Source organism: Jaculus jaculus, chromosome 2, assembly GCF_020740685.1.
Source record: "Jaculus jaculus isolate mJacJac1 chromosome 2, mJacJac1.mat.Y.cur, whole genome shotgun sequence".
Lineage (NCBI taxonomy): Eukaryota > Metazoa > Chordata > Mammalia > Rodentia > Dipodidae > Jaculus > Jaculus jaculus.
In genome coordinates this window covers 44212539-44475292 of record NC_059103.1, presented here as the reverse complement: position 1 = coordinate 44475292, position 262754 = coordinate 44212539, and the positions used below count along the sequence as shown (strand labels likewise).

General features: G+C 42.7%; 1 protein-coding gene, 1 non-coding gene and 1 pseudogene across 4 annotated transcripts; all 3 read left to right on the top strand.

Annotated features, from left to right (window-relative positions):
• The first annotated feature begins 30227 nt into the window (after nucleotides 1–30227).
• Nucleotides 30228–30718, top strand: LOC123458497 (annotated as a pseudogene).
• Nucleotides 30719–45543: 14825 nt separating this feature from the next.
• On the top strand, nucleotides 45544–156876 carry C2H18orf25 (chromosome 2 C18orf25 homolog). Of its 3 annotated transcripts, none has more exons than XM_004656816.2 (6): nucleotides 45544–45715; nucleotides 49330–49470; nucleotides 96967–97753; nucleotides 123101–123283; nucleotides 140800–140926; nucleotides 156111–156876. In XM_004656816.2, the coding sequence occupies exons 3-6, from the start codon at nucleotides 97036–97038 to the stop codon at nucleotides 156298–156300; spliced, it is 1218 nt and encodes a 405-aa protein (XP_004656873.1). In that variant the 5' UTR covers nucleotides 45544–45715; nucleotides 49330–49470; nucleotides 96967–97035; the 3' UTR covers nucleotides 156301–156876. The 3 variants fall into 3 exon arrangements, with proteins under 3 accessions (XP_004656873.1, XP_004656874.1, XP_045000471.1); XM_045144536.1 differs by lacking the exon at nucleotides 45544–45715 and adding an exon at nucleotides 46431–46485; XM_004656817.2 differs by lacking the exon at nucleotides 123101–123283 and having other exon boundaries at nucleotides 45558–45715.
• A 79133-nt stretch (nucleotides 156877–236009) lies between these two features.
• LOC123459148 lies at nucleotides 236010–236142 on the top strand. Its single transcript, XR_006636056.1, has one exon. It is a non-coding gene; the product is annotated as a small nucleolar RNA SNORA33 (small nucleolar RNA).
• The last annotated feature ends 26612 nt before the right edge of the window (nucleotides 236143–262754 follow it).

Genomic DNA, 262754 nt, shown 5'->3' with positions numbered 1-262754 from the left:
ACCTGGAATTCACTATGTAGTCTCAGGGTGGCCTTGAACTCACAGCTATCCTCCTACCTCTGCCTCCCAAGTGCTAGGATTAAAGGCATGCACATCCATGCCCGGCTTACTTGTCAATTTTCTATGTGGCTGGCAGTTTGTAATCCTTCAGTAGCTCTACTAGGTGAGTATTATGACAGCTGTCACACATACACCAGCTTATTAGGTCAATTGCAAGGTTCTGCGTTTCTGCTTGTTTCTCCTCTCACTCCAGGGGTTTGCTGCTGTTCCTGATCAGCTCACCTGCCTACCTCCAAATGTTAATGTATGCAGGAGTTTATAGTTTATGAAAAATATGACCTTTTAAATCAGTGGCAGAAAGATGGATAATTCGACATATGGTACAAAATCCATATTTCATTGCTTTATGTCAAGGTAATCCAAAGGATCAAAGACTCACTGTAGTCCAGGCTGACCTCAGATTCACTCTGTATTCTCAGGCTGGCCTTGAACTCACGGCAATCCTCCTACCTCTGCCACCTGAGTGCTGGGATTAAAGACGTGTGCCACCACACTTGGCTAGAAATTGAGATTTTGAAGTAAAAAAAAGATGTTGAAGATTAAAAACAAGATACACAGATAACGTCCAGGGAGTTGGCCCAGTGGGTAAGGAATTTGCCATTGAAAGAGTTAAGTATCTGAGTTCAGAGTCCCAGAACACATACAAAGTTGGATGCAGACATACCAGCATCTGTAATCCCAGCATGCTCACAGCAAGATGGGAGGCAGAGATAGAACTCCTGGTAGCTTGCAGGCTAGTTAGCCTGGCAGATCTAATGGTAAACAATGAAGGCCTGGAAGATTCGTGGAGAGCTGTGATCTGTCCTTGTTAGAAAGCCAAAGAAGCTGGGTTCTAGTGTGTGAAGGATGGGAGCAATGGGGTAGATGAGTTTATAGCCAGTAGCCAAGGCAGCCAGGCAAGGGGCCTCTTTTTTCTTGATCTGCATGTAGGCTGCTACCAGAAGGGCTGCCCTCTCTGGGGAGTCCACCCGCTCAGTCAGTCCTCCTTGGAAATGTCCTTACACACCTCCCCAAGAGGCGTATCTCTTAGTTCCTGAGCCAATCAAATAGACAGTCGAAATTAACAAGTTGCCTCAGTGGTTAAAGGCACTTTCCTGCAAATGCTGATGCTGCCCAGGTTCAATTCCCCAGCCACTCATGTAAAGCCAGACCGGTGTTATTAATTTGCAGCAGCAAAAGACATACACAGACAAACAAACACATAGAAATAAAAAATTAACCATCACAACAGCTGTAGATACGGCCTAGTGGTTAAAGTGATGAAGCAATGAACTTGAAATTAGCCACCACAGGCAGTTTTGCCACCATTAAGAACCTCTCACCAGCATCTGGACTAAATGAGGTCATAGAAGGAATGGACCTAACAGATATCTATAGGACATTTCATCCACAAGCTGCAGAATATACATTCTTTTCAGCAGCACATGGAATATTCTCTAAAATAAACCATATATTAGGACACAAAGAACATCTTAACAAATACAGGAAAATTGAAATAATTCCTTGCTTTCTATCTGACCACAATGGAATTGAACTACAAATCAATAGCAAGACAGGCTATAAAGCATACACAAAATCATGGAAATTAAACAACACACTACTAAATGATGAATGGGTCAATGAAGAAATTAAGGAAATTGAAAGTGTGTGTGGGGGGAGGGAATTACCATGGGATATTTTTTTATAATCATGGAAAGTGCTAATAAAAAATTTTAAAAAATGAAATTAAGGAAATCAAAAATTTTATAGAGTCAAATGATGATGAGAACACAACATACCAAAATCTCTGGGACACAATGAAAGTAGTCCTAAGAGGTAAATTTATAGCTTTAAGTGCCTATATTAAGAAACTAGAAAAGTCGCAAGTAAATGACCTAATGCTTCGCCTTAAAGCCTTGGAAGAAGAGGAACAAGGCAAACAAGGTAAATGGGAAGAAGTAATAAAAGATTAGGGCAGAAATTAATAAAATTGAAACAAACAAGAAAACAATCCAAAGAATGAATGAAACAAAAAGTTGGTTCTTTGAAAAGATAAACAAGATTGATAAATCCTTAGCAAATCTAGCCAAAAGAAAGAAGAGACACAAATTAATAAAATTAGAGATGAAAAAGGTAACATCACAACAGATGCCAGAGAAATTCAAAAAATCATAGGGACATACTATAAAAGCATATACTCCACAAAGTATGAAAATCTGAAAGAAATGGATGAGTTCCTTGATTTATATGGCCTACCTAAATTAAATCAAGATGAGGTTAATCACTTAAATAGACCTATAACAAGCATGGGGATCCAAGCAGTTATCAAACATTTCCCAACTAAAAAAAGCCCAGGCCCAGATGGGTTCACTACTGAATTTTACCAGACCTTATGGGAAGAATTAACACCATTGCTTCTTAAGGTTTTCCATAAAATAGAAAAAGAAGGAATCCTACCATTTTCCTTCTATGAAGCCAGCATCAGCCTGATACCAAAATCAGGCAAAGATAGAACAAAAAGGGCTGGAGAGATGGCTTAGTGGTTAAGCGCTTGCCTGTGAAGCCTAAGGACCCCGGTTCAAGGCTCGATTCTCCAGGACCCACGTTAGCCAGATGCACAAGAGGGCACACGCATCTGGAGTTCGTTTGCAGTGGCTGGAAGCCCTGGCATGCCCATTCTCAATCTCTCTCTCACTCTGTCACTCTCAAATAAATGAATAAAACTATAAAAAATTTTAAAAAAAGATAGAACAAAAAAAGAAAATTACAGACCAATCTCCCTCATGAACATAGATGCAAAAATTCTCGACAGGGCTGGAGAGATGGCTTAGTGGTTAAGCGCTTGCCTGTGAAGCCTAAGGACCCCGGTTCGAGGCTCGGTTCCCCAGGTCCCACGTTAGCCAGATGCACAAGGGGGCGCACGCGTCTGGAGTTCGTTTGCAGAGGCTGGAAGCCCTGGCGCGCCCATTCTCTCTCTCCCTCTATCTGTCTTTCTCTCTGTATCTGTCACTCTCAAATAAATAAATTAAAAAAAAATTCTCGACAAAATATTGGCAAACAATACAAGAATATATCAGAAAGATCATTCACCCTGACCAAGTAGGTTTAACCCAGATATGCAGGGATGGTTCAACATACGCAAATCAATAAATGTAATACATTATATAAATGTACTGAAGGACAAAAATCATATGATTATCTCATTAGACACAGAGAAAGCATTTGACAAAATCCAACATCCCTTTATGATAAAAGTCCTACAGAGACTGGGAATAGAAGGAACATATCTCAGTATAATAAAGGTTATTTATGACAAGCCTACAGTCAACATATTACTAAGTGGGGAAAAACTGGAAGCTTTTCCACTAAAATCAGGAACAAGACAAGGGTGTCCACTGTCCCCACTTTTATTTAATATAGTGCTGGGAGTCCTAGCCATAGCAATAAGGCAAGAGACACACATAAAAGGGATACAAATTGGAAAGGAAGAGATCAAGTTATCATTATTTGCAGATGACATGATCCTATATATAAAGGACCCTAAAGACTCTACTAGCAAACTGTTAAAACTGATCAAAACCTACAGCAATGTAGCAGGATACAAAATAAATACACAGAAATTAGTAGCCTTCATATATGCTATCAACAAACCCACAAAGGATGAAATCAGAGAATCACTCCCAATCGCAATTGCATCAAAGAAAATAAAGTACCTTGGAATAAACCTAACCAAAGAAGTAAAGGATCTCTACAATGAAAACTATAAAACACTCAAGCAAGAAATTGCAGAAGACACTAGGAAATGGAAAAACATCCCTTGTTCTTGGATTGGAAGAATCAATATTGTGAAAATGGCAATCTTACCAAAAGCAATCTACACATTTAATGCAATCCCTATCAAAATTCCAAAGGCATTTTTCATGGAAATAGAAAAAACAATCCAAAAATTCATTTGGAATCATGAAAAACCTCAAATATCTAAAATAATACTGAGCAACAAAAATAAGGCTGGTGGTATCACCATACCTGATTTTAATCTATACTACAGAGCCATAGTAACAAAAACAGCATGGTACTGGCACAAAAGCAGATATGTAGATGAGTGGAACAGAATAGAGGACCCAGATGTAAGTCCATGTAGCTATAGCCACCTGATATTCAACAAAAAAATGCCAAAAATACTCATTGGAGAAAAGACAGCCTCTTCAGCAAATGGTGCTGGGAAAACTGGATATGTATCTGTAGAAGGATGAAAATAGATTCTTCTCTCTATCCATGTGCAAGAATTAAATCCAAATGGACTAAAGACCTTAACATCAAACTGGAAACTCTGAAACTACTAGAGGAAAAAGTAGGGGAAACCCTTCAACATATTGACCTTGGCAAAGACTTTCTGAATATAACCCCAATTGCTCAGGCAATAAAACCACAGATTAACCACTAGGACCTCATGAAATTACAACGATTTTGTATTTCAGAGGATACTATGAATAAAGCAAAGAGGCAACCTACAAAATGGGAAAAAATCTTCACCAGCTATATATCTGATAGAGGATTAATATCTAGGATATACAAAGAACTCAAATAGTTAAATAATAAGTCAAACAAGCCAATTAAAAAATGGGCTATGGGGGGAGGGAGGGAATTTCCATGGGATATTTTTTTATAATCATGGAAAATGCTAATAAAAATTTTAAAAAATGTATTTTTTAAGCCAAAAAAAGAGCTATGGAGCTAAATAGAGAGTTCTCAAAAGAAGAAATATGGATGACATATAAGCATTTAAAAAAATGTTCTACATCCCTAGTCATCAGGGAAATGCAGATTAAAACTACATTGAGATTCTATGTCACTTCTGTCAGATTGGCTACCATCATGAAAACAAATGATCATAAATTCTGGAGGGCATTTGGAAAAAGAGGAACCCTTCTACACTGTTGGTGGGAATGCAGTCTGGTCCAGCCATTGTGGAATTCAGTGTGGAGGTTCGTTCTTAAGACAGCTAAAAATTGATCTACCATATGACCCAGCTATAGCACTTCTAGGCATATACCCTAAGGACTCATCCCATTTCCTTAGAAGTATGTGCTCAACCATGTTTATTGCTACTCAATTCATAATAACTGGGAAATGGAACCAGCCTAGATGTCTCTCATCTGATGAGTGGATAATGAAGATGTGGCACATTTACACAATAGAGTTCTACTCAGCGGTAAAGCAAAATGAAGTTAATGAAATTTGCAGGAAAATGGATGGATCTGGAAAGGATTATGCTAAGTGAGGTAACCCAGGCCCAGAAAGCCAAGTGCCCCATGTTCTCCCTCATAGGTGGAGCCTAGCTACAGATGATTGGGCTTCTGTGTGAGAAGGAAAAAACTCAGCAACAGAGGCCAGTAAGTTAAAAAGGAGATATAAAGGGAAGAGAAAGGAAGGGAGGAGGGTACTTAGTAGGTTGGTATTGTATATATGTAAGTAGAATGATTGAGTTGGGGAGGGGATATGGTAGAGAATGGAATTTCAAAGGGGAAAGTGGTGGGGGATGGAGGGCATTACCATGGGATATTTTTTTATATTCATGGAAAATGTTAATAAAAATTGAGAGAAAAAAAAAAAAAAGACCACCAGGACCTCTTGCAGCAGCAAACCAACTCCAGATGCATGCGCCCCTTTGTGTATCTACAGAATGGGAATTGGGTATTGGGGAATTGAATCTGGGCCCTCAGGTTTTTCAAGCAAGTACCTTTAACCACTGAACTACCTTCCAGCCCCTTATTTAACTTTTTAAACTTTTTGTTGAAAATTTCAATAAGTATAGAAAATATACCATGACCATAATCTCCTCCCACTCCTATCTCCCCCTCCAGGATTTCCCCTCCACTGAATTCCTTACTTCCAATTCTCTCTCTTTTAATGAAATCAGGCTTTTTCCCTCTCATTATGCATGTCTTGTGTAGGTAGTGTCAGCCACTGTGAGGTCATAAATATCAAGACTGTCTGGTGTCGGGAAGACAGCACTGTAAGCAGTCCACCCCTTCCTTTGGTTCTTATATTCTTTTTTAAAAAAAATTATTTATTTATTTATTTATTTGAGAGCGACAGACACAGAGAGAAAGACAGATAGAGGGAGAGAGAGAGAATGGGTGCACCAGGGCTTCCAGCCTCTGCAAACGAACTCCAGATGCGTGCACCCCCTTGTGCATCTGGCTAATGTGGGACCTGGGGAACCGAGCCTCGAACCGGGGTCCTTAGGCTTCACAGGCAAGCGCTTAACCGCTAAGCCATCTCTCCAGCCCTCTTTTTTTTTTTTTTTAATTTGAAAAAGAGGGAGAGAATGGGCATGTGAGGGACTCTAGTCACTGCAAATGAACTCCAGACACATGCGCCATGTTGTGCATCTGGCTTACATGGGACCTGGAGAATCAAACCTGGGTCCTTTGGATTTGCAGGCAAGCACCTTAACCGTCAAGCCATCTCTCTATCCCTGGCTCGTACATTCTTTTGGGCACCTTTTCCACAATGGTCCCTGAGCCTTGGAGAGTGTGGTAGAGATGTCTCAGTGATGAACACTACACTTTCATGTCTTCTCAACACTATGGTGAATTTTGAGTTACTCAGTGGTCACTGCCACGTGAAAAGAGAAGCTTCTCGAACAAAAAGTAAGAGTAGCACTAATAGATGACCATAAACATAAGTGTTTAGTGAGTAGTTCGGTGGGCATAATATATCCATTTAGGGCTGGAGAGATGGCTCAGCAGTTAAGGCGCTTGCCTACAAAGCATAACAACCCAGGTTCAATTCCCCAGTACCCACGTAAAGCCAGATGCACAGAGGGGCCCATGCATTTGTTGTTTGCAGCAGCTAGAGACCCTGACGTGCCTATTCTTTCTGCTTACAAACAAATGAAAAGAAGTATTAACATATATACATTTAACCAGACAACTGTAATGTAGTAGTTTCTCCTCTAGGGCTATGACCTTCCCAGCCACAGGCTTTTGACTAGGTTGTCAGTGCCAGGCATGAATTCCTGAGTTCCCTCCTGTAGAGACAGACTCCAGTCCGATTAGAGAGCAACTGGTTTCCCTGTAACAGATGTGCTGCCATTGCACCACTTGGTGCATTTGGCCTGGCTGGCCAGCTGGCAGGCGTACAGGGTCCACTACTTATAGGGTAACTGCTAGCTAAGACACTTGATGACTTCTCTCTCCCCAAAGATGGTATGCTGCAAAGTTTGTCGGATACTGTTTTATTTCACTGGTTTTTAGACCCACATTGCCAGGTCTATGAAACTACCCAATTTCAGCCACTTGAACTAGTCTAACAGAATGGTACAAATCTAGGGACCATTCCATAATGAGGGCACCAGCTCTGGAGGGGCACTCTTCTCTGACCCAGCATTCTCCTCCATGGGAGAGGCATTACTGTTTCAAGATCTGCCTTCGCCTATACTAAATGAAGAACTGACTTAGGCAGGGACTGGAGTTACCACGGAATGGCCTTAGCTGAGACAGCCTCTGCTCCTTCGGGACCACTTGAAGCAGGATGCTGGGTGAGAAGCACAACATGAATGAAAAGATGTTCCCTGTGAAGAGATGTCTAATGCTATTTTAAGAGCAGATGTGGATGTCCTTGGTTGCCAGGGGAACTTTTTCTTGTGGGCTGTCACAGGAGCACGTGACAGATGGTTTGCCCCAGGCTGGCTGTGGCCCTGTGCCTGGACTGCTGATGTTGTGGGTTGGATGAGACACCACCCGACAGGCCAATCTGCCGGCTTTATTTAGTACCATGATGCCTGGCATCCTGATCACGGCAGGCTTCCTCTCGTGTTGCACAGGTACGTATTTTTAGCCCAGCTCCCACATGTTCAGTTTGCTTTAAGCTCTGCAGCAGCAGTTGTGGGCTGACAGCTTTGCCTCCGCAGAGCTGGGAGGGAGAATCACTCTTTCTCTCTCCAGGATCCAGATTTCATGCAGTATGTTCAGCATACAATGTGGAAGTTAGACCTTAAACTAAAGTGACCTTAAAAATGTCATGTAAACTCTCAGGTATCATATGGATACCATTGCTACCCAGCCTTCATTCCTCACTCACTCATTTCTTTCTTTCTTTTTTGCTTCTACTTCTTTCCTTCTTTTTTTGTTTTGTTTTGTTTTGTTTCATTTTTAGAAGTAGAGTCTTGCTGTGGACCAGGCTGACCTGGAATTCACTATGTAGTCTCAGGGTGGCCTCGAACTCACTGCGATCCTCCTACCTCTGCCTCCCGAGTGCTGGGGTTAAAGGTGTGCACCACCACACTTGTCACTCATTTTTTAAAAAATTTTATTTATTTAACAGAAAAAAAGGGTGAGAGAAAAAGAGAGAGAGAGAGTGGGTACACCAGGGCCTTCAACCACTGCAAATGAACTCCAGATGTATGCACCCCTTGTGCATCTGGCTAACATGGGTCCTGGTGAATTGGACCTGGGTCCTTTGGCTTTGTAGGTAAATGCCTTAACCGCTTAACCGCTATGCCATCCCCTCCAGCCCTTACTCATTTCTTTTTTTAAAAAAATATTTTTGTTTATTTTTATTTATTTGAAAGCGACAGAGGAAGAGAGAGAGAGAGAGAGAGAAAGAAAGAGAGAGAGAAAGAGAGAGAGGATGTGCTAGGGCTTCCAGCCTCTGCAAACGAACTCCAGACGCGTGCACCCCCTTGTGCATCTGGCTGATATGGGTCCTGGGGAATCAAGCCTTGAACCGGGGTCCTTAGGCTTCATAGGCAAGCACTTAACTGCTTAGCCATCTCTCCAGCCCCTCACTCATTTCTTAACCAATACTAAGCACTATGTCTTAGGTACTGGAGTTATAAAGACAAGTGAGAATTTCCTCTCACTTTCAGAAAGACAGTTTATAAGTCCACAAACTATGAGATTATTTAGTCCAAATCTTAGACCTTAGACAAGTAAAATATAACCTCTTTCACAGTGCCTTTTCAAAACCTTTTTATTGAAAACCTCCATATATGTATGATTATATACCTTCCCACCACTCTCTGTTACCCCCCTTCCTTTTGTTCCTCCACTGAATCCTTTCTTTCCAACTAATGTCTCTTCTTCTTTTAATTTTTTTATGTATTAATTTAACAGAGAGGAAGAGGGGGAGAGAGAGAGAGAGAAAGAGAGGGAGAGAGAATGGGTACGCCAGGGCCTCCTGCCACTGCAAATAGACTCCAGATGCATAGGCCACTTGTGCATCTGGCTTATGTGAGTCCTGGGGAATCGAACCTGGGTCTTTTGGCTTTGCAGGCAAGTGCCTTAACCACCAAGCCATCCCTTTAGCCCCTTCTTCCTCTTCTTCTTCCTTCCTTTTAATTTTTTTGTTTGTTTGTTTGAGGTAGGGTTTCACTCGAGCTCAGGCTGACCTGGAATTTACTCTGTAGTCTCAGGGTGGCCTTGAACTCACGGCGATCCTCCTACCTCTGCCTCCCAAGTGCTGGGATTAAAGGTGAGCACCACCATGCCTGGCCCTTTTAAAAAAAAAAAAAAAAAAAAAAACTGAGATAAAGTCTTACTGGAACTCACAGTCTAACCTGGAACTCACAGCTGCCTCCTAAATGCTGGGATTAAAGGCGTGTACCATCATGCCCCATTCTCTTCTATTTTGATGTCATCATTTTCTCCCCTTCTATTATGTAGGTCTTGCAGAGGTAGCATCAGTCACTGTGAGGTCTTGACTGCCAAGGCCACTTTGTGTCTGCAAGGTAAGTGTCTATTTATATATTGATGGACTTTAACAACTTTAAAATCAATGGCTTTCACCTAACCAAGGTTGTTCCAGAGTCATCTCTCTAGTCCTTTTCTTTTTTTCTTTTTCTTTTTTTTTTTTTTTTTTTTTTTTGAGGTGGGGCCTTACTCTCTAGCCCAGGCCAGGCTGACCTGGAATTTACTATATAGTCTCAGGGTGATCTCAAACTCACAGCAATCCACCTACCTCTGCCTCCTGAGTACTGGGATTAAAGGTGTGCACCACCATGCCTCCAGTTGATGGCAGTTTGGAAATTAAAGCCTCCTGGAGGCAATGTATTGTTGGGCGCAAGTTTATGGGTACTATAGCCAGTTTCCCCTTGCTGGTGTTTGGCACACTTTCCTTTTGCTATTGTTCACCTTATATTGGCGGGGAGATAATGTCCACCCTCTGCTCATGCCATCATTTCTCCTTGCCATCATGGAGCTTCCCCTTGAGTTTATAAGCCAAAATAAACCTTTATTCCCACAAATTGCTCTTGGTCGGGCGATTTCTGCCAGCAATGTGAACCTGACTGCAACACCTTGCTTTTTTTATTTTTTACATTTATTTATTTATTTGAGAAAGAGGCAGACAGAGAGTAGGTATGGCTGCACCAAGGCTTCCTGCCACTGCAAATGAACTCCATATACATGTACCACTTCATGCATCTAGCTTTATGTGACTACTAAGGAGTTGAACCTGGGTTGTCAGGTTTTGCAAGCAAGTGCCTTAACTGCTGAGCCATCTCTCCAGCCCAATTGTTGTCTTAATAAAGGGACACAGATACCCTCTTGACCAATGAATGGATTACAGTGTAAGAATGTATAGCTGTCACCAGAAAATACAGTCTGCCAATATGCTCTGAGTTAAGTGAAAAATTTCCTACTAAATGAATTTTTCCTTTAAGTCTGGCTCCAGATCTACTAACTTATCATATCAGAGAAACTCATCTTTTCTAGTTTTACCTAAATTTCAAAAAATAGCGATTTTTTTTTTTTTCTGTTTGGTTTTTCAAGGTAGGGTTTCATTGTAGCCCAGGCTGACCTGGAATTCATTATATAGTCTCAGGGTGGCCTCGAACTCACGGCGATCCTCCTACCTCTGCCTCCCGAGTGCTGGGATTAAAGGCGTGCATCACCACCCTGGCTAAAAAGTAATGATTTTTTTTCAAGTGCCTTTTAAAGTATCTATGTAAAGACAACAAAATAAGGTAAAAATTAGTGGAGTTGTTTTCTCCCTTTCACGGAGCAGTTCATCAGTCAGTAAATATTTTGAGCATTTATTGTCCCAGCTAGCTCTTTGCTAGGCAGCAGGATAAAATACTCGTCAATTGAAAGTGGTTTCCTGCCTTCATAAAGTTTAGAGATGAAACAAACTGATCCAAAAGCCGAGCGTGGTGGCGCACGCCTTTAATCCCAGCACTCGGGAGGCAGATGTAGGAGGATCACCGAGAGTTCGAGGCCACCCTGAGAATACGTAGTGAATTCCAGGTCAGCCTGAGCTAGAGTGAGACCCTACCTTAGAAAACAAAAACAAAAACAAACAAAAAAACCCGAAATGAACCAATCCAATTAACTACCTGAGGTCTGTTTTTTAAATTTTTTACAAGGGAGGGGGAGATAGGAAAGGAAGGAAGGAGGCTGGGTATGGTGGCATATGCCTTTAATCCCAGCACTTGAGTGGCAGATGAATTCAAGGTCACCCTGGGACTACATAGTGAATTCCATATCAGCTTGGGCTACAGTGAGACCCTACCTCAAAAACAAGGAAAAGAGAGGAAGAAAGAATGAAAAGGAGAGGAAGGAAGGGGGCTAGATTGAGAATTTACCTAAAAAAAAAAAAAAAGAAGAAGAAAAGAAAAGAAAGAAAAAAGGAAGAAAAGAAGACCACACAAGAGCCTCCTGCCTCTGCAAACTCCAGACACATATGCCACTTTGTACTTCTGGCTTTACATGGGTATGAGAATCGAACCTGGGCTGTCAGGCTTTCCAAGTAAGTGCTTTTAACTGCTGAGCTATCTCTTCAACCCCAAAGTATAAACTTGTTTTAAACATATTTATTTATTTGATAGAGAAGGAGGGAGAGAATGGGCACACCAAGGCCTCCTACTGCTTGGAACAGACTCCAGATGCATGGGCTACATTGAGCATTTGGCTTGTATGGGTACTAGGGAATTGAACCCAGGCTTTCAGGCTTTGCAAGCAAGTGCCTTTAACTATTGAGCAATCTCTCCAGCCCAAGTTGCTTTTTTTTTTTTTTTTTTTTCGAGGTAGGGTCTCACTCTGGTCCAGGCTGACCTGGAATTAACTCTGTAGTCTCAGGGTGGCCTTGAACTCATGGCGATCCTTCTACCTCTGCCTCCCGAGTGTTAGGATTAAAGGCGTCCGGCCCGAGTTGTTTTTTATGCCAGTAAACACAGAGGAGTGTTATCATGCACTTTGTCAGTTCTGATCTTAAATAACTCAGGATCTTAACTCAGCAACTCTCTGAGTCCCATGGTATTCAAATCACTTGTCCAGATTGTTTGAAAGGCACCGGCGCTGATATACATGATTTTAGCCACCAGAGGGCTGTCACAACTTTAAAATACTTGTAAGAGAAAGCACACAGGACAAGCCCAGCTCTCCAAAGGTTATCCCTGGGGGTGTGCAGGCAAAGATCACATGGAAAGATTCATTTCAACGGGGAGACATGTCTGGCACTGGGCTAACTCTCCTACCTCAGGCCTGCGATGGCACCAATTGGTTGTGAGGCTCTGGTCTCTGACTGAGGATGATGTAATGAACCCAATACAGGCCACCATGAATCAGAGGATGCTAAGTACACCCGAACCTGTTGGGGGCGCCAAGAGCACCCACAGACCTGCCACCTGTCAAGAGAGTCAGGCAGGAGCATTAACTGAGCGTTATACCTACCCGGCTCAGCAAGCAGCTGCGTCTGGGACTGGCGAGAAACATTAGCTGGAGGAACATGAGAAAACAAGGACGACCCAGCCAGGAGGTGCCCGCCCCTCCGCTTGAGGGGAAGCATGCGCAGAGGTGCTCAAAGTTCAGTGTCTTCTGGTGCAGCCCGCAGTGCCCACCCTTGGTGTCCTGCTAGATCAAGAGTGCTTTCATATGTCCCCCAGTCATTTTCTACTATCCAGGATGGTTTGGGAGGACCTACTTCCAGTTTCTTTTTTTTGTTTTTTTTTTTTTTTGAGGTAGTGCCTCACTCTAGGTCAGGCTAACCTGGAATTCACTATGTAGTCTACCTCTGCCTCCCGAGTGCTGGGATTAAAGGCGTGCGCCACCAGCCACCACGCTCATCTCAGTATCTGTTTTTTGTTTGGTTAGTTTTTGCACTCTGAAGTGTTTTGTCAGAGCCCCGCCCACACTCTTGTCAACTATAGTTTGAGAACTTCCTAAAACATAAACAAGAGAATCACAGCAGAGCTCTGGTCTGTAATCCCAGTACTCCAGAGGCTGAGACAGGACCAGCTCCCACTCAATATCTGTTGAGCTGCAGAGTGAGTTTAAGGCCAGTCTCAATAACTTAGTGAGACTTTGTCTTAAAACAAAAGTAAACCCAGCACAGTAGCCCATGCCTTTAACCCCACCACTCAAGAGGCTGAGGTAGGAAGAATCACTGTGAGTTCTCGAGGCCAACCTAGGACTACAGAGCAAGTTCCAGGTAAGCCTGGGCTAGAGAGAGAGACCCTATCTCAAAAACAAACAAACAAGCAAACAAACAAAACAGGGCTGGAGAGATGGCTTAGTAGTTAAGGTGCTTGCCTATGAAGCCTAAGGACCCATGTTTGACTCTTCAGATCCCATGTAAACCAGATGCACAAGGTGATGCAAGCACGCTAGGTTGTGAACATGCATACAAAGTGCACATGCATTTGGAGTTTGATTGCAGTGCCTGAGGCCCTGGTACACCAATTCCCCCACCCCCTCATAAAAAAAGTAAAATAGCCAGGTGTGATGGCGCACACCTTTAGTCCCAGCACTCAGGAGGCAGAGGTAGGAATATCACTGTGTAGTCAAGGCCACCCTGAGCCTACATAGTGAATTCCCGGTCAGCCTGGGCTAGAATGAGACTACCTAGAAAAACAAAAAGATTACATTAAATTTAAATTTGAAAAAAATTAAAAGCAAAAGGAAAAAGAAGGCTAGGGATATAGCTTAGTGGTAGAGTGCTTGCCTAGTACCCACAAGGCACTTGGTTCAATCCCTACTTCCATTAAAAAAATAGATTAGCAAGTTTTCTGAAGCTTCCACTCACCCCTTCATCTCTGAGTGCAGATCCTACGATTAGGCAAAGGAAAGTGAGGGAGGCATAGGGAGGAAACCATATCCCTCCACCAGGCTGTGAGAAGTCGTTTCCTTGGACGATGGCTGACATAGGTTAACAACTCACTGAACATCAGTTATTACAAGTTCACAGTTCCTCACTGGAACTTCTAGACTTCCCAAAGTTCCAAAAGACCCAAAAGTTTTCATAATTCATTTGGCAAAACCTTATCTCCTCTAGATGTATTTGTCATGAAGCCTGGGGATGAAGGTCAATGATAGAGCCCAAGGCCCTGGTCTCCATCCCTGGCACCACAAGATAAAAAGCAAAAACCTACCCACCTTACACCACCATCTGGACAAAAACCTGAAGTATGTGATGACACCACTTGGGCAGTATGAGTTTATGGTTTAATTATCTGCTTTCTAGACTCTGGAAGATTCTGAATTCTGAGCAGGTCCCTGGGGACACACTCCTATATGAAGGCAGGTTCTCTGTCTTCAGATCTTAGGGTGGTCTCAAGGTTCAGGGGTCCTGCTGTTAGTGCTCTCCATGACCCCTTCCTCTTGAGTGGGGGTGGGACCCTGGGACAATGGAAGCAATTTGGGGACCTGAGGAGATGGCTTAGCAGTTAAAGGTAGTAGCTTGCAAATCCTGCTATCATGAGGTTCCATTTCCCAGTACTCACATAAAGCCAGATTCAAAGTGGCATGTACAACTGGAGTGAGGTTTCAGTAGCAAGAGGTCAGCTTGGGCTAGAGTTCTTATCTCATCTAGAAAAAAAAAAAAACCCAAACAACAAACCGTGTGTGTGTGCGCGCGCGTGTGAGGCCATGTGCCTGCCAGGGTACATGTGTGCAGATTATACCTCAGGTGTGTTCTCACCTTACACCTTGGTTGAGGCAGAATCTCTTATTGCTCCCTGCTGTTTGCCTGGCTATCTGGTCCATGAGCTTAGTTTCCTATCTCCCATTTTGCTGTAGGCATGCTGGGATTACAGCAGCATTTTCTGTGAGTTTTGGGGATCTGCACTCAGGTACTCATGCTTGTGGGGCAAGCACTTTATCCACAGTCGCATGATCTCTGTCTTTTGAGACCTGAACCTGCCAGCCCAGCAATGGTGCTGCACGCTGCACACAAGAAGTGTGTTGAGTGTGCGCTGGTTTTATCTGCTACGAGGGGCTAATTGTCACGCAGAAAACTAGCACCTCAGAGATGTCCCTTAACCTCCCTGGGTCATCATCGCTTGCTTGAAAGTTAGGGGGATAGCTGCACTAGGTCACGTCTTGGGAGTCTTTCAGACTCAAGCTTTTGGACAGAGACCACGTATAGAGCAGAGGCTGCATGCTCTGGTGTACAGGGAGGGGACAGCTGCCCTCCACGGAATGGGCAGATGAGGGCTTTGGGGGGGGGCAAGAAGGTACGTTATTCAGGTAGAAGTGCAGGCAGTGGAGGATTCATCCAGGATCCCTCGTGATCTTTCTGTCAGGCTGGCCACTGACCACAGCTGGCACAGTTTTAAAGAGCAGGAAAACAAGCATTCCTTTCCTTGCCTGTAAGACAAGCTCCTCTGTGCTAGATGCCAGTGTCCATCTCTATTAATTCAAGAGAGGACAAAGGGTCCCTCCTCAAAATCTTTGTCTGAGGCATCTGAAGCTATTGGCTTGTCCTCTGGAATTAAGCCGGCACTTCGTGTGCCGCTGAATGAGGGCAGGCATCAGGTTTGCTGCTGGCTCTTTAGCATGCTTATAAAATCATGAAGTTGTGCTTTTGGGTTTTCTCACCCAGCTACTCTCGCTGCTTCCCATCCCACCCACACTGCTATCTGTCTGTCCCAGGAGCCCCAGAGCATCCATACACCCCAGAGGTGGGGCACTGACCCTCTTACCTTCCCTCCCCCCAACTCTTTCAAACACAACTGACACTCTCATCTGCCTGGCTAAAGGGATTGTCCCTTATTACATTCCTTGGGGGATGATCTCATTAAGCCTCGTTATGGGTCACTTCTATTTCAGGGAGAGTAAATTTGCTGTAATCTACAGGCAGCTAGTTAATTGAAACCCAAGGAAGGGGCTGGGGGGGGGGAGGGGAAGAGGAGGACTACCTGCCAAGCAGAGAACTGGGCGCTGCTGGACAGGATGGGGTACATGTGAGGGCAGCTGATAAGTAGGAAGACCCAGGCCATGGGGGGAGGGGGACAAAGCCCGTGTCAACTGTAGCCTGAGTCATGGAGATAGCCTCCTAGCTGCCTCCCAGGCTGGGCTCACTCTGCCAGACACTCAGTCCAGACCAGCCCCAAGCGATAAGGACCGAGGCCAAGATGTGGCCACTGTGATGGAAAAGAAGGAGATACCAGAGAACTTGGAAACAAATTTGATACGGGGAAGGAGGAAAGGAAGGATCTCAAGATGACCTTTAAAGATCCCCAGAGAATGGGGACAGGGCCAGAGTGCAAGCCTGGCACGGGCTTCCACTCAGTGCCATGCTCATTGCTCTATTGTTTCAAGAGTCCCTCTTCACCAGTGCCTTAAGAAAAATACTTCTTGTCTCCAATCTTCCAGCTCTTCAACTATTCATTTATTCATGCACGCAGCTCAAAGGTGTGGAGGCGGTGTCTATGTGAGACTCTGAGCTGAACCTTGGCAGTACAAATATAAAAAGAGCACAGGGCTGGAGAGATGGCTCAGCAGTTAAGGCACTTGCCTGTGAAGCCTAAAGACCAGGCTTGATTCCCCATGACCCTCGTAAGCCAGACACACAAGGTGGCACATGCATCTGGAGTTTGTTTGCAGTGGCAGGAGGCCCCGGTGCGCTCATTCGCTCTCTGTGCCTCTTTCTTTCTCTGTCTCTCTTTCACTCTCAAATAAATAAATAAACAAATTAAAAAAAAAAAAAAAGTCCATGGTGAGGGCTGAGCATGGTGGCCACGTCTTTAATCCCAGTACTAGGGAGGCAGAGGGAGGAGGATCGCCATGAGTTCGAGGCCACCCTGAGACTCCATATTGAATTCTAGGTCAGCCTGAGCTAGAATGAAACCCTACCTTGAAAAGCAAAACAAAAATAAATAAGTAAATAAAATAATAATAATAATAAAAAGTCCATGGTGAGCCCGACAATGCCAGAGTGAAGGAGACAAATACTGAGGATATTTGGCACATACCGAAGCAGAAATACAGAAGCTCCTGAGAGCTCATCACTGAAGTAGACTTAAAACACCTGCTGCAGCTAAGAATTTTGTGGAGGAGGGGGCAGAAAGATTGTAAAAGCCACAGGTTGGGAGGGCATGTCCAGAAACATTGCCCCCCCCCCAACAGTGACTGACTGCTGCTCTGACAGCTCATAGCCCACAACCCCATGGAGAGCACCAGCAATCCCACTGAGGAGGGCCTCAGAGGAATGGGGGCAGGGAGGAGGGAAATGAAGGTACCCACACATGATGTGTCCATACAAAGCATATATTTTTTGAGCATATATTTTTATGTGAAACAGCAAGAGCAAGAGTAAGACAGAGAGAGAGAATTGGCATGCCAGGGCCTCTAGCCACTGTAATGGAACTCCAGACTGTGCACTACCTTGTGTGCATGTGTGACCTTGTACATCTGGCTTATGTGAGACCTGAAGAGTTTAACATGAGTCCTTAGGCTTTGCAGGCTGGTGCCTTAACTGCTCAGGCATCTCTCCAACCCCAAAGCATATTCTTTTTTTTTTTTTTTTTTTTTCGTTTCTTTGAGGTAGGGTCTTGTTCTAGCCCAGGCTGACCTGCAATTCACTATGTAGTCTCAGGGTGACCTTGAACTCATGATGATCCTCCTACCTTTGCTTCCCGAGTGCTGGAATTAAAGGCTTGCACCACTATGCCCGGCTCCCAAAGCATATTCTTTATTTTATTTTATTTATCTGAGAGAGAGAGAGAGAGAGAAAGAGAGAGCGCACTTGGGAGGCAGAGGTAGGAGGATTGCCTTGAGCTTGAGGGCACCCTGAGACTCTATGGTGAATTCCAGGTCAGCCTGGGTTAGACTGAGACCCTACCTTGAAAAACCAACCCTCCCCCTCTCCAAAAAACAAACAGAGAGAGAGAGAGAGAGAGAGAGAGAGAGAGAGAAAGAGAGAGAATGGACGCCCCAGGGCCTTCAGCCACTCTAAACAAATTACAGATGCATGTACCACCTTGTGCGTCTGGCTTAGGGGGGTCCTTACTTGCTTTCTCTGCACCAGCCTTGTTTATAATTAAAAAATTGTTTTGTTTATTTTTATTTATTTATTTGAGTACGACAGATAGAGAGAGAAAGGCAGATATCTATATAGAGAGAATGGGCGCACCAGGGCCTCCAGCTGCTGCAAACTCCAGATGCGTCCCCTTGTGCATCTGGGTAATGTGGGTCCTGGGGTATCAAGCCTCAAACCTGGGTCCTTAGGCTTCACAGGCAAGTGCCTAACCGCTAAGCCATCTCTCCAGCCCTATAACTAAACTCACTCACCTTACTTTGTCAAACTACACTTTTGTCCACCCACATCTTTCTTCTCCACTAATTCTCTCTAGTTCTCACAGTGTACTTGGACACTGTAACTATTCCAGAGCCTGAGTGCTCTGCTATCTTGAAATTACATCTGCCAAACAAATTACTTCATTACTTTTATTTATTTTTGAGGCAGGCTTTTGCTCTACTACAAAATGAGTGCCTGGTAGCCTGGGCTAGATTTAGACACTAACTCAAAAAAAAAAAAAAAAAAAGAAAAAGAAAAAAACCCAAACAACAACAAAACCCCAAAACATATTCTTTTTTTCTTTTTTTTTTTTTTTGAGGTAGGGTCTCACTCTAGCTCAGGCTGACCTGGAATTCACTGTGTAGTCTCAGGGTGGCCTAAAACTCATGGTGATCCTTCTACCTCTGCCTCCCAAGTGCTGGGATTGAAGATGAGCGCCGCCATGCCTGGCTCCAAAGTATGTTCTTAATAAATAAAAAGAAGAACACATCTTAGGCCATGTGCTTTGACCCCACTCAGAGCATTTAGCTGCTCTCAGGATCTTTGGTTCCTTTTGTTCTTGTTTTGTTTTTGAGGTAGGATCTGGCTCTAGCCCAGGCTGACCTGGAATTCAGCCTATAATCTCAGGGTAGCCTTGAACTCATTCATGATGATCCTCCTACCTCTGCCTTCCAAGTGCTGGGATAAAAGGCATGTGCCACCACGCCTGGCTTGTTTCCTTTTCTTAAAATTTTTTTTTTTTTAACGATGGAGGACAGAAAAGCAATTATTTACTTATTTGCCAGCAGAGAGAGAGAGAGAAACAGAAGAAAGACAGACAGAATGAGGTGCCAGGGCCTTCAGTTACCACAAACAGACTCCAGATGCCCAAGCCACTTTGTGCTTCTGGCTTTACATGTGTACTGGGGAATCAAACTCAGTTTGTTAGTCTTTGTAGGTAAACATCTTAACCACTGAGACAATGCTCTAGCCCTTTAAAAATATTTATTTTATTTATTTTATTTTTTTATTTTTAATTTGATTTATTAGTTTTCTTTTCATCAAATACAGGCAGTTTGGTACCATTGTTTAGGCTCATCTATGATCTACCCCCTCCCATTAGACCCTCCTTGTTGATGTAAATGGGTCGTGCATTGTGGAGTTAGTCCCCAGTTATTGGTATGCTAAATGTCTCTGCAAATCATGACCCAACATGTGACTCTGACATTCTTTCCGCCCCCTCTTCCGCAAAATTTCCCTGAGCCATGTTGGGTTCATTTTTGGTCTGCTTCAGTGCTGAGGTGTTGGGGGCCACCTTTTAAAAATATTTTTGCTGGGTATAGTGGCATATGCCTTAATCCTAGCACTTGGGAGACAGAAGTAGGAGGGTTGCTGTGAGTTTGAGGCCAGCCTGGGACTACAGAGTGAGTTCCAGATCAGCCTGGCCTAGAATGAGACTCTACCTTAGAAAATCAATTCTTTTCTTTTAATTATTTATTTTTTGGGGTGTAGGGTCCTGCTCTAGCCCAGGCTGAACTGGAATTCACTATGTAGTCTCAGGGTGTCCTTGAGCTCAACACTTTTCCTACCTCTGTCTCCCGAGTGCTGGGATTAAAGGTGTGCTCCATCATGCCCGGCTTTATTTACTTCTTTTAAATTTACTTTTTAAAAAAACAATTGAAAAGAATATTGGAGGCTAGAGACATGGCTTAGCTGTTAAGGTGCTTTGCTGGCAAAGCCAAAGGACTCAGGTTCTATTTCCCAGTACCTGCATAAGCCAGATGCACAAGGTGGCATGTTTGTCTGGGGTTCGTTTGCAGTGGCTGGAGGACCTGTTGTGCCCATTCTCTCTATATATATCTGTCTGTCTCTCAAATAAATAAGTAAATAAAACATATTTAAAAATATTAGAGATGAAGCTACAGATGACTGGGCTTCTGCGTGAGAATGAAAATACTTAGTAGCAGAGGCCAGTAAGTTGAAAAGGAGACATACAGGGTGGAGAAAGGAAGGGAGGAGGATACTTAATAGGTTGATATTGTATATATGTAATTACAATGATTGTAATGGGGAGGTAATATGATGGAGAATGGAATTTCAAACGGGAAAGTGTGGGGGTGGGGAGGGAGGGAATTACCATGGGATATATTTTATAATCATGGAAAATGTTAATAAAAATTAAAAAAGAAAAAAAAATATTAGAGATGAGCCGGGCATGGTGGTGCACACCTTTAATCCCAGCACTCGGGAGGCAGAGGTAGGAGGATCGTCATGAGTTCAAGGCACCCTGAGACTACAGAGTTAATTCCAGGTCAGCCTGGGCCATAATGAGACCCTACCTCGAAAAACAAACAAAACAAAACAAAACAAAAAAATTAGAGGTGGCCTAGCAGTTTAGGTGCTTGCCTGAAAAGCCTCAGACCCTGGTTTGATTCCCCAGTGCCCATGTAAATCCAGATGTACAAGGTGGCACATGGAATGTGTCTGTAGTGGCTAGAGGCCCTGGCATGCCCATTCTCTCTCTTCCTCAAACAAATAAGTAATTAAGATATTTATTTATATACCTATTTGTGAGAGACAGAGAAAGAAAGAGAGAAAATGGGTATGCCAGAGCTTCTTCCCACAGCAAACTCCAGATACCTGGGCCACTTTGTGTATCTAACATGGGTACTAGGGTCTAATTTACCTAGGTACTAGGGAATTGAACCTGGCCTAGCAGGCTTCATAAGCAAGCACTCTTAACCACTGAGCCATTTCCCCAGCCCCAACTATTCCTTTTCAAATAGTTGTGCTAATTTTCAGGATGGCTGTTGCAAGTAAAAGCAGACAGGCATGAGGACAGCTTCTGGCTGGAGACCTTAAAGTCAGATGAACTTGTGACTTTTTTTCTTCTTTGGTTTCTCAGGGTAGGGTCTCACTCTAGCTGAGGCTGACCTGGAATTCCCTCTGCAGTCTCAGGGTGGCCTTGATCCTCCTACCTCTGCCTCCCAAGTGCTGGGATTAAAGGCGTGTGTCACCACTTTTGACAGTGCTGGGAGACAACAGACCTCTAACCTAATTGTGTCTTTTGCTGGTCTTTTAACCCTTTAGGTCTGGAATTTACTCTCAAAGGAGCCAGTAGAGTTTGGTGATTTCTGAAAACGGCTACTTTGTCTTTCTAGGCTTATTTTGTGGATGTGAGAGGGCTTTTAGGTCTGGTTTTGGGCTGGGGGTGCAGCTCAGTGGTGGAGTACCTGCCTAGCAAGCACAGGGTTTGGTCCAAGCACTGCGTGGGTTGGGTGCTGGATTTCCTTTGTTTCAGGAAGCAGTGACGACATTAGTTCCCACAGTGGGTTGTGACATGTGACATAGAACCAGCATCCCCAACCCCTTGTTTTTGTACATGTGGATAGGGTCCCTTGGGAGCCACCTTCCTGGAGATTCTCTGGCCTGCCTCGCTTGGGAGGAACGACTTTCCTGAAGGGGAGAACTGCCAGGAAGGGAGAAGCCCTGCTGGTTACTCTCTTCAGGGCTCGCCTTTATCCTGGGCAGCTCAAGGGCCAAAAGAACGCTGTCGGGCTGGAGAGATGGCTTAGTGGTTAAGCACTTTCATATGAAGCCTAAGGACCCCGGTTCAAGGCTTGATTCCCCAGGACCCACATTAGACAGATGCACAAGGGGGCGGGCGTACATGTCTGGAGTTCGTTTGCAGGGGCTGGAGGCCCTAGCGTGCCCATTCTCTCCCTCCCTCTCTCTCTCTCTCTCTCTCTCTCTCTCTGTAACTGCCTCTTTCTCTCTCTGCCTGTCACTCTCAAATAAATAAAAATGACCAACAACAACAACAACAAAAAAGAACGCTGTCTTTAAAGGGAATGCCTGAAGTTGGCCATACTACCTGCAACTGGGTGTGTGTTTGTCTGTTCACCATGACAAACCAAATTTGTGGGGACTGCACTTTTTTTTTTTTTTTTTTGAGATAGGGTCTCTCTCTGTCCCAGGAACCTGCAATTTACCATGTAGTTTCAGACTGGTCTTGAACTCACAAATGCTGGCATTAAAGGTGTGTGCGTCACCACACCCAGCTGCTTAACTTTTTATTTAGAAAAAAAATTTCATGGGCTGGAGGGATGGCTTAGCGGTTAAGGCGTTTGCCTGCAAAGCCAAAGGACCCAGGTTTGATTCCCTAGGACCCATGTTAGCCAGATGCACAAGGGGGCACAAGCGTCTGGAGTTTGTTTCTAGTGGTTAAAAGCCCTGGTGCACCTCTTCTCTCTCTCTCCCTCTCTCTCTCTCTCTCTCTGTTAAATAAATCAATTTTAAAAAATATTTAAAAAATTCAAAGTTATAGAAATCTTATGGGTATAATTAATATATACCTCCCACTTAGAGTCCTTATTGTTCAACACCTTTTCCTATTTCTTTCTGAGCCAGGTATGGTGGCACACACCTTTAATCCCAGCACTCCGGAGGCAGAGGTAGGAGGAGTGCTGTGAGACTGAGGCCACCCTGAGACTACATAGTGAATTCCACGTCAGTCTGGGCTAGAGTGAGACCCTCCTTCGAAAAAAAATTGTTTTTCTTTTCTGTATGTACATGTGTATGTTTTTCCTTGAATTGTAGAAAATAAAAATTTATATTTTGAAATTATTTGTTAATGAATGTTATCATGAAATTTATTTATTCGAGAAAGAAACAGAGGGGTAAGAGGCAGAACAGAGAGAGGGGGAGTCTTCCCCATGCATAGGTCAGAAGCTTTGTGTCCTTGGTGCCTAGCACAGTGCTTGGCTGTGGAGCAGGTGCCTGTGAAATGCTGATTCAGTGAATAGGATGACATTTTGGCCTATTCATTGGTATGTCTGCCCTACCCGTTCCATCGGCAGTACACTGCCAAGCTGGTAACTGCTTCTTTCAGTGACTTGGGCTTGGTACCAAGCAGAAGGAACTTGAGGTCAATGAGTTCTTTGGAAAAAAAATCTAAACTGACTTTCATGTGTATTGCTGGGTGTGAAAGAGGAAAGAAGGGATGCTAAGGTTTTAAAAAATATTTTTATTTATTTATTTACAAGCAGAAAAAGACATACAGAGAGAGAGAATGGGCATGCTAGGGCCTTTAGCAGCTGTAATCAAATTCCAGATACATGCTCCATTTTGTGCATTTGGCTTTATGTGGGTACTGGGGAATTGATCCCAGGTCATTAGGCATTGTAGGCAAATGCCTTAACTGCTGAGCCATCTCTCCAGCCAAGGCTGTTTTTTTGAAAAATATTTTATTTACTTATTTGAGAGAGAGAGATACAGAAATAGGCAGGTAGAGACAGGGGGAAAGAGAGAGAGAAAGACAGAGAGAGAGAGAGACTATGGGTGTAACAGGGTCTCCAGCCACTGCAAACGAACTCCAGATGTGCATGCCCTCTTGTGAATCTGGCTTATGTACGTGGGTCCCGGGGAGACGAACCTGGGGATCTGTAAGCTTTAAATAAACGCCAATTCTCTCATGGACTGTGTCTGGTCTGGAGGCTCATCCCAGCTACGTGCAGCTAGGACACATGTCCTCACAGCAGCCTGGGGCAAGCCTGGCACAGAGGAGCCCCCTGAGTGGACGAGTGATTCCTGACAGAGACCAAAAGCCCGAGCTAACAAGTCCTTCTGGTGGTGTTGCCGTGAGGATTCTAAGAGATGAGATTGAGCAATGTCAAGTGGTGCCCCTGAGAAGCTAGAGCCTCACCCAGAATCAACCCCAGGAAGATCCTTCAGATCTGAGGATTGTGCCACCAGCCAACACCAGGCATACCTCCTGGGACCAGGAATGTCCTGGAAGGAAAGCGGCAGAAGCCCACACACACTTCTTATCCTGCTGCCTCCTCTGCGTCTGTAGAGAGCTCCCAGTGGACTGCATGGAAGATGGCTCACTGCTCCCCACGCAGGCTGTATGGGCACACAGTCTCCAAAAAGGTAGATCAGGAGGATAATGAAGTCCAGTTCAGCTTGGGATAGAGCGCAACCCTACCTTGAAAAACAAAACAAAACAACAACAACAAAATTCTATCTATCTATATATATAGAAATATAAACTATATATATATATATATATATATATATAGACATTTATTTATGTATTTATCTGCGTGTGTGTGCATGTATGAGCACTCTAGGTTCTCTTGTTATTGCAAATGAACTCCTGATGCTTATGGCACTTATTACATTTGGCTTTATGTGGGTGCTGGGAAATTGAACCCGAGCTTTGCAAGCAAGCACCTTTAACCACTGAACCATCTCCCTGGCCGCCAAAGTCTCAATTCTTTGAGGGCAGGGTCTATCTCTGACATGTTTTACACATCCCTCCATACGCCTGGAAGTTCGTGGGTCTGTGTTCTCTCTGCCTACAGGAATGAGGTCAGTCAGAGCGCTCTCTCTAGCATGGCAGGTGTCTTGGACTTATGATGGGCCTGGCTGCGCTCAGTGAGCACTCCGGGTTAGCCCTGGGAGGGGCTCCAGGTGCCTCTCTGCTGAGCTCGCCCTTTGCCTTTCTGGGGACTTGAAGAAGGAAAGGAAGAATTCACAGGCAGGATTCAATAGTGGGAGCAGCTGGGCTAAGCCCTCCTGGGACACATTGCTCCAAAAAAGGAGGCTCTGGGCCTTGAGCAAAGCAAGAGCTTGATCTCTAAAGGCCCCCATCTAGGCCTTGGGACCACCAGGGAAGGGGAGCTCCCCAAGAGCGGGGGTGGGAAGAGGGGGGCTTCTTACACTGCCACCTGGCGGGTCTGGAAGTGTGTTTGTCTGGCTGCCACTCCCACTGACTGGTTCTGTAAATCTCTGCTTCATCTTTCTTTCTTTCTTTTTTTGGTTTCTTGATGTAGGGTTTCACTCTAGCCCAGGCTGACCTGGAATTCACTATGTAGTCTCAGAGCAGCCTTGAACTCACGGTGATCCTCCTCCCTCTGCCTCCCAAGTGCTGGGATTAAAGGCATACGCCACCACGCCCAACTTCTTTTTTTTTTTTTTTAATGTATATTTTTTTAATTGACAACTTCTATACTTACAGACAATAAACCCTGATAATTCCCTCTCCTCTTCCACTTTCCCCTTCACATCTCCACTCTCCATCATATCCCCTCCTTTTCCCCATTGTCTCTCTTTTATTTTGATATCATTGTCTTTTTCTCCTATTATGAGGGTCTTGTGAAGGTATTGCTAGGCACTGAGAGGTCGTGGATATCAAGGCCAATTTCTGTCTGGAGAGTTGCACTGTAAGGAGTGGTACCCTTCCTTTGGCTCTTACATCCTTCCCGCCACCTCTTTTGCAATGAACCCTGAGCCTTGGAAGGTGTGATAGAGATGTTTCAGTGTTGGACACTCCTCCGTCACTTCTTCTCAGCACTATGTGGGTCATCCCAGTGGTCACCACCATCTGAAAAGAGAAGATTCTCTAACCAAACGTGAGAGTAGCATTACCATATGAATATGAACATTAAGTGTAGTGCTTACAGAGCAGGTTGATGAGCATAATAAAAGTATTTAAACCAGACAAGTCTGTTTCATGTTTCTCCAGGGGAGCCCAGCCTTTCCCCTCAGGCCTGGTGCCTTTGCACAGCTCCTCAAGAGGATTTCCATGAGAAACACAGCTTGTTAATTTTAGGTTATTGTTGCTGCTGTCAGTACACCCATTGATGAATGGGTGTATTGATCTCATGCTGGGAGCTTCTTTAAATGGTCATTGCATTACAAAACACCATCATGACTCCCCACTTCCAGTGCACGTATGCAACAGCATCACTAAGTCCCCAGAGAGGCACCAACTGCGTACCACGTTGAGAATTAGAGCAAGACTTAGTTCCGGCTCTTCCATTTCATGTTAGTGATCTTGGGCAAGTCATCCATCCATCCATTGGTCCAACATTTAATTGGAACCTTCTTGTGTTAGTCATAAAACTTGGCAAAATGGCAATAATACCTAGGGCTGGAAAGATGACTCAATGGTTAAAGGCACTTGCTTGCAAAGCCTGACGGCCCAGGTTCAGTTCCTTAGTACCTACATAAAGCCAGATGCACAAAGTGGTGCATGTTTCTGGAGTTTGTTTGCAGTGTCAGGAGGCCCTGGTGCATCCATTCTCATGCCCTGCCTTTTTCAAAGAAACAACAACAAAAAAATGTTTTTTAAAAATATGGAATGCTTCGCAAATTTCATGCTAATCTACTCTATCATTCTAATTTTAGTATATGTGCTGCCGAAATGAGCACCAAATTTTTTTTTAATATCTTTTTGTTCATTTATTTATTTATTTATCTGAGAGTGACAGACACAGAGAGAAAGACAGATAGAGGGAGAGAGAGAGAATGGGCGCGCCAGGGCTTCCAGCCTCTGCAAACGAACTCCAGACGCGTGCGCCCCCTTGTGCATCTGGCTAACATGGGACCTGGGGAACCGAGCCTCGAACCGGGGTCCACAGGCTTCACAGGCAAGCGCTTAACCGCTAAGCCATCTCTCCAGCCCACCAAATTTTTTTAAATTTAAAATTTTTATTTATTTGAGAGAGAAAGAGAGAGAATGAATGAGCATACCAAGATCACCAGCCACTGCAAATGAACTCCAGATGCATGTGCCACCTTGTGCATCTGGCTTATGTGGATCCTGGGCAATCAAACCTGGATCCTTTGGTTTTGCAGGCAACTGCCTTAACTGCTAAGCCATCTCTCCAGCCTGCAACAAAAACATTTTTAAAAAGTGGTGACAGCCAGGTGTGGTGGCACACACCTTTAATCCCAGTACTTGGGAGGCAAGGATTGCCATGAGTTCGAGGCCACCCAGAGACTACATAGTGGACTACAGTGAGACCTTATTTAAAAAAAAAAAAAAGTGACAATACCCACCTCTGGTGGTTTGAATGAAATGTCTCCTACATTCTCATGTGTTTTGAATACTTGGTCCCCAGCTGGTAGCAAATTGGGGAAGTTATGTGGCCTCTGGGAGGTGGAGTTGTAGAGAAGGTGTACCACTGGGTGCAGGCACTGAGGCTTAATAGGGCAGCCCCTGCCAGTGACGGCTAATAATCTCTTTCTACTTCCTCCCAGCTGATGTGACAAGATCTGATGCCCCGCCGTCTGCTCTGTCATGCTGCTTTTCCTACCATGAGGAAACTTCTCATTGAAACTGTAAGCTGAAAGAAAGCTTTTCCTCGCATAAGCTGTTCTGCTTGGGTGTTTTGTGCCGGTGATGAGAAGGTAACCATTACACTTTCACAACTGCCCTTCAGGCATATTTAGAGAAGCTAATAAAGTCATACTCATGAAGCCAGGCGGGGTGGCGCACGCCTTTAACCCCAGCACTCGGGAGGCAGAGTGTTGCAGTCCGGTTCGCATTGCTGGTAGAAATCACCCAACCAAGAGTAGCTTCTGGGAAAAAGAGGTTTATTTTGGCTTACAGGCTTGAGGGGAAGCTTCACGATGGCAGGAGAAAATGATGGCATGAGCAGAGGGTGGACATCACCCCCTGGCAAACATAAGATGGACCACAGCAACAGGAGGGTGTGCCAAACACTGGCATGGGGAAACTGGCTATAAAGCCCATAAGCCCGCCCCCAACAATACACTCCCTCCAGGAGGCATTAATTCCCAAATCTCCATCAGCTGGGAACCTAGCATTCACAACACCTAAGTTTATGGGGAACACCTGAATCAAACCACCACACAGAGGTAGGAGGATCTCTGTGATTTCAAGGCCACTCTGAGACTACATAGTGACATAGTGACTTCCAGGTCAGCCTGAGGTAGAGTGAAACCCTACCTTGAAAAAAAAAAAAAAAAAAAAAAAAGGAAGGAAAGAAGATGGCGGGCACATTTTTGGGCATATTTAGCTCAAGGTCATAGAATCCTTGTTTAAACATTAAACTAGTGAGCATGGATGCCTGTGGCCATGCTCAGCATTCTGAAGATAAGGGAAGAGACACTTTGAAGGTACTTTAATATAGGCATTTGTCATAATAGGGGCCTGCCTCGCTTAACGAGTCACACTTATTAGAGGAACAACCACATCCTCTTCCAGAAATCCTGACTCTGTCCCCCGTTGCCCATATGATCTTGTTTTCTCTGAGCCTGCTTCCTCCTCAGTAGAACTTTCTTTACTGACTGTGGGAAGATTATCTGCAAAGGCCTTCCACAGCATGCCTTGCTTCAGTGGGCGGGCTTTGGAATACAACTAAACCACACACACACTTGATAGCTCTCCTAAGGCACACAGGAGAAGGCAATCACTCAACGTGTGTACGTGAGGGCTGGTGGTGTTGTGCCAAGACCCCTGACCAGGAGCCAAGTCCCCCAGTCGCCCAGGAGTCACCCAGAGAACCGCCACAGAAGCCGAGACACTCGAGTGCAAAAGCAGCAGGTTTCTTTATTGCAAGCCTAGGCCTGGGCTCCGTCCCCACAGTCCGGCACAGCGGTAGTGAGGGACAGAGCCCCTTTCTTTTGGGGGAAGGGGTTCATATAGGAATTCGAACAAAGAAGTAGGGGATAGATACATGATTGGTTGATTTAAACAGTTCTGATTGGCTTGGGGTTTCAGCGGGCAAAGTTGGGGGCAGGAGCTAGGGGCACTCCAGGCAGATGAAGTCATCTCCATTGTCCTTGAAGTGGAGATTCCTCAGTTTCTTATCTAAGCAGGTGGTCAGAGGCCCCCCCCCCCCACAGTGGAGTGTTTCTGCAATGTCCTTGAAGTGGAGATTCCTCAGAAATGTTAGGGGGAAAGGCAGCAATTAAGCAAGCAAAGTTTACAGAAGCAAAAGGTCAGTACATTGGCCAGCTAGTGCTCTATATAAGTCAGGCCTGGGCCTTTTTTTTTTTTTATACTTAAAATGGTTATATTTGGTCTCACAGTGGGATGATCCCCACCAAGTACTGCTTTTCCTACCCAGGAACTTGGCATCCACACAGGACAAGTTCATTTATGTGAGTCTGGAGCAGTTTTCTTCTTGTTGCTGGGACACATACCTGACCAATAGCAGCTTATGGGAGGAAAGGGCTTATTTCCACTTATGGTTTGGAGGGGGAGTTTCACCATGGCAGGGAAGTAGTCAGAGTGAGCTAGTTCCTACCAAGCAGTGGGCTAGACTATAAACCCGAAGGTCTACCCCAAGTGACACACCTCCTCCAGCAAGGCACTACCTCCCAAAGGCTCCATAGCAGTTCTCAAGTTGCTACCAGCTGGGGACCAGGCATTCAAAACACATGAGATTATGAGGGACACTTGACATTCAAACCACCACAGGGTCTTTCTTCAGAGCAGTTTTACTTTTGAGTACCACCAGGAGAGGCACAGCAGCCACCATGTCTCCCAGGTCTGCACTGCTGGACAGATGGAAGTCATGAATCCTGAAAAGAGGTTTAATGTAACATATTTAGGTCAAACTAAATGTATTTATGCAAAGCCAAAGTTTTAGGATCATGCTGGAGGCGTGACTCGGGGAAGGATGGGGTCTGTGTTGGGAAATCTGTACCGCTTAGGTGCCGTGGGGACACAGGTCAGTGTCTTTACAGTCACTGGTCAGGAAGCAAGTGGGTGGACGGACCCTTGGAATCCGTGAGTAGGTCTAGAAGGTACAGAGAGTACCAGTGGACAGTGGGGTACAACAGAAGGCTCCAGGCGAAATGTCTCCAAGCAGGAAGAGTGTGTGTCTATTGAAAAGTCAGTATTTCCTGTGGTTTACCATGAAGTATGTATGAAAATGATGTCCAATGCCAAGAAATGTGGAGTTAGGTTCCAGCCTCCAGCTGTCATCTTAATTTATGAGAATGCAACCAAGGGGAAGAGTCGCCAGCAGGTCACGCCAGCACGGAGCTTTTCCACCTTCTCAGATTGCACCAGAGCTGCTGAACAATTAAAGAATAACCCACGACACGCGTTACTGGAGCAGGGGTCCCTGAAACAGCTCGAGAAGCTGTTCAGTGTTTCACGAGGTTACTTATGAGGACAGAGCTTGGCAGAAACGATGGAACAAATTCGACAGAAAACCACCATTGATCCCGAGGAGGACCTGAACCCACCAGATGACAAGGAGCTCGTCAAAAGGAGGAGCATCATGGGTGAAGTTTTTGAGAAAAAGCAGAAGGGGGATGGTCCAAATTTTGTTTATGACGTGGAGGTTGAGGTCCCACAGGATGAACAACTGCAGTCCTGTGCTGGGACACAGAATCATCTGATGGCTTCTGATTCCTAACACTTAACTTATTGGCTAGCGGAATATCCATGTTTCTACAAATAATGTAGATTTGTTGCAGAAAAGTTATTCTTTACTAAATGTACACATGTTGGGTCATAAGACCAGTGTTTTATGTATGTAGGCCTATGAGTAATGTAGGGAAAACAATATAGGAATCTGTTTGTGAGGTGCTTGCAATCTAATCAAGGATAACTCAAAATCTTGTGAAGAGATAAATGAGCAGTATTAAGCAGTGCCACATGCTTGTTAAAGACTAATGAATGTCAGATCATAGGTGACCGGGGTAAAATAGTCGGGAAGATGTTTTCCAGTCCAATTGGATATGCCACTATTGCACCTTTGTTGACTCTTTTGGCCTGGCTGGCCAAATTTAGGGCTTGCAGTATCCACTGTTGAGTATCTCCACCGGTGACTTCTTTCTCTCCCATGGAACTTCATGCAGTGTAGTTTTTTCCAGCTTTCTGTCAGCTGGTCTACATGGAGGAGGTTATCAGCTCAGTTCCAGCAGGATTTCTTGGTGACCTTGCAGCCCAAGCATATGGAGTCTTCAGCAATAGGGTTTTACCATCTATTCCTGGTAAGAAATCAAGAGCCTTGGCAATGGCTTGTAATGTTTTGGGGGTATCAGGGATCTTCCTGGCCAACAACTCACTGGAAGGTATCCCATCCCTGCTGAGCCATTGTTTCTAGTCCTGTCAGTGACACAAAAAAGCCAGAGGTCAGCTAGGAGCTCTCAGGCTCTCTTCAGGGCTCCACAATCCTAGAACCTCCACATGTTCACCATCTCTCCATCCCTGCATTTGGGGGAATTCATTATATAGCATGCATAATTAAATCCTTGGCCTTGGGTGAGAAGCCCCATGCAACTGAAGCAGGAGGATCTTGAATTTGAGGGCAAGCTAGACTATACAGCAAGACCCTATCTCAAACCCAAACTACTACTTAACAAATCACTGGCTTTTGGTAATTAAATTTCATCCCCTGCCTGCTCTCTTTCCTGGGCTTAGGGGTGAGAATTGAGGAAGGGGTGGAGAGTGAGGCTGAAAAAAAAATCAACAATATTCCTATCCTATCCTGAAGGTCTCTGGGGACCCTCCAGAGGTGATGTTATTAGCATAAACTCAGGTCAGGTTAAAGAGACGCCTAATGAATTCTAGACTGCTATCACTCCAGAAATCCCTATTGTGTAAGGAATCTGGGGCCAGGAAATGGTTAAAGTCCAGCTGTATATGCTGTATTTATTTATTTGCGCATGTGTATGTGTGTGTATGGGTGTACCAGGGTCTTTTGCCACTGAAACGGGATGCCTGTCCAGCTTTATGTGAGTGGCTGGGGAATTGAACCCTGAGCTGACATGCTTTGCACACAAGTTCCTTTAGCCACTGGACCATCACCCCAGGTCCCTGTATATATTTTTATTCTACCATTTATCCTGATATTTTTTGTGTGTGTGGGGTTTCGAGGTAGGGTCTCACTCTAGTCCAGGCTGATCTGGAATTCACTATGTAGTCTCAGGCTGGCCTCGAACTTCACAGCGATCCTCCTACCTGCCTCCCGAGTGCTGGGATTAAAGGCATGCATCACCACGCCCAGTGTGATGTTGTTCTTAAATTCCATAATGTTTAGAGTTAGGAGGGAGAGGTAGGGACTAGAGCCATTTTAAGAGTGTTTGAAGGGTTCCTAGGAATCTCACCATTTCTTCTTTTTAAAAAATATTTTATTTATTCTTTGTTTATCAGAGAGAGAGAAAGGCAGAGAGAAAGAGAGAGAGAGAATGGGCATACCAGGGCCTCTAGCCACTACAAATGAAGTCCAGACACATGAGCCACCTTGTGCATTTGGCTTACATGGATACTGGGGAATTGAACCTGGGTCCTTAGGCTTTGCAAGCAAGCGCTTTGACCACTAAGCAATCTCTCCAGCTCTCACCTTTTCTTCTTGAGCTGGGTGTTTCTTGTGGCCACCCAGACACAAGACAGTGTTAGGTTACAGATGCTGAGGACACACCCTGTATTTGGGCCTCTGTGGTAGCTTTGCATGTGCAGGATCTCTACCATTGTCAAATCCTTGTACTGACCTTCAGTGGAACTGCCAGCCTGGCTATCATGACCTATACTTCGTAATGTATATACTACAAGGCATGATCAGCCTGGCTAGAGTGAGACCCTACCTCCAAAAACCACACACAACAAAAGAAGGTATGACAAAGCTGCCCTGAAGATGAACAATTAAGATAGGATTGGGGCTGAAGGGGTGTCTTAGTGGTTAAGGCGCTTGCCGGCAAAGCCAAAGGACCCAGGTTTGATTCACAAGACCCACGTAAGCCAGATGCACCAGGCAGTGCACGCATCTGGAGTTTGTTTGCAACATCTGAAAGTTCTGGTGTGCCATTCTTTCTATTATAAATAAATAAAATAAAAAAGATAGGATTGATGGGCTGGGGAGATGGCTGAGCACTTGCCTGCAAAACCTAAAGGCCAGAGTTCAATTCCCCAGGACACATGTAAATCCAGATACACAAAGTGGCACGTGCATCTGGAGTTCATTTATATTGGCTAGAGGCAGGCCTTGACATGCCCATTCTGTCTCTTTCTCTCTGTCTCTCTCTGCTTGCAAATAACTAAATAATTTTATTTTTGAGGTAGGGTCTCACTCTAGCCCAGGCTGACCTGGAATTCACTATGTAGTCTCAGGGATGCCTCGAGCTCACAGCGATCCTCCTATTTCTGCCTCCCAACTGCTGGGATTAAAGGTGTGTGCTGCCATGCCCAACAAAATAAACATATATATGAATGACAGGATTCAAGAAATTACCTTACTTTGGGCTGGAGAGATGACTTAGCAGTTAAAGGCACTTGCTTGCAAAACCTGGTGGCCCAGTTTCAATTCCTCAGTTTGCACATAAAGCCAGATACATGCACATGCACCTGTAGTTCTTTTTACAATGGCAAGAGGCCCTAGCACTCCCATCCTACGCCTGACTTGAAAAAAAAATTATCTTGTAAATTGCCAACAACAACAACACAAAAAGCTGGGCGTGGTGGCTCACTTTAATCCCAGCACTCGGGAGGCAGAGGTAGAAGGATCACCATGAGTTTGAGGCCACCCTGAGGCTACATAGTGAATTCCAGGTCAGCCTGAGCTAGAGTGAGACCCTACCTCAGAAAACAAAAATAACAAAACAAACAAACAAAAAAAAAAAATTTTTTTAGCCTGGGTGATGGCACATGCCTTTGATCCCAACACTTTGGAGGCAGAGGTAAGGAGGATTGCCGTGAGTTTGAGGCTAACCTGAAACTACGTAGTAAATTCCAGGTCAGCCTGGACTAGAGTGAAACCTTACCTCAAAAAACAAAATACAGAAACAAACAAAAAATTATTAGCTGGGCATGGTAGTGCATGCCTTTAATCCCAGCACTTGGGAGGCAGAGGTAGGAGGATCGTCATGAGTTTGAGGTCACCCTGAGACTACATAGTGAATTCCAGGTTAGCCTGGGCTAAAATGAGACCCTACCTTGAAAAAAATTTATTCATATCTTATTTGTATGAGAGAAAGAGCAAGAGAGAGAAAGAGAGAGAGGCATATATATAGAGAGAATGGGTGTGCCAGGGCCTCTAGCCACTGCAAACAAATTCCAGATGCACATGCCACCTTGTGCATCTGGCTTATATACTTATGTAATTGAACCTCAATCCTTAGGCTTTGGAGGCAAGTGCTTTAATCTATAAGCCATTACTCCAGCCCCAATATTTTTATTTGTAAAGTGAGCAAGACAGACAGAAAGAATGGGTATGCCAGGGCCTGTAGCCAATGCAAATGATCTCCACATGCATGCACCCCTTTGTATATCTGGCTTTACCTGGGTACTGGGAAGTTGAATTCAGGTGGTTAGCTTTTGCAGGTAAGTGCCTTAACCACTAAGCCATCTCTCCAGCCTCACTTGAGATTTTCTTTTTTTTTTTTTAATTTTTATTAACATTTTCCATGATTACAAAATATATCCCATGGTAATTCCCTCCCTCCCCACCCCACGAGATTTTCTTAATCAAACTTCTACTGAATGTCATGGTCAAGACCAGCAGAAAGATGAATCCTAAGAGAGGTGTGGTGGTATACAGTTTTAATCCCAGCATTTAGGAGGCTGATGTAGGAGGATTGCTATGAGTTTGGGACAAGAAAAAAGAAAGATGAATCCTAGCCCACTGACCCTTCTGAAAGTAGGCAGGGAAAGGCTCAAGCCAACCACCCAGAAGACAAGTGGGAGCTCCGAGAGAAGAAAAGTCTAAGACTGAAGATTGGGAAAGAAGTAAAATGAAAGCACAGGGAAAGAGAGGGCATATCTAGCTTTTAGAAGCTGCCTGTTTGAAGTAATAAAGATTCTTTCCAGGTTGATAGAGAGCCCCCGAGACAGATTGTTGTTCTTTGAATATTCCAGGGGCTGTTGTTCCCTCCCCAAAGTTAGCTGCTCCACACATGTGGCCCCTATTCACAAGCATTATTGAGTGTGTCTTATCAAGGGATTTCTTTTTTTCTTTTTTGATTTCTCAAGGTAGGGTCTCACTCTAGCCCAGGCTGACCTGGAACTCACTATGTAATCTCAGGATAGCCTCAAACTCATGGCGATCCTCCTACCACTGCCTGGGATTAGAGGCGTGTGCCACCACGCCTGGCTATTGAGTGTGTCTTATCTTCCAGTTCCTGATGTCACTGGGATCTCACTCTGGACTCCTCTTGGCTCCCCTATACTTGGGAGTAGCAGAATTCAGACAAGATACTGAGAGAGTAGTGATGCAGGATTTGTGGGTTCAGAAGGGGTCCCCAGAATTTAGGAACCCCAAGTTTTAGAATCTTTCCTACTTTTAATAAAGAATTAATAAAGATGGACTCAAGAAGGATAAATAAATAAGTTTATTTAGGGGGAATTATCAATTTTGGGGTTTATTTAAGGGAGATTGGGATCTAGGAAGGCTAGAATAGAGTCAGAAACACATGGAAAGTGGGAAACACACCCTCATGTAGAAACACTACCTAGTTCATAAGATTCACTTAAGAGAAATTCCCATATTTCCATCAGCTGGGAACCTAGCATTCAGAACAACTAAGTTTATGGGGGACACCTGAATCAAACTGCCACATTATGCCCCTGGCCCCCATAAACTGATAACCATACATGATGTAAAATGCAATGCATTCAGTCTATCTTTAAAAGTCCTCATAGTTTTTATCAATTCCAACGATGTTCATATCTCCCCACAGTCCAACATCTTCTAACTGAGCCATAATACCAAAAAATCCTCCCCCCAAGTCCCATAGTAAACATTCACACTGCAAAAGATGGCATTGGGCTTAGCAAAGAAACATTCAATCAATACAAGATTTAAACAAACATCAAATTCTGTAACTCCAAGTCCAACAACTCTAGCCAGTGACAAATCACCAAGTCCAATAATTCTAACCAGCAACAAGTCTCTGGTATTCGATTCCCCTCCTCCAGCTAGGCTACTTACAGTCCTGGATAACTTCATCTGGGGCTGACAGCTTTTCTTAGCTCCCATCTCATGGTCCCATCTCCACTGGGTCTCCACTGCAATCCACAGTTCATCCTCATGGTTCCATTGGGTCTGCATGCAGGCATCCTGCAAACCTGCTTCATACTGCCCATTGCCATTTCCAAAACACAAGACCATGTTGCAAAGTCAATGACACTCAGTTTCCTGCATTTTTTATGCTCCACAATACCAGGTAGGGTGCCAATTTGTTAATCCAGGGGGAAATAAAGAAGACTTTGAAGAACAGGACACTCCTTGAGCACTCAGCCCCTTCAAAAGAATCTACATTCTTCCTGTTGCCCCAGTGCAGTTCAGCTGGCCCAATCTCAAAGGCTGCAATCTCTCAATTGCAGCTGAACAGGCAGAAGTTCACCCAAAGATTTTTTTTTTCCTGTGCCATATCCCTCTGCTCACACCAGTTCATTTTTCTATGCAAAGCAACCCTGCACAATTTCTCAGACACGGGCATAACAGCAAGCTTCTCACACAAACTGCTTCTAGCCCAGTCCAAGCAAGGCTCTTTCTCACCCTCATAAGCTACACCTCACATTCCATAGTTCTTACTGCATTTAGGTCTTTCAACTCTGACCAGAATTGTCCATCAAGCTGTACTTACAGCACCGCAATGCATCTCTTAGGCCAAGGTTTCAAGTCCTTCCACATTCCTCTAAAAAATCAGCTCCAAAAGGCCAAAGCCACACTGTCAGGTGTCTAGCAGCAATCCTACTACTCAGTACTAACTTTACTGCTGCAGTCAGGTTCACACAACCAAGAGCAGCTTGTGGGAAAAAGAGGCTTATTTTGGCTTATATGTTCAAGGGGTAGCTCCATGATGGCAGGGGAAAATGATGGTATAAGCAGAGGGTGGACATCACCAATATAAGATGGACAATAGCAACAGTAGAGTGTGCCAAACACTGGCAAGGGAAAACTGGCTATAACACCCATAAAACCGCCCCCAACAATATATTCCCTCCAGGAGGCATTAATTCCCAAATCTTCATCAGCTGGGAACCTAGCATTCATAACACCTAAGTTTATGGGGGACACCTGAATCAAACTGCCACAGTTACCCTGAGTTGAGAGAAATTAGACAGGTAACAGGCCTAGAGTTAGAAAAAGCACCCACATGGTAGATCAAGAGTGTAAGGAAAATATCCACATGGTAGATTCAGAGACCAGAGGAAAATCATACATGTAATTAAAGTGAGAAGTTACTCAAAACTGTTAAGCAGAGGTAAGTAGAAAAGTTCTCCCAGACCAAAAAACTACATTGTGCTCCACCCCCACCCAGGCTGAGTTAGGGGGAAGTCAGTATCATATGCATCCTTGTGGCTCAAGCAAAGAGACACAGGCAGAGTCAAGTACAGCCAGAAAAGCAGAGTGGAGCTGAGAGCCAGGTGGAGCTGGTGACATTAAGAAGACAGCAGCCTTTATAGACGTAGGGACGTGGAACATTTTTTTAGATGCTTATATGCCATTCGTATTTCTTCCTTTGAGAATGCTCTATTTAGCTCCATAGCCCATGTTTTGATTGGCTTGTTTGATTCCTTATTATTTAAGTTTTTGAGTTCTTTGTATATCCTAGATATTAATCCTCTATCAGATATATAGCTGGCAAAGATTTTTTCCCATTTTGTAGGTTGCCTCTTTGCTTTTTTCACTGTGTCCTTTGCAGTGCAAAATCTTTGTAATTTCATGAGGTCCCAGTGATTAATCTGTGGTTTTATTGCCTGAGCAATTGGGGTTGTATTCAGAAAGTCTTTGCCAAGACCAATATGTTGAAGGGTTTCCCTTACTTTTTCCTCTAACAGTTTCAGAGTTTCAGGTCTGATGTTAAGGTCTTTAATCCATTTGGACTTAATTCTTGTGCATAGAGAGAGAGAAGAATCTATTTTCATCCTTCTACAGATACATATTCAGTTTTCCCAGCACCATTGGCTGAAGAGGCTGTCTTTTCTCCAATGAGTATTTTTGGTATTTTTATCGAATATCTGGTGGCTATAGCTACCTGGACTTACATTTGGGTCCTCTATTCTGTTCCATTGATCTACATATCTGTTTTTGTGCCAGGACCATGCTGTTTTTGTTACTATGGCTCTTTAGTATAGATTAAAATCAGGTATGGTGATACCACCAGCCTTATTTTTGTTGCTCAGTATTATTTTAGGTATTCGAGGTTTTTCATGATTCCAAATGAATTTTTGGATTGTTTTTTTCTATTTCCATGAAGAATGTCTTTGGAATTTTGATAGGGATTGCATTAAATGTGTAGATTGCTTTTGGTAAGATTGCCATTTTCACAATATTGATTCTTCCAATCCAATAACAAGGGATGTTTTTTCACTTTCTAGTGTCTTCTGCAATTTCTCGCTTGAGTGTTTTAAAGTTCTCATTGTGGAGATTCTTTACTTCCTTGGTTAGGTTTATTCCAAGGTACTTTATTTTTTTGATGCAATTGTGAATGGGAGTGATTCTCTGATTTCATCCTCTGTGTGTTTGTTGTTAGGATATATGAAGGCTACTGATTTCTGTGTATTTATTTTGTATCCTGCTACATGGCTGTAGGTTTTGATCAGCTCTAACAGTTTGCTAGTAGAGTTTTTAGGGTCCTTTATATATGTCATCTTTATACATGTCATCTGCAAATAATGATAACTTGATCTCTTCCTTTCCAATTTATATCCCTTTTATGTTGTCTCTTGCCTTATTGCTATGGCTAAGACTTCCATAACTATATTAAATAAAAGTGGGGACAGTGGACACCCTTGTCTTGTTCCTGATTTTAGTGGAAAAGCTTCCAGTTTTTCCCCATTTAGTAATATGTTGGATGTAGGCTTGTCATAAATAGCTTTTTTATATTGAGATATGTTCCTTCTATTCCCAGTCTCTGTAGGACTTTTATCATGAAAGGATGTTGGATTTTGTCAAATGCTTTCTCTGTGTCTAATGAGATGATTATGTGATTCAACCCATTTATATAATGTATTACATTTATAGATTTGCGTATGTTGAACCATCCCTGCATCTCTGGGATAAAGCCTACTTGGTCAGGGTGAATGATCTTTTTGATATACTCTTGTATTCTGTTTGCCAATATTTTGTTGAGAATTTTTGCATCTATGTTCATGAGGGAGATTGGTCTGTAATTTTCTTTTTTGTTCTATCTTTGCCTGGTTTTGGTATCAGGGTGATGCTGGCTTCATAGAAGGGATTTGGTAGAATTCCTTCTTTTTCTATTTCCTGGAAAAGCTTAAGAAGCAATGGTGTTAGCTCTTCCTTGAAGGTCTGGTAAAATTCAGCAGTGAATCCATCTGGGCCTGGGCTCTTTTTAGTTGGGAGATTATTGATAACTGTTCAGATTTCCATGCTTATTATAGGTCTATTTAAGTGATTAATCTCATCTTGATTCAATTTAGGTAGGTCATATAAATCAAGGAAATCATTCATTTCTTTCAGATTTCCATACTTGATGGAGTATATGCTTTTATAGAATATCCCTATGACTTTTAAAATTTCTCTGAAATCTGTTGTGATGTTACCTTTTTCATCTCTAATTTTATTAATTTGTGTCTCTTGTCTCTTTCTTTTGGTCAGATTTGCTAAGGGTTTATCAATCTTGTTTATCCTTTCAAAGAACCAACTCTTTGTTTCATTAATTTTTGGATTTTTTTTGTTTCTATTTCATTAATTTCTGCCCTCATCTTTATTATTTCTTCCTGTCTACTGATTTTTGGTTTGCCTTGTTCTTCTTTTTCCAAGACTTTAAGGTGAAGCATTAGTCGTTTACTTGCAACCTTTCTAATTTCTTTCTTTCTTTTTTTTTTTTTTGAGGTTGGGTCTCACTCTAGCCCAGGCTGACCTGGAATTCATTATGGAGTCTCAGTGTGGCCTAGAACTCATGGCAATCCTCCTACCTCTGCCTCCTGAGTGCTGAGATTAAAGGTGTGTGCCACCATGCCTGGCTCTAATTTCTTAATATAGGCACTTAAAGCTATAAATTTACCTTTTAGAACTGCCTACTTATTTATTTTTGAGGTAGAGTCTTGCTCTAGCCCAGGCTGACCTAAAATTCATTATGTATCCTCAGGCTGGCCTTGAATTCACAGTGATCCTTCTACCTCAGCTTCCAGAATGCTGGAATTTAAGGCATGTGCTACCACGCTTGGGCTAGTTTTTGTTTTTTCAAAGGTAGGATCTTGCTCTACCTGGAATTTACTAGTCTCAGTGGACTCGAACTCATGGCGATCCTCCTACCTCTGCTGGGATTAAAGGCGTGAGTCACCATGCCTGGATTTTTTTTTTTTTTTAAATTTTAAAATATAAACTTATGTATATCAAGGATACATGGTCAAATTTTACCAACAGGACACAATTGAGAGCTCAGATTCTCTTGTTTTAATATACGTATTTTTCAGTATTAAGCTAATTAATGCATAGATGATCTTGTAATGAGATAAGGTCTCGCTCTAGCCCAGGCTGACTTGGAGCTCTCTCTGTAGCCTCAGGCTGGCCTGGAATCCATGGTGATCTGCCTCTTGAGTGCTGGGATTAAAATCAAGTGCCACCAATCCACTTATTTTAGGCAGACTGCAATATCTAAAGTGTCTGGTACAGAGATGCGTTTTCCTCTTCAGGTGATTGACAGGTCCACATGAAGGGAGGAGTAAGGGTGTGTTCCTGTTCTTTACTAGGTTTGATAGTAACTTTTGAAAAATATTTTTTATTTATTTGTAAGAGACATTAAGAGAGAGAAAGGGGTGGGGGGAGAATAGGCATGCCAGGGCCTCTAGCCACTGCAAACGAACTCCGGGTGCATGCATAACCATGTGCATCTGGCTTACGTGGGTTCTGGGAAGAGGAACCCAGGTCCTTAGGCTTTGTACCTGGGTCCAGGCAAGTGCCTTAACTGCTAAGCCATCTCTAGCTCATCTATGTTTTTTTTTTTAACCATACATTTTGTATATCTGTTTTTAAAATCTTTTATTTATTTATCTGCAAGCAGAGAGATACAAAGAGAGAGAGAGAGAAAATGGCTGTACCAGAGTCTTTAGCCACTGAATTCCAGATGCATGTGCCACTTTGTGCATCTGGCTTAAGTGGGTACTGGGGAATAGAACCCAGGTAGTTAGACTTTGCAGGCAAACACCTTAACCACTGAATAACCTCTCCAGGCCTGTTTCCTAGTTTTGACATCCTTGCAGGTTTGTGAATCTCAAATCTGCTTTTCTCGTTCAGTACAGGTTCACTGAGTGGGCCTGGGGCTAGCAGCCTTGAGGGCCGAGCAGGATTACAAGGGTTTCACCTTGTGCAATTCTCTCTGTCACATCAGCTGAGAAGAAATATGCACACCAGAAAGACCTGACATAAGATGTTATAATGGAAACCAATACATGTTGTGACGGGAAGCAGAGGTGATAGTTTCTATGGGGGTGTCAGAAGAGACCTCTCATTTCCGTGAGGGACCACTAAGTAACTCCCCTGGCAGGAAGACATTCCAAAGAGATACTTGTGCCCCTCTATTAAACTTTTAAAATATTTTTAAAAAAGATTTTATATTTATTTATTTATTTATTAGAGACAGAGAGAGGGAGAGAGAAAGCGAGAGAATGGGCATGCCAGGGCCTCCAGCCACTGCAGTGATAGGTGGGGCCACACCTTGACCATGACCTTGAAGATGCATTTGGGTGGGGGTTTTACTAGACTTCTTTGCCCACTTGTTGGCCACATTGAATACGTCTACTTTCTCTGATTTTCACTATTCCTTGCTTGTTTAATTGGCCTATTGAGGGCAGATGATTGAGCCTAGGCTATTAGAGCTGCCAGTTCTAACAACTCTAAGGGGGGGGGGGAGACAGACATAGAGAGATTGTGAGTGTACTATGTATTTTTCTACAATGTCAGACTTTATATTGACAATATATTCATGAAAATTTGGTAAGTAGTCCTACTTTCCTTGATAGGCAGGCCAGTGTAAATACAGGTTCTTTGTTCCCATTTTAATTACTAATAATAGCTCTCACATCACACATTATATATCACACAGTACATATATCTATATATATGCACATATTTAGGTTACAGAGTGGCTGTAAAGGGTTAAATGGCAAAGAGGCCAAGGATGCAGAAAGAGCTGTAAATAGGGCTGAGATAACAAACTGAGCTGGAGGTGTGCTGGAGAAATGGCTGTGGCTGTTACAGGACCATTCCTCATGGTCAGCTGCAGGAGCAAGGTGTGGTAGAGGCTGTAGAGCCGAAAGGCATGACTGGGTTGGAGTGGCCTGATGGACAGCAGGTCCAGATATGTGAACAGGAGGACAAACAGACAATAGTTTGAGTAGTTCTGAAGCCCTAGGACAGTCTGGAGTCCTCTTTTTGTAGGTCTCTTGATGAATACACCAGGTGGCCAGGTGTGGTGGCGCATACCTTTAATCCCAGCACTGGGGAGGTAGGAGGATCACTGTGAGTTCAAGGCCACCCTGAGATGACATAGTGAATCCCAGGTCAGCCTGGGCTACAGCGACAAAAAACTAAAAAATAAAAAAAACAAAAAAGCCAGGTGGTCAGATAATAGGTTGGTGGGACTAGCTTCATTACATTGTTAGCATCTTTCTGTTTATGAGGTCCAGGTAAGGGAGTTACACCCTTTCTTCAGGCTGTTGTGTTTGGTTCTTTGGCCTGCCTTTCCTGCTACAATTTTAATATGCCCAATTTACTCTGATAAATTTATAGACTGGTACCCTTTCAGCTCCCAAGAATAAGTCAGTCTGTGCCATGTGGGTGATGTTGGAGAGTGCCAATTACTTTACCCTCCAACACCATAATAGAGTCAAAAGCTGCTTGCAGAATACTATCTCTCAGAGCAAGGTAGTCTGAAAAACCTCAATTTTATACAATATGGTGTAACTGAGGGTAGGGCACAGTCTGGTCAACAGAGAGGTAGCTACTTACTGATTGATAAAACCCAACATTTGCATTTATTTCCATTTCTTTCTCCTTTTATAGTTTATGTTTAAAAGTTCAACGTTCTATATGGACCTAGTTTCATGGGTTCACTGTTTGGAAAGCGGGACATGACATGGGACTGGGTCTAAGAACAATTTACCCAAGGTCCACCTGAGCGATGCAAGGAGCAGAGAGACACGCTCTTCCCAACCACCCTTTGCCCCTCCTGGCTCCACGTTCGTGACATCCTTTTGTACTATTCCACTGTGGCTCTGGTTCCACGTGAACTTGTTGCTCTGGAAAACTGATCCCTCTGAGATGGAAATGTCACTGTATGGAAGGACTGTGAGTCTGTTTGCCTTAGGACTTCCAACGTGTGACTAAGAACACTGCCACCTAGGGCAGCCCTGTTTGAGAGTGTTCTCACTGAGCCAAGAACTGTGCTCGAAGCTTTACATCCATTGCTCACCTCAGCCTCACCCTCAGGACCACCGCAAAGCCCATTAAGAGGTCATCCTTACATACTATATTTATTTAACTTTTGACAGCTTCCATAATTATAGGCAATAAACCGTAATAATTCCCTCCCTACCTCCACTTTTCCCCTCACAGATCCACCCTCCATCATATCCCCACCCCTCTCAACCAGTCTCTCTTTTATTTTGATATCATCCTCTTTTACTCCTATTGTGAGGGTCTTGTGTAGGTAGTGCCAGGCACTGTGAGGTCATGGATATCCAGGCCATTTTTGTGTCTGGAAGACTGCATTGTAAGCTTTTTTCACCTTCCTATCAGCTGGTCTACATGGAGGAGGTTTTCAGCTCAGCTCCAGCAGGATTTCTCAGTGACCTTGCAGCCCAAGCATGTGGAGTCTCCAGCAATAGGGTCTTACTGTCTACTCCTGGTGGGAAACCAAGAGCTTCAGCAATGACCTGTAATGTTTGGGGGGCATCAGGGACCTCCCTGGCCAAGAACTCACTGGAAGGTATCCCATCCCTGGCACTGAAAATTTTCTAGTAACAATCTATAGCTTCTGTATGTGCCATTGTCCAAAAATGAAGGATTCCATATGACTTATTTTTAAAATATTTTTAGTTTTTACTTATTTACTTGACAGAGAAGGAGGGGGAGAGGGTGGGTGTGCCAGGGCCTCCAGCCACTGAGAACGAACTCCAGATGTGTGTGCCCCCTTGTGCATCTGGCTTACGTGGATTCTGGGGAATAGAACCTGGGTTCTTTGGCTTTGCAGGCAAATGCCTTATCCCTCCAGCCCCCATATGACTTATTCATACCCTCTTAGTTTTTTTTTTTTTTTTGAGGTAGGGTGTCACTGTAGTCCAGGCTTACTTGTAATTCATTATGTACTCTAAGAGTGGTCTCGAACTACAGCGATCTTCCTACCTCTCCCTCTCCCTCCCCAGTGCTGGGTTAAAGGCATGTGCCACCATGCCCAATCCTCTTAGATTTTGATTAACCTCTCCACCCTTCCTTTACTCAATCTCTTCTGACCTCACTTAGGTAATTTCTTTTATTTATTTATTTATTTATTTTTTCTAGGTAGGGTTTCACTCTAGCTCAGGCTGACCTGGAATTCACTATGTAGTCTCAGGGTGGCCTTGAACTCACAGTGATTCTCTTACCTCTGCCTCCCGAGTGCTGGGATTAATGACATGTGCCACCACGCCTGCTTTGAGATTTATTTTTTTTAAAAATTTTATTTATTTGCAAGGAGAAAGAGAGAGAGAGAGGGAGAGAGGAAATGAATCTGGGTGCACCAGGGCCTCTTGTCACTGCAAATGAACTTCATCATGCACATACCACTTTGTGATCTGATTTTATGTGGTTACTGGGGAATTGAACTTAGGCCTTCGGGCTTTGCCAGCAAGTACCTTTTAACCGCTGAGCCATCTGTCCAGCCCCATACTGTATTTGTTGATTTACATCTACTGAACCATCCCTGCGTCTGTGGAATGAAACCCACTTGGTTGTGGTATATAATCCTCCTCATCCTAAAGGTGCTTTTAGGGAGCCCGACCTTGAGTTGTAATTTTATTCTCAGCATCTTTTTCTCTTCTGGAAGCTAAAAATGCCAAGTGGCCTGGGAACCATCCTACCCTTCTTCAGGCCCCAGGTCCCCCTCGATCCCTCCCCACCCGCTTCTTAAGGATGGGCCTGCAAAACAGGGTGTCATCCTTCCCAGGGCGAGGTGCCAATCTGGGGAGACTGCAGAGGTGGGAATGGTGGGGCGTCTGAAGCGGGGTCCCCCGGAGGAGCACGTCACCAGCAGGTGGCGCGGTATTCGCGAGGCGTGCGGTGTTCCCCCGCCGCAGAAACTTGAACAGGACGTTAGTGCCACCGATCGAGAGGAGCTGTGTCCCGGGGCCGAGGAGAGCCGAGCTGCCAGCTCCCGCGGAAAAGCGGACACGAGACAAGACGGATTCCGGGCTGGAGTGACTCAAGAATTTCTGTCATCGGAAAGGCTTCGGGAGTGGGTGAGTGTCGGGCAGCGCACGGCAGGGGTGGGGGGGAGAGAGAGAGAGAGAGGAGAGAAAGAGAGAGAGAGAGAGGGAGAGAGAGAGAGAGTGAGAGGGAGAGAGAGAGAGAGTGTCAGAGTCAGAGTCGTCCCCTTTCGGCATTAACCTTAATTTGCACCGACGTTTCTGCATGGAAGCCGCTTGATCTGGAGGGAGCGCGGGAAAGAAGCCCGGGAAACCGGCGTCCTGGCGCCCGCGCCCCCCTGCGTCTCTGTCGGCCGAGGAAGGGGGGGGGGGGAGGGAGGGCGGGCAGGAGCGGTATTCCCCGCCACCAGGGGGCGCTGCGCCGCCTTCTCCGGGCCTCCGGCGCCGAGTTCCCCGCGAAGCCGCCGCGGCGGGCCGCTCTAGGCAGCGGGGCCGCGGCTCTGTGGTTCCGGGCGGAAGTGAGGCGCAGAGCGGAACGGCCTCTGGTGACATTTTTCTCCGGGGCGGCGCGGGCGACAGAAGGGAATTGGGTGGCGGTGGTTGCGGAGGCGGCGAGGTTTTTTTTTTTTTTTTTTTTTTTTTTTTTTCTTCTTCCCCCTTCCCTTTGGCTCCTGCAAGAAGCTTGCTCCTCTCTGCTCGCCGCCGGCCGTGTTGCTGAGGAAGAGAGGGCGGCGGCGGCGGCGGCCATCGCGTCCCGAGTCACCGGCGGCCCGGAGAGTGCCTTGCCGGCCGGCCCAGCGTTGAGGGGCGGGGGGATCCGGTGCGTGCCCCGACGGGGCGCGCGGGGCCGGCGAGGCTCGCAGGTGAGGCTGGGAAGGGGCCCGAGCGGGCGGCTGGGGAGGGCGGATTGCGGGCGCTGGAGGAGGAGGAGCAGGGGGAGGAGGACTCTGCGGCGTCCGGGCGCTGGAGGAGGAGCGGGGGGGTCACGGCGGCCTCGGGTCTCCCCCACCCCCCCGGAGGACTTGGCGGGAGGCGCGGCCCACCAGCCTCGCCTGGCCCACCGCTGGTGACCCTCGCGTCCTCCGGGGGCCTTTGCCGGCCCGCGGGCGCCCAGAGCAGGCTGAGGACCTGCCGCCCTCTCCCTCCCCTCCTCCGCCCCCCCGGGCCGCGCGGGGACGTAGCGGCTCTGCGGCCCTGGAGTTGTGTGTGTCGGGGCAACTTTGCGTCCCCGGCCCGTGGGAGAAACACAGGCAGCAGCTGCAGCTCCGCCAACTCGGCCGCCCGGGGTGCAGGGCCGTGGGGGGGGGGCACGAGTGGCGCTGTCCCCTGCCCGTGCCGCGCACTGTTCCCCCACCCTCTGCGCCTTCGGCCGTGGCCTCGGAAGAACGAGAAAAATAAATAAATAAAGAGGGGGGGCGGAGCGGCTTTTTTAGGCTTGGTGCTGCCTGTCTCTGGCCATTTCTATGATTGTCAGTCCGCTGGCGCCTCGGATCAATGGAGATGATGGATCCGTCTCCAAAACGGACTCGGCAGTTGGTCAACTTTTCTTTAAAAGCTGGCGAAGATGTACTCTTGACGATCCCTTGGTTAAAGACATAACTTGCCTTCCCTGATGTCGCAGAGTTTTCCCAGTATCACTTTCCATTGCATTTCTTTTTTTTTGAAAAATATTTGTTTATTTGCAAGCGGGGAGAGAGGGGGGAGGGGGGAATGCATGGGCGCGTCAGAGCCTCCACCCACTGCAAACGAACTCCAGATGCATGTACCACTTTCTGCTTCTGGCTTTACATGGGTACTGGGGAATGGAACCCAGGTCGCTACGCTTTGCAAGCAAGAGCTTTAACCGCGCCACGAATGTCTTGTGTGTCGTGCCGTTAATGCACAGCACTCATCCCCCCCCCATCGGAACCATATGTCATTCATTCTGCTGATTCTGGGTTCTGTATTCCACTAGCAATCAGAGCACTGAGTTTTGATTTGACAAGCTTTTAGAAACCTACAATTGACAGTTGTTACCTGACACTTTGAAAAATTATAGTGGTAGCTGTTTTTATTTATTTTTAGTTGGAAGTAAAGTATTTTGCCTGAATATAATACCAGTGGTCCTGTTACCTCTGCCTCTGTGTACTTGGATTAAAGGTGTGTGCCACCACACTTGCCTGCTTTTAAAATTTTTATATTTCTATTTCTGACTACTTTAGATCTCTTAACTAAGTTAGGTGTGGTGGCTTATATCTATAATCCTTGTACTTGGGAGGCTGAGGCAGGAAGATTGCCTCCAGTTCAGGGCCAGCCTGGGCTACAGATTGAGTTCCAGGCCAGCCTAGGGTACAATGTGAGAACCTGCTTCAAAAATAAATTAATAAATAGATCTATTTCTTACATAATTAGCAATTTCTTTTTTCTTCTTTTTAGCATCTTGCTCTAGCACAGGCTGACCTGTAATTCACTATGTAGTCTCAGTCTCAAACTCACACCATTCCTCCTACCCCTGCCTCCTGTGTGATGGAATTAAAGGTGTGTGTCGCCATGCCCAGCTGGAATATAATTTGTTTTTAATATTTTATTTATTTGAGAGAGAGAAAGAGAGAATAGAATGGGTGCACCAAGTCCTCTAGCCCCTGCAAACAAATTCAGGTGCATGTGCCACTTAGTGCAGCTGGCTTTTTGTGGATACCAGGGAATCAAACCTGGGTCCCTGACTTTGCAGGCAAGTGCCTTAACCACTGAGCAATCTCTCCAGCCTTGAAATGTAAACATTAAAAAAAAATTGTTCATTTGAGACAGAGGAAAGGAGGAGAGTATGGACATGTCAAAGCCTCTGGCCACTGCAGATGAACTCCAGACGCATGCACCACTTTGTGCATCTGGCTTTACATATATACTGGGAAGTTGGGCCCTGGGTGACAGTCTTTGTGAGCAAACGCCTTTAACCAGTGAACCATCTCCCCAGCCCTAGAATGTGAATTTTTTAAAAGATAGGGGTCTCATAGCCCAGGCTGTCCTGCATCTTTTTTTCTGTTTTTCAAGATAAGGTTTCACTCTAGCCCAGGCTGACCTGGAATTTTCTGTGTAGTTTAAGAGCAGCCTTGAACTCAAGCGGACCTCCTACCTCTGCTTCCCGAGTGCTGGGATTAAAGGAGTGTGCCACCACACCCAACTCTGCCCTGCATCTTGTGACTCCTCTGCCTTGTCCTCTCTGGTGCTAGGATTATAGGTGGATGTCACAAAACCTAGTAAGATGAGAATTATTTCAAAAAATTTTTCCTTATTAATTTTCGAGTTCAGTGAGTAGAAATTGCATTGGTATTATTCATTTATTTATTTTTTCCAGTGCTGAGGATCTGATCAGGGCATTATATATGCTAGGTAAGCAATACATCCTTAGCCCATGATTTTTTTTTTTTTTTCCTAGGTAGGGTCTCACTGTAGCCCAGGCTGACCTGGAATTCACTATGTAGTATCAGGGTGGCCTTGAACTCACAGTGATCCACCTACCTCTGCCTCCCAAGTGCTGGGATTAAAGGTGTGTGCCACCATGCCCAACTCTCATGATTCATTTTGGATTGATTATTGATCATCATGCCAAAAATTTTTGATAGTTACTTTTCTTTAATTGTCTTGAATTTTAATTTGACTGTTGTCACAAAACTTTTAAAAATCCTTTCAGCCTTTCTTTTCTAATGGTGCTCTCTTTATTCTTTCAGAACTATTACTGAACTTAAGGAAAAAGCAGTGCTTCTTGTGTGGGCAGCGCCTCAGAAGAGTGGGATTGATGCTTAGTCAGTTTTCGCACTCAGCCTACAGGGCCTTGTGGTAAAAGGAAGGAGCAGGGTGAAACCAAAAAGGTACCTTATTCTTATTCTCTATATTTCTGAACTGCTTGGAGAGGAAATGTGTACATGTTACAGACTTATCAAAACATTGGTAGCAGCTGAGAATACGAAATGTGATTTTGAAATACTTTAAAGTAGCCTATATGACTCAGGTTTGATTGCTGCTCTTATTCAGGATTTCTGGTTTAACTTGTTTTTTGTCGTAAATTTTGTTTGTGTTCTTTTTCATGTCTGTTTACAAAAAAGGAACCTCATTTCTCTTTGGTCAGACTCTGTCCTTGATAGTCAATAGATAGTGTAAATCCATAAGGTATAAATTTAGCTTTATTTAAAAGTATACCTGGCCCTTTTTTTTTCTTTTTTACTTTTTTCTCTTTGGTTTTTCAAGGTAGGGTCTCACTCCAGCTTAGGCTGACCTGGAATTCACTGTGTTTTCTCAGGGTGGCCTTGAACTCATGGCAATCCTCCCACCTCTGACTCGTGAGTGCTGGGCTTAAAGGCATGAGCCACCATGCCTGGCCAAAAGTGGAAATCATATATTTATTTAGTTATTAGAGGCAAGAGAGAGGGAGAGAATGGATGTGCCAGGGCTGCTGGCCATTTCAAACAAACTCCAGACACATGTGCCACCTTGTGTATCTGGCTTATATGGGACCTGGAGAATCAAACCTGGGTCCTTAGGCTTTGCAGACAAGTGCCTTAACCACTAAGCCATCTTTCCAGCCCCCAAAGTGGAAATCTATTAGTAGTCCTTACTTTGTGTGAATGTGGGATGAATTTATACACCAGGTTGAGACCCTATTTCCTGAATGCTCAAGTGACAGGTGGGGATGGGTACATAGTTAAGAGAAGCAGTTTTTTCCTAAGGAACTCAGGAGAAAGTATGATGTTAGGCGAAAAAGTACTGCATAACAAAAATTACAGCACAAATCTAGTCTTTTTTTCTTTTCTTTTTCTTTTGTTGTTTTGAAGTAGGGTATTGCTCTAGCCCAGGTTGACTTGGGAATTTAGTCTCAGGGGAGCCTTGAACTCTCAGCAATCCTCTGCCTCCCAAATGCTGATACTAAAGGTATGCACCACCATGCCTAACTTAGTCCTTTTTCTTTTTTTTTTATTTAAAGATTTTTATCTATTTATTTGAGAGTGACAGAGAGAGAAAGAGGCAGATAGAGAGAGAGAGAATGGGCACGCCAGGGCTTTCAGCCACTGCGAACAAACTCCAGATGCGTGCACCCCTTGTGCATCTGGCTAATGTGGGTCCTGAGGAATCGAGCCTCGAACCGGGGTCCTTAGGTCCACAGGCAAGCACTTAACTGCTACACCATCTCACCAGCCCTAGTCTTTTCTTAAATAAGGTATTTGGAAAATAGCGTCTTTTTAAACAATCAATATTTTTATTTATTTGCAAGCAAGGGGCATGGATAGAGAGGAGAGAGAGAGAATATGGGTGCACCAGGGCCTCTAGCTGCCACTAACAAACTCCAGATGCATGTGCCACTGTACATCTGGCTTTATGTGGGTACTAGAATTGGACCCAGGTCGTTAGGCATTGCAGGCAAATGCCTTAACCCATGAGCCATCTCTCTAGTCCAACATCTTTATTCAGTGGGTTTCTCAGTTTTAAAGAGAATGGCTGGAGACTACAAGGTTCTTTTGTGTACTGTCAGTTCGTTTTTTTTTTGTTTTTTTTTTTTTTTTGGTTTTTCGAGGTAGGGTCTCACTCTAGCCCAGGCTGACCTGGAATTCACTATGGAGTCTCAGGGTGGCCTTGAACTCACAGCGATCCTCCTACCTCTGCCTCCCGAGTGCTGGGATTAAAGGCGTGCGCCACCACGCCCGGCTCGTTTTTTTTTAAAAATTATTTATTTATTTATTTGAGAGCGACAGACACAGAGAGAAAGACAGATAGAGGGAGAGAGAGAGAATGGGCGCGCCAGGGCTTCCAGCCTCTGCAAACGAACTCCAGATGCGTGCGCCCCCTTGTGCATCTGGCTAACGTGGGACCTGGGGAACTGAGCCTCGAACCGGGGTCCTTAGGCTTCACAGGCAAGCGCTTAACTGCTAAGCCATCTCTCCAGCCCTGTCAGTTCATTTTTTAAAATTTGGGTTCTTTTTTTATTTTAATAATTTTTGACATATTGGGTCTTGAGTTCTGACTATAGTTCAAAGAGCAAACAAATTAAGCCTGTTAAAATTTTCTTATAGCTGGTATTCATAAAAATGTATATAAACTAGAGTTGTAGGAGCTGGGACAGATGGCTCAGTAGTTAAAAGTGCTTGTTTGAGCCCAGTGTGGTGCTGCACGCCTTTAATCCCAGCATGGTTAATGTTAGAGAAATAAGATACTGACAATGGTGTCAGAAGTTGTTTTTGAAACTTTGTTGTCTGATTAAAAAAAATAACTTTCATGATGTCTAGAGTTAGCATTTTAATTGCCTTATAGTTACACAAAGGTATTGATGAGGATAGGGTTGTTGGATGTGGATTATAAAGGCTAGGAAGGGGTTGAGGAGATGGCTCAGTGTTAAATGTGCTTGTTTGCGTGCTGGAGAACTGGTTCAGCGATTAAGGTGCTTGCCTTGCAAAGCCTAACTATCCAGGTTCGATTCTCCAGTACCACATGAAGCCACAAAGTGGTGCATGCATCTGAAGTTCATTTGCAGTGGCTGGCAGCCTTGCATGCTCATTCTTTCTGTCTCTTGCTCTCTCTACCTGCTTGCAAATGAATAAAATAAAAATATTTTTAAAAAGTGTTTGTTTGCCTGGGTATGGTGGTGCATGCCTTTAATCCCAGCACTTGGGAGGCAGAGGTAGAGGATTGCTGTGAGTTTGAGGCCACCCTGAGACTCCATAGTGAATTCCAGGTCAGCCTGGACTAGAGTGAAACCCTACCTTGAAAAACCGAAAAAAAAAAAAAAAAAAAAGAGTGTGTGTTTGCAAGCCCATTGACTGACTGGGGTTTGGATCTCCAGAACCCACATAAAACCTGAAGCAAGTTAACACACGCATCTGAAATTTCAATGCATATGTGGCAGTAGGAGCAGACTAGAGAATTCTGACACTCATGGGCTAGCTAGCATTTGCAGTGGCGCAAACCCTGCCTCAAACAAGGTGGAAGGTGAGGACTGATAGTGCAGTGTTGTGCTCTGGCCTCCACATGTGCACTGTGATGGCACATGCATGTCATACATGTGCACAAGTACACATGCACATACACACTCACACAGTAAGGTTCTAGGAAAAGAGGATTGCTTTACTTTATTAAGGGCAAGAACCTTGGGGTTGGGGATATGGCTCAGCAGTTAAAGGTGCTTGCTTGCTAACTTGCTGGCCTACGTTCAGTCTCCTAGCCACCCATGTAAAGTAGACTAGCATTCATTTGCAGTGACCTTGGTGTGCCCATACACACCACACAAGTGCAAATTAAAAACAAAAACAACAAAAAAGCTGGGCACTGTGGCTCAAACCTATAATCCCAGTACTTGGGAGGTTGAGGTAGGAAAATCACTGTGCATTCAAGGATTGCCTGGGATTTCAAATCAGCCTGGGCAAGAATAAGACCTTCCTTATCCCCTCTCCCAGTAAAAAGAACAAAAACCTCATGTAGTTAACAATTTGTTACTATGAGCCTGAGGATCTGTATAGTAGATAGATATTTGGCAGCATTTTTCTCCAGAGCCTGAGGTCCTAGCCAATGTGGTAACCTCTCTTTATGAAGATTGTATTCTGAGGGAACTAGGAAATTGCTAGACCTGGGAAATCTTTGAGGAATTTAGAACTAGCTCTTAAATTCTTGATTTGTAGTAGTGGTACTTTTGAGTGAGCATGTTAGAAGGTCTCTAGTAAGCCTCTGTGATTTCTTTCATTGGTTTCTTACTTGATTGGGAGCCATGGTTCAAGGCCAGGCACAAGGCAGCAGTGGTAGAGTCTGCAGCGTGGAGTGACTTCAGCAGCCCTTATCACTCATGGCCTATTTATAGGGCTTGTATCAGTGGAGAAGAGGTTGGCTGGCAGACAAGCAGAGTTGCCTTCGTGCTTGCAGTCTCACAATTTGTACTGCATTCTAGGTAGGCTGCAGCCAGTATTCTTTGGGTGATTCCTTTCAACTTCATTAATTTTAGCATTCTTACGTGTTCTATCCTTTTGGCACTCATTTGTCAGTCAACTTTACCACTGAAGGAGAGAAAACCAAACATGCTAATCACAATGAAAGATGATAATAACTTCACATGTCATATCAACATTCAGAGTTCTTCACTATTTCACAAATGTGTTTATTTAAATGTTTATTTGAGAGAGAGAGAGAGAGACAGACAGACAGAGAGAGGATGACACAGAGTGAGTGTGCACACCAGGGCCTCCTGCCACTGCAAATTAACTCCACATGCATGTGTCACTTTTGGTATCTGGATTTCTGTGGTTACTGGGGAATCAAACTTAGGTTGTCAGACTTTGCAAGCAAGCAACTGTAACTGCTGAGCTCTCTCTAGCCCCATAAATATGCTTCCTCTCCTCCCCCGAGGTAGGGTTTCACATTAGCCCAGGCTGACCTGGAACTCACTGTGTAGTCTCAGGATGGCCTCGAACTCATGGCAATCCTTATCTCTGCTTCCTGAGTGCTGGGATTAAAGATGTGTGCCACCATGCTCGGCTATAAATATGTTTTTAAAAAATATTTATTTGACAGACACAGAGAGAGTGTATATGGGTATGTGTCAGGGCCTCTTGCAGCTGCATATGAACTCACTTTCACTGCATGACATTTTGTGTGTCTTTTTAAAACTTTTATTTATTTATTTTTAAATATTTAATTTATTTATTTGACAGAGAAGGAGGGAGAGAGAGAGAATGGGCATGCCAGGGCATCCAGCCACTGCAAACTCCAGATGTGTGCACACCCTTGTGCATCTGGCTAACATGAGTCCTGGGGAATTGAACCTGGGTCCTTTGGCTTTGCAGGCAAACACCTTAACACTAAGTGGTCCCTCCTGCCCAAGTTTTGTTTATTCTTTATTTATTTAAGAGAGAGAGAGAAAGAGAGAGAGGCAGATAGAATAGATGTGCCAGGGCCTTCAGCCTCTGCAGACAAGCTCCAGACGCATGCACCACCTTGTGCATCTGGCTTACGTAGGTCCTGGGGAATAGAACTTGGGTCCTTTGGCTTTGCAGGCAAGTGTCTTAACTGCTAAGCCATCTCTCCAGCCCCTTGTGTGTTTAAAGTTTTTAATGTGGATAGTGAAGAATTGGATCTGGACTGCAGGCTTTGCAAGAAAGTGCCTTTAACTGCTGAGCCATCTCCCCAGCCTCTAATGTGTTTTTATAGTAATTTAGATCAAGAGCCAGATATGGTCTATGTATTATTTTGTAACCTGTAGCTTCCCTTTCCTTTTCTTTTTCTCTTGCACAATTGTTTATGAAGAAACTGAAGCGTTTTCCCACAGTCTGAATTTGTTAGTTCTATTCCTATTATGGTAAACATGTTCCTCTGACCAGGTATTTTTTGGTAATTGGTCTTATATTTGACGACCTGACAAGTTCAGGTTCGGTGATGTATAGTTATTTTGTCAAGTTTTTTTCTTGTGAGGAGACTTTCTAGATGATGCTGAGTGCTTGCATCAGAGACACACAGTGTTCCATTCTGTCTGTGATGTTAGCAGTGTGTGTGTGTGTGTGTGTGTGGGGGGGTGTCTTTGTCCAGCTCCATTAATGAATTACAATGGAGTCTTTAGTTGTGTTTGGTTTATGACTTCTGTAGTCCTTTCTTCCTTTTGAGAGTTAGGAAAGGATAAGTTGCTGGGAAGAAAAGAGCTATAATGTAATTTGGTAGGGGTTTTATTTCCATTCTAATCTTTGGTTCCTGCATTGTTCACATTATCCATGCTATAGCTTCTTATTGGAAAAATGAACTCCAAATCCTGGCAAAAAATTTAAAGAAGTTGTTGGGAAACAAAATTGTGTTAAGGTATTAGTGTTTTATTTATTTTTAATATTTTATTATTATTTATTTGAGAGAGAGAGAATTGGTGTGTGTGGCCTTCATCCACTGCATATGAACTCCAGATGCATCTGGCTTATGTGGGTCCTAGGGAATTGAACCTGAGTTCTTTGGCTTTGCAGGCAAGTGCTTTATTTTTTTGGGAGTACTGTTATTGTTTGGCTTGATAACATACAGTACTTGGGAGATGGATACCACAGGATCAGGTGTGGAGCCCAGCTAGACTATGTGAGACCCTGTTTCAAAAAAAACCAAAAACAAGCAAACTACTATTGTTTCAGTGTTTACACATTGATTTGGGAGCATCACAGTTACAAATTTAATGTATTCTTTTCCTGAGCTCAGAAGGAGGGCCCTATGTGATTCATAGCAAAATGCTACAGCCTTATTCTGGGGCGTGGGAATTGTGACCTAAGCTTTTTAGTTTAGTGAATCTGGTTTTGCATCCTTTTTAAAGTTCTGGTGATGCTAGGAAACTAACCCAGGGGCATGTACATGGGAGTCAAGTGCTGTGCCACTGACCTCCTTCCCAGCTCTGGTTTTTGTATCTTTACATAAATGCACAAATCTACAATCTTTTTTTATTTTTTATTTTTCGTTTATTTATTTATTTATCTTTTTGGTTTTTCGAGGTAGGGTCTCACTCTAGCCCAAGTTGACCTGGAATTCACTATGGAGTCTCAGGGTGGCCTTGAACTCACGATGATCCTCCTACCTCTGCCTCCTGAGTGCTTGGGATTAAAGGTGTGCACCACCATGCCCAGCTTTTTTTTTTTTGGTTTTTCGAGGTAGGGTCTCACTCTGGTCCAGGCTGACCTGGAATTAACTCTGTAGTCTCAGGGTGGCCTTGAACTCATGGCGATCCTCCTACCTCTGCCTCCCGAGTGCTGGGATTAAAGGCGTGTGCCACCACGCCCGGCTTCCAGCTTTTTTTTTTGAGGTAGGGTCTCTGTTGCAGTCAGGATCACTTTGCTGGCAGAAATCACCTGACCAAGAGCAGCTTTTGGAGAGAAAAGGATTTATTTTGGCTTACAGACTCAAAGGGAAACTCCATGATGGCAGGGAAAACAATGGCATGAACAGAGGGTGGACATCACCCCCTGGCCAACATAAGGTGGACAGTAGCAACAGGAGAGTATGCCAAACAGTGTCAAGAGGATACTGGCTATAACGCACATAAGCCCGCCCCCCAAAATACACTGCCTCCAGGAGGTGTTTGGTCACAAATTTCTATCAGCTGGGAACCTAGCATTCAGGATACCTAAGTTTATGGGGGACACCTGAATCAAACCACCACAGTCTGGCTCTAGCCAGGCTTACCTAGAATTTACTATGTAGTCTCAGGGTGGCCTTGAACTCACAGTGATCCTCCTACCTCTGCTTCCAGATGCTGGGATTAAAGGCATGCACCACCACGCCTGGCCCAAAAGGTTTATTTTTAAAGTAGAGATATGACCCTCCACACATGTTCCAACTTATCTTCACTTTTGCTCTGTATTGGAAATTTTAAGCTTGGAGGAATCCTATACCAAGCCATCTCTGTTTGAGTGCTTCTGACACACTCCTAATTTTGCCTATCTTTTTTTAAAAGTTTTTTTTTTTTTAATGTATTTTTCTTTTTTTGAGAGAGATGGGGGGAAGAGAGAGAATGGGCATACCAGGGCCTTTAGCCCCTTCAAACAAACTGCAGATGCATGTGCCACCGTGTGCATCTGTTCCTGGGGAAGTGAATGCATCCTTTGGCTTTTGTAGGCAAGCGCCTTGACTGCTAACTCATCTCTCCAGCCCTGTCTGTCCTGTCACAGTGTTTCATATCTAGTTAAGAAGGAAAAAGGCGAGGCAAGTTTTTTTTTCCTTTGACTAATCCTATTCAGGGTATTCTCTAGCCTCCTGTTTCTTCCCTCTTTCCTCCTCACCTGCAAAGAGATCAGTGTCCTCATCACCTGTATGTATGGTTCTACCTCCTGTAGTGCCTTCCACACAGGCCAGGCCACACTTACCTAAGGCTTTATTTCTGGCAGACTTGCCTTTTCATAAACCGGATAGGATTATACTAATGTGTGACAGCACACAGACTGGCAGAAGATAGGCTTCAAATACCACCATGTCTGCTTATGATGGCACACACTTCATTTTATTTTATTATTATTATCATCATTTTTTAAAGGGTTATTTTTGGCTTACAGTTTCCAAGGAAAGTTTCATGAAAGAGAAAACATGATGGTAGGAAGGGAGCTCTGTCTTTTAAAACATGTTATTTATCTATTTTATTTGAGACAGAGAGAGGGAGAAAGAGTGATAGGGTGAGAATGGGCATGCCAGGGCTTCTAGCCATTGCAAATGAACTCTAGACGCATGCGTCACCATGTGCATCTGGCTTACATGGGACCTGGAGCATCAAATCTGGGTCCTTAGACTTTGCAGGCATATGCCATAACCTCTAAGCCATCTCTCTAGCCCTTTGTTATTTTACTTTTATTTTGAGACAGGGCTTCATGTAGCCCAAGTTGTCCTTTAACTCTCTCAACCTTTTAACTGCTGATTCTCCTGCCTCTTCCTCAGTTGCTAAGTTACAGACTTGGGCTCTCACACAGGCCTTTAGTTCTGAGTTAGTCTCTAACACTGAATAAAACCATGCATTGGGGCTGAAGAGATGGTTCGTTGGTTAAGGCGCTTGCCTACCTAATAACCCTGATTTGTTTCTTCAGTACTCATGTAAAGCCAGATACCCAAAGTGGTGAATGCATCTAGAGTTTGTTTACAGTGGCTGGAGGTCCTGGCATACCCATTCTCTTTCTCTTTCTGTTTCTCTCTGCTTGCAAATAAAATAATAAAATAAAATATAACAATAACAAAAAAGTAAAACAAACAACCCCCCCCAAATCCCCCTCCCCCAAGCAAAAACCAGGCATGATGGTGCATATCTGAAGTCCCAGCACTTGGGAAGTGGAGGCAGGATTCTCAGCAAGCACTCTTCCCCTGAGTTGTAGCCCTGGGAAACAACTTTTAAACCTTTTTGTGACAGTTGCCAAAACTAGTAGGAAGTTGGCACACTAGACTGTTTGCAAGCTTCATTTCATTCTAGTTGATCTTCATGTGATATAGTTGTTTCTTGGCTTCTAGTCTGCATGCTCCCTGCCCTCTGTCATATTTATGTTTAAGACACTAAGCAGAATTTCAAAACATCTTAATTTGGACATTTTCTTTTAAGAGTGTAGGTGTGTCAGTAGGAGAAGTTTTAGCTGAAATAAAGCTGAGGCAAAGTAACTATGAAAATAACTTTAGGTCTAGAGAGATGGCTTAGCAGTTAAGACACTTGCCTGCAAAGCTCAGGGACTCACGTTTGATTCTCCAGGATCCACATAAGCCAGACACACAAGATGGCGCATGTGTCTGGAGTTTTTTGCAGTGGCTAGAGGCCCTAGCATGTCCATTCTCTCTTCCCCTGTCTGTCTGTCTATCTGTCTCTCTCTCTGTTTCCCCCCACCCTCCCTCCCTCTCCCTCAAATAAATAAAACATTTTTTTATTTTTATTTTGGTGGTGGGAGGGAGGGGGAGAGAGAGAGAGAAAGAGGCAGATAGAGAGAAAAGACATGCCAGGGCTTCCAGCCACCTCAAACAAATTCTAGATGGATTCGCCACCTTGTGCATCTGGCTTATGTGGGTACTGGAGAATCAAACATGAGTCTTTAGGCTTTGCAGGTGAGGGTCTTAACCATTAAACCATCTCTTCAGCCCATTTATTTATTTGACAGTGAAGGGGTGGGGGAGAGAATGAGTGGGCACACCAGAGCCTCCAGCTATAGCAAATGAATGCCAGATGCATGTGCGGCCCCTTGTGCATCTGGCTAACATGGGTTCTAGAGAATGGAACCTGGGTCCTTGGCTTTGCAGGCAAATTCTTTAACTGTTAAGCCATCCCTCCAACCCCTTCAGCCCATTTTTTAACAGGCTTAATTCACTTTTATTCATTTTTCTATATGAAATCCCTATGTGGTAGCCACAGCTGGAGCCTGGGTCCTCTGCACTGAGGGTTTTCACAAGATGGTTAGTGAATTCCTGGTAGGGAGACTTGCTGAACACAATCTTTATAGCGGTCAGGAGTCGGATAGCTGTAGGTCTTAGAGATGGTGTCAAAAGTGGCCTTAGCAAAGTTGCCCATGGTGGCAGTGCAGCCCCTGGCTGAAGTGTAGTTTCCATCAGTACCAGCCATCAGTAGCAGCTTCTTGGGCAGACAGTACAGTGCCCCTTGGGGGCAGGGATAAGGCACACCAGCACAGCCTGTCACCTTACAGGGGACTGTGTGGGGCTTGCCTATCTTGTTCCCCCAGTACCCCCTCCAGACAGGCACAATGGAGAGCTTGGCCAAGATGATGACCCTCAGATGGCAGTGGCTACCTCCTTAGAGCACTTGACACCCAGACCGACATGACTGTTGTAGTCCCCAGTGGCGACAAAAGCCTTGAACCTGGTCTACTAGCCAGCATAGTCTGTTTCTGCACTTTGATCTTCAAAATCTCATACTTAAGGGATGTGCCCAAGAAGTCGATAATCTCAGACTTCTTGATAGGCAGGGAGAGCAGATGGATCTCCTTCAGGGACTTGATCTTCATGCTCTTGACCAGGCATCCCAGCTTGGTGATGGGGATCTGCTCCTTGTCCTCGGCTTTGGATCCGTGAGCCCCGTGGCCTCGGCCAGGACCACTACTACAGCCCAGGAGACTTCTCCCGAAACCTCCATGGAAGCTGCTGTGGCCCTGCTGCACCCTCTTGCTGCACTGGCACCATCCGCCATCTGCTGTTTTCCAGAGGAAGAAGCCGGCCTGTTTTTTTAAATATTTATTTTGAAAGAGAGAGAGAATGAGCATGCCAGGGCCTTCAGCTGCTGCAAGTGAACTCCAGACGGGCGCCCCCTTGTGTGTATGTGCGACATTGCATGCTTGCATTACTGCATCTGGCTACATGGGACCTGGAGATTCTTATATGAGTTCCCTTTTTTTTAATTTTTTTAAATTTTTATTAGCATTTTCCATGATTATAAAAAAAAATCCCATGTGAATTCCCCCCCCACTTTCCCCTTTGAAATTCCATTCTCCATCATATTACCTCCCCATCACAATCATTGTACTTACATATATACAATATCAACCTATTAAGTACCCTCCTCCCTTCCTTTCTCTTTCCTTTACTTACATGAGTTCTTATGCTTTACAGGCAAACGCCTTAACCACTAAGCCATCTCACTAGCCCCAGACCTTTTTTTAAATTAAAAAAATTTCTTTTTTCTGAGGCAGGGTCACAACACCATGCTAGGCAGCTTCTGCCTTTTTTCTTTTTAATTTAATTTATTTATTTGCAAGCAGAGAGAGAGAGGAGATGGCAAACGAACTCCAGACACATGTACCTCTTGTGCATGTGGCTTACATGGTCCTGGGGAATTGAATCTGGGTCCTTTGGCCTAGCAGGCCTTAACTGCTAAGCCATCTCTCCAGCCCTACTTGAACTTTTTATCGACAACTTTGTCATATATATATATACATATTATACCATGATCATAATCCCCTCCCATGGCCCTCCATTAACCCCCTCTTTTTTTTCTTTGTTGGTTTTTTGATTTTCTGAGGTAGGGTCTTGCTCTAGCCCAGACTGACCTGACATTTACTAAGTAGTCTAATGGTGGCCTCAAAGTCACAGCAATCCTCCTACCTCTGTATCCCAAGTTTTATGATTTTGTGTGGCACCACACCGGGCCTGAGTGCAAATTTTTTATTATTATTATTATTATTATTTTATTTATTTACTTATTTGAGAGGGAGAGCTAGAGATGTAGGTGGAGAGAATGAGAGAATGGGCACACCAGGGCCTCCAATCACTGCAAGCAAACTCCATATGCATGCATCATCTTGTGCATCTGGCTCATGTGGGTACTGGGGAATCGAACCTGGGTCTTTAGGCTTTGCAAGAAGATGCCTTAACTGCTAAGCCATCTGTCCAACCATTTTTTTTCTAAAGTAGGGTCGTGCTCTAGCCCAACCTGACCTGGAATTCACTATGTAGGTTCAGGATGGCCTCGAACTGACAGCTCACAGCGATCCTCCTACCTCTGCCTTCGGAGTATTGGGATTAAAGGCAAGGGTGTGTCACCATGCCCACCTTTCTTGAAATCAAGTTTTTCTTTTCCCCAAGGTAGGGTTTCACCTCGAAACCCAGGCTGACCTGGAATTCACTATGTAGTCTCAGGGTGGCCTTTGAACTCATCTCCTACCTATGCCTTCCAAGAGCTGGGATTAAAGGCATGCGCCACAATGCCTGGCCCCTGAGTTCAATTCTTTTTTTTTTTTTTTTAATAGGCTTTGCAGGCAAGTACCTTAACTACTAAGCCATATCTCCAGCCTCATACATGGAATTTTAAATACCTCTGGGGAGGGGAAGCTTGTTGCTGTCATCCTGTTTGAGTCTCTTGAGCATATCTTGTCATACTCAGCCATACTTTAAAAATATTTTATTTATTCTTTTAAAATTTTTTGTTTTTTATTTTTACTTATTTATTTGAGAATGACAGAGAGAGAAAGGCAGATAGATTGATAGATAGAGAGAGAATGGGCGCACCAGGGCCTACAGCTGCTGCAAACGAACTCCAGACGTGTGTGCCCCTTTGTACGTCTGGCTAATGTGGGTCCTGGGTAATCAAGTCTCAAACTGGGGTCCTTAGGCTTCACAGGCAAGTGCTTAACCGCTAAGCCATCTCTCCAGCCCTAAAAATATTTTAGATAAATTATTTTATTTATTGCTTATCTGCAAGCAGAGAGATAGGGAAAGGGATGGAGGGAGAGAAAAAGAAAGTGAAACTATAGGTGCACCAGGACCTCCTGCCACTGCAAACAAATGCCATAAGCCACTTTGTGTATCTGGTTTTACGTGGGCACTGGGGATTTGAACCCAGGCTTTGCAACCAAGTGCAATGAGGAGAGAGCTTTCTTGGCAGCGGGTACATTAAAGTTTAAACTCCCCTATTTAGAAATGATGCTGAAAGTAAGATTTCAGGAATATATACCTTGTAGCTATTAAGGAACCTTAAACTTTATTACTTTTTTTTCTTTTGGAGTGCTAGGGATTGATTGAACACAAAACCTTGCACATACTAAGCAAATATTCCACTGAACTGTATCCTCTGCAACTCAAATTTTATTTCTTTATTATTTAATAATTTATTTGTGAACAGAAAGTATGGGCACATCAGGGCTTCTTACCATTGCAAATGAATTTAGACAAATGTGCTATTTTGTGTATCTGACTTTATGTGGGTACTGGGGAATCGAACCTGGGCAAGCGGGTTTATAAGCAAGAAGCACCTTTTAAAATATTTTTTTTGTTCATTATTTATTTATTTATTTGAAAGTGACAGAGAGAGAAGGAGAGAAAGAGACAGATAGAGAGGGAATGGGTGCACCAGGGCTGGCAGCCACTGCAAATGAACTCCAGACGCCTGCGCCCCCTTGTGCATCTGGCTAACGTGGGGAAATGAGCCTCGAACCGGGGTCCTTAGACTTCACAGGCAAGTGCTTAATCGCTAAGCCACCTCTTCAGCCCAAGAAGCACCTTTTAACTGCTGAGCAATTTCTCTAGCCCTCAGATTTTTTTTTTTTTTTTTTTTTGGTAGAGTCTCCCCAGGCTGAACTGGAATTCACTATATAGTACCAGACTGGCCTTGAACTCACCATGATCCTCCTACCTCTGCTTCCTGAGTGCTGGGATGAGAGACATGTGTCACCATGCCTGGCGCCTCAAATTTTAATTGGAAACATATATATATATATATATATATATATATTTTGTAGGTCTAAACAAGAAGCCGTCTATTTACCCCCCCTCCTTTTTTTTTTGATATTTTAAGGTAAGATTTCACTGTAGCCCAGGCTGACTTGGAATGTAATATGTAATCTCAAGCTGACCTCAAACTCACAGTGATCCTCCTACCTCTGCCACCAAGTGTTGGGATTAAAGTTGTGTGCCACCATGCCTGGCTATTTACCTTTCATTTACCTAAAAGATGAGTGTCTATTTGTGTGCATCCAACTCTAAATAGAAATTGGATTCATCAAGTCAATAATGAAAATTTATTTATTTAGTTTTTTCTTTTTGTAGTGTGGTCTCTGTATAAAGCCTTTGCTGGCCTGGAACTTGGTATGGTGGCCGTACTTGCCTTGCTTTTTCAGTGACCCTCCTGCCTCAGCCTCCCAAATGTTGGGATTGTAGTTGTGAGACTTCCCATGCATGGCTCATTTAGTTTCTTTTGAATATTCACGTATGTGTGTGTACTATGTGTGTTGTGTGAGCAGTGGTGTGATGTGTGGTGTGTGTACAGATGTGTACACATGAGCGCAGAGGCCAGAGGAGAGTGAGCATTGGCTGTCCCTCTTTCATTGCTCATCCAGTGTTTCCTTGAGAAACTCTCTTTCCAGTTCTGGAGTTTGCCCAGGGCATTCTCTGTTCTCTGTCCCCTATGGGGCTAGCGTTACAGGTATATGTGACTCTGCCCAACTGTTTACATAGGTGCTGAGGAATTGATCTTAGGTGGTCAGTTAGGCTCTCATGCTTGTATAGGAAGTGTTCTTAACTGCTGAGATGTCTTTGCCTCCCTTTCCTCATCTTTTTTTTTTTTTTTTCTGTTTTTTTTGAGGTAGGATCTCGCTCTAGCCTAGGCTGACCTGGAATAAACTATGTAGTCTCAGGGTGGCCTTGAACTTATGGCGATCCTCCTACCTCTGTTTCCCGAGTGCTGGGATCAAGGGATCAAAGGCGTGTGCCATCCCACCTGGCTCCTCCTTTTTTTTTTTTTGAGATTTAGTGTTGCTATGAAGCTCAGGCTGGTCTTGAACTTTTGCCTCCTAAGTGCTGGGAATTGCAGGCATGTGCCCCTCCACCATGCTGAATAAAACATTAAGAAAAAAATTTTTTTTGTTGTTAGGCTGGGTGTTAAGGTAGAGTATTATTCTAGCCCAGGCTGACTTGGAATGCACTATGTAGTCTCAGGGTGGCCTTGATCTCACAGTGATCCTCCTACCTCTGCCTCCAGAGTGCTGGGGTTAAAGGCAATCACCACCATTCCTAGCTAAAAGTATTTTAATGTATTTATTTGTAAGCAGACAAGAGAAAGAGAGAGAAAGAGAGAGAAAGAGAGAGAGAGAGAGAATTGAAAGAGATGGGAAATGATCACACCGGGGTCTCTTGTCCACTGCAAGCAAACTTCAGATGCATGTACTACTGTGCATCTGGCTTTACCTGGGTACTGTGGAATTGAATTTGTGCCATCAAGGTTCATAAACAAGTGACTTTAACTGAGTCATCTCCCTGACTAAAACATTTTAAAGGAGTCAGTGGCTGAAGAAGGCTTTTTTATTTTTGGATTTTTTGAGATAGGGTCTCACACTAGCCCAGGCTGACATTGAACTCATTCTGTAGCCCCAGTCTGGCCTGGAACTTGGTGATTCTTCTACCGCTGCCTCCTGAGTGTTGGGATTAAAGGTGTATGCCACCACACCTGGCTGGAAAACTTATTTTTATTTATTTATGTTCATATTTACAGGGAAGTAGGGAACAAGAGGAAGAGGAGGAAGAGAGGGAGAGAAAAGAATGATAATGGGTATGCCAGGGTCTCCTGCCAGTGAAAATGACTCCAGACACATTGGCTACTTTGTGCATCTGGCTTTATGTGGGAACTGGGGGATTGAACCCTAGCCTCAATCTTCATAATCAAGTGCCTTTAAGCATTGAGTCATCTCTACAGCCCAAAAACTTATTATTTTGTTTTGCTTTTTTTGAGGTAGGGTCTCACTCTAGCCCAGGTTGAGCTGGCACTTAATCTATAGTCCCAGCCTGGCCTGGAACTCACAGCTATCCTCCTATCTCTGCTTCCTGAGTGCTGGGATTAAAGTCATGTGCCACCAAGCCTGGTGAATCTGTTTTAAAACCTTGCTGCATGCAGTTGTGCATCCCTATAATACCAGTTACTTTAAAAGCAGAAGCAGAAGACTTGCAAGTTCAAGGCCAACCTGGACAATTTAAGCCTCCTGAAGGCAGAGTATTGTTGGGGGTGGGCTTATGGGTATTATAGCCAATTTTCTCTTGCCAGTGTTTGGCACACTCTCCTGCTGATGTAACCATCTGATATTGTCCAGTAGGTTATGTCCACCCTCTGCTCATGCTGTTTTTCCCTGCTATCATGGAGCTAACCCTCAAGTATGGAAGCCAAAATAAACCCTTTTCTCCACAAGCTGCTCTTGGTCAGAAGATTTCTGCCATCAATGAGAACCTGACTGCAACACTAAGCATCTGGATCTTTACAAAAGATAAATGAGGTTATAGCACTTTAAGATAGGGGTTTGAGTTGGGAGTATAGTTCAGCTGGTAGTGTACTTGCCCAGCAGGTAAGAAGTCCTGAGCTCAACCCCCAATACTGAGCAAAACCAACTGAGGTGATACACACCTGTAATCTCTGCACTTAGGTGGAGGAGGCAAGAGGATTAGAAGTTCAAGGTCATTCCAAGCTAGCAAGATAGATCCAACATGAGACCTTATCCCAAACTGGATAGATAGATGGATGGATAGGCAAGGAAGGCAGACATTTTGTTTCTGTGGTACTCAGGATGGACCCCAAGAGCTCAAATATGCTAGGCAAGTCCTCTTCCACTGAGCTATCTCTCCAACCCTATTTTACTTTATTGTATTTATTATTTATTTTAAGAGAGGGTTTAGCTATCTTAAATTATCTGATAATTCTAACCAACAAGTCTTTGGAGTTCCAATTCCATCCCTACAGCTAGGTTAATCACAGTCCTGGAAAACTTCATCCGGGGCCAGCAGCTTTCCTTAGCAGGCGTCTCGTGGTCCTGGCATCTCTACTGGGTCTCCACTGTAACCCACGGTCCATCCTCATGGCTCCATTAGGTCTGCATGCAGGCAGTCCTTAGCAGACCTGCTTCATACTGACTATGGCCATTTCCAAAACACAAGACAGTGTTGCAAACTCAATGACTCTCTCTTTCCTGCATTTCTTATACTCCATAACACCAGGTGGGTTGTGAATTTGTTAAAATCCAGGGGGAAATAAATCAGACTTTGAAGAACAGGACATTCCTTGAGTATTCAGGCTCTTTCGAAAGACTGTATTCTTTCTGTTGTCCTAGTGAAGGTCAGCTGGCCTAATCTCAATGGTTGTAATCTGTCATACAATTGCAGCTGAACAGGCAGCAGTTTTAGCTCAAAGATTTCATTTTTTCTGTGCTATATCTCTGTTCACACCAGTCCATTTCTACACAATGCAACCCTGTATACATTCTCAGGACACAGCCATAACAGCAAGCCTCTCACAAAAACTGCTTCTAGCCCAGTCCAGGCCAAGCTTTATCTTACCTTCATAAGCCAAACCTCACAGTCCATCATTCTTACTGTATTCAGGTCTTTCAACTCTGACCAGAATAGTCCACTGATCTGTACTTACAGCACTGCAAGACATCTCTTAAACCAAGGTTTCAAATCCTTCCACATGTCTCCCTCAAAAATGAACTCTAGCCAGACATGGTGACAAATGCCTTTAATCCTAACACTTGGGAGGCAGAGGTAGGAGGATCACCTTGGGTTCAAGGCCACCCTGAGAATACAGAGTAAATTCTAGGTCAGCCTGGGCTAGAGTGAGGCCCTACCTGGTAAAACAAGCAAACAAATTCCAAAGGGTCAAACACCACACAGGTTTCTAACAGCAACAACCCCCACTCCTGGTACCGTCTTTACTGTTGCAGTCAGGTTTGCTGATAGAGAACTTCTGACTAAGAACAGCTTGTGGGGGAAAAGTATATTTTGGCTTATAGACTTGAGGGGAAACTCCCTGATGACAGGGCAAAACAATGGCATGAGCAGAGGGTGGGTATCACCTCCTGGCCAACATCAGATGAACAACATTAGCAGGAGAGCACTGGCAAGGGGAAGCTGGCTATAACAGTCATAAGCCCACCGCCAGCAATACACTGCCTCCAGGAGGTGTTAATTCCTAAATCTTCGTCAGCTGGGAACCTAGCATTTAAAACACCTAAGTTTATGGGGGACACCTTAATCAAGCCACCACATTTACAGTGTTCATGTTTGGTTAACAAGCTTAGGCTACACAGGCTTAGGCCAGAAGCAGGATGGAAACTGAGAAAGTGTTCTAAATATAACTTTATAAATATATCTTGGCCATTGACCTACATATTCTTTGCTTAGAAATGAGTATTCATCTCAGATTAGCTATAATCAGTAATTAATAAAAATAATGAACATATTCTCAAAACTAAATAGAATTGTTTAAAGATAGTTGTCATTGTGGGTAGGCCATTTATCCTGTGTAGCATTTTAAAATTACAGCTTCTTCTTTTTATTTTACTTTTTTAGTGTTTAACCCAAGGCTTCATGTATTACTACTGAGTGACACCTGAGTCCCCAAATAAAGGCATCTAAAGAAGCCTAAAAGTATGCTTTTAAAATTTTAAAAACTCGGGCTGGAGAGATGGCTTAGTGGTTAAGCGCTTGCCTGTGACGCCAAAGGACCCCTGTTCAAGGCTCGATTCCCCAGTACCCACGTTAGCCAGATGCACAAGGGGGTGCACGCTTCTGGAGTTCATTTGCAGTGGCTAGAAGCACTGGTGTGCCCATTCACTCTCTTTCTGCCTCTTTCTCTCTCTGTCTGCTGCTCTCAAATAAATAAATAAATAAATAAAAATTTAAAAACTTTATTTATTTATTGTGGGGGTTGGGGAAAAGTCAGATAAAGAGATTGAGAATGGATGTGGGCCTACAGCCACTGCAAACAAACACTAGACTCATGCACCACCTTGTGCATCTTGCTTATGTGGGTCCTGGGGAATTGAACCTAGGTCCTACCACTAAGCCATCTTTCCAGCCCTAAAACAAATTTTATTTAACAAAATATGTGTATGCCTATTCACACGTGTGTATGGGTGGTCATGTATGTGAGTGTGTTTGTATGAGTGCATACTTACACATGCCATGGTGCACATGTGGAGGTCAGAGGACTACTTTTGGTTTGGTCTTCCTCATTTGAGGCAGTTTCTTTTTTAAAAATTTTTTTTTTGTGTATTTATTTATTTGACAGAGGAAGAGGAAGAGAGAATGGGTGTGCCAGGGCCTCCAGCCACTGCAAATGAACTCCAGATGCGTGCACCCCCTTGTGCATCTGGCTAACGTGGCTCTTGGGGAATTGAACCTGGGTCCTTTAGCTTTGCAGGCTAATGCCATCCCTCTGGTCCCAGAATTTCTTGCTCTGGATTCTTACTCTGCTGTTGTTTGCTGTGCTTGTCACAAGCTTCTAGAAGATTCTCATCTTTGTCTCTCTCATCTTAGTGTCAACATGCTGGGATTACAGAAGCCCATTTCAAATTCTGCTTCCAGCTTCTGCCTTTTACATTTGGTCTGGGAGTTGAACTCCAGTACTACAGCCCGAGCAGCTGGTGCTTTATCCACTGAGCTCTTAGAAGCAGTATACCACTGACTGAGCTATGTTCCCCAGCCTGTGACTGAGTCTTAAATGTTAGGTCAATTTTGCATTTCTGTTTTATTATTGCTGTTTGCATTTTTTTGTGTGTCTGTAGTGTATGCACATATATGTGCTCATGTCTCGCACTCCATGCATTTGCTTGAGGTGAGGTGTATTTGCTTATCCCAGTTTGCCTTTTTTTAAGTTTTTTTTTTTTTTTTTTTTTTTACTTGAGAGAGGGAGAGAGTGGGAATGAATGAATGAATATGGGTGTGCCAGGGCCACCTGCCACTGCAAATCAACTCTGCTGGGGAATCAAACCCAGGCAGTCAGGCTTTGCCATCAAGCACCATTAACCACTGAGCCATTTCCTCAGTTTTCCACTCATCCCCCCCCCCGTTTTTTTTTTTTTTTTTTTGCAAGCTTTGGCAATTTCCAGGTCTCTGCCCTACTATGGGATTGGGACTATAGGTGCTCTTGGCCCTGCCCAGCTATTTACATGGGTTCTGGAGATTTGAAGTTGGGTAGTCTCAGACCCTCAATGCTTGTATAGGAAGTGCAGCTAATTGCTCAGCCATCTCTTCATCCTCCCTCCCCTTCTGAGGTAGGGTCTCTCTTTTGTCCAGGCTGTCCTGGAATTCACTGTGTAGTCTCAGGGTAGCCTTGAGCTCATGGCAATCCTCCTCTCTCTTCTTCCCAAGTGCTGTGATTAAAGGGGTGTGCCATCATTCCTGGTTTGTTGTTGTTGTTTTCAAGGTATGTGTCTCAGGGTGGCCTCGAACTTATGGCCACCCTCCTACCTCTGCCTCCTGAGTGCTGGGATTAAAGGTGTGCACCACCACACCTGCCTCTTGTTTTGTTTTGTTTTTTGAAAATTTTGTTTATTTTCATTTATTTATTTGAGAGAGAGAGAGAGAGAGAGAGAGAGAGAGAGAGAGGGAGGGGGAAAGAGAGAAAGTGGGCACACAGGGCCTCCAGCCACTGCAAATGAACTCCAGATGTATGTGCTACCTTGTGCTTCTGGCTTATGTGGATCCTGGGGAATCGAGCCTTGAACTGGGGTTTTTAGGTGTCACAGGCAAGCACTTAACTGCTAAGCCATCTTTCCAGCTCTGTTTTGTTTTTTTTTTTTGAGATAGGTTTTCATAGGGCTATCTAGGCTGGTCTGGAACTCAGAATGTAACCCATTATTGGCCTCAAAATGTGAAACAATCCACTTGCCTTGGCCTCCTGTATGCTGAGGTTACAGCTTGAGCCATCACACATGGAAGGTTTGAATTTCTAAGGTAGTACTACTTGATTGTCTTATCTGTTATATTAGAATTGTTGAAAAATTAAAAATATATATTTTTGCTTGAGAGAGAGAGAGAGCATGAGCGAGTGCACATGAGCGCAAGTACAAGCGAGAAAGAGATTGGTTGAGGGGGAGAATGGACATGCCAGGGCTTCTAGCTGCTGCAAATGAACGCCGCGTACATGTGCCACCTTGTGCATCTGGCTTATGTGGGTCCTGGGAAATTGAACCCAGGTCCTTTGGCTTTACAGGCAAGTACCTTAGCTGCTATGCCATCTCTCCAGCCCTGTTGCAGAATTTAGTGAAATAATTTTAGAAATAAGCATACCATTTTCTTTTTGTGTGTAGAGTATGTGGTATGATATATGCACAGATGTGTGCCCTCTATGTGTGCATATGAGACCAGAGGGGAACTTTGAGTGTCTTTTCATTGCTTATGGCAGCTGCTGCCCATCAGTGAGCCCTTCTGATTCTCTAGTCTCTGCCCTCTATAGACTGGAGTTACAGACATGCATGGCCACACCCAGCTTTTTAAAAACTTTTATTGACAACTTTCATAATTATGGACAATAAACCATGATAATTCCCTCCCCTCTTCCACTTTTCCCTTCACAAATGTACTCTCCATCATATTCCCTCCCCCTCTCAATTAGTCTCTTATTTATTTATTTATGTTTTGGTTTTTCGAGGTAGTCTCACTCTAGTCCAGGTGGACCTTGAATTCACTATTTGGTCTCATGGTGGACTTGAACTCATGGTGATCCTCTTACCTCTGCCTCCCGAGTGCTGGGATTATGCCCTGCCAGTCTCTCTTTTATTTTGATGTCATCATCTTTTCCTTCTTTTGTGGGCTTCTTGTGTGTATAGTGCCAGGCACTGTGAGATCATGGATACTGAGACCATTTTGTGTTTGGAGAACTGCATTGTAAGCAGTCTTACCTTCCTTTGGCTCTTACATTCTTTCTGCCATGTCTTCTGCAATGCCCCTGAGCCTTGGAAGGTGTGATAGAGATGTTTCAGTGCTGAGCACTCCTGTCAATTCTTCTCAGCACTGTGTTGCCTTTTGAGTCATCCCAAGGTCACCACATCTGAAAAGAGAAGGTTCTCTAACCAGAAGTGAGAGTAGCATTAATATATGGGTATGAACATTAAGAAAAGTACTTACAGAAGAGTTTGGCAACAGCAGGCATTACACCCTTAGGGCCAATGACCTCCTCGTCACAGGCTTTTGACTAGGTTTTCAGTACCAGGCATGTATTCCCTTATGTGGAGCAGACCTCCAGTACAATTAACACATATGCACCTCCATAACACACATGCCACTATTGTGCCTCTTGGCTCATTTGGTCAGGCTGGCCAAACTTAATTAAGGCTTGTAGTGTCCATTGTTGTTTATCTCCCCCGATGACTTCTCTCTCCCATAGGACTGCATGCAGCATAGCCACATCCAGCTTTTTACCTGGGTTTTAAGGAGTTGAATTTGGCCTGAGAGGCCATCATGCTTAAGTAGCAAGTGCTCTTATCCACTGAGCCTTCTCTTCAACCCCATTTGTCATCACTTAGCAGTATCTGAGTGTCACATAGGAATTTTTCCAACTGGTTGGTCATTTCTGACTTTATCATGATGTTGTGATTGAATTGTCAGCTGAGTCTTCAGTCATCTAAGGCTTGATCAGGCTTTTAATGAAAGACTTAGTTCCTTTTCCTGTAGACCTCTCCTAGGGCTGATTGAGTGTCCTCATGGAATGGTGGCTGGCCTTCTGAGGTCCCAGAGGGGAACAATTAGAAAGAGAAAAGTTTGGGGAGTGGGAAGAGAGGGGAAAGCTAATGGTAATTATTTTCTTTTATTACCTCACCTTGAAAAATACAGGACATGACCTCCAAGCCACTAACTTCAACTTATGTTCAAGGGAGATCAAGTAGGCTCTTACCTTTTGAAGAAAGAATGAGCAAAGATTTCTAAAGAATTCTAGACAAGCTGATATTAAATTCTCTGTGGGTTAATTTCTCTGCCCCTGCTGACTAGTTTTCTGGTAAGCCTGACAACTGCTTTTTTCCCCCTTCCATATCCTCTTTTTTAAATTTTTTTGTTTATTTATTTGAGAGCAACAGAGAGAGAGAGAGAGAGAGAGAGAGAGAGAGAGAGAGAGAGAGAGATTGGGAGGGAGAGAGAGGGAGAGAGAATGGGTGCACCAGGGCTTCTAGCCACTGCAAACGAACTCCAGACGTGTGCACCCCCTTGTGCATCTGGCTAGCTTGGGTCCTAGGGAATTGAGCCTCGAACTGGGGTCCTTAGGCGTCACAGGCAAGCGCTTAACCGCTAAGCCATCTCTCCAGACCTTCATATCCTCTTAACTAGTGGTAGTAACCACTCTGACAGTCTCCCTTCAGTTCAGGAGTATCCAATCTGACGCTTCTTACTTTATTCTGGCCTAAAATTCCCAGATTGCCATGGTATTGGCCTTAAGGCAACACTGGCTCTTAAAGTTGCCTTTACTCAGATTTCAGCTCACTTTTCAGCGCGCACGTGTGTGTGTGTGTGTGTGTGTGTGTGTGTGTGTGTGTGTGTGTATGTGCGTGTGTTGTTAGCTTGGTACTTTGGGTATTTTTCTTACTCTTAAATACATTTGTTGGATTTTCTCTAGGATCTAGTTGCCCTGTTTTGGTAGCATGCACACTTGACTGTTATGAAGTTCCTTGCCAGCACCCATGTGCTTGTGGCATAGAAAAGGCATTCAACTATTTTTTTTGGAGGAATTTATTTTATTTTGTTTTTTAATCTTTTCACAATTTTTATTAACATTTTCCATGATTATGAAAAATATCCTATGGTAATACCCTCCCCACTCCCCGCACTTTCCCCTTTGAAATTCCATTCTCCATCATATGACCTCCCCATCTCAATCTTTCTACTTACATATGTACAATTCCAACCTATTAAGTACCCTCCTCCCTTCCTTTCTCTTCCCTTTATATCTCCTTTTTAACTTACTGGCCTCTGCTACTAAGTATTTTCCTTCTCACGCAGAAGCCCAATCATTTGTAGCTAGGATCCACATATGAGGGAGAACATGTGGCGCTTGGCTTTCTGGGCCTGGGATACCTCACTCTTAGTATAATCCTTTGCAGATCCATCCATTTTTCTGCAAATTTCATAACTTCATTTTTCTTTAACGCTGAATAGAACTCCATTGTATAAATGTGCCACATCTTCATTATCCACTCACCATCAACTATTTTTTTTTTTTTAAGTTTTTTGAAGTAGGGTTTCACTCTTGTCCAGGCTGACCTGGAATTCACTATGTGGTCTCAGGGTGGCCTCCAGTTGATGATGATCCTCCTGCCTCTGCCTCTCAAGTGCTGGTATTATAGGCGTGCCCTACCATGCCCAGCTGCATTCAACATTTTTGTATGTGCAGTTCATATGAACTAGGCACTCTAATTCAGAAAGAAAGAAGGGGCTGGGGAGATGGCTTAGTGGTTAAGGCACTTGCTGGCAAAGCCAAAGGACCTAGGTTCAATTCCCCAGCCACATAAGCCAGATGCAGAAGGTGGCACAGGCTGGAGGCCCTGGCGTGCCCATTCTTTCTCTCTCAAATAAATAAAATAAATAAATGTTAAGAAATTGTAATAGTGGTTCTTTGTGAATGAGTGCTGACACTAGAAGAGGACATGAGTAATACTTGAGATGTTAGGGTTGTATCAGTGTGGTCCTTACGTGGGTATGCTCATTTTGTAAACATGCATCTTGGCGTATTGGTATTGTATTTGTATTCTGAGGTAGCATTTAAAGATTCTTTTTTTTCTTTTGAGAGGTCTCATCTTGAACTTGTGATACACCTTTAGCCTCAGACTTGTATGCTTGGATTAGAAGTTTGTGCTGCTGTGCCATGCTCTCGGAAAAAAAGGAGGCTGATAATGTAGCTCAGTTGGTAGAGTGCATGCTTTGCATTCATGAAACCTGGGGCTTGATGCCTAGTACCACATAAAAAAGCTGGGTGTGGTAGTGCATCCTGTAATCGTAGCCCTCATGAAACAGAGACAGAGGGATCAGAAGTTTAGGGTCATCTTGGCTACCTAGCAAGTTCCAGTCAACCTGAGGAGGATTAAAAAAAAAGAAAGAAAAGATGAGAGAACTTAAAAAAAAAAATTGTTTTTAGTTATTTATTTGACAAAATGAGGGAGGAAGGGAGGGAGGGGGAAGAGAGAGGGGGGAGGGAGGGAGGGAAGGAGGGAGGGAGAGAGAGGGAGAGAATGGGCACGCCAGGGCCTCCAGCCACTGCAAATGAACTCCATATGCATGTGCCCCTTGTTCATCTGGCTAACGTGGGTCCTGGGGAATCAAACCTGGGTCCTTTGGCTTTGCAGGCAAATGCCTTAACTGCTAAGCCATCCTTCCAGTCCAAAAGGAGAGAATTTGACCCTAAATTTGTTGAATGAATAGAGCACTCAGCCCTCAAGTTTGTTTTCAGTGGTCTGATATCTACTTACTATGGTAACTGTTGCTATCAAGATTTTTGGGGGTGAGAAGGAAATAAAGAATTTAAATATTGAAAGTAAGGGCACACTCACATGAAAGTTATCCTGTAGCAATATTCTTATTTCTGTGTTCTATAATTTTTGTATAGGTATAGACAAAATTACTCTCATCAATTTTATTTTATTTTATTTATTTTTTGTTTTTTCGAGGTAGGGTCTCACTCTAGCTCAGGCTGACCTGGAATTCACTATGTAGGTCTCAGGGTGGCCTCAAACTCATGGCGATCCTCCTACCTCTGCCTCCCAAGTGCTGGGATTAAAGGCGTGTGCAACCACACCTGGCTTTCTCATCAATTTTAGACAAAATAACAGACTGCAATAATTATGAAAAAAGAAACAGTTGCAAATTCTATTCAAAATGGTACTCTTGGGCTGGTGAGATGGCTTAGCGGTTAAGGCTCATGCCTGTGAAGCCTGGGGACCCAGGTTCAATTCTCCAGGTCCCATGTAAGCCAGATGCACATGGTGGCACATACATCTGGAGTTCATTTGCTGTGGCTAGGGTCCCTGGCATGACCATTCTCAATCACTTTCTTTCCCTCTCTCTCTGCTTGCAAATAAATACATAAATAAACAAATCTTAAAAAATAAAAATTGGTACTCTTGGACTGAAGAGATGGCTTGGCAGTATAGGCACTTGCCTTCAAAGTCTAAGGACCTGGTTTGATTCCCCAGGACCCACATATGCCAGACGCACAGGGCGGCACATGAATCTGGAGTTTGTTTGCAGTGGCTAGAGGCCCTGGTGCACACATTCTCTCTATCTTCCCCCCCAATAAATAAATAAAAATGTTAAAACAATAGTACTCTTTCAGGGGAGATTTGTATAAATCCTATCATTTAGTATTTTAATCTAGATTAGATACAACAGCAGGTATCTTACACATTTCAGGGAATAGATGGAATTACCTCAAAGGCTGGTTGACTATTCCTCTCCTCCTTCCCTTTGTTAGTAAATATTAGCTTCCTTTTAACATCCTAAAATATTATTTTTTGTCTAAATAGAATGTTGTATTTAGTTTATGCATGCTTTGTATAGGGGGATGGTGTGTGCACATGCACATACACAGTTACCTGCTACCATAGCTTATACATATGGAGCATCAGAGTGGTTATTTGTGTGTGTGTGTGTGTGTGTGTGTGTGTGTGTGTGTGTGTGTTTTCGTGAGGTAGGGTCTCACTTTAGCCCAGGCTGACCTGAAACTTACTCTGTAGGCTCAGGCTGGCCTTGAACTCAAGCAGTCCTCTACCTCTGCCTCCTGAGTGCTGAGATTAAAGGTGTGCATCACTACACCTGGCTTCAGCGTAGGTTTTTATAGATCATGTGTGAGACATTAGTTGCTTATTTTTCATACAGTCCTAAGGTGGTGATAAAAAATAAGTAGCTGCAGGGCTGCTAATAATTAAAATAAAATTAGGGCTGGAGAGATGGCTTAGCGGTTAAGTGCTTGCCTGTGAAGCCTAAGGACCCTGGTTCGAGGCTTGGTTCCCCAGGTCCCACGTTAGCCAGATGCACAAGGGGGCGCACGCGTCTGGAGTTCGTTTGCAGAGACTGGAAGCCCTGGCGCGCCCATTCTCTCTCTCTCCCTCTATCTGTCTTTCTCTCTGTGTCTGTCGCTCTCAAATAAATAAATTTAAAATTAAATTAATTAAAATTTAACATGACTGTAGAGCAAAATTTTGCCTTTAAAATAATATTTTTAATTTTTCTTTCTTTTCTTTTTTGTTTTCATTTTTCAAGGTAGGGTCTTATTCTAGCCCCGGCTGACCTGGAGTTCACTATGTAGTCTCAAGGTGGCCTCGAACTCATGGTGATTCTCTTACCTCTGCCTCTGTGGTGCTGTGGTTAAAAGCATGCACCAACACGCCTGGCTTAATATTTTTATTTTTTTTTTTAATTTTTTTTTTAAATTTTTATTAACATTTTCCATGATTATAAAATATATCCCATGGTAATTCCCTCCCTCCCCACCCCCACACTTTCCCGTTTGAAATTCCATTCTCCATCATATTACCTCCCCATTACAATCATTGTAATTACATATATACAATATCAACCTATTAAGTATCCTCCTCCCTTCCTTTCTCCACCCTTTATGTCTCCTTTTCAACTTACTGGCCTCTGCTACTAAGTATTTTCATTCTCACGCAGAAGCCCAGTCATCTGTAGCTAGGATCCACATATGAGAGAGAACATGTGGCGCTTGGCTTTCTGGGCCTGGGTTACCTCACTTAGTATAATACTTTCCAGGTCCATCCATTTTTCTGCAAATTTCATAACTTCATTTTTCTTTACCACTGAGTAGAACTCCATTGTATAAATGTACCACATCTTCATTATCCACTCATCTGTTGAGGGACATCTAGGCTGGTTCCATTTCCCAGCTATTATAAATTGAGCAGCAATAAACATGGTTGAGCATGTACTTCTAAGGAAATGAGATGAGTCCTTTGGAATATGCCTAGGAGTGCTATAGCTGGGTCATATGGTAGATCAATCTCTAGCTGTTTTAGGAACCTCCACACTGTTTTCCACAATGGCTGGACCAGATTGCATTCCCACCAGCAGTGCAGAAGGGTTCCTTTTTTTCTACATCCCCGCCAACATTTATGATCATTTGTTTTCATGATGGTGGCCAATCTGACAGGAGTGAGATGGAATCTCAATGTAGTTTTAATCTGCATTTCCCTGATGACTAGTGACGCAGAACATTTTTTTAGATGCTTATATGCCATTCGTATTTCTTCCTTTGAGAACTCTCTATTTAGCTCCATAGCCCATTTTTTGATTGGCTTGTTTGATTCCTTATTATTTAACTTTTTGAGTTCTTTGTATATCCTAGATATTAATCCTCTATCAGATATATAGCTGGCGAAGATTTTTTCTCATTCTGTAGGTTGCCTCTTTGCTTTTTTCACTGTGTCCTTTGCGGTGCAAAATCTTTGTAATTTCATTAGGTCCCAGTGGTTAATCTGTGGTTTTATTGCCTGAGCAATTGGGGTTGTATTCAGAAAGTCTTTGCCAAGACCAATATGTTGAAGGGTTTCCCCTACTTTTTCCTCTAGCAGTTTCAAAGTTTCCGGTCGGATGTTAAGGTCTTTAATCCATTTGGACTTAATTCTTGTGCATGGCGAGAGAGAAGAATCTATTTTCATCCTTCTGCAGATATTTATCCATTTTTCAAAACACCATTTGCTGAAGAGGCTGTCTCTTCTCCAATGAGTATTTTTGGCATTTTTATCGAATATCAGGTGGCTATAGCTACTTGGGCTTACATCTGGGTCCTCTATTCTGTTCCACTGATCTACATGTCTGTTTTTGTGCCAGTACCATGCTGTTTTTGTTACTATGGCTCTGTAGTATAGGTTAAAATCAGGTATGGTGATACCACCAGCCTCTTTTTTGTTGCTCAGTATTATTTTAGATATTCGAGGTTTTTTGTGATTCCAAATGAATTTTTGGATTGTTTTTTCTATTTCCATGAAGAAAGCCTTTGGAATTTTGATAGGGATTGCATTAAATGTGTAGATTGCTTTAGGTAAGATTGCCATTTTCACGATATTGATTCTTCCAATTCAGGAACAAGGGATGTTTCTCCACTTTCTAGTGTCTTCTGCAATTTCTCGCTTGAGTGTTTTAAAGTTCTCATTGTATAGATTCTTTACTTCCTTGGTTAGGTTTATTCCAAGGTATTTTATTTTTTTTTTGATGCAATTGTGAATGGGAGTGATTCTCTGATTTCATCCTCTGTGTGTTTGTTGTTAGCATATATGAAGGCTACTGATTTCTGTGTATTTATTTTGTATCCTGCTACATTGCTGTAGGTTTTGATCAGCTCTAACAGCTTGCTAGTAGAGTCTTTAGGGTCCTTTATGTATAGAATCATGTCATCTGCAAATAATGATAACTTGATTTCTTCCTTTCCAATTTGTATCCCTTTTATGTGTGTCTCTTGCCTTATTGCTATGGCTAAGACTTCCAAAACTATATTAAATAGAAGTGGGGACAGTGGACACCCTTGTCTTGTTCCTGATTTTAGTGGAAAAGCTTCCAGTTTTTCCCCATTTAGTAATATGTTGGCTGTAGGCTTGTCATAAATAGCCTTTATTATATTGAGATATGTTCCTTCTATTCCCAGTCTCTGTAGGACTTTTATCATGAAGGGATGTTGGATTTTGTCAAATGCTTTCTCTGCATCTAATGAGATGATCATGTGATTTTTGTCCTTCAACCCGTTTATGTAATGTATTACATTTATAGATTTGCGTATGTTGAACCATCCCTGCATCTCTGGGATAAAGCCTACTTGGTCAGGGTGAATGATCTTTTTGATATACTCTTGTATTCTGTTTGCCAATATATTGTTGAGAATTTTTGCATCTATGTTCATGAGGGAGATTGGTCTGTAATTTTCTTTTTTTGTTCTATCTTTGCCTGGTTTTGGTATCAGGGTGATGCTGGCCTCATAGAAGGAGTTTGGTAGAATTCCTTCTTTTTCTATTTCCTGGAAAAGCTTAAGAAGCAATGGTGTTAGCTCTTCCTTAAAAGTCTGGTAAAATTCAGCAGTGAATCCATTCGGGCCTGGGCTTTTTTTAGTTGGGAGATTATTGATAACTGTTTGGATCTCCATGTTTGTTATAGGTCTATTTAAGTGATTAATCTCATTTTGATTTAATTTAGGTAGGTCATATAGATCAAGGAAATCATCCATTTCTTTCAGATTTTCATACTTTGTGGCGTATATGCTTTTATAGTATGTCCCTATGATTTTTTGAATTTCTCTGGAATCTGTTGTAATGTTACCTTGTTCATCTCTGATTTTATTAATTTGTGTCTCTTCTCTCTTTCTTTTGGTCAGATTTGCTAAGGGTTTATCAATCTTGTTTATCCTTTCAAAGAACCAACTCTTTGTTTCATTAATTCTTTGGATTGTTCTTTTTGTTTCTATTTCAGTAATTTCTGCCCTAATCTTTATTATTTCTTCCCATCTACTAATTTTTGGTTTGCCTTGTTCTTCTTTTTCCAAGGCTTTAAGGCGAAGCATTAGGTCGTTTACTTGCGACCTTTCTAATTTCTTAATATAGGCACTTAAGGCTATAAATTTACCTCTTAGAACTGCCTTCATTGTGTCCCAGAGATTTTGGTATGTTGTGTTCTCATTATCATTTGACTCTATAAATTTTTTGATTTCCTTTTTGATTTCTTCATTGACCCACTCATTATTTAGTAGTGTATTGTTTAGTTTCCATGATTTTGTGTATGCTCTATAGCCTTTCTTGCTACTGATTTGTAGTTTAATTCCATTGTGGTCAGATAGAATGCAAGGAATTATTTCAATTTTCCTGAATTTGTTAAGATTTGCTTTGTGTCCTAATATATGGTCTATTTTAGAGAATGTTCCATGTGCTGCTGAAAAGAATGTATATTCTGCAGCCTTTGGATGAAATGTCCTGTATATATCTGTTAGGTCCATTCCTTCTATGACCTCATTTAGTCCAGATGCCTCTCTGTTTATTCTTTCTCTGGATGACCTGTCAATTGATGAGAGTGGGGTGTTAAAGTCACCCACCACCACCGTGTTTGGTGTTATCTGTGACCTTAGTTCTAATAGTGTTTGTTTGACGAATTTGGGAGCCCCCATGTTAGGTGCATATATGTTTAGGATTGTAATGTCCTCCTGTTGTAGTGTGCCCTTAATCAATATAAAGTGACCTTCCTTATCTTTTTTGACTAACTTCGGACTAAAGTCCACCCTGTCTGATATTAGGATAGCAACCCCTGCTTGTTTTCTAGGCCCATTTGCTTGAAACACCGTCTTCCAACCTTTCACCCTAAGATAATGTCTATCCTTTGTAGAAAGGTGAGTTTCTTGAAGACAACAAATTGTAGGATCCTGCTTTTTAACCCAGTCTGCAAATCTATGTCTTTTCGTTGGGGCATTGAGACCGTTGATATTAAGAGATATTATTGAAAGGTGTGTATTTATGTTTGCCATTTGTGTGTGTGTGTGTGTGTTACTTGTTCTACCTGTGCTCTCTTCTGTTAACTGGTATTTGAGTATGGCTGGTTTTTTCTAGGTTCCTTATATGTGTGCTTTTCCTTTTGTTCAGCATGGAGGATTCTATCAAGTATTTTCTGTAGAGCTGGTTTTGTCTTCAGATATTCCTTTAACCTGCTTTTGTCATGGAATGTCTTTATTTCTCCATCTATTTGGATGGATAACTTTGCAGGATAAAGTAACCTTGGTTGACAGTTGTTATCTTTCAGAACTTGGAATATATCACTCCAGGCCCTTCTGGCTTTAAAAGTTTGTGTTGAATAATCTGCTGTAATCCTGATGGGCTTGCTTTTGTAGGTAACTTGATTTTTCTCTCTAACTGCTTTCAATATTTTTTCTTTGGTTTGTGTGTTTGGAAGTTTGAGTATAATGTGGCGAGGAGAGTTTCTTTCTGGGTTTTGTCTGGCTGGGGTTCTAAAGGCTTCCTGTATCTGTATTGGCACCTCTTTCCCAATTTGGGGGAAATTTTCATCTATGATTTTGTTGAAGATGCCTACTATGCCTCTGGAGTGGAGTTCTTCTCCTTCTACTATGCCCTGAATTCTTATATTGGATCTTTTCATAGTGTCCTGAATATCTTGAAATTCCCACTCATACTTTTCTATAAGTTTGTCTTTCTCTTTGTTGGACTGCATTAGGTCTGCCACCTGGTCTTCTAGCTTAGATATTCTGTCCTCTCCCTCATCCATCCTACTGGTGAGATTTTCTACAGAGTTTTTTATTTCATTAACTGTGTTCTTCATTGCTAGTAATTCTGACTGGTTTTTCTTTATTATTTCTATTTCCCTATTTATGTCTTGTATTGCCTTCTTTATTTCATTAAATTGGTGTCCTGCCTCTTCTTTGATTCCTTTGATTTCCTCTTTGATTTCTTCCTTGATTGTTTTCATGTGTTCTTTGACCTCTTTGAACATATTTATAATTATTCTTTTGAACTCTTTCTCAGGCATTTCCTCTAACTCTTTCTCACTGGAGGACATTTCTGATGCATTAATACTTTTAGGTGGATTTATATCGTCTTGCTTTTTAGTGTTTCTTGTGTTATAATGTATATATTTTTGCATCTTGGATTAAGTTATTGCTTGGATTTTCTAGCTAGCTGTGTATTCTTAGCTGTATCAATTGATTTGATGTAATATATTTTCAGGGTAGGACCTTAAGGTGTTAGGTGTGGCTCTTAAGACTCTCAGAGTATCTACAAAGATGTTCTTAGGGGTTGAGTTTCCCTGCTATAGGAGTATTCAAGCAGGCTGAGTGGAGTAAAATACAGGTAGATTCTAAAATTTAACTAAACACTGTACACATTCAATCAAAGACTGCCCCGAGTATGTATGCAAGAGTAGTTATTATAATGACCAGATCCCCTATCAACAAAGAGGTTTAGATTTCTGGTCTGTTGAGGGATCCAAGTCAGCTTGTGACCAAGTGAGACCCTTCCCTGGTGTAATCCCAGTTACCTTGGGTGATTTTGGTCTCAGTCAAGTTGCTGCCTGGGTCGTCGGGCTGCTGTTCTGATTTCTCGAGCTGCGCACTTGCTTTCCTACGGGGCAAACCGAGCCGCTGCTGCTGCCATAGCTGCCACTGCCGGAGCCACCACCGCTGCTGAAGCTGCCGCTGCCGTGACCACCGCCGCTGCTCCCCTCGAAGCCGCTGCTGCGGGATCTGCCGCCGCTGCCGCTCCTGGGTCCACTGCTGCTGGGGCCGCTGGTACCGGTGCTGGAGCCGCTGATGTTGCTGCCGAACTCTGCTCCTGCTTGGGTCCCGCTGTCAGCCCAAGTTGGCGTGGCCGGGTCCCGGGCCGCTGCTGTGTTCGCTGGAGTTGGGTTCAGGCGCTGGTGGAGGGGAGGGAGCCGCGGCTGCTCTGGTTCTCTTGTTGCTCCACGTGTTCTTCTACCTTGCGGTCTGCTCCTCCGCTGCTCACTGCCGCTCTCCCCTCACGTTTCCCGAGTTGCGGAGAGCGCGGTGTGAGGGGAAAATTTTTAAAAAACATATTTTAATTTTATTTATTTGACAGAGAAGGTGGGGGGGAGAGAGAGAATGGGCGTGCCAGGGTCTCCAGCCACTGCAAACGAGCTCCAGATGTGTGTGCTCTCTTGTGCATCTGGCTAACGTGGGTCCTGGGGAATCGAACCTGGGTGTTTTGGCTTTGTAGGCAAACACCTTAACCGCTAAGCCATCCCTCCAGCCCAATATACATATATTTTAAAATATTTTATTTATTCTTTTTTTGACAGAGAAAGAGGGAGAAAGAGTGAGAGAACAGGTGCGCCAGGGCCTCCAGCCACTGCAAAAGAACTCCAGACGCATGCACCCCTTGTGCATCTGGCTAACATGGGTCCTGGGGAATTGAACCTGGGTCCTTCGGCTTTGTAGGCAAACAATGCCTTAACCACTAAGCCATGCCTCCAGCCCCAGCCCAATATTTTTAATTTTTTAAAAAATATTTTGTTTATTTCAGAGAGAGAGAGAGAGAGAGAGAGAGAGAGAGAGAGGAGAAAGAGGTAGATAGAGAATCATGCGCTTTAAATTTTTTTCATTTTTGTTTGTTTGAGATAGAGGGAGGGAGGGAGAAAGGGTGAAAGAGACAGAGGAAGGGGCGAGAGAATGGGCGTACCAAAGCCTCTAGCCACTGCAGACGGACTCCAGACATGTGTGGCTTCTTGTACATCTGGCTAACGTGGGTCCTGGGGAATCAAACCTGGGTCCTTTGGCTTTGCAGGCAAATGCCTTAACTGCTAAGCCATCCTTCCAGTCCTTAAATAATATTTTTAAATGTAATTTACTTATTGTAGTGCTGTAGATAGAACCAATGTCCTTGAACATGAGTCCTCTACTCCTGAGGTACATTCCTATCCTGGAATAGTGTTATTTAATAGCCTGTGCTCCTGTCAGTTTACAGTGTGTCAGCCGCCTGTGGTTTCAACAGCAAAGTCCTGACAGCAGTGAACTGCAGACATCCAATAATTTCAGTTTATTGTTTGTCACATTAGAAAGGACAATGCGGTTTTAGTTTATTCATTTCAGTGGGATCATCATTTCATCATAAATGTAAAGGATGATTAATGATGATTTCTTATAAAGTTATAAGATTAAAAGGGTAAAAAGGTAAGCCTTTTTATGTTGTGCTCAATGATTTCATACAGTGTTGTCAGAACTTTCAGGAGGGTTTCCTGTATTGTTGGGTCTTAGATAAGACTCCATTAATCATGGTCCTTTTACAAAATCCTCAGTCTGCAGGCAACTGTTAGTCATCTAAAAAGAGCATTTGGAGAAGGAAGGCTTCACTGTATTTTATGGCTAGCTTTATAGAGCAGTTTGATGCACACAGCATCTCTACTTTATTTCCTCAGTATTATCATGGAGTCTTTAATGAACTTTTAGGATCCTAGAAGATGTCTTTTATAGTTTGATTTTGTTTGCATGTATTTGGATTTTTCGAAGTAGGTTTTCACTCTAGACCAGGCTGACCCGGAACACTAATTCTAGGCTGGCCTCAAACTGACAGTGATTCTCCTACCTCTCCCTCCCAAGTGCTGGGTTTAAAAGGCATGCACCACCATGCCTGGCTGATTTTGGCTTTTCGAGGTAGGGTATTGTCTGGCCCAGGCTGACCTGGAATTTACTAGGAAGTCTCAGGCTGGCCTCAAACTCATGGCAATCCTCCAATACCCCTGTCTCCTGAGTGCTGGGATTAAAGGTGCCACCACACTTGGCTTTTTCAGTATGTACTCTCAGGGTGGCCTCTAAATCACAAGGATCCTTCTACCTCTTCTAAGTGCTGGGATAAATGGTGTGTGGTACCACATCCAGCTGTTTTGTCTTTTTTTTTTTTTTTAACTTTTTTGTTTGTTTGTTTGTTTATTTATTTGAGAGTGACACAGAGAGAAAGAGCCAGAGAGAGGGGCGGAGAGAGAGAGGAAGGGAGGGAAGGGGAGGGAGGGAGAGAATGGGTGCACCAGGGCCTCCAGCCACTGCAAAGGAACTCCAGACCAGACTGTGTGCCCTCTTGTGCATCTGGATAACGTGGGTCCTGGGAAATCGAGCTTAGGCTTCACAGGCAAGTGCCTAACTGCAAAGCCATCTCTCCAGCCCTGGTTTGTCCTTTTTGAGATAGAGTCTCACTCACCTGAACCTCATTCTATTGCCAAGGCTGGCTTTGAATTTGTGCTGATCCACCTGTCTCAGCCTCTGAATGCTGGGATTTAAGTGTGAGCCACTTTGTCTAGCTTTATGTTGATCCATTTGACTACTTTATCTTTCCTGTTGATATGCAATCACCCAAACAGTGGCCTTGAGTCCCTTTTTTTTTTTTTGGTTATTCTAGGTAGGGTTTCTCTAGTTCAAGATAGTTCAGGCTGACATGGAATTCACTATGTAGGCTCAGGGTGGCTTTGAATTTATGGTGATCCTCCTACCTCTGCCTCTCAAGTGCTGGGGTTAAAGACGTGCGCCACTATGCCTAGCCCAATTTTTCTCGTCGAAAGAATTGTTATGAGCTGTCATGAAACTTTGTTTTAAATATCTCTGTTTTTAGTATTAGTACCACTATATTACCATTATAAACTCATTATCTACTCTCCCTTTTTCTACAAGCAGAGAGAGAATGGGCATGCCAGGGCCTCCAGCCACTGCAAACGATCTCCAGATACATGCGCCACTTTGTTCATCTGGCTTTATGTGTGTTCTTGAGAATCAAGCTTGGATTGTTAGGTTTTGTAGGCAAATGCCTTAACTGCAGAGCCATCTCTCCAGCCCAACATGTTTAATTTTATTCAAAAGATTTTGCTGTTTTTTATTTTTCAGGGTAGGGTCTCATTCTGGTCCAGCTGACCTGGAAAATTAACTCTTAACTCTGTACTCTCAGGGTGTCCTTGAACTCATGGCAATCTACCTACCTCTGCCTCCCGAGTGCTGGGATTAAAGGCGTGTGCCACCACGCCCAGCTTTTTTTTCCCATTTTTTTTTGAGATAGGGTTGCATTCTAGCCCAGGCTGACTTGGAATTCACTGTGTAGTCCACAGTGGCCTTGAACTCACTGCCATCCTCCTACTTCTGCCTCCCAAGTGTTGGGATTAAAGACATGCGCCGCCACGCCCAGTTGTTCTTTTTTCAAAAATTCATTTATGAAAGAGAGAGAGCGAATGGGTGTGCCAGGGCCTCTAACCTCTGCAAACAAACTCCAGATGCATGTGCTACCATGTGCATCTGGCTTACGTGGTTACTGGGGAATTGAACCTGGGTCTTTAGGCTTCACAGGCAAGTGCCTACACTAGTAAGCCATCTCTCCAGCACAGTATTTTTTCTTATAATTTATTAATTTACAAGCAGAGAAAGCTAGAGAGAAGAGAGACAGATAGAGAGAATGGGTGCTCCAGGGCCTCCAGCCACTGCAAATGAACTCCACATGTATGCGCCACTGTGTATCTGCCTTTATGTGGGCACTGGGGAATTGAACTTGGCTTGTTAGGCTTTTCAGATAAACACCTTAGCTGCTGAGCCATTTCTCCAGCCCACTACCCTTTTTAAATTTTTTAAAAAATGGTATTTATTTATTTGTAAGCAGAGAGAGAGAGAGCGAGAGAGAGAGCGAGTGATGGAGGGAGGGAGGGAGTGAGGGAGGAAGAAGAGAGAGATAATAGGTGTACTCCATCCGCTGTAAATGAACTCCAGATGTGTGCATCACCTTGGGGATCTGGCTTTTTTGTGGGTTTTGGGGAATCGAACCTGGGTTGTTAGGTTTTGCAGGCGAGCACCTGAGCAATCTCTCCAGCACTTTTTTTCTTTTGTGCATGTGGTACGTGCACATATATGTGTGGCTGATGTGCATGGATGTGCATGTTTGTGTAGGATAGAGGCACATGTTTGGTTGCCTTTTCAATCTCACTTTACTTAGAACTCATTGATTTGGTTTGAATAGCTAGCCAGTGACGTTAGGGTTTTCCTGTCTGTGACTTTCCCATGCTGAGATTACTGGCATGTGTCACAATGCTCATTTGTGTGGGTTCTAGGGATCCAAATGCCGGTCCTCATACCTGTGCAGCAAGCACTTACCTACCGAGCCATCTTTCCAGGTCTTTTTGTTGTAGCCCAGGCTAATTTTGAACTTGCTGTGTAGCCGAGAATGACCTCCTTTCTGTCTTTACCTCCAAACACTGGGATTACAAGTATATGCTGCCACACCTGCCTAAGGAATGGAAACACACACACACACCTTTTCTTTTGAGGTAGGGTCTCACTCTAGTCCAGGCTGACATTGAATTCACTGTGTAGTCTCAGGGTAGCCTCCAACTCATGGTGATCCTCCTACCTCTGTCCCCTGAGTGCTGAGATTAAAGGCATGCACCACCACACCGGCTTAGCTGTTTTTTTAAATATATTTTTTCTGCATTTTATTCTTTTGGGGGATGACCATTAAGTGTATTATGGCAAACTTTATTTTGTCCAGCCCATAAATCTCTCAGGTTCTGCTTTTTCCTTTCTTTTTTACATGAGATAATTTCTAGTCATCTCAGGCTTACTGATTTCTTCTGCCATATTATTATTATTATCATTATTTTAACAGGCTTAATCCACTTTTATTTTTTCTGTATAAAATCCCTGTGTGATAACCACAGCTGGAGCCTGGGTCCTGTGCACTGAGACTCTGGTGTGGGTTTTCACAAGATTGTCAGTGAATTCCTTGGTAAGGAGATGTGGTGAACATAGTTTCTTTCCAGAGGTCGGGGGTCAGAGAGCTGTAGGTCTTAGAGACGTCATCAAAAGAGGCCGAAGTAAAGGTGCCCAGGGTGGCAGTGCAGCCCCTGGCTGAAGTGTAGCAGTCGTCAATACTAGCCATCAGCAGCAGCTTTTTGGGCATGGGGGCAGAGACAGTGCCAGTGCCCCTGGGGGCAGGGTGAAGGCGCACCAGCACAGAACCACAGTGGCCTGTCATTTTACTGGGGACTGTGTGGGGCTTGCTGATCTTGTTTCCCCAGTAGCCTCTCTGGACTGGCACAATGGAAAGCTTGGCCAAGATGATGGCCCCTCTGATGGCAGTGGCTACCTCCTTAGAGCACTTGACACCCAGGCTGACGTGACCATTGTAGTCCCCAATGGCGGCAAAAGACTACCTCTGTCTCCTGAGTGCTGGGATTAAAGGTGTGTGCCACCACACCTGGCTTAATTTGCTGTTTTGTTTTTTTTTTTTTGTTGTTGTTGTTTTGTTTTATTTTGGAACTACATATTGAACTCTGGCTCATCAAGTGATCTACTGCTGAGCTATATCCCCGCCTTCCTTTTTACTTTTTTTTTTTTAAAATTTTTAGGTAGTGTCTCACTAACTACTCTAGGACAGCTTTGAACTTGTGGTTCTCTTACCTTAGACTTCCCTGTGCCACCAGGCCCAGCTCCTTTAATATTTTAGATACGTTTTGCTTCAGAGGGTGTGTTTCTGATAATTGCACCTAGAGGTTCATGTTAGTAGGCAAGTTCTTCATTACTAAGTTAAACACCTAGTCCCTTCTGGTCTCCCTCTAACCCTTACCCCAGGCAAGGTCTCACTCTATCCCAGGCTGACCTGGAACTCACTTGTAGCCCCAGGCTGGCCTCAACCTCACAGTGGTTCTCCTACCTTAGGTATGTGCCACCACGCCCAGCTACTCCCTTCATTTTTTTTTTTTTTAACATAATTTGAAATAGCTCTTTTGAAGTCTTTGCTAAGTCTAACATCTGAGATACATATTTTTCCTAAGGACAACTTTGTTCTCCTGTGTATGAGTCACAGCTTCCTGTTTCTTTTGAAAGTCATTTTTTTTTTATTGAAGTTAGGCATTTTAGACAAAATATTGTAGTACTTTGGATTTTGATCTTTTTGAAAGTGTTGCTGTTTCTTTGTTTAGATGCCAGATAAACCTGTGAAATGTCTCTGTCACCGTGTATAGTTACTGATTTTTCTGTTCAGTTTTTTTTTTCCCTTCTTATTCTTAATTTAAGTTTATCTCCCTAGTGGTTGCTCTTATTTCTGGTATTGCTCATGGGTGTTACCAGTAAGTTACCCATAAGGCTTTTCATTCTGTGTGTAGGGAGCGTGCATGAGCGTGCATTTTACCTTGAGACCTTTTTTTTTTCTCCAAGGTAAGGCCTTACTCTAGTCCCTGCTGACCTGGAATTCACTATGTATTCTCAGGCTGGCCTCGAACTCACAGCGATCTGCCTACCTCAGCCTCCCAAGTGCTGGGATTAAAGACTTGTACCACCATGCTAGGCAGAGACCTTTTTAAAACCTGCCACTTTTACTTTCTGCAATACATTTGACATTGCATCTCCATATCTTCAGCCAAGAATGTGCAGAATAAATTTATAACTGTATCTTCATGCTAGTGTAGCCTTGGGTACCCTGTTTGCTGCTGAGATTGTCATTTGCACCTACAATACCCAGACACTGTATAAACTATGACTGCACGTTGAAATGAAGTCACTTTTCTTTTTTTGTTTTTTTGAGGTAGGGTCTTGCTGTAGCCCAGGCTGACCTGGAATTCACTATGTAGTCTCATGATGATCCTCCTGTCTCTGCCTCCTGAGTGCTGGGATTAAAGGCGTGCACCACTATGCCCAATTTGAAGTCACTTTTTGTGAGTCTACCTGAATACCCTCTACATTTGTTCACATTGGTAAAGGATATTGAGCTGGGAAGTGGTAGTAGCCTCAGGCAAGAATGTTAATTCCCCTTGTCTGCCAAAATTCAGCAGCTTTCAAGCACCAATACTTCTTGGCTTGATGGATTTCTAAGAACTGACTGAAGTGGTTTTTTTTGTGTGTTTCCTCTTGCTTTATAGTAATATTTTGAGGTCAGGACTTGCTAATCCTAGAATTTACCCATAGTCAGCAGTCTTGATCTAAGCTATGTAGCCTAGGCTGGCCTGAAGCCTCATCAATACGTTTAAATCTCCTTATACTCCCAACTGTCATGTGTATTCCACCCACAGGTATCTACCTTCCTGATATTTTGATAAACATTCCCTTGCTTTTAGAATAAAACTTGGTGTACAACTAAGTATTTATACAATTTGTGTCATTTTACATGGCTTTGAGCTTTACAGACCTTGGTCTCACGACCCTATGTGCTTACCATTGTTTCTGAAATTTACCTATGTCAATATGGTGTGTTGTTTGCTACCTTCCTCACTGTAGTAATGTACCACAGCAGTGCTATGAATATAATCCCTCCCTCCCTTCTTCTCTCCTTCCTTTCCTTTCTCTTTCCCTCTCTGCCTCCCCATCCCTGTCTTCTTTTCTTTTCTTTTTTTTTTTGAATCAGTGTTTCTAGCCCATGCTGGGCTCTAATGCCCTACATAATGAAGATGACTTTGAACTTCTGATCCTGCATTCTCTTATCTCCCCAGTGCTAAGATTTTAGGTGCTTGCCAGCATGCTGAGTTTATGTAGTGCTGGGGACCCAGGACTTGTGCATGCTAGGCAGCCTTACTGAGACACTTCCCTGGTCCACGAAGACAGCTTTATCTAGAGCGTGCTCTCCTAGCTTTAGGTTGCCATCAGTTTTGAACACAGTATATTGAGTAATGATCAGCATTAATTTTTCTTTTAAATATTTTATTTCTTTTACTTTTTTTTTCAAGATAAGGTTTCATTCTAGCCCAGGGTGGCCTTGAACTCACCATGATCCTCCTACCTCTGCCTCCTGAATGCTGGGATCATGCCTGGCTCTTTTACTTATATTTTATTTGAGAGAAAAAGAGAGAAGCAGAAAGAAAGAGGCAGATAGAAAGAATGGGTGTGCCAGGCCCTCTAGCCACTACAAATGAACTCAGGATGCGTGTGCCACCTTGTGTATCTGGCATACATGGGTCTTGGGGAATTGAACCTAGGTCCTTAGGTTTGCAGGCAAGTGCCTTAACCATTAAGCCATCTCTTCAGTCTGATTTTTTTTTTTTTTTTTTGAAGTAGGGTCTCACTAGCCCAGGCTGATCTGGAATTCATTCTGTAGTCTCAGGGGAGCCTTGAACTCACAGTGATCCTCCTACCTCTGCCTGGCAACAAGGTGGGAGGAGAGATTGTCCATTTCTGACCTCCACACACACAGACCGTGGCATGCACATACCCATGTACATATAAACATATACACACATGAAAAATAAAAGGCAACAAATTACATAATAGGAATGAAAATATCTTGAGTGTATTAGAGCCATATGGATGAGTTTTTTTTTTTTTTGTTTGTTTGTTTGTTTTGTTTTTTGGTCTGAAGTCTACCCTGTCAAATACTAGGATAATGACCCCTGCTTGTTTTCTAGGCCCATTTGATTGAAAAACTTTTTTCCAACCTTTCACCCTGAGATAGTGTCCGTCCTTTGTAGAAAGGTGAGTTCTTGGAGGCAACAAATTGAAGAATCCTGCTGTTTAACCCAGTCTGCAAACCTATATCTTTTGGTTGGGGCATTGAGGCTGTTAATATTAAGAGTTATTATTGAAAAGTGTGTATATATTTTTGTGATTTTTCTTGTTTTGTAGTTCTTCTGGTTTTACCTTGCTGTCTTGTATTAACTAGTATAGTTTGTTTTTCCAGGTTCCTTATATGTGTGCTTTTCTTTTTCTTCATGGAGGATCCTGTCAAGTATTTTCTGTAGAACTGGTTTTGTCTTCAAATGATTTCTTTAGCCTGCTGTTGTTGTGGACTGTCCTTATTTATCTGACTATTTGAACAGATAGCTGTGCAGGATTAAGTAACTTTGGTTGACATTTGTTATCTTTCAAAACTTGGAATACATCATTCCAAGCCCTTCTGGCTTTTAAAGTTCATGTTGAGTTTCTGTTTGTCTTTGTATGTGACTTGACTTTTCTCTCTAACTGCTTTCAATATATTTTCTTTGGTTTGTATATTTGGTAGTTTTATTATAATATGGCGAGGAGAGGTTCTTTCCAGGTTTTGCCTGGTTGGTGTTCTAAAGGATTCCTGTATCTGCATTGGCATCTCTTTCTAAATTTGGGGGCATTTTCTTCTTTGATTTTGTTGAAAACACCTACTATACCTTTGGAGTGAAATCCTGTCCTTTTACTATACCCTGAATTCTTATGTTTGATCATTTCATAGTGTCCCAAATATCTTGAAATTCCCATTCATACTTTCCTATTGGTTTGTGTTTCTCTTTGTTGGACTGTATTAGATCTGCCATCTGGTCTTCTAGTTCAGATATTCTGTCCTCTCCTTCATCTATTCTATTGGTGAGATTTTCTACACAGGTTTTTTTTTTTTTTATTTCATTGATTCTTCTTCATTGCTAGTATTCCTGACTGATTTTTCTTTATTATTTCTATTTCCTTATTTATGTCTTGTAATTGACCTCCTTATATCATTAAATTGGTTTCCTGTGTCATCTTTGATTCCTTTGATTTCCTTGAACATATTTATAATCATTCTTTTGAAATCTTTCTTAGGCATTTTCTCTAAATCAGTCTCACTGGAGGTCATTTCTGATGCATTAACACTTTTTGGTGGATTTATATTGTCTTGATTTTTTTTTTGTGTTTCGTGTATTATAATGTATAGATTTTTTAATGCTTGGATTTTCTAATTATCTGCGGTATTATTAGATGTATCAATCAGTCTGATGTTCTATATCTTCCGGGTAAGAGCTTAACGTGCTACGTGTGTCTCTTAAGACCCTCAGAGTACCTACAAAAGTGATCCTAGGTGTTGGGTTTGCCTGCTATGAGAGTATTCAAGTAGGCTGAGTGGAACAAAATACAGGCAAATTCTAAAATTTAACTAAACAATATACACATTCAATGAAAAAAAGCACAGAGTATTTATGCACGAGTAGGTTTTATGACAACCAGATCCTCTAACGAAGCCACAGTCCTTAAGGATGTGTGCTCCACACCCTTAGTCCTGTCAACTGGGAGGCTGAGATTTCTGGCCTGTAGAGGAAGTCAGCTTGTGACCAAGTGAGACCCTTTCCCCAATAAAGGACAGAAGAGGAAACAAAGGCATATAAATCAGGAAGCAACAAATGACAAGCCCAAAATATAGCTTATTTAAGACTGGCCAATCTGCTCAGGGTCCATTTTTGAAGAGGTGGCGGAAAGAATGTAAGAGCCAAAGGAAGGGTAGGACTCCTTACAACATGCTCCTCCAGACACAAAATGGCCTGGATATTCATGATCTCACAGTGCCTGACACTACCTACACCAGACCATCATAATAGGAAGAAAAGATCATGACATCAGAATAAAAGAGAGACTGATTGAGAGGGGGTGGGGATATGATGGAGAGTGGAGTTTCAAAGTGGAAAGTGGGAGAGGGAGGGAATTACCATGGGATATTGTTTACAGTTATGGAAGTTGTCAACAATTTTTTTTTTTAAAGAATGGCCAGTCTGGGCTGGTGGGATGGCTTTACAGTTAAGGTGTTTACCTGCAAAGCCAAAGGACCCAAGTTTGATTCCCTAGGACCTATGTTAGCCAGATGCACAAGAGGGTTCACATGTGTGGATTTTGTTTGCCGGGTCTGGAGGCCCTGGAGCACCCATTCTCTCTCTCTCTGTCAAAAAAAAAAAGAAAGAAAGAAAGAAAGAAAGGAAGAAAGGAAGAAAGAAAGAAAGAAAAAAACAAAAAAAGAAAAAGAATGGCCAATCCGACCATCCATCAGATTTAACATATAATTTCCCCTGACATGGAAGGTGCAAATAGCACTTCTGATGCAAGCTTATATACCAGGCCTATTTGGCCGGTACTGACTTGGTGTAATCCCAGTTACCTTTTGGAATGGCTTTGGTCTCATTTATGCTGCGTGCTCGATTGGGTCCCTCTTTGCTGCGTGGTGGGCTCAAGTAGGTTGTTCTGATTGCCTGTGCTGGGTGCTGTGTAGGTGAGCTTCCTTCCTCAGGTCTCTGGTGCATGCTGGTGCTTGTGCTGCTGGAGGTGGTGGGGGAGGGGAGGCTGTGGATGGTGGCTGAAGTTTTCCTGTTGGTCCTTGAGATCCTCTTCTTGTAGAGCTCCATTATCCCTGCCATCCTTCCTTCTTGAGTTTGCAAGGCCTGTGTGAGTGGAGAGAATCCCCTTACCTGCTGGCTCTTTCTGTAGCTCAGGTCAGACCTTGTGGCTGTGGCCATGCGGGCAGGTGCTGCTGCTGGAGCCGCTTCTGCCTGCCTGTGTGGGCTCCAGACGTTCTGAATCTCTCCTACTTCTCTACTGCCGTTGATAATTTCTTTTTAAAATTTTTTTTTTTTATTTTTACTTATTTGTTTGAGAGCAACAGACAGAGAAAGAGAGAGAGAATGGGCACGCCAGGGCCTCCAACCACTGCAAACGAACTCCAGATGCATGCGCACGCACCCTTGTGCATCTGGCTAACGTGGGTGCTGGGGAATTGAGCCTTGAACCAGGGTCCTTAGGCTTCGCAGGCAAGCTCTTAATGGCTAAGCCATCTCTCCAGCCTGATAATTTCTTATACAACTCACATTTTAGTGGAAGAGTGTATTTTGCTAGAGTTTTTGGTATTTTCTCCCCTAGGCTGCTTTTGCATGATTTTCATGCCACCACCTTAACTGAAAGTCTCCTTTTTTTTTTTTTTTTTTTGGTTTTTCGAGGTAGGGTCTCACTCTAGCCCAGGCTGAGCTGGAATTCACTGTGTAGTCTCATCTCAGGCTGGCCTCGAACTCATGGCGATCCTCCTACCTCTGCCTCTGGAGTGCTGGGATCAAAGGCATGCACCCTCCACTCTCCCCATTCCTTGGTGTCCTTCTCCAATTGCCTCTGCAGTTATGATTGTCAGTAAAATCACAAATACCATCTCCCAACCTCTTTTGAACTTTCCTTTATCTTCTTACATAGTAGTGATCCTGAGATTGCAAGTGGTGCAAGGGGTAATTTTGTTTCTTTTTTCCCCTCAAGTTCTTGTTTCCTCTGGTCTCAGTGAGCAGGCATAAGAGGTTTTCTTGTTACTCTGCCACTTTTCTGATAATTTTCTTTTCTTCCTTAAAATAAGCTTTATGTTAAATCAGTTTACTGTTATCACCTATTGACTGCTGACCCCTTTCTGTCAATATGAAACCTGTTTCTTGCTTAATGTCATTTTGTCTACTGTTAACTCTTTTCTTTCTTTCTGACCCAGGCTGACCTGGAATTCACCATGTAGTCTCAGGGTGGCCTTAATAGTATGGGAGAAATTGCTGTTGTAATAGGAAAGCCATGATGCATTTACTACTCACTGGGTTTACTGTGAACATTAACTCAGAAGGTTGAGGTTCTTTTATCTCATTTACATGATGTAAATTCCACTTGATTTTTTTTTTTTTTTTTTTTTTTGTGTGTGTGTGTGTATTTGAGTAGTGTGCCTGGGTACCTGTATGCATGTGTGAGACTGTCCATGTCTGTTCCCTCATTCAGTGTCTTTTCTTCACATGGCAAGTGTGTTATCTTTCTGGAGATTCTGTGTCCTGTAGACAAATTCATATGATTGCATGTATTTACACAAATAATATAATGTGCTTTTTATTCATTTAAGTTTTCCTCATGAGACTTGCTTAGTGTCACTGTACAAAGAGCTTTTTCTTTCTTAACCACTATATGTCTTGGAAATATGATGATGAGTTGTCTGGTTCTGTTGGGATGATGTCAACCCTTTGTGTTGTGGTTTTTTTTTTTTTTTTTTTTTTTTTGAGTTAGGGTCTTACCCTAGCCTAGGCTGACCTGGAATTCACTCTGTAGTCTCAGGGTGGCCTCAAACTCACAGTGATCCTCCTACCTCTGCTTCCTGAGTGCTGGGATTTAAGGAGTGCGCCATCATGCCTGGTCCTACCCCTTTATTTTTATTTTGAGGCAAAATCTCCTAAATTGCCCAGTCTGGCCTTGAACTCATTTCATGCAGCAGCCCAGGCAGCTCTTGAGCATGAGAACTTCATGTTTCAGTCTCTAGCTTTAGCTAGAGTCTTTAGCTTGAGTTTAAATGCCTATACCACTGTCACCAGTTCAGACTAGTCTATTTTATTTTTTTGAGATCAGTTCTCATGCATATCAAGATGACCTTAAACTCACTATGTAGCCTACACCACCTGAATACTTCAATTGCAGGCATGTGCCACCACTCCTTGTTTCATGCATTTCTGGAGATTGACCCCAGGGCTTCATGTGTGCTAAGCAAGCACTCTGCCAACAGAGCTACGTACCCAACCCTTAGACTAGTCTTTGAAGCATTCTTACTCATTTACACTAAAGTCAAGCACACATTTTAATTATACCAGAGTCAATAATTTTTTTTGTGTGCTGGTGATTGAACAAGCATTCTACTGCTGAACTATGTCCTCAGCCCTATCTAAAGTTTTTTTTTTTTTTTTAATGTGCATGCATGTATGTATGCTTGTTTGCTTGTCATTTGTGTGTAAATGTGCGTGGAGGCTGGAGGTCAATATTGCATGTCTTCCTCTAGCACTTTTTCAGCCAGAAAAGTACCAAGGGTCCATCTTTACCTCCCCCAGCACTGGGATTACAGGTGTGTGCCACCATGCCCAACATTTACATGGGTACTGGGGAATCTGAACTCTGGTCCTCATGCTTGCCAGGCAAGTATTTTACCACCAAGCTATTTCCTCAGCTCCTGTTTAAAGTTCTGAAGTCAGGCTGGAGGAATAACTTGGCATTTAAAGTGCTTGCCTGCAAAGCCAAAGGACCTCGGTTCAATTCCCCAGAGCCCACTTAAGCTAGATACACAAGGTGTGGAGTAGTCTGGAGTTCGTTTGCAGTGGCTGGGCCCTGGCTTGGCAGTTCTCTCTCTGTCTCTTTCTCTTTCTCAAAAAAAAATAAATAAAAATGAAAAAATAGTAAGGTTCTGAAACAAAATGTCTTTGATTACTTATTGGTATTACAGGTGTGATGCCTGTTGGAGCAGTAGAAGATAAATGTATCATTTTTAGTAGTCGAGTCTGTTAGGATTTTGCTGGCATTAAGTCCTTTGATTTCACTATTTATCAAGCAGATATTGATATGTAACATTTTAAAGCCTCTGTAAGTGGTGATTTGCTATGTGCTTAGAAAAGTCAGTATGTTGTATAAATAAAATAAAGTTTCATTTCTATTCATTGATTTGTGTGTTTTTGTACAGGTGTGTTCCTGTGGCATCCTTGAAATTGTTTCTTAGACGCTACTCCATGATTTAACTTGAAATTCTGAAATGAAGATGGAGGAGGCAGTGGGAAAAGTGGAAGAACTCATTGAGTCTGAAGTCCCACCCAAAACCTCTGAACATGAGGCAGCCAAGGAGGAAGATGGATCTGTAGAGCTGGTACCTCAAGTTCCAAAAGATGGAGTAACTGATTCTACAGTTCTTTCTTCCATGCCCTGCTTGTTGATGGAACTGAGAAGGGACTCTTCCGAGTCTCAGTTAGCATCTACTGAGAGTGACAAGCCGACAACTGGCCGAGTTTATGAGAGTGACTCCTCTAATCATTGCATGCTTTCCCCTTCCTCTAGTGGTCACCTGGCTGACTCAGATACACTGTCTTCTGCAGAAGAGCATGAACCCTCTCAAGTAGAGACAGCAGTTGAAGGAGATTCTTCTGGAGTGTCTGGGGCCATAGTTGGGCGCAAGTCTAGGCGGTCCCGTTCTGAAAGTGAAACATCTACTATGGCTGCCAAGAAAAACCGGCAATCCAGCGATAAGCAGAATGGCCGAGTCACCAAGGTTAAAGGTCACCGGAGCCAAAAGCACAAGGAGAGGATCAGACTACTGAGGCAGAAGCGGGAGGCTGCTGCAAGGAAGAAGTACAACCTGCTGCAGGATAGCAGTACCAGCGACAGCGACCTCACTTGTGACTCGAGCTCGAGCTCATCAGATGAGGGTGAAGAAGAGGTTTCAGGGAGCAGCAAGACAATCACTGCAGAGATACCAGGTAGAGGATGTTTTTTAAACTGACTGTAAAGCACCTGATGGCGTTTCTCAGCTGTCAGGCTCACTTAGATGAGCGACACTTGAAACAATCCAGGAGACCTGCAGCTCTGTATAAATTTCAAGACTGCAGTCTGTAAACAAGACACGGCCAACTTAAACAAACAAGAAACCTATTTTGAGGTTGCTGGTGCACTTTAGCACATCAGAAAAAATTAGGCGGTTATTGATATAGGAACAAGATTATTTTTAAGTACTGCAATTCTCATAAGTCTCTTTCTCTGTAACATAGTACCTGAACTCCCATTATTGCCTTTTTAGCACTGTTTTAGATTTAATACTTACTGTTCAGCATCATTACTAAGTGCACATACATTTTCCTCAGGAACAGGCACCATGCTTTTATTATATAGCATCTGCACTTGAGCTTGCGCGTCTGAAAGAATACATTCTATCTTTGTTGAAGCTTTCTGATTCCTTCCAAACCAGTAGTTTTGTGTGTTTTCCCCTGGATTCTTTGAATGATAAGCTAGTTACCCATATTGCATATTTTTTATCATAACTTGTCACTCACATTGGTAGGGGTGTTTTAAAAAGCTTTTTTAAAAAAAACCTTTCCCTTAATCCTCAACCTTTAAGAAATTTGTTAGAACTTTGCTTGTTCTAGCTGTCATCGATAGACGGGTCTATAGTTATTACATATTTGACATACCTGCTTTTCCTGTGTTATTACAGTGGTATTGCGTGCTACAAAGGCAATCTTGAGATTTCAGAGTGGAATAAAGATGATTCTTAATTAGAGAGCTCTTACTATTGAGGAGAATTTTATGGTTGGGAACATTTTATACAGTACTTAGTGTTTGGAGGTTATGACACCATTAAAGAGGGAATATTTGGTTTTCTTAAGTTTAATAGGTGGCTGTTTTCTTTCCCCAGTATTCTGTTTCTATATGTAAGGTAACATATTGTTGATATGCAAAGGATATTTTAAGAAAAATTTTATTGGTTAAATGTATGCCTGATCATTATAAACTCAATAACAAGAATTATTGATTTAAAACAGCACTTTATAGGTGTTCAACTTACAATAAGTGTTATCCACATAGTACATTTAATATGAATTTTAAACAGTCTTTAGAAATGCTTTTTACTGTGTTAATATCTGTTGAAGTTTTAAAATAGTTTCTTGTATTAAAACTACTGAGAAGGAGATTTAAATGAAACTCATACGAGAAGCAGGCTTTGGGATTGTTCTAAGGCAAGTTCTAGTATATTTCAGTTTTATATTTAATATTTTAAGAAAGCCTTATTAATGCCTATAAAACTGTTTGTATATTCTTATATCCTGTTCTCATCTATTAGTCAAGATTATGATAGCTATCGTTACATAGTATTTAATTCCAGTTATAAAAAGGTTTTTATGTAACCACCCTAATACTTTGTCTTTTTCTGGAAAGGGGAGGTGGGTGAATAAAATTCTTTTTAAAGATTGAGCCCATTGTAGAGGTGTAATGAGAAATGTCTTAATGGGCATACTCACTTTTTGGCTTCAATACATAGGTCAGATGTGGTCCGTTTATGTGACTCCCATGACTATCGTTTATGTTTTCTGAAGCATTAGTTTCTGTTTCACATGAAATTTGAATTGTATGCTAATCAAACACCAAAGTAAATAGCCCAGTCTATAATTTCTATACTTTATACCACTTAGTAAATTTTTGGCCTTTGAGAATAAGTGTAGGGCTTACTAAGGTCATGGAAAATCAGATGGTAGTTGAAGATATGCTGTGTCCTGCACAGCTTTGGGGTGAGGGGTGCCACCATCACAGGAGAGACATGAATAGTCTTTTTTTTGTAATTATGCAAGCAGCAAATGTTGAACTACTACCTGTTTAAATATAAAAGATTTCAGATCAACTGTCTATATTGTTATCTTTGAAGAATTGTGACCATGTGCATTCCGAATGTAACAGTTATATATACTTTAATTTCCTGAGTCCCATCACTTTGGGCAAGAAGGGAGACACATGAAACCTTACATAGAGCAAGACAACTGGTGAAAAGTTGTATTATGAACTGGCTTGGGTGGAGCAACATGGACATTCAAGGGAACTTAAGCTGAATGAGGAGAATCTCTTGGATGGTAAAATTTGAATCCAGCTATTTACACAGAATGAAAACAATTTGAGCAGTCAAAACTTGAGATTCTAAGTATGCTATTTCATCAAGGTACAACCAAGTTAGCAATTCAGAACATGCTTTATTTATAAGTCTTTGGCAGCAGTTTAGAAGCTGAAGGAGTAATCCTAATTGTACTCTTATGCCAAGTAATTTAACATTCTGTGTGTTTTCTTTTGAAGTGTGCAGATAATGATGCAGACTAATGCAGTGCATTATCATGCTTACTGACTTATCTGACCTCTGAGCAGCAGATGCTTGTGAAGTTTTTAATAACTGATAGCTTATATTTGCATTAACTTTTTCTTGAAGTTTTCATTAATATGTGTATGCTTTAAGTATCTGGTGGGATGTACTTTCATTTAGGGGGTCTGAGAAACTTTATAGTACATTTACAGTATTTATAGTGAATCAATGTGTTAGTAATTTTGAACATTGAAGGCTTTTATCAAGTGTCTGGTATATCTGTAGATATTTTGGTATGCTTTATACATTTTCTTTGCAGCTTATTATTAGAACACTATTTTTCATAGGGGGCCAGATCATTATATGAATGATTAGCATTAGACTTCATTCAGTTCAAGAAATGTACCTGTGTATATAAGTAGCAGGGCAAGATTTTTCTGTAACTGCTTTTTATAAATACTTAGCGTAGGGTGAACCTCAGGGTACCTTCCTGTCATGTTGGGTTTTATGTGGTCTAATGATCTATCCTAGAAATGCCTTTTCAGACAGAGGTTCCAAAAATAGCGTATCTATCATGGTAGGTAAGAGTCAGTTGTCTTAGCTGGTTTCCCTTTCTCGGAGAGCATCAGGGAGGTTATTGAGGGCAGCTGTCTAAGATCACCTGAATTCTTAGTCCACGTGGGGAGTCAGACTAGCTCAGCCCCACTGAAGCCAGGGTTGCTCTTCCCTCATTCTTCACTATACAATTATGTACTGAAATGATTGTGACAAGCTTATTGGCAAAATTTTCCTTGGTAGAGATTATTATACTTGATCAATTAATTCTTGCCTTGAATTAAAAAAATTAAAGTAGTAAATTCTTTGTAGAAACTTTTTGAAATAAGTCAACCATAATTCCACTTTTATTAACATTTGAGTATGTTGCCTTCCATGATATATAACAAAATTTGTTACACTGAGTATGTTTTTGTTTTCCTTAATATTATATTTTGAGAAGCTTAAATCAACACAAATATTCCCTAAAATATTTGGATTTTGGATATTGGATAAATTAGGTAATTATAAAATAACTTTCTTAATGTTTGTCATTTGGACAGTTTTTACATTTTACTATTATTAGTAAGAATATGAACACTAGCAACACTCTTGTATGTATTCCATCTAGGAGTTTGAATTTATTTTCATTTTTATTTTTTGAGTTTGACTTTATGATAGATATGCATTTTTTATTCTTGCTATGGAATATTTATTTTAAAAAATCTTCCTGATTTAATGGAAGGATAATATCTTAAGGTTAATTTTAATTTCTTTGCTTAATAGTGAAGTTGAAAACCATGTTTGGCCATTTGTTTTCTTTTGGTGAGCAGTACTCTTAGTCTTTGTAGATTTTCTTCCTGGTACATTTTTCTTCTCAATTCATGAGGGTTTTTATCCTATTGGGGATTGAGGTGTTTGGAAAAGTTTTTATTTTAATATAGGTAGTGGAGACTCATAGTAGAAAATAAGACCCACTGGCACACATAAGGAACCCCATGAAACACAGTAACTGACCTTTTGTTTTCTGGATTGACTATGAAGCGAATCAGTGGCTACAAGTCTCAAGTCCTTACTTTAAACCTTTTGTAATGTGGCTGTATTAAGTAGCAATTTTGGAGACCCAATAGATAGATACAATGATAATAAAATGCAGAGACAGATCAGTTAAGTAAAAACTATTTTGAACTTAGTAAATGCAAATCTGGCAGATAAAAATGATGCATTTTTAATGTGGCTGTGTGTTTAAATAGCCGTTTAAGACTTCTGGTGCCCAGCCCCACTCCAACCTGATTAAATACAATCCTGTATCTGATTCTGGGCATCAGCAATTTTAAAGCTCCCCAGGTGAGCTGCTCAGTTAAGTGGTGTGGAAGCCAGGTTCTGCAACATGATGAGGTCAGTTTACAAAACTCCATTTCAGAGATTGTTTGTTTGAGGTGGGTCTCATTCTAGCTCAGAATGACCTGGAACTCACTCTGTAGTCCCAAACTGGCCTTGAACTCATGGTGATCCTCCTACCTCTGCCTGGGATTAAAGGCTGAGATTGGGGATTGGGAGAGAGGAAGGAAAAGAAGGAAGTCTCATAGCTAAAAGTAATTACAAAATGAGTAGTTTGTTTCACTTGCATTCTCAATATAAAGCTTTAAGTAATGGAGTGTAGTTTTTGGAAATCATATTAGTTATATACTATGCACAGTTCTATTTTAGCTCAAGCATCTTTCACTCTATTTAAGTTAATTTTTTTGTTTTTTTTTTTTTTTTTTAGTTAGCATCTCATTAGATTGCTCAGGCTGATGCACAATCCTCTTGCCTCCACCTCCTGAATCCTGGGATTACCCAGCATTTGCTTCCACACCTACCCAAAATGATTATTATTAATATTATTTTTAGATTTGTTAGAGACAGAGACAAAGGGAGAGAGAGAGAGACAGAGAGAGAATGAGAATGAGAATAGGCGCACTGGGGCCTCTAGCCACTGCAAATGAACTCCAGACACAGGCGCCACCATGTGCGCCTGGCTTACGTGGGACATGAAGAATCAAACCTGGGTCCTTAGGCTTCATAGGCATGTGCCTTAACCCACTAAGCCATCCCTCCAGCCCCCAAAGAGATTATTTTAAATGCATACACCATTTAGTTATGTTTTCTAATGTTACATTCCCTCAACATTGCATTTATAGCTTTGAAGTTTACTGTCAGTCTCATGTTAAAGCATCTTTCCTAACATTTTCAATATTAACATAGGATTATTTTAGTGTTAACAAAAGGATCTACCTATCTATGTAGCTGGATGTAGTGGTACACACCTTTAATCCTAGCAGAGGTAGGAAGATTGTTGTGAGTGGAGGTCAGCCTGGGTAAGACCCTACTTCGAAAACAAACCAACCAACCAACCAACCAACCAACCAACCAACCAACAAGCCAAAAAAAGACCTATTTATGTATATTTCAGGTGAGAATATAATCCCTGTTTTCTTTAACAGATTTTAGTTTATAATAAAATTAAACAGAGTTCTCACATACTCCTGCCCCACATACACCCTCATCAACATCCTGCAGTAAAATGTACCTTTTTTTTTTTTTTACAATGATAAACCTACACTAACATGTTATCACCCAAAGTCCCTTGTATACTGTTAGAGTTCACTCTTAATTTTTTTAAGTTCTGTGGGTTTTGACAAATGTGTATTTCTTTTGAAGGCTTTAAAATATCATGCTTATTAGTACTTATTGGTAACCATTTTCTTTCCAAAGCTGGAGAATATTTTCACTTCATTTCCCAAATTCAACTTTTAAATACCTATTTTTGTAATTACTGAAAAATAAGCAATGTCTGAATTTAAAGCAGATCAAATTTGCCATTTGATTTTCTGCCCTATACCTGAGTTTACCCAGTGCTTATAATAGGGCTTAAAGGAAGTTTGATATCCTTGAATTCTGTTTAGGCCAGGTGGGGTGGTACTTATCCATAATTCCAGCATTGTGGATGCTAAGGCAGGAAGGTTAGCAGTTTAAGGCCAGTTTGGGCTTCCTAATGAGAGACTGTGCCTCAGAAACATAAAAGTACAACTGAGGCTTAATGGCACTCAGAAAGAAGTACATGGGAGGCTGATGTAGGTTGGTTTGAGACCAGCTCGGAGTATATGATGAGGCAGTCTCAAAAACAGGAAAAAAGCTGGGCGTGGTGGTGCACGCCTTTAATCCCAGTACTCTGGGAGGCAGAGGTAGGAGGATCTCTGTGAGTTTGAGGCCTCCCTGAGTCTACAGAGTGAATTCCAGGTCAGCCTGAGCTAGAGTGAGACTCTACCTTGGATCCCCCCAGAAAAAGGGGGTATGGGTTCTATTGTAGAAATTCTCTTTAGTTTTCCTTAAGCAAAATATACACCAGGAAAAGGCATATGTTTCTTGAGAAAGTTTACATATAAATTTTTTTTTTAATATCTTTTGTTCATTATTTATTTATTTATTTGAGAGCAACAGTCACAGAGAGAAAGACAGATAGAGGGAGAGAGAGAGAATGGGCGCGCCAGGGCCTCCAGCCTCTGCAAACGAACTCCAGACGCGTGCGCCCCCTTGTGCATCTGGCTAAAGTGGGACCTGGGGAACCGAGCCTTGAACCGGGGTCCTTAGGCTTCACAGGCGAGCGCTTAACTGCTAAGCCATTTCTCCAGCCCAAGTTTGTTTTTTTTTTTTTTAAAGATTATGGAGAAAAATGAGAGGAAACGAAAAATGGTGAAATTAGAGAGAATATGGGGAACAAAAATATTTTAGTTTTATTTATTTATTTATTTATTTGAGACAGGGAGAGAGTAAGAATGGGCTCTCCAGGGCTCCTAGCGAGTGCAGATGAACTCCAAATGCATGCGCCACCGTGTTCATCTGGCTTACATGGGACCTGGAGAATCGAACCTGGGTCCTTAGGCTTCACAGGCATGTGCCTTAATCTGCTAAACCATCTCTCCAGCTCAGGAACAAAGTTTTAGGAGGCTTTTATTTGCTATTTATAATTGGGCTATAAATTTGTGCCAAAGCTTAGAAAAATGGGTAACATGATTGATACAAAAATTTTGGTATCTACAGTTAATCTTGATAATGAAGCATCCTGTTTTATCTTCATAAATGCCACGTGTGATAAAGTGAGCCCTGCTTTCAGAAATACTCTGGGTTTAATGTGATAGAACAATTCATATCATAGTCCCCCACCCACTTTTTTGGGCAGTCAGTGTTGAACATGCCAGGCAAGTATTCTGTCACTGAGCTACACCCCCAGATCAGGATTATTCTCTCATCTTTTTAAACACAAAATGTCTTTTGTGTGTGAGTGTGTGTCATGTATGTGTGTGGGCATGCATGTGCAACAATATGCTTGTGGAAGACAACCTTGGGCATCACCTTTAACTGCTGAGCCATCTTTGTAGCAATTCTTGATGTGTTCCCTTTTCATATATTAAGAAAAAACTTGGGGCTGGAATGGAAGTCTTTGCCTCCCATTTTGTGTGAGGCAGGGTCTCTTTTTCATTGCCATGTTAGCCAGGTTACCTGGCCTGTGAGTTTCTGGAGATTCTCCTCTCTCTACCTTCTATCTTGTCATAGCAGTACTGGGATTACAGATGCTTGTGATTACTGTGTCTGTCTCTACATGGACTCTGAGGATCTGAACTGAGGTCGTTACACTTGTGCAAGTGCTTTATTCATTTAAACCATCTTCTCAGTTCTGGTACTGTTCTTTATAGGGCTTCTTTAAAAAAAAAAGTAATTTCTTTGTTTGCAAGGAGAGAGAGAATAGGAGCACCTGGGCTTCCAGCCACTATAAAAAAGCTCCAGATGCATGTGCCACTTTGTGCACCTGGCTTTACATAGGTACTGGGGAATCAGACTTTGGTTGTTAGGCTTTTCAGGCAAGTGCCTTAACTGCTGAGCCATCACTCTAGCTCCATATGACTCCTTTTAAAAAAATATTTGGGCTGGAGAGATGGCTTAGTAGTTAAGGTGTTTTCCTGTGAAGCCTAAGGACCCAAATTCAACTGCCCACAACACACGTATGGTAGATGGACACATTCACACAAGGTGGTGCATGTGTCTGGATTTTGATTGCAGTATTTAGAGGCCCTGGAGCACCAATTTTCTCTCGCTGTCTCTCATTCAAAAATTTTATTCATTCATTCATTTATTAAAGAAAGATAGAATGAGCATGCCAGGGCCTCTTGCTATTGCAAATGAACTCCAGATTTATGAGCTACTTTGTGCACCTCACTTTACATGGGTACTGTGAAACTGAACTTGTGCCATCAGGCTTTGTAAGCCATCTTTGCAGCAACTTTTGATGCTTTCCTTTTTCATATATTAAAATAAAAACTTGGGGCTGGAGAAATGGCTTAGAGGTTAAGGGGCTTGGAAAGCCAGAGGACCCAGTTTCCACTCCCTAGGACCCACGTAAGCCAGATGCACAAGGGGGTGCATGCATCTGGAGTTCATTTGCAGCAGCTGGAGATACTGGCATGCCCATTCTCCCTCTATGTCTGTCTGTCTCTCAAATAAAGAAAAATAAATAAAATAAAAAACTTAAATAATCTCCCATCACCTTTCTTTGTGCCTGCCAGTCCTCTTCCATTGAACCCCTCTTCTTTCCTTCTATTTTGATGTCTTTGTTTTTATTTTGCCCTACACCATTGTCTTGGTGGGTTCAATATTATGCAAGTCTTGTGTAGGTGACAGCTGCTGCAAGGTCAGCCACCACCTTGTGTCTGGAAGACAACTTTCTAAAGCACACTTCCCCATCCTATAGTTCTTACATTCTTTCTGCCACCTCTTACTCTGTACTCCTTTAGCCATTAGAATGTGGTAGAGATGTCTCATGAAGTGCTGAACAATCCACTGTTACTTCTTTTTAGTACCTTGACAAGTTTTCAGTCTCTGCAGCATTGCACCTTGATGGCTTTTTTTTTTTTTTTTTAATAAGCCCAAGATTGATTGATTCCATCTGTGTACCTGATATACGCAGTTGGGGACAACAGTAGTGAATGAAGTCTTTTTTCTTTATGAACCTTAATCTTTCATGAAGAGCCAGACAATAAGTGAATTCATTACTGTTAGGTAGGTATGTGCTATGACTAGTAACAGCTCGACAGCATATACAAGATAAATATTGGGAGTTGCTGCAAAGCATTTTTATTTTTAAATAAGTTTTTCTGTTTTAAATTATTTTTAAATTAACATTTGTATGTGTGTTTGTGTATGTTTATGGATACACCAGGGCCTCTTGCCACCACAAACATCAGATGCTTGCACCATTTTTTGCATCTGCCTTACAGAGTTAGCTTGAGAATTGAATTTAGGCTGTGGGTTTTGCATGCAAGTGCTTTTAACTAGCACCTTATTTTATTTTTAATTTTCCTCCCTTTCTTTCTCTCTCTTTTTTTCTCTTCCCCTCTCTCTGTGTATTGGCATACCAGGACCCCTTGTCACTGCAAACGAACATCAAATGTTGGTATCATTTTTTGCATCTGGTTTATGTGGGTGGCTTGGGAATTGAACCTGGGCTAGCAGACTTTGCAAGCAAGCAACTTTAACCATTGGTCCGTCTTCCTAGCCTCCAGGAAAGCTATTTTAGAGTTAGTGTAAAGAGTAGTGTGAGGGCTGTAGAGATGGCTTAGTGGTTAAGCACTTGCCTGTGAAGCCTAAGGACCCCGGTTTGAGGCTCGATTCCCCGGGACCCACATTAGCCAGATGCACAAGAGGGCACACGTGTCTGGAGTTCATTTGCAGTGGCTGGAAGCCCTGGCGTGCCCATTCTCTCTTTCTCTTTCTGTCTCTCTCCCTCCCTCCCTCTTTCTCTGTCTTGTCACTCTCAAATACATAAATAATAAACAAAAAATTTAAAAAACTTAAAAAGAAATAAAAAAAGAGTAGTATGAGAACTAACCATGTAGTATATCCTTAAAAATGAATTGAATATTAGTAGTTTTATAGAGACCCAAACCAAAGATGATGTGCTCAAGTATGAATGGTGTATGTATAGGACTATCCTAAACTGGGGTCTTAGAAAGCCTGTCTCCTGTGGAATAATAACTCTATGCATGTTCACATATTTGGAATGTGCTGGACTGTGTGAATAGGTTTCCTTATGTAAAACAACTTAGAACTATTAATATCCTCTCCATAGGGGAAGGATTTCATTTATAGCATGCCTCTCAATTTTTTTGTTTGTTTATTTGTTTTATTTTTTCAAAGGTAAGGGTCTCACTCTAGCCCAGGCTGACCTGGAATTCAGTATGTAGTCTCAGGGTGGCCTGCAATTCATAGCGATCCTTCTACCTCTGCCTCCCAAGTGCTGGGATCAAAGGTGTGCACCACCACTCCAGGGTAACTTTTTGTTTTTTTGTGGATGGGGAAGAGGTCTTGTGTAGCCCAAGCTGGTCTTGAACTCATTATGTAGTTGAGGATGACTTTGACTTTCTGATCCTTCTGCCTCTACTTCCTGAATGTTGTGATCACAGATGTGTGGTACCATGCCCAGTTTTATGTGGTGCTGGGGATTAAACGTAGGGCTTCATGTTTATTAGGCAAGCATTCTACCAACTGAGCTGTACTCCTAGTCCACACACCCCAGATTTAACCACAAAAATCTTCCCCTCCGTGGCATATCATACCTTTTTCACACCCTTGCAAACGATATAAGGCTGACCTTGTATGCATGGATTCTGTATATTCTTTATGTGGTTTTCTATAAAGATTGCATTAACTCAAAATAAGAACTTTTGATGAGAATTGTATAACGAATAATGTATTGTAGCTCACCTGCCCAAATAACCTTTTAGAATTTTAAAGTCCACACATAACACTCCAGGATATCATGGTTCTCAGCCAGAAGTATACAATACATTACTTGAGCTGCGCATAGTGCTGCATACTATAATCCTAGCATTCTGGGGGAAGAGGCAGGAGGATTGTTGTGAGTTCAAGACCAGGTCAGCCTGGGCTAGAGTGAGACCCTACTTTGAAAAAAAAAATAGTTGAGGAACTCCAAGCAAAATATACTGCATGTGTTCTGGAGCTTATTGGAAATTATTAAATTTCATCAAATTCTTAGGTTTAGCAAAGGTTAGAAACCACTTTAATTGTAGGTAAGTCAGTTGTATAATAACAAGGACCTGTGTTCCCAGGCAGATTCAGTAAAGCTATGACAGAAGGTAGCTTCACATTAGTCATTATTGGGTTAATGACTTTAAACACTGCTTAGCAGTGCCTTATCTATCAGTCGTTTTTAACTTTTTTTTAAATATTTTTTTTTGTTGTTCATATTTTATTTATTTATTTGAGAGCGACAGACACAGGGAGAAAGACAGATATAGGGAGAGAGAGAGAATGGGCGCGCCAGGGCCTCCAGCCACTGCAAACGAACTCCAGACGCGTGCGCCCCCTTGTGCATCTGGCTAACGTGGGACCTGGGAAACCGAGCCTCGAACCGGGGTCCTTAGGCTTCACAGGCAAGCGCTTAACCGCTAAGCCATCTCTCCATCCCCGTTTTTAACTTTTTAAAATTTAAAGCACTGTTGTTATTTTCTCAAGTTAAATGTATGTTGATAAAAATACACTTCTGAATAAGTAGTCTATCCAGTGGCTTCATCGTCTTTAAAGCTGTTACCATTTGTATTGGGGATCCTAGAGGTTAGCTCTCAGGAAAATTCCAGGATTACTTGACAGGGGTGCTGTGTGATAGGAACTGCACAGGCAGTGTCCTCCAAGAGGCCATGAACTGCTTTATGGAGATGCAGAGGCAGACACAAGTTTTGCGTATAGATGGAAAAACAGCCTCACTTTGATAATGGGGAAGAGAATGAGCAGCTCCTGGGACTTAGGTGATCTTCAACAGCTAGTTCAAATTCAGAGAATTTACCCTTTGCCCACCCACCCGCCTGAGGGGCACGCATGTCTATACCTGGCTCCCAGCCTGCACAGCAGTCCTTTATGGGCTCTTCAGTAACTTCCTAAATGTTGACCCTGGTGGAATTTGGAAAGAACATTTTTCTAGTTAACATTGCTAAATATGGGAAAATTACTGATTCGCCTGTGAACCTATCACTAAATTGTGTTACCTACTTTTGTAGGGTCTCACTCTAGCTCAGGCTGACCTGGAATTCACTGCGTAGTTCCAGGGTGGCCTCCAACCCACAGCATCCTCCTACCTCTGCCTCCCAAGGGCTGGGATTAAAGGCGTGTGCTGCCACGCCCTGCTGAATTCTTTTAGATAATACTTTAAAGGCTACAGCCTTCAGGGCTGGGGAGATGCCGCAGTGGGTAAAGCTCTTGCCATGCAAGCGTGAGGACCTGGTTTCGGATCCATAGAAGCTACGTAAAGCATGATGCAGTAGCATATGTGTGTAATCTTAGTGTGCCTACATCAAAGTGCGGGGAGACTGGAGATCCCTGGAAGCTTGTGGGCCAGGTAGTGTTGCATACCCAGTGGAACCACAAAAAAGACCCTGCTCCAAACAAGGTGGAAGGTAAGAACTGACGCCCAGTCTTGTCCTCTGATTTTCACAAGTGCTGTGGGGCACATAAGCCCATCCTCACACGAGCACACACAAATACACAAAGAGATTAAAAAAATGCAACTAGATCTGGGCCCAGTGGTTTATGTCTGTAATCCCAGCACTTGGGAAGTATAGGTAAGAAAGTCAGGAGTTTAAGGCCAGCCTGGACTGCATGAAACTCTGTCTACCCCCCACCATGAAAGAAATAGGGGGCATTCAAAATGGAAAGCAGCAGAATTTAACAAATTATAGCTTGCTTTTTATTTTATAGATTAGAACATAGAACTATAGGAGTGTTTCCAACTTCTATGTTTGCATGCCAAAATAGAAATAAAATTAGAAATTTAGTATACTCAAATAGGTAGGTTAATAACTCGAACCTCTTAGTATTTATTCTCTATTAACACTGTCAACTTAGTTCTATTCAGATTCTATAATTCCACTACTAAGATTGCAAATGAATGTATTGCATAAACATTTATGTTATTCTTTCCTGCCATTTACTGAACTAATTTGTTGAGTATAGTATTTTATATACTAAGAATGCATTACTTTTTTTGAGCAAATATTTACTGTGTACCAACTATGCAAGATACTATAGGGAAGACCAGGGCGTGGCAGTGCAGGTTTGCAATCTTGTACTCTCACCCTCTTTCTCCCCTCTCTCCTCTCTTCCTTTTCATTCTTTTTTTTTTTTTTTAATGTTTTTTAATGTTTTTCAAGGTAGGATTTTGCTCTAGCTCAGGCTGACCTGGAATTCACTATGTCAGGGGTGACCTCGAACTCTCGGCGATACTCCTACCTCTGTCTCCCAAGTGCTGGATTAAAGGTGTGAGCCACCATGCTTGGCCACTTTCCTTTTTTGGTGATGCTAGAGATTGAACCAGGGCCTTGCATATGCTAAGCATGTACTCCGTCAGAGCTGCCATCACTTCCATATTCATTTCAATATCCAAATATTTGCAGCTTGTAAATTAAGAGTAATAGACTGAGCTATAGATTTTCCTTTTCTAAGATGGTTTGACTTAAAAGATACTTTGATGAGAATTGTGAGGTAACTTTGGGGAAGGCTATTAATGTGTCCAGTTATCATTTAAGAACATATTTATAAGTGGACAGAGCAGAGAAGTAATCTTTTACTGTGTAATAACTCAGATTTTCTAACTTCACCATTTGAGAAGTAGAGATAAGATTTGACCCCAAAGATTTTCATCAGAAAGCATGTAGGAGTTTTTCTCTAAAATTAAAAAACTGCAAACTGTGTCAGTTTACATGTGTTGTGTGTGTGTCTGTTGTCTGTAAATCTGTAAATATATATAAAGTTTGTAACAACAGGAAGAGCATATTGCTTTTTTTTTTTTTTTTTTTTTTTGAGGTAGGGTTTCACTCTAGCTGACCTGGAATTCACTATGTAGTCTCAGGGTGGTCTTGAACTCATGGTGATCCTCCTACCTCTGTTTCCCAAGTGCTGGGATTAAGGCATGCACCACCACACCCCACTCATTGCTTTTTGATGACTGAATGAATTTTAATTAATCTGTATTTTTTCCTTGAAATTGAAATGTTTTCAGGGGAAATTTATTCTCTTTTTCTTCATTCCGAGCCCACAAATTTAACTAGAATTAAACTGCTAGACATAAAAAATTGTTTTAATTTCAGCATGTTAATATGACTTTTAAATGCATGTATAAACACTTCAAGCACTTAAACATTTTTATTTTGTTTTATGATAAAATACTTAATATATTAAGCATGACTGAAATGCTTTTAATTTTTAGAGTAAGGATTAATTCATCTTTTAGGAATAATGTAGAACAGTTATTGCTAATTTTTTGCATTGACTGAATGTATTTGATCAAGAGCTCTACAGATTTTTTCCCTCAAAAACAAAACAAGCATATTTAAATGGAATAGGTTTATCAAGTATAGGTTATAATAGTTGATACATAAGGCCAGAATATTACCTTGAATATTGGAAAAGGAGTTAAATACTAGTTATTTAGGGAATCCATTTTTACAAAATTTTGGGTTAAGATGTAGAATCAGAGGTTTTGATATAAGGAAGGAACTCCATAATACATTGATTTAACTCATACACTATGTACCAAAACATTAAAATTTATTCTAATGTAAAATAAGACATGTGATTTACAATTTAGCTTTATGAATAATTTACAATAAACATACACAATTCTTTTCTGATTTCATTTTCACACAGTGCCTTGAAGATAACGTTTTACTGTCTTAAGGATTGTTATGGAGCTAAGTTTTACTTTGAAATGAGAGCACCTTTTCCAAGTTGCATAAAGTAAAAACTTCTCCACAAAAATTTATCTTGTATGTGAAGAGCTGTGAGGTATGGGTCACTGGCTTTGCCTTACTAAGGCAAGTGTCTGTGTTCCTGATGTTGTAAGTACTCATACTAGTGAGGATTATTTTTGCATTATGTGATATTTTTTCCATAGCTGTTATTTGGGTGCCTAGTGGTTCTCCTTTAATTTCCCTTTAATTCTCTTAGTTTTCCAACAATTATAAGAAGGATAAAGACTCCATATCCTGCTAGAATTTATTTGCAGTCTACAAAGGGCTAATCTTGTCAGGAAACTTACTTTGTAACCTATACTACTAATCCAGACACCCCACCCCCCTCCAGGTAGGATTTCTAGCCCAGGCTGATCTAGAATTCACTCTGTAGTCTCTGGGTAGCCTCAACTCTCAGCAGTCCTCCTACCTCTGCCTCCAGAGTGCTGGGACTAAAGGCATGTGCCACCACGCCTGGGTTCATTCCTTCTTTTTTAAAGAACAAAATCCTTATCTGGACCATCCCCTCTCTAGTACATATCTTTGGGATTTTCTTTTACCTGTCCATGGTTATTTTCATTTTTAGCCTAAAAAATTATTTTTATGAGAGAGCATTAGGGTGAGGGAGGGAAAGAATTGGTGTGCCAGGGCCTCCAGCCACACATCTGGAGTTTGATATTGGTGACCCTGTGTCTCGAGAGTTGAACATGGGTCCCTAGGCTTCTCAGGCAGGCGCTTTAACTGCGAAGCCATCTCTCCAGTCCCATTTTTTGCTTTTTTAAAAAATGGACTAGAGAGTTAATAGGGTTAAGTTTTAGACTTAAAATAAAAATATCTTATTTAAGAATTATTTGGGCCAGGCATGGTGCCACATGCCTTTAATTCCATTGTTTGTGAGTCAGAGGTAGGAGGATTGCCATGAGTTCGAGGCCACCCTCAGACTACATAGTGAATTTCAGGTCAGCCTGAGCTAGAGTGAGATCCTACCTTTAAAACAAAGAAAAAAAAAATTATTTGGGAAGTATTAAAAAAATACTTTCGTCATAACATACTTAGTGGTTGTTATATTTCCTTATAGTATTTCTTTTTAGTTTGTGGTGGTTAGAGGGTATTATCCCCTCACTGAAGGTAAACTTCTTTCCTAATAATCTGTCTGTAATCTATTTTCTCCCTAGTTTATGCTAGTTCAACATTCTGGAATATTATCACTAATCATTGTAAGAGAGTTTAATGAGCAGGTTAGAACAGTCTGGTTACTTGAGCCACTTAATAGATGGTAATAACTCAATTATATTGTTGTTTGTTTTATGTGTATTATTTAAATTGAGTATAACTAAAAGCTCAAGTAAAATTACAGTTGACAACATGATAAATTAAAATCTTAATATGTAATATTTTGTATTTTTTTTTAAATTTAGATGCTTATCTTTTTGTTTCCAAATCAAAACAATGGACCTAATCTCAGGGATGTGTGTATGTGTGTGAGCACATGCATACCCAGCATCTCTTCTGACCCCGCCTCCCCTCCAGTTGAGGACTGAACCCAGGGCTTTGTGTTTGCTAGGCAAGCGGTTATCTACTGAGCGGAATCCCCAAGCCCCTCTGTTCTGAATTCATAGCATAATATCTACTAGATGAGTGATGAGAAGTAGATAACTATGTTGAGTCTACAGTGTGTGTGGATTCAGGTCATTCATAAAATACTTTCCCAATACTACTGACATGAGGAAGAAAAGTTGCTCGGATATAAACTGTATGGTAATTAAACTGGACAAAAGGACTTATTTTAAAATAAGGATTTTAGACTTAAAAGATTATTAGCAGAGTGAATAAAATATATAATAATTAGCCAGGTGTGGTGGCACACACCTTTAATCCTAGTACTTGGGAGGCATAGGTAGGAGGATCGCTGTGAGCTCAAAGCCAGGCTGAGACTACATAGTGAATTCCAGGTCAGCTTGGGCTAGAGTGAGACCCTACCTGAAAAACAAAAATATATAAGAACTAATTTATTTTGCTTATTGTTTTTTATCATTTCCTACTGCTACAGAGATTCTAAAGCAAAGGTCTCCAAGTATAGGTATTTCTCAATTTATATAAAAGCTGTATATGAACTTATTTAAAGTATAGTAAGTCTGCTTGTTGATAAAAAATGATATGATGAATCCTTTTGTTGAAAAAGCACCTTAAACTAATATTGCTTATATACTTTTGTTATGTTTTGTGACAAGATTTCACTATATAGCCTAAGCTGGTCTTGTATTTGCTGTATAGCTTAAGCTGGCCTTGAACTTCTTGCTTAGCCTCCTGAGTCTAAACTTTTGGCAGCATGCCTAGCTTTTAATATTATCCTCTTTTCCTTTCTTCTCCCCTCTCCTCCCCTACCCTTTCCCTTCTTCTTTATTTTTTGAGATGGGGGTCTCATGTAGTACAGGTTGGCTTGAACTTGCTGTGTAGTCCAGAATGACCTTGAGCTTCTTAATACAGATGGCATGCCACCATGCCTGGCCTTAATACTCATTTTTAGTGTGCAGTTGATTTTACCTAATGGTTCAGTTACATTAAAGTTGTAAGAAAGATGTCCAGTAGGGTTCTTATTATTATCTTATATAGAAAATAGAAAATTATGAGCAAGTTACCTTAACTAAAGGTGACCTTCTAAAATAATCATACCTGCTATATTTTATTCAGCTTATATTAATTTTCTTCTCACATTTTAATGATTATTTAAATAATGAGCGATGGGATAGTGCAAAAGATTTTGTGGTATGCCACATGTCAGAACTGTGTTATCGAGTTAGGTGTGGTGGTGTACACCTTTAATCCCAGCACTTGGGAGCAAAGGTAGGAGGATCACCATGAGTTTGAGGCCACTCTGGGAATACTGAGTGAATTCCAAGTCAGCCTGGGCTAGAGTGAGACCTTACCTCGGAAAACTGAAAAAAGAAAATGTATTATCAAAACAATGCTAGAGAATTTACTAAACTTACACTTCCATTACATTTTCTGTTAAAATTATCCTCATTCTTAAATTGTCTTCAAAATGGCATATGGACCTTTAATCAGTGTTAATAAAAATGTGTTAGTATGTCCAGGAGTTATGGATTTATGAATGTAAATAACATGAAAAACTTATTAGTTTCTATGTTTTCATTTTTGTTTTGACTTCTGTTCTTCCTTAAAGTTCAGAGAAGTTACTATTAGCATCAGGGGTTGGATAGATAGTTTCAAAACTGTATTAAACACCACAGTGTACATGAGAATGTGACATAAAAAATGAAGGAGTAATTCACACAAAAAAATTTGTTCTTCAATAATGAAGTGTTATTCATACCCTATCTTCCAAGATTTTGGGAAGAATGTTATCAACTGCTGTTTATTTCATTGCATTTTCTTTATATATTTTACCCATCTATGCTTCTGACATGTAACTCACCTAGATAAATAAAATTTTTGGAAAAAAAAAAGGTTCTTGTTCCTCTATGAAGGATAGTGTTGGATTAGTGATTTCCTTCCAGTTACATTAGGTGTTCCTGAGTCAAGAAACCTGCTTTCTGTAATGAGGTTAGCAGTATTGCTTTATAGTTAGAATTATGAAAATAGATTTTATATGACATTTAAGGCCCAGTGAGAACATTTCTAGGTTACCTTATATATCCTAATAAATGACACTGAATTATCTTTGATTCTGAGCTCTCTGTAACAATGTTGGAAATGTTGGTCATTTTCTTTTGATCGGCTTATCAAGTAGTTTGAATATCTTGAATCATTCCTCTTATTTCTTTGGTTCTTTCAAAGTGGTAAGTGAATTCTTTATCATAGATTGCTTTTCTCGGCAAGCAAGATGACCTTTTATTTATCCATCTGATAGTAGGACCGATGTGACCCCTAAAACTATTTCTGTGGTGGAAACTTTGTAAAGTTTAGATTGTTCGTAGCTGAGATGAGTACCGTGGAACAAGTTACAGCAGACACCGACTCAGTTTTGCTTTAAAATGGCTGAACTCCTGAACAGACTGTCAGTGCATATTGTTGCATTTCATTTCCAGTTGGCCCTGTATTTTTTGACATTTTCCTTTTTCCAAAAAAAAAAAAAGAAAAGCTGTATGATGTTATTCTGAAGTAAGCCATGCATGCAGCTTTTGATCTTTGTAAAGTTGCTTTTCCCAGAGATTGCACTTTTCTGCATTAATTTTTTCTGTTGATGTTTATTTTTTATTTTTAAATTTTTTTCTTTTTAGAGTGAGACAGGCAGAGCGAGCAGAGAGAGACAATTGGTGCTCTAGGGCCTCAGCCTCTGCAATCAAACTCCAGACATGTGCGCCACCTAGTGGGCATGTGCGACCTTGTGCTTGCCTCACCTTTGTGCCTTTGGTTTATGTGGAATCTGGAGAGTAGAACAAGTTTTTAGGCTTTGCAGGCAAGCATCTTAACTGCTAAGTCATCTCTCCAGCCTGAAGTTTATTTTTTCAAGAACTGCTTTAATAATGGCTGCTTTCTTATTCAAATTATTCTGCATATGCATTGTTTCTTTGGTAATAATGAAAATGTAGGGTATATATTTTTTGCCATTTACAAATCTAAATTTTTATAAAATAGTATTCTGGAGTTTTCTCTTAAGTTCTTTTGAAAACAACTTTCTTTTTTTAAATATATATATATATATATATATATATATATATATTATTTATTAGAGAGAGAGAATGGATGCACCAGGGCCACTAGCCATTGCAGACAAACTCTAGACACATATACCACATTGTGCATCTAGCTTTATGTGGGTACTGGGTAATCAAACCTGGGTCCTTTGGCTTTTCAAGTTAATGCCTTAACCGTTAAGCCATCTCTCCAGTCCTGAAAACAATTTTCTTTCTGTATCTCTTGAAGTTTACCCTTTTTCCTCAGTCCTTTTGCTCACGGGTCATTCCCTCACACCTTATTCTCTCAGCCACCATGCACATATGCACACACGCTGCCCCTTTAGAGGTCACTTGGCTGAGTAATTTTTTTCTTCTTTTTTTTTTAAAGCTATTTTATTTTTATTTATTTATTAGAGACAGAGAGGGAGAGAGAGATTGAATGGTTGTACCAGGGCCTCTAGCCACCGCAAACGAACTCCAGATTCATGTGCCACCATGTACATCTGGCGTATGTGGGACCTGGAGAATCGAACCAGGATCCTTTGGCTTTGCAGGCAAAGGCCTTAATCGCTAAACCATCTCTCCAGCCCCGGCTGAGTAATTTCTAAGAACCCCTTTTTCAGACTAATGTCTTTTGTCACTATGTGAGCTGAGGCTGAGTGCCCAGGCAGTGGTGCTTCCTCTGAGCTTGTGTTTTGTAGGTAGCAGAGTGTATGGAAAGGGAAGCAAACAAGTGATGAAGTGGAGCAGAGCTCCTTCTATCAATAAGATGGACTAGTGTCTGAGCTCTTGTGTTCTGTTATGTCTTCATTAACTCTCAACAATCTATGAAAAAGTGAGAAGTGAAATAATTTACCATCTGAGCAGACATTAAATCTTAGGTGTCTAGGCTTGGTTCAGTGGTTCAGTTCTCAGCACTCACATAATGCCAGATGCAAAGCAGCACATGCATCTGTGATACAGTGTAGAGCCAGGAGAAGCCAAAGTTCAAGGGCCAGCTGGTCTGATAATAGTTTTGTAGTCTAGCAGTTGACTTGCAGAGGCAAGCAACTGTCTAAAAGAAAGTGGAGCACAGATACCTCAAGACTGTCCTCTGAAACACACGCACACCCCTCCCCCGACAAAAACCTTCTGTCTACTACTGCCCAAATCTGTAGATTGCCTTTCTCATCCTGTAGATACCTCTTTGCTTGACAATGAGAAAATTCTCATTCAGATTCCTCCTAACAGAGATTCAGGTTTCTCAGTGAGAGTGGTAAATGCTGAGGATGAAGGGTTCTGCATGCTTAAGCGACTTAGCACAGCCCTGTCTCAGAGTTTTCAGAGGGTTGGGGCTATCCTTCAGTGGTAGTTCTAGCATGTATGAGAACCCTGGGTTTCTCAGTATTAAAAAAAGATATGTGTGGGGAGGGGTCTGGTGAGAAAGGGAATGATTAAATTGTGTGATTTTTTTTTTTTTTGGTTTGATTTTTATTTTTACTTTTGTTATTATTACTGTTACTATTTTGTCTTTTTTTTTTTTTCTTTTTGAGATAAGGTCTTGCTCTAGCCCAGGCTGACCTGGAATTCACTATGCAATCTCAGGGTGACCTCGAACTCACAGCAATCCTTCTACCTCTGTCTCCCCTCAAGACCCTCATGATAGGAGGAAAAGATGATGACATCAAAATAGAAGAGAGACTTAACAGATAGAGGAAGGCTATATGATGGGATGTGGATTTGTGAGAAGGAAAGTGGGGGAGGGGGAGGGGAGGGAATTACCATGGTTTATTATCTGTAAGTATGGAAGCTGTCAATAAAAAAAGTTGAAAAATGTTGGGATTAAAGGGGTGTTTAAAGTTAGATTTTGTTTTGCTTTGTTTTTGTGATTTTGATTTTTTCCCCCATTAGAATATTTGAAAAAGAAACTAATTCTGGGGCTGGAGAGATGGTCCAGTGGTTAAAGGTGCTTCCTTGAGGGCTGGAGATATGGTTTAGTGGTTAAAAGAGCTTGTTTGGAAAAGAGACTTATTTTATTCAACATTAAAAAAAATTCTTTTGTTGTTGTTTATTTATTTGAGAGTGAAAGAGAAAGAGAGAGAGAGAGAGACAGAGAGAGAGAGAGAGAACACGGGAGCGCCAGGGCTTCCAGCCACTGCAAACGAACTCTAGACGCCTGTGCCCCCTTGTGCATCTGTGGGTCCTGGGGAATTGAGCCTCGAACTGGGGTCCTTAGGCTTCACAGGCAAGCATTTAACTGCTAAGCCATCTCTCCAGCCCTTTATTCAACATTTGATGGAATCATGCAGAAAGTTGAAGGTCTTAATAAACTTTAGTGTATTAGGAATGTGTGGCAACACAGATGCACGTGTATTTTGGAATTTCAAAAGTTAGAACCTGTTTGTATAGCCTAGAAGACTAGTACAGGCCTATCTAGCATGAAATGCATGAGCTGGTGTTGCCCCTCCCTCTTTCTGCGATTCCAGGAAATTCCAGAACCTTGTCCATGATAGGCCGGTGCTTTATTACTCAGCCCTGAGTTGATTTTCTTAAATTAAAAAGTTGGTGGATTTTCTTGACTTTTAATTTTTCTTCTTTTATTATTGCAAAGAACAAAACTTTAAGTGATTTTGATTAGCTGGGCATGGTGGTACATGTTTGTAATCCCAGCACTTTGGACACTGTGGAGGAGGAGCCCCTGAGGATCTGGGTGGGGGTTAAGAAGGTTCGCCAGTGAGGAACTGCATGTGGATAAACCACAGATAGATGCGGTAGATAGATAAACTAATTGTTGCAAATTTACAAAAGAGAAGCTTTTAAGGATTATAAAAATAATCAGTAAGTTTCTCATATATTGATTTATTTTTTTTTAAAGTTTGGAGTGGGGGCTGGAGAGATGGCTCAGCTTTTAAGTCACTTGCCTGCAAAACCCAACAACCCAGGTTCTATTCCCCAGTACCCACCTAAAGCCAGATGCACAGTGGCTGGAGGTCCAGGTGCGCCCAATACTCTATCTGTATCTCTTCTTTGTGCCTCTCTTTGCTTGCAAATAAATAAAAATATTTTTAAAAAAGATTGGGGTGGACATCAGTACGCAGATGGGAGAATGTGTAGTTTGGGTAACTAACTTTATTTGCTGGAAGCCTGGACTGTGCTTATGTTAAGGATTGAATCTTAAACTGGAAAGGTTTCCATGTACAACGACTTAGAGTGACTGTTTTGATGTTCTTCAAAGTTAAAGGAATCTATTGGTAGTGTTTCATTTGTACATAGCACTCCATGTTTGTTCTGTACAGTAATGAGTTGAGTTCCATATGTTAATGTATTGAGTCTTCCTAGCTTTTATGGTCTGATAGTTGGGCCTTTTTTTTTTTTTTTTTTTTTTCCTGGATACCTTTTTTTTTTTAGATAGAATCTCACTCTAGCCCAGGCTGATCTGGTATTCACTTTGTAGTCTCAGGGTCTCAGGGTGATCTCAACTCATGGCGATCCTCCTACCTCTGCCTCCCGAGTGCTGGGATTAGAGGTGTGCACCACCACAGCCGGCTGATACTATTTTTTTTTAAAGGCAGATTAAAATAACTATAAAGTCTTAACATGTGTCACAATTTTGTGTCAAAAGAATTGCACTTTAAAATAACATAACAACTGGGCATGGTGGTGAATGCCTTTAATCTGAACACTCAGGTGGTTGAAATAGTAGGATTGCCATGAGTTTGAAGTTAACCTAGAACCAGAGTGAGCTCTGGTCAGCCTGGCTAGAGTAAGCCCAGCTTCAGAAACAAATAGACACAAAAGCCATCACAAGTTGTCACCGCCATGTGTCTAAAAACCATGTACTGTGCGCTGCTCAGAAGACAACCCTGATGTCAGTGCTTTCAGTTCACTTAGTCTTACTTTGCCAATGACAGGTGTGAGATGACCTTGGAAGACAGGATCCTTAGTTGTGGTTTCTCATTGAAAGACAAAGTTGGAAAGGCAACCATCCCCTTCCATTACCGGAGTTTGTATACTGACCTGTAATTGTTTTTTAATATATTGAGAATGAAAAGCAACAATGTCATGATTTACTTTAACTGTTAAGTATAATTAAAGTATGGAAATATTGCTGTCTTTGTTGATGATACATATTAAATTTAAGCTAAGTTATAAGGTATGCTGTTTGGAAATATGGAAGATACAAGAATGAAGCCAGATAACAAGTTTGTGCTTATATTTTCTACTGATGAAGACTTTCAGACAAGTTATTTCCGTGGGTAGGTGATGTCACTCTGCATGTGTGCATACATTCGTACTTATTTGCATGATTATACATGTAGGAGTAGTACAATTTTGACTTTGACCTATTTCCTCAATATGAGGGTGGAGGTGGGGACTGTGAGGGCAAGAGGCTCTGAATGTTACTAGTAATAGAAGTTTTAGAATAAATCAGCAAATAATTCTTTGCCAAACACTTGGGGGGGAGGACCTCATAAGGCTCTTTCAAAATTACGCTGGTCAAATAGTCAATATTGTACTTGGCCCTCTTCTGCACTTCAGGATTTTGGCATCACACAGTATCTGGACTCCATAATAATCATTTTGAACTCTGACGAAAACATAGAATGATGCAGTTTTCTTTTCTTCCTTAGAAAAGAAAAACCTCAATGTGAACAAATTTTTTTTTTTTTTTTTTTTTTTTTGCTATTTGAACTGAAACCCATTATGCATAATGTCAATTTTTTTGGTCTCTGATAAACTTGATTTGCCCTTCAAGGGGAACTAGGAATTACTTTTGAATAGGCAACTAATTGCCACAATCGTCAGAACTTCATATTGTGATATGTCTGTTCTTTATATAGCATTATCTGGTAATTCATTTGCTTTCTGTGTTTGATCATTTTGACTTTAACTGTGTTGCTACATGAACACGGTTGGAAGATTGTGTTAGAGATAAATACCCTGTGTATTCCATGTTTTGTTCAGGGACAGTTTTCTACAATGGTTGTGTGTATTGAAGCGGCAATCCTTCATTGTGTGGCATTTTTTGATTCACTGATATGTATTCATAGTCAAGTTTTATATTGTTAGATATTTAAAATGTGTATGAAACAAATGGCTTGCTTGTGCTTCATAAATAGCTATTGGCAGAGATACAACATTCATTTCTTTTAGCTTTATTCTAAAATGGTAATAGCAGAGGGATTTCCTAAATGAAAACTTTCTTTTTGCTTTTGCTACCATGTTAGTTAAAGGGTAGCAATACCATTTGAAAGCATGCATCTATTCTATAAGCATGAATATTGAATTATTTTCGCATGAATTGCTATAGTACACTTACTTTGGTCCTCAAATGTAGTTAGGGTGATACAGACTTGGGAGATAGTTCTTATTTTTCCAGTAGTTACAAATCATTTACTTGCAGTGAGGGCTTGTCTTTCTTAGGAACAAGAAAGTATACATTTCCCTTAGCCTTCACAAGCCATTCAAAGCAGAATCCTGAAAGTGGGTTTTGTTGACTGTTGTAGTGTATAACATCCCTGTTATTTAAGGATTTTCCTGAACATCAGTAAATTAGTTAAGTAGAGCTCTAGTGTTAGCTTTGCTAAATAAAGTCTGCCAGAGACTTTTAGAGTTAGTTACTAAAAGAACCAGAATCATTTTCTTAAAAGATTAGAAGTTAGGTTTTAACAGTTCACTTCAGTTTTTCCACCTTCTGGTGTCTGTCCCTTTCCTTAGCCTGCTGCTCTTTAGGGATAATTCAGGGTCATGTTGTTCAGTATAGTCTTCTGTTCTTCATAAGAAAACCATCCTTTCCCTCCTTCCAAAATGTGCCCCTCATCTTTAAAGCTTAGCTCTTTTTTACACTTTTGAAAAATACTAGATGTATAAAGTGCAGCTTTTCTAATTAAATACAAAGATAAGGATAGGCTACTGGCATGTAGAGGGTTTTTACATTTGAGAGGTATTTCTCACCCCACAAGTTAGATACAAGTATACATTTTCTTTCCTCCCTAGATGGACCTCCAGTTGTAGCTCATTATGATATGTCTGACACCAGCTCTGACCCAGAAGTGGTAAATGTGGACAATTTATTGGCGGCTGCAGTAGTTCAAGAACACAGTAATTCTGTAGGCGGCCAGAACCCAGGAGCTACCTGGAGGACCAGCGGGCTTCTAGAGGAGCAGGATGCAGAGGCAGGTTGGTCTCCCCACCCCTTTCTTTTATGATTCTGTGCATGTGACCCGCCAGCTGTCTCTCCTTGTAGTAGGATCTGCTGTGGACAGAAGGCCATATACACTTGACTTCTCTGCCACTGAATGGGTTATAGCTAAAAAGATTGGAATAGCATGCCATTTGTCTCTCTCAATCAGATTTCGGGAGTCATGTTTCTTGTGTTAAAAATGCCCAGTTCATGGGGGGGAAAAAAAGCTGAGGTACTGAATATTCTTTGGTCAGTCTTTCCCCTCTTTTCTTCTGGACAGCTATCCCACAGCTTGGGTAAGGAGCTGTGGGCACTTGAGAGTGGGCTTGCTCTCCAGCTCCCTGAGGCGTCCCCAGCCAGCTCTCCTCACCTTTCTAATCCTATCTTTTTGCTTTCTGCTTCACTTGTCTCAGGAAGAGTCTCCCTCTTGCATTGATCTTGGCTCTGTGCTTAGTCTTAAGAGTGGCCACTCTTAACCACTTCATTCACTAAGAAACCCATAGCTAGTACCTTTGGAAACCTAGAATGCATCCATGTTTCCTGCAGTTTCTTCATTATAATTTAAACCTTTTAAAAATGATTAGTACTTAAGGTAAAAAGATAGAAAAAACAGACTTCTTTGTGTCTTTGGAGGAGTATATACCTTGGTTTTATGAACTAATATGGTAGTTTATCACTAGAGTATTATTTTATGGAAAGTTAGTTTTATAGTACAAAAATTATAATTTAGAGTTTTTGCCATTAAAACACAGTGTTATTAATTGTCCTGTATTCGTTCATAATCAACTTTCAGATTAATTCACTGTGACTAATTTGGAAACTAGATGTGGTTTTGGCTGCTAATTGCTTGTTTCTGTGTGTCTGTGTCTGAGTGCATGTGATGTATGCACGTGTTTGCAGTATGTGTGTTCTGTGCACACAAGTGTGGAGGTAAGAAAATGATGTTAGGTGTCCTGGTTCTTCTGCCTTATTTCCCTGAGGCAGGGTCACTGAACCAGAAGACTGGCTGACCAGCAAGCTCTAGAAATCCTTCTTTCTCCATCATCCACAGCATCAGGGTTGCAGGCATGTGCACATGTGCTTGGTTTTTTCTGTGGGTGTTGGGGATCAAGCTTTCATAGCAAGGGCTCTTCTTGCTGAGCCGTCTCTCCAGCCCCCACTTACTTCCTGTTTGCTCTTGGGTCAGTCACTTTTACTTTTTATTTATTTATTTAAAAATATTTATTTGCAAGCAGAAAGAGACAGACAGAGAGAGGGCAAGCATGCCAGGGCCTTCAGCCACTGTAAATTAACTCTAGATGCATGTGCCACCATGTGCATCTGTCTTACATGGGTCCTGGGGAATCAAACCTGGGTCCTTTGGTTTTGCATGCAAAGGCTTTAATGGCTAAGCCATCTTTCCAGCCCAGGGTCAGTCATTTTTCCTCGGGACTTTGGTTTTTTTTTTGTGTATATAGAAATACTTGCTTGCCTAAGAAATGTTAATAGTTTATGTCAGTACTTTGAATATAACTAATAATATTTCGAGCCTACGTGGCAGCACACACCTTTAATCCCAGCACCTGGGAGGAAGAGATAGGATTGTTGTGAGTTATAGGCCACCCTGTGACTACAGAGTGAATTCCAGGTCAGCCTAGGCTAGAGTGAAACCTTATCTCAAAAAATAAACAACCTAAAAGCAAAACAAAACAAAAACACCCAGAACCAGAAGTAATAATACTTTTATTGAAGGATAGTATTGACCACATTTTGGATAGCATATATTCCAAAGCTATACAATTTAGTTCTACATACTATCTGATTAATCTTTGGTTCTTAACCAATTGCTGATTAAGTAATCATCCTATTTCACTTTTGCTTTCTAGTTTCCTTGATGTTGTCATTAAATATGAGTACTTTCTTCTGAATTCTTGGGGAAAAATGAACAATTTCCAGCATGTTGTTCTTCATATAGAGAATAATCCCACAGAATTGTTATAGCAATCATATTTTCAGATTTAAGTATAACCATACCTTAGTATATGTAGATTTTTTTTCTAGAACCTCTGGTTTTAAAAATCCACAGCCCAGGCACAGTTGCTCACACCTGCAATCTCAGTACCTGGGAGACTGAGGTAAGAGGATCTGTGAGTTTGGAGCTATTCTGGGTGAGAATGAGCCCTGCTTCAGAACTGCTCTTCCCAGAAAAACAGCAATAACTGGGTATAGGGGCTTATGCCTATAGTTTCAGCATTTATGAGGCTTTTTAGGAGGACTGTCAGGAGTTTAAGGCCATCCTGGGCTACAGAGTGAGACCCTGTTTCAAAACAAAACAAAATACAGGCATACTCAGGTTCCTTATATAAAATGGCACAGTATTTGCATATAGCCTATGCATATCTTCTCCATACTTTAAATCATCTCTAGATTAGTTATGACACCTGCTACATTGTAAATGTTCTGTAAATAGCTCTCATACTACATATTGTTTAGGGAATAACAAAAAGACTTCATGTTCAGTTCAAACATGATTTTGTTTTTGCATTCTTTGTCGAATCTGTGAATGGAATCCATGGAAGTGGAGGGCTTGCTTATTTAAAACACTCTTGGGGCTGGGAGATAGTCCAGTCAAAAGAACATTTTCCTCACAAGCGTGAGGCTCTGCACTTGAGTCCCAGTGCCTGCGTAAATGCTGGGAGTGGCAGTGTGTGCTGGAACCAGCACGGGGAAGATGGGGACATGCAGATCCTAGAAGCTCACTGGTTAGCCAGTCTAGCCTTGTAGTGAGCTCTAGGCCAATTAGAGATCCTGTCTCGAAAAGAAGTGGGCAGCAAACCTGAGGATAACATTCGAGATTGTTCTCTGGCTTCCACATGTGCGTGCAGCACCTGCACACACATTTGTGCCACATGCAAGCACACACGTACACTCCACAGAGGCATCACGCTTGGGTACCAGCCAGCATTCTTTCTAAGAAATAACATGGTGAATGTGTGAGGAGGGAAACTGAACGTTGCCTTTTCCCTTCTTACTGCAGAGCTATCCTCAACAAGTGTATTTTAGAGTGAGTTGTTATCATTGCAGGCATTCTTTGTAATTTCCCTTTTAGTTCAGTGCTTTGTAAGATTTATGCTTATTAAATGAGTTTATTTCCTTGTGTTTTTCCTCTGCTACTTAGTATCCCACTATATGACTGTATCACATCTTAACTCTCTTGTTGAATGTTAGGATGCCATTTTAAATGATGCTGCTGTTAATAGTTTATGTGTTTCTTGGTACATGTGTGTTTAATTTCTTTAGGATATAATAAATAAAACACACAATTATGTGTAGGCTGTACTTTAGGAGAGAGTCAGTACTGTTTGACTATAACAATTTCTTGTGAAGCCATTTATTCTCTTTTAAGGTTCTTTTTCCTCAATCTGACAACACGAATATGTGAATAATAAGTAAAATTGCCTATCTGTGAATCTAAATATACATAAAGGGGTCAACAGAATTTAAGCTTGAATACTAGTTTAGTTTTGACCCTTGCTCTGTTTTGATGGTCAATCTGGTTCCTTCTTTCTCGTTTCACAACTAAACAAAGTTAGTTATTGAACTGACAGCAACATCTCAGCTCAAGTCTGTAGCCCCAGTGCATTGAGAGTCATGATAGTAGCCACTGGGTGTAGAGTAGCTTGCCTCTTCTTCAAAACCATTGGATGACGATCTTGTCATCCAAAATAGTCACAACTGTTTAATAGCTCTAGCTTTCACCTAGGTAAAGACTTGGGTAACAACCAGATTTTACAAACTAATTTGAGGCCAGGTATGGTGGCACACACCTTTAATTCCAGTACTTGGGAGGTAGAGGTTAGAAGATTGCTGTGAGTTTGAAGCCATCCTGGGATGACAGAGTGAATTCTAGGTCAGCCTGGGCTAGAGTGAGACCCTAAGGGGAGTCTTTAGTCAGCAAAAGACTTACAATTTTTGTCTCTCCTATTACCATGCATTTACCTTTTCTTTCTTGAAGTTGGAAGTGTGGTATATGGTGCTTTGGAACCAGCAGCCACTTAGAAACTGTGTGACCACAGGTAAATTTTGTTAAAGCCCCAGCTTTTCTATGTAAAATGGGGATAAAGCTAGACTGTGGGGCTGGAAAGGTGGCTATGTGGTTACAGCACTTGCCTGCGAAGTCTAAGGACCCAGTTTCAATTCCCCAGTGCCCATGTAAGCTAGATTCACGAGTGGTACATGCATCTGGAGTTCATTTGCAGTTGTTAGAGGCTCTGGCATGCCCATTCACTATCTGCCTCTTTCTTTAATAAATAAATAAAATTAAACAAACCTTAGAACATGCCCCCCTCCCGATTATTATTACCATTAAGTGAAGTAACTTATAATGGGCTTGGTACAGAGTACAACACCCGGTGGAAATGCTTACCATCATTGTAACATTGTACCACTAATAATGCTTAAGTAGACTGAAATAAGGAAGGAGGGATAGTGGGTCAGTCAGTAGATTTCTAGTCCAGTGTCCTGCTCTAGAGTAGGTTGCTTTTGCTATAATATTTCATCAGCCTTGCCTGAAAGTAGAAATTATTTAGAGTGTGTATAAAAGTTCAGAATCCTCAGTTTCTCTTTGAAGGTTCTATTTATAGATCTGAATTAGGATTCAATCTCTTATCAATATCTTTTGCCCCTTCTCTCCCCCCGCCCCGCCCTTTGAGGCAGGATCTCATATGGTAGACTGGCCTTGCACATGCTTTGTAGCTTAGACTGGCCTGAAACTTGAAATTCCCCTGTGTTTGCCTTCCAAGTGCTGTGATTATAGGTGTAAGTGTCACCAAGCCTGGCTGAGATTTTTCTTTTAGATAACTCCTAGCTAATTCTTGTATCCAGAAGGTTTAGGAAATGCCAGTAAGTATATCTGAAATCTGAAACTTTTACTTATTGCCTGTAACTGCTCACCATAAACACCTGTAGAGCCAGGCATGACAGCTCATGCTTTTGAGGTCAACCTTGATTATATAGTTTCAGGACTGCTTGGGCTACAGGGTGAGACTCTATCTCATAAATCTAAAAACTGGGGCTGGGGAGATGGCTCAGTGGATAAAGTGCTCATCACACAAGCACAAGGACCTGAGTTTGGACACCTAGGCCCCATGTAAAGTTGGAAGTGAGAGCAGGCATCTCTTGTCCCAGTGTGCCCATGGTGAGATGGGAGGCAAAGACGAGGATCATCAGGAGCTGTTGGGCAAATATGAGAAGTAAACAAGAGACTCTTCCCTCAAACTAGGTGGAAGCTGAGGACTGACACCCAAGGTTGTCATCTGACACGTACCATGGTATATTGGTGCATACCCTCACACATAAAGATTTAAAGATACAGACACCAGAAACCAGGGGCTAGGAAGATGGCTCAGTGGTTAAAAGTGCTTGCTTGAAAACCTGATGACCAGAGTTAAGACCCTCAGGGCCCACATAAAGCCAGAACTTGAAGTAGCACTTGTATTTGCAATCCCAACACGTCTGCGGCAGTGGGAGACAGCCGGGAGAATCACAGGGCTTTGGGCAGGCTGTCCCAGTATTTGCAGCGGCAAATGAGAGACCCTGTCTCCAAAAAGGTTCAAGGTGAGGACCATCACCCGAGGTTGTCCTGTGAGAGGTTGCTATGGCACGCATGCTCCTATATACATATGTACACATCAGATACACACCAGAACAGGATCAACAAAACTGTAATTGGGGGTAGTTGGGGCTAAATGCAACAGAAGTCTGACCTACTCTTGGTTGTAAAGCTTATATTTGTGATAGACTGAATATACTCAGATTTTTTTTTTTGTGGGAAATTACCAATTATAAATATCACTCATTGTATTTGATCTTCAGCCTTCTGATCAAGAAAATGGTCTTTGAGCATTTTCCCCCATACTTAGATACAGATGGTAACCTTCTTCTGTTTAGAACAGAAGTGTAGTGGCAGTGCAAAGAGAAACAAATGTAGAACTTTTAAATTATCTGACCAGAATGGCCACTAGCGGAACAGGGAACAGAGCAGTCTTGTGAGGGAGATCGTGTTTGACCATACCCTTTTTGTTTACCTGGTTACCTTGCTACTGACTGTGTTAGGTTTCTGACCTCTTTCCCATCTCTTAAGGTTGTCTACTGTTTGTGCTAGAGGAGCCAGTACAGGTGATAGTCTGCATGGTTGTGAAACTGAGGCGTGGTGGCTTTGGATTCTCCTTTAGTCCTCATCTGCTGCCGTCACGCTGTTTGAGGACTGCCCGCCAGTGTGCTGCAAGGCTCAGGCTCCTCTCTGTCGAACCCAGTAGATTTTCCACTTAGAAAAAACTGCATGATTCTTCGGAAGACAAAAGAAACTGTTGATGATAATTCAGTCACTACTTTATGTTGCTGCTGCTCCTGCCCCCACCCTCCCTACAATCCTGATAATGGTTTCTGCCTTATTTAGTTAGGTGTCTGTGGTGGGAGGACAACTTTTTAAAATCTGAGAGTGAATTATCTTTCTAAAGATCTTCATAGGGCATTGCAGAGACACCCAGCTTCTACAGTGTCCTCATGTAAGTGCTCTGCTCTTTCAATTTAGTGCGTGCTCATTGTGGCCTTCGCCTTTGTTCTGCAGGTCTTGTTCTTGTCCTTAACTGGACAAGGTGCTTCCTTGATAGTATTTGTAGAACCTCATAGAATTTTTAGCTTACTTTTGTGAATTTTTTTTTTTTTTTAGGTAGGGTCTCACTCTAGGCTGACCTGAAATTCACCATGAAGTCTCAGGGTGGCGTTGAACTCACGGTGATCCTCCTACCTCTGTCTCCCAAGTGCTGGGGTTAAAGGCACGCTCTACCACGCCTGGCTCGTTTGTGAATTCTTCAGATACTGTTTTGTTGTTGAATTCCTGTGAGGTCAAGGCAGGGTGCAAAGTGGAAGCAGATAGGGACCGAATGCCAGAGCATGCCAGGCTCTGCCCAGGAGCTCCGGGGGGAATGGCTCCCCTTCTGAAGATGGCTATGTTGAAAGCACAGGACTAATTGTCCTTGCTCTGAAACAGGAAGAGAGGCTTCCTTGAATGCTTTTGATGTGACCCTTGCAGAGTGTGACTCACATGTTCTTGTTGAATGAGCTTAACATAGTCATACTTTGCATGCTTTTAAGGCTAAATGAATACTGATTTAGGTAATCATCTTTTTTTAGTATTTGGAATTCCTCTGGTGTGAGTCTTAGCTGACTTGTTATCTGTATGGCCCATTTTCTCCAGTGTTTTTGACAGGAAATGTGAACCTTTCACACTATTAGTCTAGGCATCCTAACATGTTCTAGGAAGCTTGTATTTAGCAGACCCATCACAGCACTGTGTCTCATATTTTATCTCACACTGATTTTTTTTTTACTAAATTATTCAGATATTGGTTATAAGAATATTTGCTTTAAGTGGTCTGTTTTATAGTATCATACAGGTCCTATAACAACAATTCTATATGCTAATAAAGTTGGAGTACAATGTTTTGTTTATTTTGGAGACAGGCTTACTACTCCAGGCTGGCTTTCAACTCAGTATTTATTTAGGTAATGTTGGCCTAAAACTCACAGTCTCTAGCTGGGCATGGTGACACATGCCTTTAATCCCAGCACTCGGGAGACTGAGGTAGGAGGATTTCTGTGAGTTCGAGGCCAGCCAGAGAGTACATTACATAGTGGATTCCAGGCCATTCTGGGTTGGAGAGAGGCCCTACCTTGAAAAACCAAAAAGGGTGGGGGTGGGGCCTGGGAAGAAGCTAACACATCAGCTTCCAGAAGCTGGGATTACAGGTATGTGTTTCTAGATAACCTGTTTTTGCACGCATTTAAAAAATTGATTAATTATTATTATTATTATTATTATTATTTTTTTTTTTGGTTTTTCAAGGTAAGGTTTTGCTGTAGCTCAGGCTGACCTGGAATTCACTCTGTAGTCTCAAGGAGGGCCTCAAACTCTCGGCGATCCTCTTACCTCTGCCTCCCGAGTGTGCCACCACCGCCTGACTCTTAAATATGTATTTTTAATTTTTTATTTAGTTTATTCATTTATTAGAGAGAGAGAGAGAAAGAATGGGTGTGCCTCTAGCCACTGCAAACAAAAGTCTAGACGCATGTGTCATATTATGCATCTGACTTATGTGAGTCCTGGGGAGTTGAATGTGGGTCCTTTGGCTTTGCAGGAATACGCCTTAACCTCTGAGCCATCCCTCCAGCCCTTATATATTTTTATTCATGTATTTGAGAGAGAGACAGAAAGAGGTATGAGAGGGAGAGAGAATGTGAATGTAAGTATGGGCATACCAGCGCCTCCAGCCACTGCAAATGAACTCCTGATGCATGGACCACTTTGTGCAGTTGGTTTTACATGGGTACTGGGGAATTGAACGCAGGTTGTCAGGCTTTGCAGGCAAGTGCCTTTAACCACGGAGACATCTCTCCACCCCCCCCTCCTTTTTTAAAGACAGTATCTTGTGTGGCCCAGTCCAACCTTGAACTACATATAGAGCCAAAAGTTCAAAGCTGGGTTTGAACTTATGATTTTCCTGCCTCAACCTCCCAAGTACTAGGATTATAGGAGTGTGATGCCAGCCTTGGCTTAGACTGTGACTTTTTTTTTCTGAGGTAGGGTCTCACTCTAGTTCAGCTGGTCTTGAATTCACTATGTAGTCTCAAGGTGCTCTTGAACTCATGGCGATCTTCCTACCTCTGCCTCCCAAGTGCTGGGATTAAAGGCGTGTGCCACTGCACCTGGCTAGACTGATTCTTGAAAAATTTTTTAATTTTATTTTTTCCTCGATTTTTATTAACATTTTCCATGATTATAAAAAATATCCCATGGTAATACCCTCCCTCCCCCCACTTTCCCCTTTGAAGTTCCATTCTCCATCATATCCCCTCCCCATCTCAATCAGTCTCTCTTTTATTTTGATGTTACGATCTTTTCCTCCTCTTATGATGGTCTTGTTTAGGTAGTATCAGGCACTGTGAGGTCATGGATATCCAGGCCATTTTGTGTCTGGAGGAGCACGTTGTAAGGACTCTTACATTCTTTCTGCCACCTCTTCCGCAATGGACCCTGAGCCTTGGAAGGTGTGATTGAGATGTTACTCAGTACTCCAGTTACTTCTTTCCATCACTATGATGCCTTCTGAGTCGACCCAAGGTCACTACCATCTGAAAAGAGAAGATTCTGTACCCAAAATGAGAGTCATATTAATATAAGGGTATGAATATTAAGAAGTGCTTACTGGGCAGTTTGATGAGCATAGTATATACATTTAGCCAGACAGCAACAGATACTACACTCCTAAGGCTCATGACTACCCCTATTGTTTTTGTAGGTTTTCAGTATCAGGGATGTATTCCCTCCCATGGAGCAGACCTCCAGTCCAATGGGAGGGCAGTTGGTTTCCACCATTATAGATGTGCCACTGAGTTTTAAATTAAAAAATTATTTCTTGCTGGGTGTAGTGGCTCATGCCTTTAATCCCAGCACTCAGCAGGCAGAGGTGGGAGGATTGCCATGAGTTTGAGGGCACCCTGAGACTACATAGTGAATTCCAGGTCAGCCTGGACTAGAGTGAGACCATACCTTGAAAAACAAAAACAAAAAAATATTTCTTTGCATACATACACATGCACCTGCATGTGTGAGAGTGTGGGTGTACGCGTGTGCACATGAGCGCGTGCAGGGGCATGCTAGAGTATCTTGCTGCACATGAACAAATGAATGCCCATCTGGCCTTACAAGGGCAGATAGGGAATTGAATCTGATCAACAAGCTTTGCAAGCAAGCACTTCTAACTCCTGAGCCATCTATGCAGCCCCTTGGATTATAATTTTTATGTCTGCAGTTGCATAGCCAAAATTGTTTGGATCTAAAAAGTATGAAAGCAGTTTATAAATTATTGGTTTCTGGACCTGTAATGAATAATGTTAGAATAATCTGCAGTGTTTATTCCCCCACCCCAAATATCCTAAAAAAGGGTTGGAGAAATGGTTTAGCTGTTAAGGCACTTGCCTGCGAAGCCTAAGGTCCCAAGTTCAATTCTCCAGGTCCCATGTTAGCCAGATGCCTATCATGGCACATGCATCTGGAGTTTGTTTGTAGTGGTTAAAGGCCCTGGCATGCCCATTGTCTCTTTCTCTCTCTCTCTCCTCTTCTGTCTCTAATAAATAAAAATATGAGAAAAAAATCATAAAATAAACAAATGTAACATAGTTACGTTTAATTTTGTTCTTATTCTTTGAAGGGGGGTAAAAGCCAGGGGCTGATAGTTCTAGCTCTGACATGAGGCTTTAGAAGTACAGGGTCAGAATGAGGAGTCCTGCTTAGTGAAGGAAGACTGGTATTCAGAAATACTGATGACTACCAAAAGGTCCCAGCACTTAGGAAGCAGAGGCAGGAGCAGCACTGTGAGTTCGAGGCCAGCCTCAGATGACAGTGAATTCAAGGTTAGCCTGGTCTAGAATAAGACCCTACCTTAAAAAAAAAAAATGTGAGAAATTTAAATTAGAAGTATGGTATGACAAATGGGCACAGAAATACTAAGAATCAATTCTGTTGTAGTCTTATATTTACTTAATTACTGTTTAAAAGCAGTGAGGCTAGAGAGGTTGCTCAACAGTACCTCTTGGTCAAGTCTGAGTACCTGAGGAGGCTTGAGACTGCCTGGTTTGTTTCCCCATGTAAACTGCTTGCTTTGACCCCACCCATTTGAAACCCCAGTCCTGTGGGGAACAGAGATTAGAGAGTCACTGGGGCCCAAGAAAATGACAAGCCCTGGAATCAGTGAGAAACTATCTCAAGGAAGACTTTAGCGTGAAATGGAAGGGACCATCTGACATTCTCCTCTGACTTCTGCATGTGCATATGGGGCATGTGTATCTACACACACAAGTGCATGTAGCACGCATCCACATCTTCCACACCACACGTACTACATACATGTGCAACAAACAAACAAAACAAAACAATTAAGGAGGAGTTTGATAATAGCAACTGACTTTCAGTTTGGTTTAATTCAGTTTACTCATCTATTTTTCGGACTGTAGCATACTGAGTACCTTGCTGTAAATCTGCCATCGGTGGCTTTAAAATGTGTCTTAGAGCACAGTTCTCTGCTTTTCAGTGAGCAGGCACTGCTGTAAGGTGGTTCTACACGTAGTGAGCTGCCATGTAAGTGGGAGAGAGAGGGAACACCCTAGGAATGGTTCATGAATGAGTGAGCCTTTGGAGGGATCAGTGCACAGCAGTGAAGGAGTAGGCCTGGAAAGAATGGGCGGCTGGTGTTGGTACACTAGGATGCAGGACTGCTACTTGTAACTGACCCTGGTCCCCACGTTAGAGTGGGTTAGGAGCGGCATTTTCAGGAAAGCCACTGGAAGCGGAGAGAACGCAGCGCAGTTTCTGCTGAGTCACCATTCCAGAAGGCAGAGAGCAAGTTGGTGGGTGAGTTGTGTGTGGCTAAAACAAGAACAGAGGATGAAGCAGGGGTACCAGAATGGTCCTGGGTGCTTGGATTTGTGGGTAGTTAAAAGTAGAAGCATTTCACTTCTCTTGACCATTGGCTTTCCTCTTCCTAAATGTTCCCTTCTTGGCAAATGAGGCTTTTGTTTTGTGATAGGGTCTTGCTCTGTAGCCCAGGATGGCTTCAGTGAGCAACCGTCCCTCTCAGCCTTCCAATATAGTGCAGGATTACAGTGCAGCATTTGTCACCACACCAGGACTATTCTGCACTCTTACTTCCACCACAGTATCGTTACTGTTCCCTCACTGGGCCCGTCCTCAGTCCTCCTTGCCCAGTACCCTTAGCTACTTCATTGGCTTGGCTGTTGAACTCTACGCACCTGGCATAATCTGATCCCTGAATGTACTCTTTAGATCTTGTGTCCACACTGCTGAGCCTAGCTGGCGAAAGTCACATAGAGATCACAGTCACCTTAATTTCTAATCTGCAACTTTCCCCTGGCTTTCTGTACTGTCAACAGTTTACCCCTTTTCTTAGGAACCCCCCCCCCAGAATGGTTTCTTTACTTTTCTCAGTTCCTCCCCTCTGCCCTGTTCTCCTTTATGCTCTGCAGTAGTCTTGCCACATCCCTTACCAGTAAGATCACCACAGCTGTGTTCATTAACTTGTACTCTTCACTTTTTAGAACATCACCATGTCTTCCTCATCTTTAGAAACTGTACATTATGCCTGCCTCCCTCCCTTCCTCCCTCCCTCCCTCCCCCGTAGATTCCTTGTTCAGTACTCTCTATCTCCTTTCCTCCATTGCCAGACTTCTATAATTTGTCTCCTTTTCTCTTTCACTTTTCAGCTTGCTTTCTGCTTCCTGTCTTGGCTTTGGCCCATCACTCCTGAGCCTCCTTTTTCCAAGGTCATCTGTGATCATCAGTTGTTGCTTCTAGGGGATTCTACTTACTCTCTCTTCTCTGGCCTCTCAGCTGGGCGAATTTAAGCACTTATCCCTAGAAATGACCTTGGATGTCCATAACGTCAGTCTTTGGGACATTCTTCCTTCATGGGCTCCCTTCCTCTGCCCACCTCTTCATTAGCGGCGTTCTGTGTGTTCTTCACATGTATGGATGACCCTTCTCTCTGCTAAGGGTTTGTCGAGTCTCTTGTTTCTTCTCTAGACCTCTGACTCAAAGCAGATTCTTTTTTTCAAGGTAGGGTCTTAGTCTAGCTCAGGCTGACCTGGAATTCACTGTGAAGTCTTGGGGTGGCCTTGAACTCTCAGCCATCCTCCTACCTCTACCTCCCAAGTGCTGGGATTAAACGCATGCACCACCATGACTTGGAATTCATTATGTAGTCTCAGGATGGCCTCAAACTCTCAGCGATCCTCCTACTTCTGCCTCCCGAGTGCTAGGATTAAAGGCATGTGCCACCACACCTGGCCTCAAAGGAGATTTTTTTTTTTTTCAAGGTAGGGTCTCACTCTGGCTCAGGCTGACCTGAAATTCACCCTGTAGTCTCAGGGTGGGCTTGAACTCTCAGCGATCCTCCTACCTCTGCCTCCCGAGTGCTGGGATTAAAGGCGTGTGCCACCACGCCCGGCTCTCAAAGGAGATTTTTTTTTTTTAAATTTTATTTATTTATTTGAGAGCAACAGACACAGAGAGAAAGACAGATAGAGAGAGAGAGAGAGAGAATGGGCGCGCCAGGGCTTCCAGCATCTGCAAACGAACTCCAGATGCGTGCGCCCCCTTGTGCATCTGGCTAACGTGGGACCTGGGGAACCGAGCCTCGAACCAGGGTCCTTAGGCTTCACAGGCAAGCGCTTAACCGCTAAGCCATCTCTCCAGCCCTCAAAGGAGATTTTTGAACAGTACCTTTAACCATTTGTTGGACATCTTGAAGGAACCTTGGCAGCCACCCTCAGCTTTCATTAGTGCTGACTGAATGGCACTGTGTAACTAACTATCCAGTTGCCTAAATCAGAAAGATTCATCATTTTGACTTTCTGTGCTCTGTTATTTCCTTTTGTGCTCAGATCCTATTTTTTAAACTTAAAAAAATATTTTAAGCTGGCCATAATGGCACACGCCTTTAATCCCAGCACTTGGGAGGCAGAGGTAGGAGGATCGCTGAGAGTTCAAGCCCACCCTGAGACTACAGGGTGAATTTCAGGTCAGCCTGGGCTACAGTGAGACCCTGCCTTGAAAAAAAACAAAACAAAAAGAAAGTTATTGTGGGGGGGGGGGAGACAGAGACAGGCAGATATTATTTGAAAGGAGAGTGAGATATGCGGGGGGGGGGAATGGTGCACCAGTGCTTCCTGCCACTGCAGCCAAACTCCATATACATGCACCTCTCTGGGAATCTGGCCTTATGTGGGCACTGGGGAATTGAACCAGGGTGGTCAGGCCTTGCAAGCAAGTGTCCTTAACCACAGAAAAATTTTTCCCAGCCCTAATTTTCTTCTTAATTGATAATTATCATACCTGCACATCACTTTTTAATTATCTCTTCCTACCTTTCCTTAAATCCCCTCCCTTGTCCCTTCTTTTCAACCAGTCTTTCTTCCATTTTGATGTCCCGTTTCTTTTGTGTATATGGGGTACCTCCTTTGATTCCCTCCCTCCCTTCTTTCCTTCCTTCTTTCCCTCCTTTTCCCCTTCCTCCCTTCTTCTTCCCTTTTTCTTTTCTTCCCTCCTTCCCTCCCTCTGAGATAGGCTCTAGCCCAGTCTGATCTGGAATTCACTATGTAGTCTCAGGGTGACCTTGAAACTCATGGAAATTCTCTTACCTCTGCCTCCCAAGTGCTGGGATTAAAGGCGAGCACCACCACGCCTGGCTATCTTTTTTCTTTTTTTGAGGTAGGATCTTGCTCTAACCCAGGCTGACATGGATTGTACTCTATAGTCACAGGTTGGCCTCAAACTCAAGGCACTTCCTCTGCCTCCTGAATACTGGGAATAAAGGCCTGAGCCACTACACCCAACTTAAATTTTATTTTTCAAGGTATATGCTGTAGTCCAGTCTGACCTGGAATTCACTATGTAGTCTGAGGCTGATCTTGAACTCACGGCATTCTCCTACCTCAGTCTCCCAAATGCTGGGATTAAAAATGTTTACAACCATGCCTGGTTTAATTTTTTGATAGCTAAAAGAATCTTTTTAAAAAACTTTACTTATTTATAACAGAAAGTATGGGTGCACCAAGAACTCCTGTCACCAAGCCCTGGCCTCTCAGTTTGATTTCCATACTTTAAAAGGAAACCTTTAAAATATAAAACCAGATCATGTCACTCAGTCTTTGCTTAGATCATGTAGTGGTTCCACACTTTTCAAGATCAAGTCCAGACTCCTCCACCATCTGGTGTTACGTTCCCTCACCTGTCCCTAATCTTCCCCATGAGCTTCCCTGAGTACCCCCTAATCCAAGGAATGTGCTATTTTATTTTGTTTTATTTTATTTTATTTTATTTGTTTGAGAGACAGAGAGAGAGTGAGAATGGGTGCACCACAACCTCCAGCCACTGCAGAAGAGCTCCAGATGTGTGTCCCACCTTGTACATCTGGCTTACGTGGGTCCTGGGGAATTAAACCTAGGTCTTTAGGCTTCGCAGGCAAGTGCCTCAACCACTAAGCCATCTTTCCAGTCCTAGAATGTGCTTTTTGATGGTGTTACCACATGCTACTCATTTCTTCCCAGGTGGGCCTCCAAGTGCTGGGGTTACAGTCATGTGCCACCATGTATGGCCTCCACATTGTTCTTTTCCTCACCTTGAAGCATTTTTTGGAACTGTGGTACAATGAACTGCTTTTTACCCTCCCTGAAAGTATTGGGGTTTGTTGCCAGTAGAGTCTATGCCTGCCTTGTACCTTATATTTCCTAGAACTTAGCATAGTGCATAGCATGTCACGAACAAGTATTTACAGCAGGAATGTAGGATGAACTAAACAGTAAAATCTGCTTGAGTTACAGAATATGGACCCATTGAATGCTTGAAAAGAGGCCATTAATTGGTATTCTACCCCAGCAGTTCAGTTGGAGCCATGTGTGTAGTGATACTTATAACTAAAACGTCAAGGCACAAAATGGATAAAACATTTGGTCACAGCAAGGTCTTGCACAGGGCAGGGATCAAGGCTTACCAGGTCTAGACATAACCAAGTTCCACTTAACTAGCTGTCCTAGATTTACAGAACTGAGTGTTGTGTGGTTACTGTGCCTCTTGTGTGCTTGCAAGGTTCAAAGATTGTGCCCACTGCCTGTGTTACCACATGGGACCAGATTCTGTTACAGACTGTGCGAACTGTAATGTAATCTCAGTCACAGCTGTATCCAGGAGTCACTTTAAGCCGCAGCGTGTGCCTTCTTTTCAGTTGAAGAAAAATAGGTCAAAATAACATTAAACAATTAAGAAAAAGGCCACAAGTTTCAGACTTGATTCTTTGCTGCACAGCTACACACAGTGTAGAAATCATGCTTTATGTGTTTCATATACATTTAGCCAAGTGCTGCCTAGCACTCCACTGTCCATCTTTGGATGTCATGATGTTTTGCTTTGTCTTTTCCCTTAAGGTACATTGTCTGGGAAGGGTTTCAGTGATGCAAACACCAAAAAGCTTGCTTTGTGGCTGTTTGTGCCTTTCCCCAAGGGTTGTGCTGACAGTTGACAGAAGAACAAGATTTCTCGGCAACTTGAAGCATTGGAGAGTGTGTAAGGATGGGAAAGGGAGAGTAATGACTATGAAATTTTATATTCCCTATATTGGTTTAGTTTGGAGTCTCATAAATTGTGTAAATGTGGAGTGAAAAATTGAATCAGATGATATGCTTAAATGCAGTTACCTTTTAGAGAGTAAATGAAAATTTATACTTATTGCAACTGTGTTAATTTCTTAGAATAAAAAAAATAATTTATTAGAGAGCAAGAGAGAAAAAGAGGCAAAAAGATAGGAAAAGAATGGGCATGTCAGGCCCTTCACCTACTGCAAATGAACTCCAGACACATGCTCCACCTTGTGCATCTGGCTTACGTAGGTTCTGGGGAATCTAGCCTGGGTGTTTTAGCTTTGCAGACAAGCACTTTAACTGCTTAGCCATCCCTCCAGTTCTACTTCTTGGGAATTTTACAGGTTGAGTTCAAATATTGAAGAGCTGGGCACATAGGCTGAATTGTCTCAACCCGTACTTGTTTGTAGAGGTGTGTATTTGGAAATTGTGCTGTTAGTCCTTAGTAAGAGGCCATACTTTCTATGATATTTACATACTTACTCTACTATAGCGTATATTAAATGGTGTAGGAAAATTTTTGTGAAGAAGTCTTTGTATGCTCCAGTGTCACCAACTGGTTTCACTACATTTTCAATACATATAGCCTGTTTACATGTAATGAGAGCTATGAGCAGTGTTCATGTCACTCACTCATATCCCAAATCACCACACACACTCTGGTCTTTCCTGGTAGATGTCTTTTGGGGTCAGACTTCCTCTTCACAGAGCATTTCAGGATAGACATGGCATTCATAATTGCTTTTATACTGCGTATTCCTTTTCACCCTTCTGGTTCAGAAATTTTGTTCTAAGATAAGACATGGTAGAGAACTACCCCCTTGACCTCTAGGTATGCCGGTCATTTAAAAACAGATGAGTTGAATGCAAAAAGCACTACAGAATAGAATGTAAGGTATTATAATTTATATATCTATAATAATATACATATATTTAAGTTGAGATACTGGTCATCTGATTTTTTTTTTCTCCTAAGTAAGAGAAGTATAGTGTAAGAAACTTTGACTTCATATTTTATGTTCTGTTTTGCTATATGAGTAACTGACACAAACGTATATTCTCTTGGTTATAAAGTCAGCTTTTGAAAAGTGAAGATTGTAAAGCACTACCCTGCTTATTTGACACAGGGAACATTTGTGTTGTAACAAACTCTAAAAGAGTTATTCTGGTTCTGGGATTCAACCTCCATGAGGAATCTGTCAGTGGGTTGTTTTGCTGTTTTAAAAAAATTGAACTGTGCTGTTTTTCCCCCCTTATCTCTCAGGCCATTTGGATCCAGGATTCCTAGCCCGTGACAAAACATCTGCTGGCACTGCACCGCTTAATGAAGAAATTAACATTGCCTCTTCAGATAGCGAAGTAGAGATTGTGGGTGTTCAGGAACATGCAAGGTAGGACTAATTGTGGTAATCTGGTATTTTTAAATTGTGAATTTATGTAAAACCAGAAAAGTAAGCAATAAGAAAATGGTAGATCTCATGGCCTGGCTTCTGTCCTGTCAGTGGTGGTTCTACTATATTATGTCATAATCAATCTTTGCAGACTGTTTACTCATAAGCAAAAATTCATATAGTAAACTATATTGTGATAGTTTATGAAGACTATATTACATGATTCACTATGGCGTGAAAGGTGGAGTCTGTCAGCTTCCTATGGCTTAGGAAATACTTTTTGTGAGGTAAGTGTTACAATCTTTAGAATGTGTTACAGCTCAGTAATTAATGTATGTGATCTAGGGCTGACTTTTTTTCTCCCTTTTCTCTTAAGTAAATGTATAGATACCTTGACAGATTTTTCTCTTTATAAAAAATGTCTTAGGGCTCAGGAAATGGCTCAGTGGCATGATAGCATGTGCCTGTAATCTCAGTGTTAGAAAAACAAATAGGAGACTTCTTGGGGCCCTATTAGCTAGCTAATGTAACTGAATTGGTGAGATACTTAAGTTAAATGAGAGATACTTTCCAACACTTCAAAAACTTGGTGGACTGTTAAGGAAGACACCTAACAGCTTCTGGCCACCTTTTATACACGCACAGAAAAACAAGTGATGTCTCATACTTACTTTTTTTTTTAAGCCTTTCACTTTGTTTGCACGTTTTTGTATGTGATTATGTTTGTTCTATAATAGCAGAGTTGAGTAGTGAACTGTATGGTCCCTAATGCCTAAAATATTTATTATCTGGCCCTTGGCAGAAAAAAATTTATAGATCTCATTTTATACTTGATCTTAGCCAAAAGGCCAAGAAGCAATATGTAATTCTATTGTAAAGGATGGTTATAGTCCTTTCAAAGGTGTTCTTCTGGACATTAACATGTACATATATGCATGTGTATATATAGAAAATAAACTGTGCTTTAGAATATGTATATTCTATATGCCAAATAGTTTTTCTACCATTCTACAAGGGTTCAGTTGTAATTTTATGATCGAAAGCATGTAACACAGTATCTTCCTTAGCTCTTTTCTTCTGAGTTTACTCTTTGGTTTACTAAGCTAATAAAAATTTACTAGCATATATAAAGGGTAAACTTATGAGTGTGGAATGGAGGTGAAATATAAATGTGTATGAGCCAAAGGTGACTATTAAGATCCCATTTACTCAGATGACATTCTCCAGTTAAACCACTGGATTTGTTTTTTTTTTTTTTTTGGCCAGGGTTGGGTGGGGGGGAATCCAAGGTAGGGTCTCAGTATGACCTAGGATAACTTGGAACTCACTGTAGTCCCAGGCTGGCCTCGAACTCACAGTGATCTTCCTATCTCTGCCTCCTGAGGGCTGGGATTAATGGGGTGTGCCACCATGCCCAGCAAATGAATGGAATTTTAAGAAAATAGAGTAAGTATTAATAGTGTAATTTGCAATTTCCTGAAGAGTAGCCAATTCTGGCTCCCCCCACCATTTCAGTTTTTATAAAGCTAGTTTATCCTAGGACTTGAGCAGCTTTTCTCTATCTCTGCCCAAAGTATGACTGTGTAGCTGCTACTTTTTCTCATTTTTGTTTTTATGGTTATTTTTCCTATTGTGACAGAAGAATTTCATTCTTTAATCTTTATCTTATTTTTGACTTAATGAAAGACTTTTTTTTGTTGTTTGTTTTTTTGAGGTAGGGTCTCACTTTAGTCTAGTCTAACCTGGAATTCACTATGTAGTCTCAGGGTGTCCTCAAACTTATGGTAACCCTTCTACCTCTGCCTTCCTAGTGCTGGGATTAAAGGTGTGTGCCACCATGCCCAGAAATAAAAGACTTTTTCTTGATAAATTCTCTTCCAGTTTTCACTTTTTGTTTGAATCAGGGACACATGTACCCCAAGCTGACCTCTAACTTAATATGTAGCTGAAGATGACTCTGAATTCCTGCTTCTCCTGCCTCTCCCTCCTGGGTGCTGGGATTACAGGAGCATGCTACCACACTGGGTTCTTGCAGTACCAGGGAGCAAATCCAGAGTTTCATAAGTTAGCCAAAGTACTTTAGCACCCACACTGGGGGCAGGGGGGGGGAAGGGTGGTGAGGGAGAAGTATGTGCCAGGCCCTCTAGCCACTGCAAACAAACTCTAGATGCATGTGCCACTTTGTGTATCTGTCTTTTCCTGGGCATTTGGGAATAGAACCTGGGCCCACAGGCTTTGCAAGCAGGTGTCTTTAACCATTGAACCATCTCACCAGCCTCTTGTCTTGTCTTTCTTTCTTTTTAAATGTTTATGTTTATGAGCTGGACATGGTGGTACATTTTTTTTTTTCCATTTTTATTTATTAGAGAAAGAGGCAGTGGGAGAGAGAACAAACGCCAGGTCCTCCAGCCGCTGCAAGTGAACTCCAGTTGCTTGCACCACCTAGTGCATCTGGCTTACATGGGTCCTGGGGAATCAACCCTGAGTCCTTTGGCTTTGTAGGCAAGCACCTTAACCACTTAGTGGCAGAGAGAGAAAGAGAATGGGCGCACCAGGGCCTCCAGCCACTGCAAATGAACTCCAGATACGTGTGCCCCCTTGTGCATCTGGCTAACGTGAGTCCTGGGGAATTGAGCTTTGAACCGGGGTCCTTAGGCTTCACAGGCAAGCACTTAACTGCCAAGCCATCTCTCTAGCCCTGTCTTTTCTTTTTTTTTTTTTTTTTTAAATTGTTTATTTATTTGAGAGAAAAAGGGAGACAGAATGAATGAGTGAATGGGCATACCAGGGCCTCTAGCCGCTGCAAGCACACTCCAAATGCATGTGCCACCTTGTGCATCTGGCTTACCATCGATACTGAGGAATTGAACCTGGGTCCTTAGGCTTCTCAGCCCTAACCGTGAAGCCTTCTTTCCAGCCCTCATCTTTTTTTTGTGTGTGTGTGTGTGGGGGGGGGGTGGCTGTGTTACTCATCAGATGTAGAAGATAGAACTACTGACCTCTTCTTTGACTTCAGTGTTTTTTTCCTTACAGTGTAAAAAAGACACTATCCTGTTAAACCTCATGCTAGGACTTTTCTGGAATATGAGTCGTTTTGTTTACTTGGTTTTGTTTTTTAAATTTCAGTCTTCTTGCTATGATACTGATGTAGGATTTGGGGGCTCAGGAGGGTTCTCCAAGCTTTTGAACTCCAGTTGTGGCTTCTGTCCTATTTTTAACAAAAAAAAAAGTGATAAAAACTGACTCAAGTAGGATAATTTATGAATTATTAAGCTTATTTGGGGAGAAATCATAAATTGTGAGGTTTATTTAAGGGAAACAGATGTAGGAAGAGGCTAGAGCAGAGTCACATGCACGTGGAAAGTAGGAAACATGCGCTCATGTGGAAGACACAGCATAGTTTATGAGGTTGATTTAAGAGAAGTAGAGGCTTTTAGGGAAAGACTTGAGTGAAGCCACAGAACATGGAAGATAGATCCAGGTGCTTATGTAGGGAGATTTAGAAGAAAACACCCATAGCATCTGCCCTGAGCCTCCCCATGGACATGGAAGAAAGTTAACAGAGCAAATGGTGATGGCTTAAGGAATAATAGCACAGGGAAAATATCAAGACAGAGACCAAGAAATACAGATGAGAAATGAGTAGTAAAGAGAGTTATACCATGGTTACCCCAAGTTTAGAGAAACTACACGGGTAGCAGGTCCAGAGGTTAGAGAAAGCAGCCACATGGTAGATCTAGAATGTAAGGAAAATATACACGCGGTAGGTCAGAGATAGGAGGAAAATCATGCATGTAATTAAAGTGAGCAGTTACCCCAAAGCATAAAACAGAGACAAACAAAATTACCCAGGCCAAAAAACAATACTCTACTCTCCCCCCACCCATCAAGACTGGGTTGGGGGAAGCCAGACTTAAGTGTATTCCTGTTTCCAGAGAAGGAATAAAAAGAGAGCTGGAAACAGCCTTTATAGGCCATTGAAAATGTATTCTTTTGTAAGATTCAGGTATGTAAAGGAAGACCTGATTGGTTTGTAGATTCAGAGGAGATTGGGCACGTTCAGGGTGGTGTGGCCATAGACTGGTTTGTAGATTCAGAGGGCAGGCTCCAGGGCTTGCTCGCCTGGGTAGTAAGAGTAAAGGCCACCCATCTAGGTAACGTGTTAGACTGTGGGCAGCAGGGTACGCTATAGATGTTGTAGATGAATCTAGATCTGGCATGAGTTCCATTCCTGCAAGAGTTCATTTCTGCCAGAGTTCACTGGCACCTTGTTTTCTCTTTTGGATTTCTATCCCTAACTGAAACTTTCTAAAAGAAGATAACTTTCTCCTGAGTCTCCTAAAAGACCTTGTTGGCTGGTTGATGTGGTTTAATTATCTTTAGTTGTCCTAGGAGCACATTTTCTATCACTGACTTTCTCTTAAGTTACATTTCAATATATGTATGTATGTATGTATATACTTATTTATTGGAGAGGAAAGAGAGACAGAGACAGGCAGATAGAGAGTGGGCATTCCAAGGGTCTCCAGCCATTGCAAATGAACTCCAGATGTATGTGCCACCTTGTGCATCTGGGTTATAAGGATTCTAGGGAATTGAACCACATTTCAATTCATTGTGTTAATATGTTCCCATTTTAATAGAAAAGAGGGACTGGAGAGATGGCTTAGTAGGCACTTGCTTGCAAAACCTGATGGCCTAGGTTCAATTCCCTAGTGCCCATGTAAAGCCAGATACACAAAAAGCCAGATACATCTGAAGTTAGTTTGCAAGCAGTAGGAAGCCCTGGCATGATCCTCTCACTCATTCCTAAACAAATAAATAACAGATAATAACTTTTGCTGTTTAATCTCTTACTCTGCTGAGAAACATCCCTTGGTCTGAATTTCTGTCTGGTCTCTCTCCTTTATTGTTTCCTTATTCTTAGAAGTGTTATAGACAACCTTCTTTTTAGTTTCTTTGTTCAAGTTTTCTTCCATCATGAAATTCTTACTTTCCTTTTTTTAAAACCAGTATTGTGGTATCTTAGAGCTGATTTTATCATTAAAACATGGGAATTTACATATGTGTACATACACAATTTGTAGCATACCCCTTCTGAACTTATCTTTTTTGTCTAGATTGTTATCTTGTTCCATACTTTGTGCCATTTCTTGTACTAAGTCTTGTGACTTGGATTGCATTTTAAATAATGAGCAATAAAATAACTTTCAAAGAAGACTTTTTCTTACAGTCCTTATAACATAAGGCTCTATTTTATTCTGATCCATTCATTTGAATCTTGGAGAAATAATATCTTATAGGTAAGAATTCCATTTTGGAACTTTAATGGTGGTTAATGCTGTCCTCATAGTAGATTTCCAGAGTTTGCAGATTTTTTTCTTTTTCTTTGGAGGCAGGGTCTCACTCTAGCCCAGGCTGTCTTGGGTGAAACTTACTCTGTACTCCAGGCTGGTCTTGAAATCATGGTGGTCAGCCTACCTCAGCCTTCCAAATGCTGAGACTAAAGTCATGCACCTTCATTCCTGGCTCAAGTTTGTATCTTCTACTAAAGATTTTAAAACTAAATCCTGTATTACTTTTATTTTACATTAGCCTATTTATTTATTTATTTGCAAGCAGAAAGAGAGACAGAGTATGGGTGGGCCAGGGCTTCCTGCCATTATGAACTCCAGATGCATGTGCCACTCTGGCTTTATGTAGGTACTGGTGAATTGAAACCAGTCCCAAAGATTTTGCAGGCAAATGCCTGAACCACTGAGCCATCTCTGCAGCCCTATATTGGCCTTTGAGTCTAGGGCTGGGCAAAGCCTTACTTCCCTCCTTCCTTCCTCATCAAAATACTCATTTATTTGAGAGGGGGCAGGGAGGGAGAGAGAGGGAGAGGGAGAGAGGGAGAAAGAATATGCATGTGCCAGGGCTTCTAGCCACTGCAGATGAACTCCAGACACATGCACCACTTTGTACATTTGGCTTACATGGGTACTAGGGAATCAAACCTGGGTCCTTAGGCTTTATAGGTAAGTGCCTTAACTACTAAACCATCTCTCCAGCCTTCATTTTTTTAAATTAATTTATTTTTTATTAACAGCTTCCATGATTATAAACAGTTTCCCATGGTAATGCCCTCCCTACCCCCACTTTCCCCTTTGGAACTCCATTCTCCATCATATCCCCTTCTCTTCTCAATCAATTTCTCTTTTATTTTGCTGTCATCATCTTTTCCTCCTATTATGATGGTCTTGTGTAGTTAGTGTCAGGCACTTTGAGGTCGTGGATATCCAGGCCATTTTGTGTCTGGGGGGAGCACGTTGTAAGGAGTCCTGCCCTTCCTTTGGCTCTTGCAGTCTTTGCACCACCTCTTCCACAATGGACCCTGAGCCTTGGAAGGTGTGATAGAGCTATTTCTGTGCTGAGCACTCCTCTGTCACTTCTTCCCAGTACCATGATGCCTTCGAGTCATGCAAGGTCACTGCCATCTGAAAAGAGAAGGTTCTCTACCAAAAGTGAGAGTAGCATTAATATATGTGTATAAAAATTAAGAGAAGTGCTTACTGGACAGATTGATGAGCATAGTATATACATTTAGCCAGAAAGCAGCAGAGGTTACACCCTTAGGGCTCATGACTACCCCTGTTTTAAATTTTCAGTATCAGGGATGTATTCCCTCCCATGGAGCGGGCCTCCAGTCCAATTGGAGGGCAGTTGGTTTCCACTATGCCAGATGTGCCACTATTGCACCCGTTGGCTCATTTGTCCTGGCTGGCCAAATATAAGGCTTACAGTATCCACTGTTGAGTATCTTCCCTGGTGATTTCTCTCTCTCCCACTAAACTGCATGCAGAATGGCTTTTTTTCAGCTTTTTGTCAGCTGGTTTACATGGAGGAAGTTATCAGCTCAGTTCCAGCAGGATTTCTCAGTGAACTTGCAACCCAAGTATGCAGAGTCTTGAGCGATAGGGTCTTTTCCTGGTGGGAAAACCAAGGGCCTCAGCAATGGCCTGTAATGTTTTGGGACATCAGGGACCTCCCTGGCCAGCAACTCAATGGAAGGTATCCCATCCCTGGCACTGAAAATTTTCTAGGAACAGTCTGTGGCTCCTGAGTTTGCCATTGTCCAAAAAAAGTATGTTTCCATATGATTTATTTATATCCTCTTAGATTTTGATTAGCCCTCTGTTGTAGTCTGGTTTGCATTGCTGGTAGAAATCACCCAACCAAGAACAGCTTCTGGGAAAACGAGGTTTATTTTGGCTTGTAGGCTCGAGGGGAAGCTCCACGATGGCAGGGGGAAATGATGACATGAACAGAGGATGGACATCACCCCCTGGCCAACATAGGTAGACAATAGCAACAGGGAGACTGTGCCAAACAGTAGCATGGGGAAACTGGCTATAACAGCCATAAGCCTGCACCCAACACTACATTCCCTCCAGGAGGCATTAATTCCCAAATATCCATCAGCTGGGAACCTAGCATTCAGAACATCTAAGTTTATGGGGGACACCTGAATCAAACCACCACACCCTCCCTCCACCTTTCCTTTACTCAATTGCTTCCCCTGACCTCACGTAGGCCTTTTCACCCCCATCAACCTATTCTTCTACTTACATATATACAATACCATCCTATTAAGTACCTCTTCCCTTCCTTTCTATTCCCTTTGTATCTCTTTTCAAGCTTACTGGCTTCTGCTACTAAATTTTCTTCCTACTCACAGAGAAGTCCAATCATCTAGTTAGGATCCACGTATGAGAGAGAACATGCAACGTTTGGCTTTCTGGGACTGGGTCTTCTTTTTTTAAAAAAAAAAATTTATTTATTTATCAGGGGGAGGGGAGGATGGGTGCACCAAGGCCTCTAGCCATTGCAAATGAACTCCAGATGCATGCGCTACCATGTGCATCTGGCTTACATGGGTCCTGGGGAGTTGAACCTAGTTCCTAAGGCTTCACAGGCAAGTGCCTTAACCACTAAGCCATCTCTTCAGCCTGACTCTGATCTTTGTAAATTTGATTTATTTGGGGGAGGGGAGTGAGAATGAGAGAGGGACAAAAAATGAGAGAGCATGAGAATACATAAGTATGGGTGTGCCAGGCTCTCTTGTCACTGCAAATGAACTAAAATACATGCTTGACTCCGCATCTCGCTTATGTGAGTGCTGGGGAATTGAACCCAGGCCATTTGACTTTACAAGCAGGGGGCACCTTTAGCCATGGAGCCATCTTTCTAGTGCCTCGATTTTTTTTTTTTTTTTTTTTGGTCTTACATGCTAATACCTGTATTCTTTTATCTTGGATTGTGATGTGTTCATTTAGCTTTTGTGTTGATTGAATGTGTCTTTATGATGGCCTCATTTTTGGTAAGCTACTGACATTATCATTTTCAGATGTTCATTTTTGGGTAGTCCAGTTTCACAAAGCTTTCCTTCCTTGTAAGATGGAGATTTCAGCATCTCTAGTTCTTCTGTGTTTATGTAAATATTGACAAAAGGGCTGGGGAGGCGGCTGAGGTGTTAAAGGCACTTGTTTGCAAAGCCTACCCATCAGGGTTCAATTCTCTAGCACCAAGTAAAGCCACATGCACAAAGTAACATGCATCTGGAGTTTGTTTGCCTATTCTCTCCCTCCACCCATCTCTGCTGGCAAATAAATAAATAAAAAATTTAAAAGAATCTTGGCAAAAGTTATGACCTCCATGGCAATATTTTTCTTTGTCTTTGCCCTCTTTCCTTGTCTTCTAGTCTCATTAGTAATCTTCCTATGTAGATTACTACATGTGACAGATCTTTATGCCTGTGGAACTGTGCTGAAAACCATTGTTTGGATAACTTGTTCTCTGTCTTTTTTTGTCTCTTCACATTTCGTATGTCATCATTGCTGTTGATACTGTGTCATTACTCAGCAAATAAATTGATACAAGAAATTTGATTGCTTCTGGGCTGGGGAAATGGCTCAGTAGTTAAAGGTACTTGCTTGCAAAGCTTGGTGGTCTGGGTTTGATTCCCCAATACCCACATAAAGCCAGATGCACAAAGTGGTGCATGTGTCTGGTATTTGTTTGCAATGGCAAGAGGCCATGGCATGCCCATACTTACCTACCTACCTACGTCCCCATCCCCGTGCATGCATGCTTCTTTCTGTTGTCTCTCTCTCTCTCAAATAAATTAAAAAAATATTGTCAAAAGTAAAATTGGATTGGAGAGATTGCTTAGTGATTAAGGCATTTGCCTGCCTAGGTTAAATTCTTCAGGATCCATGTAATCCAGCTGGCATGCATCCTGAGTTTGTTTTCAGTGGCTGGAGGCACTGGCGTGCCTATTCTCTATCGTCTGTTTTCTCTCAAATGAATAAAAATAAAAAATATTTAAAAAATAAATTTAATTTTTTCATAGAACCAATTGCTAACATCAATGCAAAAAAAGGGTTATCATTTTCCTAAAATTAAAAGGATTAATTTTCTTTTCAGTTACAAAAAAATAATTAGATATCTAAGAGGTCACCTTTAGGCCTTTTAAAGAGAGAATGAGAATGAGAATATGGGAGTACCAGGGCCACTGCTGCAGCAGTAAATGAACTACAGATGCATGTGTCATGTGTATCTGATTTCATGTAAGTGCTGGGGAATTGAACCTGGTCTGGAAGGTTCTGCAAGCCAGCGCCTTTAGCCACCGAGCCATCTTCCTAGCCTTGTACTACAGAAAAAGTATGAAAGCTGAGCGTGGTGGCACATGCCTTTAGTCCCAGCACTTGGGAGGCAGAGGTAGGAGGATCTTTTTGAGTTTGAAGCCACCCTGAGACTACATAGTGAATTCCAGGTCAGTCTAGGCTTGCAAGATTTTTCCTTGTAAAATGAAAAAAGAAAAAAAAAAAAAGACAATATATGAGATTATGCATGAAAATCTGTTTTATTTTTTATGCTAGATGTCTCCAAAAATTGTGAGCCTCAAGGACAACCTGGCAAAGCTTATAACAACTGTTATTTTATAACTACCTGATAGAACAGTTCTATCCCTACATTGTATAAAATTATTTCTCTAATGTACAGTGTCTTACAGAATGGTTAAAATGTTTCCTAGCACCAGTCTATTTACTGTACGTTTGTTTGTTTGTTTGTTTTTGGTTTTTCGAGGTAGGGTCTCACTCTAGTCCAGGCTGACCTGGAATTCACTATCTAGTCTCAGGGTGGCCTCGAATTCGCAGCGATCCTCCTACCTCTGCCTCCCTCCCAAGTGCTGGGATTAAGGGTGTGTGCCACCACGTTCAGCTGTACTTCTTTTTAAAAGTCCTTTCTCTGCACAAAAAAATGTAGATTACAGTTAGGGGCATAGCGCATGCTGGAGTGCTTGTCTAGGATGTGCGAGGCCTACATTCGATTCCTTAGCACCAAGAACCAAACAAAACAACACCAAAAAGACAGGAGGTGTGGCGGGGGTGAGGTTTCTACTATACTTTAAAAAGTCTTGTTTTATTCTCATCATTTCCTAGCTATCATTCCATTTAAGATGATAGAGGGTAATTAAATCATGGGAGAAATGAAAAAAAAAGCCTTAATATTTTATAACACAGTGTACACGTTGGTTATTATAAGCTGCTCATACTTGATCAGGGCACAGAACAGACTTTCTCTTGTGACTGTACTTCAGTCCTGAGATCCCAGGCCATTCCCCCTGTAACTACTGTCCTTGTTTGGGAACAGGTCTTAGTCTTGATTACCTTAAAGATCATCTTACTTAATTCTGACAGGTGTCTCCTAGCTTGAATGCTTAGGAGACGGTTTATTCTGTTTTGTGATTGTTGTGTAGAGTGATTGCCTAAAACTTGGCTTCTAAAACTTGATCCATGCACTTACTGTGCTAGCATTTGCGCGGCCACCCAGCTTAGTCATTCTCGTTTTGGGGAACTGCCCTTCTGACTACAGCTGTCTCTAGATCCATGAAAACGTTGGACCAGGGATAGGATCAGCACCATCTCCAGAGAATTTAAAATTTTGAAGACAGATCAAGATGGTTGGGGCTTATCTGTATTGATTGAACATTTTTTCAGATGTTCCAGTAACCTACTACAAGCCCCCCTTTTTGCTGAAAGTGACTTAAGTTGGCTTTTGTGATTTGGATGTCCTTGAAGTGACTATATAGTTGAATAAGCACTTCATTTCCTCACCCGACTCTTCTTCCACTGTTCATGCCTCAGGAGTAAATCTTTAAACCGCCCATGCAGCCCTACACCAGATGCTTTCTGTAATCTTGTTTGCAAATACTTCTGGAGACCACTAGCGCTCTTCTCAATCAAGACAAGTCCTTCAGTTGTAGTTCGGGGAAGGCATACATGCTCATGCAGTGGTAAATGATCTCCTCAGTGAAGATGTGATTTTGTTATGGTGCTGTGTATAAGTTGCCTTTGGCCTTGGTTTTGTCTTCAATAAAATAAACAGATTAGATTAAATCTCTTTAAAGCCACTGCCTGATACTACATAGCGTGATTATTTAGTGTTGAGTAACAGTTGGGACTTTATACCTCTTCCATTGGAGATATTTCTAGGAATTGTGCCAAAGATGATATTTGTTCTCCTGGTAGCTACTTATTTCCTGGATTCCTACTGTTTCCAGCCAGCTTTAGTTCAATTATAATGCTTGTACAGATGAGATTGTGAACTATTGGAAATCTACTTCCATGTTCATACATATATGAGAGAGAGCAAGTATGTTAGGGCATCTGGCTGCTGCAAATGAACTCTAGATGCTTGTGCCACTTTTTGCACCTGGCTTTCTGTGGGCACTGGGAAATTGAACCTGGGCCTGTGCACTTTGCAGGCAAATGCCTTTAACTGCTAAGCCATCTCTCCAAACTGAAAAGCTATCTATACGGTCAGACTGTTCCTTTTGGTCAATTTTTGTCATCAAGCATCTCACTCTGCTTCTTACCACATATAATGCACATATATGCACTTGTAACATGGCATGCTATGGGAAGCACTTAATTTAAACAAGCCTGCCTTGAAAGTTACTTGACAGCATAGTGACCTGGGCAAATCACAACACCTGTTGTGCCTGTTTCTATGAGTAGAGTGTAGATAGTAACTTCTATTCCACCTCGTAGGTCTGTTGGAATTGTCAGGTAAGGTGTTTATGAAATTTGCTTCATAAAGTTATTGTTTGAGTTGTCACTAGTCATCAGTGCAGTCTCTTTAAATGCTGAAGGGATTCCTTTGGTTGACTTTATTCCCTGACTTCAGAGCTTTATAGTCACTTCCTCTGAATCTCCTTAATGAGTTGGACATTTTTTGGATTAGACATAGGCTGTAGGGTTGTTTTTTTTTTGAGAGAGAGAGAGAGAGAGAAGCAGACCTCCAGCCACTGCAGATGAACTCCAGGCGCATGTGCTCCCTTGTGCATCTGGCTTATATGGGTACTGGGGAATCGAACCTGGGTCCTTAGGCTTTGTAGGCAAGCACCTTAACCACTAAGCTACCTCTCCAGCCTTAGGTCCCATATTTTAATGCTTTTTTCTAGCTAATCTTGGAAAATGTAGTAGTTTCTGGGTTAGTAGCTACTTAGTCCATTTCTGAACAGATTAGAGGCCTCTGGGATTGCAGGAAATCCATGTTCTGGGTCAAATGTGGCTCACACATGTTATCCCAGCACTTGGGAGGCTAAGTTAAAGGTCAGCTTCAGAGTACATCATTTAAGGCTAGTCTGAGATACATAGCAAAACCAGTCTTAAACAATGAAACAACACAAACAAAAACCCCTGAATTTGGCCTTCTGCTCTGGCCCCAAGGGATCTGTCTTTCCCATTCCTCTTAGTTTTCTGGCTGGCCTTTGAGGGAGGTCTTTCAGGAGCTCCGGGGCCATTGGGACAGTCTTGTAGTTGAATCTTCGTGGTTGTCACCACTTTAACTATTTTTTAAAATTATTATTTTGGGGGCTGGAGAGATGGTTTAGCAGTTAAGCGCTTGCCTGTGAAGCCTAAGGACCCCGGTTCAAGGCTCGGTTCCCCAGGTCCCACATTAGCCAGATGCACAAGGGGGCGCACGCGGCTGGAGTTCGTTTGCAGAGGCTGGAAGCCCTGGCGCGCCCATTCTCTCTCTCTCCCTCTATCTGTCTTTCTCTCTGTGTCTGTCGCTCTCAAATAAATAAATTTAAAAAAAAAATTATTATTTTGGTTTTTTGAGTTAGGGTATTACTCTAGGTGAGGCTGACCAGGAATTCACTATGTAGTCTCAGGGTGCCCTCGAACTCTGGGTGATCCTGCTACCTCTGCCTTCCAGATGCTAGGATTAAAGGCATGTATCACCATGCCAGCTTTTGTTGTTGTTGTTTTTGAGCTAGGGTCTCACTCTTACCCAGGCTGACCTGGAACTCATTCTGCAGTGCCTGGCTGGCTTTGAACTCTTAGCGATCTCCTACCTCTGCCTCACTTGCACTTTTGCAAAAGTTTATTTTAAAGTTTATTTGCAAGAGAGAGAGAGAGAATGGGTGTGACAGAGCCTGTAGCTGCTGCTAACTCCAAATGCATGTACCTCTTTGTGCATCTGGCCTTACATGGGTATTGAGGAATCAAACCTGGTGGGTTGTTAGGCTTTGCTGGCAAGTGCCTTAACTGCAGAGCCCTCACTTGCACTTTTTTTTTTCTTTCTTTTCTTTTTTTTTCCTTGAGGTAGGTTTTTGCTCTAGTCCAGGTTGACCTAGAATTCACTTTGTAGTCTTAGGGTGGTGGCCTTGAACTCAATAATCCTACTGCCTCTACCTCCCGAATGCTGGGATTAAAAGCATGTGCCACCATGTCCAGCTTCTCACTTACACTATTCATTCATTCATTCATTCATTCATTCATTCATTCATTCAAGGTAGGATCTCACTCTGGCCCAGGCTGACCTGGAATTCACTATGGAGTCTCAGGGTGGCCGTGAACTCATGGTGATCCTCCTACCTCTGCCTCCTGAGTGCTGGGATTGAAGGTGTGCCCCTATCCCCCTTTCACTTGCACTTTTTAACAAAGTTACACAGGAAGCATTCTCAGGATCTCCATCTTTCATTGTATACCATACTGCATGGCAGCTGTGTAATGCTCATGTGATGAAACTTGTGCTATTTGTTACTGCTCACAGAAGTTTCCTGATTATGAGCCAGTAGTTTTAAATATTTTATTTGTTTATGGGGGGGGGGTAGAGGATAGGCATTCCAGGCCCTCTAGCCAGTGCAAACAAGTTCCAAATGCATGCTCCACCTTGTGCATCTGGCTTTACATGTGTACTGGGGAATCAAACCTAGGTCCTTTGGCTTTGCAGGAAGGTGCCTTACTGCTGAGCCATCTCTCCAGCTCTAAGCCAGTAATTTTAGGAGAGAAGACGTAGCTTGAATCTCTGCCTTCCTCTCATTTGAGTCAGACTTTCTCCTAGAGGCTCATGTTTTTAGCATTTGCCTGGAATATGGTAATGAAGCAGTCAGTCCTCCTGAAACAGTTTCCTCCAATGTACTCTTGTGTTACTTGCCAGCAGAGTGGGTCTGAGCACTTGAGCCTCCTTTCTTTCACTGAACCAAAGCATGAGAAAATGGATCTCTTTATGCAGGACTAGTGCTTACAGACATTGGGAAGACTATACTCTGAAATGCTATCACTTTGACTGTCTTTAAATTATTTTATTTTACTATATTTATTTATGAAGAGGGTAAAGAATGGGCATACCAGGACCTTTAACCACTGCAAACAAACTCCAGATTTATGTGCCATCATGTGCATCTGGCTTATTTGGGTTCTGGGGAATCAAACCTGGGCCCTTAGATTTCACAGGCCTTAACAGCCCCTTGACTGTCTTTAATATGACTATTTAAGTGTGCGACAGAACTTATTTTATAAGAAAATTTCCCCCATCTTTTCTTATTTTTTCAACTAAGATGATTAGTTTTGAAGATTTGTATATGTTCCCTTATTGTGAACATCCCATCGAGAGAAAATCTCTTACCTGTTGTTAGTGACCCATCTGTTCACTTGGCCTTATTGAGGCTACACAGGGATGGAAGAGAGGAAAAGGTCCAGGCTTGGAGGGAGGAGCGGGAGAAGGTAGCTTTCTTGACCTTGTTTAATAGGTTAATAGGCTTAGTAATACTGCTTGGTACAAGTGAAGTCATACTGTCTGTTTTCCATTGGTAGGCTTAACCAGACTGTTCTTCACACAATTACAGGTGTGTTCACCCCCGAGGAGGCGTGATTCAGAGTGTCTCTTCGTGGAAGCATGGCTCTGGCACACAGTATGTTGGCACCCGGCAAACACAGTCATGGACTGCTGTGACTCCCCAGCAAACTTGGGCTTCACCAGCAGAAGTAGTCGATCTTACTTTGGATGAAGATAGCAGACGTAAATACCTACTGTAAAACAGCGTCACTGTGTTTTCTCTGCACTGTTCCCTTCCACTTCCCCTTCCTTGTGACATGGAAGTTCATTGTCATAGCTTCAGCTTCAGAAGCTGTTTGTGGCATTTGTGGAATTGAAAAACTCATTGTAGCCTCCCTCTTATTTTTGTTAAAAGAATTCACTTAGGAAAATAATTGATCACAGAGAAAATAATGTCTTTTTTTTTTTTTTCCTCAGTAAGCATAGGAGAATGATGGATTTTGTTAGAAAACTTAATTTTTCTTAGTGACTTTTAATCTTAAGAAAGTCACCTTCTGTTTAAAGTAATATTTCACTTACCAGGCAGAATGGATCTCAGTTTTTGAATTTTGTATTTATTTTTCTTTTTAATGAGATTAATATTTAGACATGACCACTATCTACCCACTTCATTGTCACTCCCACTTCAGGGTGTTTACACACATATCAGTTAGTCCTTGTTGGCACCTGGTAGGGCATATGAATTTAAAAACAAAAAAATGAAAAAAACCAAAAACGCTTGTCCTGTTTAAAAAAAAAAAAAATAGAAGACAGAAGCCAGCTAGGTGGCTCATTCCTTTAATCCCAGCACTTGGGAGGCTGAGGTAGGAAGAGCACCATGAATTCAAGGCCAGCCTAGCTTACTAGACTGAGTTCCAGGTCAACCTGGGCTACAGACACCCTGCCTCAAAATAAAATAAAATAATAGAAAGCAGAAGTATTATGAAAAAAAAATTTTTTTTCTGTTAGTTTAAGTCTTCTCCTTTCCTGAATCTGCTCATTTTTACCCATAACACAAATCATTGGCATGTCCCTTAGATATTACTAAGGTAACTTACTTGGTCTCCTTGTTGCAATAATTTATAACTCCATGGAAAATGTCTCTTAGATTGAATAGACTCCTACCATGGGATTTACTTGGGCATCTATATACTAAGAAATCAGTGGAAAAATCCATTTCCATCAACTTTTCCCCCTGGCTTATTAAAAAAATAATAGGACATGAAAACCTATTATTTAGAATATAAAAAGTTGTGTGGCTTCTAGGCACTTGTGAATCTGAGAGGGGAGTGCCTTTTGTCATAGTTGATCTCTTCATGAAGCTGGATCTGATGCTGTATTTGGGTATTTTTCTCTATCTTCTAAAAACTATATACCCCAAGAAAAATCAAATTGTTTCATAAGAAGTCAGATGCAAAGCACATTAATGGCACTGTAAGTCTTACAGTATCTAAAAGGAATAGCAAAGGGTAGTAGAAACTTCAGGGAATTCAGAAAATGCCAGCAGAGGAATCCTGTGGCATTAGTTACTACCTTTTCTTATAACATGTTGTAGTTACTAGTGAATGATTTTCAAAGCAATACCTAGAACTAGAACACTATGTATTGTGCACAGGAGGAGTGAGGTCATATTGGCTCAGAAGACATCACTTTTGTTCATTGTTTTTGTTTGCTCTTTCAGTTTGCTTTTGTCTCCATTGTTACCATCTGACGTCCCATACCCTTTTGCCTCCCTCCTCAAATGCCTTAGTGGCTCTTCCTGACCATAAGAGGAGTAGAACTACCATTTCCATTCAGTGAGCACACGCTGACCAAGTGCCTGCTCTGCCTAAAACACTGTGCAGGGTGGGTGCTGTGGTGTCCCTGAAATGACTGAGACACAGTCCTGCATGCTCATGCTGAGACTGCCTGGCCCCATCTACCTGACATCATCATCTTTCTTGTGTAAAGATGAATTGAGTCGTGTTTTTTCCTACTTGTCACTTTGTTCTTCTGTGTGCCCTTCTGCCATGGGTGTGTATTGGAACACGTGTTCTCTGACCTTCTCTGTTCTTGACTAGCTTCACTTGCCCTTCAGTCTCCTTCACTTGGCCAAACTCTTAAGACCACGAGCCTCCAGTTTACCCCATCATTTGTCATTCTTTCCCATGGGCACAATCCTAGACAGAACCAAAGACCCCAAGGCCAGAGGGAACAGAACCTGAAATCCACTGCTGGTTTGTGCTTGGACTTTCACAGCTTGCTTCAGGATTAACTTATTGAGTTTCACTGTTACACGTTGTTTTTTACTTGAATTAAAATACTCAACAAAATAGTAATGTATAATTTTTGGTCTGTGTTTTCCAGGAAAATCATTGGTTAGAGAATTTAATGGAATATATATGACTTGAAGTTTCTGCAGCTTATTTTCCCCTTGCATTACCTGTTCTCATGTTAATAGTGTGTTTTGTTCAACTGCACATAGCAGGTGATTTCCCATGACGTATTTTCTTTAATCCCTAATAGTTATTTTCTAGAGAGAACTTTTTAGTGTGCTGTGTGCACTGCGGGTGGGGGTCAGAATGGAATTGCATCCATTCTTTTCTGGCCCTTGCTTTTCCCTTAGCTCGCACATACAGATACTTGTTCCTTTGCCAGCTCCTACTCCTGACTTGATGGTCAAAACAGAGATTTAGGCATTAAGATGAAAAAGGGAAAGGGATGGGACACTCAGGACAGCTCTGTTCCCTCGTCCACTGAAGAGCGTTTGTGCTCTTTTCCTGTGACACTCAGAAGAGTGGAAATGTGATTTCAGGCAAGGGATTAGTGATGAAATTGTACAACAAACCGCCCTCATGACAATGGAAATTTCAGAAGGATTTTTGCCTACTCAGAGTTTTACATTTGGTCACGTAAGTAGTTCTTTATGCCTTATAGGACATTGTTCAAGTACAACTAGATCACAGATTGGTTTCTGTCACAGACATGGTTAAATTCTTCCCCTCAAGTTTGAAGAGCAGCAGGAACCTAGCTGTTGCATCATCACAATGGCTCTGTAGCTCGTCACTGCCTCTTTTGAGTAATTGTCTTTTCCTTCTGATGGTGGCTCCAGACTGAATGATTTCTTCCTGGCCAGGGTACAGGGCATGAAATGCTCTTGTCCGAGTTACGAGCAGGAGCTGCTTGCTTGGTGACTGGCCACTTGCTTGTTTGCGCATCTTCACTTTTAGCAGATTAGCACCATGAATAACTTAAAAGTACATTTGTTGCCTGCTTTTTGTACCATGTCACAGGGGTTTTAAAGAAACTGGGACATAATTTCATCTTTTAGTTTTGACTTTTCTTTTTAAGGCAAAGAGCCAAGCCCCAGTCCCTGTTCTTCATTGTGTCTGATGTGACTTCCATGTAGACATGAAAATGATTGCACCAACAAGACTTCCTTAGATTGTGCACTGTTTGTTTAAAATCATCATGTATTTTAGCTCAATGCTGTTGTATTTTTTTTCATTTTATTTAAAACACTACTTATTCTTTTAACAAATTTCAGAGGGTAGTGATCTTAAAAAAAATCACTGGATAACTAGGAAATGTTTTTTGTTGTTGCTTTGTTTTTAAAGAGTACAAAGGTCGTTGAATCTTTGTCTCCACTTACCGTGAACATGAATTGTCAGCCATTGTATGGCTAGGAACCAATGCACTTGGTGTTAACAGATCTGCTGTTGCTAGGGTGTGAGCGTGGACTTGATGCAGTGATGACAAATCATTGCGTAGAGGTAATGTTTTCCAAATGTGCAACTCTAGTTTTTAAATGAAATTTGGTTCTTTACATTCATTATTTAGTTTTTGTTTCCATTTAGTATTTAATGGTCTTTGGAGAAAAAAAAATTAAACAGAGTGTTATATATATATTTTTGGTGCAAGATAAGATTTTCTGTTTTTTGAAATAAGTCTGTAGCATAAAGGTTAAACTATTTTAAGACAAAATAAAAATAGAGTGTATTTAAACAACGATATTCTCTGAGAATTTTGTTTTCTCTAATTAAGTGGTTCCTGGAGCTGTTCCCAAGCTATTTTTTGGATGTAAAGATATGTTGTATTTTGGGCTGGAGGGATGGCTTAGTGGTTAAGGTGTTTGCCTGTGAAGCTAAGAACCCATACTCAACTCTCCAGGTCCCACGTAAGCCAGATGCACAAGGTGACACAAGCGCACAAGGCTGCACAAGGCGGTGCACACGTCTGGAGTTTGATTATACTGGCTGAGGCCCTGCGTGCCATTTCTCTCTCTTGCATTAAAAAACAAAAAAGCCACTCTGTTAGGCTTGCCTCAAAAAGGAAGTGTATTTTTATCAACAGTTCATTATGAGATTCCTGGTTTTCCCATCCATATCTATATCTTATTCCCAAGGTGTGTTGCCAAGTAGCCTATGTCAGATATAGATAAAAATAGCTTTACATTAGCTTTGCTATAACCTCCACCTCCCTCTCTTAGGACCAGTGAGATCTTAGAGAGGGATGAGACCTTGTAGTGTTGGACACCTTGCTCCCAACAACAAAACTCACCCATCTACTAGTCACTGGGCCAGGGCTTAACAGCCATGATGGCATGTGCTTTGCATGTAGTTGAAGAGTGAAATAAATATAGGAAATGTATGTTACCTTTCTCATAGCTGGGACAAAACCCTGTTAACAATCAGGGTTTATTTCAGTTCACAGCTCCAGGTTCTTCATGGCAGGGAAGGTGACTTGAGGCAGCTATCACATGCATTCAGTGAGGAAGCAAAGAGCTGTAAGTGCTGCTGCTCAGCCATTTCTCTCCTTGTTTTTGTTTTTCAAGGTAGGGTCTCACTGTAGCTCAGGCTGACCTGGAATTCACTATGTAGGCCCAGGCTGGCCTCAAACTCAAAGCATTCTCCTACCTCTGCCTCCTGTGCTGAGGTTAAAGGCGGGCACCACAGTCCAGGACTGTAGCCCATGGAATGATGCTATCCACAGTTTAAGTCTTGCTCGCCTCAGTTAACCTAATCAAGATAGCCCCTCACAGGCGTGCCCAGAGGCTAACTAAATCTAGGTACCCCTTCACAGGTGATTCTAGGTCCTGTCAAGTAGATATTCAAGATGAACCATCGCAGGGTGTTTTACAGATAGCCTCCCTCATATGCCTGTCATCTAGTTTGGTTTCTACCTTCAGATTTTTTATTTAGTTATCAAAATGATGGGCACTACATATTAGCATCTAATGACATTTATACTTTACGTGACAGAGAATGAAGAGCCAGGGAGAGTGGGACCTCTCTCCTGAATTTCACCACTCAATTCTCTCAGTCCTTATTAGCTCTACTTGATCTGTGAGCAATTCAGAACAGGCCATTAACAAGTGGGAACTGTTTTCAGTTTGTGTGCAATGCTTCTTTCATACTGCCTGTATCTGAAATAGGAACTCTTCGACTCTAGAAGGAAATTGTGTCCGCAGAAGCCTTCTTTGAACCCTTGTCCCTGGACTCTGCCTTTGAAGAAGGCCCTACAGCTAGCACTGTGTCTCATTTGGCCTCACCCTCTCATTTTGTGCTGGGCATTGCCTTTCCCTTCCCTTCCTGGTTTAGTCTCGATGCCAGCAGTAATCACAACTTCAGTCGAAACAGCAAAATGGCAGATAAAACCTCACCAAATGTGGACATGTCTCTTCAGCTTCATCTCTGCAGTCAAACTAAGGCGACTCCAAGACTTTATTTTAGCGGTGTAACTGCTCTGTGACGATATAGTCAGTTCCCCGAGCTCATTGAAAAGTGTGATTTCCTCCACTCCCCTGACTCCTACTTGACAACACTGGCCCATCGAATTAGGGATGTTCCTGGGTGCTGCAGTCAGGTTCACAGTGCTGGCAGAAATCACCTGACCAAGAGCAGCTTTGGGGAAAGAAGGGTTTATTTTGGCTTACAGACTCGAGGTGACGCTCCATGATGGCAGAGAAAACAATGGCATGAGCAGAGGTTGGACATCACCTGCTGGCCAACATAAAGTGGACAGTAGCAACAGGAGAGTGTGCCAAACACTGGCAAGGGGGAGCTGGCTTTATCACCCATGAGTCTACCCCCAACAATACACCGCTTCCAGGAGGTGTTAATTCCCAATTTTCCATCAGCTGGGAACTTAGCATTCAGAACACCTAAGTTTATGGGGGACACCTGAATCAAACCACCACACTGGGCTACAGTGAACTTTGGAAAGAGAATCTGTCTGGAGCAAAAGGAGGCCATCGGAAGCACTGGTACCAAGCCAGGGAGGGGGCTCAGCAGTTAAAGGCACTTGCTTGCAGAAGCCTGGCAGCCCCTTGTTCAACTTCCCAACACCCACGTAAAGCCAGTGGCACCTGTTTGTTTCCAGTGGCAAGAAGCCATGGTGGGCCCATCCTCCCTCCCTCCCTCTGCTTGCAAGTAAATAAAAAAAAAATTTTAAAGGATGATCCCAAGTGTCAGAGCCATAGAGAAGAACTGCCTGTTTACCCAGGAGGCTGTGGTGCTTCTGTTTTTTTTTTTTTTTTCTTCCCCCCAGCTCAGTGTCACCATAGTACTATCTGCCTTTGTAGTGACAAGGCTTTAGGCAGGGAGCCCTGTGTGTGATGATGATTTTTCCTTTCTGCCAGGCTTTGCTGTCCATTTAGAAGGTCGATGTTGCATAAAGGAGGTGGCAAGGGCCAGTAGTGAAGTCAAACCTCAGTGAGGAGGTGTGGCGCGGCGGCTGGTAGGGTCTGCTCCTAGACCCTGACCTGCTGGGCATCCGCTTTATCTGTCTGCTTCCATTCTCCTTGGTGAAGGAAGCTCGTGCTTTGTGCTTTGGCAATAAACACCGTGGAGGAGTTGGCCCTGCTCCCTGTGGAGAGATGACTGCTTAGCCCTGGAGAGGCAAGGTAACGTGCAGCGTCTGGGTCTGAGCACTGAGGCGGAAGGGGCCACACTGGGGGGTGGTGAGTGTGCTACAAATGCACTGCAGCTACAGGTCACCTCGCAGAGACCAGCAGACACTGAAGGACTTGGGTTTGTTGTTTGCTTGCTTGTTTGCTTTTGCACACGCATACGTGCATGTATGTGAGAATATGAGTATGCCAGAGCCTCTTGCCACTGTAAATGGACTCCAGAAGCACGGGCCACTGTGTGCATCTGGCTTTACATGGACCAGAGTGAGACCCTACCTTGAAAAACCAAAAAACAAATAAATAAATAAAAAAGAAAATTTATTTATTTGACAGAGAAAGAAGGAAAGAGAGAGTGAGAGAATGGGCATGCCAGGGCCTCTAGCCACTGTAAAAGAATGAATCAATAGCAAAATGAGTGAAGGAAAACCAGATAAAGAAATGAAGCTTTGTTTTTCTTAAGGTTCCAATTTGAACCATATTTTTATTTTTTTAAATTTTATTCATTTTTTGGGTGGAGACTTCAAGGTAGGGTTTCATTCTAGCCCAAGCTGACCTGGAATTCACTATGTAGTCTCACGGTGGCCTTGAACTTACCATGATCTTCCTACCTCTCCCTCCCGAGTGCTGGGATTAAAGGCATGCACCACCAGCCAGGCATTATTTATTTATTTTTTAAAACTTTTAGTTAAAGCTGGGCATGGTGGTGTATGTCTTTAATCCCAGCACTCAGGAGGCAGAGGTAGGAGGACTGCTGTGAGTTTGAGGCCACCCTGAGACTACATAGTTAATTCCATGTCAGCCAGGACCAGAGTGAGACCCTACCTTGCAAAACCAAAATAACTTTATTTACTTATTTATCTGACAGAGAAAGAAGGAGAGTGAGAGAATGGGCATGCCGGGGCGTCTAGCCACTGTAAACGAACTCCAGACATGTGTCACCTTGTGCATCTGGCTTATGTGGGTCCTGAGGAATTGAACCTGGGTTCTTTGGCTTTGCAGGGTAACACCTTAACCGCTGAGCCACCCCTCCAGCCCCTTGAGTCCTATTTTTAAATAGTTGTTCTTGCAGCATCTCGGCGAGGAGGTGAAGCACAGCAGCTGGTGAGTTCAGGCCAGCAGGCTTCGCAAGCCAGCGCCTTTCTCCACGGAGCCATCTCCCCAGCCCCAGGATTTGTTTTTTATACCTATAAAATGAAGACTGTCCTAGAGCTCTTTTTCAGAAACAAAGGTCAGGCTGTGTTATTTTAGGGGATTGTTCATTGTTCAGCAGAACTGTTGGGCTTTCCAGACAGGAACTGCAGAGTTGCTCACTCAGAGAAGCTGTTCAAAGAACTATGCTGCACGCCTCTCTTGAGCTTTTGGAAAGCATTGGATGACTAACACCCACACAACCTTGACTTTCTACGAACTCTTTTTATTTGCAAAGTTTTAAAAGAATATTTCAAATTTTCCACATAGGAAAGAAGTGATACAGACGGCTATCCTAATTTTACAGATTGGAAAACCATGAACAGAAGAGTAATAACAGACCCGGATTCACACATATGGACATTGTGTGAACAAGTTTTAGAAAATAGGGTTCAGATTAGAACTTTTTAAGAAAAACAAAACCTCATTTCTCTGCCTGGTTTCCTTTCATTCTTTTGCTACTGATTTGACCTCATTCCTGCCTGAAAAGACTCAGGAGGCTTCCTGAGTAGGTAATATTTGATTGTACAAGTGGTCACAGTATTTCAGTGCTACACCAAGCAGAACCACATCACTGAGTATGCCTCCCCACCCAAAATTTGGGTTGGCTGTGGAAAACTTTGCCATACAAGACTCTGCCTTATGGTTTGTTGTTGGACACGAGAATACAGGTGGCCAGTAAACAGGAAAAGATAATTGGACTTACTTCTAATTATAGACATGCAAACGTGCAGGATGGTATGTATATCTGGAGATAGTATTGTCACATGAAACTTTTGTTTTTCTGTACAGATGTATAGCATCACAAAAAGAATGTATGTGGGGCTAGAGAGATGGTTTAGCCACTAAGGTGCTTGCCTGTGAAGCCTAAGGACCCAGGTGTGATTCTCCAGTGTCCACGTAAGCCATATGCACAGAGTGGCGCCTGAGTCTAGAGTTCTTTTGTAGTGGCTGGAGGCCCTGGCACACCCATTCTCACTATCCATCTATCTCTCTCTCTCATCTCACTCTCAAATAAATAATAAATAAAAATACTTAAAAGAGCCGGGCGTGGTGGCGCACGCCTTTAATCCCAGCACTCGGGAGGCAGAGGTAGGAGGATCGCCAAGAGTTCGAGGCCACCCTGAGATTACATAGTAAATTCCAGGTCAGCCTGAGCCAGAGTGAGACCTTACCTCGAAAAACCAAAAAAAAAAAAAAAAAAAAAACTTAAAAGAATGTGTGTGTGCGCACAGGGCCAAGATGTAAAATGTACTTTAAAAATTTTTGGTTTATTTTTATTTATTTGAGAGCGACAGACAGAGAAAGAGGCAGAGAGAGAGAATGGGCATGTCAGGGCTTCCAGCCACTGCAGGCGAATTCCAGATGCGTGCGCCCCCTTGTGCATCTGGTTAACGTGTGTACTGGGGAATTGAGCCTTGAACCGGGGTCCTTAGGCTTCACAGGCATGTGGAAAATCATATCGTAGGAAAACAAGTTATCCTTCCTCTCTCTGTTTTAAGGTACTTTTATAGGGATCCATCAAGAAGATGGGGACACAATGTATGTATACAGAGTTAAGCCTCTATGCAAATTAATAAGTAGAAGTATGTTTTTACACATGTATCAGCTGTGGGTTGGAGGAAGAAATTGCAGAATGTGTTAAATGAATTAACACATTAAGAGAATTTTGGGTTGGAGAGATGGCTTAGTGGTTAAGGCATTTGCCTGCAAAGCCAAAGGACTCAGGTTCAATTCCCCAGTACTCAAAGCCAGATGTACAAGGTGGTGCATGTGTCTGGAATTCATTTGCAGTGGTTAGGGTCCCTGGCATACCCATTTTCTCTCTGTCTTTCTCTGTTTCTCTCAAATAAAGAATCTTTTCCATATTGCTAAACCATACTCTTGCAGTTAACTTACATCTGGCCAGCAGCTTATACAGAGTCCAGGAGAAGCTCCATCATGGCAAAGGTAGCTGGCTCACACTTTTACCACAGCCAAGGAGAAATTGCAAGGGAAGTGATGATGTGAACACTGCTCTTACTGCTAGCTTGACAACCAGCCCCAGGTTGATGGTGACAGACATGGTGATCAATCAAAATCTACCAAAATAGAAATCCAGAGGCTACAGAGAACTTAACACTAAATCAGACTGCCAACAGGCCTGCCATGGCTCAGGTAACATTGCAGAAGAGGGGCCGGAAAGATTGTAAGAAACAGAGTGGGTAGGAATATCCTGAGGCATGGGCCCCTGCTACCCCACAGGGACCGACTGAGGCCTTCATGACCCCACAGTGAATCCCATAACCAGGGTAATGGGAGCTGGGGCAAGGGGATAAAAGAGAGTAACCTGTTATTTTATATATATATATATATATATATATATATATATATATATATATATATATATATATATATATATGAATGAATGAAGCTGACTCACTCCAATATGCATCCACAGCACAGAGAGAAAAAGTAACAGCATCAAGCACTAATGGCCAGAGTTCAAATTGGCTGTTGCGTGTATGCACACCACAAACGCAGTAGAGCTGGAGTGAAGCTATACCCCCAGTGACATGCCTCCTCCAGCAGGGCTGTGCCTGCTGGAGAATTAAGCAAAAAGCTTAATCAAAAATACATAAGGGCTGGAGAGATGACTTAGTGGTTAAGGTGGTTGCCTGCCAAGCCTGTGTTCAGTTCCCCAGTGCCCACATAAAGCCAGATGCACGATGTGGTGCATGTATCTGGAGTTCCTTTACAGAGGCTGGAGGCTCTGTTGTGCCCATTCTGCTCTGTCTCTCTCCTCTCTCTCAATGCTTACACATAAATATTTTTAAAAATTCCCAAGTCTATGGGGCACATACATTTGCAATTAAACCACTACACATAAGACACACATAAAATTATCACTTTAGTATCTGAGGAGATGGCACAGTTGATAGAGCACTTGTTGAGGACCGGATCCTCTGTGCCTTTATTAATTCTAGGTGGGTGGAGTGGCCTGCCTGTAATCCCAGCACTTAGGAAGCAGGCACTGGGCATTCCCCTCCACCACCCTGGCTAGACTGCCCGATTGGTAAGCACTGGGTTCAAGTGAAAGACCCTGACTCGATAAATAAAGAGCGATTGAGACAGACACCTGATGTCAATGTCTGGCCTCCACATACACATGCTTCTAAATGCATACATACATTCATGAGTACATGTGTGCACATCACACATACAAAAATGTAAAAAAAAATTGTGCTTCAAAGGACACCATCAAGAGATAGGAATGAGCCAAGCATGGTGTTGCACACTTGAGTTTGAGGCCTATAGAGAGTTCCAGGTTAGCCTGGCTTAGAGTGAGACCCTGCCTCAACTTAAGAAAAAAAAGGTAGGAATGACTCTCTAAAGAATGGGACAAAATACTTCCAAACCTAACTCTTGTGTTGTAGACTTGTAGTATAGTATCTCTTCCAACTTAATTAAAATGGTTAAAAATGAAACAAAGGGGCTGGAGAGATGGCTGAGCATTAAATATATATATTTAATGGACAAAGGATCCAGTGGTCATTTCTACCAAGTAAACAGTTCAAGAAAGATTCCCTTTTAACAAGCTACCAGAGAGATGCCATTGCAGACCACAGTGAGTTACCACTTCATGCCCAGTAGTATGGCTTATTTTTTCATTGTGATCAAACACCTGAAGCAGTAACTTAAGGGAGGAAAAGTTTGTTCTGTCTGGCTGTTTGAGGGGTTTCAGTCCATCCTGGAGGGGAAGGCCTGGCAGTGAGGGTGGCTCATGTTGTGCTGTGGGAGGATGACACAGCTGCTTGTTCACATAATGGCAGACAGCACCTTCTAAGACCCGCTTGCGAGAATCTACTTCACTAGCCAGGTCCCACACCCTCAAGGCTCCAGAGCCTTCAAAATAGCACTGCAGGGCTGGGGAGACGGTTTAGCAGTTAAAGGTACTTGCTTCCAAAGCCTACCAACCCAGGTTCAGTTTCCCAGTATTCATGTAACACCAGATGCACAAAGTGGCACATGTGTCTGGAGTTTATTTGTACCCATTCTCTCTCTCCTCTCAAATGAAATATTTAAGGGGCTGGAAAGATTGCTCAGTGGTTTAGGCTCTTGACTGCAAAGCCTAAGGACCCAGGTTCAGTTCCACAGTATCTACATACAGCCAGATGCACAAAGTGGTACATGAATCTGGAGTTCATTTGCAGTGGCTAGAGGCCTTGGTGTACTCATTCTCTCTGTCTCCCTGCTTTCAATTAAATATATATTTTTAAATTATTTAAAATAAAATGGCACTATAAGCCAGGGAACAAGTGTTCAAAGCATGAGTCCGTGGAGGAAACTCCAGATTGAAATCATGTCTAGAAGGAGTCAGGTAACAGGACATTGAGAGAAGGTGGTGGTTAGAAGCTGCCTTTTTGATGTGGTAAATGAGAAGAGTCAGCAAATGACGACTGTTCTGAAGAAAGGAAGACAGGAAGTGCACTGTGCCTAAAGACAGATGAGAGGGCTTCACCCACATGGCCCCCACTAGGGTGAGGGGAAGTAGAAAGATGCCTCATCCAAAAGGTCAGCCAGGTGGCACCACTGGTGGAAAGACTGATACTCTGACTCAGGAACAAGCCCGAAGCTCTGGCAAGCCTCAAATCCAACTGTGACTACTCCATGGTTGAGGGTCAGCAGCAGACGTCCATGTTGTCTCAGGGCTGTGGCTGGATGCCATCTTGTTGAAAAAGACTGCATTACATTAATTTTTATTTTATTTTATTTTAAATTATTTATTTATTTATTTATTTGAGAGCAACAGACACAGAGAGAAAGACAGATAGAGGGAGAGAGAGAGAGTGGGCGCGCCAGGGCTTCCAGCCTCTGCAAACGAACTCCAGACGCGTGCGCCCCCTTGTGCATCTGGCTAACGTGGGACCTGGGGAACCGAGCCTCGAACCGGGGTCCTTAGGCTTCACAGGCAAGCGCTTAACCACTAAGCCATCTCTCCAGCCCCCCCCCCTTTTTTTTTTGAGGCAGGGTCTCACTCCAGCCCAGGCTGACCTAGAACTCACTCTGTAGCTCTACGCTGGTCTCAAACTCCTGGCGATCCTCTTCCTTCAGCCTCCTGAGTGCTAGGATTGAAGGTGTGCACCACTATGCCCAACAAAGACTGTATTTTTTGAAAAAATTATTGACAACTTCCACAAACACAAACTATATAACATGATCATAATCCTCTTCCGTCACCCTCCCTTTCCCCCTTCCACTGAATCCCTTCTTTCTGACTAGCTTCTTCTATTTTGATGTCATTTTTACCCACCTCTCATGCAGGTCTTGTGTAGGTAGTGTCAGCAACTGTGAAGTCATGAATACCATGGACACACTTTGTGTCTGGATGACAGTATTGTAAGTGTTCCTCCCCTTTCTTTGGCATTTACAGTCTTTCTGCCACCTCTTCCACAAAGGTTCCCGAGCCTTGGAGAGTAGGATATCTCATTTAGTGCTGAACATTCCACTGTCACTTCTCAACATTTCGGTGAGTTTTGAGTCTCCCCAGTGGTCACCACCATCTGAAAGAAAAGTGAGAGTTGCATTACTATATGGGCATTAAAAAAAGTATTTAGGCCAGGCATGGTGGCACTTGCCTTTAATCACCGCCCTCAGGAGGCAGAGGTAGGTGGATTGCCGTGAGTTCAAGACCACTCTGAGTCTACATGGTGAATTCCAGGTCAGCCTGGGCCAGAGTGAGACCCTACCTCGAACCCCCCCCCCCCCAAGAAAAAGTATTTAGAGGGGCTGGGGAAATGGCTTAGAGGTTAAGGTGTTTGCCTGTGAAGCCTAAGGATCCCAGTTCAATCTCTCAGGACCCACGTAAGCCAGATGCACAAGAGGGCACATGTGTCTTGGATTTGTGTGCAGTGGCTGGAGGCCCTGGCGCACCCATTCTCTCTCTCTGCCTCTTCCTCTCTCTTTCTCAAATAAACAAAGAAATAAAGTATTTTTAAAAAGGTATTTAGAGGACAACTTGGTGGGCGTATCCATTAACCAGACATAGCCCGTACCAGTCATGAATTACTATCTGTGGAGTGGGGCTCAAGTCCAGTCAGAGAGAGCCATTGTTTTCCCCATCACAGACATGCCACCATTGCACAAGTTGGTACATTTGCTCTGGCTGACCAGCATTAAAACTTGCAGTGTACACTGCTGGTTAAGACCATTGGTGACTTTTCTCCCCCGACAGGCTGCATAAGTCAGAAAAGATTGTATTTAACACTTGGGTCCTGAGAACAAGGAATATTCACAAGTTAGGGAGCTTGCAGTCAGCCTACCAAGCCCGAGGTGAGACAGCTATGGAAGGCAGCCATAGAGAGCCTGATGCTGAGAACCAAAGAGTGTAAGTGACCCTTGGTAGTGAGGAATAATGACTGAACTTGAGGTCTGTGGGTGGACCAGCCTCTGGAGCCCTCCATCTGTTGCAAGGCTCACAGATGCAGAGACTGAGAACTCTGAAGGTCCAGCAGACTATTTGACATCTGCAGTCTTGTCCCAGCAGTGTGCTGAGTGCTTAGCAGACTCTGAAAGTATGGACAGAGGCCTGTCTTTTCAGATCTCAGATCTGTATCATCCCCCTGCGTCCCCCCTTCCAGTTCACTTGGAAGACACCCTATTGCTGGAACATGTTGCTCTAGGGTGTTCAAACTGGGGACCCTTAGGAAGGTGGGAGAACCTATCCTGCTCACAGGCTACTCAAGATGGTCACAGAGGTCCCTCGTAGATGAAGGAGGGAAGCTGCTGAAGTAAAGACAGCTGTGAAAATTCGCCCAACACAGACTCAGGACCAGCATGAGTCACAGGAAAGACAAGAGCCCACAAGTTCAACCAACATACTTGCCAGATTCCAGTTTTTTAGAGGATACAGGAAAAAGCCATCTAACAGGGCAAATGTTTTTGATGTTTGTGTGTTTCTTTATTTTCTTTTTTTACAATATTTGTAGTATATACTTGTATTTTGATTTGATCTTCAAAAATTTTGCTTATTTATTTATTTTTATTTTTTATTTATTTATTTATTTTTAATTTTTATTAACATTTTCCATGATTACAAAATATATCCCATGGTAATTCCCTCCCTCCCATATTTATTTTTTATTTCCCTTAAGTTTATCTAATTCTACTTATGTATTTTTTCTTTTCAATATTTTATTTATTTGTTTGAGAGAGAGAATGGGCATGCCAGAGCCTTCTAGCTACTGCAAACAAATTCTGGATGCATGTGCCACCTTGTGCACCTGGCTTATGTGGATACTTGGGAATCGAACGTGGGTCCTTAGGCTTTGTAGGCAAGTGCCTTAAGTACTAAGCCATCTCTTCAGCTCTACTTAAGTATTTTCTCATTGGGAATGTATTTATTATTATTATGTTTTATTTATTTATGAGAGAGAGAGAGAGAGAGGATGGGTGCACCAGGGCCTCCAGCCACTGCAAAACTCCAGATGGATATGCCATCTTATGCATCTGGCTTACGTGGGTCCTGGAGAATCAAACTGGGATCCTTTGGTTTTGCAGGCACACACCTTAACCTCTAAGCCATCTCTCCAGCCCATTATTTATTTATTTTTATTTGAGAGAAAGACAGAGAATAGGCGCTCCAGGGTCTTAGCCTCTGCAATCAAACTCCAGACACTTGTTGCCACCTAGTGGGCATATGCAACCTTGTGCTTGCCTCACCTTTGTGCATCTGGCTTATGTGGGATCTGGAGAGTAGAACATGGGTCCTTAGGCTTTGCAGGCAAGTGCCTTAACTGTTAAGCCATCTCTACAGCCCAGTATGTATTTTTAAATCCCTTGTTTTCCTCTTTTCTCCTCATAGTATTCTTCCCCACTCTTGTATTTAGTTTTGTTTCTTTAATTTCCCCAATAGTTTATCCCCTTTATTTCTTCTTTTCATGCATTTCTACTTAAAAAATATTTATTTATTTGCAAGCAGAGAGAGAGAGAGAGAGAGAGAGAGATAGAAGAGAGACTGACAGAGAGAATGTATGCACCCCAGATTTCAGCTATTGCAAACTCCAGATGCAGGTACCACTTTGAGCATCTGGTTTTACATGGGTCTTGGGTACTCAAATCCTTGTAAGCAAGCACCTTAACTGCTAAGCCATCCCTCCAGACCCCCTCCCCCTTTTCGTGAGGTAGGGTCTTACTTTAGCCCAGGCTGACCTAAAATTCGCTCTGTAACTCCAGGATGGCCTTGAACTCACAGTGATCCTATCTCAGCCTTCCAAGTGCTGGGATTAAAGATGTGTGCCACCATGCCTGGCCTCATTTTCTATTTATACATTTACTCTAATTATTTTTAAATATTTTATTTATTTATTTGGGGTGGGGGAGAAAATGGACACACCAGGGCCTTCAGCCACTGCAAACAACTCCAGATGTATGCACCACATTGTACACCTGGGTTTACCTGGGTCCTGGGGAATCGAACTTGGGTTTTTAGGCTTTGCAGGCAAGTCCCTTAACCGCTGATCCATCTCTGTAGCCCTACTCTAAATATTTTCTTTTTAAAAAAATTTTTATTAGCATTTTCCATGATTATAAAAAAAATCCCATGTTAATTCCCTCCCCCACTTTCTCTTTTGAAATTCCATTCTCCATCATATTACCTTCCCATCTAAATATTTTCAATTTATGTCATTTTTGCCATTTTCTACTCTAAAGTTACTGGTGATAAACTGATGGCCTTCAACTGATTTTTAAAATATTTTGTTTTTCTTTATTTATTTGATGCATGTGCCCCTTGTGCATCTGATTCAACTGATTTTTTTTTTTTTTTTTTTGGTTTTCTGAGGTAGGGTCTCACTGTATCCCAGGCTGACCTGAAATTCACTCTGTAGTCTCAGGGTGGCCTCGAACTCACAGCAATCCTCCTACCTCTGCCTCCCGAGTGGTGGGATTAAAGGCGTGTGCCACCACGCCCGGCCTGCAACTGATTTTTAAGTGTGATTTTATATCTTGCTTAGTGTGGCATTTTTGCTGTTATAGCAGTTTGTTTCCTCTTCTCTGTGAGCTATTGACATCTCTAGAATAGGACATTCGCCAAGTAAAGCTGGAAGAGATCTCCAAACCCAGAGGTGAACAAACTGATACACAGAAACCCAAGAAACATTAGAAGGCGAGGCAGCACGTCTCTGTCCAAAGAGCTTAACTCCTCAACCCTAAATTCAAAGATAATGGAGCGGGTCAGTGACAGGTAAAGAATTCAGAAGTACGCTTGTAAAAATGACTAGTGATTGTCAAAGAGAAAACAAATGGGTAGACAAAATAAGGTTATCAGTTCCTGACCTGGAGAAGGAAGATGGGGACATAGATGAGGAAGTTGACCAGATTGATTAGCAAGTGACAGGAACACCGTGCTGATAAAGTAAACTGGCTACGCTGTATCACGCAATGTGTGACATATGATGTAAACAAGGCACAATGGGTAATGAAAAGATATAAATGCAGTAACATGGCTGCGCTAAGGACAAGACATGATGACTTCAGAATGTGCCAGCTGCTGAAGGGGGAAAACTCCAACATAAACAGATACGCCCATGCCTGCAGCTGCCATTGGTTGCACCCATCATGAGTGTCCCTTGTGGACAAACAGACCATCCAAGTTGGGGATAAAAACAGTCTCTTGAAGCTTTGGAGGGGGAATCCAGTGATCTTGTTGATGCCTGCTGTCTGACTACCCAGAATTCCGATCTTGGACTTCCTGCCTCTAGCACCAACCGTCTGTGAGAGACGCATTGCCATGACAAGGTTGGTAAGACTGTCTTGGGAATTCCCCTGATTCAACTCTGATCTCTTGGACCAGGCTGAGTGGATCCTATCATCTGCGTGGCCACTGCAATTGAATGAAGAGGTGGAGCAGTACTCCTGCTGAGGCCTAGGTAAGGAGAGAGCTCTGTGAGTGGTGGTCAATTTAGAATGTCATTAGCATAGTTGTCAGGTGTGAAGTGCTAGATAAATTGTGTGATTGAAATGCATATTAACTCCAGCCTGGTCACTGCTCTCCAGTTCCAAGTCCTGCTGTGACAAAGTCATCGAAGAAATTCATATTAAAACAAATAGAGCTGGGCGTGGTGGCGCACGCCTTTAGTCCCAGCACTCGGGAGGCAGAGGTGGGAGGATTGTGAGTTCGAAGCCACCCTGAGACTCCATAGTGAATTCCAGATCAGCCTGGGCTATAGTGAGACCCTACCTCGAAAAAAACAAACAAACAAACAGAGGGGTTGGATTGGAGTGATGGTTCAGTATTTAAGGTGCTTGTCTGCCAATCCTAATGACCCTGGTTCGATTCCCCAGTACCCATGTAAACCAAATGCACAAAGTGGTGCATCTGGAGTTCTTATGCAGTGGCTGGAGGTCCTGGTACACCCACCCATCTTCTCTTTCTGTCTCTCTGCAGCTAAATAAATAAAATATTAAAAAATAGAAATGTTGGGCCAGGCGTGGTGGTGCACGCCTTTAATCCCAGCACTCGGGAGGCAGAGATAGGAGGATCACAGTGAGTTCAAGGCCACCCTGAAACTACATAGTGAATTCCAGGTCAGCCTGAGCTAGTGAGGCTGTACCTTGAAAAACCAAAAAAAAAAAAAAAAAGAAATGTTAGAAATGAAAATTCAATACAGTACCTGGTGGAAGAGGTGGCGGAAAGAATATAGGAACAAAAAGGAAAGGAGGACTGTTTACAATGCTGTCTTTCAGTCACAAAGTGGCCTTGATACTCATGACCTCAGTGGCTGACACCAACTAAACAAGACCTACATAATAAGAGGGAAAAGATGACAAAATAGAAGTGAAGCTAGTTGGAAACAAGAGATTCAGGGGAGGGAGAAGTTGAGAGGTGGGAAAGAGAGAGTTGTGGGAGAGGATATGATCATGGTATATCATCTGTATATATGGAGGATGTTAGTAAAAAGTTAAATTCAACACAGTGAATAAAAAAAAACTGGGGGCAGGAGAGATGGCTTAGCGGTTAAGCACTTGCCTGTGAAGCCTAAGGACCCCGGTTTGAGGGTTGACTCCCCAGAACCCATGTTAGCCAGATGCACAAGGGCACACACGCGTCTGGAGTTCATTTGCAGTGGCTGGAGGCCCTGGCACGCCCATTCTCTATCTATCTCTGTCTGCCTCTTTCTCTCTTTGTCTGTCTGCCACTCTTAATAAATAAATAATTAAAAAAACACTGGATCACACTAAACAGCATCACCATGACTAGTCAGAAGAAGGACTATTAGGGATGGGGTTCAAGGTAAGGAGATACTGCATGTAGACATCAACAAGAGAAAACATATGGATGTGACCACATAGGATATTAGGGAACCAAACCTAAGAAGAAAGAGGTGGCATAAAAACTAAAGACATAGAAAATCAATTCAGTGAAATTATTATCAGAAATTTTCTCAGATTTAGGGAAAGAAATGGATATGCAAGCATGAGAGGTATTTAAACAGACATGACCAGAGAATAACCTAAGCCATGACATGCTTTTGGTACACAGCGAAGAAATAATGTTCAAAGATCTAAGAGTTAAAACAGCAGTTCACATAGGAAAACACATCAGAATAACATTAGATTTGCTCTCAGAAGTCAAGTTCTGCTCTTAGCTCAAGATGTAGCCTGGCTCTCTTGGACCATAGCTAAGGTGGCCCCTGCCTGGCGAAATACTTGAAATTACTTCCCTAGGAGGTCTTTTTCAGTAGGAAACACCTGGGGAGACATTCTGCTCAGGTATTCTTTTTTTTTTTTTTAATATTTTACTTCTAAAAAAATTTTTTTTTACTTCTAATTGATTTTCGAGAAAATGGGCATGCCAGAGCCTCTAGCCACTGTGGGTGAACTCCAGATGCATGAACCACCATGGGCATCTGGGTCCTTAGGCTTCTCAGGCAAGCGCCTTAACCACTAAGCCATCTCTCTAGCCCTGTTTTCTTTTTCTTTGTTCAGGTACTTTCTATTGCAGTCAGCTTCACATTGCTGGACAAACATCTGACCAGAAGCAGCTTATGGAAGGTTTTTTGCAGGCTTATAAATTCCAAGAGACCACCATGAGTGCTGGAAGCTGGCTCCCTTTCATAGGTCCAAGCAGAGAGACACCACCAACAGCCAGCACCACCAAGTTGCCAGAGCTCCAACTGCTCTCCACACACCTCAGGGCTGGACTTAAGATCTGCCCCAAACACACCTTAGGGCTGGACTCTAAGATCCGCCCCCCTCCCACATGCTTCCCCACTCCCAGCAGGGATCTGTCTGGAAGGGACTCAAGTTGCAAGCTTAATTTTAATGAAATACTGATTCTATGGGGCCATACATTTAACTTAACACACTCTCCTTTCAATTGGATGTTTTTCAAGTGGTTTTCAGTTTCATGTCCTGAAGCTTCTGTGGGTGAGCCACTGTCTTCAAGGTGTCATTCCTGTTGTCTCAGTGCTAAGTGTGTGCTCTCTCCTTAATTGTACTGATTTCTTTGTTTTAGCTTTACTGCGCTAATTTCTTTAACAGCTACAGCTGCTTTGCCCTCCCTTGTTTGCCCTGTCTGCAACTATAACTGCATTCATGTTCTTTTCCTCTTTTCCAGGACAAACTACATATTTTCACATCTTTCTGAAAATTTTGGGGGAAAGCTGTGAGTAATAACCATGCTATGGCCTGGATGCTGTACTTTTTTGAAATTTCCTATTCAAACCAGTTAGTTTTAAATTCAGCCTCACTGAGATTTTTAGGACATGGGCAGCCTGTAGCAGAGGCTTTGTCAGAGTGGATGGAAATGACCTTTAAAAGAAAAGAAAAGAAAAGAAAATGGCCTTTTAGTTCAGTCCTGGTGAAATCTTTGTTCCTTCCAGAAACCACACAAACCTGACCTTCAATATGCAGGTCTCAGTCAGTATTGTGAGCTCCACCCAGAATTTCCCATTAAGGTCTGCTAATGTGATTCCTGGGCTTCTCTTGCCTGAAACTCCAAACTCTGATGCCTTCTTCCCACAAACCAGGTCCCGAGGCCCATGATGCGTGCATGCTCAGATTTCTCACATTAACAGCCCCACTCCCTTCTTGGTACCAGTTGCTCATTACTGTGACCAAATGCCTCATAAGAAACAGCTCAAGGGAGCCAGGAGTTCATCTGGTTCGCAGTGTGAGAGCAAGACCTGTCACTGTGAGAAGTCATGACAGCGGGAGTGTGAGGTTGCTGGCTGACACCTCAGTAGACTGGGAAACTGGGCGGAAGGGGATTTTATATTTCAAGCCTGAGAGTAACTGCAAACCAAGACTGCTGTATCCAACAAAATTATCTTAAATTTGATGGTGTAATTTACAATATCCAAATTATTCAAATACCCAGATTTAACCCAAAAAGTCCACAAAGGGCAGAGTAAAACTCCACCACAGACTGAATGTGTTTAAAAGATGCCTACAGAACATTTCTTCTGACGTGCATACTCCTGAGCAGCCTCTGAAAAAACATCTCTAAAATAGATCTCATTCTAGGTCAGAAGGTAAGTCTTAAGACGTACCAAGGAATTAAAATAATTCGTTGTACCTTATCAGATCATGGTAGCAATTTATTGTATCTTATCAGATCATAGTGCAATAAAGCAGGAAATCAAGTGCCAGAGAAATCACAGGCACGGGTACTACAAATGCTTGACAGTGAATAATATGCTCTTGAATGATTAGTGCTTGTATCATTGCAGTAATCAGGGCGACAATGAAAACATTCCTAGAATCAAATGAAAATGCAAGCACAACTTATCAGAATTGTTAGGAACAGCAAAGGTTGATTTTCTACGAAGAAAGTATATAGCTATAAAATACAATATTAATAAAACATGAAACATCAGAGAGATGCCAATTAGATACTTTGTGTTTGTTTTTCAAAGTAATGTTTTGCTGTAGCCCACACTGACCTGGAATTCATGATGTAGTCTCAGGGTGGCCACAAACTCACAGCAATGCTCCTACCTCTGCCTCCCGAGTGCTGGGAGTGCAGATGTGCGCCACCACACCTGGCTCTCAAATAAATATCTTAATGATGAACCTCAAGGTCTTAGAACACATAAACAAGCCAGTCCCAAAACCTGTGAGAAGAAATAGTAAAGATTAAAACAGAAATTAATGAAATGGAAGCTAAAGAGTTGGTAAAATACAGAGGTGGTTATTTTTTTTTAAAGCAAGCTGCTGAGCAGAATTTAATTTTTTAATTTCATGGTTCAAACTCAGATCATATGCATTAAGTATTATGGAAAGTCCATTAAGATTCAAGATTTGTAACCCCTCCTTTGTTTGAGGACCCCTCCCATTCTTGGAAGTCTTCCTATAATTCTTTAATCTACTTTTGCCCTGCTTAAAAAGATTTCGACATCTCATCAGAATTTGAAGAGTTACAACTTAGTTAATTTTGCTTGTCAACATCAAAATATGGGTATCAAATTAGATAGTAGCACTGACAGCTGTTAGCATTTTCACCCTTTGGGTTGAGATCACATCTTTTGCATAAGTCTCCTTGAGTTACACTTAATCACCAAAAGCATCAGCGCCACTGGAGCCAAGCGCTGTCTCATCAGGACTGGTGAAAGAAAAATGAATCTTTGGGTTTAAAGATTGGGGAATAGAGTGGAGATCCTGAACTGCATTCTACATCTCAAAAATAGGAAATGTCTCAGCAGCTTAAATCTGGGGCGAGCCCCCTGTCCTGCAGGAGAAGAACGACCACCAGACGAAGATCCTTCTTGATCACACTTTATTGGAGAGCCTCTTGGTTAACAGGAAAGCTAATGGCGAGGGGCGAGGGGCGCAGGAGTGTAGCTGCTTTTATAGGGCAGAATACTACGGGGCGCCTGCTGATTGGCTGCCATAGGCTCACTCGCCCACAGGAGCCACGGGATAGGCTCGGGACAAGGTGCATCAAGTGCATGCGCAACCTGAAGTGAGGTTGGCGCCAAGGCGCTGCCTAAATAAGGAATTGTTTACCTCAAGACTGGCAGGAAGCCAGCGCCATCTTGTAATGGCGTCTGCATTAGCTCCCTACAGTTCCCCCTTTTTTAACTTATGGCATAGCTCAGGAAAAATAGCCAACTTCCCGATCAGGTCCGCACCTCATGATGTGTTGACCGATCAAGGGAAGAAGTTCAACCTCCCCTTCCTCAGTGCAATGGGACAGATCCCCTGAGAGTGCAAAGGCGGCGGTCAAACGAAAGCTACCAGATCCCTGCCCATCCTCGTGCAATGGGTACTCTGAGACCCTGAGGGTGCAAGGGCCAGGGGAGCTATTTGCCTTTTAAAGCTGACAGCCAAATTTGGGGAGAGGAACCACTTTCCAAGGCAGCGAGCGCTTGAGAAATGACCATCTTGTCTCTCTTGGTCTGGGTTTGCAGGCGGCAAATCAACCAGAGGCAAAGTACGCATCCTCCCAGGCAGCACACCAGGAACATTCCCACTCCTACCCATTCCTTAAAATAAGAGAACACTCTTTAGATGGGAATTTAGGGCTGTCTGAGTCTCCAGGGCCACGGTAGCGGAGGAGGCCAAACTATTCAAAGTTTCAGCAGTCTGTACCGAAGTGGCCATGGCCACACCGGCTGCTGTGGCAGCAGCTGCTATTGCGGCCACAGCTGCTATCACCGCTGCCGTGATACCAAAATCTCTTTTTTGTCTGAATAGTGATAGCATGCTGGGGGCCTCTACAGGCACGGGGACCCACCGGGGCACCCTAAGGACCATAGCATTTTTGAATACCTTGGCATTCCAGCATTGAGACAAGTAACAGGAAGCATTGGTACAATTACTGAAAGAGAAGTTACTAAGAACGAACAGAAACTGTGGATGAACACACGCCGGCGCAGGGGCAAAGGAAGTATTCCTCCCACAGCCATGTCCAATGTCATTAACACCCCCCGATGTACTGAGGCGCTTCCAAAATGCCCCTTCATCTTGTGTCTCTTCCTCTTCCACTTGATTCTCCGTATGGAGGGTCCCGGACACATTATTGCAAGCTACAAGTCCTTCTTGTAACAGTACAAAGGGTGTAAAGTCCGTGCAGTTGCCATTTGTCCCACATAAAATCCACTTTGAAAATGGAGTTGTAAAGAAGCGAGGGAAGACCGTGGCAGAATGGAGCACCGGCATAGGTTTGGGAAAGGTTGACAGAATACCCCAACGTGGCTCTCCCTTAATGGATTCCAGGCACAGGAGGAAGATTATCCACAAGACCTTTATCATCTCCGCCCTGATGGACCTTACTGTCTTCTGGACCCTCCTCCGGAGATCGCTTGACTGTCCTCACCAGCCAGGCTGGAACCCAATGAGGGGAATCCTGTTCCTGTGGAAAAACACAAACAGCTCCCCTGGATCTTATTACAACAAGATCCGGTCCTTTCCATTTATTATCTAAGACATCCTTCCACATCACCATCTCACTAGATGACTGGACCCTATGTTGACTGTGCCTGTCAGCTGCAGATTTATCATTGTTGTCTAAAATTAAAAAATTAAGGGTAAAAAGGGCTAAGGAAACTCTCTCCTTGGGGGTCGCATTTTCTGCTATCCCCCTTTTTTGTTTAAATAAGAGAGCTTTCAAACTTTTATTTGCTCTTTCTAGCCTGTGTCTGAGCATTATCTGTAACCAAAGATTTCCACTCAAGGAACTGGCCTTTTGAAAGACAAGCCTTTGCCAACTCTGTCCAATCTATAGGAGTCAAAGGAGCTGTAATGATCCTGTGCAACAGCGCAGCGGAATAATCTGCACATGGTCCAAAATCCTTGACAGCCTGAACCAAATCCTTTAGTTGTTTATAGGGAACTGGTTCATGTCTCCTTTGTTGAGTTACTGGGTCCTCAAAAACAGGAAAAGTGGAGGCCAGCCGCGACCAGGTTTTTGTTTTAATGAAGCGGCATGTGTCCCCAGGGGAGTTATAGGGTGGGGGTGCGGAAGGCTCTATCGACTGTAAAGGACCACACCCTTGGCTATTAGGCCCCTTTGTCAGCAGAGGGCGCCTAGGCGGGGACCTATAGCGCTCCCTTTTATAACAGGCGGTGCCCTCCTTTAGTCTTTCCTCTTCCCCTTTAAATAATTTTTCTTCTTCCTCCTCTGCAGAATCGGAGCTAGCCTCCTCATCTGTGTCAAGTACATTTAAATGTGCAAGCTCCTCAATGGGAGGATAGAACCTGTCAAAGGCTCCTTTGCCCCCCTCAAGGGGCGGGCGATCATAAGTTTCACCTATTTCTTTGAGCTCATCTTGTAAACTTTTATCTTTGTCTTGTCCTTGTTTTTCCTTTTTTATTTCTCCCTTTCTTCTAGGCCTAGTCTGTGAATCCCCATTTGGATCTGACTCAGAAAGGCTATCCTGATGCCTTGCCAAAGCCTCCCGTCCCTTTCTAATAATGTCTATGTGGTTCCCCTTACTCAAGCAGGAGTGAATAAGCCGCCAGAACGGCAATGTACCCTTACCAATTCTGTCCTCTTGTTTTGCCGCTTCCAGGTCTCTACCTAGCTTCTCCCAAGTAGGGAGAGAGAAGTCCCCCGACACTGCAAACCATGGCGCAATCTCGTCCAAATCTTTAACAATCTTTTTTATTGTTGCGGAGGAGACCTTAATGTCCCTTTGCTTAAGCAGTTCTTTTATTGGCTGGACGAAGCCAACGGGTGCAAAGTCTGCACCCTGAGAGTTGCCCATGTTGCGCTCACAGCAAACGACAAGGATAAATAAACCACACAGGAATGAAAATAACAAGGATCAGGTAGGGGTCTAAATGGAAAAGCATTATGACTGGGGATGACTTACCGACGTCTTCCTCTCCGTGTGTCAAGTTCTGGATCCTCTTCGACCCCTCGCCCGGTGACCACAAAGCAGCCGGCGTCCCGGGATTTCGGCACCACTTTAGGGCGAGCCCCCTGTCCTGCAGGAGAAGAACGACCACCAGACGAAGATCCTTCTTGATCACACTTTATTGGAGAGCCTCTTGGTTAACAGAAAAGCTAATGGCGAGGGGCGAGGGGCCCAGGAGTGTAGCTGCTTTTATAGGGCAGAATACTACGGGGCGCCTGCTGATTGGCTGCCATAGGCTCACCCGCCCACAGGAGCCACAGGATAGGCTCGGGACAAGGTGCGTCAAGCGCATGCGCAACCTCAAGCGAGGTTGGCGCCAAGGCGCTGCCTAAATAAGGAATTGTTTACCTCAAGACTGGCAGGAAGCCAGCGCCATCTTGTAATGGCGTCTGCATTAGCTCCCTACATAAATCTTTCCCTATAAGCTTGACATTAGGTTTCACTTTGATATGTAGCTTAAAACCAAATTGACTGTATATACACCACCACTTTAGCATGAGGGCCAGCTTCTTTAAAACACCTGGGGACCTTTAAAATTAGGCAGTAGTAGAAAAAAAAAAAAAGCCCATGGTTAATCATCCAGCAAATTCATACTAAAAATAGTCTTTTTGTAGGATAAAAGAAAATTTTACTGATGTTACAAGCTTATTACATGTATTTACATGGCTCTTTCTTCTCTCAGTACTTAAAATAAGTATTTAAAAAAATAGTTCATCTGCAGATGCATATCCACTATACTTAAGAAAAGGGACAAAGCTAGGCATGGTGGCACACACCTTTAATCCCAGTGCACTTGGGAAGCTGAGGTAGGATCGCTGAGTTCAGGGCCAGCCTGGGCTAGAGTGAGATCCAAAAACCAGGGCCACTTGGGGATAGACTGCTTTGTTCTAGCAAATCCTGACTGACTTTCATGCATACACTAATGAGTAAGTACAATTTAGTACAATGAAAGCTTCAGTAAAAATTCATTTTCTTTTGGCAGTGCATTAGGTTTTTAGGCGCTCCTAGGACATTTAACTTCCTAACGTCCACACTATTTTCAGTTCTTGTATATTTCATCTAGAAACCTATCACCTGACTGACTCTAAACTACTGCCTCCCTAATAGACAATTTTAAAAGTCAGCTATTCCCCAAATCAACCCGAATGGTTCACTTGAATTTATTTACTTGTACAATTATTTAATTTGCATTGATATGTCACCATTTACTCAACACACAAAACAAATGAGATAGTCTTGATTATACTTGTAAACTAGAAGTTTTACCTCCTTAAGTCAATTTGGTTCAGACCAGTTCATAACTATGTAAACAGTGCTGAATTTAAACATTAGTACTTCACCTTAGACCTGTACTTTAAATAAGGTTTTAAGTTGAAATGTCATTATTTCCTTACCTGAAGGATTAAATGAAACTGGAACCCAGCGGCTTGGTGGCTTGGGAAGAACACTTGATGATGGTGGCTCAGTAAATTTGGCTCCAGCATGGCTTTGATTAGCTTGAGACTTCAAAAGCAAACTGGGACTTGATAGGCTAGGGTTCCAGTTTGTATTACTAGAAACATTTTTGTTCTTCCCTCCATTCTTCAAGTTGTAACTGCGTTCTCATTCTTTTTCTTGTGAACAATCTGCATCTGGGAATTCTAATCCTAAGTCTTCTGTCTAATAAGTTGCTGTTGGTTCTTACTGACATTTCTAGACTGAGAGGCTGGAATGTTATACCTCTCTCTGCCACCCATCATTCAGCTTCAATGTCACCTTTCAGTGTGCCCTTCAGACCGCAGGAGTTCCATTACTTGTCCTCTTCCTTGCTGCCAAACCCAGGATCATAGATGTTGCTTTCTGCCAGATCCTTTCCTTTGTCTCAATACATTAGTTTTCATGAGCCAATCTGCTGAGTTCAGCCTAGGAGCTGAGGCCAACATCTGAGTGTCCTCAGCACACTCGTTTGGGAGAAGTCCTGGCAACTTGGAGCTGACCACCGTTGTGGAGGCTCTCTCCCGATCCACGAAGCCTCTCTCCCTTTCCAGGGAGAGCGAGGTACAGATGGCACACGGCCCGCGGGCACCTCCGAGCAAGCTAGCAAGTAGGCTACTGAGCTCTCCTGTGTCTACCAACAAAATGGACGGAGTTGGTTATTTGATAAAACATACATTATTGAACAAACCCTTATCCAAACTAACTGTAAGAAACACCAAGTTAATCAAATAGAAATGATAAGTGGATGGGAGGCTGGAGAGATGGCTCAGCCATTGAAGGCATTTGCTCACAAAGCCTGGTGGCCTGGGTTCAATTACCCAGTACCTATGTAAAGGCAGATGTGCAAGGTGGCACACACATCAAGAGTTCATTTGAACTGGCAAAAAAGCCCTGGCATGCCTGTTCTCTCTCTGTCTCTCCTTCTCTCTCTTTCAAATAAACAAAAAAAAAAGTTTTAAAAAAAGAAAGAAATGGTAAAGGAGAAGGTACAATAGGTTGCAGCAAAATCCAGATTATTAGGGAATACTTTGAGAACTTGTTTCCCCAAAACTAGAAAACCCAGGAGAAATGGAAACATTCCTAGACACATATAACCTACCAAAATTAAACCAAGAGAGAAGGTATACACAATTATATGTGTTCAAGCAATGAGATTGAAACAAATATTTTTATTTTATATTATTTATTTTTAATTTATTTATTACAGTCAAAGAGAGAGGGAGAGAGAAAAAGAGTGAGAATAAGCATGCCAGGGCTTCTAGCCACTGCAAACGAACTCCAGATGCATGTGCCACTATGTGCATCTGGCTTATGTGGGACCTGGAGAATCAAACCTGGGTCCTTAGGCTTCACAGGCATGCGGCTTAACCGCTAAGTCATCTCTCCAGCCCGATATTATTTATTTTTTGATAGAGGATGAAAGAGAGAGGAAAAGAGAAAGACAGGGGAGGGATGGGAAAAGGGAGAGAGGGAGACAATGGGTACATCCAGGCTTCTAGCCACTGCAAGTGAACTCCAGACACATATGCCACTTTGTGCATCTGACTTCATGTGGGCACTGGGGAATTGAACCCAGTCAGTAGGCTTTGCAAACAAGCAGTTTTAGCTACTCAGCCATTTCCCTAGCCCTGAGATAGAAACTTCAAAACAAAGAATCCTGGGCTGGAGGGATGGCTTAGTGGTTAAGGTGTTTGCCTGCAAAGCCAAAGAACCCAGGTTCAAGTCCCCATGACCCATGTTAGCCAGATGCACAAGGGGGGCGCACATGTCTGGAGTTCATTTGCAGTGGCTGGAGGTCCTGGCACACCCATTCCCTCTCTATCCCTCTTTCTCTGTTAAATAAATAAATAAATAAAAATTAAAAAATTTAGAACAACGAATCCCAACAACAAAAGCCCAGGATTGGGATGATTCACTGCTGAATTTCCTCAGATTTTTCAAGCAGCTGCAACAGATGCTCCTTAAACTATTCTGTTCCTGGAAGTCACTCTGTAGCCTCAGGCTGGCCTCAAACTCATAGCATTCCTCCTACCTCTGCCTCCACAGTGCCGGGACTAAGGTGTGCGCCACCACACCCAGCTAACTCATTTTCTGAAGCTAGTATGAACCTGACACAAAAACCAGATAAAGACATAATGGCAACAACTAACTTTCAGCCAGTTTTCCTGATGATCATAGATGCAAATAGTCTCAGTAAAATAATTGCAAGCCAAATTCAAGAACCCATTGCAAGGATCACGCACCATGTCCAGGTTGGTTTCATTCCAGAGATGCGTGGATGGTTTAACATACACAATAAATGTAATATAGCACATATATAAACTTAAAGTAAAAAATATTATCTGAATAGATGTGGAAAAGGCTTTTGACAAATTCAACATTCCTTCATAATAAAAGCCATATAAAAACTAGATATAGAAGGAAAATATCTCAACTTAATAAAGGGTTAGCTAAGCTGGGCATGGTGGCACACACCTTTAGTCCTAGCACTCTAGAAGGTGAGGTAGGATTGCTGTGAGTTCAAGGCCATCCTGGAGCTACAGAATGATTTCCAGGTCAGCTTGGGCTACTGCGACCCTGCCTTGAAAAAGACCAAAACAATGATAATTAATAATAACCATAATAATAATAAGTTAAGTACACATAGTAGACTTACAGCCAAATTATACCAAATGAGGAAAAACTGAAAAACACTTTTTTTAAAAAATAAGGAATGAGACATGGGTGTCCACTCTACTTATTCAATATAGTGCTCAAAGTCTTAGCTAGAGCAATAAGATAACAGAAAAAATAAAAGGGATACAAATAGGGGGAAAAATAAGTCAAATGACTGACTCTATTTGCTAATGACATGATCTGAGCTTTAAAAGACCCTAAAGACTCCACCAAAAAACTTTTGAATCTGATAAACACTTTCCAAAAAGTGTAAGGGTGCAAAAATCAACATGCAGAAATCAGCTTTTTAGTATACCTGCAAAATCTTGTTGAGAAAGAAATTGGAGGGGAAATCCTGTTCACAAAAGCATAAAAAATAACAACAACGACAACAACAACAACAAAAATCCCAAGAATAGATCTAACCAATGAGGTGAAACACTTCTTTAATGAAAACTTTATTTTTTCTTTTTGTGGTAGGGTCTTTCTCTAGTCCAGGCTGATCTGGAACTTACTCTGTACTCTTAGACTGGCCTCAAACTCACAGCAATCCTCCTACCTCAGCCTCTAGAGTGCTGAGATTAAAGGTGGCACCACCACCACACCCAGCTTAAATTTGCCAGCAGAGAGAAAGAGAAATAGAAGAGAGACAGAGAGAAAAGGCATGGTAGGGCTTCCAGCTGCTGCATGTGACCTCAATGAGTGTCACTATTTTGTGCATCTGGCTTTAGTGTGGGTACTGGGGAATTGAACTTGGGTCATTAGGCTCCGAGAGCAAATGCCTTATGGCTGAGCTATTTCTCCAGCCCTTAATGAAACTTTAAAACACTGTAAACAGAAATTGAAGAAGATACTAGACGATAGAAAGAGCTCCCCTGCTCATATATTTGCCAGAATTAATATTGTGAAATGGCTGTATTAATAAAAGCAATCCACAATTCAATGCAACCCCCCCTCAAAATTTCTTTATTTTTATTTTTAATTTTTTTTAGCATTTTCCATGGTTATAAAAAAATCCCGTTAATGCCCTCCCTGCCCCCCTCCCCACACTTTCCCCTTTGAAATTCCATTCTCCATCATATTACCTCTCCATCACAATCATTGTACTTACATATATACAATATCAACCTATTAAGTACCCTCCTCCCTTCCTTTCTCTTCCCCTCAAAATTTCAATGGCATTTTTCACAGGATTAGAAAAAAATGCCAACATTTATATGTGGCAATCTTGTTGTTTCAATATTCAGGAGACGGAGGCAGGAGGATCAGAAGGTCAAGGTCATCTTCAGCTACTTAGTTGAGTTTGAGGCCAGCCTTGGCTACATAACACCCTACCTCAAAATAAATACAAGTAAACAAATAAATATTTATTTCACAAGGAAGCACAAAAGACCTTGAATAATCAAAGCAACCCTAAGCAGAAAGAGAAATGCTAGAATTATTACAATCCCTGATCTCAAATTATACCTGCAGACCCATACAACAAAACAGATGTATGTAGAACAATGGCATGCATAGGTGATCCCAAAACAAACCCATGCAGTTATAGCTACCTATTTGTTGTTGTTGTTGTTTTGAGGTAGGGTCCCGCTCTACCCCAGGCTGACCTGGAAATTCACTCTGTAGTCTCAGGGCAGCTTTGAACTCATGGCAATCCTTCTACCACTGCCTCCTGAATGCTGGGATTAAAGGCGTGTGCCACCATGCCCGGCTTAGCTACCTTTTTTTTTTTTTTTTTTGGTTTTTCGAAGTAGGGTCTCACTCTGGTCCAGGCTGACCTGGAATTAACTCTGTCATCTCAGGGTGGCCTTGAACTCATGGCAATCCTCCTACCTCTGCCTCCCGAGTGCTGGGATTAAAGGTGTGCGCCACCACACCCGGCTCTAGCTACCTTATTTTGACAAGAGGTCAAAACCATGCTTGGAGCAAGTATAACACATAGGAGAATGAAACTAGATCCCAATCTCTTACCCTGTACAAGAATAATTTCAAAATGGGTCAGTGAAATTCTGAAGTTAGTAAAGGAAAACTTGGGGAAGGCACTTTAAGACGCAGACATAAGCAAGGGCTTTCTGAAAAGCGGTGTGGTAGCTCACCAGATGATGGCAAGAATGGATTAGCAATCAGCAGAGGGAGGAGGGAGACTGACCGCAGAATGGGAGAACATCTTAGCCAACTACACATCTAAGAAAAGATTAATATTTAGAATCTGTAAAGAAGTATATAAATTAAAAACTAAGAAACCCAAATTATCCAATCAATACACGAGAAGAAGAATTCATTGAATAGACGATTTACAGAGGAAAAAAATACAAATGGTCAATAAATATATGAAAATGTCCATTTACATTAGCCATTGGGGAAGTACAGGTTAAAACTTACATTGATATTTCATCTCACCCCAGTTAGAATGGCTATCATTAGAAAACAAATGCCAGCAAATGCCAGCAAAGATGCAACTAAAAGAACCATCATCCACTGCTGGTGGGAATGTAAACTGGTGTAGCTTCTGCAAAAATCAATGTAGAGGTTCCTCAAAATCCCCAAACTGGAACTGTGATAGGACCCAGCTCTACCACTCCTGGACAGATCCCTGACTAAGTCAGTTTACCACAGAAATACTTGCACATCTGTGTTTATTGCAGAGCTTTTCATGGTACCCAAGATTTGGAACCAGTCTAGATGTTCATCAACAGAAGAAATGATAAGGAAACTGTGGTATTTATACACAGTGGAGTTTCACTTGGCGTAAAGAAGAATAAAATAGCATTTGCAGGAAAATGGGAAGAAGAGAGGTCATCATGGTAAACAAAATAAACCCAACTCAGAAAGACAAATATTGCATGTTTTTCCCCATATGGGGATGCCTATCTGCCTGCCTATCTATCTATCTATCTATCTATCTATCTATCTATCTATCTACCTACCTACCTACCTACCTACCTACCTACCTACCTACCTACCTATCTAATCGATCATCCGTCTATGTCCTATCTATGTGATGAAAGGTTCTCAAGGGAGGGGGAGAACAGATAGGGGGGAAGGGGTAAGAAAGACAAAGTATCACATGTTTTCTCACACAGAATCTAGATTTCACCATATATATATCTCCATGTACATGGTGAGGTGGTTTATCCGTGGGTAAGATCACTTGACATCCAAGCATCAGGGGCTGAGAGGGCCTGAGTTTGATTACCCAGCACCCATGTAAACAGTTGGGTATAGACACACGCACACACACACACACACACACACACACACACACACCCCTACCTGTAACCCCAGTCATGAGAGAAGTACACATTGGAGAATTGCTAACGCTCCCTGGTCCGGCATCTCCAGGACCAGTGACCACTGTCTCAGGGAAACAACATGGATGAGCAAAAAGAGGATGACCCCTGACATTGTCCCCTGGCTTCCTCATGCAGGCAGTAGGCACATGCAGCTGCGCACACACTTGCATCTACCAGATACCACACCACACGTACTACACACACGTATGATCTGAAAGTGGAAGAGCACCTGTTTGGGGAGGAAGGTGACCACCGAAGGGAGGAGGAGGGATAGGGGAGGATATGATGGGTGAATATGATCAAAATACAATACATACATACATACATACATACATACATACGTATGAAGATGTCATACTGAATGAAACCCGTTGTTTTTCCAGTAACAAAAGTTGAGAGTCTATTTAGAAGAGTCAGATGACCACAAGAGTTGGGGAAGAGGAGAAATCATAACCTTTGGACATTGCTGCTGGGAATATAAAATGCTAGGTACATTTTGAAAAATCTTTCAACTGTTCAAAGTGGTTAATGGTATTTGGTGATAAATTGTAATGATTTATGGGTGAGCCTTAAAATCATGTTAAATAGTAGAAGCCACTGATAAAAGACTGCGCATTCTTCTATTTATGGGAAATATAGATTAGTGGTTTCCAGAGGCTGGCCGAAGGTAGAAATAGGGTCTGATTGTCCTTTGTGGGTGATGAAAATGTAAAATTGTATAGTGGTGATGGCCACACCTCTCTGAATATGCCACCCCCTCCCACTGAATTATATGTTTTAATGTGCTAATTTTATATGTAGTTATTAGAAAAATACCAACTACCTTTGGAATTGAGGGTAACATGATTTAAGCTGTTAATATCGTGGCATGACTAACTGCCATACACTGTTCAGAATCCAGGTTTAAACAGTTAGGACACAGGGCATAAGAGAAAGTTACTATGAGATACTGAGGGCCAGATGGCAGTGGCCAAGATGGTAATTGAAGGCAAGCATGACCAAGTTCCTCATTACTTACAGACTACCCTGATGCTGAGGTGAGACTTTAGAAATGGCATTGCCCTTGAAGAAAACTACGATTTGCACTCTCCAAACCTGCCACACAAGGGTGATGATTAGTCCCAAAGAATCGTTACTTTTATCCTTACTGTTTGCACTTCCTGACTGGGCAGGTTTTGGGGGGGGAGGGGCAATACAGGTTGGGTCCCCTCAGGAAAACCCGTGAGTTCCTAGGACCTGCCAAGCAATTGGCCTACTAGTTTCAACGAGAAAGTTCTGCAAGCAGTACAGGGGTCCCCATCCCACAGCCAGCATCCTGCCATAATAGTTTTGGCTGCATCTTTTGGGCCCTGGGTTGGAACAATTTTTTTTCCCTGTGGCTGCCTTTCTCTATTCCATGATTTGCTTGCGATGATTCCCACTCCCCCCTTTTTTTAATAAAGAAAATATTTTTATTTATTTACTTTTAAGGGGAGAGAGAGAGAGAATGAGAATGGGTGCATCATGGCCTCTTACCATTGAAAACAAACTCCAGATACATGTACCACATTGTGCACAGGCTTTGTAAGCAAGTACCTTTAACCACTGATCCATCTCCCCAGTTCCAATTCCTTCTCTGTTATCTATTTATTTTGAGAGAGAGAAAGACACAGGGAGAGAGAGAGAGAATGGGTGCGCCAAGGCCTTCAGCCACTGCAAACGAATTCCAGATGCATGTGCCACCTTGTGCATCTGGCTTACATGGGTCCTGGGGAATTGAACTGAGGTCCTTTGGCTTTGCAGGCAAACGCCTTAACTGCTAAGCCACCTCTCCAGCCCCCCAACTCCCTCTCTTGATTGAAGGCTCTGAATGTCACTGTTACTGCAGAGAGTTTGTGGTGTCTCTCGGGAGCTGTTGAGGCAACATGCTGGGTGCTGGCTTTAAGCAGAGTGCTGGATATGTCTTCTCTTTGATCTGTTTCAACTTTCCACATCTCCTCAAAGTCTTTGTGACATCCTGATGACTATCTCCTTGAGTCAGAGCATATTTATTACTGCATCTAAGATGCAAACCTTGTGCTGGGAAGAAGTGTCACAGTGCTCAGCACTGCAATATCTCAATCACACCTTCCAAGGCTCAGGGTCTATTGCAGAAGAGGTGGTGGAAAGAATGTAAGAGTCAAAGGAAGGGTGGACTCCTTACAACATGATCCTCCAGACACAAAATGGCCTGGCTATCCATGACCTTACAGAGCCTGACACTACCTACACCAGACAATCATAAGAGGAGGAAAAGATCATGACATCAAAATAAAAGAGAGACTGATTGAGAGAGGGAGGGGATATGATGGAGGAGGAGTTTGAAAGGGGAAAGTGGGGGGAGGGAGGGAATCACCATGGGATATTGTTTACAATCATGGAAATTATTAATAAAATAAAAAAGGAAGAAACTAAAAGAAAAGCAAACCTTGGGGTTGCAGAGGTGGCTTAGTTGCTAAGGCACTTGCCTGCAAAGCCAAAGGATGCAGGTTTGATTCCTCAGGACCCACATAAGCCAGATGGATAAGGTGGTGCTGTATTTAGAGTTCATTTGCAATGCCTGGAGGCCTTGGCTCACCCATTCTCATTCTCTCTCCCCCCTCCTCTTTCTCTCTCAATTGAATAAATAAAAATATTTTATTTATTTGAGAGACAGAGAGAAAGAAAAAGAGGTAGGGAAAAAGAGAAGGAGAAAGAGAGTACACCAGGGCCTCTTGCCACTCCAAATGTACTCCCGACACATATGCCACTTTTTAAAAAATTATTTATTTATTTATTTGAGAGCGACAGACACAGAGAGAAAGACAGATAGAGGGAGAGAGAGAGAGAATGGGCGCGCCAGGGCTTCCAGCCTCTGCAAACGAACTCCAGACGCGTGCGCCCCCTTGTGCATCTGGCTAACGTGGGACCTGGGGAACCTAGCCTCGAACAGGGGTCCTTAGGCTTCACAGGCAAGCGCTTAACCGCTAAGCCATCTCTCCAGCCCCATATGCCACTTTTTGCATTCAGCTATATATGGATACTGGGGAATTGAACCAAGGCTGTCAGCCTTTGCAAGCAAGTACCTTTAACCACTGAGCCATCTCCCCAGCTCCAAGCTTGAGGTTTTGTTTTAAAAATATTTTATTTTTATTTATTTATTTGAGAGACACAGAGTCAGACAGAAGGAGAGAGAAGGAGAGAGAGAATGGGCACGCCAGGACCTCAAGCCACTGTTAACAAACTCCAGACACATGTGCCATCTTGTGCATTTTGCTTACATGGGTCCTGGGGTATCAAACCTAGGTCCTTTGGCTTTGCAGGCAAGTGCCTTAACCGCTAAGCTATCTCTCAAGCCTCTGCTTTTGTTTTTTGAGTCTACCTTCACTGTGATTATGAGGCCAGCCTTTTTTCTTAGACCTTGCCTTCCTCTGTAAAAAGAAGTACATTTGTTGGCTTACTACCACCTCCAGCTTTGGTTAGGGTAGGATAGGGCCTGGCATGGTGACACACGCCTTTAGTCCCAGCACTCGGGAGGCTGAGGTAGGAGGATCATTGTGAGTTTGAGGCCAGCCTGGGGATACAGAGTGAGTTCCAGGTTAGCCTGGGCTAGAGTGAGACTCAACCTTGGGAAAAAAAACAAAACAAAATAACAGCATAGCATTAGAAGGTTCCAAGCACTTCATGAGTTGCAGGTATGAATGGCCAAGAAGCAAGGCTGCCAGTGGAATTCATTCACAGGCCAGAGAGAAGATAGTTGGGAGTGTGTGTGTGTGTGGTGCGTGCCTGCCATCCCAGTACTCTGAAGGCAGAGGCAGGAGGGTCGTGGCAAATTTAAAATCAGCTTGGTTTGCACAGTAAGTTCCAGGGCTACATAGTGAGATCCTGCTTCTAAACATAAAACAGGGCTGGAGAGATGGCTTAGTGGTTAAGGTGCTTGCCTTCAAAGCCAAAGGACTCAGGTACAATTCCCTATGACTCATGTAAGCCCCATGCACAAGGTGGTACATGCATCTGGAGTTTGTTTGCAATGGCTAAAGATCTTGGCATGCCCATTCTCTCTCTCCCTTCCTTTCTCTCAAATAAGTAAATAAAAATAAAAAATATTAAAACAAACAAAAAACCAGCCAGGCGTAGTGGCATATATCTTCAATCCCACCACTTGGAAGGCAGAGGTAGAGGCTTGCCATGAGTTCCATGTCATCCTGAGACTATGTAGTGAATTCCAGGTCAACCTGGGCTAGAGTGAGACCCTACCTTGAAAAACTTAAAAAAAAATATAAATATATATACATATATTTATACATATATATATATATAAAATATATGTATAAAAATAAAGAAAAACAAATAAATGATAAAAAGTAAATTAAAAGAAGGGCTGGAGAGATGGCTTAGTGGTTAAGACACTTGTCTGTGAAGCCTAAGGACCCAGGTTTGATTCTCTAGGTCCCATGTAAGCCAGATGCACAACGTGGTACATATGTCTGAAGTTTGTTTGCAGTGGCCGGAGGCCCTGACACGCCTATTCTCTCTCTTATTCTCTCTTTCTCTCCCTCTCTCTGTTTCTAATAAATAAAAAAAATCTAAAAAAGAAATTAAAGGAAGAGGTATTATAAAAGAATGTCAAAAACACAAATTATGTTTTCTAAGAGGAAAAGGAGGCTTCAACTCTTTTTCCATTTAATTTTATTTTTGACAGTTTAATATATGTATGTGAATATTTTTTTTTTAAATTTTTTTGGTTTATTTTTATTTATTTATTTTAAAGTGACAGAGAGAGAGAGAGAGAATGGGCGCGCCAGGGCTTCCAGCCACTGCAAACGAACTCCAGACGCGTGCGCCCCCTTGTGCATCTGGCTAACGTGGGACCTGGGGAATCGAGCCTCGAACCGGGGTCCTTAGGCTTCACAGGCAAGCGCTTAACCGCTAAGCCATCTCTCCAGCCCTGTATGTGAATATTTTTGAGGCAAGTCCAACAGACTGGCCTTTTTTCTGAGAGAGAACAAGAGCAAGAATGACAGAAAGAGAAAGAGAGAGAGAGAGAGAGAGAGAGAGAGAGAGAGAGAGAGAGGGAGAGAGGGGAGGGGAAGGACGTACTGAACTCCAGATGTGTGTGCCACCTTGTGAGCATGTGTGACCTTTTGCATGCATCACCTTGTGCATCTGGCTTATGTGGGATCAGGGGTGTTGAACGTGGGTACTTAGACTTTGAAGGCAAGTGTCTTGACTACTAAACCATCTCTGAAGCTCATGTATATGAATATTTTGATCATATTCACCTCCCATTACCCTCTTTTATCCCCCTTTCATTCTCACTAAATCTTCCCAACTAGCTGTCCCACCCTACTTTTTTGTGTGTGTGTATCACTGGGTTGCTTGCATGAGCAACTCACCAGTGGCTATATCACTAAGGAATATGATTCTGTATGGTGTGCATGCCTTTAATCCCAGCCCTGGGGAGGCAGAGGTAGCAGAATTGCTTTGAGTTGAAGGCCACCCTGATACTACATAGTGAGACCCTATCTTGAAAAAAACAAATAGAGCATGGTAAGTGTGGATGAGTGTTATTCAGGTATAAAATTCAGGCAAGGCATAGAGGCAAGGGTTCCTAATAGCAATAACCCCACTTCTGGCACCAAGTTTACTGTTGTAGTTAGCCTTGCATTGCTGGCAGAAAATGCCCAACCAAGAGCAGCTTGTGGGAGAACAGAGTTTATTTAGGTTTACAGCCTTGAGGTGAAACTCCATGATGGCATGGAAAACTGATGGTGTCAGTAGAGGGTAGACATCACCTTCTGCCCAATATCAGATGAACAGTAGCAGTAGGAGAATGTACCCAAATACTGGCAAGGGGAAGCTGTCTATAACACCAATAAGTCTTGCCAAGTCTGTCCCCAACAATAAATTGCCTCCAGGAGGCTCCAATTCCCAAATTGCCTCCAGCTGGGGACCTAGCATTCAGAATGCCTAAGTTTATGGGGGACACCTGAATCAATCCACCACACCTTGGGAACACCCCCAAAGACTTGCTGGTAATAGAGATCATGTTCATTAACCTTAAAGATCCTTTTACATTTAGAGGCAGGCGATGCAAGTGTAAAAATATAATTGCAGAGGTTGGGGAGATGTCTTAGCCAGTAAGATCACTTAGATGAGTACCTGAGTTTGAGTCCCAGCACCCATGCTAAAATCTGGATCTGGCCATGCATACCTGTAACCACAGTGTTGAGGTAGGAAGAGACAGGAGGGTCTCTGGGGCTCCCTGGTCAGCCAGTGTAATTGAAAAATGATGAGCTCCCAGTTCAGCGAGAGACTGTCTCAGGGAAATAATGTGGAACAGTGAAAGAGAAGAAAACTTGACGTTCTTTTCTTGCCTCTGCAATGTGCATACGGGGTACAAACATCTACACACACACACACACACACACACACACACACACACACACACACACACAGAGGCATGGATACAGCACACACATACTATACATACCGTAAAAACAAAAACGTAACTGCAGCCAGACATGTGGCTCTTGGGAGGCTAAGGTAGGAGAATCACCACAAGTCCAAGGCCTACCTGGACTCATTAAAAAACAAACAAACAAACAAACAAAAAACACTAACTAAAAAAAAGAGAGCTGGGTGTGATGGCACAGCTTTTAACCCCAGCACTCAGAAGGGTGAGGTAGGAGGATTGCCATGAGTTTGATGCCAACCTGGGCTAAAGCGAAACCCTATCACAAAAACAAGGCCTGGGAAATGGCTCAGCAGATAAGATGTTTGCCTGCTGCAAAGCCTAATGACCTGGGTTCAGTTTCTCAGCACTCATGTAAAGCCAGAGGCACAAGCATCTGGAATTTGTTTGCAGTGGCTATAGGCTATGGCATGCCCATTCTCTCTCTCTCTCTCTTTCCTTGCAAATAAATAAGTAAATATTTTTTAAAAAACCCCCAAACCTCATAATTACAATAAAGGTATATTCTTGAAACGAATAACAGCAGCTCCTCTTGGCAATGAAGTCAATTACAGAAGAAATGATATTTGGATGTGAGGGACTTTTGTTAGAAAATTTCCAGAGGAATCAAGTGGATCAATGATGGCTGACTCAAGGCATTGTTCAGGGAGTGGGAAGGAGGCAGAATGACTATGTAAAGGTTAAGTCTGTAGGACAGAATGATGGCGTAAGGGATGGGGCACTGAGCACAGCCCACACGACAAAGACCTCTCCAGCCCCGATAGCAGCATGCTGAGCTTGGGGAACAGTGGCAGTAGTTCAAGGACCAATGGCAGAACCTGGGCATAGTGGAGCATGCCTTTAATACCAGCACTTGGGAGGTGAGGTAGGGGTATTGCCATGAGTTTGAGGCCACCCTGAGACTATATAGCGAATTCCAGATCAGCCTGGGCTAGAGTGACAAAAAAAAAAAAAAAAAAGAACAAAAAAAGAACCAATGTCTGTCCATTTGGGAGAGCAACACAGATCATTTTTTTTTTTTCTGATGAAGCTCTAGTTTAGTCTTTTTTTTTTTTAATTTTTTTTGAGAGAAAGAGAGAGAGACAGAGAGAGAGAGAGAGAGGGAGGGAGGGAGGGAGGGAGGGAGGGAGGGAGGGAGGGAGGGAGGGATGGAGAATGGGCACACCAAAGCCTTCGTTGGCTGCAAACGAACTCCAGAGGCATGTTCCCCCTTGTGGCGCATGTGTGACATTGCATGCTTGCATCACTGTGTGTCTGACTACAAGGGGCCTGGAGATTCGAACATGAGTTCTTAGGTTTTGCAGACAAGCTCCTTAACTGCTAGGCCATCTCCCTAGCCCTTTATTATTTTAAAAAATTATTTTTACATAGGTTATAGTCTTATATCTCCTCTCTCACAGTTCCCATTTTCCCAAGGGCCTTCTCAGTAGGGTCCTTGATATCTTGGTGTTCATTGTGGGGTAATTAGGGCCTCTTTCAGTCTCTGGGTGGTGGGAAGGTGTGTTGTCTCAGGATATTTCTACTCACCCTGTGGCTCTTACAGTCTTTGAACCCCTGTTCTGCAGCAATCCCTGAGCTTGGCACGTGTGTGAACAGCTTGTTTTAGTGTTGAGTTCTCTGTAGCCTCTGTATTTCTTTTGTTGTTGTTTATTTTTATTTATTTATTTGAGAGCAACAGACAGAAAGAGAAAGAGGGAGAGAGAGAGAAAGAGAGAGAGAGGGAGAGAATGGGTGCACCAGGGCTTCCACCCACTGCAAATGAACTCCAGACATGTGTGCCCCCTTGTGCATCTGGCTAACATGAGTCCTGGGGAATTGAGCCTCAATCTGGGGTCCTTAGGCTTCACAGGCAAGCACTTAACCACTAACCCATCTCTCCAGCCTCTGTATTTCTGTTAGGATGTATTTCAGCTCCCCACAGTGTTTGTTGCTATTTCTTGGAGGCAGTTGTCAGGCTAGCATTGGGAGCAGTACTCTCAATGCTGCTTCCTCTGTAGATTCTTCTGGACCCTGGCAAATGTGGTAGAAGCAGCACGTCTCATGGTGAGCACTGGGATCTTTTCTTGTGAAATTAATGGATCTTGGATCTCCCCAGTATTCTCTGGCATCTGAAAAGTAGAACAGTTTCTCCAACTAAGGGTGAGAGCAGCTTTGCTTAATGGGGATATACTTAGAAGTTGGAGAGACATTTTGATGAGGATACCCACTCTACTTGTCCAGAGAGCAATGGGGGCTTCTCTCAGGGAGCACCACAGATCTTTGCCAAAGCAGCTTCACTAGCTGTGTGGGGTAGCAGCCAGTCTGTAGTGATAGAGGATAGGGCCAGCAGGCAGGTAATAATCAAAGATTCTTTCTAAGAGCATGGAAGGGAAGATGGCTAGCTTGTGTGTGTGTGGCTGCTGTGGGAACTGTTTCCCTCAAGGCTTGGGATGGACTCCTCTGTTCTGTGGCAGGTCCTCCATGGCATTTCCAAACCCTCTGTGTAATGCTTAATCTGATGCTTTTGGAGTTGGGATTTAGGTTCAAAGGGTCACTTCCGCCTCTTTCTTCCTGTGTATGTTATGTCCCTACTCTGCCATGGACTTTTAAATATTTCTGATGCATTAATACTTTTAGGTGGATTTATATCGTCTTGCTTTTTAGTGTTTCTTATGTTATAATGTATATAGTTTTGCATCTTGGATTAAGTTAATGCTTGGATTTTCTAGCTAGCTGGGTCTTCTTAGCTGTATCAATTGATTTGCTGTTATATATTTTCAGGGTAGGAGCTTAAGGTGTTAGGTGTGGCTCTTAAGACTCTGAGAGTATCTACAAAGGTGCTCCTAGGGGTTGAGTTTCCCTGCTATGGGAGTATTCAAGTAGGCTGAGTGGAATAAAACACAGGTAGATTCTAAAAGTTAACTAAACACTGTACCCATTCAGTTAAAAACAGCCCCAAGTATGTATGCCAGAGTAGTTATTATAACAACCAGATCCTCTATCAACATAGAGGTTAAGATTTCTGGTCTGTTGAGGGATCCCAGTCAGCTTGTGACCAAGTGAGACCCTTCCCTGGTGCAAACCCAGTTACCTTGGATGAGTTTGGTCTCAGTCAAGTTGCTGCCTGGGTCGTCGGGCTGCTGTTCTGATTTCTGGAGCTGGGCACTTGCTTTTCCTGCGGGGCAAACCAAGCCTAGCAACTGTGGCTGTGCAGATCAGCACCCCCACTGCTGGAACTGCTGTTGTGAAAGCTGCCTCTGCTGGGTCTGTCAGCAGCTCAAGCTGCTGCTGCTGGGCCCACTGCTGCTGTTGCCTCTGCTGCTGCTGTAGCTGCCACTTCTGGAGCCACTGCTGCTGCTGAAGCTGCTGCTGCTGGGTCTGCTGTTGTTGCACTCCTGGGTCTGCTGCTGCTGGGGCCACTGGTACCGGTTCCAGAGCTGCTGATGTTGCTGCCAAACTCTGCTTCTGCTTGGGTCCCACTGTCAGCTCAGGTTGGCGTGGCCGGGTCCCGGACCGCTGTTCTGTTCGCCAGAGCTGGGCTCAGGTGGTGGGGGAGGGGAGGGAGCCGCGGCTGCTCTGGTTGTCTCGCTGCTCCACGTGTTCTTCTACCTCGCGGTCTGCTCCTCCGCTGCTCGCTGCCGCTCTCCCTTCATGTTTCCCGAGTTGCGGAGAGCGCGGTGTGAGGGGAAAATCCCGCACCTGGCTTTTCCTGCGGCTGGAGCCGAGCCTGGCGGCTTTCTGCTGCGCCGCGGCCGCGGCGGTTGGCGGAGCTGCCGGAGCCGCTTTTGCCGGCCTGTGCGGGCTCTGGATGCTCTGGATCTCTCCTACTTCTCTGCTGCTGCTTCAATTTCCTATACACCTCACTTTTTAGTAAAAGTGTGCATTTTGCTGAGATTTTTTGGTCTTTTTTCCCCCCAGGCTGCTTTGGCGTGGTACCTACACCGCCATCTTAACCGGAAGTCTGAACTTTTAAATATTTTAAAATTTTATTTATTTATTTATTTGAGATAGAGAAAGAGGGACAGGGAGAGGGAGAGAGAGAGAGAGAGAGAGGGAGAATGGGCGTGCCAGGGCCTCCAGCCACTGCAAACAAACTCCAGACACGTGTGCCCCCTTGTGCATCTGGCTTTCACGGGTCCTGGAGAGTCGAACCAGGATCCTTTGGCTTTGCAGGCAAATGCCTTAACTGCTAAGCCATCTCTCCAGCCCTCTGCCATGGGCTTTTAAAGCTGAGATGCCAAACTTCTGTCTTGTTCTGCAGAACCTTGAGGCGGCCGGTGCTGGAGCCACACCATGTCCTTTCGTGAGTGCTGTGCCCGTGTCTCTCCTGCTCCTCATCTGCTTCTCTTTTTCCAATCCGTTTCCCTGAGTGTGATGGTTAATCTGCCCACACCATTTGCTTGAGAAGGGCTGAGATTAGTCAAGCATACAGCTTTACTAATATGAGGGTCTTTCCAGAAATTGTTACCTAATGGGGGAAGACCCATACTGATTGTGGGTAGCACCGTCCCATAGGGTGGAGGCCTAAAAGAATAAAAGAGGAAAAGGAGACAACAAAAAGAGGGAAAGGAGAAGGCCCCAGGCATCCTGGCCCTCTGCAATGAGGTAAGAAACGTTACTCCACCATGCCCTTCTGCTGTGATTGTCCAACACCTCTGAAAGTGTCAATCAAAATAAACCTTCCTCCTGTCAGGCCTTCTGTCACAGTGATACAAAAGTTACCCCTACACTGCCTCTGCAGCCCTCCCTTAAAACGGCCTTAGCCCAAGTCATCATCAAGGTGCACAGTGGGTTTCCTACTCTCTCCCATAGGAGGCAGTTACGGCTAACACAGTAAAAACGTTCTCTCTCTGTCTAAGGTCACGTATTCAGCCGTGGGGTTTAGGGATCTGTATGCCCAATGAACTAAGAAGCTGGCTCTGCAAAGACCACTGTCTTGTCTCACAAGATCTTAGCACTCAGTTACGGTGGGTGGAGACATTGAAAGGGAAAGCCCGGCTGGAGACTGGAAGTCAGCAGGCCTGGCGGAGATGCTGCCTCACGCGTGAGCTTTGCCATCTTGGGCTCAGTGGTATCTTAATGTTGCGTCTTCAAGAAGTTACTCCTTTCTCCCCAAGCCACAAGCTCTGCTGTAATACCATCAGTGCCCAGCAGAGGCCGACCTCGTTCTTCCCAGCGTCTGAATGACCAGGAAACTGCCCACTTGTGTGGAGACTTGTAGACATTTCCTCTGTTTTGTAAACTCTTTTTTTCTTTTTTCTTTTTAACTTACTGTTACAGTAAGACATGCATTTCACATCATGATGCTCTATGGGTTTAAGTTCATGTATACCTGTCTACTCTCTCTTGCTTGTTCAGGTCCTCCTGAGACATGCTCATTAAAAAAAAAAGTGGGCTCAGAAGTTGCACTTGCTTGCAAAGCCTGACCACTTAGATCAGATTCCCCAGTACCCATGTAAAGGCAGATGCACAGAGTAGCGTATGTATCTGGAGTCTGTTTGCAGTGGCAAGAGGCCCTGGCCCACCCATTCTTGCTTTCTGTTTGCAAATAAATAAATAGAGCTGCATATACCCATTTCTCTGATCTGACCACCCACTAATGGCTGGAGACCTGTACTCTGAAACCCATAGGCTGTGGGGAGAGGAAGAGTGAGCTTTGGGATTGCCTGCAAAAGGGGCGACGTGTTCCCAACACATTGGCTACACGTGTTGTCCATTCCTGCTTCTTTTCCATCTGGGGCCTGGATGAGTCACTGCACCCCACTGTACCCTGGTTCCCTTTGCCTGTGAAGTGGAATGCCAGCACATGCCTCCAGGGAACTTGTGGGGATCAGAGGAACCCCTGGGTACTGAGGACAGGGCCCAGGCCCTGGGGTCCCTCAGTGAAGGAAAGACAGCACTGCTCATCAGCGGGACTCCTTTTCCAGAGAACCCTAGCCACAGAGCATGAGCCTGCCTGGGTGTCTTGTGATTCACTGACTCCACCTTGGTGACCAAAGATAACCAAGCCGATAGCCCTGGGCCTGGCAGAAGCACCCAGACAATTATAGTAGACGTGATGCAGACTCAGGTGTGGTTAGGACTGGGTGCTCTGTGAGCACACAGGTTCTTGGAGGTCATCTTAGCTGTGTAGCTGTTAGAATATTGCCCCTAGATCTGAAGTGGCGCAGCCACTACTTTAGCTGGGAACTGTTAAAGGTGTACGTGCTGAGGTCTTGACTTAGGTGCACAGACTCAAACTCGAGGGTGGGTGTGGGGCAGTCAGTCTGTCTTCACAGTCCCTCTGGGGATTCCTATGCCTGTGCCAAGCTGAGCCGACTTTGCTGAACTTTGGAGTCTCTGAGGAGCTTTGGTTCAGGGCACACTTAGAGCCAATTACGTCACAACGTTAAGGAGTAGGAATCAGGCGTCATAACTTTTTTCCCTTCGGTGCTGGGCTTCTAATTTTATTTATTATTTTAATATATATTCTTTGTTTATTTGAAAGAGAGTGAAAGAAGCAGGGGAGAGAGAAAGAGAGGGAGACAGAGAGACAGAGAATGGGCTTGCCAGGGCCTTTAGCTGCTGCAAACAAACTCCAAACACATGTGCCACCTTGTGCTCCTGGCTTACATGGGTCTTGGAGAGTTGAACCTGGGTCCTTTGGCTTTGCAAGCAAGCACCTTAACCACTAAGCCATCTCTCTAGCCCTAATTTTATTTATTTACTTATTATTTTATTTATTTACAAGCAGAGACAGAGAAGGGGGGGGGAGAGGGTGCCCTAAGGCCTCTAGCTGCTACAAATGAATTCCAGATGCATGTACCACTTTGTGCATCTGGCTTTACATGGGTACTGGGGAATCTAGCCTGGTTGTTAGGCTTTGTAGGCAAAGGCCTTAATCATTGAGCCATCTCTCCAGTCCTCAGTGCTGAGTTTCTAATCCAGGGCTTCAGGCATTCTAGCCAAGTGCTCTACCACTAAGCTGTGCCCTCAACCATATGCTTCTGTGTTTTCTAAGATTCCCAGGCGATGCCAGCATATAGCAAGTAAAGGCAGCTCAGCCTTCCATGCAACCTGGCATGGGCATCGGACAAAGCTTCCTGGAGGATTCATGAGTGGCCATGGATTGAGGGGATAGGGAGTGGTACAGGGCACTACTGGTGCCCCTAGAAGTTTCCATAGATGCTATAATCTAGCATTCAAGAACCTGGGCTATGAAGACAAGCTACCTGGACACAAATCCTATGCCATCTGTACCATAGATATGTGAACACTGGAATGTCTCTTAACCTTTCAGTTCCTGATCCACACGAGATTCTGCAGGAATGAGGGGTGCAGTCATGGGTTGAGAAAAGGGCTCAGAACTAAGGATATTTGAGGAGCTTAGAGTGTCAGGAGAGGGCACTAGAGAGGCGAGGGATCCGAGCCACAGGGGGCTCAAGGGGCTTGTGCCTCTGCTGGACAGTGAGGTGTGTGTGTGGAGAATGTGCCACGGGCTGAGTAACATGACCCAGGGGGCTGGTCCAGAGGAGGATGACAAATGTGACAGAGAAAACCTGCGACAGGGTGATCCGGACGGTGAAGTAGCAGGGCTTGCGGATGAGCTGGACACGGTTTGCGGTCTTGTCCTCAGATAGGGAGCACCCCGGGCACCCAACCCCCACACCAGGCTTCCTCTTTGCTCTGGGCCCAAGGCTGAGCCTGACGCATGGTGACTCGGTTCCCCCGTGCCCTCACTTCCCGGGAACTGTTTTGGAGTCAATCATCGTTCTTTGATTGACGGCAGTGAAGACGCGCCCTGGCAGGATCACTTCCTGTCGCTTGAATGCCAAGCGTGTCTGTGCGTTCTCATCTCGGGGCCTTTCTCTCCACCTGGCAGAATCCTGCTGTCAGTCATGCCCTCCTCCATAGAGCCTGACCCCCCCTGAAGCCGGCCTAACCAGCAACTGTTCTGGAAATGGACAGCAGTGGCAGAGGTCTCCCTCACACATGCCAGTCCTTGCACCCCCTAGCAGCTGAAATGCAGGCTTCTGGAAGCTAGCAAGGGCTTCCCAGGTCTCTGCCCCTCTCCAGATGTCTGGCTCAGTGTGCAGTTAAGCAGATGTGAGGTGAGGCCCCCTGATTAGGTTGGGAGGGAAGCAGAATTCAATTACCGGCCTTGGTGAGCATTAGCTTATCTGAATTGTCTGCAGGGAGAGGGGGCAGGCCCTTGGGACTCAGTGGAAGGAACGGAAGGTGGAAGCTATTTGCACTGTCATTCCCTTGGGTCTGGGGCCCCTCTCCATGCTTAGCCCCTGCAGGCCCCTCTTGTTGGCTTCTCTCCGTGTCTAGAGGGGACATGCAGGATGCTTCCCCACTCCCAGCAGAAAGCAAGACCAGGAAAAGTCACGCAGGAACTGCTTACTATGGCCTCGGCTTTGTCATAGCTGCATAGGAGGTGACAGAAACGCTAAGAAGAAAGCCCCTGAAAATAATGTCTAGGGATAGTAAGAAGGGGGACTTTGGACCCAGCAAAAGCCACGTCTGGAGTCGAGGCTCAGCTGCTAGGAGCCTGCTAAGGTTTGCTAAGCAATGTGAGGGCCTGAGTGTCCGGGAATCTCCTCGCTGCCTAAGTGGAGGTGACAGAGCAGCTGGTGTCTAAATGATCAGAACTTTAATGACATATAACACAGTGATAAGTGCGCACCTGATAACGCCAGCACAAGCTCTTAACTATCACCGTCGTACTGTCCTGGTTGTGAGCTGCAGAACGCGTGAGTCTACTGGCTGATCCTAACCAGCCAGAGGGAGCACAATGTCCCAATTTTCAAAATGCGAAGAATACAGCTCTTGGCAGGGAAGCTTAATGTCACTCAACAGCACTCTGGAATTATTAAGCAGATGGTCTGGGAGCACTTTACAAAGAACTATGCTCATTCCAGAATTAGTTCATTAAATCATGTCAAATGACAGTCCCAGTGACTTTCCTTACCAGAGGATTATTATTTTTTCACTCACTCATCATAGTTATTGTCAACCAGATTAGGAACAGTGAAGTCTATCTTCATCAAGTCACTGAACGTGGCTTCCTGGCCTCTGCACGTGGATGAGACGCAGACAGGCGCTTCGCTCGTCGTGAGATCTGAAGCAGTGGACCACACGGCTCCAGCTCAGTCAGTCATTGGTGAGTCAGAGGAAGACCGTGGGGTGGAATGACATAATGAGCACAGGATGACCTTCTCCATGGGAGACATGTTCTGAGACCTCCAGTGGATACCTGGAACTGTGGATCAACTCCTGCAGACCACGTTTTTTTCTATACCTAAATACCTGTGACAGAGACTCGTTGTTTTCTTTTTTTGGTGTTGAGGATTGAAACCAGGGCTTTGTGTATGCTAAGCAATCATACCACCACTGAGACACATGCCCGGCTCCATGATAAAGTTTCATTTATTAATTAGGCACAGTAAGAGACTAACAATAACTAATATTAAGGTAGAGCAATTATAGCAATATGCTGTAATGAAAATTATTCACAATTTATTAATTGTTCATGTGTGGATTTTTTTTCATTTAATGTTTGTAGACCAAAGTCAGCTATAGTTTGGAACCTTGGATAAGGGATTACTACTGGGCTGGAGAGATGTGTCAGTGGTTAAAGGCACCGGCTTGCAAAGCTTGATGGCCTGGGTTTGATTCCCCAGTACCCATGTAGAGCAAGATGCATGAAGTTGCGCATGTGTCTGGAGTTCGTTTGCTGTGGTACACTCATATTCACTCTCTTTTTCTATCTGTCTGTCTTTCTCTCTTTCAAATAAATGAATATATGTGTATATATATATATGTATATATATATATACACATACATATATGTATATATGTATATATAGATTTTTCGAGTTAGGGACTCATTCTAGCCCAGGCTGACCTGGAATTTACTATGTAATCTCAGGGTGGTGATCCTCCTACCTTTGTCTCCTAAGTGCTGGGATTAAAGGCGTGCACCACCACACCCAGCTCAATAAATTTTTTTTAAAGGAATGAGTACTGTCATCCCCAGTACTTAAGAATTTAGATATTTAGGCCAGGAGTGTAGGCACATGCCTTTAATCCCAGCACTTTGGGAGGCAGAGGTAGGGGGATCGCCACCCTGATATTACATAGTGAATTCCAGGTCAGCCTGGGCTAGAGTGAAATCCTACCTCAAAAACAAAAACAAAACAAAACAACAAAAACTTAGATATTTAGGGGTTTGGGAGATGACTTAGTGGTTAAAGGCACTTGCTTGCAAAGCCCAATGGCCTGAGTTTTATTATCCAGTACCCACATGAAGTCAGATGCACAAAGTGGTTCATGTGTCTGTATAGTTCATTTGCAGTGGCAAGAGACCCTAGAGTTCTTTCTATCTCTTTCTCTCTCCAAATAAATAAAACAAATAAATATTAAAAACTGGCTTTAGATATTTAATGCCAGGCTTGCCTGGGATACTAGCACTAAGGAGACTGATGTAAAAAGATTGTGAGTTCAAGACCAGCCTGGGCAACATCATGAGTTCTAGGTCATCCTGGAAGAGACCCCATTCCAAAAACCAGTAGTACCAGGCATGCCTTTAATCCCAGCACTTGGGAGGCAGAGGTAGGAGGATCACTGTGAGTTGAGGCCAGCCTGGAACTACAGAGTGAGTTCCAGGTTAGCCTGGCTTGGAGTGAGACCCCACCTCAAGCCCGTCCCCCAAACAAAAAAAACCCTCCAAAAAAACTCAATAGCACAATTAAAAAAATAAAGTAAAACGTTAGTGAAATAGCACTGTATGTTTTTTTTCCTAATAATAGGCGTTCATGGCAGAAAATTGGAAAATAAAGGTTATAAAGAAGTAACAATGGTGCTGAGTCAGAAGTGACAGGAGTGCTCAGCACTGCAATATCTCTATCACACCTTCCAAGGCTCAGGGTCCATTGCGGAAGAGGTGGCAAAAAGAATGTAAGAGCCAAAGGAAGGGTAGGACTCCTTACAACGTGCTCCTCCAGACACAAAGTGGCCTGCATATCTATGGCCTCACAGTGCCTGACACTACCTACACAAGACCATCATAATAGGAGGAAAAGATGATGACATCAAAATAAAAGAGAGAGTGATTGAGAGGGGGAGGGGATATGATGGAGAGTGGAGTTTCTAAAGGGAAAGTGGGGGGAGGGAGGGAATCACCATGGGATATTGTTTACAATCATGGAAGTTGTTAATAAAAAAACAAGATGAAGAAGGAACTAAGATACCTGTAATTCTACCTGAGTGGCACGCCAAAAGAATGACAGTGAGAACAGACCTAGAGTGATATTTAAGCTGGCGAGGGGTTTGGAATTGTTGAAACTAGGGGAGGAGCTGTCATTCTTTGAGGGGCTGGTGGGCTGTCAAGGAGACTCGGTAGGCCACCCTGGCCTGTTCAAGAGAGTGGAGAGAAAAGACAGAGGCTCGAGGGGGCTAAACTCAGTTCATAGAAAATGGAAGGAAGAGCCTTCCAGGAAGCAAGCAGTTCTGCTGGCTGGTGTAAGGGTTGTTTCAGGCATGAGGAAATGAATACAGGTCTGTTGGGAGTGCTCAAGCAGAAGATGGATCTTAACACTTTCTCTGAATGTACTGCATATTCCCTGCCCAGCGCAGGCTCTTTTCAACTTTAAGATCTGTGTATCTAGATAAAGACACAGGGGCAGACAACACTGTGGTTATGGCTGAGGGAAAGAAACTTGCTGTGAGACAGTGTGTCTCAAGTTTGTTAGAGGCATACTGTTGAGTACAAATTCACTGAAAAGAGAGGGCAAGTAAACAATTGCTAAAGCTTACATGGTAGCAGATACTTAACTACCTCAAAAAAAAAAAAAAAAGTAGGACTGTTTTGATTTCTTTTTTTTTTCAAGGTACAGGCTCACTCTAGCTCAGGCTAACTTGGAATTCACTGTGTAGTCGCAGGGTGACTTCAAACTCATGATGATCCTGCTATCTCTGCCTCCCGAGTGCTGGGATTAAAGGCATGCATCACCACACCTGGCTTGTTTGAATTTTTTTCTAACTTTTCTTTCTTTCTTTCTTTTTTTTTTTTTTTTAGGTATTTTGTTTATTTTTATTCATTTATTTATTTGGTCGAGAAAGAGGGAGGGAAAGAATGAGAGGATGGGCGCGCCAGGGCTTCCAGCCACCACAAACAAACTCCAGATGCATGCATCCCCTTGTGCATCTGGCTAACGTGGGTCCTGGGGAATCGAACCTGGGTCCTTTGGCTTTGCAGGCAAATGCCTTGCCACTAAGCAATCCCTCCAGCCCTAACTTTCTTTCTTTCTTTCTCTTTTTTTTTTTTTTAAAAATATTTATTTATTTATTTTCAAGGAGAGAGAGAGCAACAGTGAACATGTGGGCACACCAGGGCCTCTAGCTACTAGAAACAAACTCCAGATGTATGTGCCACTTTGTGCATCTAGCTTTACATAGTGTTGCAGTCTGGTTCGCACTGCTGGCAAAAAACACCCGACCAAGACCAGCTTATGGGGAAAAAAAGGTTTATTTTGGCTTACAGACCCAAGGGAAAGCTCCATGATGGCAGGGGCAAATGACATGAGCAGAGGGTGGACATCACCTCCTGGCCATCATGAGATGGACAACAGCAACAGGACAGTGTGCCAAACAGTAGCAAGATGAAACTGGCTATAACACCCATAAGCCCACCCCCAACAACACACTGCCTCCAGGAGGATTCAATTCCCAAATCTCCATCAGCTGGGGGACCTAGAATTCAGGACACCTAAGTTTATGGGGGACACCTGACTCAAACCACCACACGTGGGTACTGGGAAATAGAACCCAGGTCATTAGGCTTTGCAGGCCAGCGCCTTAACTGCTGAGCCATCTCTCCATCCCTTTTCTAACTTTTCTACAAGTGACTTAATTTGAAATCCAATAAAGGCCATGTTTGAGTAGATGTGTCTCCCACATGAGAGAGGATGCTTTCTTTGCTATTGATTAGAGTGGAGCAAGAAGGAGTGTTTTTGAGGTAGAACTTTAGGTCGGGGGGAGGGTTGACTAAAGGACAGAAGACAGAACTGTAGATTTGCTGGACATTAGGGTGGCACTGATAATGACTGTATTTGCTGAACCAAACTCAGGACTGAGAATGTCACAAACGGCAGTGTACTGATGGGGCATAGAGCCAGCCCAGTTGTCTGGAATACGGTTTTGGGATGAGGTCAGCATGCCCTTTTTCCTATCAATAGCCTGACAGGAGTCTTATCTGTATGCTTATGTCCTTCTTGGCTTTTATTTTATTTTGGTTTTTCAAGGTAGGGTCTTGCTGTAACTCAGGCTGACCTGCAGTTCACTATGTAGTCTCAGGCTGGCCTTGAACTCACAGGGATCCTCCTATCTCTGCCTCCTGAGTACTGGGATTAAAGGTATGCGCCGCCATGACCAGCTTCTTCTTGGCCTTTATTTTATTGTTGAGCCAACTTACCTATCTGTCCTCTCATACCCTCTGAGCACTTTCATATATACATACATACATACATACATACATACACACACACACACACACACACACACACACACACACATATATATATATACACATATATGTATAATTTGAAAGAAAGTAGCAGAGAGAGAGAGATGGGCCACTAGCCACTGCAAAGGAACTCCAGATGCATGCATGGTACTGGGTAATTGAGCCCAGATCCTTAGGCTTTGCAGGCAAGCACCTTAACTGCTGAGCCATCTTTCCAGCCCCGGAATGCTTTCTGAACAGAGCTTGCCCTTATCAAGTAAATGGATGAGTAGCCAATGAGTGGGGAGAGCTCCCGAAGTCAAGGCCAGTGAGAAGGTGGGCACAGACACCACAGTATCCAGGGGGCAGGGGCAGAAAACTAGAAGGGGAGCACTAATCGGTTGGCAAGGTGACCACCAGAGCTACCTAGGTGGGGCCCCCAAACCCATTCAGTGCTGCTGATCCCTGCAGACTGAAGCACCTCCCCCAGTGCCTGGCCTGCAGGTCAGCCTTGCTTGAGGCATTTTTCATTTTTAATGACCAGAAGACACTTAGCATGTCATCTAGTGCAGGACTCTCTGCGTGATCTACAGTGCTGCTTCTCTCAGGAAACCTCTCCCCACCTATCCAGTATCCCTTTTGCTGGGGACATTTCCAGTCTGCCTCTTAGCTCCCATGTGCTGTCCCGACTGGACATGGCGTGTTGCACTTAGCTTCTCACTGCTGGGACAAAACGCCTGACCAAAAGCAGCCTGTGGGAGGAAAGCATTTATTTTGGCTTGCAGTCTTGAGGGAATGCTTCATGATGGCAGGGAAAACCATGGTGTGGGCAGAGGCTGGGCATCACAGCAGGTGGCAAACAGTGTGGCTAGCTATGGCAAGGGGCAGCTGGCTATAACATCCCTCAGCCTGCTCTCAGCAACACATCTCCTCCAGCAAGGCTCTGCCTCCCAAACTGCCAATGGCTGGAAGGGGTCAGGGAACCCCAAGCATTCAAAACACATGATTTTATGAGGGACATTTGATTCCAACCACCACAGTGCATTCTGGCTAGTGTCTTCTTTCGGTGCCACTGTCCCCTGGGAGTATTGTCCTCAGGGTAGACTCTCCCTACCTTGCACATACCTGCCCTGTGTTGCTTGGTGGGGCCTCTGCTTGCTTTTACACCTGCTGTCTGAGGAGACGTGTCATCCATCCCAACTTTGCATCTTGGAAAACCGAGACCCGAGTCTGTTACACAGCAGAGCTGGACTAGAAGTAGGGTTCCCGGAGCCAACTTCTCTGAATCTTCCACTCTCTAACGGCGCCTTGTCAAACACATTTACCTCCTCCACCAGACACAAATATCCAGGGGCTGGGGTATAGCTCAGTGGTAGAATGAAAGCTTAGCATGCATGAATCTATGGAGCTCAATCTCTAGTACCCCCCCAAATCCAAAACACACACACACACACACACACACACACAAACAGTATGAAGTGGGGTTTCCAGCACCTTCTCTATACTGCCCCAGTGATGTTTGCTGACTCAAAGGTGCAAGGCAGGGGAATTTAATGTTAGAGGTTCTCCACTTGGGGAGGGAAACTGGCCGAGACCACAGCAGAATGTGCACATGTCCACATGGTTCCATAAAATTTATAAAAGATAATTTTAAGTGTACTTGGTTAATATGTTGTGTCTTTCCTCTGATGGCCCCTCTGTTGTGTTTTCTCTCATGACAGATGGTGTTGGAGCAGCTCTGAGTACTTGGGATTTAGCGAAGGGGAAATTGGACTATAGGTAGATTTAGTTCAGGTGAGGTGGGGATTGCTTCTGTAGTTTGCAGTCACAATTTAGCTCATTGATAGTTGTGTCAGTTACTTGTCTCATTGCTGTGACAAAACACCTGACAAAAGCGACTTAGGAAGGAAGGGTTTACTTTGGCTCACAGTTTGAGAGTACAGTCCATGATCGTGGGAAGGTATGACAGCAAGACTGGGCAGTTTAGTGAGCATAATATATACACTTAACCAGACAGCAGCAGACGTTACACCCCTAGGGCTCATGACTACCCTCTAGTAGGTTTTCAGTATCAGGGATGTATTCCCTCCCACGGAGTGGGCCTCCAGTCAGTTAGAGGGCAGTTGGTTTCCTCATAACAGACATGCCACTATTGCACCTGTTGGTTCATTTGGCATGGCTGGCCAAATTTAAGGCTTGCAGTGTCCACTGTTGAGTATCTTCACTGGTGATTTATCTCTCTCCCATTGAACTGCATATAGCACAGCTTTTTCCAAATTTCCATCAGCTAGTCTATATGGAGGAGGTTATCAGCTCAATTCCCTCAGGATTACTTAGTGACCTTGCAGCCCAGGTATGGAGTCTTCAGCAATAGGTCTTGCCATCTATTCCTGGTGGGGAACCAAGAACCTCAGCAATGGCCTGTAATGTTTTGGGGGTATCAGTGACCTCCCTGGCTAACAACTCACTGTAAACTATCCCATCCCTGGCACACTGAAAATTTTCTAGTAACAATCTCAATGTAGTTTTAATTTACATTTCCCTGATGGCTAGGTATATATAAAATTTTCTTCAGATGTTTATATACCATCTGTATTTCTTCTTTTGAGAACTCTCTATTTAGTTCCATAAGCCATTTTTAAAAAAATATTTTTATTTATTTATTTATGAGAGAGAGAGAAAGAGAGAGAGAGAATGAATGGGCATGTCAGGGACCCCTGCCACTGCAAATGAACTCCAGACACATGTGCCACCTTGTGCATCTGGTTTATGTGGGTCCTAGGGAATTGAACTGTGGTCCTTTGGCTTTGCAAGCACCTTAACAGCTAAGCTATTTCTCCAGGCCCCATAGCCCATTTTTTAATTGGGTTGTTTGATTTCTTATTATTTAGTTTTCTGAGTTCTTTGTATATTTTGGGTATTAATGCTCTGTCAGATGCATAGCTGGCAAAGATTTCTCCCATTCTGTAGGTTACCTCTTTGCTCTATTCACAGTGTCCTTTTCTGTACAAAAGCTTTGTAATTTCATGAGGTCCCAGCTATTGATCCATGGTTTTATTTACTGAGCAATTGGGGTTATATTCAAAAAGTCTTTGCCAAGACCAATATGTTGAAAGGTTTCCCCTACTTTTTACTGTAGCAGTTTCAGAGTTTCAGGTCTGATATTAAGGTCTTTGAGCCATTTAGACTTAATTCTTATACATGGAAAGAGATAAGGTTCTATTTTCACCCTTGTACAGATACATACCCAGTTTTCCCAGCACCATTTGCTGAAGAGGCTATCTTTTATACAATGAGAATTTTTGGCATTTTTGTCAAAGATCAGGTGGCTGTAGCTACCCGGACTTACATCTGGGTCCTCTATTCTGTTCTATGGATCTACATGTCTGTTTCTGTGCCAGTACCATGTTGTTTTTGTTACTATGGCTCTGTAATATAGGTTAAAGTCAGCTATGGTGATACCACCAGCATTATCTTTGTTACTCAAAATTGTTTTTTTGATATTCAAGTTTTTTTGTGCTTCCAAGTGAATTTTTGGATTGTTTTCTCTATTTCCATGAAGAATGCCATTGGAATTTTGATGGGGATTGCATTAAATGTGTAGATTCCTTTTGGTAAGATTGACATTTTCACAATATTGGTTCCTCCAATCTAAGAACAAGGGATGTCTTTCCATTTCCCAGTGTCTTCTGCAATTTCTCACTTGAGTGTTTTAATGTTTTCATTGTAGAGATCCTTCATTTCCATGGTTAGGTTTATTCCAAGGTACTTTATTATTGTTGTTATTTGTTGCAATTGTGAATGGGAGTGATTCTCTGATTTCATCCTCTGTATGTTTTTGTTGTTAGCATATAGGAAGGCTACTGATTTCTGTGTATTTATTTTGTATCCTGCTACATGGCTCTAAATGTTTATCAGCTCTAACAGTTTGCTGATAGAGTCTTTAGGGTCCTTTATGTATAGAATCATATCATCTGCAAGTAATGATAATTTGATCTCTTCCTTTCCAACTTGTATCCCTTTTATGTGCGTCTCTTGCCTTATTGCTATGGCTAAGACTTCCAGTGCTATATCAGATAAAAATGGGGACAGTGGACACCCTTGTCTTGTTCCTGATTTTAGTGGAAAAGCTTCCAGTTTTTCTCTATTTAGTATTATGTTGGCTGTAGGTTGGAAATAAATGGCTTTTATTATGTTGAGATATGTTCCTTCTATTCCCAGTCTCTGTAGGACTTTTATCATGAGGGAATGTTGAATTTTGTCAAATGCTTTTTCTGCATCTAATGAAATGAGCATGTGAATTTTGTCCTTCAGTCCATTTATATAATGTGTTACATTTCTTGATTTGGGTATGTTGAACCATCCCTATAACTCTGGGATAAAGCCCACTTGGTTGGGGTGAATGATCTTTCTGATATATTCTTGTATTCTGTTTGCAAATATTTTGTTGAGAATTTTTGCATCTATGTTCATGAGGGAGATTGGTCTGTAATTTTCTTTGTTCTATCTTTGTCTGGTTTTGGTATCAGGATGATACTGGCTTCATAGGAGGAGTTTGGTAGAATTCATTCCTTTTCTACTTCATGAAAAAGTTTGAGAAGCTTTGGTTGTAGTTCTTCTAAATTCACCAGTGAGTCCATCTGGGCCTGGACTTTTTTTAGTTGGAAAATTTTTTTTTAATAACTGCTTGGATCTCCATACTTGTTATAGGTGTATTTAAGCGGTTAATCCCATCTTGATTTAATTTTTGTAGGTCATATAAACCAAGGAAATCATCCATTTCTTTCAGATCTTCAAACTTAGTGGAGTACATGTTCTTATAGTATGTCTCTATGACTTTTGATAGTTTTGGGTTTTTGAGGTAGGGTCTCATTCTAGTCCAGGCTACCTGGAATTCATTATGTAGTCTCAGAGTGGCCTCAAACTCATGAGGATTCTCCTACTTCTGCCTCTCGAGTGCTGGGATTAAAGGCCACACCCAGCTCCTATGACTTTTTGAATTTTTCTGGTATCTGTTGTGATGGTTCCTTTTTCATATTTAATTTTATTCATTTGCCTTTCTTGTCTCTTTCTTTTGGTCAGAATTGCTAAGAGTTTATCAATCTTGTTTATCCTTTCAAAGAACCAACTCATTGTGTCGTTGATTCTTTGGATTTTTTTTCTTTCAATTTCATTAATTTCTGCCCTAATCTTTATTATTTCTTTCTGTCTACTGATTTTGGGTTTGCCTTGTTCTTTTTCCAAGGCCTTAAGGTGTAACATTAAGTTGTTTACTTGCAACCTTTCTAATTTCTTATTTATTTATTTATTTGAGAGTGACAGACACAGAGAGGAAGACAGATAGAGGGAGAGAGAGAGAATGGGCGCGCCAGGGCTTCCAGCCTCTGCAAACGAACTCCAGACGCGTGCACCCCCTTGTGCATCTGGCTAACGTGGGACCTGGGGAACCGAGCCTTGAACCGGGGTCCTTAGGCTTCACAGGCAAGCGCTTAACTGCTAAGCCATCTCTCCAGCCCCCTTTCTAATTTCTTAATATAGGCACTTAAAGCTATAAATTTCTCTCTTAGAACTGCCTTTATTGTGTCCCAAAGATTTTAGTCTGTTATGTTCTCATTATTATTTGATTCTATGAATTTTTTGATTTTCTTCTTGATTTCTTCATTGACCCACTCATCATTTAGTTGTGATTGCTTAGTTTCCATGATTTTGGGTATGCCTTATAGCTTTTCTTACTATATATTTGTAGTTTGATCCCATTGTGATCGAATAGAGTGCAAGGAATCATTACAATTTTCCTGTATTTGTTAAGATTTGCCTTGTCTCCTAATATGTGGCCTATTTTAGAGAGTGTTCCATGTGCTGCTGAAAAGAATGTGTATTCTGCAGCATTTAGATGAATTGTCCTGTAGATATCTGTCAGATCCATTTGTTCTATGACCTCATTTAATCCAGATGCATCTCTGTTTATTTTTTGCCAGGATGACCTGTCAATTAATGAGAGTGGGGTGTTGAAGTCACCAACTACAACTGTGTATGGTGTTATCTGTGACCTTAGTTCTAATAGCATCTGTTTGATGAAATTGGAAGCCCCCATGTTAGGTGTATATATGTTTAGGGTTGTAATGTCTTCCCATTGGAGTCTTCCTTTATTCAATATAAGTGAGCTTCCTTATCTTTCCTAACTAATGTTGGTCTGATGGCTACCTTGTCAGATATTGTGATAGTGACCCCTGCTTGTTTTCTAGGTCCATTTTCTTGAAACACCATTTTCTAGCTTTTCACCCAAAGGATAAATTGTGTCTATCCTTTGTAGAAAGGTGAGATTCTTGGAGGCAACAAATTGAAGTATCCTACTTTTTTGTTTTTAGTTTTTTGAGGTAGGGTCTCACTCTGGTACAGGCTGACCTGGAATTAACTATGTAGTCTCAGGGCGGCCTTGAAGTTATGGCAATCCTCCTACCTCTGCCACCCAAGTGCTGGGATTAAAGGCGTGCATCACTACGCGCAGCGAAGTATCTAACTTTTTTTTTTAAAAAAATTATGAACTAAGTTTATTTAGGGATAAATTACAAATTGTGGGATTTATCTAAGGGAAACAGGGGTCTAGGAAGCAGGCTAGAGCACAGTGATAAGCACGTGGATGGAAGGGAACATGCACTCACGGGAAAACACAGCATCATTTAAGAGGAGGCAGAGCCATAAACACATGGAAGATAGAACCTAGGTGCTTATGTAGGAAGACTTAGTATCCAACTTTTTAACTGAGTCTGCAAACCTGTGTCTTTTGCTTGGGGCATTGAGGCCATTGATTTTAAGAGTTATTATTAAAAGGTATGTTTTTGGGCTGGAGAGATGGCTTAGCGGTTAAGCGCTTGCCTGTGAAGCCTAAGGACCCTGGTTCGAGGCTCAGTTCCCCAGGTCCCACATTAGCCAGATGCACAAGGGGGCGCACACATCTGGAGTTTGTTTGCAGAGGCTGGAAGCCCTGGCGCGCCCATTCTCTCTCTCCCTCTATCTGTCTTTCTCTCTGTCTGTCGCTCTCAAATAAATAAATTTTAAAAAAAAGGTATGTTTTTATTTTTGTGATTTTTTCTTTTTTTGTAGTTCTTCTGGTTTTACCTTTGCTGTCTTGTATTAACTGGTATTTGAGTATGAATGTTTTTCCCAGGTTCCTTATATGTGTGCTTTTCTTTCTCTTCAGCATGTGTTTTCAAGTGTTTTCTGTAGAGCTGGTTTTGTCTTCAAATATTCCTTTAGCTTGATTTTGTTGTGGAATGTCCTTATTTCTCTGTCTATTTGAATGGATAGTTTTTGCTTTTCGAAGTAGGGTCTTGCTCTAGCCCAGGCTGACCTGGAATTCACTTTGTAGTCTCAGGGTAGCTTTGAACTCATGGTGATCTTCCTACCTCTGCCTCCTGAGTGCTGATATTAAAGGCATGTGCCACCATGCCTGGGTGAATGGATAATTTTGCAGGATAAAGTCACCTTTGTTGACAGTTGTTATCTTTCAGAACTTGGAATACATAATTCCAAGCCCTTCTGGCTTTGAAAGTTTGTGTTGAGTAATCTGCTGTGATCCTGATAGGCTTGCCTTTGTATGTGACTTGATTTTTCTCTCTAACTGCTTTCAATGTATTTTCTTTCTTTGGTTTGTGTGTTCGGTAGTTTAATTGTAACATGGTGAGGGGTTCTTTCCCGGTTTTGTCTGTTTGGTGTTATCAAGGCTTCCTGTATCTGCATTGGCATCTCTTTCCCAATTTGGGGGAAGTTTTCTTCTATGATTTTGTTGAAAATGCCTACTATTGGGCTGGAGAGATGGCTTAGTGGTTAAGCGCTTGCCTATGAAACCTAAGGACCCTGGTTCAAGGCTCGATTCCCCAGGACCCATGTTAGCCGTATGCACAACGGGGCACGGGTATTTGGAGTTCGTTTGAGTGGCTGGAAGCGCTGGCGCGCCCATTCTCTCTCTTTGTCTCATTCTCTCTCTGTCTGTCATTCACAAATAAATAAAGAAAAAATATTTTTTTAAAAAAGAAAATGCCTACTATGCCTTTGGAGTGACATTCTTCTCCTTCTGCTATACCCTAGATTCTTATGTTTGATCTTTCCATAGTGTCCTGAATGTCTTGAAATTCCCACTCATACCTTTCTCCTTGTCGGAGTATGTTAGATCTGTCACCTGGTCTTCCAGTTTAGATATTCTGTTCCCTCCTTCATCTATTCTGCTGGTGAGATTTTCTACAGAGTTTTTTTATTTGACTTACTGTGCTTTTCATTGCTAGTATTTCTGACTTGTTTTTCTTTATTACTTCTATTTCCTTATTCATGTCTTGTATTGACCTCCTTATTTCATTAAATTGGTTTCCTGTGTCTTCTTTGATTTCTTTAAGCATATTTATAATCATTCTTTTGAAATTTTTCTCAGGCATTTCCTCTAAATCAGTCTCACTAGAGGTCATTTCTGATGGATTTATACTTTTGGTGGATTTATATTATGTTGATTTTTTTTGTATTTTAATATATATTTTTAATTTTTAATTTATTTATTTGAGAGCGACAGACACAGAGAGAAAGACAGAGGGAGAGAGAGAGAATGGGCGCGCCAGGGCTTCCAGCCTCTGCAAACGAACTCCAGACGTGTGTGCCCCCTTGTGCATCTGGCTAACGTGGGACCTGGGGAACCGAGCCTCGAACCGGGGTCCTTAGGCTTCACAGGCAAGCGCTTAACCGCTAAGCCATCTCTCCAGCCCGATTTTTTTTGTATTTTAATGTAGAGATTTTTGCATCTTGGATTAATTTAATGCTTGGGTTTTCTCCTTATCTGCAGTACAATTAGATATATCAATGAATCTAACATTATATATCTTTGGGGTAGGAGCTTAAGGCACTAGGTGTGGGTCCTAAGACTCTCAGAGTAACCACACAAGTGACCCTAGGTGTTGGGCTTGCCTGCTGTGAGAGTATTCTAGTAGGCTGAGTAAAACAAAATATAGGCCAATTGTAAGATTTCACTAAACAATGTACACAGTCAGTAAAAACCAGCAGAGTATTTATGCAAGAGTAAACATTACAACAAACAAATCCTCTAACAAATTCAAAGTCCCTAAGGATGTGTGTTGCCCCACATCCTCAGTCCTGTCAGCCAGGAGGCTAAGTTTCATGATCTGTAGAGGGTTGCAAGGTCAGTTTGTGACCAAATGAGACCCTGCCCCAATGAATGACAGAAGAGGAGACAGAGGCATATAAATCAGGAAGCAACAATGACAAGCCTGAAATACAGCTTATTTAAGAATGACCAATCCGAGTAAAGGAAAGGTGGAGGGAGGGGTAATCAAAATCTAAGAGGATACAAATAAATCATATGGAATCCTCTGGTTTTGGACTATGGAACACTAAGGAGCCATAGATTGTTGTTAGAAAATTTTCAGTGCCAGGGATGGAATAACTCCTGTGAGTTGTTGGCCCCCAAAATATTATAGGCCACTGCTGAGGCCCTTGGTTTCCCACCAGGAATAGATGGTAAGACCCTATTGCTGAAGACCCCACATACTTGGGCTGCAAGGTCACTGAGAAATCCTGCTGGAACTGAGCTGATAACCTCCACCATGTAGACCAGCTGACAGAAAGCTGGAAGAAGCCATTCTACATGTAGTTCAATGGGAGAAAGAAATACCACCAGTGAAGATAAACAACAGTGGACACCGCAAGCCTTATAATTGGCCAGCCAGGGCAAATGAGCCAATGGGTGCAATAGTGGCAGGTCTGTCATGGTGGAAACCATCTGCCCTCCAATTGGATTGGAGGCCCGCTCCATGGGGGGGGGAAACACATCCCTGATACTGAAAACTTAAAACATGAGCCCTAGGGGTGTAACATCTGCTGATGTCTGGAAAAATGTATATACTATGCTTATCAAACTGCCCAGTAAGCACTTCTCTTAATATTTATACCCTTATATTAATGCTACTCTCACTTTGGGTAGAGAATCTTCTCTTTTCAGATGGCAGTGACCTTGGGATGACTCAGAAGGTATCGTAATGCTGGAAAGAAGTGACTGCAGTACTGAGTAACATCTCGATCACACCTTCTAAGGCTCAGGGTCTAATGTGGAAGAGGTGGTAGAAAGAATGTAAGAGCCAAAGGAAGGGTAGGACTCCTTACAACGTGCTCCCTCCAGACATAAAATGGCCTGGATATCCATGACCTCACAGGGCCTGACACTACCTACACAAGACCATCATAAGAGGAGGAAAAGATGATGACATCAAAATAAAAGAGAGACTGATTGAGATGGGGAGGGGATATGATGGAGAATGGAATTTCAAAGGGGAACGTGGTGGGGGGGGAGGAAGGATATTACCATGGGATATATATTTTTTTTTCATGTTTCATTTATTTATTTATTTATTTTAAATTTTTATTAACATTTTCCATGATTATAAAAAAAAATCCCATGGTAATTCCCTCCCTCCCCCCTGACACTTTCCCCTTTGAAATTCCATTCTCCATCATATTACCTCCCCATCTCAATCACTGTACTTACATACATACAATATCAACCTATTAAGTACCCTCCTCCCTTCCTTTCTCTTCCCTTTATGTCTCTTTCTCAACTTACTGGCCTCTGCTACTAAGTATTTTCATTCTCACGCAGAAGCCCAATCATCTGTAGCTGGGATCCACATATGAGAGAGAACATGTGGCGCTTGGCTTTCTGGGCCTGGGTTACCTCACTTAGTATAATCCTTTCCAGGTCCATCCATTTTTCTGCAAATTTCATAACTTCATTTTTCTTTACCGCTGAGTAGAACTCCATTGTATAAATGTGCCACATCTTCATTATCCGCTCATCAGTTGAGGGACATCTAGGCTTGTTCCATTTCCCAGCTATTATAAATTGAGCAGCAATAAACATGGTTGAGCATGTACTTCTAAGGAAATGAGATGATTCCTTTGGATATATGCCTAGGAGTGCTATAGCTGGGTCATATGGTAGATCAATCTTTAGCTGTTTTAGGAACCTCCACCCTGTTTTCCACAATGGCTGGACCAGATTGCATTCCCACCAGCAGTGTAGAAGGGTTCCTGTTTTTCCACATCCCCGCCAACATTTATGATCATTTGTTTTCGTGATGGTGGCCAATCTGACAGGAGTGAGATGGAATCTCAATGTAGTTTTAATCTGCATTTCCCTGATGACCAGTGACGTAGAACATTTTTTTAGATGCTTATATGCCATTCGTATTTCTTCCTTTGAGAACTCTCTATTTAGCACCATAGCCCATTTTTTGATTGGCTTGTTTGATTCCTTATTATTTAACTTTTTGAGTTCTTTATATATCCTAGATATTAATCCTTTATCAGATATATAGCTGGTGAAGATTTTTTTTTTCCCATTCTGTAGGTTGCCTTTTCACTTTTTTCACTGTGTCCTTTGCAGTGCAAAACCTTTGTAATTTCATGAGGTCCCAGTGATTAATCTGTGGTTTTATTGCCTGAGCAATTGGGTTTGTATTCAGAAAGTCTTTGCCAAGACCAATATGTTGAAGGGTTTCCCCTACTTTTTGCTCTAGCAGTTTCAGAGTTTCAGGTCTGATGTGAAGGTCTTTAATCCATTTGGACTTAATTCTTGTGCATGGTGAGATAGAAGAATCTATTTTCATCCTTCTGCAGATATATATCCAGTTTTCAAAACACCATTTGCTGACGAGGCTGTCTCTTCTCCAATGAGTATTTTTGGCATTTTTATCGAATATCAGGTGGCTATTGCTACTTGGGCTTACATCTGGGTCCTCTATTCTGTTCCACTGATTTACATGTCTGTTTTTGTGCCAGTACCATGCTGTTTTTGTTACTATGGCTCTGTAGTATAGGTTAAAATCAGGTATGGTGATACCACCAGCCTTATTTTTGTTGCTCAGTATTATTTTAGATATTCGAGGTTTTTTGTGATTCCAAATGAATTTTTGGTTTGTTTTTTCTATTTCCATGAAGAAAGCCTTTGGAATTTTGATAGGGATTGCATTAAATGTGTAGATTGCTTTAGGTAAAATTGCCATTTTCACAATATTGATTCTTCCAATCCAGGAACAAGGGATGTTTCTCCACTTTCTAGTGTCTTCTGCAATTTCTCACATGAGTGTTTTAAAGTTCTCATTATAGAGATTCTTTACTTCCTTGGTTAGGTTTATTCCAAGGTACTTTATTTTTTTGATGCAATTGTGAATGGGAGTGATTCTCTGATTTCATCCTCTGTGTGTTTGTTGCTAGCATATATGAAGGCTACTGATTTCTGTGTATTTATTTTGTATCCTGCTACATTGCTGTAGGTTTTGATCAGCTCTAACAGTTTGCTAGTAGAATCTTTAGGGTCCTTTATGTATAGAATCATGTCATCTGCAAATAATGATAACTTGATCTCTTCCTTTCCAATTTTTATCCCTTTTATGTGTGTCTCTTGCCTTATTGCTATGGCTAAGACTTCCAAAACTATATTAAATAAAAGTGGGGACAGTGGACACCCTTGTCTTGTTCCTGATTTTAGTGGAAAAGCTTCCAGTTTTTCCCCATTTAGTAATATGTTGGCTGTAGGCTTGTCATAAATAGCCTTTATTATATTGAGATATGTTCCTTCTATTCCCAGTCTCTGTAGGACTTTTATCATGAAGGGATGTTGGATTTTGTCAAATGCTTTCTCTGCGTCTAATGAGATGATCATGTGATTTTTGTCCTTCAACCCGTTTATGTAATGTATTACATTTATAGATTTGCGTATGTTGAACCATCCCTGCATCTCTGGGATAAAGCCTACCTGGTCAGGGTGAATGATCTTTTTGATATATTCTTGTATTCTATTTGCCAATATTTTGTTGAGAATTTTTGCATCTATGTTCATGAGGGAGATTGGTCTGTAATTTTCTTTTTTTGTTCTATCTTTGCCTGGTTTTGGTATCAGGGTGATGCTGGCCTCATAGAAGGAGTTTGGTAGAATTCCTTCTTTTTCTATTTCCTGGAAAAGCTTAAGAAGCAATGGTGTTAGCTCTTCCTTAAAAGCCTGGTAAAATTCAGCAGTGAATCCATCTGGGCCTGGGCTTTTTTTAGTTGGGAGATTATTGATAACTGTTCGGATCTCCATGTTTGTTATAGGTCTATATAAGTGATTAATCTCATTTTGATTTAATTTAGGTAGGTCATATAAACCAAGGAAATCATCCATTTCTTTAAGATTTTCATACTTTGTGGAGTATATGCTTTTATAGTATGTACCTATGATTTTTTGAATTTTCTGGAATCTGTTGTGATGTTACCTTGTTCATCTCTGATTTTATTAATTTGTGTCTCTTCTCTCTTTCTTTTGGTCAGATTTGCTAAGGGTTTATCAATCTTGTTTATCCTTTCAAAGAACCAACTCTTGGTTTCATTAATTCTTTGGATTGTTCTTTTTGTTTCTATTTCATTAATTTCTGCCCTAATCTTTATTATTTCTTTCCGTCTACTGATTTTTGGTTTGCCTTGTTCTTCTTTTTCCAAGGCTTTAAGGCAAAGCATTAGGTCGCTTACTTGTGACCTTTCTAATTTCTTAATATAGGCACTTAAGGCTATAAATTTACCTCTTAGAACTGCCTTCATTGTGTCCCAGAGATTTTGGTATGTTGTGTTCTCATTATCATTTGACTGTATAAATTTTTTGATTTCCTTTTTGATTTCTTCATTGACCCATTCATCATTTAGTAGTGTATTGTTTAGTTTCCATGATTTTGTGTATGCTCTATAGCCTTTCTTGCTACTGATTTGTAGTTTAATTCCATTGTGGTCAGATAGAATGCAAGGAATTATTTCAATTTTCCTGAATTTGTTAAGATTTGCTTTGTGTCCTAATATATGGTCTATTTTAGAGAATGTTCCATGTGCTGCTGAAAAGAATGTATATTCTGCAGCCTTTGGATGAAATGTCCTGTATATATCTGTTAGGTCCATTCCTTCTATGACCTCATTCAGTCCAGATGCCTCTCTCTTTATTTTTTCCCGGGATGACCTGCCAATTGATGAGAGTGGGGTGTTCAAGTCACCCACCACCACTGTGTTTGGTGTTATCTGTGACCTTAGTTCTAATAGTGTTTGTTTGACAAATTTGGGAGCCCCCATGTTAGGTGCATATATGTTTAGGATTGTAATGTCCTCCTGATGGAGTGTGCTCTTAATCAATATAAAGTGACCTTCCTTATCTTTCTTGACTAACGTTGGACTGAAGTCTACCTTGTCAGATATTAAGATAGCAACACCTGCTTGTTTTCTAGGCCCATTTGCTTGAAACACCGTTTTCCAACCTTTCACCCTAAGATAATGTCTATCCTTTGTGGAAAGGTGAGTTTCTTGGAGACAACAAATTGTAGGATCCTGCTTTTTAACCCAGTCTGCAAACCTATGTCTTTTCGTTGGGGCATTGAGGCCGTTGATATTAAGAGATATTATTGAAAGGTGTGTATTTATGTTTGCCATTTTTTTTTTGTGTGTGGTTCCGGTTCTACCTGTGCTCTCTTGTGTTAACTAGTATTTGAGTATTGCTTGTTTTTTCTAGGTTCCTTATATGTGTGCTTTTCCTTTTCTTCAGCATGGAGGATTCTATCAAATATTTTCTGTAGAACTGGTTTTGCCTTCAAATACTCCTTTAACCTGCTTTTGTCATGGAATGTCTTTATTTCTCCGTCTATTTGAATGGATAGCTTTGCAGGATAAAGTAACCTTGGTTGACAGTTGTTATCTTTCAGAACTTGGAATATATCACTCCAAGCCTTTCTGGCTTTTAAAGTTTGTGTTGAATAATCTGCTGTAATCCTGATGGGCTTGCCTTTGTAGGTAACTTGATTTTTCTCTCTAACTGCTTTCAATATTTTTTCTTTGGTGTGTGTGTGTTTGGAAGTTTGATTATAATATGGCTAGGAGAGGTTCTTTCCAGGTTTTGTCTGGCTGGGGTTCTAAAGGCTTCCTGTACCTGCATTGGCACCTCTTTCCCAATTTGGGGGAAATTTTCTTGTATGATTTTGTTGAAGATGCCTACTATGCCTTTGGAGTGGAATGCTTCTCCTTCTACTATGCCCTGAAATCTTTTTTTTTTTTTAATTTTTTATTTATTTATTTGAGAGCGACAGACACAGAGAGAAAGACAGATAGAGGGGGAGAGAGAGAATGGGCGCGCCAGGGCTTCTAGCCTCTGCAAATGAACTCCAGACGTGTGCGCCCCCTTGTGCATCTGGTTAACGTGGGACCTGGGGAACCGAGCCCCGAACCGGGATCCTTAGGCTTCACAGGCAAGCGCTTAACTGCTAAGCCATCTCTCTAGCCCTGCCCTGAAATCTTATATTTGATCTTTTCATAGTGTCCCGAATATCTTGAAATTCCCACTCATACTTTTCTATAAGTTTGTCTTTCTCTTTGTTGGACTGTATTAGATCTGCCACCTGGTCTTCTAGCTTAGATATTCTGTCCTCTCCCTCATCCATCCTACTGGTGTTATTTTCTACAGAGTTTTTTATTTCATTAACTGCGTTCTTCATTGCTAGTAATTCTGACTGGTTTTTCTTTATTATTTCCATTTCCTTATTTTTGTCTTGTATTGCCTTCTTTATTTCATTAAATTGGTGTTGTGCATCTTCTTTGATTCCTTTGATTTTCTCTTTGATTTCTTCTTTGATTCTTTTGATTTGTTCTTTCACCTCTTTTAACATATTTACAATCATTGTTTTGAACTCTTTCTCAGGCATTTCCTCTAACTCGTTCTCACTGGAGGACATTTCTGATGCATTAATACTTTTAGGTGGATTTATGTCATCTTGCTTTTTAGTGTTTCTTGTGTTATAATGTATATATTTTTGCATCTTGGATTAAGTTAATGCTTGGATTTTCTAGCTAGCTGGGTATTCTTAGCTGTATCAATTGATTTGATGTTATATATTTTCAGGGTAGGAGCTTATGGTGTTAGGTGTGGCTCTTAAGACTCTCAGAGTATCTACAGAGGTGTTCCTAGGGGTTGAGTTTCCTTGCTATGGGAGTATTCAAGCAGGCTGAGTGGAATAAAATACAGGTAGATTCTAAAATTTAACTAAACACTGTACACATTCAATCAAAAACAGCCCTAAGTATGTATGCAAGAGTAGTTATTATAACGACCAGATCCTCTGTCAACAAAGAGGTTAAGATTTCTGGTCTGTTGAGGGATCCAAGTCGCTTGTGTCCAAGTGAGACCCTTCCCTGGTGTAATCCCAGTTACCTTGGATGATTTTGGTCTCAGTCAAGTTGCTGCCTGGGTCGTTGGGCTGCTGTTCTGATTTCTGGAGCTGGGCACTGGCTTTTCCTGTGGGGCAAACTGAGCCTGGCAAGTGTGGCCCTGCAGATCAGCACCCTGCTGCTGGAACTGCTGCTGCTAAAACTGCTGCTGCTGGGTCTGTAGCCGCTGCTGCTGAAGCTGCTGCTGCTGGGCCCACCGTTGCTGCTGCCTCTGCTGCTGCTGCTGTAGCTGCCACTGCTGGAACCACCGCTGCTGCTGAAGCTGCTGCTGCTGGGTCCACTGCCGCTGCTTCTACTGAAGCTGCTGCTGTGGGATCTGCCGCTGCTGCCGCTCCTGGTTCTGCTGCTGCTGGCTCTGCTGCTGCCGCCACTGTTACTGGTCCTGGGACCGCTGCTCTGTTTGCTGGAACTGGGCTCAGGCAGTGGGGGTGGGGAGGGACCTGCGGCTGCTCTGGTTCTCTTGCTGCTCCACGTGTTCTTCTACCTCGCGGTCTGCTCCTCCATTGCTCACTGCCGCTCTCCCTTCACGTTTCCTGAGTTGCGGAGAGCGCGGTGTGAGGGGAAGCTCCAGCACCTGGCTTTTCCTGCAGCTGGAGCTGAGTCTGGCGGCTTTCTGGTACGCCGCCGCTGCAGTCAGCGCAGCTGCCGGGGCCACTTTTGCCGGCCTGTGCGGGCTCTGGATGCTCTGGATCTCTTCTACTTCTCTGCTGCCGCTTCAATTTCCTATACACCTCACTTTTTAGTAAAAGTGTGTATTTTGCTGAGTTTTTTTTTTGGTCTTTTTCCCCCCTAGGCTGCTTTGGCGTGGTACCTATGCTGCCATATTAACCGGAAGTCGGGACATTTTTTATAATCATGGAAAACGTTAATAAAAATTGAAAAAAAATAAATAAATTAAGTAATGGCTAATCCAACCATCCATCATGTTTAAATATAATTTACCCTGACATGGAAGGTGCAATTAGCACTTTCAATGCAACCCTACATACCAGGCTTTTTTGGCGGGTACTGACCTGGTGTAAGCCCAATTATCTTTTGGGATGGTTTTGGTCTCAGTTATGCTGTGATCCCACTTGGGTCCCTCTTTGCTGTGCTGTGGGCTCAGGTAGGCTGGCTGGGTCACTGCTCTGATCGCCTGTGCCGGGTGCTTTATAGGTGAGTTCCCTTCCCCAGGTCTCTGGCGCTTGCACAGGTGGTGGGAGGAAGGAAGGCCGGGGGTCATGGCTAAAGTTCTCCCGCTGGTCCTTGTGGTCCTCTTCCTCATGAGCTGCTTTGCTGGTCCCTGCCATCCTCCTTTCACGTTTCTTGAGTTTGTGAGGAGGCTGGTGTAATGGAAAATCCCCTCACCTGGCTTCTCCTGCGGCCCAGGCTGAGCCTGGTTGGTGGCTGCAGCTGGTGCAGTCGTAGTGAAACCACAGCTAGAGCCACTTCTGCCTGCGTCTCTGGTCTCTAGACGCTCTGGGTCTGTTCTCCTTCTCTGTTGTGGCTGATAACTTCTTGTACTCTTTCACTTTTAGTAGAAGAGTGTATTTTGCTGTTTCTTCTTATTATTGTTGTTGTTATTATTATTTTGCTTTTCATCCCCCAGGCTGCTTTGGTGTGGTTCCTATGCCACCATCTTAACTGGCTGCTTATTTTTATTTTTGGTGACCCACTGAGTTTGGTTAGGGTTGCTTGCATAAGCATGGGTAGAAGGTTATTTACTGGGCATGGGTAATTTACCAGTAGTAAAGAAGAAGAAAATAGCTACTCTACCTCAGGCAACCATTAACAGCCAATGACTCCTCAGGGGTGGGTGGGGCCTCACATGACAAAATGTTGAGGGGCCCAGTCTTGTTCAGGCAACCACAGCTGCTGTGAGCTCATGAGTTCAATTCCAGGTCATGTTCAGAAGAAAGCATTTCACAACACTCTCCCCTGTCCCACAGTCCTTACACTTTTGCCACCTGTGCCCTGCCCTTTCTCAGTGTTCCCTGAGCCCTGGAGAGGATTATAAACCTGACCCGTTTAAGGCCGAGCACTCACCAGTCACTTACTTTCAGCTCTTTGACCAGTTAGGGTTTCTGCATTAACTGACAACCACTGCAAAAAGAAGCTTCTTTTGGAACTACATCAGTCTGAGTACACAGGTTCGATTCCCCAGGACCCAAGTAAGCCAGATGCCCAAGGTGGCACATGTATCTGGGGTTCATTTGCAGTGGCTAGAGGCCCTGGCACGCTTATTCTCTCCCTGTCTCTGTCTGCCTCTTTCTCTCAAATAAATAAGTAAAAGTAAAATAAAATATAAGAAAAGAAGCTTCTTTATTTATGAGAGAGAGAGAGAGAAAGAGAGAGAGAGAGAGAGAGGGAATGAATGAGTGCTTCAGGGACCCCAGCCACTGGAAGCAGCTGGCTTATGTGGGTCCTGGGGAATCCACCCTGGGCCTTTAGGCTTTACAGACAAGCACTTTAACCACTAAGCCATCACTCCAGCCCTCAAAGAAGCTTCTTTGATCAAGGTTGAGAGCAGCACTAACTTATGGATACAAACATAAATATTTAGAAAGTAGTTTGGCAACCTGTCCATTTAGCAAAACAATAGTAATAGGTGTACCCTAAGACTCATGACCTCCCAAACCATGGGCTTTTGGCCAGGTTTATAGTACCAGGTATGAATTTCCTCCTAAGGAACAGACCTCAGATTCAATCAGGAAGTGCTTAGTTACCCCAATAATGGTCATGCTACTATTACATCAGTGGGCATATCTTGACTTTGCAAGTTGGTAAATACTTTTTACTTAAAATATATTTTATTGATTTACTTAGTTGAGAGACATGCATACACACATGCGTGTGCATGCACACACACATGTATATAGAGAGAGAAAGAGAAAAGAGAGAGAGAAAATGGGCATAGTAGGGCCTCCAGCCACTGCAAACAAATTCCAGATGCATGCACCACCTTGTGTATCTGGCTTATGTGGGTACTGGGGAATTGAAACTGGGTCCTTGGGCTTTGCAGGCAAGTGTCTTAATGGCACTTGATGTTAGAGAAAAAGTTATATCTAGTTGTTTAAATTTTTATTTATTTATTTTATTGTATTTTTTATTTCAAATTTTTTTCTTTATTTATTTGAGAGTGACAGACAGAGAAAGAGGCAGAATGGGTGTGCCAGGGCTTCCAGCCACTGCAAACAAACTCCAGATGTGTGCGCACCCTTGTGTATCTGGCTAACGTGGGTCCTGGGGAATCAAGCCTTGAACTGGGGTTCTTAGGCTTCATAGGCAAGCCTTAGATGCTAAACCATCTCTCCAGCCCCTATTTATTTATTTATTTATGGGGGGGGAGGGAGAGAGGGAGAGAGAGAGAGGGAGAAAATGGGTATGCCAGGGCCTCCAGCCCCTGCAAACTATCTCCAGACACATGTGCTACCTTGTGCATCTGGCTTACATGGGTCCTGGGGAATTGAACCAAGGTCCTTTGGCTTTGCAGGCAAATGCCTTTTCTGTTAAACCATATCTCCAGCCCTATATCTGTTTTTTTTTTTTCCCTGTGTGGGAAAAACTTAAAATTTTTATAGAAATAGGTAACCAAAACATATTCAAACATAAAGATGGAAGAAAAAAAATAGAAGAAAAATATAATTGTGGTGGATTGGAATGATAGTGAACAAAAATGTTATTTTTATGGATTTTGTCAAGTTTATACTGATTTTGTATGTTATTTATTTTGACCACCCATGCCTGCCTGGAACTCATGATCTTCCTGCCTTGGGCTTTACAGTGCTGGGATTGAGCCCCCATCTTACAGAGCGCTCTCTCTCTCTCTCTCTCTCTCTCTCTCTCACACACACACACACACACACACACACATACACATACACACACACACACGATTTCCTTGTCTTTGAAGATTTCTGACTCAGACACTGTCTTTGGGCTTCCACAACTTTCTTCTCCATCAGGGATGGAGCCCTGAGCTTCTGTCAGATCCTCTTCCAGGGAGAATTAAATAGAGAGTTAGTTTCTTATGTAATCATCCCTGATGATTGCAAAGGCAAACTATGTGGCATCCAAGTGGTGCCCATGACTTCATTTAGCACTTGCTACAAGTCTTTATGGAAAGACTGCTTTTTCATTGAAGCGATTTTCTACTGTCCACGCCCTGCTGCATGTTGGCCTTGGTTAAGTCCCATGGCACTGGGCTCTGTAGTGGAGGGGGCCAGGTCCTCTGTGCTTACTCCCCGACGCTTCCAGACCTTCAGCGTGCTTGACTGCAGCAGCATCTACACCCTTCCTCTTGGCTTGCGAATGGGCAGACCCCTTGATCCCCTGGCCTGAGAGCTGTCCTTCGCTGCTCCTTCTGAACACCAGGAGGAACTGAAGCTCTTTCAACCTGAGCCTGATGGGCATGAGTATGTGTTGGGCAGACTTGGAGTGGGTGGGAATGGCAATAGAATTGGAATCCGTGGAACGCTTACTGTATGTGAGCGGTGTATTTCACTGTTGCAATTACCTTTTTGTTGCTGGCACAAAACACCTGAAAGCAGCTGATGGGAGAAAGGGGTTAATTTGGCTTAAAGTCTTTTTTTTATTGTAATTAAAAAACCATTTTTATTTATTTATTTTTAAGTAGAGAGAGAGAGAGAGAGAGAGAGAGAGACAGCCATATAGAGAGAATGAGAGAGGGAAAGGGGGGTGGGTGGGGAATATATAGGAACGCCAGGGCCTCTGGCTGCTGCAAATGAACTCCAGACGCCTTTGTGCATCTGGCTTTGTGTGGGTCCTGGGGAATTGAACCTGGCTCATTAGGCTTTTCAGATAAGCCCCTTAATCACGGAGCCTTATCTCCAGCCCCTGGCTTGCAGTCTTCAGGAGAGGTCTCATCACAGCGGGAAAGCCCGGCAGAGCAGAGGCTGGACGTGATGCCGGGCTTTAGCACAGGCAAGCTGGGTCAATAGACCCCAAGGGTCCTCCCCCCAGCTCGTCCAGCAAGGCTCCGCCTCCCAAATTGCCACTAGCTGGGGACCCCTATCCAAGTTGCCGCATCCACCCCAGCGGAGGGAAGGCGGGTACATTTTGGAAATCTTCCCTGGCCCGAGGGGCGAGTGGGAAGAATGGGAGGCCTTTGGGGACCCAGACCTGCACAGAGATGAATGGAGCCGCCGGCTCTGAGGGGTGCACGGAACCCCAGGGCGAGTCCCTGGCCCACCCTCTCACAAGCTGCTTCACTGCAGACAAGCCACTTCACCCTGCTTACCTCCAGGATGGAAATCACGGGAGCCCTGATCTTGAATGAGTTCAGCATCTGGCACGCACCACTCAGGGATGCCCTCCACCGCTCAGAGGAGCCCAGTATCAACGACAGAGGCTCGGCAAGAAATCTGTTCCGGCCAGCTCTCCTTTCAGTCCACGCTGTCCACCCTCCTCTGTCCGGAGCTGGGGAGATGGGTTTGGGGGGCCGCTGGGAGAGGCTGCTAGCTGGGACTTGGTGGGGGTGATGCCCCCAGGCTCCCAAGTCTCTCCTTTCCTGCCTCGTTGGCAGCCTTGATCATCCTCCCCTCCCCCGGGGCTGGGTTACCCTCACTGCCACCAGCACCCTCCTCCGTTCTGGACCACCGAGGTTGAATAAACTCGTTTTCATTGAGGTTCTCAGGATCCAGCGACTTCGTGCTTGTCAAACAGGGCTGCTGTGTGGCGGCTCAGGCTAGAAAGTGGCGGGCTGTCTTGGAACCCGTGTGTCACACAGCAACCTTGAGGCATCTCTGTGGGCCACTGGGGCTGGGGAAAGCTTGGACATTGACCAGGGGACGGAGGTCTGTGTAAGTGTGTGAGGTCTCCTCCGGAGCCCGTGAAGCCTGCCCATCTCTCCCTATCTATACCCATGCCATCCCCTATGCCACCTCCATAGCCACCCCCCACCCAAGTCTTGCAGCTAGTGGTGGTGGTGGGGGGGTCTGTTAGCCCCTCTCCTTCACAATTGCTGCTGGTCCCTGGGCAACGACAGTGGGGACTAAGGAGGAGTTCTCTTACACACCCTCCTGTAGGCCTACCCACCCCCCCCCCCCACTCCAGACTTGGTATGGGCCTGGCCCCCAGCCCCAGACACTCCTTTCCTCAAAACTTCCATGTAGGTTTTCCGTTCCTTCATCCTGGGGTCTTGGGAGGCAGGGACAAAAATGAAAATCTTTGCTTATGTTTAAAATTTTTTTTCCCCACATGTATTTTCTTGTGTATTTTATATACTGTGAAGTGCACAAAGTTTCTTTTTTTTTTCTCAGATTTTAATTAACAACTTCCATGATTATAAAAAATATCCTATGGTAATACCCTCTCTCCCCCAACTTTCCCCTTTGAAACTCCATTCTCCATCATATCCCCTCCCCCTCTTAGTCAGTCTCTCTTTTATTTTGATGTCATGATCTTTTCCTCCTCTTATGATGGTCTTGTGTAGGTAGTGTCAGGCACTGTGAGGTCATGGATACCCAGGCCATTTTGTGTCTGGAGGAGCACGTTGTAAGGAGTCCCACCCTTCCTTTGGCTCTTACATTCTTTCTGCCACCTCTTCCACATTAGACCCTGAGCCTTGGAAGTTGTGATGGAGATATTGCAGTACTGAGCACTGTGGTCACTTCTTTCCAGCACCATGTTACCTTCTGAGTTGTCCCAAGGTCACTGTCATCTGAAAAGCAAAGATTCTTTACCAAAAGTGAGAGCAGCATTAATATAAGGGTGTGAACATTAAGAGGAGTGCTTACTAGGTAGTTTGATAAGCTTAGTATATACGCTAACCAGACAGCAGGAGACATTACACCCCTAGGGCTCATGACTACCCCTGTTTTAAGTTTTCAGTATCAGGGATGTATTCCCTCCCATGGAGCAGGCCTCCAGACCAATTAGAGGGCAGTTGGTTTCCACCTTGACAGATGTGCCACTACTGCACTCATTGGCTCATTTGGCCTGGCTGACCAAATATGAGGCTTGCAGTGTCCACTGTTGAGTATCTTCACTGGTGATTTCTCTCTCTCCCATTGAACTGCATGCAGAATGGTTTCTTCCAGCTTTCTGTCAGCTGGTCTACATGGAGGAGGTTATCAGCTCAGTTCTAGCAGGATTTCTCAGTGACCTTGCAGCCCAAGTATGTGGGGTCTTCAGCAATAGGGTCTTACCATCTATTCCTGGTGGGAAAGCAAGGGCCTCGGCAATGGCCTATAATGTTTTGGGGGCATCAGGGACCTCCCTGGCCAACAACTCACTGGAAGGTATCCCATCCCTGGCACTGAAAATTTTCTAGCAGCAATCTATGGCTCCTGAGTGTTCCATAGTCCAAAATCAGAGGATTCCATATGATTCATTTATATCCTCTTAGATTTTTTTATTTTATTATTTATTTTTAATTTTTATTAACATTTTCCTCATCTTAGATTTTGATTATCCCTCCCTCCACCTTTCCTTTACTCAGTCTCTTCCCCTGACCTCACTTTGGGCCTTTTCACCCCCATTAATCTATTCTTTTACTTATATATATTCAATACTATCCTATTAAGTATCCCTCTCCCTTCCTTTCTCTTCCCTTTATATCTCTTTTCTAGCTTACTGGCCTCTGCTACTGACTTTTTTCCTTTTCACACAGAAGCCCAATCATCTGTTGCTAGGATCCACATATGAGAAGAACATGTGATGCTTGGCTTTCTTCTTTTGCCTATGTTTTGTAAAAGATTTTTATAGTTTATTTTTATTTATATTTGAGAGAGAAAGGGGGAGAAAGAGGCATATGTGTGTATATGTATATATATAATATATATAGAGACAATGAGTGTGCCAGGGCTTCCAGCCACTGCAAATGAATTCCAGAAGCATGTGCCCCCTTGTGCATCTGGCTTATGTGGGTCCTGGGGAATTGAACCTGGGTCCTTTAGCTTTGCAGGCTAGCACCTTAACTGCTAAGTCATCCCTCCAGCCCAAAAAAATCTTTGCTTGTGTTTTGAGACCAAACCTTGCTATGTAGCTCAGGTTAGCCTCAAACTGACCATCCTTCTGCAATGACCTCTCAAATGTTGGGATTGCAAACATGTGCCATTAACCCCCAAATTCCCCCTCTGGGGCTCAGGGTGAGTACTATATAGGCAAACATGAGATGCAGTTTCCCCAGAGCCAGCTGGGCTGGCTGCCACTCCACAGTATTATTCTGTACCCTGAATCTCTTGCTAGCCCCCACCAAAGGCCAATGTCTTTGAGATTGACCAGACCAAGCAACATCAGTCCCTGTGTGGACACAGGAAGCTCAGCATCTTCTGCCTGTATGGCTAAGAGCAGGGCCCCACTGGGCCTGAGAGGAGTCAGGAATTTAGGGCCTTGACTTCACCCTTCAGACAGCCCAGGTCCTGTATCCTCACACGTGTGGGCCTGGATGCCAGCTTTCTTTCTCTGTCCTCACATAACACGGGCGCCAACGCCACTGTCCTTCCTCTCCACATGCGGCGTCAGAAGTAACAGCTGTGATGTATGCACGGCCACATGGAGGAGCTTTTTACAGAGTCAGAGAAAAAAGTTGCAGGGAATCCATGGCAACCCATTTACATGAATTAAAAACTGTGCGCTCCCCAAACAAGGATGGACACGTAGGAAAATATGAAAGCCGTTGGAAAGGTATCGAAGGAGAGATGAGAAAGAGGTCAAAGGGAAAGAAGAGAGTGAAAAGAGGGAGAGAGGGAGAAAGGGAGAGAGAGGAGGGAAGAAGCTTCTCACAAACTGCCTCTGAATTTCTTTTAGAAATAAACTTGGATTTGTTCAATGTGTGTATGTATATTCAAGATGCATATACGTGTTCATATAAAAGCATAAAGCCTATACAACTTACAAAAGTGGGAAGCTGCAGGCAGGTGAACGTACATATCTGCCATCCCAGCACTTGGGAGGCTGAAGCAGGAGGAGGGCAAGGCGGAGGCCAGTCTAGGCTCCATAGCATGGCTCTGTCTCCAAAACAGGGTGGGAGATTATATTAGCTAATAAGTTATTTATTTATTTTGGTTTTTTGAGGTAGGGTTCCACTGTAGCCCAGGCTGACCTGGAATTCACTAAGTAGTCTCAGGATGGCCTCGAACTCACGGCAATCCTCCTACCTCTGCCTCTACCTCCCGAGTGCTGGTATTAAAGGCGTGTGCCACCATGCCTGGCTTTTTATTTTTGTTTTTGATACAGGATCTCATGTACCTGAGGCTGGCCTGATCCTCCTGCCTCCACCTTCCAAGCACTGGGATAAGAGGCACGTACTACTATGCTTGGTTTATCCCCCTCCAGACCCATATTCTCAAGGTCATTTCCAGGACTACATCATAAAGTGCAAAAGACAGATGCGGTGATCTCTTTAAAACATGACAGAAACAGAAAAAGAAGGGAGGGAAGGAGGAAAGGACATAAGAAAGGAAGGATTGGAAGCCAATCTCATATGAGCAATCATGGGTCACATGGTCCCTGAGTTAATGCCACCTAAAATGCTGCCAGCAAGAGCCTGCCTGGCTGCCACTTTGTCACATCCCTGTCTGCTTAAACTGTGACACTCCAGACGTAAGACCCATGTTGCAGTATTAGTATGTCCCCACACAGAAGAACTACTCAATCCACAGCAAAAATGATGCAAAAGGGAGAGATGGCTCCGCAGTTAAGACACATTCCTACAAAGCCCAACGACCCAGGTTTGATTCCCCAGTATCCATGTAAAAGCCAGATGTGCTAAGTAGCCCATACATCTGGAGTTCATTTGCAGTAGCTAGAGGCCCTGGCCCACCCATTCTCTCTCTCTCTGAAATAAATTATACATATATACATATATATATATATATATGTAAGTATATATATGTATGTATGTGTATATGTGTGTGTGTGTGTGTATATGTGTGTATATATATATATATATATATATATATATATATATATATGTAAATATTCTTTTGGTGTTTTCGAGGCAAGGTCTCCCTCTAGCCCAGGCTGACCTGGAATTCACTATGTGGTCTCAGGGTGGCCTTGACCCTATGGTGATCCTCCTACCTTTGCCTCCCGAGTGCTTGGATTAAAGGTGTGCGCCACCATGCCTGGCTAATAAAAATATTTTTTAAAAAAATGAGGCGAAAGCTGGGTGTGGTGGCGCACGCCTTTACTCCCAGCACTCAGGAGGCAGAGGTAGGAGGATTCCCGTGAGATTAAGGCCAGCCTGAGACTCCATAGTGACTGCATAGGTCAGCCTCGGCCAGAGTGAGACTGAGACGCTACCTTGAAAAACGAACAAACAAACAAACAAAAAAAAGAGGCCAGATCCTTAATTTACAAAGAATGTGTAACAGCTGAAGAAAACTAAGATTTTGAATCCTATGTAAAAATATGCAAAAGAAGTCAGCCAATTAATCTGCTTACTTGAACGTGTTTCTGCAGAAATTCAGAAAAAGCTGGCAATAGTGCTGCCATGTTTATGAGCCTTAAGGACAACTGAGGCCATTAAGCTTCCCGAAAAATAGCTACAATATTGTAATGTTGAAGTGTTTTCATAAAACCTTTCATTAAAATTTTATTATAACTTGTTCTAAGCCTAATGAGACTTGAAAAAGTTAATAAATTGCACGTAACTTTTTGAAGGAAAAAACGTGCCAAAGATATGAACAGACAATTCACGTACAAACATAGAAATGATATAAAAATGTCCTTAAGCGAAGGAAGACATTCAACGTTACCCATGTAAAGAGAAATGTTAATTAAAAGCCCATGAAAGAAAGGCAAGCATGGTAACAACTTGGGAGGCTGAAGCAGAAGAATCTGGAGTTCAAGACCAGAGACAACTGTGTCTCAAAACAACAGCGACAACAACAAAGACATCCAAATTTTATTTCTCACTCATTAGATTAGCAAAAACATAATCTGACAGTCTGCAATGTTGGCCTAACCCTAGGGAGAATTTGTTGAAACCTAAGAGAACTATATCTGCATTTACTTTTCAACCCAGTAACGTTATTCCTAGGAACTCACCCGACCTTAATAATAAGTGTGTGGCAGCATTCTTTGTCACTGAAAAAATAAGATACTTTAAGGGCTGGAGAGATGATTCAGTGGTTAAAGGCACTTGCCTGTAAAGCCTGACAGTCTGGGTTGATTCCCCAGTACCACTATGTAAAGCCAGATGCACACAATGGCACATGTGTCTGGAGTTCATTTGCAGTGACAAGAGGTCCTCAAGTGTCCATTCTCTCTTTTCTTTTTTTTTTTTTTTAAATTTTTTTGTTCATTTTTATTTATTTATTCGAGAGTGACAGAGAGAGAAAGAGGCAGATAGAGAGAGTGAGATTGAGAATGGGCGCGCCAGGGCTTCCAGCCCCTGCAAACGAACTCCAGACGCCTGCGCCCCCTTGTGCATCTGGCTAACGTGGGACCTGGGGAACCGAGCCTCGAACCAGGGTCCTTAGGCTTCACAGGCAAGTGCTTAACCGCTAAGCCATCTCTCCAGCCCACTCTTTTCTTTTTTTAAATGTTTTAATTGATGACTTCCATAATTATAGACAATAAACCAAGTGTGTGGAGGGCTAATTCCACCCTCCCACTTTCCCTTTCGCAACTCCACTCTCCATCATACCCCTTCCCCCTCTCAGTCTCTTTTATTTTGATGTCATCATCTTTTCCTCCTACATTCTCTCTCTATCTGCCTCTTCCTTAAGTGGGGTGGTAATTCTTTTGGCCACTCCACTCTCCATCGTACCCCTTTCCCCTCTCAATCAGTCTCTTATTTTGATGTCATCATCTTTTCCTCCTACATTCTCTCTCTCTCTCTGCCTCTTTCTTAAATAAATAAATAAAATATTTTTATTTAGAGACATAGAAAGAGCCAGAGAGAGAGAGGGAGAGAGAGAGAGAGAATGGGCACACCAGGGCCTCTAGCCACTGCAAACGAACTCTAGACGCATGTGCCACCTTGTGCATCTGGCTTACATGGGTCCTGGGGAATCGAATGGAAGTCCTTTGGCTTTGCAGGCAAACACCTTAACTGCGAAGCCATCTCTCCAGCCCAAATAAAGTATTTTTATTTATTTATTTATTTTTGTTTATTTTTATTTATTTGAGAGCAGCAGACAGAGAAAGAGGCACAGAGAGAGAGAGAGAGAGAATGGGCACATCAGGGCTTCTACACTGCAGACAAACTCCAGATGCATGCGCCACCTTGTGCATCTGGCTTATGTGAGTACTGGGGTATTGAGCCTTGAACTGGGGTCCTTAGGTTTCACAGCAAGTGTTTAATCACTAAGCCATCTCTACAGCCCCCTAAATAAAGTATTTTTACAAAGAGCATAAGAATGATTAACTAGAAACTAATGAAATTTGTCATTTTGGGGGCCAGGGCAAAGACAGGAGGCTTCTATGGCATTTTTCTGACATCTCTACCTGTTTTTCAAGATATTTTAACATTTATTTTCAAGGGTGAGGGAGAGAGATAGAGAGAAGGAGAGAGAGGGAAAGAGAGAGAGAGTTCACCAGGGCCTCTAGCCACCACAAACGAACTCCAGATTGCATGCATCACTTTGTATCTGGCTTTATGTGGGTACTGGGGAATTAAACCTAGGTCATTAGGCATTGTAGGCAAGCACCTTAACTGCTTAGCCATCTCTTCAGCCCTCTACCTTTTTTTTTTTTTTTAAATAGTGTTTTAGGGCTGGATAGATGGCTTAGTGGTTAAGCGCTTGCCTGTGAAGCCTAAGGACCCCAGTTCGAGGCTTGACTCCCCAGTACCCACATAAGCCAGATGCACAAGGTGGTGCATGCATCTGGAGTTTGTTTGCAGTGGCTGGAGGCCCTGATGTATCCATTCTCTCTCTCTCTCGGCCTCTTTCTCTGTCTGTTGCTCTCAAATAAATAAATAAAAATAAACAAAAAACTAAAAAAATAGTCTTTTAAAGAAAGTTTTCACTTTAGGAATTATGTAAATATTTTATATGTTAAAATCAATAGAATATGTGGAACCCTAAAGTTGAGTTTAAATGAAAATAAATGAATCCAACTTTATTTCAGGTGGATAAAACAACAACAATGAAGGAAGAGAAAAATAGTAACTCAAGTTTTTTTTTTTTTTTTCAAGGTAGGGTCTCACTGTAGCCCAGGCTGACCTGGAATTCACTATGGAGTCTCAGACTGGCTTCGAACTCAAGACGATCCTCCTACCTCTACCTCCCAAGTGCTGGGATTAAAGGCGTGTGCCACCATGCCTGGCAATTTTTTTTTTTTTTGAGTCAGAGTCTCAAACTAGTCCAGGCTGACCTGAAACTCACTTTGTAGCCTAGACTGTCCTTGAACTCACAATCCTCCTACTTCAGCCTTCCAAGCACTGGGATTAAAGGCTTGCATCACCATACCCAGCTGTTCAAGTAATGATTTTTTCCCCTTTTTTTTATGAGAGAGGGAAAGAGAGAGAGAGAGAGAGAGAGTTGCCATGCTAGGGCCTTCAGCCACTGCAATCAAACTCCAGACTTATGCGCCACCAAGTGCACATGTGTGACCTTACGTGCTTACATCACCTTGTGCGTCTGGCTTATGTGGGATCTGGAGAGTCAAACATGGGTCCTTAGGCTTTGCAGGCAAGCACCTCAACTGCTAAGCCATCTCTCCAGCCCAGTTCAAGTAATGTTTAAATGATGATATCTTGACCATATACCCTTGTTCTATGCATAGGAAAAACTAGAAGTAAGTATTGATTTCTTCTTTGGTCAGCTTTCCTTTTTTGTAGTGGTATTGGAGAAATTGACATTGGAATATGAATTTTATTTTTATTTATTTATTTATTTGACAGAGAAAGAGAGAGTGAGGGAGAGAGAAAAAAATAATGGGCACACCAGGGCCTCTAGCCACTGCAAACAAACTCCAGATGCATGTGCTCCCTTGTGCATCTGGTTAACGTGGGTCCTGGGTAATCGAACCTGGGTCCTTTGGCTTTGCAGGCAAATGCCTTAACTGCTAAGCCCTGACCTGAGAGTTCTGGTATCTACAGCCGCACCGTGGAGCAGGCTGTGCCTTGCTATCAGCCTGGGCAAGGGCGGATGGAGTGAGACTCTGAATGCCAGGTGCTGCAGGAGAAATCTGACTCAGGCTGCGTCTCAACAGAATTCACTTTCAGAACTTTTGGGAATGTAAAGGGCCATTTACCTATATTGAGACAAGTATAAGCCAGGCCTCTCTCTGCCTGTCATTATGCCCTAACTCTACCCATATGCTTGGCTAAGAGTAATGCAATTAAAGCACTGATAATGTTAATGATAGGCTTTTATTTTTTTTTAAATAATTTTATTTATTTATTTATTTGAGAGTGACAGATACAGAGAGAAAGAAAGATAGAGGGAGAGAGAGAGAATGGGCGCACCAGGGCTTCCAGCCTCTGCAAACAAACTCCAGACGCGTGCGCCCCCTTGTGCATCTGGCTAACGTGGGACCTGGGGAACCGAGCCTCGAACCGGGGTCCTTAGGCTTCACAGGCAAGCGCTTAACCGCTAAGCCATCTCTCCAGCCCGATAGGCTTTTATTTTTAAGCACTCTTTTAATGTTTATTTTTTTCTTTGAATAAGCTCAGGTGTTGGGGATTGGGGTGACTTGATTCCCTAATTGATAGTTGTTAGACTTTCCCTGATGCCTGGCTGTCATAAGTGGAGGACTGCCAGGAAAGCAGCCAGCCAGACTGCCTTCGTGATAGCCCAGCTCTTTCAACACACTTGAGGAATGCTTTTTGTTAAAAAAATAAATTTTTAAAAAATAAATAAAGTTATTTTATTTATAAGGAGCAGGGGGGGAGAAGAGAGACAGGCAGAGAGAATGGGCACTCCAAGGCCTCCAACCACTGCAAATGAACTCCACATGTATGTGCCCCTTGTGCATCTAGCTTATGTGGGTCCTGGGGAATTGAACCTGGGTCCTTTGGCTTCGCAGGCAAATGCCTTAACTGCTAAACCATCTCTCCAGCCCTTGAGAAATGCTTTGAGGAAGCTATTCTACAACCATGGCTGCTTACTGCCAAAATACAACTGTGGCCTCAAAGGACTGTGCAGCCATGATGGTTTCACAAATCTGGTGCCAGTCATTATGCCAGACATCACAAGACTCAGAAAACCCAGCACCATTTTCACTAAAGCAAGAAGGAAAGCACTTGTCCCAATAACCTTGCAGAAGGGCTACGATTGGTGCAAATAAAATCCTTCATTTGCATGAAGAGCTGTGCTGTGATTGGTGCAAACAGTCATTGCCTCTCTGTCTCCCATTCTGGCTGTATAACCAAGTTGTTGCTTACTTTTCAAGTCAGCTGGGACTTCTGTGCTATCCCCTTAGTATAGCAATCCAGCAAAATAAGAAAATTTGTTCAAGTGGTTTAATCTTGCCACTTAAAAAAATATTTTCTTTTTATTTGTTTGAGAGAGAGAGAGAGAGAGAGAGAGAGAGAGAGAGAGAGAGAGAGAGGGGAGAGAGAGAGAATGGGCATGCCAGGGCCTCTGGCCACTGCAAACAAACTCCACACACGTGCACCCCTTATGCATCTGGCTTACGTGGGTCCTGGGGAATCAAACATGAGTCCTTTGGCCTTGCAGGCAAGTGCCTTAACCACTAAGCCATCTCTCCAGCCTATCACCTTACCACTTTTGATATTTATCATTAGCAGAGTGGACCGAGCTGGAAACACAAAGAAGAGACATCAGAGGAGTGGCGTAGTCGCAGTGATGAAGGAGGTAGTAGCTAGCAGTGGCTAAGGACAGGAACTGCCAAACCTTAAGGTCTAAAAGTCCCAAGACTATGATACCAGCTGCTGTAAGAATGCAGGATCCCAGCACCTGAGGCCTGCGCTGGTAGTTTGAATCAGATGACCCTCCCACCCTCATAAACTCATGTGTTTTGAGTGCTTGGTCTCAAGCTGGTGGCAAATTGAGAGGTGGAGTCACATTGGAGAAGGTGTGTTGCTAGGGTGGACCTTGAGGTATATTAGCTTCTAGCTTTCCAGTTAGTTCAGCTCACCCTCTCCTTTTTAAAAAAATTTATTTCATGGAAAATACTAATAAAAATTAAAAAATTTTTATTGACAATAGTATATTATTTTATAATATTTTATAATATTTTATAATAGTATAGTATTTTATTGACATAGTATATTATCTATAATATACTATGAGCATAATCTCTTCCCACCACCCTCCCCTTTCCCCCTTTCAAATCTTCTCTCCATTGGATCCCTTCTTTTTTCTAACTAGCCTCACTTCTTATCACTTTTTTTTCCTTCCCATTATACAGATTTTGAGTATGTAGCATCAGCCAGTGTGAGGTCATGAATATGTGTCTGGAAGACAGTATATAAGCACTCCTTCTTTCCTTTAGCTCTTACATTCGTTCTGCCACCTCTTCTACAATAGTCCCTGAGTTTTGGACGGCGTGATAGAGATGTCTCAGTGATAAATACTCCATTGTCTCTTATCCTTAGCACTTTGGTAAGTTTTGAGTCATCCAAGTGGTCACCACCATCTGGAAAGAGAAGCTTCTCTAACCAAAAGAGAGAGTAGCATTAAAATATGGGCATGAACATAAGTAGTTAGAGGGCAGTTTGGTTTAATGGGCATAAAATACCCATTTAGTCCCACAACAGTAGTAGCTCCTCCCTAAAGCTTATGACCTCCAAAGCCATAGGTTTAAAATGTATTTTTTTATATTTTAATTGTTTATTTGAGAGAGAGAGGAAGAAGAAGACAAAGAGAAAGAGAATGGGTATGCTAGGGCTGCTAGCCATTGCAAACAAACTCCAGACACGTGTGCCACCTTGTACATCTGGCTTATGGGGTACTGGGAAATCAAACCTGGATCCTTAGGCTTAGCAGGCAAGCACCTTAACTGCTAAATCATGTCTCCAGCCCCCACAGCCTTTTTTTTTTTTTCAAGGTACCTTTTCACTGTATCCCAGGCTGGCCCAGAATTCATTATGTAGTCTCAGGGTGGCCTCAAACTCACAGCTATTCTCCTACCTCTGCCTCCTGAGTGCTGGGATTAAAGGCATACGCTATCATGCCCAGCCTTCCCATAGGCTTCTTTTTTCAGTATCAGACAAAAATTCCCTCTTGTGGAGCAGGCCTCAAGCCCAATCAGAAAGCGGTTGGTTTCTCCCATAACAAACATACCACCATTGCACCATTCGGTTCATTTGACCTGTCTGGACAGCCGGTAAGCTTGTAGGGTCCACTGCTGGTTTACACTATTGATGATTTTTCTCCCCAAAGTGCTGCATAGTTCTTTCCAGCATCTTGACAGCTAGTCCACAGGGAAGAGGCTTCCAGCTCAGCTCCAGCTTGATTTCTCAGTGTCCTGCAGCCTCTTTAGCAATAGGGTCTCGCCATCACACAGGAGGAATGTTAAGATAACTTCCACTTCTACATTTCCCTCAGGGCTGGCTAGGTCCCAAGGTTACAGGAAAATTTTCATCTCCCATGGTGGGAAATGCTTGGATTCACATCACCATTTTCTGTGGCTTCCTCTGGTCTCTACATTATTTTCAGCTTTGCTCTTTGATATTTTCCCCCCAAAGTCTCTATTCTCAGAAGATTCACGATAAGAAAGGTAGAAGAAAACATTTTACTTCATAAAAGTTAACATTGTGAACCAAAGTTCTCAGGAAAAAAAAAAAAAAAGCCACACCTGGGTTAAAGATTCTATAAGGCTGGTCGACTGATTAACTTTTGTGATTGTGAAGAGGTGGAATGACCAGATCCGGAGCCAGATCATCCTGAGCCACCTTTTGTCCTTTAATAGCCACCCATTGTTCATGTCTGTGTGACCTGCCATCCCCATGGCTATCACATGAAGCCTTTCAGGATATACTCACTTAACAGGCCATCAGCTTCCACTGACCCAAAGTCCAAGAATGTCACCAGATAGCATTTGAAGCCCGTTGCAGAGATTTTCCCAGTGTGTGCTATAACCTGATGTACCTAGCAATGTATTTTGAAAAGTGCCTTGATTTACGATTTTCTTTGTTCTGTTACTACGAAAACTTCATGAAATTGTTTCCACATTGGAACATGGTGTTTGGGTTAACCTGAATCCAAGTTCATTGGCTGAAAGTCGCTCATATTTGGCTCTAGAATAAGCCATCACTCATTCCCGCTGAGGTGAGAGCTGTGCTTTTGTATCGACAACCTACAATGAATACCGTGGCATGTCTGTAGTGATAGTTTAAAGAGTTTTGGCAAATGCACGTTCTCAGGTACCCACCACCTTGAGCTTGATGCTGACACTGGGGTTTGGAGGACACATGTGGAGGAGTTGCAGATTCTTGTGCCCCAGAACAACGACTTAGGCAGAGATATGTAGATAGCAGCAAGCAAAATGAAAGAATTTATCTAGAAAGGATATGCTTCCAAGGTAGGAAGTGGGCCCTGCTGTACAAAGACTTGGGGCTTTTGTCACCTCTGTGCTGGGTGTATATTCTCCACGCAGCCTTGTATGTCACATGGCTCATTAGCATCTTGAATTTCCATCCAGGGTGTATGTTTTAGTATTACTGTGAGCCATGGTTAACCGCAAGACATTGGAGAGTGCCTTGGGCACCAGTGGTATAAGACAGTTTGAATCTGCCTTGGAAGCACTTTGCCTTCCTTTGTGAAGTTTTTTTTTTTTTTTAATATTTTATCTATTGACAACTTCCATGATTGTAGACAATATCCCATGGTAATGCCCTCCCTCCCCCCACTTTCCTCTTCGAAACTCCACTCTCCATCATAGCCCCTCCCCCTCTCAATCACTCTCTCTTTTATTTTGATGTCATCATCTTTTCCATCTCTTATGATGGTCTTGTGTAGGTAGTGTCAGGCACTGTGAGGTCATGGATATTCAGGCCACTTTGTGTCTGGAGAAGCATGTTGTAAGGAGTCCTACCCTTCCTTTGGCTCTTACATTCTTTCCGCCACCTCTTCTGCAAGAGACCCTGAGCCTTGGAAGGTGTGATAGAGATATTTCATTGCTGAGCACTCCTTTGTCACTTCTTCTCAGTACCATAGTGCCTCCTGAGTCATCCCAAGGTCACTGCCATCTGAAAAGAGAAGGTTCTCTAGCCAAAAGTGAGAGTAACATTAATATGTGGGTATGAACATTAAGAGAAGTGCTTGCTGGGCAGTTTGGTGAGCACAGCATATACTGTTAGCCAGACAGCAGCAGACATTACACTCTTAGGGCGCATGACTACCCCTGTTGTAGGTTTTTAGTATCAGGAACGTATTCCCTCCCATGGAGCAGACCTCTAATCAAACTAGAGGGTAGTTGGTTTCCCCCATAACAGATGTGCCACAATTGCACCTGTTGGCTCATTTGGCCTGGCTGGCCAAACATAAGGCTTGCAGTTTTCACTGTTGGGTATCTTCACTGGTGATTTCTCTCTCTCCCATTGAACTGCATGCAGCATGGCTGTTTCCAGATTTCTGTCAGCTGGTCTACATGGAGGAGGTTATCAGCTCAGTTCCAGCATGATGTCTCAGTGTGCCAAGATTTAAAAAAAAATTTTTTTGTTCATTTTTATTTATTTATTTGAGAGTAACAGAGACAGAAAGAGGCAGAGAGAGAGAGAGAGAGAGAGAGAGAGAGAGAGAGAGAGAGAGAATGGGCATGCCAGGGCTTCCAGCCACTGCAAACGAACTCCAGACGCATGCGCCCCCTTGTGCATCTGGCTAACATGGTTCCTGGGGAATTGAGCCTCAAACTGGGGTCCTTAGGCTTCATAGGCAAGCGCTTAACCGCTAAGCCATCTCTCCAACCCCAAGTTGTTTTTTCGTATACTAATTTTGTAAGTGTAAGGCCTTTTGGATCTGATCCACGCACTATTCTCCTCCCTCCTTTTTCATAGTGAATGTTTTCCCTTAAGCCCTGCTACCATTTGTTTGCTCTCTGCCTGGTTGGCTTTGCACTTTTCAGGACATAGAACCATTTAATATGTAGCCTTCTGAACTAGAGAGATGGCTCAGTGGTTAAGGCACTTGCTTGTGAGGCATAAGGACCCAAGTTCTATCCCACAATACCCACGTAAACCAGATGCACAAGGTGGCACATGTGTCTGGAGTTCATTGCAGTAGCTAGAGAACCTGGCATGCTCATTCTGTCTTTCTTGGCTTCTTTTTCTCAAGTAAATAAATAAATAAAATATTTAAAATATGTAGACTTCTGGATCTAGATTTTTAAAAATTTATTTATTAGAGAGAGAGTGAGAGAGAGAGAGAGAGAGTGTGAGAGAGAGAATGGACATACCAGAGCCTCTAGCAGCTGCAAATGAACTCCAGACACATGTGCCACCATGTGCATCTGGCTTACGTGGGACCTGGAGAATTGAACCTGGGTCCTTAGGCTTTGCAGGCAAGTGCCTTGACCATTAAGCCATCTCTCCAGCCCTGGATCTTGATTAAAAAAAAATTTTGGGGGTGGGGAGATTGCTCAGTGGTTAAATGCACTTTGCTTGCAAAATCTGATGTCTTGGGTTCAATTCCCCAGTACCCACATGAAACCAGATGCACAAAGTGGCACATAAGTCCGGAGTTCATTTTGGCAGGAGGTCCTGCTGCCCCATATTCACACTCTCTCTGCCTGCCTCTTTCTTTCTGTCTCTCAAATAAATAAAAACATTAAAAATGTTTTCAAGCACTTCTCTTAACGTTCATACCCATATATTAATGCTACTCTCACTTTTGGCTAGAGAACCTTCTCTTTTCAGGTGGCAGTGACCTTGGGATGACTCAGGAGGCATCATGGTGCTGATAAGAAGTGACAGAGGAGTGCTCAGCAATGAAATATCTCTATCACACCTTCCATGGCTCAGGGTCCATTGTGGAAGAGGTGGCAGAAAGAATGTAAGAGCCAAAGGAAGGGTAGGACTCCTTACAACATGCTCCTCCAGACACAAAATGGCCTGGGTATCCATGACCTCACAGTGCCTTTTTAAAAATATTTTTTAATGTTTTTATTTATGAGAGAGAGAGAGAATGGGCACACCGGCGCCTCCTGTTGTTGAAAATTAACTCCAGACAAGAGTGACAATTGGTGCATCTGGCTTTATGTGGGTACTGGGGAATCAAATCTTGGCTGTTAGGCTTTGCAAGAAGTGCCTTTAATGGCTGAGCCATCTCTCCAACCCTTGGCATTTAAAAATATTTTATTTATTTTACTTGAGAGGGAGAAAGAAAGACAGAGAGACAGAGATGGGAGCACCAGGGCCTCCAGCCACTGCAAACAAACTCCAGATACATGCACCACCTTGTGCATCTGGCTTGCATGGGTACTGGGGAATTGAACCTGGATCCTTAGGCTTCACAGGCAAGCACCTTAACATCTCTCCAACCCTCTTTTTCTTTTTCTTTTTTAATGCCTCTGGAGATCAAATCAAGGACATCTTACATGCCAGGCAACTGTGCTAAGCTTAAGCTCCATCCCCAGTTTGGGATCTGGCTTTTTAAGCTTGGTAAAATGCATTTGCGGTTCCCCCATGTCCTGATATAAGTGTGAATTAGTGTTTTCTTCTCAAGACTGACAGCCACTCTACGATGTAACCATGTGTTGATTCCCCCCTTAAGGGGTATCTGGGTGTTTTCAGGTTTCAGCTATAATAAGCACTGTGTGCAGATTTATATTGTATGAATAAAAGTTTTCATTTCTCTTGGATAATACCTAAGAATGGGCTGCTGCCTCAGATGGTTAAGAAAATGACTTTACACGAAAACATCAAAATTTTTCTAAAGTGCCTACACCAATTTTCTCTTTATTCCCACTATGTTGTATAATTATTTTAGAAATTTGTTGAAAAGACCATTCTCTCTCTATTGCATTATCTTTACACTATTATAAAAAAAATCAGTTATGTATAATACTGTGAGCTGGTTTTTAGATTCCCTCTGCTGTTTGGTTAACACATGTGTCCATCCTTTTGCCAATACCACATTGTATTGATTGTTGTAGCTTAACAGTGTCTTAAAATCCAATTTTATTCTAATGCTTTTCCCTTTCTAGATGCATTTTAGAATTAGCTTGTTTATAGTTACCAAAAAGTTCTCTGCGTTATTGAGATTGTATTGAATCTATAGATCAATTTTGAGATAATTGGCATAAATATTATTGAGTCATTCTTTCCATGAACATTTTGTGTGTATCCCATTATCTTTGAGTTCTTTCAGCAGTATTTGATACTTGCAGCAGAAAAGATCTAGTACATATACTGTTAGATTTGTTTTTAAGTATTTTACTGTTTTGGTGCTATTGTAAATAATTGAGTCAGAATAACTGAATTCTAATGGCTCCTTCCGGAGATTTTGAAATGCAAATGATTTTTATATGTTTGTCTTGTACCCTGGAACTTTGCTCAAAGGTTCTAAGGGTCTTTCATGGTTATCTGTGACTAGAGAAAGTTGTGTGTGTGTGTTTTTTTTTTTTTTAATTCCAGTCTATATGCCTTTTATTTTTGCTTTGCTTTATCACTTTGTGTAGAAATTACAGTATAATGTTGAACAGCAGTGGAGAGATGACACATTTACCATATCCTTGATATTAGGGGAAAAGTACTCAGTCATTCATCAGTGAGCATGCTGTTGTTAGCTGCAGGGTTTTTATACACGCCCTTTACCAAGGTTAGGATCTTTCTTCATCTGTAGCTGGATGACAGCATTTATCCTGAAGGGATGTTGATTCTTGTTAAATGCTTTTATAAAATCTAATAACACAGTTTTTACTTCTCTGTCAATAATGATGAATTACATCATATTCCCTTCCCCTTCCTTCCCCTTCCCTCTCCTTTCCTTTTTATCCCCCCTGAGGTAGGATCTTGCTTTAGCCTAGGCTGACCCTGGAATTCACTATGTAGTCTCAGGGTGCCCTCAAACTCACAGCAATCCTCCTACCCCTGCTTCCTGAGTGCTGGGATTAAAGGTGTGTGCCACCACACCCAGCTTCCTTTCCTTTTCTCTTTCCCTCCCTCCCATCTCTCTCTCTCTCTCTCTCTCTCTCTCTCTCTCTCTCTCTCTCTCTCTCTCTGTTATTCTGAGACAGGGCCTTATGTATCCCAGACTAGCCACAAACTTTTATGTAGCCAAGCATACCCTTGAATTCCTGATCATCCTGCCTCCACCTCCCAAGTGTTACTAGGCAGGGTTTGGGTTTGTTTTTGTGGTGCACTCCCCCACCCCCCTTGACGCAGATTAAGGAATTAAAAGGCAGAAAAATAGTCACAAGTAAAGCAGAGCAAAGTTCATTTTAAACGAGGGGTACTGCAGAGCTGGAGATGCCTCCCGGCCCCAGCGCCCTGGTTGGGCAGCTCAAATAGAGACAAGGATGTTGATTGGTCCATGATTCATCTTGCCCTGAGCAGGTCTCAGAAAGGCCGCCAGCACTGCCCTCACACAGGAAGAATTAGGAAGTGCGCCGCCCTCTCCACCATCTTAGGTTGACATCTTGGAATATTTTTTACAGTACAGCTGCCTACCAAGGGCCCTTTTCCCTCCCTGTCTGTGTGCCTAGCCAAGGAAAGGATGCTGGGGTTATATGCATACACAACTATACCCTATTCATTACATCGATCTTCAAATATTGAACCGGTCTTGCATCCCTAGAAGACTCAGCTGATCCTGGTGTATTATCTATTTCATATCTTTCGGGATTTTCTAATATTTTGTTGATGATTTTTGTATGTATGACTTTGAGTGGTGCATAATGATTTTGAGTTTCCTTTCTTTTTAAAATATATTGTTTGTTTATTGGCAAGCAGAGAGAGAGAGAGAGAGATAGATAGATAGAGACAGAGAGAATGGTATTGTCAAAACCTCCTGCTACTGCAAACAAACTCCAGATGCATATGCCACTTTGTGCATCTGGCTTTATGTGGGTACTGGGGAATTAAACCCCAGTAGTTAGGCTTTGCAAGCAAGTGCATCTTAATGGCTGGGCACTCTTTTTTTTTTTTTTTTTTTTTGGTTTTTAGAGGTATGGTCTCGCTCTAGGCCAGGCTGACCTGGAACTCACTATGTAGTCTCAGGGTGGCCTTGATTCATGGCAGTCCTCCTACCACTACCTCCTTTGTGCTGGGATTAAAGGCATGTGCCACTCGGCTTTTTAAAAAACTATTATTGGCAGTACATGACAATATATGTACATGATATGTTTTCATGACGATCCCCTTCTTTTACCTTCTTTTGTCCTCCTTTTCTTGTCCCCCTTCCACTGAATTCCTTCTACTTTCTAGCTAGTCCCTCTTCTATCGTGATGTCTTTTTTGTTTTCCATTCATTTACTTATTAGAGACAGATAGAGGGAGAGAAAAAGAGAAGGAGAGAGGGAGGATGGGCGCACCAGGGCCTCCAGCCACTGCAAATGAACTCCAGACGCATGTGCCACCTTGTGCATCTGGCTTATGTGGGTCGTGGAGAATGGAACTTGGGTCCTTAGGCTTCACAGGCATGTCCCGTAACTGCTGAGCCATCTCTCCAGCCCTTTTTTTGGTCCTCCTCTATCATCCATGATGAAATGCTGATGGGCCCAATGTTATGCAGGTCTTGTGCAGGTTATGATAGCCATTGTGAGGCCATAAGTGGACGGTTACTTCACGTCGGGAAGGCAGTGACTCCTCCCCATCCCCTGGTGCTCACCTTCTTTTCTTTTCGTTTTCTTATATAATGGTTCTATTTTGTATGTTGATTTAACATTTATTATTATTTTTTAACATTTTATTTATTTATGTGTTTGTTTGTTTGTTGCTTATTTGACACACAGAGAGAGAGGGCATGTTAGGGCCTCTAGTCACTGCAAACAAGCTGCAGATGCATGTGCTTCCTTGTGTGTCTGGCTTATGTGGGTCCTGCAGATTCAAACCTTAGGCCTTAGGCCTTGTAGGCAAGTACCTTAACCACTCAGCAATCTCTCCAGCCTTATATTCTTTTTTTTTTTTTTTAATAGTTTATTTGTTTATTTACTTGAGAGAGAGAGACAGAGAGAGAAAGAGAGGAGAATGGGCACATCAGGACCTCTAGCCACTACAAACAAACTCCAGATGCATGTGCCACTTTGTGCATCTGGCTTTATGTGGGCACCTTAACTGCTAAATCATCTCTCCAGCCCAAGCTCTTATATTCTTATATTCTATGCTGAACTGTTTACATGGATTCTGGAAATCTGAACTCAGACTGACTCAGGCTTTCTCAGACCTTCATTTTTGTGTAGAGAATGCATGTAAATGCTAAGGCATCCCTACAGCCCACCCATAAGGTTTTTGATTAGGTTTTCAGTATTAGGCAAGAATTTCCTCCCTTGGAGCTGGCCTTAAATGCTACCAGAGAGCAATTGTTTACACTGGTAACAGTCATACCACTATTGTGTTAGTTGGTGCATCTTGCTTATCTGGTCAGTTTTGTAGCTCATAGGGTCCACTACTGATTAAGACTGGTGATGACCTTTTTTTTTTCCTTTATCTTTTTCCTCTAGCAACCTTCATAGCCCTTTCTAGCACTATGACAGCTAACCAGCAGGGAGGAGGCTTCTAGCTCAGTTCCAACCTGATTTCTCCGTGTCTTGCAACCAAAGAATGCTGTTCCTTCAGCAACAGGATTTTACCACCTAGTTCTGCTGGGCAACCGAGAACTTTGGGATTTTCCTGTATCAGTTTATGGCTTCTGGGTGTAGCAGTATCCATTCCTACAGGGTGCTTCTGTCCTAATTCTCTTTTTTTTTAAAAAAATTATATTTTAAATTAGCTATCAGAGAAGTAGTTTTTCATGTTTTTCCCCATAACCATCTTTGTTTCAATTTTTAAAATATTTTTATTTATCAATTTGCAAGAAGAGAGAGAGGGAGAGAGACAGAGAGAGAGAGAAGACAGATAGAGAGAATGGGTGCACCAGAGCCTCCAGTTGCTGCAAGCAAACACCAGATGCATGTGTCACTTTGTGCATCTGGCTTTATGTGGGTACTGAGGAGTTGAACCCAGGTTGTTAGGCTTTGCAGGCAAATGCCTTAATCACCAAGCAATCTCTCCAGCCCACATCTTTCTCGTGTGTGTGTGTGTGTGTGTGTGTGTGTGTGTGTGTGTGTGTTAATCTCAGGTATTTGTATCATAGCAATGGCCACATCTTTCTTAATATTGGCACTTTCCTTATAGGACTGCCTTCATTGTACCCTATAGGTTTGTTATGCTGAGTTTTAATTATCATTTGATTATAGAAATTCTTTTCATTTCCTTCTTGGTTTCTTCAATACTGTATATGATACATTCAATACTGTATTGTTCAATTTCCTTGAGTTTGTGCATGCCCTATAGTCTCTTGCTGTTGATAAATAGTTTTATTCCATTGTGATCAGATATCATACAGGGAATTATCTCAATTTTGGTATTTTTTGTTAATATTTGCTCTGTGAACTAACATATGGTCTATTTTAGAGAAAGTTCCATGAGTTTCTGAAAAGAGCATTTCTTTTGTTGTCTGTTAGGTCTGTTTGTCCCATGATGTCATTAAATCCAGATGCTTCTCTGTTTATTTTTTGTCAGGATGACCTATCAATTGGTGAGAATGGGTTATTGAATTTGCCTGTTGCTGTTGTGTTGGGGTTAACTGGTGATTTTACATCTAGTAGTAGTTATTTAATGACCTTGGTTGCATCTATGTTTGGTGCATATGTGTGTAGAATTGAAATATCCTCTTATTGGAGTTCTCTCTTTATCAGTGTAAGGTGATCATCTTTACTTCTTATAACTAATATTGGTTAAATGTCTAAACTGTCAGATATTAGGACAGTGTCACCTGCTTATTTCTTATGCCCATTTTCCATACTTTTGATATAGGAATTTTGGGTTTCTTGTACACCAATGCACCAGTAATTTGGGGTGTTCCTGGATCCTTGTCTTATGACTTGGAAGAATGAAATCTATGGATCAGAGGATAAGATTCAGAAAGAATTTATTATAGTTTCAACCTTTAGGAGGGTGAAGGAAAGGGGGCTTAAGCCTAGAACTTAAGAGAAGGAAGCAAAGTGAAGCTCTTGTCCAGAGACAAGAGGGGGTTCGAGAAGCCCACCTCATGACTCAAATCTGGGCTTTTTATGGGGAATGGCTACATGAGGAAGACCAGGTTGGCAGGTTACTGTGGACAAAGATCAGATTTTATAGCTTTGCTAGTAATCTTAGGTAAGGATCAGAGTTTCTGTCATGTAGGAAGGGTACAAGCTTAATCTAGAAATCTTTCCTAGAGGGTGTAACATCCAGGTTTCTGCAAGCTTAGTGGCATTGCCTGTTTTTAGTCAAGAAATTAAAAAAAAAAACATTACTTTTGGGGCTCTGTTACCCTGACTGCCTAGCCAATTTCTGTCTCCTATCACGTTCATCCTCAGGTAGTATCTATCTTTTATGGAGAGATGTGTTTCTTGGAGGCAACAAACAGAAGTATCCTGTCTTTTTTTCCTAGTGCCTAAATATTAATTTCTTTTTTATATTTTATTTATTTATTTATTTATTTATTTTTGTTTTGTTTTGTTTTTCAAGTTAGGGTCTCACTCTGGCTCAGGCTGACCCGAAATTCACTCTGTAGTCTCAGAGTGGCCTCGAACGCTCAGCAATCCTCCTACCTCTGCCTCCCGAGTGCTGGGATTAAAGGTGTGTGCCACCACGCCCAGCTCTTTTTTATATTTTAGTAGTTAGGCACTTTACTGTATGAACATATCACATGTTGGTCATATTCCCATTGGATATCCTACCTTTTAATATTTTAAATTAATAATTAATTAATTTGCAAGGGGAGAGAGAGAGAGAGAGAGAGAGAGAGAAGAGATACAGACAGAGATGTATGGGCATGCCAAGGCCTCCATCCACTCCAAACAAACTACAGATACATGTGCTCCTTTGTGCATCTGGCTTTACATGGGTACTGGGGAATTGAACCCAGGCTGTCAGGCTTTGTAAAGTGAGTACCTTTAACTGGTGAGCCATCTTTCCAGTTTTTTAAAAAAAGTATTTTAGCGAGGTGTGGTGGCACATCCCTTTAATCCCAGCACTCGGGAGGCCAAGAGTTTAAGGCCACCCTAAAACTACATAGTGAATTCCAGGTCAGCCTGAGCTAGAATGATACCCTACCTTGAAAAACAATGTGTATATATATATATATATATATATATATACACACACATACATACATATATATATATATATATATATATATACACACACACGTATGTATGTATGTATGTATTTGCAAGAGGAGAGAGAGAGATAGAGAGAGAGAGCTATAATTCTTATATTTGGCCTCTTCATAGTATCATGAATGTGTTAAAACTCATCCCTTCTTCATTTATTTATCTTCTTGTTGGAATCTTTGGTGGGGGATACAGTTAGGGCGAATGGATGGCTGAAGGTAAAACAGGCAGGAAAGTCTGCACTTGCTAGAAATCAAAGATGATCTGACTTGTCTTTTGCCTAGTTCCCTAGACCTGTTTTTCCACAAATAACCAGTACCCTTCCTGGGAGGGAGGTCTTTCATTAGGATTTAAACATCGTGGTTGGTCAAGTTCAGCCCCTGGAACTTGGTGTCAGGGCTAGTGTTTTCCTGAGATAGCCCCTAGCCCTGACCAACCAGCTGTCCCTCTGGCTCACCTGAACCAGGTGACGGTCCACCACTATGGGGTTTTACAGACATTTGCAAGGGGAGGGCAGGCTCTCTGACTACTTGGGAACTTTCAGCTGTGGGTGAGTTTTTCCCTAGGCTGGGCCTGGGCTGGCTTGGCCTGGGGCTGGGCCCAGGCCCAGCTGGGATGGCCCGCTAGCCCTTACTCTCCTCATGGTCTCCTTTTCCCCCTCCTTGAACTTTCTTTTCTCTTTTCGCACTTTTTTTCCCCAGGCCTTCCACATGGGTCTCTAGGAACATGGGTGCCTTTCCTTGGCTCTGTACGTTCCTCAATAAATATAATAATTTTGGGCTGGAGAGATGGCTTAGCAGTTAAGGCACTTGCCTACAAAACCAAAGGACCCAGGTTCAATTCCCCAGGACCTACATAAGCCAGATGCACAAGGTAGCACATGCATCTGGAGTTCATTTACAATGGCTGGAGACCCTAGTCTGCCCATTCTCTCTCTCTTCCTTTCTCTCCCTCTCTGCCTCTTTCTTATTTTCTCTCTCTTAAATAAATGAATAAGAATAAAAATATTTTTAAATATAATAATTTAATAATTATCCTTCTCAGTCTTCTTTTTTACTCAATGCTTTGATTAGAATTAAAAATGAACCTAGGGTCCGGGCGTGGTGGTGCATGCCTTTAATCCCAGCACTCTGGAAGGCAGAGGTAGGAGGATTGCTGAGAGTTCGAGGCCACCCTGAAACTACAAAGTGAATTCCAGGTCAGCCTGAGCCAGAGTGAGACCCTACCTCAAAAAAACAAAAATAATGAACCTAGGGTTTGGGGTTCAAGTACTTTCCTGGACCCCTAGCACCTGGTTACAGCCCCAAATCCTCCATCTTGGCTTCAAGTTCAGATATTCTGTCCTCTCCTTGATCCTTGTTACTGCATTGCTATTGTTGAGTCTTTCCACAGAATTTTTTATTTGACTTAGTTGTGTTTCAGACTGGGTTTTCTCCCGTATTTCTACTTTCTTACTCATATCTTTTATTCTCCTCCTTATTTCAGTCAGTTAACGTCCCGAGTTCTCTTAGGATTCTTTAAGGAGGTTTGTTTCCTTCTTTGAATCCTGTGTTTTCTTCTTTGAACATACTTATAATCATTTGAATTCTATGTCTGTCATTTAACTGTCTCTGGAGGCCTTTACTGTGGGATTCATAATTTTTGGAGAAATTGTACTGTCTTGATTGTTTGCAGTTTTAATATTTTTGCATTGGGATTTTCAAATCTCAGGTTATTCCACTGCCTGGATTGTCTGTGTCTTTCATTAGCCATATGCTTGGGCATGCAGTGAAGAAGCGACACCCTCAGTCTGGGAGCTTAAGATGCTTGGTGTAGGAGCTGGGCCTGGTGGCGCATGCCTTTAATCCCAGCACTCGGGAGGCAGAGGTAGGAGGATTGCCGTGAGTTCGAGGCCACCCTGAGACTCCATAGTGAATTCCAGGTCAGCCTGGGCTGGAGTAAGATCCTACCTGGAAAAACCAAAAAAAAAAAAAAAAAAAAAAAAAAGATGCTTGGTATAGCCTCCATGCTAATCCCCGAGTAGCATGCTAACAATAGGAGTGGCCAAAGCTGGTGGATATGCCTGCCACGTGAATGCCCTAGCAAATTAGTAACAGTGCTTCCGTTTACATCAATAACTGTGGATAAACGAGCAAGGCTACTATGTCATATTCTAGGACGTTTGTAACTTAGAAGTGAGAGTAATGTAGGCGGGTTAATTATGGGGGCTAATTGAAATGGGAATTTTGGGGATCCTTGTCAATACATCAATATGTCAATGCACCAATAAATTTAGGGTACCCTAGGTTTTTGTCTTATGAATTTAAAGACCTGAGGGTAAGACTTAAAGACGCTTTATTAAATTAAGAGAAGGAAAGAAAAGAAAGTTCTCCTGCCATGTGGAGGACCGGGAGGGTGTAGAGACCCATGTGGGAGGAGAGGTGGGGGTGGCCTCCCCTTGTCTCAACTGGCTGGGCTGAGACAAGGGAAGGCTTACCAGAACCTGGAAGTTTAGGAGCTAGGAAGAAGAGCTTGTCCCCCTGGTAAGGGTCTATTTATAACCTTATTGTGGTGAGCCTCACCTTCAGGCTCAGGTGAGCCCAAGTGAGGGCTGATTGGCCCAGGGCTAGGAGCAGGCTCAAGAAGAGGCCAGTCATGATGGCAAATTTTGGGGCTGAGCTTAACCAAACACAATGCCAGGACCAGATTTAAGTTCTAGGAAAAGGGGGAACACCCTCCCAGTAGGGGCCCAGATCATTTGTGCAAAATAGATCTAGGGAACTCCTTTAGGCAGGAAATAAGGAGAAGTCAGATTGTTCTCTGATCTCTAGAGAAGTGGAGCCTGCAAAGCTAGGCTCAAAGATCTTTCTGCTTTTATTTTTGGGGTCTATCACCCTAACTGCCTCATCATGTTAGCTTTGAAAACGACGCAAGTGGCAAAAGTACATTTGACAGGAGAGCTGGAGTATTGTTAGGTTCCATGGATCTCAGAGGTCGTTGTTGGAAGGTTGTAGTTACAGAACATAAAGAGGAGGGGTCAAGGAGGGGAGAGTGTGGAAAAGTGGTTGGAAGGAGAGTTGTGTGTGCGCTGAGCAGTATAGAGATCACAGTAGGACACTGGGTGGCGGAAACCACAGAGCAAACCTAAAGCCCAACTGAGCCACATGCAAACGTAAACTAAACCATCATGGAATGGAGAGGGAGTAGTTAGGGTGACTGGACCCCTGAAAATAAAAAAAGACAGCAGAGTCTGCAGTCATTAGATATCAAAGATGATTTGACTTCATATTTCTTGCCCGGTTCCAGTCTTGTTTTTCCAGAAATGACCAGGACCTGTCCTGGGAGGGAGGTCTTTCATAGGATTTAAAAACTGGGGTTGGTCAACTTCAGCCCTGGAACTTGGCATCAGGGCCAACCTCTTCCTGAGACAGCCCCTGGCCCTACCCAACCTGCTGTCTCTCTGGTTCACCTGAGCCGGAAGTCAGCCCACCACGATAAGGTTATGTAGACATTTGTGAGAGGAGGAGGGCAGGCTGTCTGACCACTTGGGCATTTCTAGCTGTGGGTAAGGTTTTCCCTTTCTGAGCCTGGTTCTCAGCCCAGGCCCAGCTGCGTTGAGCTGAATGGAGGCCCCCACTTCCTCTCCACATGGGCCCCTTTACCCCCTCCACCTTCCCACAGGGCAGTGTAATGCGTGTTCGGAGTCCAGAAAAGTCCTTGAGCCCCAAACCCCAGATTTATTTCTAACTTTCAAAATTATTTTTTATTAACAACTTCCATGATTGTAAACAATATCCCATGATAATGCCTTTCCCCCCCCCCCCCACTTTCCCCTTTGAAACTCCACTGTCCATCATATCCCCTTCCCTCCTCAATCAGTCTCTCTTTTATTTTGATGTCATGATCTTTTCCTCTTCTTATGATGGTCTGGTGTAGTTAGTGTCAGGCACTGTGAGGTCATGGATATCCAGGCCATTTTGTGTCAGGAGGAGTATGTTGTAAGGAATCCTACCCTTCCTTTGGCTCTTACATTATTTCTGCTACCTCTTCCACAATGGACCCTGAGCCTTGGAAGGTGTGATAGAGATATTGCAGTGCTGAGCACTCCTCTGTCACTTCTTCCCAGCACTGTACTGAGTCATCTCAAGGTCACTGCCATCTGAAAAGAGAAGGTTCTCTACCAAAAGTGAGAGTAGCATTAATATATGGGTATGAACATTAAGAGAAGTGCTTACTGGGCAGTTTGATGAGCATAGTATATACATTTAGCCAGATAGCAGCAGATGTTACACCCCTAGGGCTCATGATTACCCCTGTTGTAGGTTTTCAGTATGAGGGATGTATTGCAGTCCAATTACAGGGCATATAGTTTCCAACATGCCAGATGTGCCACTATTGTACCCGTTGGCTCATTTGGCCTGGCTGGCCAAATTTAAGGCTTATAGTATCCACTGTTGAGTATCTTCACTGGTGATTTCCCTCTCTCCCATTGAACTGCATGCAGAATAGTTTCTTCCAGTTTTCTGTCAGCTGGTCTACATGGAGGAGGTTATCAGCTCAGTTCCAGCAGGATATCTCAGTGGCCTTGTAGGCCAAGTATGTGGAGTCTTCAGTAATAGGGTCTTACCATCTATTCCTGGTGGAAAACCAAGGGCCTTGGCAAAGGCCTGTAATGTTTTGGGGGCATCAGGGACCTCCCTGGCCAACAAATCACTGGAAAGTATCCCATTCCTGGCACTGAAAATTTTCTAATAACAATCTATGGCTCCTGAGTGTTCCATTGTCCAAAAATGTAGGTTTCCATATGATTTATTTATATCCTCTTAGATTTTAATTAGCCCTCCCTCAACCTTTACTCAATCTCTTCCCCTGACCTCACTTAGGCCTTTTCACCCCCATTAATTTGTCCTTCTACTTACATATATACAATACCATCCTCTTAAGTCTTCCCTTCCCTTCTTTTTAGTCCCTTTATATCTCCTTTCTAGCTTACTGGCCTTGGCTACTGAGATTTCTTTCTACTCACACAAAAGTCCAATCATCTATAGCTAGGACCCACATATAAGACAGAACATATGATGTTTGGCTTTCTGGGCCTGGGTTACCTCATTTAGTATAATCCTTTCCAGATCCATCCATTTTCCTGCTAATTTCATAATTACACTTTTCTTTATTGCTGAGTAAAACTGCATTGTATAAACATGCCATATCTCTAATTATCCACTCATCAGTTGAGGGGCATCTAGGCTGGTTCCATTTCCCAGCTATTTTGAATCGAGTAGCAGTATACATGGTTGAGCAGGTACTCTAAGGTAATGAGATGAGTCCTTAGGATATATGCCTAGGAGTGCTATAGCTGGGTCATATTGTAGATCTATTTTTAGCTGTCTTAGGAACCTCCGCACTGTTTTCCACAATGGCTGGACCAGATTGCATTCCCACCAACAGTGTACAAGGGTTCCTCTTTTTCTGCATCCCCGCCAGCATTTATGGTCATTTATTTTCATGATGGTAGAAATTCTGACAGGACGGAGATGGAATCTCAAGTGTATTTCCCTGATGACTAGGGATGTAGAACATTTTTTTAGATGCTTATATGCCATTTGTATTTTTTATTTTGAGAACTCTCTATTTAGTTCCATAGCCCATTTTTTAATTGGCTTGTTTGATTTCTTATTATTTAATTTTTTGTGTTCTTTGTATATCCTAGATATTAATCCTCTATCAGATGTATAGTTGGCAAAGATTTTTTCCCATTCTGTAGGTTGCCTCTTTGCTTTATTCACAGTGTTCTTTGCTGTACAAAATCTTTGTAATTTCATGAGGTCCCAGTGGTTAATCTGTGGTTTTATTGCTTGAGCAATTGAAGTTATATTCAGAAAGTCTTTGCCAAGACCAGTATGTTGAAGGGTTTCCTCTACTTTTTCCTCTAGTAGCTTCAGAGTTTCAGGTCTGATATTAAGATCTTTAATCAATTTGGACATAATTCTTCTGCATGGAGAGAGAGAAGGATCTATTTTCATCCTTCTACAGATACATATCCAGTTTTCCAGCACCATTTGCTGAGGAGGTTGTATTTTCTCCAATGAGTATTTTTGGAATTTTTGTCAAATGTCAGGTGGCTATAGCTACTCGGACTTACATCTGGGTCCTCTATTCTGTTCCATTGATCTACATGTTTGGTTTTGTGCCAGTACCATGCTGTTTTTGTTACTATGGCTCAGTAGAATAGGTTAAAATCAGGTATGGTGATACCACCAGCCTTATTTTTGTTACTCAAAATTGTTTTAGATATAGAGATTTTTTTGTGCCTCCAAATGAATTTTTGGATTGTTTTTTCTATTTCAGTGAAGAATGCCATTGAAATTTTGATAGAGATTGCATAAAATGTGTAGATTGCTTTGGTAAGATTGCCATTTTCACAATATTGATTCTTTCAATTCAAGAACAAGGGATGTCTTTCCATTTCCTAGTTTCTTCTGCAATTTCTTGCTTGAGTGCTTTAAAGTTTTCATTGTAGAGATCCTTTATTTCCTTAGTTAGGTTTATTCTAAGGTACTTTATTTATTTATTTATTTATTGATGCAATTGTGAATAGGAGTGATTCTCTGATTTCATCCTCTGTGTGTTTGTTGTTAGCATATATGAAGTCTACTGATTTCTGTGTGTTTATTTTGTATTCTGCTACATGGCTATAGGTGTTTATCAGCTCTAAAAGTTTGCTGGTAGAGTCTTTAGGGTCCTTTATGTATAGAATCATGTCATTTGCAAATCTTGATCTCTTCCTTTCCAACATGTATCTCTTTTATGTGTGTCTCTTACATTATTACTATGGCTAAGACTTTCAGTACTGTACTGTATTAAATAAAAGTGGGGACAGTGGACACCCTTGTCTTCTTCCTGATTTTAGTAGAAAAGCTTTAAGTTTTTCCCCATTTAGTAATATGTTGGCTGTAGGCTTGTCACAAATAGCCTTTATTATGTTGAGATATGTTCCTTCTATTCCCAGTCTCTGTAGGACTTTTATCATGAAGGGATGTTAGATTTTGTCAAATGCTTTTTCTGCATCTAATGAGATGATCATGTGATTTTTGTCTTTCAGCCCATTTACATAATGTATTACATTTATCGATTTGCATATATTGAACCATCTCTGCACCTCTGGGATAAAGCCTAGTAGGTCAGGGTGAATGATCTTTCTGATATATTCTTGTATTCTGTTTGTCAATATTTTGTTGAGAATTTTTGCATCTATGTTCATGAGGGAGATTGGTCTGTAATTTTCCTTTTTTGTTCTATCTTTGTCTGGTTTTGGTATCAGGGCGATGCTGGCTTTGTGGAAGGAGTTTGGTAAGATTCTTTTTTTTTTTTTCTTTCCTATTTTATGGAAAAGTTTAAGAAGCATTGGTGTTAGTTATTCCACGAAGGTCTGGTAAAATTCACCAATGAATTCATCTGGGCCTGGACTTTTATTAATTGGGAGATTTTTGATAACTGCTTGGATCTCCATACTTGTTATAGGCCTATTTAAGTGATTAATCTCATCTTGATTTAATTTAGGTAGGTTATATATATCAAGAAAATCATTCAGTCCTTTCAGATTTTCAAACTTAGTGGAGTATATGTTCTTATAGCATGTCCCTATGATATTTTGAATTTCTCTGGTATCTGTTGCGATGTTGCCTTTTTCATCTCTAATTTTATTAATTTGTGTCTCTTCTCACTTTCTTTTGGTCAGATTTGCTAAGGGTTTGTCAATCTTGTTTATCCTTTCAAAGAACCAACTCTTTGTTTCCTTAATTCTTTGGATTTTTTTTTGTTTCTATTTCATTAATTTCTGCCCTAATCATTATTATTTCTTACCATCTACTGATTTTTGGTTTGCCTTGTTCTTCTTTTTTAAAAATTTTTGTTTTTATTTTTATTTATTTATTTGATAGAGAAAGAGGCAGATAGAGGGAGAGAATGGGCACGCCAGGGCCTCCAGCCACTGCAAACAAATGCCAGACGTGTGCGCACAAGGGGTCCTGGGGAATTGAGCCTCAAACCGGGGTCCTTAGGCTACACAGGCAAGCGCTTAACCACTAAGCCATCTCTCCAGCCCTGCCTTATTCTTCTTTTTCCAAGGCTTTAAGGTGAAGCATTAGGTTGTTTACTTGAGACTTTTCTAGTTTCTTTCTTTTTTTTTTTTTTTTTTTTGGTTTTTTGAGGTAGGGTCTCGCTCTAGCCCAGGCTGACCTGGAATTCACTATGGAGTCTCAGGGTGGCCTCAAACTCATGGCGGTCCTCCTACCTCTGCCTCCCGAGTGCACCACCACGCCTGGCTTCTAATTTCTTAATGTAGGCATTTAAAGCCACAAATTTACCTCTTAGAACTACCTTCATTGTGACCCAAAGGTTTTGGTATGTTGTGTTTTCATTACCATTTGACTCTATGAATTTTTTGATTTCCTTCTTGATTTTTTCATTAACCCATTCATCATTTAGTAGTGTATTGGTTAGTTTTCATGATTTTGTGTATACTCTATAGCTCTTCTTGCTATTGATTTGTAGTTTGATCCCACTGTGGTCAGATAGAATGCAAGGAATTATTTCAATTTTCCTGTATTTATTAAGATGTGTTTTGTGTCTTAATATACGGTCTTTTTTAGAGAATGTTCCATGTGCTGCTGAATGTGTATTCTGCAGCATTTGGGTGAAATATCTGTTAGGTCCATTTCTTCTATGACTTCATTTAATCCAGATGCCTGTTTATTTATTGTCAGCATGACCTGTCAATTGATGTGAGTGGGGTGTTGAAGTCACCCACTACAACTGTGTTTGGTGTTACCTGTGACCTTAGTTCTAATAGTGTTTGTTTGATGAAGTTGAGAGCCCCCATGTTAGATGCATATATGTTTAGGATTGTGATGTAATCCTGTTGGACTGTGCCTTCAATCAATATAAAGTAACCCTCCTTATCTTTCCTAAC

Bases quoted from the DNA above. Each gene is read 5' to 3' on its own strand.
- C2H18orf25 (XM_004656816.2), top strand. From the start codon at position 97,036: ATGAAGATGGAGGAGGCAGTGGGAAAAGTGGAAGAACTCATTGAGTCT. The intron at 97,754-123,100 runs GTAGAGGATGTT...TTTCCTCCCTAG, and splicing joins AATCACTGCAGAGATACCAG to ATGGACCTCCAGTTGTAGCT. The intron at 123,284-140,799 runs GTTGGTCTCCCC...CTTATCTCTCAG, and splicing joins GGAGCAGGATGCAGAGGCAG to GCCATTTGGATCCAGGATTC.